Source organism: Microcaecilia unicolor, chromosome 8 (genome assembly GCF_901765095.1).
Source record: "Microcaecilia unicolor chromosome 8, aMicUni1.1, whole genome shotgun sequence".
NCBI classification, from domain to species: Eukaryota; Metazoa; Chordata; class Amphibia; order Gymnophiona; family Siphonopidae; genus Microcaecilia; species Microcaecilia unicolor.
The window spans coordinates 48820971-49109328 of record NC_044038.1 but is presented as its reverse complement, the minus strand read 5'-3'; the positions used below and the strand labels follow the sequence as shown (position 1 = coordinate 49109328).

General features: G+C 44.4%; 5 protein-coding genes across 6 annotated transcripts; 2 read left to right on the top strand and 3 right to left on the bottom strand.

The window, feature by feature from the left end:
* The first annotated feature begins 114692 nt into the window (after positions 1–114692).
* On the top strand, positions 114693–197616 carry SEC14L5 (SEC14 like lipid binding 5). 2 transcript variants are annotated; one of them, XM_030212652.1, is made up of 15 exons: positions 114693–114847; positions 144215–144364; positions 148511–148642; positions 153865–153993; positions 156900–157134; positions 159672–159784; positions 165209–165398; positions 166470–166558; positions 173244–173314; positions 174633–174804; positions 179390–179524; positions 181973–182107; positions 187014–187262; positions 190040–190218; positions 196345–197616. In XM_030212652.1, the coding sequence occupies exons 1-15, from the start codon at positions 114740–114742 to the stop codon at positions 196439–196441; spliced, it is 2184 nt and encodes a 727-aa protein (XP_030068512.1). In that variant the 5' UTR covers positions 114693–114739; the 3' UTR covers positions 196442–197616. The 2 variants fall into 2 exon arrangements, with proteins under 2 accessions (XP_030068512.1, XP_030068513.1); XM_030212653.1 differs by lacking the exon at positions 153865–153993.
* Positions 197617–206780: 9164 nt separating this feature from the next.
* LOC115476394 (hemoglobin subunit beta-2-like) lies at positions 206781–208180 on the bottom strand. The gene is made up of 3 exons (XM_030212758.1): positions 208016–208180; positions 207454–207676; positions 206781–207090 (listed from the first exon to the last, which is right to left on the bottom strand). The coding sequence occupies exons 1-3, from the start codon at positions 208105–208107 to the stop codon at positions 206962–206964; spliced, it is 444 nt and encodes a 147-aa protein (XP_030068618.1). The 5' UTR covers positions 208108–208180; the 3' UTR covers positions 206781–206961.
* Positions 208181–241488: 33308 nt separating this feature from the next.
* Positions 241489–242844, bottom strand: LOC115476505 (hemoglobin subunit alpha-like). The gene is given in 4 exon segments (XM_030212907.1): positions 241489–241682; positions 241685–241727; positions 242174–242378; positions 242702–242844. Coding segments are annotated over 4 exon segments (426 nt in total). The 5' UTR covers positions 242797–242844; the 3' UTR covers positions 241489–241599.
* A 9655-nt stretch (positions 242845–252499) lies between these two features.
* On the top strand, positions 252500–267614 carry LOC115476204 (hemoglobin subunit pi-like). Its single transcript, XM_030212447.1, has 3 exons — positions 252500–252601; positions 263603–263807; positions 267343–267614. The coding sequence occupies exons 1-3, from the start codon at positions 252507–252509 to the stop codon at positions 267469–267471; spliced, it is 429 nt and encodes a 142-aa protein (XP_030068307.1). The 5' UTR covers positions 252500–252506; the 3' UTR covers positions 267472–267614.
* Positions 267615–273616: 6002 nt separating this feature from the next.
* HBZ (hemoglobin subunit zeta) lies at positions 273617–286542 on the bottom strand. The gene is made up of 4 exons (XM_030212297.1): positions 286471–286542; positions 280858–281022; positions 276318–276522; positions 273617–273751 (listed from the first exon to the last, which is right to left on the bottom strand). The coding sequence occupies exons 2-4, from the start codon at positions 280950–280952 to the stop codon at positions 273623–273625; spliced, it is 429 nt and encodes a 142-aa protein (XP_030068157.1). The 5' UTR covers positions 280953–281022; positions 286471–286542; the 3' UTR covers positions 273617–273622.
* Between the last annotated feature and the right edge of the window lie 1816 nt (positions 286543–288358).

Below are 288358 nucleotides of genomic sequence, written 5' to 3'. Positions count from 1 at the left end.
GGATCGCCGATGCCCCCCCCCGGGTGCAGCGTGACACCCCCCACCCCCGGCGAATGGACACCCCCCTGGGTGCATTTTTACCTGCTGAGGGGGGGGGGTGCTGCGCGCCTGTCAGTTTCGCTCGTTCCATGCTCCCTGTGCCCCGGAACAGGAAGTAATCTGTTCTGGGGCAGAGGGAGCATGGAACGAGCGGAGCTGACAGGCGCGCTGCACCCCCCCAGCGGTGTGGACCCGGGACAGACTACCCCCACCGCCCCCCCCCCCCCTTGGTATGCCACTGGCTCCCGCGGTAATTTAAAAAATGGCAATGCTCTAATGACAACATTAGTGCATGGCCATTAATGGAAAAAAGCAGAAAATCAAGGTTTTTACAGCCATGGTAAAAATGGCCTTAGTACACAGGAAAGACCTGTATATGAGCATGCTAAGGCCAATTTCTACTGCAGCTTAGCAAAAGGACCTGTAAATGTTTTGCTTGCCTAAGTCTTTATGAGGAGGATTTTAGGATCATAGCAACACTAAAAGCCTTCTTTGATGGTGGTGATTTGGAAGAATTAAAGCACATCATTACAAGTCTAGAAGATGTAATAGAACAAATTGACAAACTCAAGAGTAACAGATTACCAAGACTGGACAGCATTCACTCCAGATTCTTGAAAGAGCTCAAACACAAAATTGCTAACCTGTTACTAGCAATCTGTAATTTATCATTCCAAATGGCCATGATGTCTGAAGACTGGAGGGTGGCCAACATACTGCTAATTTTTACAAAGGGCTCCCATGTTGATCCAGGAAACTATAAACCTGTGAGCTTCACCTCAGCACTGGGTAAAATGGTTGAAGCTACGCTAACCCCCCCCCCCCAAAAAAAAAAAAATAACAGATCATATACTGGCCCAGAGTACTTGAAGAACAGGATCTCCCTCTACACACCTCCAGGATCACGAAGGTTCTCCCAAGGAGTATCCCTGGCCACACCGTCTCCAAAGGATATCACATGCCAGCAAGCCTTTTCCGGAGTAGCCCCCACACTCTGGAATGCATTCCCTGAAAGGCTTTGCTTAACACAATATTATCTCTACAGCTGACAGCTTGGTTCTTCACCAAGGCCTTTAATAGCAGAAGTAACTAACCTGCTAGTCACACACACAAGGAGTGACCCCGGCTGCGCGTACAGTATAGTTACTTACCTGTAGTGTAAGTTCTCTATGGACAGCAGGTAAGTCAGCCAAATATATGTGATGTCATCCAACAGCTTCCATTGGCCTCTATGGCTCCTGGCCCCCTTCATTCAAAGCGGTAGTTGCAGATCGCGTCTCTTCTGGCCTTCCCTCCCTGTGTCCTGCCCTCGTCTGATGTAACTTCCGGTTTCCGCGAGGGCGGGACACAGGGAGGGAAGGCCAGAAGAGAGGCGATCTGTGACTGCTGCTTTGAATGCAGGGGGCCCGGAGCGAAGGAGGCAGGCAGGTGAGACTGGGGACTGCAGTGCCGGCGGCCTGACCCTGGGGCCGGGACCCCCTTGGAGGCCCAGGCCCTGGGAATTTTGCCCCCTGCCCCCCCCTCTCGGCAGCCCTGGTTAGGGGTGTGCATGGAAAACATTTTAAGATCAGTTTTGGATTTTTTTTTTGTATTTTTGAACTATTTTGGAAATTAATGAATGTAAACATATTCTAACAAGCATAAATCAACTTTATGCATATTAATTCAATTTCAGAGGTTTTATACATGCAAAGTTGATTTAGAGAGCATTCCGTAAGCAGATAAGATTTTCAGAACCCAAACTGTAAATTGGTTAGGTCAGGAATTTAGTAACAGAGATTTATGTAATGTCAGTAGCCTCTCAAGGGTTGGATACTGCCTAGGTGTAATAGTTCACTGCTCAGTGCTCTTGAGTGCCCTACCATTTATAGATTAAATTAGAACATAATTATGGACTTCAGTTACACAAAACCAACGAAATCCCCTATTCTACAAAATCTCCTCAAACCTTCATCTCATCTCCCGCCTCAGACACTCTTTTTGCAGACCGACGTGTTTGCTTTTGTATTGCACAGAAGTTGCAACTTCTCCTCATTGGTAAGACCTTGTCTACCCTGCTGCAGCACTGAAAAGCTTCCTACAAAGGGCACTGGTGAAGTTTAGCAAAACTCATAACTCTCAAACGATATTTAACTAAACCAACAACGAAAGAAAAAAAAATACGTCGAATCTAAGAACTCACCGAATACTCTGCTCTTCAAAAGAGTAGCCCAGGCAGCATACCCTTAAATTTTTTCTGCTGTTTATATGTTTGCTCCTGTGTCATTTATCTGCTCCTCATTTTCACCTTATCTCACCCCTTTGCCTCTGCTCTGGAGGGAGTGAAGGGTGGGGGGGGGGGGGGGTTCCTGTGCAGTACTGCAGTCTCCCAGCTCTGTATCTGTCCTAAGCATGCTCGAATTCTGACACAGTGCTGGTTTCCACCACCTCATACAAGCGAGCAGCAGGTGATATTTTACTAAACCAACCTAATATGCTTGGGATCAGCTTTTGGGAGTTTAATGATACAGAGAGTCTAGCTCTGAAAGGCTAGTCTCAAGTATATTAACTGAAATTGCCAGAGGTATTGCAACAGCGCCCAGTTTATTTGGATAAATAAAACTCTGTGGAAAGTCTATGGCACATCTGTATACATTTGAATTGTTTTGCATATTACATAATGTAAATTTATTTTGCATAATAAAAATACTTTTTCAACCTCATTTTGTTTCGGTATAATTTGAGGACTTTTATTGCAAGGGGAGGGGGAGAAGATATGGAACCTTCAGGCAGTTGACAGCAGCAATCAAGCTTCCAGAGGCAAAGAGGGAGGGAGGATTCAGCAGAGGTGCTGCTGTGTCTCTCCTCAGCTGCCCGCCCCCCCCCCCCCCCCCCCCCCCCCCCCCGTGGAGACTCTGCAGGTATCGGTCAGTTCTGCCGTCCTTCCAGAGGCTGCAGAATTGTGGCGTGGACACCGGGGAACTTATTTCTATGCATCTAAGGGAGAAAGCTTGTTGACCTAATTTCAGACCTATGATATAATGTGTATGGAACAGTGTGTTTATCTTTGATAACACCGGCAGTTTCTTAATTATTTCATATGGTACACTGAGATAAGATTTTATAGCCTTATTGACTATAATCCCTAGATTCTGTATATGGTGCTTAAAACTGGCCGCACAAATTTGGGCACATGCACGATTTCATTGAGTAATGAGCCAATTAGTGGTAATAATTGGGCGCTAATGGCAACAATTTGGATTTACGCTAAGTGCTGTTGTATAAAGATGTGCATGTAAATCTTTTGATGTGCAACTGAATAAGGGACATGGTCATGGGAGAAGCAATAGGTGGGTTTGGTTGTTTACTAAAGACGTGTACTATTATAGAATTCGGGGGTGGAGGTGGTCTGTGCCTAATTTACCTGTGAGGATTTATACCAGATTTTAGTTGGTGGTGTAAATCGTCACACCCAAAGTTGGACACAGATCCCAGTGCTATGTGCTATTCTATAAACAGCGTCCAACTCGGAGTGCCATTTATAAAATAGTATTCAGCGTTGCGCCGTATACAGTGGTGGAAATAAGTATTTGATCCCTTGCTGATTTTGTAAGTTTGCCCACTGACAAAGACATGAGCAGCCCATAATTGAAGGGTAGGTTATTGGTAACAGTGAGAGATAGCACATCACAAATTAAATCCGGAAAATCACATTGTGGAAAGTATATGAATTTATTTGCATTCTGCAGAGGGAAATAAGTATTTAATCCCTCTGGCAAACAAGACCTAATACTTGGTGGCAAAACCCTTGTTGGCAAGCACAGCGGTCAGACGTCTTCTGTAGTTGATGATGAGGTTTGCACACATGTCAGGAGGAATTTTGGTCCACTCCTCTTTGCAGATCATCTCTAAATCATTAAGAGTTCTGGGCTGTCGCTTGGCAACTCGCAGCTTCAGCTCCCTCCATAAGTTTTCAATGGGATTAAGGTCTGGTGACTGGCTAGGCCACTCCATGACCCTAATGTGCTTCTTCCTGAGCCACTCCTTTGTTGCCTTGGCTGTATGTTTTGGGTCATTGTCGTGCTGGAAGACCCAGCCACGACCCATTTTTAAGGCCCTGGCGGAGGGAAGGAGGTTGTCACTCAGAATTGTACGGTACATGGCCCCATCCATTCTCCCATTGATGCGGTGAAGTAGTCCTGTGCCCTTAGCAGAGAAACACCCCCAAAACATAACATTTCCACCTCCATGCTTGACAGTGGGGACGGTGTTCTTTGGGTCATAGGCAGCATTTCTCTTCCTCCAAACACGGCGAGTTGAGTTCATGCCAAAGAGCTCAATTTTTGTCTCATCTGACCACAGCACCTTCTCCCAATCACTCTCGGCATCATCCAGGTGTTCACTGGCAAACTTCAGACGGGCCGTCACATGTGCCTTCCGGAGCAGGGGGACCTTGCGGGCACTGCAGGATTGCAATCCGTTATGTCGTAATGTGTTACCAATGGTTTTCGTGGTGACAGTGGTCCCAGCTGCCTTGAGATCATTGACAAGTTCCCCCCTTGTAGTTGTAGGCTGATTTCTAACCTTCCTCATGATCAAGGATACCCCACGAGGTGAGATTTTGCGTGGAGCCCCAGATATTTGTCGATTGACAGTCATTTTGTACTTCTTCCATTTTCTTACTATGGCACCAACAGTTGTCTCCTTCTCGCCTAGCGTCTTACTGATGGTTTTGTAGCCCATTCCAGCCTTGTGCAGGTGTATGATCTTGTCCCTGACATCCTTAGACAGCTCCTTGCTCTTGGCCATTTTGTAGAGGTTAGAGTCTGACTGATTCACTGAGTCTGTGGACAGGTGTCTTTCATACAGGTGACCATTGCCGACAGCTGTCTGTCATGCAGGTAACGAGTTGATTTGGAGCATCTACCTGGTCTGTAGGGGCCAGATCTCTTACTGGTTGGTGGGGGATCAAATACTTATTTCCCTCTGCAGAATGCAAATAAATTCATATACTTTCCACAATGTGATTTTCCGGATTTAATTTGTGATGTGCTATCTCTCACTGTTACCAATAACCTACCCTTCAATTATGGGCTGCTCATGTCTTTGTCAGTGGGCAAACTTACAAAATCAACAAGGGATCAAATACTTATTTCCACCACTGTACAGAATATGGGTCCATAAGGGCTAAGCAAGTGGAGGAGTACATAAGTATTGCCATACTGGAACAGATCGAAGGTCCATCAAACTCAGCATCCTGTTTCCAACAGTGGCCAATCTAGGTTACGAGTACCTGGCAAGATCCCAAAACAATACATTTTCTGCTGCTTATCCTAGAAATATGGCTATAAAGGCTGTAGAGGTAATCTCATATCATTGCAGATCTTTGCATGCCAACCTATAAAATGGCTCCTAGGTCAATGCACATTTGTAATCATCGAACACCTCCAGCCAACCGGTAGTGTCTTGTATTGTTAATATATTTCTATTTCTCAGCTACGTATAGCTTTAAGCATCCTACCGTTCAAAAAATCAACATTATTGCAAAGTGTAAGCAAATAATGCACAAAAAATATAACTTAGCTTAAAAGCTCCAGAATTGATGTATTATCTTCCATAGCTGGAGCTCATCTGGTTTCAACAAAACTATAGTGAAACCTCACTGGCAACTCCGGTACTGTGATTAGCCCGACAGGACCCTGTTTCGCGGTCTCATGCTTTGTCAAGGGCATCAATCTCTGTAAAACGGAGAATACAAAATTTAAAAACATATTAAATGGCTTGCTTACTATATAATGAGTAATTCTGGCGACTGGACTTACAGCAACAGTACTTCATCTGTATAAATCGCCAGTTTAAAATGGCGACGGCGTCTAAGTTATAACGATTATAAGCTCCTCCCATTATATCGACGTCATGAACAGCTGATTCATTCAAATGGATTGAATTAGAAAAAACAGTTCCAATGGAGGTTTTTTCTAATTCAATCCATTTGAATGAATCAGCTGTTCATGACGTCGATATAATGGGAGGAGCTTATAATCGTTATAACTTAGACGCCGTCGCCATTTTAAACTGGCGATTTATACAGATGAAGTACTGTTGCTGTAAGTCCAGTCGCCAGAATTACTCATTATATAGTAAGCAAGCCATTTAATATGTTTTTAAATTTTGTATTCTCCGTTTTACAGAGATTGATGCCCTTGACAAAGCATGAGACCGCGAAACAGGGTCCTGTCGGGCTAATCACAGTACCGGAGTTGCCAGTGAGGTTTCACTATAGTTTTGTTGAAACCAGATGAGCTCCAGCTATGGAAGATAATACATCAATTCTGGAGCTTTTAAGCTAAGTTATATTTTTTGTGCATTATTTGCTTACACTTTGCAATAATGTTGATTTTTTGAACGGTAGGATGCTTAAAGCTATACGTAGCTGAGAAATAGAGATATATTAACAATACAAGACACTACCGGTTGGCTGGAGGTGTTCGATGATTACAAATGTGCATTGACCTAGGAGCCATTTTATAGGTTGGCATGCAAAGATCTGCAATGATATGAGATTACCTCTACAGCCTTTATAGCCATATTACAATACTGCAATATTACAGTTTTGTCCAGCTATTGTTGTGTATGTTTACAAAGTGTTAGGACAAAACTGAGCCATTAATTTAACATTTGTATATCCTAGAAATAAGCAGTGGATTTTCCTCAAGTCCATTTTAATAATGGCTTATGGACTTTTCTTTTAGGAAGCTATCCAACCCTTTTTTAAACCCTGCACAGCTAACTGCTTTTACCACATTATCTGATAAAGAGTACCCTAATGGTTAAAGCAGCAGACTGGGAACCAGAAAGCTCAGGTTCATATCCCACAGCATCTCCTTGTAGCTTTTGGTAGGTCACTTAATTCTCCAATGGCTTGGGACTGATGCTGGGCATATTTGGCAGTAATGCCAGTTTGGGTCATGCCCCTTATGTTGGACAGCAGCAACATAGTGTACTGCACAGGAGAAGACGATGGCATCTCATTACTGTATCATGCAAAAAAAAAAAAAAACCCCACACACACACAAGTGGGAAGGGGTCCCTCATTGTGCCAGGAGTTGGTTTAGACTCAAGGGCACACCTGGATTTGGAAGGTATAAGCAGCCCAAAATAAATTAAAGGGAAACAGAACATTATCTTCTTTTTTCAAAAAGATGTCTTTAGAAATTTGACCTTGATTAAACCAACAATGAATTAGGGGGTCCTTTTACAAAGGCATACTGAAAAATGGGCTGTGGTAGTGTAGGTGCATGTTACGGACGAGCGCAGCTCCATTTTTCAGTGCGCCTGTAAAAAAGACCTCTTTTATTTTTGCCGAAAATGGACGTGTGGCATAATAAATATTGACGCGCGTGCATTTTGGGTCTGTGACCTTACCGCCAGCCATTGACTTAGTGGTAAGGTCTCTCGTGTTAACCATGCAGTAATTGCTTGATTTTAGCTGTGCATCAGAAAATAAAACATTTTCTGGTGTGCGTAGTGGACACACATAAAAAACGAAACCAGACGGTAACTCCGAATTTTTAAAAAGGGCTTTTTTACAGGCATGCTGAAAAATGGATCGGCGCGCACCCAAAGCCTGCGCCTACACTACTGCAAGCTATTTTTCAGTGCACCTTAGTAAAAGGACCCCTTTGCGTGTACATTCTAATTTTCTCCAATTAGTGCTCATTATTGCTTGTTATCAATGCTAAGTAGCTTGTTAAGCCATTTAAGTTACGCATATTGTTATAGAATCTGCCTGAATTTCAGTGCTGATCTCTAGGCTCACCTTATAGAATCTGGGGGTATAGGTCTAATTTAGAAAAAAATCAGACCCTTTGTAAAATACCCTACGTCTCTCATCTGATCAGGATTTCCAGTGAAATAGCTGACTTCAAGCACCTTGCAGATAATTTCAATAGTCAGCACTTCTCAGCAAAATGAGAACTGAAGATACCATTATGGGGTTTCTGTATGCCCAAAAGATGAAATATATATATTTTTTCTGTTGTAAGCAAAATCATTAAATAAAAAAGAATCAACTGATAACGCCTAAAAATGCCAAAACAGTAATGGGGAAAACACCTTTCACCTGGAAACCAATGAAAAGAACAATTATTTATTGGAAAGGCAGGTGAGAGGAACAGATCAGTGGTGAGAATATAAAGTATGGACCACTAGAAGTGACCAAGTTAATGTGCATGAACCAAGCTGCTGGAATCAGCTTTGTAGAAAGCACAGACAATAATATCCATAGTGATGAAAAGGAAAAACAAGATGAAACAGGTCCAGCGAAGCTCAGAACAAAATGGGCCATTGTTTCCAGTTTACAAAGCAAATCTTTTCTGCTAGCAGCCTTTCCCATAGAATGAAAAAAAAAAAAATGGTGCATTGGTAGCTAAGACCTCAAGGCCTTCTGGAACACCAAAATCATGCAAGACAATATGATGTATGAGCTAGAAACCAGTTTTTCCAAAAATATGCAAATTCCCATTTTAAAAAACTCAGCTGGTCCAATGACGAGAGGCTATTCAAAATATTCACTGGAAAGGTGGAAGCTCTCTGGCTTCTATTTTCCTTCTCCCAGTAAATTTGGGTGCAATGTGAGTAGGAGACCATCTTATTCAAGGTGACCATGGTTTTTGTTTACTAGAATGCAGTGAATTTTTGGAGTTACCACCTAGTAATTGCAAAGCCTCTGCGTTAACTGTGGGAATATTCCCAGCATCTGTCCATGCAGTTAACACAGAGAAAAGATCTTAGGGAGAGTTAACTGCACTGCAGATTACACAGATGCACTTATGTTCCTTATTGAGGTGGTGTTAACTGCTTTGTATTATCGGCTGCCATAACGGTTAATAAGTGTAAGGTGCTGTTCCAACCCAGTTCCCACCCAATCTCCACTGCATTCTATATTATGCAGTTGACACAAAAATGAACACATGTTAAGTGCTGTGCTAATTGTTAATCTGGCCGTGCAATAACAATATGTGCTAATTCCCATGCTAACTGATAATATGGTTCAGTAAAAGGCCTCCTATATATACATAATGAGGCAAAAATAAAAAGTAACCCCTAGGTTTTTGCTGTTTTCTCTGCAAATGGAATTTCAATGTGAACTTTTATAGCTTTATTTGTTGTTACTATCTACATTTATGTGCTGAGTGGAATGACAAAGTTAGAAAACTTTTAGTGTGACCACCCTGAGCTTTTTGCATATTCAAAAATGTTTGCACTATAAAACGTCCGTGATCCGTCGGCGTACTGAACGGAATAGAGCGACCAACTGAACGCATTAGAGTGACCAGTGGTTCTGATGCAGCAGTGGTGAAACGGAGGCCACCGTTGACCACGGTCGAGACACGGAGGAACATTGAAGGAAGACCTGTTTCTTAAGCTAAGTACTAAGAACAGAGATACTGTGTTTGCAGTGAATGTTCCCCGGCTTTATTTGTTACAATTAAGAGACTAGCAACTTATAGCAGGAGTTTTTTTGCCAATGATGAAGCAGTCCCAGCCCTTTGTCAGCCTAAATAGTGGAAAAGGCGCTTCTTGAGGCTTTTTCCTCCCAGAAAAGTTTCTCCCTGACTACCGGGCTTACACGTAACTAGTCTCATATATTTATACTAAGAGAGATCATCAGGATTTGAGACTTGTTCCCTTATATTTTATTATTGTGTATTGCACTATAAAACTACCATTATTTGAAAGAAAAAAACCCCCAGGGTATCAGCTTACTTTTAATGTTATTACAGTGACGTAGACTTTGTAAACAATTATTTCAATTTGTATAATTTGAATTTGATAATATGATTATAGATATTTCTTTTAAAAGCATTTTGGATCGTAAGTTCCAATTCGGAACGGCAATCATGGGCAAGATGTCGGTGGCGGACAAAATGAGAATCCAGACACTGCGTGAACAAGGTTTCGGAGCAAAGGTGATAGCGTCTGCAAATCATCTCACGAACTGGAAGCTCAACACCATGAAGAAAATTTGTCAGCGTGACTGCAAAATTCTGACACATTGTTAATTGTATTGTTTGAATGACGCTATTTTACTGTGTTTTAGCTCAAAACATTTTTAACGTGCAAAAATCGCTATGTAGTAACACTAAAATGTCAGTAACATCAACATAGCTTCAGATAAATAAATGTTATTCAATAGTAATACGTAAGTATGATGACTAAATAAGTATGTAACATTTGTCATTGAAATTCAAAGCAGTTGCTGAGAAAACTGCAAAAAACTGTAGGGGGTTACTTTTTATTCAGATCAATATTCAAGTAGACAGTATGGGCTGTTAATTCTACTTCCGTAATCTAATACAACATAAGCTGAAAAAAACAGCCAATCCAACTCCCAAAGGGTTGTATAAGGTAATCATACAACAACTAATAAAAATCGTGGGATTTACCCTCAGAAACCTAGGCTTCCACCAAGGTCTGACCTATGGTTCACTATAAAATTTTTGTGTCCATGGTCTAGTCTCTTTCATAGGGTAAAAAAAATTCCCACTTGCTTTCTGCTGAAACTGTTCTTAATTCAACATAAGTTTCAAAATATTACTGAGTAAACTCATATTCACAAGCTACAGCATAGCATAGAGAAACTTAGCTTTCATTTGGCTGGCTTGATAACCCCACATTTCAACTGCTGATTTTCATTCAACGGGGCCCAAATCGTTTCACCCACTTCTGGGCTTCATCAGGAACCACCCAGTTTAAACATAATTACAGGGGTATTGATTTTGCTGACTAGACTTCTCTAGGAACTTGCAGCTGTTTAAAATGACTAAGCAGTAAGCACAGAACACGCACCCTTTATAGACTAGCGTGTAGCACTGATTTGTTGGCCTAACTTTAGGCGTCAAGCCTGTTGAAACCTGGTGTAAATGCTGGTGCCCAAGTTAGGTGTGCTGAGGCGGCAGTGGAGTAGGAAGGGCGGGGCGGTGGGGGCGGTCCACCCTGGGTGCGCGCTGCTGGAGGGTGCAGAGAGCAGCCGAGCGCCTGTCGGCTCCGCTGGTTCCCTGCTCCCTCTGCCCCGGAACAGGTTACTTCCTGTTCCGGGGCAGAGGGAGCAGGGAGCCAGTGGAGCCGACAGGCACGCGGCTGCTCTCTGCACCCTCCAGCAGCCAAGAGTGCACCCCGAGGGGGGGGGGCTTGATGCGCTGGGGAGGGGGGTGTCATTGCACCAGGGGGGGATGTCATGCTGCACCCTGGGGGACGGACGCTGCTGCACCCGGGGGGGGGGGGGGGGGGTTGCGCAGCGGCGATCTGCCCCGGGTGGCAGCCGACCTAGGATCACCACTGTGAGGCGGTATTCTATAGCTATGTGCACAACTTTTTGGAATGCCCTGTCATGCCCATGGCAATGTCCCCTTTTGAGTTACACACCATGCTTTATAGAATACCATCAGCCAAATGTGCATGCAAATTTTAATTATTGAAGGTTAAGAGCTCACTAACTAATTAATTTGCACATATATCTCAGCAGCAAAATTTGAGTATGCAGAATTAGGTGCCATATATAGAATTCAGGAATTAGTGTATATCTTAATCCATTAACTCCTAAATAGGGATTTTGTAAAAGGAGATTTTCAGCAGGATGGATAATATACATTGTATAATAGGTGTGGAGCTTTGTATTGGACTATGTTGCTGTGAATGTAATGCTCAGGGGAGGGTGGGTCGGCCAGATACTCCCTGTCTGCCCACAGCTGCTGTGCTACTAGATAAAATCAAACTGTTAAAATACTGTTATTATTATTTCAACCCAATGGAAAGCATTATGTATAATAGGTCAAGACTGTGAAAAGATTAATTCAATAAATAATTTACTCTCCTGGATATCTGTCTCTCTGTCCAACTGTCTGACTGTCTGGGGGCAAAATGACTCCAAATGAACAGAATGGGATGAAATTTGGCATGAGAGAAGAACCAGTAAAAAAAACGCAATCAGACTGGGGGTTCCAAAGACATAAGCCCCCTTCAAAAATGGCCCAGTGCATTTTATGGGAGGAGTTCCAGCTTTTGTAGCATAGACACTTTGGGGCCCTTTTACTAAGTTGAAGTAAGCACTAACGCATGCATACTGCAGGTTAAATATCACTACCATGGGGCACGCTCAGGTGTCCTGTTTTGGCATTTGCACGTGCTTCCCAGGTGCTAAAAAAAAATTTTAAGATGGAATTCCCTGCTCTTTCAAACCCCCCAAATTCCCCACCAGGGCCACCGAGAGACTAGGCCGGGCCCATGGCAAGGCCGCCCAGCCTCCCCCCCCCCCCGCCGCTACTGCCCCTCGTCGCTCCCCCTACCGCTGCCACCCTCTGTCACTCCCCCCACCTCTGCTGCCCCCCATCGCTCCCCCCAACGCTGCAGTCCCTGGTCTCACCTGCCTGCCCACGGCTCCAGGCCCCCTGCATTCAAAGCAGCAGTCACAGATCGCCTCTCTTCTGGCCTTCCCTCCCGGTGTCCCGCCCTCGTCTGATGTAACTTCCGGTTTCCGCGAGAGCAGGACACAGGGAGGGAAGGCCCGAAGGGAGACGATTTGTGGCTGCCGCTTCTAAAGCAGGGGACCCGGAGCCGAAGAGGCAGGCAGGTGAGACCAGGGACTGCAGCGTCGGTGGCCTGACCCGGGCCCGGGGAATTTTGCCCCCCCTCTCGGCGGCCCTGTTCCCCACTCCCTAAAAAGGGAATGCTAAGGCCCTTTCTACCGTAGCTTAGTAAAAGGACCTCTAAATCACAAAATTATAATAACAAAGCTGGCACATATTAGCTCTTAGGCAACCTGATTAAAGTTTTGATATCAATAGATACCTGTGTCAAGGGTAAACACTGAACTGTGTGCTTTCTGTTATTTATAGAAAATTTGCATGAACAAATGCCACAAAATCTCATCTGCTAATGTTGTCTAAACCAGTATGGACGCATAGAGGGGCATAATCGAACGCAAACGCCTATCTCCATGGGCGTTTATCTCCGAGAACGGGTCCGTGAAAGGGTGGGCCGAACCATATTTTTGAAAAAATGGACGTTTTTGAGCTGGGCGTTTGTTTGTTTTTTTAGCGATAATGGAAACTAAAAATACCCAGCTCAAAAACATCCTAATCCGAGCCATTTGGTCGTGGGAGGGGCCAGGATTGATAGTACACTGGCCCCCCTGATATGCCAGGACACCAACTGGGCACTCTAGGTCAGTGTGGTGGACTTCAGAAAAAGCTCCCACATGTATAGATAGCTCCCTTACCACGGGTGCTGAGCTCCCAACCCCCTTCCCCCAAAACCCACTACCCACAAATGTACAACACTACCATAGCTCTTAGGGGTGAAGGGGGCACCTACATGTGGGTACAGTGGGTTTTGAAGGCCTCCCAATTACCAGCACAAGTGTTACAGGTGTGGGGGGGGGGATGGACCTGGGGCCACCTGGCTGAAGTGCACTGCGGTACCCACTAAAAGTGCTCCAGGGACCTGCATACACGCAGGCCTCTAGGACTTGTTGCTGCTGTATAACATTGGCACACCAGTTGACACCTGAAAACTAATCTCTCCGAAAACGTCCTTTATTGGAATAACCGTGTTTACTCACAGTTAACTGCAGATCAGAGGTTGTGCCCCACTGGCAACGAGTCTCCCTGGTACTGAGATTAGCAGTAGGTCAGAGCTGGCAGAATGCTGTACAATGCCCTCTTTCAGCCACATTCAAGGTAAGAACTAAGTTCTCTAACGTGGCTAACACAGGAAAGGGAACTAAAACTGGCTTACAAAAATGGCCACTACCGCATGGACTAAAACAGGAAACACAACAGGGCACACTCTGACCCAGTAGGCAGGGGAAAAGCACCATGGGAGAAGAGCCTACCAACTACCAACATTGTGAGACTGTAACACAAGCTAATGAAATCAAGGAGCCCAATACCCTACACCCACCACAATGCTGATGTGACCCTGTACTGCACCTGAGAGCCACATCTGACCCAGGGAAAGGCTGTGACAGGATCAAACACATTCTGCTGTCATGGAGGTGGGTACGGCATTTGAGGCTGGCATACAGGCTGGAAAAAAAGTTTTTAAAGTGGGTTTTTTTTTTGTGGGAGGGGGTTAGTAACCACCGGGGGAGTCCAGGGAGGTCATCCCCGATTCCCTCCAGTGGTCATCTGGGCAGTTGGGGCACTTTTTTGGGACTTGTTCGTGAGAAAAAAGGGTCCAAAAAAAGTGACCCAAAATCGCGGTCAAAACGCCTTTTTTTTTCGATTATCAGCTAAAGACGCCCATCTCTCCTCGGCCGATAACCACGCCCCAGTTCTGCCTCCACCACGCCTCCGACACGCCCCATCAACTTTATTTGTTTCCGCGACGGAGTGCAGTTGGAAACGCCCAAAATCAGCTTTCGATTATACCGATTTGGGCGCCTTTGCGAGAAAAACGCCCATCTCCCGATTTGGGTCGAAATATAGGTGCTTTTCTTTTTCGATTATAAGCAGGTTAGGGTTTTTTCTCTCGCCAGCTTCGCTTCTTCGCGTTATATAGCCGCCTGCATTTTCTGGCTCCTACCTTTGTGCTCTCTGTGTGCTTGACGCGATGGCATCAACAGCAAATAGAAATGGCGGTTTGCACCCTCTCTACCCTGCCTCCAAGCGGAACAAGTCCAATGTCCTACTTCTGAAAAGACCCTCCAGGCGCCGTTGCCTCCCGATAAAACGGACTCCCTTGTGGACGATATTTGGGCATTACATGCCCTGTTGCAGCAAAATCTCTCTGCTACTTCCGAGATTAAATCTGAATTGGCTGCAATTTCAACTCAGCTTGTTCAATTTAACGCCCGAATTGAATTGAGGATCGCATGTTGGCTCATGACGCATTTCATCTGGAGACGAACCGGAAGCTGAACAAAATTGATCTTTTGCAGCGGGAGGTTGAGGATCTCTCTAACTGCTTAAGAAGAAATAACATTTGTATACTTGGGCTTCCTGAGCAGTCTGAGGTTAAAGATATGATTCAATTTTTAAAAGTGCTCTTTATAAAAGCCGCAACGCTCCCAACTGACTCCATCATTGATATAGAACGTGCTCACCGCATTGCGATGCGGCCTGTTCCTGGGAAAAACTACCCGTGCCCTGTTGTCAAATTACTGCGGCACGACCAGATGATGTCAATTTTAAAGGCTGCCCGATTAAAATCTCCTGTGGTCTATGGTGAGCAAGCCTTCTGATGGTTCCTGACTTCTCCAAAGCTACTGCTAAAAAGTGAAAGCTGTTCTTCTCAATGCGCCCTAAGTTGAAGGCTATGGGAGCTCAGTATGGTCTGCTGTATCCTGCGACTATGCGGGTATCTTTTCAGAATACTACTAAGTACTACAGTGACCTTGCTGATTTACAGAAACTCCTTGAAAGCGGTTCTCATGCTGCAAATTGATGTTTTCTCTCTTTCACGTTTTCCCTTTTTAAGGAGATATGTTTTCATGGCTGCTATATGTCTTCTTTTTGTGATATTTTAATATTATATACTGGCCTAAGCTTCTCCTGGTGTCTAAACTGGGCTCATGTGCCCCGTTCTGGGTTATCTCACTTTTGCGGAGCATGTTTTCTTCCCCTGAGCGTTTTTGCTTATTTATTTCTCGTATTTCATCACATTTACCTTTTTTTTCCCCTTTTTTGGAGGATTCTAATCTTACTCATTATTTTTTTACCTTCACCTCATGCATATGCTCTTTGAGTTGGCACGACAGGACTAGTTTCGTATTTTGTATATTTTTGTGATGAATCTGCGATTGCTTTCCCTTAATATAAAAGGAATCTCTAATCCTATCAAAAGGAAGAAGCTTATAATATATCTGAGGAGGAAAAATGCGGATATCTGCTTTCTGCAAGAAACTCATCTGGATGCACAAGAACGCTCTAAACTTTTGGGTAAATGGTTTGATCAGTGCTTTGTTAGTCCCGCAAAAGGTCGGAAAAATGGTGTCATTACTCTTCTTAAGAAATCTGCCTTTCCAGCTAGTCTCCCATGTCACTGACAATGAAGGAAGATGGTCTCGGTTAGAAGGAATCCTAGATGATAATCCAATAATACTAATCAATGTTTATGCTCTGAACACTGATGATCCCAGCTTCTTTCACAAAGTCAACATGTCTGGCCTTACTGCCCTCATTAGTTATACCATAATTGGAGGCGATTTCAATTTCCCAATAGATCCTATTTACATAGATCCTCAAATTGTAGACCTGCTAAGCTTAAAGTTAGAAGCACACTAACTAATCTTATCCACTCTAACAGTTGGTCTGATTTTTGGAGACTGCTCTACCCGACATCTAGAGATTATTCTTTTTTCTCAGCCCCTCATCATACATATTCCAGAATAGACTATCTGTTGGGCACTAAGGATCTGATTCCTATGTTGCTGGCTGCAAAGATTCATGAAATATCGATCTCTGACCATGCAGCAGTATTGTGTGATTTTAATTGGTCTCCCAATAAAAACAAATTTTCTTCATGGAGGCTTAATACCAATTTACTGACAGATACTGTATTTCTCCAGCACATATCTCAAAAGGCTACTAAATTTTTTGACAACAACAACAAAGATTCTGTATCTTCTTTTATTACAGTTTGGGAAACATTTAAGTCTTGGCTCTAAAATGCAATATAATTCTCTATTGTCAAATATCTGCAATGTCACTTCTTTTAAGCAAAGTGCTGTATACTATTCAGAACCTAACAAAGCTGGTAAACTGGTTGCTTTTTATCTTAAAGGCAAGAAAGTTAGGCAGCGAATATCTGCTGTTCAGTTGTCTACAGGAGCCTCCCTGATTTCCTCTCCTTCAATCCTTGAAGCTTTTGAATCTTTTTATACATCACTTTATTCCTCAGAGGCTACAGCTCAAGATCATAAAATCTCCAAATTTCTTTCATCATTGCATTTACCTTGTCTCTCGGAGCATCATATTAACCAACTTAATCAACCTATTTCACATGAGGAGATTGTCTCTGCAATCAAAAAGCTGCCTACAGCCAAAGCACCGGGACCAGATGGTTTGCCAGCGGAGGTCTACAAGTCCTTTTCATCTTCCCTATCAGTTCATCTAAGGACTTATTTCCAAGCTTTGCTTGAGTCATCCTTCTCAGGTCACTTCTTGGACGCTAACATTGTAATGTTGCCGAAACCTAATAGAGATTGCACTCTTGTACAAAATTACAGGCCAATCTCACTTTTAAACACAGATTATAAAATTTATGCAAAACATTTGTGCTGTAGAATTGAGAATGTTGTTCATTCACTTATACTTAGAGACCAGGCTGGCTTCATTAAGTACAGATATGGTGCTGATAATACTAGGTTGCTATGTCGTGTCATCCACCTCACTCAATCAAAGGCCTACCCTATATTATCTGTTTCTCTGGATACTGAAAAAGCCTTTGACCGGGTTGAGTGGAAATACTTGTTTAGTGTACTTGGGCAATTTGGTTTTCCTAAATTCTTCATCCACATGATACAGCTATTGTACTCATCTCCTTCTGCATGAATTGTGGCTAACGGAAATTTTTCAAACTCATTCGTTTTACACAGAGGCACCAGGCAAGGTTGTCCCATCTCACCATTGTTATTCAACCTGGCCCTTGAGCCCCTTTTAGTGGCCATCTGTAAATCTAAAGATATAGCTGGTGTCTCTTTGGGTAAAGAGGAGTTCAAACTTCCAGCGTATGCAGACGACATCTTATTATACCTCACTAGACCTCAATCATCTATGACAGCCCTCATTTGCCTAATCTCCCAGTTTTAAAAAAATTCAGGTTATAAAGTTAACTGGGACAAAATGGAGTTGAGGCCTTTGAATGATGCTTGTGTTCCTTTTACCATTCAAGGCTTCCCTCTTAGGTGGGTAGTTTCTTCTATCAAGTACCTTGGTGTCTTCTTTGATAAAGATCTTATAACCACTGTCAAAATTAACTCTGACAAAATATTTGCAAAAATTGAGGCTTCTTTATCAGTGTGGTCCCCACTAAATCTTACTTGGTGGGGTAGACTGGATACTATCAAAATGATGATTGTGCCTAAGGTCACATATGTTCTATATATGATTCCACTTATTTTTCCCTGTTTGTTTTATAGGCGTCTGGAAACGCTGCTCTCTAATTTCCTATGGAACCTCAAGGTACCTAGAATCTCCTTATGTAAATTAAAGCAGCCCATACTGCAGGGTGGGGTCAGATTCCCTGATCTCCTATTTTATCATAAGGCCTTCATTATACGTCAGGGCATGGAATGGATTGCTCCTTTGAGTACTGTTTCTCTACATAGATGGCTAATATTTGAACAATCCATTATTGACCCTTTATTGCATCCTTATCTAGTTGGCATGCGTCTCCCTAAAAACATTGTCTCCAATCCGATCATCAATATCACTCATAAATTATTGTCCTCTTTCGATAAATCTCTGGACACTCCTTGGTCTGCCACGACATTGGTGCCTATATGGAACAACATCAAACTTAGAATTGATAAAAAGCAGGCTCTTGGTCTCATTGGCAGCGTATAGGAATATGGGCCCTTAAAGACTTTATTGATCAGAAAAACCAAGCCTGGAAATCTTTTATCTGACTCTCAATTCTATCAATGGCTGCAGGTTAGTTCTATGTTGAAAAAAAGTAACTTACAAATTCAGCATAGGCCTCAAACCCCAGAGCTTGTTGATATAAATTTGCGGCTTCAGCACACAGGCCATGCTGCCTCCCATATATATAAAGCAATGCTAAGTAAATTTCCTCTCAAATGTACAGGTCTGCGTAAATGCTGGGAGGAAGATATCCAGCAACCTATCTCAGATAAGTCATGGAAACAGATGTGGGGTTCCCTATTTAACTGTTCCAGATCTTCAACAATGTTGCAATCTTTGTACTTCTTTATGCATAGATCTTTGTGGACGCCTCTTAAATTGCATGTAATAGATTCTTCTAATTCCAACTTGTGTTGGTCTTGTCTTTCTCAACAAGGCAATCTTAAACATCTTATATTTGATTATATATGTATCCAAAATATTGGAAAGATATGGTCATTAATAGTGGATATTTTTCATCTTCCTAGTTCAATAACTTACAAATATGTGATACTTAAAGGCCATTGCTTTAAAAATATATTAACATCTAATGAATGCAACATTCAGGGCCGTGCCAACACAGTAAGCTCGGTAAGCACCGCAGGGTGGCGCCTGCCATCAAGGGCGCCGCGCCATCAAGTTGTATTTTTAAAAAAACCTTACTCCTCTGCTCCATCCCTGATTCCCCGGCGCTTAAATTTACCTCGCTCCGCCTCCGATGTCTGCACAGCGTCAAGTGAAATCGCTGCCTGTCTGACATCTCTCCACCAGCCCTTCCCTTCGCCGTTCGTTCCCTCTGTGTCCTGCCCTCAAGGAAATGATGTCAGAAGAAGGCGGGACACAGAGGGAACGAATGAGCGAAGGGAAGGCTGGTGGAGAGATGTCAGTCAGGCAGTGCTTTCACTGATGCTGTGCAGACGTCGGAGCCAGAGGCAGAGAGAGGTAAATTTAACTGATGGTCCTGCAGGGGGGCGCCAACTGATGGTCTGCAGGGGGAGCGCCAGGACCCTAGGCACAGCCCTGGCAACATTATTAATACTATGATTCCTTAGCTTTGAAAGTAATTTTTTCGCATTGGAACACCTTATATCAGGTCACCTACCATGAATGGTGGAGCTTACTGCTTCAAACGTACAAGTATGAAACATATCTTGCTAAAAAATCATTTTCTTTTGCCTTGCATGAGAAAAAGTGGCTTCCACTTCAATCATATTTTAACAATGTTTAGTGTAAAATGTTGAGTATATTCAGCTGATGCATCTCGTGTAACCTTTGGCTTATGCATGCAATGTATTCTGTTGTATATCCTCCTTTTTTATCTTTTTTTCTCACTTCCCTTAATCTACTTTGTACAGTGTTTCTTGTTATATGGCTGATAATTTGGCCATATAATTGTTATATGGCTGTCCTATCTTTGTATTGAAAATCAATAAAAAGATTAAAACTAAACAAATATTTGTTTTGATCAATTTTTAATCTTTATTGTTGAAAAAATAAACCAGAAAAATCTCAAAGAAGTCAGCAAACACACCACACAGTTTGAATTAGCACATGTTTGAAACTTGTGAGCAGTATCGCCAATTGTCAAAGCTTCAGTTCTGGCTACTGTCCATTTCTCTTTCAAAGAAGTCAGTGTGTAAATTTCAGATATCCTATAAATATAATATAACATTTTAAACATATGTTATCTTATATCATTACTAGTGGTGGTCACAGATGTGTTACCTGAAAAATAACCATTTTTTCCATACATTTTTGACTGGATTCAGTAAATGGCGCCCTTATTTGGACGCCGGAAAAAATTGGGGCCCAGCACTATTCTATAAAGAGTGTTCCAGACTGAGTGCCCTTTATAGAAAAACACGTAGCCCTGATTCCCACTCACTGTTTCCTCTAAGCTGAGTGGGATTGGTGCTTCAATATTGTATTTTCAATTGCTATGGTCAGGCAGGTTCCCTGGGGTATTGCAGAGCTAGCCTGTCCCTCACTATTGAAAATGTGATAGTGAAACAGCACCCCCCTACTAGCAGGACCATAGGTGGATGTGATATCGTGAGCAAGGCTTGAGGGTGAGCCTGCACAAAACAAAGCTGGATAAAGATGTAAAACTGAAAATAAGTGCTTTACTAACGGAAAACCTGAGGCCTGTTATGTCATAGGGCCAGGAACACAAGGTGAAAAGTCTGTTTGGTGCAACGAATACAGTCTTAACCAGGGCCTGTGGCTGACAGGGACCAAACACAGTCTGGGGCTATTGGTTGCCACGCCCCAAACACAGCCTAGGATATTGGTTGCCAGGCTCCAAACACAGCCTTTATGCTCTTCTCTTTCTCTCTCTGAGTTCCAGGTCTGGCTGTAGTCAGACCTCAGGGCAAGACTTACAAGTCTCAAATCAAAAGCGGCTTACCTCAGCCAAGTCACGGTCGCTAGACATGTTGTTTAGGCATATGGTGGGGCTTCGACTCTTCCTTCCCTGGGCCTCCTTAACACCAGTCTGGCTCTACCTTTTATATTTACTCTTTCCTGTACCTTTGGCTCCACCTCTTCCGTATCACTTCCTCCCTGGGCGGGACTAATGGGTTTAAGGAGGCTCAGGCTATCAGAGGGACTATCCTTAAGGGTGAGAGGCAGTATTCTGTATATGCCCTCAAAGAGGACTCCCACTCAGGGGAAACAGTGTTCCTATGCCAAAATTTGGGCACCAGGACATGTGTAATTCCTGGTGCACAGTTTTGACGCACATTCTATAACACTGCGCACAAATTTTTGGAATGTCCCTGACTCAACCAAGCTCCTCCAATGGCCAAACCCCTTTTGGGTTGCCTGCTATGGGATTTGGGCACACAGTGTTATAGAATAGCACATAGCAAGGTGTCAATTAACATCAATAATTGATTGTTAGCGCCTAATTATTACCATTTATTGGCTTGTTGCCCACTTATGCTGTGCATGCATCTCAGGATTGTGCCTAAATTTGCATGCCCAACTTTGGGCACCTTATATAGAATCTGGGAGTTTGAAATTTGTCAAAACAAACTCTGCTGTAATAAAAAGACATTTCCATAGATATCAGAATCTCAAAAAATCAGCTATTAAAAATATTTAATCTGTGATGGCAATGGGTTCTTCAATTTTAATGTTCATTTTAAGGTTAATTTTCTAGCAAAGGTAAGGAAGTAATATCTTCTTATCATATGATTGTCAAAAGATTTTAATAAATGTAGTATTGTGAATTATTTATGTCTTCCTAGAATTTCATTTTCACACAGGGCCAAATCATGGTGACAGTTTTCAGGCAAGAAAGTGGCCTAATGGTTACAGCAGTGGCCTAAGAGCCAAATCTTGCTCCAGCCACTGATACTCCTTGGGCAAATCATTTTACTACTACTTATAATTTCTATAGCGCTACTAGACGTACGCAGCGCTGTACACTTGAACATGAACAGTCACTGCTTGACAGAGCTTACAATCTAATTAAAACAGATTAAAAAGAACACAGAAATTGGAATAGGTAGGATCTACTGATGTACAGCCTTTTCTAAATGAATGAGAAATGGGTGTTTATGAGCTGGTTACACGTGGTGGCAGCACCCATTTTGTAATTGCCAATGTCTACAATATCAATGGAGGCAACTTGGCAACATACATTATCTAAGTATCAGCACATGCATGTGTATGTTGTATGTCAGAATATGCATGTGTAAGTACTGATAGCTAGAAGTTTTTGCCTGCCATTTTAGAAACCTACATATCTATGTTTTCCCAATTAGTAATGGAGCCTGTAATGGAGCGCTTTTTTAGTGTGATGCATGGGCGTAGCCACGGGTGGGCCTGGACGGGCCCAGGCCCACCCATTTTCCCTCCAGGCCCGCCCATCCAGAACCTTCGCGTGCTGTCGCTGCCCTTTTGTCCCGTGGAGGCAGCGTTTCCTTCCTGCCCTGTCTTCTCCCCAGGCTCCAGTGTCTCTCTATCTCTCTACCCTTTTCTGTTCAGTCTCCCCTCTCTCTCCACATCCTTCCAGTCTCTCCCCTTTCTCTCTGCATCCTTTCATCCATCTCCCCTCTTTCTCTCCCTATCCTCCCATGTCCAGCAGCTCTCTCCCCTCCAGTCCCTTCTTCCTCTCCCTCCCATGTCCCAGCAGCTCTCTCCCTTCCCTCCAGTCCCTTCATCCTCTCCCTCCCATGTCCCAGTAGCTCTCTCCCTTCCTCCTCTCCCTCCCATGTCCCAGCAGCTCTCTCCCTTCCCGCCAGTCCCTTCTTCCTCTCCCTCCCATGTCCCAGCAGCTCTCTCCCTTCCCTCCAGTCCCTTCTTCCTCTCCCTCCCATGTCCCAGCAGCTCTCTTCCTTCCCTTCAGTCCCTTCTTCCTCTCCCTCCCATGTCCCAGCAGCTCTCTCCCTTCCCTCCAGTCCCTTCTTCCTCTCCCTCCCATGTCCCAGCAGCTCTCTTCCTTCCCTCCAGTCCCTTTTTCCTCTCCCTCCCATGTCCCAGTAGCTCTCTCCCTAACCTCCAGTCCCTTCTTCCTCTCCCTCCCATGTCCCAGCAGCTCTCTTCCTTCCCTCCAGTCCCTTCTTCCTCTCCCTCCCATGTCCCAGTAGCTCTCTCCCTTCCCTCCAGTCCCTTCTTCCTCTCCCTCCCATGTCCCAGTAGCTCTCTCCCTTCCCTCCAGTCCAGGGCCGTGCCTAGGGTCTCTGGCGCCCCCCTGCAGCCTATCAGTTGGCGCCCCCCCCTGCAGACTATCAGTTGGCGGCGGCGGCGGCGCCCCCCCCCCTCCCCGTGAAAATGATCGCTCACCACTTGCCACACTGACAGGAATTGTCAGCAATATTCTTAGAAACAAATTGCTATACATTGCAAAATAAGATAGCGGATGTAAATTCTCAAAGTGGACATATTCCAAACACTAAAATGAAAATAAAATGATTTTTTTTCTACCTTTGTTGTCTGGTGACTTTCTTTTTCTGATCATGCTGGCCCAGTATCTGATTCTGCTGCTATCTGTCCTCTTAACTCCGTTTCCAGGGCTTCCTTTCCATTTATTTCTTTCCTTTCCTCCTTTCTTCTTCATTTCTGGTCCTCAGCTTCTGCCTATTTTCTTCATCCATGTGCAGTTTTTCTCCTCTCTTCCTTTTCCCTCATTTCATCTCCTTCATCTCTCTTCCCTCCCCTCTATGTCCAGCAATTTCTCCTCTCTCCCTGAGCCCTGCCCTCCCAATCCATGCCCATCCATGCTCCTCTGTCCCCTGCCCCCTCCATTCATCCTTTTCCAGCAATTCCCCTCTCTCCCTGAGCCCTGCCCTCCCAATCCATGCCCATCCATGCTCCTCTGTCCCCTGCCCCCTCCATTCATCCCTTTCCAGCAATTCCCCTCTCTCCCTGAGCCCTGCCCTCCCAATCCATGCCCATCCATGCTCCTCTGTCACCTGCCCCCTCCATTCATCCCTATCCAGCAATATCCTCTCTCCCTGAGCCCTGCCCTGTAATCCATATCCATCCATGCCCATCTGTCCCCTCCATTCATCCCTATCCAGCAATTCCCCTCTCCCTGCCCTCCCAATCCATGCTCATCCATGCTCCTCTGTCCTCTGCCCCCTCCATTCATCCCTTTCCAGCAATTCCCCTCTCTCCCTGAGCCCTGCCCTCCCAATCCATGCCCATCCATGCTCCTGTCACCTGCCCCCTCCATTCATCCCTATCCAGCAATTCCCCTCTCTCCCTGAGCCCTGCCCTCCCAATCCATGCCCATCCATGCTCCTCTGTCCCCTGCCCCCTCCATTCATCCCTTTCCAGCAATTCCCCTCTCTCCCTGAGCCCTGCCCTCCCAATCCATGCCCATCCATGTTCCTCTGTCCCATGCCCCCTCCATTCATCCTTTTCCAGCAATTCCCCTCTCTCCCTTCCATGACCCCCCCTCGCATCCATGCTCCTCTCTCTTCCATGTCCCAGCCTGGCCCACCCTTTTCTCCCCCCCCTTCGCATCCATGCCCCCCCTTCGCATCCTTGCTGTCGTTTCTCCCCTGCCCTCCCGCTCCCATTGTTCAACTGCCCACCCTCTTCTCTTTCCCCAACATCCCTTTTCTTTTTTCTTTTTAAATTTACCTCCGTGGCGGCGATTCCGGCAGCGCAGCGTCAGGGAAAGAGGCGGCGCTCCCGACGTCTCTAGCCTTCCCTTCGCTGTGTTCCGCTTTCTTCTGATGTCATCCTTGATGTCAGAAGAAGGCGGAACACAGCGAAGGGAAGGCTAGAGACGTCGGGAGCGCCGCCTCCTTCCCTGACGCTGCGCTGCCAGAACCGCCACCACGGAGGTAAATTTAAAAAGAAAAAAAAAAGAAAAGGGATGTTGGGGGAGGGTGAGCGAGGTGAGCATGGTGCGGCAGCGCCCCCCAGAGGGAAGTGCCCCCCTGCCATGCTTACCTCGCTTACCGGGTTAGCACGGCCCTGCTCCAGTCCCTTCTTCCCCTCCCTCCCATGTCCCAGTAGCTCTCTCCCTTCCCTCAAGTCCCTTCCTCCTCTCTCCCTCCCATGTCCCAGCAGCTCAGCCATTTTCCCTCCAGGCCCGCCCATCCACAACCTTCGCATGCTGTCGCTGCCCTTTTGTCCCGCGGAGGCAGCGTTCAGCGTTTCCTTCCTGCCCTGTCTTCTCCCCAGGCTCCGCTGCATCGTCCCTACAAGTGGAATCCTTTTCAGCCGTCGCGCTGCGCTGCCATACACACAGGCAGCTTCGCTCTCCCCCACCGTGTACATCTGGCCCTAAACAGGAAGTGCATCATAGAGGGCCAGAATGGATGTGGCAGGGAGGAGCGAAGCTGCCTGTGTGTATGGCAGCGCAGCGCGACGGTCGAAAAGGATTCCACTTGCAGGGACGATGCAGCGGAGCCTGGGGAGAAGACAGGGCAGGAAGGAAACGCTGAACGCTGCCTCCACGGGACAAAAGGGCAGCGACAGCGTGCGAAGGTTGTGGATGGGCGGGCCTGGAGGGAAAATGGCTGAGCTGCTGGGACATGGGAGGGAGAGAGGAGGAAGGGACTTGAGAGAAGGGAGAGAGCTACTGGGACATGGGAGGGAGAGGAAGAAGGGACTGGAGGGAAGGGAGAGAGCTACTGGGACATGGGAGGGAGAGGAAGAAGGGACTGAAGGGAAGGAAGAGAGCTGCTGGGACATGGGAGGGAGAGGAAGAAGGGACTGGAGGGAAGGGAGAGAGCTGCTGGGACATGGGAGGGAGAGGAAGAAGGGACTGGCGGGGAGAGAGCTGCTGGGACATGGGAGGGAGAGGAGGAAGGGAGAGAGCTACTGGGACATGGGAGGGAGAGGAAGAAGGGACTGGAGGGAAGGGAGAGAGCTGCTGGGACATGGGAGGGAGAGGAAGAAGGGACTGGAGGGGAGAGAGCTGCTGGACATGGGAGGATAGGGAGAGAAAGAGGGGAGATGGATGAAAGGATGCAGAGAGAAAGGGGAGAGACTGGAAGGATGTGGAGAGAGAGGGGAGACTGAACAGAAAAGGGTAGAGAGATAGAGAGACACTGGATATAAGGAGAGGGGAGATAGAGACACTAGATGGAAGGATCAGGAGAGTGGGTAGATGGGTGGAAGGATGAGGAGAGAAAGAGGGAAGACACTGGATGGAAGGGTAGGGAGAAAAAGGAGACGCTGGATGCAAAAGAAAGAGGGGGAGACACTGGAAGGATGGGGATAGAAAGAGGGGAGCTGCTGGATGGAAAAAGGGAGAGGACAGAGTAGGGAAAGACTGGAGAATAAGAGGAAGGGGCATGTGGAGAACAAGGGTGAGGAAAAGATGAAAAGCCATAGGTGATGAATGGACAGGAAACTCTGGCAAGAGAAAGACGAAGGAAAGCAGAATCTAGAGACTGGGAGCAACACAATGAGAAAAAGTAAATGGCCATACAACAAAGGTAAAGAAAATAATTTTATTTTTAATTTAGGATAAAGTAATATGGTACCTGTGTTAATAAAGTTTCAGAGACCAATACTTCCTTCCTTAGGTCAGGAGAGGATACCATAACAGCATTATACTGACCTGAGGCAGGAGGTTTTGGCCTCTGAAAGCTCATTGAAAAGGGTGTTAGGCTATTAAATTATTTTCTGAAACCTGATGCACTGAAAAGCAGCACTTTACCCCTGTGTAACAAATGCATCTGATTAGTGTGACTAAATTTTGCTAGGGAAGGGAGGTAGAGAGAAAATTTTGTGCCCACCCACTTTAGGTTCAGGCCCATCCAAAATTGGCAGTCTGGCTATGCCACGGGTGAGGGGGTTTATAGAACACTGTCCCTCACCCTTAAGAATAGTCCCTCAGATAGCCTGAGCCACCTTAAGATCACTGATCCCACCCTGGGAGGAAGTGAGCTGGAAGGGGTGGAGTCAGAACCAGGAAGTATAAAAGACAGGGCCAGACTGAGGTTAGAGAGGCCCAGGGAAGGAAGAATGGAAGCCCAGCATATGCCACTACAGCTTATGTCTAATGATCATGACCTGGCTGAGGTAAGCCACTTTTGTTTCCTGATTTGAGATTAGCAAACCTTGCTCTAGGGTCTGCTTGGAGCCAGACCTGGAACTCAGAGAAGAACTGAGAAAAACTTACAGGCTGTGTTTGGAGCGTGCCAGCCCCATCAGCCACAGACTGTGTTTTACTACTACTACTACTTAGCATTTGTAGAGCGCTACTAGGGTTATGCAGCACTGTACAGTTTAACAAAGAAGGACAGTCCCTGCTCGAAGGAGCTTACAATCTAAAGGATGAAATGTCAAGTTGGGGCAGTCAAGATTTCCTGAATAGAGGTGTAATGGTTAGGTGCCGAAGGCGACATTGAAGAGGTGGGCTTTGAGCAAGGATTTGAAGATGGGCAGGGAGGGGGCCTGGCGTATGGGCTCAGAGAGTTTATTCCAAGCATGGGGTGAAGTGAGGCAGAAAGGGCGGAGCCTGGAGTTGGCGGTGGTGGAGAAGGGTACTGAGAGGAGGGATTTGTCTTGAGAGTGGAGGTTACGGGTAGGAATGTAAGGGGAGATGAGGGTAGAGAGGTAAGGAGGGGCTGCAGATCGAGTGCATTTGTAGGTTAGTAGGAGAAGCTTGAACTGTATGCGGTACCTGATCGGAAGCCAGTGAAGTGACTTGAGGAGAGGGGTGATATGAGTATATCGGTCCAGGCGGAAGATAAGACGTGCAGCCGAGTTCTGAACGGACTGAAGGGGGGATAGATGGCTAAGTGGGAGGCCAGTGAGGAGTAGGTTGCAGTAGTCAAGGCGAGAGGTAATGAGAGAGTGGATGAGAGTTCGGGTGGTGTGCTCAGAGAGGAAAGGGCGAATTTTGCTAATGTTATAGAGGAAGAAGCGACAGGTCTTGGCTATCTGCTGGATATGCGCAGAGAAGGAGAGGGAGGAGTCGAAGATGACTCCGAGGTTGCGGGCAGATGAGACGGGGACAATGAGGGTGTTATCAACTGAGATAGAGAATGGAGGGAGAGGGGAAGTGGGTTTGGGTGGGAAGACAATAAGCTCGGTCTTAGCCATGTTCAGTTTCAGGTGGCGGTTGGACATCCAGGCAGCAATGCCACCTTCATGCCACCTTCTGCCTTGCTGCATCTAAAAAAAATATTTGGTAGGGGTGGGCAGCCCAAAATTATTTTCATGTCATTTCCTATATCATGCAATGACATACTGTATCCCTGGAATTAGAAAAAGTACAGAGAAGGGGAACCGAAACGATTGGGAGAGAAGAACTCTCGTAAGAGGAAAGGCTCAAGAGGTTTGGGCTCGTCAGCCTGTAGAAGAGATGGCTGGTTCCGTCGCTGTCTTTTCTGAGATTATGGTAATCTAACATGAAATTATTTTCTTTTACAGCAGTCTTATCTTGGAATGCGTTGCCTACTGAACTGAGGTCAGAGTAAGCCTTCTTGAAATTTCAAAGACAACTGAAATTTTGGCTCCTTCAAAAATACATAGATTTTAATTTGTTTAGGTAGTTTATATTTTAATTGCACTGAGTTTTTATATTACTGCTATTTTGTTACTTTGTAAACCATTCAGAGCCATCGGTAGAGACAGTTGTGTTATGTAATGTTATGATATGATTGATGTCTATAAAATCCTAAGTGGAGCAGAATAAGTAAAAGTGAATCAATTGTTTAGTCTTCAAAAGTAAAAAGACTAGGGGACAATTCATGGGGTGTTGGTGTCAAAGGATATGAAGGTGAAGAAACAATGCGACAAGGTAACAGCCATGGCCAGAAGGATGACAGGCTGCATAAAGAGGGGCATAACCAGCAGAAGAAAGGAGGTGTTGATGCCCCTCTACAAGTCATTGGTGAGGCCCCACTTGGAGTATTGTGTTCAGTTTTGGAGGCCGTATCTTGCTAAAGATGTAAAAAGACTGGAAGCGGTGCAAAGAAAAGCTACGAAAATGGTATGGGATTTGCGTTGCAAACCGTACGAGGAGAGACTTGCTGACCTGAACATGGAGGAAAGGAGAAACAGGGGTGACAGACGTTCAAATATTTGAAAGGTATTAATTAATTTATTTATTTGTTACATTTGGGCCTGTCAGTCAGAGGCCTGCTTAAGACTGTATTTACTGAACTATAGAGGCGTTTCAACTTGTGTTCCTACTACTACTACTATTTAACATTTCTAGAGCGCTACAAAGTGTACGCAGCGCTGTACAAACACAGAAGAAAGACAGTCCCTGCTCAAAGAGCTTACAATCTAATAGACAAAAAGTAAAGCATTTAAATTTAAAATATTTAAGCAGTCAAGCACAAGAGAACAGTCACAGAAGGACAGAAGATGTTGAAGGGTGGTCAGTGTGATTAGGTGTAACTCTGGTTGGAGTAGTGGGAGAAGGTGATAGGAGGTGTCCCTGTGACACAACAGGCCTCAGGATTCAGTTAATAAAACACTTGTTTTTTGTTTATATACCTTTGTCTGACTGTGTTATTTCACAGGCCCATCCTCAACCTTTGCTTGGGGTATCACATGTGGCTAAGACCATATTCTCAGTTATTGGTGGGTCTCTTTGGAATTCATTTCCTTCTTGTCTAAGAATAGAACAAAGCTATTTGTAAATTTGGCAAAAAGTTTAAAACCTATCTTTTGAATAGATTATAATTATATTGATTTTACATTGTATGTATTTTAATATGTATTTTGATGAATGTTTTTGAATTTTGATGTAGTTTGTATTGTACATTGCATATCGCATCCTATATTTTTGTTCTTATTTGTACACTGCATTGAGTCCTTATCGGGGAAATAGTGGTCAATAAGAACTATATTGACCTTGACATCATTTGGCACTATCTTCAATATACTTTTTATTGAGCCAAGAAAAGACATTGCAACCAAATGTCATCTATAGATAAATTTCAGGAGTGGGGGGAATACTGAGGGATTAAGGAGGTGATCTCCCCAATTCCACCCTGTACAGCACTGCCCAAAATGAGGACCTTTATACAACCTAGACATCCCTAGGAGCTGGTGTAAATCCCAACATTGATCTCGGAGGTCCCAGCTGTATTTTTTGCCCTGCCTTAGACCATACTCCCAAATATGCAAATATTTGCAATTTGGACATGTAAATTCAAGCTTTCTAAAATTGGGTTTTCTACACTTATTTGGTATGCACATGTAAATGCAGGTATTTATACATGCAAATCATGAATAGAGCTTCTATCATAAATGCCTTAACATTAACAATCATATCCGCTTCCGTGCTTAATCACCAATAAAGAGGAAAAACAGACAAATTCTTTGTGAAGTGGAACAAAATTTTGTCCGCAGCTTTATTAAACCCTGATACATTAGTAAAACATTACATATGCAACTAAAATATTAAATGACCTTCAATTCATTTAACAACATTTTTGGTGCTAGTTGGTAGCGAACTAGCCATCCAATTTCCAACTCAAAATATTGATATTTCTTTCAAGTATTCCAGTGAGACCTGCAGTGTCATCAAGGCCTCAAGTCAGCTGAAGGCGGTCCCGCATACCAGCTACCTTTTGAAGGCTGCTCCCATTCACTTTATTGAATGTCTAAGCTCACACATTTCTTTTATGGTATCACATGGATTATTCTCCACCGAGAAAGGTAATGTTAGAAAATTCTTTTTCACGGAGAGGGTTGATACCTGGAATGCCATCCCGAGGGAGGTGGTGGAAAAAAAAACCTGTGGTGGAATTCAAAAAGGCATGGGATGAACTCAGAGGATCTCTAATTAGAAAATGAATGATAGAAAAAAAACAAAACTTAAAGGGTTGCATATGTGTTTGCATGTCTAGTGGTGCTTAAATGGCACCTCTGACTGCATCAACTAATGCCAGTGCTGGGCTGGCTTGTACGGTCTGAGTCCCGCGTACAGCAATCTGGTTTAGTTGGAGAGAGCTTCAACAGAAACTCCAGTAATTTGGAACGTGAGGACAATGCCAGGCAGACTTTGATGGTCTTTGTCCCGCAAAGGACAAGACGGATTTGGATAGATTGGAGTGGGCTTTGACGGCAACTCCAGTAGTTGAAACATAAGGACAGAGCCGGGCAGACTTCTACAGTCTATGTCTCGGAAACACCAAAGAAAGACCTTGATCAAGTATATAGTATCACGTTCATTGTTGATTTAATCTTGAATTGATAATGAATGTGACTGTTGGGCAGACTCGATGGACCATTCAGGTCTTTATCTGCCGTCACTTACTCTGTAACTATATTACTATGTACTGTAACTCCTATCCCCAGGGGTGTGCTGGTAAATTTTTAACAACAGGCTCTTTCTCCGTACGTAGCCAGCTCTGCAGTTGGAAGGGCCAGGGGTGGCCGGAGGGGGAGCAACACTTGCCTCTCCTCCCTCCCTTCGTGTGGGCACACTAGGCATACCTTTGCTGGCAGCCAATAAATGGACTGCCACCACTCCCAACATCTTGCTCTGAGCAGCATGCTGGAACTTCTCTCACATGCTCGAGAAGTCCCAGCCTGCTGCCCAGAGATGGAAACAAGGAGCGGGGAGCAGCAGTAGTCTATTTACTTGGCTGGCAGGGCTCAGCATCCCCACCAGCAAAGTAAAAGAGAATTCAGCAGGGGGCCCAAGCCCACATTTTGGAAGCCAGTTGTTAAAGTAGCCATGGAGGGCCCTACTTTAACAACCGGCTCCCAAAATTCTTAAAAACTTAACAACCGGCTCTTGCGAGCCTGTGAGAGCCTGCTCCAGCACACCACTGCCTATCCCCCCCAAATCCTCAGATTAGCAGTAGTGGAGTCTCCAATTACAGACTGGTTGCTTCAGTATCCCTACTCGTCAAAGTGATGGAAGGAATAATAGCACAACAACTTATAGAATGCCTTCTCCATTTTACATAGTTCTCAGTCTGAATTCAGACCATCTTATAGCTCAGAAATTCTGGAATTCATTGCCAGAGAATGTGGTAAAAGCAGTTAGCTTAGTGGGGTTTAATAGAGGTTTGGATAACTTCCTAAAAGAAAAGTCCATAAGCCATTATTAAAATGGACTTGGGGAAAATCCACCGCTTATTTCTAGGATAAGCAGCATAAATGTATTGTACGGTTTTGGAATCTTACCAGGTACTTGTAACCTGGATTGGTCACTGTTGGAAACAGGATGCTAGGCTTGATGGACCTTCAGTCTGTTCAGTATGGCAATGCTTATGTTCTTATGTTCTTAACTCTATTGACCACCCTCCTAGCTCACTTCAGGAAAGAATTGAGCATAATCAAGGAAATAATTATTCTTCAATTTGATATGTCGAGCGCATTTGACGTGGTTGACCATATTTATTTATTAAACCTGCTAGACCAGTTCGGGATTTGTGGCAATGTATTAAAATGGTTTAATGGTTTCTTAAAATCTAGGCACTACCAAATGAAACAATCAGGACACATCTCCCCACTGTGCTTGCCCAGCTGTGGAGTACCCCAGGGCTCCCCTCTTTCTCCAATTTTGTTCAATGTGATGATTCTTCTGGGTAGAACACTGGAAGCTAAGGGACTTAACACCTTCATGTATGCTGATGATGTAAGTATATACATTCCTTTTTCAAACAATATGTAAGAGATCGTACCCACAATTAAATCTGCTTTCGACCTGAAGGAAACATGGGCCGCTGGCTTTAAATTGAAACTTAATAAAGATAAAACCAAATTCCTCATTCTAACCAATCACTTCACCCCTCGCCTTATAACAATTTCACCATTAATAGCACAACATACCCCTTGGCATACACATTGATCAACACTTGACTTTTGATCTGGGCGTACACATTGATGAACACTTTTGATATACAAATCTCCAAAGTAGTTCCTTCAATCTTTAATTCATTATGGAAGCTAAAAGTGGACTAACACGGCTACCACACTCCTCTACTGGAAGCTAAAAAGAATTAGGCCATATTTGCCCAGCTCAATTTTATGCACTTTAAGCCGATCATTAATACTAAAGCTTGACTACTGCAATGCCATCTATGCCAGCTACAACAACAGACAAATCAGAAAACTTCAAACAGCAGAAAACGCCACTGCTCGACTTGTCTGCAGAACTCCAAAATATTTGAAGGCCTCTCTGTTACTTCTAAAACTGCACTGGTTACCAATGAAAGACAGAGTTGCATTTAAAATACGTGTATTTGTATTCCAAATACTATACGACATGTCCCCTTCTTACATGCAAAATCTTATCGAATTGCCTAAAAGAAATACTTCCATCAGTTCTAGAGACTACCTTCCTCTTCACTTTCCTCGGTGTAAAAGTTATCTACAAGATGATTCACAATGTGAGTTTTTCATACCAACGTATAAGAGATGGAGCGCACTGTCAAAATATCTCAAATTTATTGTAGATTACATGTCATTTCATAAAATGTTGAAAAGATTTCTAATGAATGACGCTTTTAATAATAAGACTTCATGATGTATCTGCCTATTTAAGGTTTACCTAGCATTCCGTAGAATTTTACTATCTAACTCTTTTGAGACTGTTCGCGTCCATGTTTCACTGTTCATGCAATTCTGTTTTGGCTCACTTGTCACTACTCTACAGTTTGTAAGCCACATTGAACCTGAACCCGTTTGGGATAATGTGGGGTATAAATGTCATAATAAATAAATATATGTGGGTACAGTAAGTTTTTTGGTGGGTTTTGGACAGCTCACACTTTTGGACGGCTCACACTTTCCACCACAAGTGTAACAGTTAGAATGGGATATGGTCCTGGGTCCCCTTCTCTACAATACACTGCATCAATCATTCGGCTGCTCCTGGGACCAGCTTGCTGTTCTAATAGGATTGGCCATAAAATCTGAAGCTGTCATAGAGACTGACATGTCCTGATTCTTTCACATCTTTGGGGGTGGGGGGGGTGGGAGGGAGTCAGTAACCACTGGGGGAGTAAGGGGAGGTCATGTCTTAATCCCATCAGTGATTATTTGGGACACCTTTTAAAGCAGGTCTAGCCAAAAACATCTTAGTTTTAAGCCCTGGACATTTTTGATTTGTTCCATTATGGCATAAAAATGTCATTAGGAACACCCAAATCCCACCTCCAACATGCCCTAACATGCCTCCCTTGTTATTTGGACACACTTCAGATGTATAGAAAAAGTCTTAAAATTGGTTTTGAAAATAGAGATGTACACGCTTTGGGAAATAAAAGTCCAAATGCCACTTTTTAGACATTTTTCTGTTTCGAAAATGATCCCCATAGTAACCTATGGAACTTTCAGGTGAATTTTCGAAAGGGAAGGGCGCCCATCTTCCGTCACAAATCGGGAGATGGGCGTCCTTCTCGCAAGGTCGCCCAAATCGGCATAATCGAAAGCCGATTTTGAGCGCCCTCAACTGCTTTCCATTGTGGGGACGACCAAAGTTCACGGGGGCATGTCGGCGGTGAAGTGAAGGCGGGACTGGGGCGTCCTCAGCTGATAATGGAAAAAAGAAGGGTGTCCATGACAAACACTTGGGCAACTTTACTTGGTCCATTTTTTTTCACGACCAAGCATCAAAAAGGTGCCCGAACTCACCAGATGACCACCAGAGGGAATCGGGGATAACTTCCCCTTACTCCCCCAGTGGTCACTAACCCCCTCCCACCCTCAAAAAAATCTTTAAAATACTTTTTTGCCAGCCTCTATGCCAGCCTCAAATGCCATACTCAGGTCCATCGCAGCAGTATGCAGGTACCTGAAGCAGTTGTAGTGGGTGCAGTGTACTTCAGGCAGGCGGACCCAGGCCCATCCCCCCCACCTGTTACACTTGTGGTGGTAAATGTGCACTCACATGTAGGTGCCCCCCTTCATCCCTAAGGGCTATGGTAGTGGTGTACAGTTGTGGGGAGTGGGTTTTGGCACCCAAGGTTAAGAGAGCTGTGCACCAGTGGGACCTTTTTCTAAAAGGGTGCCCGGTTGGTGTCCTGGCATGTGAGGGGGACCAGTGCACTACGAATGCTGGCTCCTCCCATGACCAAATGGCTTGGATTTGCTCGTTTTTGAGATGGGTGTCCTCGGTTTCCATTATGGCCGAAAATTGGGATGACCATCTCAAAAACGACCTAAGGACGACCATCTCTAAGGTCGACCTAAATTTCATGATTTGGGCATCCCTGACTGTATTATCGAAACGAAAGATGGACGCCCATCTTGTTTCGATAATACGGGTTGCCCCGCCTCATGAAAACTTGGGCGCCCTGTTCGATTATGCCCCTCTTTGTAACTCTAAGTGCTTTGAAAATGAGCCCCTACTTAATGACTGACTGAGTAAGGCAATATGTAGCTATTTATATGCCTCACCACGAGCATCAGTCAGGTCAATGTCATACTGAAATCTCAGTTCACTGTATGAGTAAAATCACTAAGGTGACCAGGATAAATAAATACTGTAAAACATCCCTCCTTCCCCACTCGCCTCCTCTTCAATGATAAATTTTCATGTCAGCTACAGTGTGTAAAGTTGGAGTATGTGGCATGGGAAGGGAATGGTGACACGATGAATGTGATTCGGTACAGGAGTGTAAGTATCATTTATTTATTTATGACATTTATATCCCATATTATCCCAAAAGTCTTGCACTCAATGTGGCTTACAATATAGATTGAATGATTATAGAGAATAAAAAATTACATCGGTCATAATATGTTGGATTGAGTAACAACGAATAACAGATTAATAGAAGAGTTATAACAATGTATAATTTGATAAAGACATACTGGGTCTGACCCTGTGCGTCACAGATCCTTAAGCACAAGTTCAAATACCTAACTTGTTGATAATCAGAGTGTTTGCTTCCCATTTTGTTTCTGCTGATAAATATTGAATGAAACTCCTGCACCGAACCAGTTTGAGACCAGAAGCCCTGCATTCCTCAGAGGTTGGAAGATTGTGTAAAAGGAGGAAGGAGCAAAGTTGAAAGATTTCATTCTTGTGCAGAGGCAGCTGAGAACTGGGGCTTCCAGCTGGAGAGTAACCCTGTATTAGGAAATAACATTTTAGAAATAACAGGCAGTCATGAATAAAGAATATTTTTAGCTCACATGGCAAATGAGTCAAGAATAGCATTAACTTTGCACCTCTGAGAACTGAACTTTAGAGGAATGTGGTTAAGTTTTGTGAGAAAGTATATGAGGTGCAGAATTTATGCTTGTTGTAATATTAATTATCTGTGTACGATTACCATGATGTATGGGATGAAGCCAATGCTGAGCCAAAGAAATAAATTTTGTAAAATTGCTTGACGTATTTACCAATGTATGAAAAGAGTCCTGTTTTAGATGACCAGATGCAGAGTGATTTGTGAAAGTGATAGTGTTAAAATGATATGCTTTAACAATGAAATTATGTTTGTGATAGTAGCCTTGAGACAAACTGTAGAAGCCAAGTTAATTGTAAATAAGATGGGTCTGTAGCAAGTTCAGCAGAACAAGAAGTTCTCCAAAAAATAACTGAAGGACTCCCACCTGTTGTGATAAATTGTGATAAATTATGGTAATGCCTGAGTTAAAATGATGCGATAAACGTATAGTTTTATTTAGATGGAATATGTTATTAGTACTATAGTTGTATTAATTAGTAATGATCTATAGTTGTATTAATAAGTAATGGGCAGACTTCTATGGTCTGTGCCCTGAGAAACTCAGGTATACATATAAAGTATCACATACCATATAAAATTAGTTTATCTTGTTGGGCAGATTGGATGGACCGTACAGGTATTTATCTGCCGTCATTTACTATGTTACCACATGTTACTATGTCGGAATAGTTGGGTTCCTTGACCTCCGAAACCAAGGGTTGAACTGCTTGCCAAATATGGAGGAACAGTACAGGTGTTTGTGTATTTTTGTGCCTTGTAATACTGATTACGTATTCATGAGTTTTGGAACCATTCCCCATTTTAAGATATATAAGGAAGCTCCCAGCCCTTGTTTGGGGCTGTTTGTTTTTTCCTTCTACATGAGCAGACAGATTTTGGTCAAATAAATGTTTTCAATGCTTACACTTTTGTTTGGTCTCTGAATATGCCGCAGTTGGGAAATCCTCTGCTCTGGTATTAGGGTTTTACTCAGCTTAAGAACTGTGGAAATCCTTCTTTCCTGTTTGAAGGGTTCTCAGGTTCTTTCTAATCTCACTGTTTACTAAGCTGCGCTAGCGCCAAATGGGCTGTGTCGGCATTTCCATTTGGCAGCTGCTAGCGCAGCTTAGTAAATAGATGGGGTAAGTTTTTGACATTGAATAATATCTCTCTTTCCTGTTTGAGAGATCCCTTTTTCAGTAATTGTCCTGTGAGTTTCAAGGGCCCAGTTTAGAATTTAAAAAGGCTCAAATAAGAACTTAAACAGACTTTAATAGAGCAGGCCCCATCAGTTGGCACAGAGGTGCATTAGATGGACAAACCTCAACATTGGTGACATTAGTATTATGTTAATGGAATGGGTATATTGTAGCTGCAATGACTAAATAGATGTCTCATCTTTTACATTATTAGAGCAGAACTGATTGGCTAGATGTCCAATCACTGGGGAGGTTAGAGCTAAATGGATTGGCTGGATAGCTTTTTTCTTTTTTCTGGGGTGGAGGTGAGGGTGGTTAATAGAGCTTCACAGGTTGGTTGGTTGGTTGGATGGATGTTCCATCTGTGAGGCTACTTCTTTGCACTGATTGGATACACTGGAATCCCTTATTTTTGCAGCCCTAACACAGTAACACCGTAAATGAAGGAAGAGAAAGACCACCTAGACTCTGATCTGTCCAGATTAAGAATATTCCTGACTCTACCCCCTTGGACAGACGAGCATTCAAATTCCTACTGCTCATACTCACCTCCTGCCATGCTTCCTCCTATTTATTTATTTATTTCATTTGTATCCCACATTTTCCCACTCTTTTCAGCTGTGCTTTCCACTATCTTCCACTGTCCCCACTCCCCAGTATGCCCTTTTCTGTTAATTCTTCTATTACCCCTCATCAGCCTGGGCAGGTATTAATTAATGTACGTCCCAGATTTTCAAGGGTGTAAGGATAGTGTTCATGTCTGCTGCTGGGAGCCATGTGGCTGATAAATGACATGATGTACATGGGGACTAACAAGCAGGAATTAGACCTGTGTTTAAATTTGTGGTAAATACACGCCTTGATACAGCGATCGTTTGCGAAACTGAGGCCTGAGTCGGTGTGTTTGGAACCCATGACACTTCTTTATCCATACCTGCATGTGAAAAAGTTAAGTTCAACTTGTTTATATTAATTTTTCCGTTATGGATCCTTCCCCGTTTTTTTGATTCTGTGGATTCTTTTAGTATCCCTTACCTTTTGAAACATAAGGGTTTTTCTGTCTGTGATGACAACCCCCTCCGACATTAGAAGAGCATTACGGCTCTCAAAGTGAAGCCTTGTATTATTATTATTATTATTATTAGCATTTGTATAGCGCTACCAGACGCACGCAGCGCAAGTGAAAAGGCTGGAGGTTGGGGAATTCTGAGGCTTTTCCCTTGTTGTACTTTCAAAATTAGAACAGATACATTCCACAGAATCTTTATTGGGTCAGATTTAAGTACTTTTTTCTGTGTCACAGCTAATGTGAGAGCTTTTTTCTTTTTTTTGATTATATGATGTACTATTAAAACATTGCACAAAACACCAAAGAATGTGAGGCATGGGTGTAGTTTGGGGGGGGGGGGGTAAGGGGGGCAAATGCTGCTGGACTAAGTGCTTCTCTCTACCTCCCCACTGTTACCTAGGATCAGGCTCTTAATTCAGGGTATATGTGCCTCTCAGGTGTGGCCTGTGCAGAACCTATACACGGGTGGAACCCATGAGGATGGAATTTGCAGACAATGGGGATGATGAGAGTGTTGGACTCAGGGTGGAACAGTGTGCAGGGTGTGGAGTAAAATAAAGAAATAAATGGAAATCAGAACTCAGTATAAAATCCTTTCACCTTCTGCTCCGAGAACTGCATTGTCAACGAGTTAGTCAGAGGGTTAATGCTGGTAGCTGTTTACTTCTATCGATTATGTATTTCCTGCTAACAAGTATTAATTAACACAGGACTTATTCCAATATCATAACATTTGTTTTCTTTTAATGAAGGTGACAGTATTAATATATTACACTTGTTTAATGCCGTTCAATGAAAGATGTTATATGTTTCAAGCATGCATGCATGAAGTCCAACGCCCAACCAGGTCAACAACTTCTATTATAGAAATATCATAGTAGTATAATACAATGTGTAACACAGGTGTCAATGTCATACTGGGGCTATAGCAGACCAGGCTGAAGGCTACCTGTGCACTGATCTCCCTATGCTTCAAGTGCAGTGGTTTTGCAGTGACAACATATTAACTGTCAAATGATCATGCAGTAACTGCAGATAATGCGATGTAGTTCATTCCACCTACTGAGGTGGCATTAACTGCTCTCTGTGTTATATGCCACATTAACCATTAGCACATGGTAAATTGCCCTGTGTTAACTATAAGGCACAGTCTGCCAATTATCCACCCATTCTATATTAAGCAGTTAACGTGAAAACTAGTGCAGGCTAGCTAAGAATTGATTCACCGACATACCCAGTTAAATATGCTAATTCTGAAGACCTGTTTCTTTATCCTATATAATAATTCTCACCTCCAACGTTCTGAGGCTGCCTGGAACCGTGGATCTCTCGAAGGTGGTCTGGTAGATGGAGTAGATCATCCCACTGATTGGCTGCGTCTCGGATGATGTCACCAGCCCACAGCAACAAACCAAAACCCAGGTAGGGGGAGGAGTAGGGAAACACGCAGAGCGTGTTTCCCTACTCCTCCCCCTGCCAACCGCCCTCAAAAAGCGCCGGCGACATCCCTCTCCTCTCCCGAACCGCTGCTGCCCAGCTGACGAAAAAACCGCCGCCCCTTGTAGCCTGAGTTGTTTTGTTGCACAGTGGGGAAAGTGAAACAAATGCGCTACAGCGATGTGGGTAAGCAAAACCGTGACCCAGGCCTTCCCCTGCCAACCGCCCTAAAAAAACCGCCGCCTCCCTACCTTTCCTCTCCTCTCCTGAAATGCTGCCGCTCTCCCAAAACTCACCCCAGCTGACGAAAAAACTGCTGCCCCTAGGAGCCTCAGTTGTGCCTGCCTGCCTCCCGTTTCATTTCCATCAGAAACAGGTGCGCTACAGCGATGTGGGTAAGCAAAAGTGAAAGATGATGCATGTCACTGTACAGCTATGCAACCATGCTTGGAAGGAATGGAACTGGGAGGGAGGGGGGATGAGGACCCTGGGAGGGAGCGGGGGTGAGGACCCTGGGAGGGAGGGAGGGGGGTGAGGACCCAAGGAGGGAGGGAGGATGAGGACCCAGGGAGGGAGGGAGGATGAGGACCCTGGAACTGGAAGGGAGGGAGGGGAGGGGGAGGCCCTGGCACACACTCTCATTCTCACACACACACTCTCGCACCCAGTCTCAATCTCTCTGTCACACACACTCACACATTCACTCTCTCTCTATCACACACTCACTCTCACACACACTCTGTAAAACACACACACTCCGAGGACAACCTTGCTAGCGCCCGTTTCCTTTCAAACAGAAACGGGCCTTTTTTACTAGTAATATATATTTTTTTAATTTATCAAAATTTACAATTCTATATCTCCATTCAATAACAAGAAATAAATAAATAATTTACAATGCATTAACAATAAACAAAGGAAAAACTAACAATTACAATCTTCGTCCCCAACAATAAAGAAAATAGATCAAGATGGAAGGAGAAAAAGAGAAAAAGAAAAGAAAACAATCCGAGATAATCTCCCCTAACCTGCCAGTATTCATACAGGTCACCTGCTTCCTGAAGTAGAGGTAGTCTTGAGTTAGATGTAGTTCCTCTACAAGTAAGTTCCAGAGTGTGGGGGCTACTCCTGAGAAGGCTCGCTGGCAGATATCACATTGTTCAACTTCTTTTGATGAAGGTACAGATAGTGATGCTCCTACACATCTAACTACCAACAGGTGCAAGCATTTACACCAGCGATTAAACTGGCATAAGTGCTTGTGCCCACAGTTAGAAATGTAAATGCGGACTTACACTAGTAATATACTAGTATTCTATTACAGCAATTATATGTGTAATTTCCGATATAGAATTTGCACTTAGCATGGATCATCCCAGCCCCTAACTTTCAGTGACTTTTTGAGAATTACCCCCTTAGTGCCCATCAAATCAATTTGATGCAGATTAACCTAAGAATTAACGTGTTGTGCATCTCCTTCATCAAGCTTATTGTACTTAAACACGGTAATCTCTTTATTGTTTTGCTGGTTGAATAATCAGCAGACTCGATGTATTGTGTGTTTTTTGCTGATTTTGTTAGAAGTTTGGTGCACTTGTCACAGAATACACTTAGCGAGTTGCACCCTCCAGCAGCCAAGAATGCACCCAGGGGGGGAGGGCTTGATGCGCCGGGGGTGTGTGTGTGTGTCGTGCTGCACCCTGGGGGGACGGATGCCGCTGTACCCGGGGGGGGGGGGGGGGGTGCGCAGCAGCGATCCACCCCGGTTAGCACATATGAGTTTATCTTGTTGGGCAGACTGGATGGACCATGCAGGTCTTTTTCTGCCGTCATCTACTATGTTACTATGTTAAGTGCTGTTATCAGCATTCATTAGCTTGTTAAGCTTGTTAAGTTATGCACATTGTTACAGAATTTGTTTGGATTATGGCGCAGATCTTTAGGCATGCTAGATAGAATCCCCAAGTTACTCCCCTTCTAAAATGGATTCTAAACGTCTGTGAGCTTGCCATGTCCTTGTCCTGCCCAAAACACGCCCAGGCCACACTCCTTTGCCATTTGCACATACTTGGGTCTAATACGTGCATATTCCAGCTTTATAAAATGGGGACAGATATTTATGCAAGATAAAAGTTTAAGTGCCAGTTTATGCACATATTAAACCCAAATAGGGCTTATAAAGTGAGGGCCGTATTATCCAGTAGGCATAGTTTGGGTAGAGCAGGAGTGGAGTAGGAATGTACATGATTTGTTTCTAAAATATGTGTCTGTGTGCATAGGGTACATGCAAACATTTACATCTCAGAGCAGGAGTAAATTTGGTGCTCATTTTACAGGGCCTTTATAGAATAAGGGGAAAGAGAATGGGGCTTGATATACTGCCTTCCTGTGCATAGGCGGTCAGTGGCCCAACTGTTTGGGGAGGCTAAAGGGGGCGGGGTTAGGGGTGGGGCCAGGGGCGGGGCTTACATCCATAATTGTCTGACAACACAGAAAAAAAATAAGTAAAAATAAGTCACAATTAATACCTTTTATTAAATTTAGATATTAAATATGTATCATATGTCAAAGAATAAAGTGGTTGCTCAAAGCATATACTAACCACAATTGCTCAACTGCAAAACACTATGCACAAATTTGTGCAAAAACACACTCAGAACCTTACTGTACCATAAATATTACACTGGGCAGACCTAATACACCAATATACCACCCATATGGAAAATGCAGACCGTCAACAATATGAAACAAGGGATCATAATATCACAATTCTCATGTAGAGCCACAAAACACCCTTTTAGGGTGGAAAGTGTTCACAATGAGCTCCTTTTATGAATGGCTATATGTAGATCCTTCAAGAGGTAGTGTTTCATGATTTAGGCTCTAAAACCCTTTCTGATGATTTGGTGCCACCTCAGTAAGTCCAATACACAATCTCTCCACTGCAAAACACTATACACAAACTTGTGCAAAAACACACTCAAAACCTTACTAAACCATAACAGCACTAATTCCAAGGACAGGACGAGCACAACCTTATGCGTGGAAAGGCAGAACTGTAATTATACCAGGCTCTAAAACACCAATACACTACCTCGTAAAAAAAAAAAAAGACAAAAAGGGCTGCAAATGCTACATGCTAGCAGGATACTGCACCTTGATCACACATGAAAAACACATGACACAACAGATATGAAGGCAAAATACTGAACTGGAAAGTTACCTCAAGAAGTCAGACTCAGCATGCAGCAATACTAGAAAAATTGAAACTTACATGCAAAATATCACAGATGCACATTTCCAAAAGCTGACATATTCCAATTAATAAATTCTGAATAAAATACTTTTTTCTACCTTTGTTGTCTGATCATTTGGTTTTTCTATTCGCTTTGGTCCCAGTGTCTTCTGTTTTATGCAGTGTCTTCTTTCCATTTGATATTTTTTCTCTCACCATGTCCACCATCCTCCTATGTCCTTATGCATCCTGTCCAGTACCTTCCCTCTTTCTCTCCTACCATTCCATCCAGTGTCATCCCTCTTTCTCTCTCCATCCTTCCACCCATTATCCTCTCCCAATCCTTCTGTCCATTGTCTTCCTCTATCTCCCCTTCCTTCTAGACAGTTCTCTCTCTTGACCCTTTTCCATTCAGCATGTCCTCTCTCACCCCATCCTTCCAGTGTCTTTCCTCTTTCCCTCCCTACCAGCGTCTTCCCTCATTCTGCCCCCTTCTTCCAGCATTTTTCCTCTTTCTCCCTCCTTTCATCCAGCCAGCATTTCTCAGTCTGACAGCTAGGGTCTCCCCCAGTTTCTCCCCAGCAGCTTCTCTCTCTCTCTTCTGCCCATGTCCCCCCTTTCTCTCCCCATCTCTCTCTGGCTCTCCCCTGCTCTTTTCCATGTCCCTGGCTCTCCCCTGTTCTTTTCCATGGCCCCTCTTTCTCTCCCCATCTCTTTCTGGCTCTCCCCTGCCTTTTTCCATGTCCCTGGCTCTCCCCTGCTCTTTTCCATGGCCCCTCTTTCTCTCCCCATCTCTTTCTGGCTCTTCCCTGCTTTTTTCCATGTCCCTGGCTCTCCCCTGCTCTTTTCCATGGCCCCTCTTTCTCTCCCCACCTCTCTCTGGCTCTCCCCTGCTTTTTTCCATGTCCCCTCTTTCTTTCCCTATCGCTCTCTGGCTCTCCCCTGCTCTCCTTCTCTCTCCTCCTACCGTTTCCACACGTTCTCTTCTCTCCCTCCGGCCCGGGCTTCTTTACAGCAGCGCTGACAGAAGAAGAAAAAGAAGCGCGGGGCCGCAGCAGTGTTCAGACATGCGCTGTCGGCTCTGCCGGTCCTCTGTCCCCGGAACGGGAAATTGACGTCACGGGGCAGAGACCGGCAGAGCCGACAGCGCATGTCTGAATGCTGCTGCGGCCCCGCACTTCTTTTTCTTCTTATGTTATGCTGGCTCCGGCAGCAAATGAGCATAGGTGTTGTTCCTGGCTGCTGCTGCACTGCTCAATAGAAGCGGCAGCAGCAGAAGATTTCGTCGTCGGGAGTCTCGGGGTACGTTTGGAGAGGGAGGCAGGCAGTGCCGCCGTGAAGGTCACAGCTGGGCTGGGGAGGCTTAGCCTCCCCAAGCCTCTTATACGGGGCGCCTATGTTCCTGTGGTTTTTGTAACTACATTCAAAGCGGTTTACATAGTATATACAGGTACTTATTTGTACTTGGGGCAATGAGGGGTTAAGTGACTTGCCCAGAGTCACAAGGAGCTGCAGCAGGAATTGAACCCAGTCCCCCAGGATCAAAGTCCACTGCACTAACCACTAGGCTACTCCTCCACTAGCAACATTCCATGTAGAATCTAAAATAATAGCAACAGAATCTCTATAGTAGCAACATTCCAGCTAGAATCTCCAATAGTAGCAACATTCCATCTACTACTACTACTACTACTACTACTATTTAGCATTTCTATAGCGCTACAAGACATACGCAGCGCTGCACAAACATAGAAGAAAGACAGTCCCTGCTCAAAGAGCTTACAATCTAATAGACAAAAAATAAAGTAAGCAAATCAAATCAATTATTGTGTACAGGAAGGAGGAGGGTAGGTGGAGGCAGGTGGTTACAAGTGGTTACGAGTCAAAAGCAATGTTAAAGAGGTGGGCTTTCAGTCTAGATTTAAAGGTGGCCAAGGAAGGGGCAAGACGTAGGGGCTCAGGAAGTTTATTCCAGGCGTAGGGTGCAGCGAGACAGAAGGCGCAAAGTCTGGAGTTGGCAGTAGTGGAGAAGGGAACAGATAAGAAGGATTTATCCATGGAGCGGAGTGCACGGGAAGGGGTGTAGGGAAGGACGAGTGTGGAGAGATATTGGGGAGCAGCAGAGTGAGTACATTTATAGGTTAGTAGAATCTCAAATAGTAGCAACATTCCATGTAGAGTCTCCAATATTAGCAACAGAATCTCAATAGTAGCAACATTCCATGTAGAATCTCCAATAGTAGCAACAGAATCGCAACATTCCATTTAGAATCTCAAATAGGGAAAGGGAAATGGGACTTGATATACCGCCTTTCTGAGGTTTTTGTAACTACATTCAAAGTGGTTTACATAGATTCAGGTACTTATTTTGTACCAGGAGCAATGGAGGGTTAAGTGACTTGCCCAGAGTCACAAGGAGCTGCAATGGAAATTGAACCCAGTACCCCAGGATCAGAGTCCGCTGCACTAACCACTAGGCTACTCCTCCACACAAAAGAGGCACCTTGTTCACATTTTTATGGTGTTCTGTTCTAACATTACCATCCAAATCCAGACAAATGGGGGGATTATGACCCTTCACTGGCTCCCTATCCGTTTTCGCATCCTGTTCAAACTTCTTCTACTAACCTATAAATGTATTCACTCTGCTGCTCCCCAGTATCTCTCCACACTTGTCCTTCCCTACACCCCTTCCCGTGCACTCCGCTCCATGGATAAATCCTTCTTATCTGTTCCCTTCTCCACTACTGCCAACTCCAGACTTCGCGCCTTCTGTCTCGCTGCACCCTACGCCTGGAATAAACTTCCTGAGCCCCTATGTCTTGCCCCATCCTTGGCCACCTTTAAATCTAGACTGAAAGCCCACCTCTTTAACATTGCTTTTGACTCGTAACCACTTGTAACCACTCGCCTCCACCTACCCTCCTCTCTTCCTTCCCGTTCACATTAATTGATTTGATTTGCTTACTTTATTTATTTTTTGTCTATTAGATTGTAAGCTCTTTGAGCAGGGACTGTCTTTCTTCTATGTTTGTGCAGCGCTGCGTATGCCTTGTAGCGCTATAAAAATGCTAAATAGTAGTAGTAGTAGTAGTAGTTTGGGGGTACTTCTTTATAGCACTGGCCCAGAACATTAAAGATGGTGTGTCTAATTTGGAGTCTATTATCTTAGCATTGCTGTGACTAGGAATGTGCAATATTTCTGGCTGTAGCAATGCAAATGTAAATTTACTGCAGGATTCAGTACCGAGGATACATAAATTCAACACCCGTTAATAAGATATACTGACCACCCTAATGATAGAGAAATTATACCAACTATAAACGCTACCAGAACCAGACAAAACCGAACTCTCTATACCTGACTGTCTCAGTCATTCTGTCACTAATGAACGTTAATGCACTATCATCTTATTTCTCTTGCCAGAAATGAAATGACTATCTAACTTACTCTATAATTTACTCTATCATTTATGAACTTTATTGCAATACCGGAAATGGCGATCGCCACTGCGGCATAATGTAGGCCACACTGAGCCTGCAAAAAAATGGGAAAATGTGGGATACAAATGCAACAAATAATAAAACCAATATTCCATGTCAGTCTGCTTACTGATATGCCATAACTCCTATAGGTAAAAGAATTAGGTTCTAGCAAAGCATTCCATCCAGAGTACTGGCACAAAGAACCTAAAAGTCTTTCACCTGGTACCCACTGTATTATGTGACAGGATTTCCCTCTCTTCGATTAATAGATGCCTCTGACCCCTGAGCTCCATCATGTGACAGGATTCCTCTCTCCTGGATTAATGAATGTCTCTAATCTCTGAGTTACATTATATGACGATTCCCTTTTTGTACATATTAACAGTTGCTTGACCTTTGTGGCACTAATGTTTTGTGCTTTTTAATAGCTGAAAGGAGCCGTCCTGGCCTTGTAAGCCAAGGCCAGTGAGTCACCCTTGTTTAATTCTCACCAGGACTGGATTCAAGAGGAATGTGCATATTTCTATACAAACATGCACACAAAGAAAACACCCTCAATTGCCTTGTAATGACTACATACCCAGATTTTTGGGCACCAAGTTTACATCATGTGCTCTACACTATCAAACAGTGCATAGCTGGCATACCTATAAAACTGCTGAAACATTTCACCATGGAGAGATGGTATCAGAGATTTTCAGAAACCAGACACACCTCCCTGCTCCTTCCCCATGAACCGATATTTCATCTTTCTCTAATGGATTCTGCAGGCCGTGCCCTGCACAGCTAATAACTGAAAGCATCTACCCCCTCAGGGTGATCCCATGTGTACATATCTGGTATGAGTTTAAACATATTTGAGTTGCTTTGGCAGCTAATGTGTTCTCAAATAGACTTTCTTTCACAACCCAGCAGGTACAGCCCAGACAGTGCTCCATGGTGGCAGCTCACTTCAAGATTGCAAAGTGATTCACTTACTGGAAGGGCAAGAATGCCTTACAGCGTACCCCAGCGGCTGGAGGGCAAACTGCATGCTGCTGGAAGCTGAGCTAGTGAAAAAGGAAGCCTGCCAGGTGTGCAAGGAGACACACCTGGTAGGCTTGAACTCTACTGGCATGGATGGGCATGGATGAGGACTTGGAAGAAAGCAAAAAAGCACTTAAAGGAGGAATCCAGGAAAATCATCTTCCAGTTCAAAGTGTAGAGTGAGACGTGAAACTTCTTCAAGAAGCTTTATGCATAGCCCCAGCAGTAGTGCATGACATGAATGGAACCCTCAGGGATGAAAAAGATGATATGATGATGATTGGTGCTGTCTTCCAAAATAACCTGCACCCGCCAAAGTAATCTGAGTAAATCCAGGCTGATAACTTCCTGAGGGAATCACCAGTACCTTACACTCTGTTGTAAAGCTGGATTTATGTGAATTGTGATCCCTAAGCTGTACCATTTAAGAGGCCCTCCTCAATTAAGTAGGAAGTATATTTCAGGTTTAATACTTTTCCATGCTACATTAGCATCAACACACCTAAACTAAACTTGCCAATTTCTGAAAATTTAAAAATCCTTGGAGTCACAATCGACCGCAACCTTACACTTGAGACTCACGCGAACAACACAACAAAAAAGATGTTCTTCTGCATGTGGAAGCTGAAAAGAATAAAACCATTCTTTCCAAGATCTGTCTTCCGCAACCTGGTACAATCACTCGTACTAAGCCATCTGGATTACTGCAACTCATTATACGCAGGCTGCAAAGAACAAATAAAGAGAAAACTTCAGACAGCCCAGAATACAGCAGCCAGACTCATCTTCGGAAAACCAAAATACGAAAGCGCAGCACCATTACGTGAGAAACTACACTGGCTCCCACTCAGGGAACGTGTCACCTTTAAAGTATGCACGTTAGTGCACAAAATCATTCACGGTGAAGCCCCTGCATATATGTCTGACTTGGTAGACTTGCCACCCAGAAATGCCAAAAAATCATCCAGAACCTTCCTCAACCTCCACTTCCCAAAATGCAAAGGCATAAAGTATAAAGCACTACATGCATCAACCTTCACCTACAAGAGCACGCAACTTTGGAACGTACTGCAACGCGGCCTGAGAGCGGTCTATGAGTTGACAGACTTCTGCAAACGATTAAAGACCTACAGTATCTCTTTGAAAAAACATACCGCAAGGATTAAAACATATAAATCCCATATACATCATAATAATGCCTCAAGACATTACCTCACGTACTCCACTTCCCCGTACTCTCTCCCACTCAACAATCTACCCACAGATAAAAACTCTCTACCATCACTCTCTTGCTACTATTCGACCACCGTAGTAATTCCCCAATGACATATCCTATAGTTTCTACGCCCCAAAAGTGACCGATATAACTCTGTCTTCCTTAACTATTCACAATGTAACCATAATCGTAATGTAACAAACTGTATTTCCATTATTTACAATGTATTGTAAGCCACACTGAGCCCGCAAATAGGTGGGAAAATGTGGGATACAAATGCAACTAAATAAATTAAAAAAATAAAATAAAAATAAAATACTGAAGTGTGAGCTTTACAGAGAAAATGAACGGCTGCATACTGTAATGGCTGTAGTCAGCGAAGTTGGAAATGTGAAAGTCCAGCATAAACCACATTAGCATAATCCAAGAGGGAAATCACAAACACATGTATCAGAGTATGTAGATCAGAGAGCTCAAGAAATTTAGAAATAGAGCGAAGACGTCTAAGAGAAAAGAAACCACGCTGGAGGACCGAAGAAACACGGGAAGAAAAAAGTAAGACCCAAATGAAACACAACACAGAAAAAGGATCTGAGATCCAACAAGCAACAGTCTTTGAGCTATTCCGATTGGAACCAAATGGTGATCAGAGAGCCAGCCAGAAAGTGTTAAGACAGCACTGTAAATGACTAAGATCTGGATGTGAAGAGGAAGTTGGGGAAAGCGAGAGAATATCATCTGCGTAAATGAAAAACTTTATATTAAAACTCTGAATCAGAGTAGCAAGAGGACTGAGAAAAATATTGAAAGTATAGATCCCTGGGGAACCCTACATGACAAAGGAAAATCAATGACTCAGAAGAGGCTGTGATTACAGAGAAGGAGAGGGAAGAAAGAAATGAGATGAACCATGAAAGAACCGTGCCTGAGAGACCTAAAGAAGAAAAATGAGATAAGAGTAGAGTATGGTCAACAAGATCAAAGGCTGATGATAGATCAAGTGAAACCAGAAGTATTCAGATTATTTTAAAACACAAGGAAATCCTGGCCTTGTAGCACTAGGATAAGACTACAGTTGCAGTTTCAGGCCACAAATAACCAAAAACAAAAGAACTGGCAGCCAAAACAGGCTGAAATGTGGAAAAACAGAAACTCCCCTCCCCCCCAATATTCTGCAGGATGTGTGCACAGTCCGGTTGACGGGCACTGTGAAATTTTGGGATTTTAGTTCTTCGTTATTCAGTTCCTTGAGCAGATAAAGCTTTAACTTGGGGTGAACCCAAACATATTAAAAAAGGAGGTTGAAAACAGAGTCACTGTAAAGTTTCTGTCCAGCAACCGCGTCAATTAGGAGTTCTATTGCACAATTTTGTTAGCCCTTCTCTGGAATGCTGTTCTAGTCCAGCTTTTTGGAGAAGTGGCCTGCAAAATTGGACTCAATATGTCAAATCAGTTCTGACTAATAGTTTATAGAGATGGTATTACTTCTGTTACTATCTGTGCTCACACGCAAAGACTGCCTCCCATCAGCAAATGACAGCTCAGATACACTCTTCCGGTCTCTGACAGCCTGAAAATTTTGGGAGTTACCATTGACCGCAATCTCACACTAGAAGACCATGCAAAAAATACAGCAAAGAAAATGTTCTACACAATGTGGAAACTTAAAAGGATCAAACCTTACTTCCCAAGGGAAATATTCCATAGCCTGGTGCAATCAATGGTGCTAAATCACCTAGATTAGATTACTGTAATGCCATTTATGCCAGTTGCAAAGAACAAATTATTAAAAAGCTTCAAACAGCTCAAAACACAGCAGCCAGACTCATATTTGGGAAAGCAAAATACGAAAGCGCAAAACCACTAAGAGAAAAATTACATTGGCTTTCACTAAAAGAGTGAATAGCGTTCAAAGTCTGCACCCTGGTCCACAAAATTATAGACGGAGAAGCCCCGGTATATATGACAGACCTTATACACCTACCTACTATGAACACAAAAAGGTCAGCACGTACATTCCTCAACCTCCACTACCCCAACTGCAAAGGACTAAAATATAAGTCCACATACGCAACCAGCTTCTCCTACATCTGTACGCAACTATGGAACGCACTTCTGAAGGCCATAAAAACAACACAAGATCTAACCATCTTCCAAAGGCTACTGAAAACTGATTTATTCAAGAAAGCATACCATAAACAACCATCCTAATTATTAAACAATAGACTGAACATGAACAAGACAGAACCGATCTCTCATTACACGACTGACTAACCCACGGCTTTTCATGAACAAACACAATCACGTCTACCCTAATGTCAATACCTATGCAATAACATAATGTTGATGTATTCTTCTACCATGTATGTCGATGTATTCTTCCACCATGTATGTACGCACCTGATGTCAACATCATTTGCAATTCAATGGACCAGAATGGCAATCGCCACTACGGCAAATGTAAGCCACATTGAGCCTGCAAATTGGTGGGAAAATGTGGGATACAAATGCTACAAATAAATAAATAAATAGCTAGCTAGCTAGCTGAGAACACAGGGTATACAGCAGCTTTCTGTATTCAATGTGATCAGGGCTGGCATTAAACATATTGGGGCCAAGGGCAGAAATTTTGGTGGAGGGCTGGGGGCCCACCAACAGGCTGTATCTGCTTTAACTTTAGGCAGGCTTGGTATACTATGGCATGGTATCCTACGGCAATTGCCCTGTTTGCATCCCCCCTCCACCAGTGGATTCTGGTCATATGTACACCTTTCAGGTCCTGATTAAACCTGCATTATGTATATCTTCTGAGCAGTGGCGTAGCCAAGGGTGAGCCCGGGTGGGCCCAGGCCCATCCACTTTGGGTTCAGGCCCACCCAATAGCAGCACATCTCTAATGTGGCTGGCAGGGATTCCCAAGCCCCACCAGCCGAAAACTCCCAACTGTCCCTCCTGCATACCTTTTAAATAGCAGATCTTTGCCTGCTACAAGCAGCGACTGATACATACTGTTCGCACCGGCCCTGCAGCCTTCCCTCTGATGTATTCCTGCTTATGCAGAAACAGGAAACTGCATCAGAGGGAAGGCTGTGGGGCCAACATGAGCACTGTGTATTAGTTGCTGCTCGTTGCCAATGAAAATCTGCTACTTAAAAGGTATTCTGGGGAGGGGGATGTTTGATAGATCATATGGCATGCAGGCAAGAGAGAGAGAGACCAAATTACTTGTGGGACAAGGCGGAGTTCTTCTGCCCACCCATCTTGGGCCCAGGCCCACCCAAAATTGGGTGTCTGGCTACGCCCCTGCTTCTGAGTCTTCTCACTTTGAACGAAGACACTACCATCTCTTTTTCTCTGCTTGTGTTACCTCTCCCATACACTCAGAAATCCTTTGGATTTCACCACTGCCTTCTTACACTATTTGGCAGTAGTTCCCATGGTGTCAACATCAGGAACAGAGGTAGAGAACTGCAAAAACACGCTGAACTATGGAGAACCACTGCCAATGGCAACCTGCTCCACAAAATGGGTCAGATACAAGGTCTGTGCAGGGAAGCGTGTGCTCTCACAGCTTGTGCAGCGATCAATTTATGGGATAAAATGAGAAGACTTCAGTATCCAGCTTGAGGAATGGAGGAGTAGCCTAATAGTTAGAGCAGAAACCTGAAAACCAGGTTTGATTCCCACTGCAGCTCCTTGTGCTCCTGGGCAAGTCACTTAAACTTCCATTGTCCCAGGTACAAAACTTAGACCATGAGCCTACTAGGGACAGAGAAAGTACCTGCATATTGGACCAGATTCTATATATGGCACTGTAAAAATCAGCACTGAAAAGAAATACACCTAGGTGTTTTCTGTAAACTACTCCTAAAGTTAGGCGTGGTTTATAGAATAAGCCTAGTGCTCATCCATGTGGCTAAATTTAGTCACAGGTATTTACACCAAGTAAACCTTGGTGTAAATGCCGGCAACTAGGTTAGGCGTGGAGCAGGTGTATTCTGTATCAGTGCGCATAGATTTTAGAAACACCCACGACCCGTCCGTTACACGCCCATGGCTACGGCCCCTTTATGGTTCTGCATATTAGAATTTACGTGCAGAACTTCACAGAATACGATTATCAAGTTCTGTGCGTAAATTCTAATTAATGCCAATTAATGTCAATAATTGCCTGTGAAGTGGCAATTATTGGCACTGATTGGCTTGTTAAGATAATTAAGTTGCGTGCGCAAATCAGAATATAACCTGATTTGTAAGCGCAACTCCAGTCGCACTATGCAGAATTCGGGGATAATGTGTAAACTACTTTGGATGTACCACAGAAAGGTTTTGTTTGTTTGTTACATTTGTACCCCACATTTTCCCACCTAGTTGCAGGCTCAATGTGGCTTACATAGTACCGTAATGGCGTTCGCCAAATCGGTTGATAACAAATACAAGGTTATATTGTGCTCTGATGAGGTAGGTGTGTGTCAGGCACCATGAGGTTTCGAAGGGAATGTAAAATTGTTTAATGTCGGTATATGAAATCCATGACCCTCTTTTCATGGGCATTAAATTCATTTCAAAAATGAAAAATAAACAAAACTGATCCCTCCTCTTTTCATATAAAGCTGTGTTTCTGGCATTGTTGCACCTGCTTCTGGCCATGCAAGGGATGAGTCACAGGTTACACAGCCCAGTCCCTGCCTGGAGAGCCCAAGCCTTTCATTCCTGGCTGTGTTTGTGGCAACCACACCCTCCTTGACAATGCAGTGGGCTTCGGGAACCTGTTCCACAAGCTGTCTGCTGTCAGACCAGCTCCATTTTATCTTTGCAAAAAGTGCATCAAAAGCTCCACCCAGGTACCTGCTGGATACCAGCCTCTGCGTGGGCACTCACATGGCAGAGAATGGCAGGGCCCTGAGGAGTGACAAAGCCTGGCACAGCTCTGTGGCAGTTTTAGGGGGCACAGGCCTTTATATTTCATGAACGTGGACACATTTGGAGATCTTTCCGTTTCTAGCACATTGTTCCAAAACCTTTCAACACCTTTTCAGAAAAGTCACGTTTTTCCAGGTCTGGCAAAATAAGCAAGGTTGACCTCTGGTGCTGTGCTCCGCCCTCATTTCTTATGTCTCTGCTCTTCTCATACTGCACTCCCTGTAATTTCCCTGTTCTTCTTTCACTCTTGTACTCTGTGTGTCTCTTCATCCTCTCCTTTCTGTGAGGTCTTATGGTGCCAAATGTGTATAGATAAGGTTACCATGCTGCCATTTGGCTTGCAACGGGCTCTCTGTTTCCCTGTATCCCTCTGTTGCCTGTGTACAGGAACAAAGCAGCTTGCAGGCAACTTTTTGAAAAGGAGCACTTATCCCTCTAAGCTGAGCGGGCGTCCTCCAACTGCATTTTTGTCAGTAGGGGTTGGTGCTTCAATATTGTGCTTTCAGGGGCCGTTTTACTAAGGTGCGCCGAAAAATGGGCTGCGCTAGTGTAGGCGCATATTTTGGGTACAACGCAGATCCATTTTTCAGTGTGCCTGTAAAAAAGGCCTTTTAAAATTTTTTGTCAAAAATGGACGTGCGGCAAAATAAAAATTGGCGCGAGCCCATTTTGGGTCCGAGGGTCAGGGAGCCTTTTTTGAAGCCTTGCGGAGAGAACTAACACAATTTGCGGCTGGGCAGATAATAATGGGGGGAGATTTCAATCTAACGACGACAGATTTAGATCATTCCAAAGGGAGGGTAGGAGGAGGACAGGTGGGTAAGGTGAAACTCTTGCGTCTGGTTAAAGAATTGGAGGATGCAGCATCCGGGGCAAAGGTCATATTCCTTTTACTCACACGCACAACAGACTTACACGAGGCTGGATGTAGTCTGGTTCTCTCGTAATTTGTGGGGGGAGGTACGAGACTCAGATATAGGGAATATACATGCATCTGACCATGCCCCAGTATGGATTATTTTGAAGGGCTTGGAGAGGGGAAGGAATAGTACATTTTGGAGATTGAATGAATCACTACTTGATGAGGTCCCTTCCTGTGAAGAATTTAGGAGTGTAATACATGAGTACTTATTTCATAATGATAAAGGGGATGTCTCTGATAGAGTGTTTTGGGATGCATTAAAGGTGCTGGTACGAGGCCATTTGATAAAGAAGGGAGGGCAACGAAAAAGGGAGAAACAGGAGCAAGAATTGAGGGTGAGACAGAGGTTAGCAATGTTAGAGGCCCAGCATCAGAGCAGCATGAGATCTAGGGTACTCCAGGAACTTAAGGAATGTAGAACTGAGCTGCAGCAATTACAACTTAGGCAGATGGAATTTCATAGGAAATTAATTAAACAAAAGTTCTTTGAATTTAGTAATAAAGCCAGCAGAATGCTGGCAAGTAGTTTACGCCAGCGCATAGTGGGTAACACCATTACAAAGTTAAAGGGAGCAGGGGACAAACTGATCCATCATGATGTGGAGATAACAGACCGTTTTGCCCAGTTCTACTCAGACCGTATAGGTCTTTATCTGCCATCATCTACTATGTTACTATGTTACTCGGCCCTATATTCGAAAGAAATAACTGTGCCTAAAACAGATATACTGAATTATTTATCGGGATTACATCTTCAAAAATTGACGGAAGTCCAAAGAGACAGGTTAGATAGGCCCATTAGAATAGATGAAGTAGAAGGGATAATAAAGGGTTTGAAGGGGGGCAAAGCACCGGGATTAGATGGGTACACGGCAAAATTTTATAAGTTATTTGGATCATTGTTGGGCCCCCTACTAGTGAGAGTAGGCAATGAATGTTTTACATTAGGGAGGTTACCAGTAAGTATGCATATGGCAGGGATATCGGTCATTCCTAAACCGGGCCGAGATCCAACAGTTTGTGGGTCATATAGACCGATATCCTTGATAAATGTGGATATTAAGATACTGGCTAAGGTGATGGTGGAGTGGATAAATAAGTTCTTACCGCAGATAATCCACGTAGATCAATCGGGCTTCATCCCCCAAAGACAGGTGGCCGATAATATTAGGCGTTCATTGAGTATTCTTTGGGAGGCCCAGAGGCAGGGAGAGGCTTTCGCATTACTTACAACAGATGCGGAGAAAGCTTTTGATAGAGTAGAGTGGAACTATCTATGGGCAGTCCTAGAGACAATGGGGTTTGGTCCTGGTATATGCTGCACCGGTGGCCAGGATAAAAGTAAATGGGGGGTATTCGGAACAAATCCGAGTGCAGAGGGGTACTCGACAGGGCTGTCCCTTTTCACCTTTGCTCTTTGCCATAGCAATAGAACCACTAGCACAAAAATTAGAGAAACAACTCAAATCCAGGGCTTGAGAATAGGAGATAGAGAACACAAGATAGCACTGTTTGCAGATGACATCCTGTTTTATGTGAAGAATCCAAAGGAAACTCTACCGTACATTTGTAGAGAGCTTAAAGCATTTGGGGAGTTGTCCGGTTTCAAAGTTAATTATGACAAGTCGGAAATATTGGGGATATTGGGACCGGGTTCAGAATTGGAGGACCTATATAGAGGTTTTTCATTTAAAAAGGCAAAGGATAGGTTCAGGTACTTGGGCATACAGCTTCCCCGGGATTTGGCACAACTGTATGGGTTCAATTATGATCCACTGTTCAGAGAATTACGGAAAGACATGGGTAGGTGGAAAAACGGACTGCTTTCCTGGTGGGGCAGAATAGCGGTGGTCAAGATGAACTTGGTTCCCCAGATGCTGTTTCTATTCCAAACCCTGCCGGTGGGCATTCCGGCTTTCGAATTGAATAGGATACAAGCAGATATATCCAAATTTATTTGGGGGGGGGGGGGGGAGGAAGCAGACCAGGCTATCAAAGAAGATAATGTGGGGAGGAGAGGAACAAGGAGAGTGAGGGCTGCCGAACATAACCTGGTATTTCCAAGCAGCGCAGTTAAAGCAGGTTGCTGAATGGAGTAAAGGGCGGAACTCACATGTGATGTTTTTAGAACAGAATTTTGAAACACATTGTAACTTGGAGGGGGGTCTGTCTGGGTCTAGATCTATGCATACTCCTAGGCATATGAATCAGAACCCATTCATAGCTCATTTGGAAAGAACGTGGGACAAATGAAGTGCAAATTGAGGAGAAGGGGGGGGGGGGGGGCATCCACTATGGCATTTATTACACAAGAAGCTGAGTTCCCAATGGGACAAGAGGGGGGAGTATTCAATGAGTGGAATAGAAAGGGCCTGCGGAAATTTCGGGATCTTATATCCGATGGGAAAATGAAAGACTATGGGAAGTTACAAAGGAAATATGAACTCCTGGAGAAGGATTATTATGCATATCTACAGGTCAGACATTATATTAGTAGTCAGGGTTGGCTTAAGTCTGATCCGCAAGATAGAGAGAAATTGGAAAATGTGTGGGAGACCCTGGAAATGGGGGGAAGGGGTATTTCTAAACTTTATTGATTTATTAGAGGAGGAACTTTAATTAAGTTACCATATATGAGAGCTTGGGAACATGACTTGAATAGTGAAATGAGTGTGAATGATTGGGAACGGATATGCCTGGAAGTGAAAAAAGCCTCAGTGTGTGTTTTAATAAAAGAAAATGCATACAAGGTATTAAGTAGATGGTACTTTACGCCAGATAGAGTGAAATGCATGTACCCTAGTGCTTCTGACCAATGCTGGAGATGTGGAGTAGAGTTGGGAAATTTTCTTCATATTTGGTGGACTTGCTCGAGTTTGCAGACTTTCTGGGAGGGCATAACCGCATATTTGACATTGATTCTGGACACTCAGTTTCCTAAAGAGCCGAAATGGTGTCTGCTGGGGTGGGGAAATAAAAGAGGCCAGAAATGGCAAAGGCGGCTCAAAAGGCTATGCCTAGCAGCAGCTAAGTTGGAGATCGTGGCCCATTAGAAACAACATGTGGGGCCCACAATCCCGGAATGGAAGTTGAGACTTCAGTTATTAGTGCAGATGGAAAAGTTGAAGGATCGGAGGAGTGGGAGATATAAGCCAGATGCCACGGAGTGGACACACTTGGAGCGTGTGTGGATTACTGCTACTGATATACAGGGGGGGCAGCCTTGTAAGGGATAAAGGGGAGAGGGGGTGGGGGGACAGGGGTGGGAGGGGGGGGAGAAAATACTTATAAGTGTAAGAATGTTGATGAAGATTATATTGTTTGTTTATGCAATGTTAAATAAAACATTTTCAAATTAAAAAAAAAAATTACCACAAGGGCCACGTGGCAGCCGGTGGTAACTCAAAATTGACGCGTGTTGGGCGCACGTAGGTACCTACGCAGCTTAGTAAAAGGACCCCTCAATCACTAGGAACAGGCAGGGGCCTGGAGTCCTGCAGAACTTGCCAGTCCCTTACTATTGGAAATGTGGTAGTAAAACAGCACCCCCTATTGGTAGGACAGTAGGTGGAGGATTCCTGCTTAGCTTAGAGGGAGCAGTGGCACTAAGCCAAGCCGACTGGCTTCTGGGTCTGGAAATGCAGGGATCCAAAGCAGAAGGATAAAGAGGGGAGGTACATTGGCCCTGCTCCCCCGTTCCTGATAAGCAAACCTTTCTTCAGTGTGGCTTCTTCTATAGTTCAAACAGCAGAGCCCATCTTAATAGCTATCGCAGGAGTAGAGGCTCCCTCCTTCACAAATGGAACTATTTTTTTTTAATTTCTGCTAACAAAAGGGATTGTGCTTTCCCCTGCTGCCCTCAGTTTGAACACTATTACAAATCTAGTGCTTTTCAGAATATTCAGTGGGAGAGTAGAGTTTGACAGGTCTTCAATGGTGGCATATAAAATCAGTTTCCACAGGCTCACATTTAATCCCGATGTACGTTTCTGTTTAAAAGTAGTCCAAAGTTTTCCTGCAGCAGCCTATCCAGCAAACTTACAGTCAGAAATTGTGTGAAGTCTGATGATTGGTGAAGTTGGACAAATGTTGTCTTTTCAAATATCTTGAGGCACTTAACTCCTGAAGGACACTCCTTATTAACAGAAACATGCATTGGGTTGAAGTGCTTGCTAGTATTTAAAAAAAATGTACGCGTTTGGTTTTTGAAATCTGTACTTTGAGGGTACAGTACTGACTGAGACTGAGCTGAAGTACTGTGCTATGCTGAGCACATGACAACTAAACGTGTATCACATTCTGATTTCCGCTGTATTGCCTTCTTGATTGTCTTTTAACATTAAAGCCAGAGTACAGTAACATTAAAGAGCGTATTCCATGTGTGTTACTAATGAATAAATATAGTGGACTCGCTTGGCTGGCAAAATACAAATCCAAGCAAAGGAGTGAGAGAATCATTCACCTTGAACACCGCCCACATGTCAGTGAGGTCGGAATCCTTTTGAGTCTACCGAGCCCTGCTTCTGAATGACAGAGCCAGCTGCAGCTACTGCAGTAGTTTCGGCAAACCCTGCTCAGCCCAACCCTCCCTGAGATGTGGCAAGTAGAACTCATCCCACCCTGTCACCACACCTCTTCACCTTTTCCAAAACAAAACGGGTGACAGTGAAGTAGCAGCTAGAGCTCAGACATCTTAATACAATCTCCAATCCGTGAATGCAAGAGTGGGTGAATGTGGTTACAGCACAAAGCTCCTGGGACGCTGGAAGGCCGGTCTTAGCAATTGCGGGGCCCTGTGTAGACCAGTTCAGTGGTACCATAAGCCATTAATTTATCAGAGTGTAAAAGGAGGTTTAGGGACCTGGAAACCCCTTCACCCCATACCCAGGGCTGCCAAGGGGGGGGGGGGGGGAAGGGAGGACAAAATTCCCCGGGCCTCCAAGGGGGGCCCGGCGCCGGGGTCAGGCCACCGGCGCTGCAGTTCCCGGTATCACCTGCCTGCCTCCTCGGCTCCGGGCCCCCTGCATTCGAAGCGGCAGTTGCAGATCGCCTCTCTTCTGGCCTTCCCTCCCTGTGTCCCACCCTCGCGGAAACCGGAAGTTACATCAGACAAGGGCGGGACACAGGGAGGGAAGGCCAGAAGAGAGGCGATCTGCGACTACCGCCTTGAATGCAGGGGGCCTGGAGCCGTGGAGGCAGGCAGATGAGACCGCAGACTGCAGCGGCAGGGGGAGCGAAGGGGGTGATGGGGGGGGGCGGAGGTGGGGCGGCCTTGCCCCGGACCCGGCCTAGTCTCTCGGCAGCCCTGCCCATACCTTGATATGCATCCACTACGTTTCAGTTGAGAGCGGCAGACAGTGGCAGCAATTTGCACATTACGTCAGCTACTGAACCCAGAGCCTCCTTGCTGCTGCGTCCCGCCCTTGCAGAAGCAGAAAGTGACATCAAAAGGGAGCTGGACACAGCAGCGAGGAGGCTCTGAGCTCGGCAGCTGACGGGATATGAAAATCGCTGCCGCTGTCTGATACTCTCTGCTGAAATGTGGATGCACATTAAGGTACGGAGCAGGGATGTGTTCCAAGGCAGGAGGACAGATGTGCCAGAGATGCGGGGCCCCTAGGAGCATGGGGCCCTGTGCGACTGCCCCTGCCTAAGACCGGTCCTGGGCATGGGGCATCCAGATTTGAACCCAACCTTCAGCTTTCACAGAGGAGAGTGACATAATTGCTCTGTGCTCACACTTAGACTGTTAAGTATTCAGCTTAATTGTAGGGACCACACAGCAAAAGGTTCCAAGCAGGGATTTAAGAATATATTTTATTGTCACTACAAAAGACAAAATGCAGAACAATATCAGACAACTGAATAAGTGTGAACTGCACATAGGTTATAAAAGATCCGTGACAACCATTTTACAAAGAGAACCCCCTCCCCCTTACAGGACCCAGAATGAATCCCCCACCCTTATCCAAAAGAACCCCCCCCCCCCCCACACGTTCCCCCTCCTTCCCAGAACTAACTTGTCCCACAAGAAATCTATCTATATATTCAGAAAAGCTGATCGGACCCTGGGGGGGGTAGAGTATGTAAGTATGGCGTCCAAAGCTTAACAAAACGCTTTTTTGACCTAGGGCCATGGATCTCCACAGAAAGGCATTCCATAGTGTGAACATAGTAACATAGTAGATGACGGCAGAAAAAGACCTGCATGGTCCATCCAGTCTGCCCAACAAGATAAACTCATATGTGCTAGTTTTTGTGTATACCTTACCTTGATTTGTACCTGTCTTTTTCAGGGCACAGACCATATAAGTCCGCCCAGTACTATCCCTGCCTCCCAACCACCAGCCCTGCCTCCCACCACCGGCTCTGGCACAGACCGTATAAGTCTGCCCAGCACTAGCCCCGCCTCCCAACCACCGGCTCTGCCACCCATTCTAGGCTAAGCTCCTGAGGATCCCTTCCTTCTGAACAGGATTCCTTTATGTTTATCCCACGCATGTTTGAATTCCGTTACCGTTTTCATCTCCACCACCTCCCGCAGGAGGGCATTCCAAGCATCCACCACCCTCTCTGTGAAAAAATACTTCCTGACATTTTTCTTGAGTCGGCCCCCCTTCAATCTCATTTCATGCCCTCTCGTTCTACCGCCTTCCCATGAAGCTCATGCAATTGTTTTTTCCACTGCATCAAAGTGGGTAGTGAATATTTTATCCACTGAAGTAAAATATAGCGTTTTGCTACAAGAGCTGCCTTGCCTATAAAAAAAACCAATCTGTTCCACACCACCCTCAAATGCCAGTAATATCATCCAAAAGACACAACTGAGGAGTAGCCAACCAGGTTTGAAGATACATTGCCCCCAGGTAGGACCAAACAGCAGGGCCGCCAAGAGATATAGCCAGGCCTGGCGCAGACCCGCCCCCCCAACCTGGGCCACCACCAAGCCATGCCCCCCCACACTCGGGCCACCCCCCGCACTTAGGCTGCTCCCACCTCCTTACCTTCCTGTGTCTGCTCCTCTCTCAGTCTGTTGTCTCCTAATCCTGTGTGCCGGGACCCGGGTTACTGCATTAACGCAATTATCCGGGTCCCGGCACACAGGAGCAGGAGAGAGACAGACCAGGAAGCAGGCAGGCAGGAAGAAGCTTCTGCTTCCTTGAAACCTTGCCAGCGCTGGGACCCCCCTTTGGAGGCCGGGCTGGGCTTGGGGAATTTTGCTCCCTCCTCTCGGCGGCCCTGCCAAACTGTATTCCAAAAGGCACTAATTCCAAGCACGGATTTAAATGGTTTGAAAACTGACTGACTGCTAGGCTGGAAGGGCAATTCTAGAGCAGGGCACTTACAGTTGCGCACCAGGGCTGGATTAAATCCAATTGATGCCCTAAGCACAGGCCAACAGTGGTGCCCCTCAGCCCTTCCATTCCCAACTGAAAAGACGATAAGACTCAATAAGTGCTGAGAAACATCATTATTGCATGAAACAAAACATCAAACATATAAATGGCGAGTGACCGTACTCACTCGCAAATGCGCAGTAGAGACTTCCCTCTCTGTCCCGCCCCCGCGTCAATACGTGATGACGGGGGCAGGACAGAGAGGGAAACTGCACGAAGCCGCCGACGTCACTACTGCTCCCCCCCGAGGTCGCCGCTACCGCTCCCCCCCCGAGGTCACTGCCACCCCCCTCCACCCGGCCCGAGCACTCTCTTCGGTATTGAACTTACATCGGCGAAACGCAGCACGCAGAACAGCTGAGCTCCCATCGCCCTTTCTTCCCTGCCTGTGTCCCGCCCTCGCCGACGTTACGTCACACGAGGGCGGGACACAGGCAGAGAAGGGAGCTCAGATGATCTGCGTGCTGCCTGCGTTTCGCCGATGTAAGTTCAATACCGAAGAGAGGGCCCGGGCCAGGTGCAGGGGTAGCGGCGACCTCAGGGGGGGGAGGGGCAGCGGCGAGGGGAGGGGGCCTTGCCCAAACCCCATACTAACCTGTTTTAACGGGCTCAACGGCTAGTCATATATATTTACAATGATTAGAAAAACACTGAAATTCATGTTGGATAATGGGTGTGGCAGATGGCAGTGAATGAGTTAAAGGCATGATTGGAGGAAAAACCGTGGCGCCTCCTGCCCTGGTGCCCTAAACACATGCTTTTTTTTTTTCTTAATCAGGTTAATCCAGGGCTGTTTCACACCACCTGTATGTGTAAATATATAGAAGAATGGCACTTAGTGGCAGCAAAGCAACTGTGAGTTATTGTACTGTATTAATGAATTTCTATTCTGCTTTTAACCAAAAGGCTACAAGGTAGATTAACTTTATATTTATTCCACACTTGATATACGGCCTTTCTGTAGATACAGTCAAAGCGGTTTACATATACTATTTTTTGCAGGTACTTTTCTGTCCCTAAGGGACTCACAACCTAAGGTTATTTGTACCTGGGGCAATGGAAGGCTAAAGTGACTTGCTCAGAGTCACAAGGAGCTGCAGTGGGAATTGAACCCAGTTCCCCGGGTTCTCAACCCACTACACTAACCATTAGGCTACAGTAAAAACCAAAATAATAAATTAGCTGCCTAAACAATGAAGTACTATTTTGTAAGAGCAGGTGAAAGTGGCCTAGCATGTAAATACCGGGGGAGGGGGGGTTCACATGGGCAGAGCATAGGAGGGGCATGGGTGGGACTCCCACTTACACATGCAATTTACAGAATACAGTAAGTTTTATTCATTTATTGGGATTTATTAACCACCTTTGTGAAGAGATTCACCCAAGGCGATATACAGCAGGTACAGTTTAACATAAAAGTTACAATTTTGTTAACAGCATAACAATAGTAAAATGACCAAGAATAAACACAAATACAATAAATGAGGTTAACTTGAAAACAATAAATTGAAACATAAGAATAGAATTACCGTGAAACAGTATTAAAAATATACACATTTAACAGCACTGGAAGACTTCCGGTGGAGCCAGGCGGCAAAATGGCAGCGTTGCCGTGAGCTCCGTCGCGCCACAAATGAAGCCCCGAATTCGACGGACCAGATCCGCCCCAGCGACCCACCACATGCTGGCAGAAGACTAGGGCATCAGTAACGCATGAGGGGCAGAGCCCGGAGATCGAAAGCGGCAGCGAGAAACTTGGAAAACACAAAAGAACGGCGCGCCCCACAGCGCAAAATGGCGGACTAAGGCGGGAATCTGAAGCGGCGGCGGCAGCGGCAACGGGCAGTCCGGAGATCCGCTTAACAGATCCAGGAGAGGTGAAGTAGAGCGAGGAGGAATCGAACTCGGGGGTGCACGATAAGGGAGAAGAAGAACAAATTAAAAGATCGCCACAAATCACTCAGAGCTGGAAGGAGGAGACTCCAGGAGTAGCAACAAACAGCTACCATGCAGTTACTGCAATAAGACACAGTAAGGCCGCGATTTCCTGAGCTAAAAGGCTGTTAAAGTGAAAGGCACCTCAAAGAGAGCGGGATTTTCAGAGTGTCAGCACAGTGGAGAGTGGCGCAGGTAACAAACGCCCAGAGAGCAGTGGAAGACCCCTTCTGGTATTTAGGGTCTGCTGAAGCTTTGGCCTCCCAGGACAAGAACTGATTTCAGAGAAGCCATACATATAATACGAACTGCACCAAGAATTTATGTGGGCTGAGGCTTTCTAGATATATTGATTAGTATTTACAAGTGCACCCGCAGCCCGGGCGAGAGGTGGGGGAGGACGTCTCCAGTTTTTGCATGGAGCAATATCTGAAGCCTGTGCCCTCTGGAACCACGCGCAGGGGAACGAAGTTTGATAAGGAAAAAACATCTCCACCTAAATCCAGTCACAAAATGGCGGATCAGAAACAAACAGGTGCAGGAGAATTCACAGAGAAGCAACTCGCCCAGATTACTGCGGCGGTGAGCGCGGCCCTCAACCCAAGATTTGATCTACTGGCAGGGCAGATGAAAAACATGGAGTCTTCAATGGCAGACACAGAGAAGAGAGTGGATGAGGCTGAAAACCGGATCTCGGCAGTAGAGGACTCAGGATCACAGCGTTTACAGGAAATAACGCGTTTGCAGGAGCAGCTTAAGTTGCATCAGGACAAATTAGAAGATATGGAAAACCGGGCACGCAGGTGCAACCTGAAACTTGTTGGACTGCCAGAGAAAATTCCAGAGAAGTCACTGGGGCCTCTGCTAGAAAAGTGGCTGAAAAAAGAACTGGCTTTATCTGATAGTTACGGAGAACTGTGTATAGAGAGAGCACACAGGCTTGGACGCTGGCAGCAGGGCATGCAGCGCCCCAGAGTTGTCATCATTAAAGTGCATAATTATTTGCACAAAGAAGAGATCATCCGAGGCTTCAGAATAAAGCGAGATTCCCTTACATATGAGGGGTCCTCGATAAAAATTTTTCAAGACTACTCGGCAGGAGTTCAAGAACAGAGGAGGCGATTTCACCCAATATGTGCAGCGTTAGCCAATAAAAATAAGAGATTTATGTTAATATATCCAGCCACTTTGAAGATACAGCATGGGAACCAGTGGCATTCCTTTCAGAAGGTCCAGGATGCGCAGCAGTTTGTGGATGCGGAATTGAAAGAACCAGATCCCTGAGAATAATTGTGGTCCAGAGGAACAAGTGCCATAGCAGTGAACCTCCTTGAGAGGAGGTTTAAGGACTGGTAAATGCAAATGTTGTAGCAATGTCTAAGATTTAATGTTACTGTTCAGGTTAAAAGTTGCACTGTTTGAGACATTTTGGGTTAAAATGTTAGAATGATTCAATGCCGCATAAGATGTAAGTGCGATCCAGAGGTCAGAATCTACCGTGCTTAATTCACCTTTAGCGAAGGTCGATGCTAGAGAGGAAGTGATAATATACTTACTGTGGCGGCTGGGAAAGGGCGTTCCAGCAGGTTCAAGACGCGCAGCAGTTTGTAGATGTTGAATTTAAATGAACCAGAACCTTGAAAGTAAAGGTGGACATGAGGGACAAGAGCCATAGCAGTGAACCCCTGCGTTCGGGGTCCCAGGACTGGTAATATATAAATGTAAATGTAATGGTAATGGTTGAGATCTGCAGGCTCGTGTTTGAAGCACTTGGTATCCTATAGTTTGGTGGAATCCAATGGGGCCGGGATTATCGGAGCGACTTGGGGATGCACCTTTTAATGTTGCTATTATGGTTAAAGTTGCATTGTTGAAAACATTGTGGGTTAAAATGTTAAATTGATTCATTGTCACATATGATTTAAGTGTGATCCTGGCACCAAACTCTAGTGCACACAATAGAATAAATGCAAGAAAAGAGGAGAACTGGAATAAAACACGGGGGGGTATGGTCACGTCAGGGGCTTCATGATGGCAATAGAAGTCAATAAGGGTTAATACATGGCAGGAGGGATAGGGGGAGGGAGGGGGAATAAGGGGAGACAACAAATGGGATGCAGCACACAGAGACACCATAGAGAGCAAATGGAGGAGGAACGAAACTGTTTATTAGTAAGGAAAGCACTAGGTGACAAAGACACAAAAAGGAATCCATTTACTTTATATTTAATGAAGGCTGACGCAGAAGGGGAAATGATAATTTATTTAATGAGGCGGCTGGGGAAGGGCTGGGACCCAGTAGCCGAAAGATATAAAACGAAAAAGAGAAGATGCTATATTGTTATCTATTCCACACTGTAAGTTAATATCATGGAATGTAGGGGGCATCACATCCCCATGTAAGAGGAAAAAGATTTTAAAACACTTAAAACATTTAAATGCTGATGTTGTATGTATGCAGGAAACTAGGCTGTCCGATTTGGAACATGACAAACTTCAACAAAGCTGGGTTGGGCAGGTGCTCTATGCCTCAGGGGAAGGGAGAAAAGGTGGGGTAGCGATATGTTTCCATAAACGTTTAGCCTATTCAGTTAAAAAAGAATTACAGGATTCTGCAGGACGATATCTCTTGGTCAAATTATGGTTACAGGGGAGAGAATTATATATACTAAATGTATATGCTCCTACACCACCGGAGAAATCATTCTTCCCTAACTTGTTGAAGCAAATGACACCATATCAGGGTAAAGATTTGATTGTAATGGGAGATATGAATTGCCTGATGGACCCTAAGTTAGATTGTACAGGGGTAAGAGGACATACACAAGCAGGTCACAAAGAAGGGAAAATATTGAAGGAATTTGGGTACTCTCTCTCTGTGATAGACGCCTGGAGGAACTTACACCCAGAAACCAAAGAGTACTCGCATAGATCGAGAGCTCACGGTACGTGGGGAAGGATAGACTATATATTCATGTCCGAATCACTGTTTTCTCAGGTCATCAATTCCAAAATGGAAGAGATATTAATTTCTGACCATAGTCCCGTATGGGTTGAATTAAATGACCCCAGTAGATCGGTGGCAGCTAAACGTTGGAGATTCCCGAGTTATTTAGCCAATGACAAATCATTTCAAAAATTTTTAAAGGCCCGATGGGAGGAGTTTGCTCATTTCAATAAAGCACACCAATCCAATCCACAACTGTTTTGGTGCACAGGAAAGGCGGTTTTGCGAGGAGATCTGATCGCATATGTTGCGGCTAGAAGGAAGAGGTCTGCGCGTAGTTTAATTAGTTTAAACAAACAGCTGGTGAGGGCAAGATGCCGATATTTGGCACAATCAACAGAAGTTAATAAAGATAGATACTTAGCAATACAAGCTTCCATCAACTCATTATTACATGAGAATTTACTTAGAAATCAGACCTTTCAGAAATATAAGTTCAACAGATTTGGCAATAGGGCAGGGGGACTCTTAGCAAGGATGGTTAGGGGGAGGGGCGGTAATCGGACGATCCCAGTAATTCGGGATAATAAGGGACGTATCACTAACAAATTAGCAGATATTCAGAAAACCTTGCAAGAACACTTTATGCACTTATATAAGAGAGAGCAATTGGGGGGGAGGGGTGCCATAGGGGAATTTTTGCAGAGGTCCGGAATGCCACAACTTGAAGAAGAAGAGATAGCTATGCTAGATTCCCCGATACAGCTGAAGGAGCTGCAAACCGCGATTAAGGGCTTAAAGTCCTATTCGGCACCTGGGGTAGATGGATACTCGGGAGAGTTCTATAAAATTCTGCAACTCTCCTTGTTGGGGCCTCTATATGCATACCACCAGGCGGTTGTCTCAGATGGGAAGTTCCCATTGCATGAGAATACCGCGAGTATATCTTTACTATTAAAGCCTGGGAAAGCAGCAGAGGAACCGGAGTCATACAGACCTATCTCATTAATTAATGTAGACATCAAATTGCTGGCAAAGATTCTGGCTGAACGTCTTAAAATGTACCTTCCCAGGATCATTGGGCCAGCGCAGGTAGGGTTCATACCAGGGAGACAGTCAGTATTGCATGTGAGGAAAGCATTATTGTCCATGGCCCAATGCAGACATCAGAAAATCCCTGGGTTAATGGTCAGCTTAGATGCCGCTAAGGCATTTGATAGGGTTAGTTGGGACTTTCTGTTTGAATTACTAGAATGGATGAAATTGCCTAATGGGATGCTGCGAGCAATACAGGCCCTTTACAACGATATGAATGCACAGGTTGTGGTCAATGGTGGGTCAACGGCAAGGTTTTCTGTAGAAAGAGGAACACGTCAGGGTTGTCCCCTCTCCCCATTGCTATTTGATTTGACTCTGGAACCCCTGATTAGGATGTTAAATTCGGATATTGGGATAGGTGGAGTACACTTGGGAGAGCATGAGGTGAAGGTCCTAGCTTATGCGGATGATATCCTTATGTTGCTTACTGATCCCCAGCGCTCATTACAAACTGCACTGGAGGTGATTCAGGAATATGGCAATCTATCAGGATTCTCCCTGAATTATGATAAATCGGGAGCAATGGCCCTTGATGCAACGGTTAAAGTAAAATGGCAGGGAGAGTTCCCTATCACATGGGTAGGCCCTAAATTAAAGTATCTGGGGGTGATGATTTCTAATAACTATACCTCGTTATATAAGGATAATGTAAACCCCCTCATGGAAATGACTAAAAGCAAATTGACCATGTGGCAGGAATTACCACTAACAATTTGGGGAAGGGTTGCGCTTTTTAATATGATGGTAGCTCCCAGATGGCTCTATGTATTCCAACAACTGCCCCTCTTCCTAAAATCTAGGGACGACAAATTACTCATTAAAATAATACAGGGGTACTTGTGGCAAGGGAAAAAACCAAGATTAACATATGAGCAACTTACAACACCAAGGGACGCGGGAGGTATGGGCCTTTTGAATATTAAGTTCCTGACGGTTGCCTGTTCGATGAGACATATAAACGACTGGTACCGAGGGACTTCGGATTTCTCAGTAACACCTGTGGAGACCACCAGGATCCCAGGGATGCATTTTAGTACATTACTGCATACCGGGATTGCTTTGCCTCTGGACGCTTTTAAAATACATCCGTTGCTACGAGCGCTCAGGGAGACCTGGAGATGGACATGTAGAAGGCGCCACTTCTCGGCCCGAGTATCACCTTGGTTGTCGATCCGTAACAACCCGGCCTTTTTACCTGGGCAGGGAGGTGGAATATTTTACAAATGGGGAAAACAGGGAATGGTGTACTTAGCGCATATTGTGACAGAAGAAGGGAAAATATATTCCTATCCTGAGCTCCAACAAAAGTATAAGATCTCGGGGAATAACCACTTTGCATATTATCAATTAAGACATTACTGGGCCTCTCTAGATTGGAAAGATTTAACGGAGGATGTGGTGGAAGTCTTAGCGGAAGATTTCACCCTTAGAGCTCAGCTTGCTGTCCCTTTGAAGTTCCATCATCAGCAGCTCAAAGATTCAACGGCCGAGCTAGATTACAAGAGGTTGGCGCGAGGGTGGTCACAGGATTTAGACTGTACAATTTCCCCTGAGACCTGTAAAACGTACCTAAACTCCTCATACAGACAAAGGCTGTCAATTCCGCAGAGAGAGAGGTTATACAAGTGGCTCCTTAGAACTCATATATCTCCGAGTAGAGCATTTAAAGCTGGATTTGCAGAAAATGGGAACTGTCCGAAATGTAATTCTGAAATGGCTACATTAGGACATATGTTTTGGGGTTGTAAGTATGTACAAAAATTTTGGCAACGGGTAGGGCAAGAGATAGATCGGATTTGGAGTTGCACATTCATTCAAGATCCACAAATATTATTCAACAACTTTAGGTACACAACAATACCTCCGGAGGGGCTCAAGGCGTTCTTATGCATTGGAATGTACTATTGCATTAACACAATTTTGCAATTTTGGAGGGGGATGGAGGAGCCTCCCCTGCAAGTGTGGCGGGGTCAAATGCTTAAACAAATGCGAGTTGACCGATGCGGAATACGAGAGATAGATAGTCTACCGGGCCAGAGGTTCAGGGCGCAGTGGGAACCATTGTGGGAGACCCTAACACCCCGAGGGAGAAGTTATTTATTAAACTTCTGAAATCGCTAGTATCTTAGGCTATACACATGATCTTGGGGAAGAGTGGTTTGACTAAGGGATTAATATGACACCCTACTCAATGAGGCTGAAGATAAATATTCCACCTTTTAAACAAGTCACCAGATTGATAATGAGGGATTTCGATAGACACGTATGACTGAGAAACCATCACATTCTTGAAGTGATAAGGGGACATAATTGGATGCACACACATTAGCTTGAGAGAGATAACGGCCTAGGTGGTGTCGCTTAAACTTGCTCCTTTTTGATATAAGTTAGATGAATAAGAAAGGTGTCAGACTCTGTGTAAAGTAAGGGAAGGGAAAGGGTGGGATGGGTGAAGAAGTAGGGATGGGGGGACTCTACAACACTAGCTTTACCTGTGGAAAAAACAGGAAAGATTCCAACGAATCTATAAGAACACAAGATTCGGTTGGGAGATATAAGGGAAGGCGGGGAGGGGACAAGGGAGGAAATGTTAAACAAAAAGTTGATGATGAATGCTGTTATGTTATTATGCGAATGGAAGTCTTGGGGTGACACTGTGTGTATCCTGGGCTATTGTTGTGACAATATATGTTTATCATCAATAAAAAATGTTTTCCCTAACAGCACTGGAATTCAAATATCAGAGATATAATACAATGGTAGCATAATACTAATAAGCATGCATTAGAACAGTCAACCAACATAGATATGATGCTAAAGAATTTCCACAATATGGTCCACCATATAGCTGAGGGACCAAGAGCAGATATATGATGGGAACAAGATGCGGTGGTACAGAGTCAGTTGGGATAATTTGATGGTTAGCTAAATCAAGGCAGGTTCTTTGTATAGTGAAGCAAGAGATAAGGAACTGATCTAAGTTTCAGAGTTATGATGTTATCAATAGAAATCTGAAAGATAACTTTAAAACCATACAAGAACGTAAGACCTTTGAAGTCAGAATGATTGAATATTTTAACACCCAACAGAAAGGACTTAACAAGGATCTGGGGTTCCTAGCCCATTATGTTTTAATTCGTTTTTATTAACAGATTCAGTAAATATTGTACATGTTCCAGTTTCTCAACTCAGACATTTCCGCCTCCGTCACTTACATGTACATCAAATATATCAACCTGATTACAACTTTTATTTGTGAACATCCTACTCTATCTCCCCATTCCCCCCCCCCCCTTCTTCCGCCCTCCCCCCTTATCCCATCCCTACCAGGGTCGCTCTCACTCCAAATTTCTTTCCAATGTCCTATATTTACATGTTTAACAAATAACTCCTTGCTGCTGGCGTTAATGTATTCCACAGCGGGCTCCAGCGCTGTGTGAATGCTTTTTTGTACCCCTGTGGTTGCTTGTTCATTTCCAATCTTTCAAATCGCATGAGCTCTATCATACCTCCCCGCCAGTGCTGTACTGAGGGCCTCTTCGGAACTAACCAATGCTGTAGAATAGCTTTTTTCCCAAAAATTATAGTTCGTAAAGCAAATTGCTGCATTCCTCTTGGAGTAGGCCGTGGTAGCCTCAGGTCGCCAAACAATATTCCAGGTTGTGGTCTCCACGTCACATTCCAAATTTTTGAAATCTCTTGCAGTAATAATCTCCAAAAGTTCCGGATGTGGGGGCATGTCCAAAACATGTGTCCCAGCTCTGCGCCCTCCAACCCACACTTGGGGCAAGCACCATCTGGGGAGAGACCCATGTGGAAAGCACGCCGTGGTGGAACATGCGCTCTCAGCACTACTTTATACTGCAGCTCCCAATGTCCCACAATTGTCGTGTAGTGTCTCATCCCCAAGACATGTTCCTTAATCGTTTCCTGCTTTATTATGACTCCCAAGTCCTCACTCCAGGTTACTGCCAATTGTACATAATCCAACTCTGAGAAATTGTCCTTAATGTATCGATGATGATATGATAGTGGAACTTTCTGTTGTGCCCGGAAAGAGTAAGCCTCTGCTAGCTCCTCCTGTACGTCTTCTGTCAGGGACTCCCACGGCAGACTTTTAATATAATGATGTAATTGAGCATAGTAAAACTGGTCTGCTTGTTTCAGATTATATGTGCGCTTCAGCTCCTCAAATGCTTTTATGCGACCTTCCTCTGTAATCACATGTAATAAATATGTAATGCCTTTTGTCTTCCAATCTTGGAAAGTCTTATGCAACATTCCTGGAGCGAATTCTGGGTTACCCTGTACTGGTAAGTATGGTGTTACTGTAGGCTTGAAATGATAGATACGACAAATCCACTTCCATACCGCTTGGGCTGAGCTATAGATTCCAATATCTCTCAGTTCCCGTGCCATTTTTGCCCTCGGTGTTTGCACCACATAACCCAGATGTAAACCCTGCGCCATATGGCTCTCTATTGCTGTGGCTGAAAAATCTGATGTCCCTCTGTACCAATCGTTAATGTGGCGCATGCCACTGGCCACTGTTAGATGTCGAATGTTAAGGAGGCCCATGCCTCCGTATTCTTTCGGTGTCTGTAGTACTGCCAGTGGTATCCTGGCCCGCCTTCCATTCCACAGGAATCTTTGCAGAGCTTTATTTAACTTTTTTTCATCCTTGCGAGTCAAATACAGTGGTAGCACCTGAAACAAATATACCCATTTTGGCACAATCTTCATGTTGATCACAGCTATTCTACCTAGGAGTGAGAGCGGGTACCCCTGCCACATCTGCAGCTTCGTCTGTGTAACCCCCAATAAGGTGGCTACATTCCTCGTGTATATTTTTGTAAGATCATTTGTGATCAGTACCCCCAAATATTTAAATTCTTCCTTTTCCCAACTGATGTTTAGGCTACCTTCCCATCTTCCCTATCTTCCTGTAGCACTGACAATCCTGTGGACTTGTGTAAGTTTAGAGTAAATCCCGAGTGGTCCCCATACCGTGTAATAGTTCTCAACAGCACTGGGACTGATTGACCCGGGTCCCGAAGTATCACCAGGAGGTCATCGGCAAAAGCCAGTGCCTTTACCGCATAATCTCCCATATTCACTCCCCTTATCTGATCTTCGCACTTCAACTCCCTGAGTAGCGGCTCCAGGGTCAGAATGAACAGCAAGGGGGAGAGAGGGCAGCCCTGCCGTGTGCCTCTGTGGATTCTGAATTCTGTGCTGCGGGTCCCATTAATAATCACGGATGCTCCTACCCCTTTGTATAAAGCCCTGATGGCTTCCTGAAACCAACCAGAAATCCCCATGTGATCCAACACCCCAAACATGAAGTCCCAATCAACTTTATCAAAAGCCTTTTCGGCATCAAGACTTAAAATCAGTGCAGGGGTGTTGGCCATAGTGCATTGCGCCATTGCCAGTAATAGCCTTCTAGTGTTTACCCCTGCTTGTCTCTGACGGACAAAGCCTACCTGCTCCTCGCCTATGATTCTGGGCAGTACCGGGGCCAACCGATTCGCTAATACTTTAGCAAGGATTTTTTGATCCACATTTATTAGAGATATGGGCCTATAAGAGTCTGCACGGTCACCTGGCTTCCCGGGCTTTTGGATCAAGGAGATCAAAGCCAAATTTTCTCCCTGCGGCAATGCACCCTGGCTGACAGTCTGATTATAATATTCCTGCAGTGCCCCAACCACCGGTTCCGGGAGGAGCCTATAGAATTCCCCTGAGAATCCATCCGGACCCGGGGCCGAATGCAGTGGGAGACCCCTAATTACCTCTTGAATTTCTCTCCCTTGGATAGGTCTATTTAATAATTCTAGCTCATCAGGAAGCAGCTTAGGTAACTGCAGGGTGTTCAAATATTCCTTAAGCTCTTTAGTAGTTGGGGTTGCATGCTTTCTATACAGGGTAGAAAAGTGTTGTACTATGATTTTTTCAATTCCCTCACAACTGGTTTCTATCTTCCCTTGAGCTCCCTGCATAGTTGTTATGACTCGATTAGATTCCCATGTGCGCATTAATCTGCCCAGCATGGGGCCTGTTCTATTCCCATATTTTTGCAGTCTGTACTTCTGGTATAGTCTAGACCTAGTTGTTTTCTCATGTATGTGGGAGTTAACTGCTATCTGAATGGACCTCAAATGTTCCCTGGTGCCTGCCGTTTGCATACGGAGATGAGCTCTTTTAGCCCTTGCAAGTTGTGATTCTAAATTCAATAGCGCTCTAGCATTTTTCTTATTCTGTTTCTGAACAAAGGCTATGACTTCACCCCTCAGCACTGCCTTGGCAGCCATCCAGAACAACTTCGGGTTCTCTTTGTGTTCCACATTGAAGCTGGCGTATTCTTCCCATTTCTGAACTAGATATTCCCTGAACTCTCTGTCTGTGAACATGTACCCCAGGAAACGCCATCCCGTTCCTTTTTGGAAATGCGACGGCGCCTCTACTTCTACCCATACCATTGAATGGTCAGAAATCTCTTCAGGACCAATCTCTGATTGTGTGACCCCTGGGAATAGGTTTACCGCCATTAATATGTAATCAATTCTCGAATGTGTGCCATGGGCTCTAGACTGATGTGTAAAGTCTTTCTCATTTGGGTGCATTGCTCGCCAAACATCCACTACTCCCAGGGTCCGCATGAATATACTTAGCGCCCTTGCCCGTGGCCCCCCTTGCTTTGCTTCTTTTGGGTGAGTGCAATCTCTCTCTGGCTCTGCTACTAAATTGAAATCTCCTAGAAGTATAAGATTTTTATTGGGTACCCCCGAGCAGAGGTTTATTATCTTCTGGTAAAATTTTGGTTCATATACATTTGGCCCATACAATCCCAGTATCATGTATTGTTGACCGTATAGCCATAGGCGAATGCCTATATATCGGCCCTGTGGATCCTTGGCTACAACTTCTGCTTTGGCTGCCAAACCTTTCCTTATTAGCAATGCAACTCCCCTCTTTCTACCCTCTGCAGAAGCGGAGTAAACCTCGCCCACCCACGCTCGCTTTAGCTTTGCATGTTCTTGCTCAGTTAATCGAGTTTCCTGTAAACATGCAACGTCCGCCTCATGGCGTTTTAGAGCTGCAAGGATTTTGGCCCTTTTTACTGGTGAAGTGATCCCACCTACGTTCCATGTAATGAATCTTGCCTTTTTACCCGGCATCCTTGTATATTAATTTGTACAGCTTCAGATATCTTTTTTTTTTCTCCTGGCCTCGGAAGCCCAGCCTCCCTCCAAGGCCTTTCCAATGTGGTGACCCTATATCAACTAGCCAGCTTGTCCTACCCTTCAGCCTTAGTTCCTGAAGTGTTGTGACCCCGGTCCCCCCCCCTCCCGCCCACCCCTCCATAGGCCCTCCCATGTGTGACCCCCCTCCTCCTGATCCCCATTCTCTCCCAAGAACTCCTCACCCGTGAGGAGCCCCGCCTGGATCTCGTTGTGCTGTTCCCAGCCCTCCCCCCAAAACAGCCCCCATGTCAATCTACATTCCTCATTATCTTGGCTGAACCATAAACGCAATAGTGTGATCAAAATTACAAAACTTTTGTAACAACAATATCAATTGGTATACACATTTCTAGGCAATTATTCTCCCTCCCATGGGTCCTTTTAATACGTCACCATATGTTAAATCTTTCTCTGCCTTGCTTTGACTCAGGTTTAGTCTTCTCAGTCTTTAGTGTCCGTTCTAAGTTGTTCTTCCAAAAATTTTGACGCCGCTACCGGGGTAGCCATTGTAATCCACGCTCCGTTGTGGTGTATTTTAAGCAATGCAGGGTACACTAGCATAAAACGAGTCCCAGTTTCTGATAGGTGCTTGCATGCGGGCCCAAAAGCTTTCCGTCTCGCCTGCAGAGATGCTGAATAGTCTTGGAATATTTTAACTGGTGTCTCATCATATTTTAGGGATTGCCATTTCCGTCTCGCTCTGTTTAGGATCTCCATCTTGTGTATATAGTTATGTACTTTAATTATCACTACTCTGGGCCTTTCACCTGCGCGCACCCGTCTGCCTATTCGATGCGCTCTCTCCAGGCATAGCTTCCCTGAGCTATCTGTCAGTGCGAACTCAGATTGAAGCCATTTCTCCAGCAGCGAGCCCAACAAAGAGTCCGGTACTGTTTCTGGTATGCCCACTATTCTCAAATTAGAGCGTCTTGATCTATTTTCAAGATCGTCGATCTGTTGGGCCTGATCTGCCACTGTTTTTTTTAGCTGCGCCATGATCTCCATGTGGCCTCTTTCGCCATCTTCTATTGTGGACATCCGTTTCTCAAGCTCCTCCGTCTTATGATTCGTTTCCGCCAGGCCTTGTTCGAATGCAGCAAATTGTCCAGTTAGCAGCGCAAATTGTGGGGCCAGTGCTGTTTTTACCGCCTCCATAAGCTGCTGTATCTGGGCCTCCGTAAGGAGTTTTGTTGTAGGTTCCGGGCTCGCCGCCATTTTGTTCTCCTGTCCGCTTCGTTGTTTTTCAGGTTCTTTCTTTGAAGCTTTTCCGGGCATAGCCTCCGCACTTCTTGTCATATATTTATCCATATACTGGTGCCTGGTGTCTGTGTATCTTTTTTCTCTGGTCAGCCAGCGTTTTGGTGTTAAAATTCGGGCCGTTTCGGGGAGAAGGCAGGGAGAGCAGCGGATCTGCGACCGCTTGCTTCAGCACATCTCGCGAGAGTCTTCCTAGCCCATTATAAACCATAAAGCTGTATGTCTCTGTTGATCACCCTCCCCTCACCTATCCACACCCACCCTGTTAGAATATCAATGATATGCTTTGATGTCCCCATACATACTTCCTACCCACCCCCCTCCTCCCACCCTGTCAGACTGTCATAGTAATGCTTGAATGTTTTCACTTATATACACTGTCAGCTAGCACATTTGCTTATTTCCGATCTGAGGAAGAAGGGCAACCTTCAAAAGCTAATCAAGAAATGTATTAAGTTATGTCCAATAAAAAAGGTATCATCTTATTTTCTTTTCCATGTTTTATTTTGTTTGATTTCTATTGATAACCTTAAGAGTGGACTAACACGGCTACCACACTCCTCTACTTAAGAGTTATGATGCTAATGATTTTCTACAATACAGCTTACCAAATAGCTCTTGTTGAAGTTACAGGCTCGCAGTCGTGCCAACACTATGGTGGTAGGTGTAACTGCATATATGTAAATGTTGGGAGCACTGATACTGGATTATGCTGGTATTTGACAACCAAACCTGGGTGCCAGCTTCTATTATAGAAATCTGGTTATGCCTGCTATGAATCAATTTCATCTGGATATTACTAGAAGATGAACTTTCTCTGTTGCTGGGCCTTATAAATGGAACCAGCTGCCAGCTGGATTGAAACACGAGATCTGTTTGGTTGCCTTTAAGCATCATTGGAAGGCACATTTGATGAGTCTGGCTTTTTATGCTACTGTTGGTCAAGTATAAGGCTGTGCTTTGGATTTTCTGGTTGCCTGTTCTGAACTATGGTGTGGGCTAGTATTTTGAATTTTTTTGTAATGCTATTGTTTTGTATGTTTCTATATTTTATGTGTGTATATTGTACCTCACCCTGGATAAGGGCGGGTTATAAATAATAAATCTAAATCTAAATATGCTCTCACCTTGCGGCACTCGGGTGCCTCCTTATAGAATTACTCCCTTAAAGGAGGCACCCCAGCCAGTCAGGTTTTCACGATACCCACAATGAATATTCATGAGAGAGATTTGCATACACTGCCTCCATTGCATGCAAATCTCTCTCATGAATATTCATTGTGGATATTCTGAAAGCCTGACATGCTGGGGTGCCTCCAGGACCAGGTTCGGGAACCAGGGCTTTGGTATAAAGAAATTGGGGCCGATATTGAGACCACGGGAGGCAGCCCGGCTAACTCCCGTGGTTGGCGATGAACCCGGAAATTCAATGCAGGGCCATATCTGATGACCTGCATTGAATGTCCAGGTTTTTTTTTGCCTGCTATGAACATAGCCGGTTAAGTCGATATTCATCGGCTGATCAGCGAAGTTATAGCAGCCAAAGATAGACCTGCTAGTTATGCAGGTCTATCTGGCCACTAAACTTAGCTGGTCAGCTGATGAATATTGGCGCTAACCAGCTATGTCGCACAACATAGCCAGTGACCGGGCTAGCCGCTAAGTGCTAATATTCATCCGAGATAGCCGGCTATTTTGCATTGAGTAGCCAGCTTTAGGCTATTTAACTGGCCAGGAGCTGTACTCTGCCAAATAAATAGCACCGAATATCAGGCAGTTTGAGCTTTTTGCATTGGTTTTGGTAAGGATCTTCGCGTATAACTACTCCATCCCACAGGAAATATGTGCGTGGAGGAGTAGCCTAGTGGTTAGTGCAGTGGACTTTGATCCTGGGGAACTGAGTTCGATTCCCACCGCAGCTCCTTGTGACTCTGGGCAAGTCACTTAACCCTCCATTGCCCCTGGTACAAAATAAGTACCTGAATATATGTAAACCGCTTTGAATGTACTACTACTACTACTACTTAACATTTCTAAAGCGCTACTAGGGTTACGCAGCGCTGTACAGTTTAACAAACAAGGACAGTCCCTGCTCAAAGGAGCTTACAATCTAAAGGACGAAATGTCAAGTTGGGCAGTCTAGATTTCCTGAATAGAGGTATAATGGTTAGGTGCCGAAGGCGACATTGAAGAGGTGGGCTTTGAGCAAGGATTTGAAGATGGGCACGGAGGGGGCTTGGCGTATGGGCTCAGGGAGTTTATTCCAAGCATAGGCTGAGGCGAGGCAGAAAGGGTGGAGCCTGGAGTTGGCGGTGGTGGAGAAGGGTGCTGAGAGGAGGGATTTGTCCTGTGAGCTGAGGTTTCGGGTAGGAACATAAGGGGAGATGAGGGTAGAGAGGTAATGAGGGGCTGCAGATCGAGTGCATTTGTAGGTTAGTAGGAGAAGCTTGAACTGTATGTGGTACCTAATCGGAAACCAATGAAGTGACTTGAGGAGAGGGGTGACGTGTGACTTGAGTTCTGTTATAAAGTTGCAAAAACCTCAGAAAGGTGGTATATCATTTCCCTTTCCCTATTTGAGATTCTAAATGGAATGTTGAGGTTCTTACTATTGGAGATTCTACATGGAATGTTGCTACTATTGAGATTCTGTTGCTACTATTTGAGATTCTACATGGAATGTTGCTATTCCACTAGCAACATTCCATGTAGAAGCCTGCCCTCGCAGATCAGCAACGCGGCCGCGCAGGCTTCTGTTTCTGTGCAGGACGTCAGACTCACAGAAACAGAAGCCTGCGCGGCCGCATTGCTGATCTGCAAGGCTCGGCTTCTACATGGAATGTTGCTAGTGGAGGAGTAGCCTAGTGGTTAATGCAGTGGACTTTGATCCTGGGGAACCGAGTTCGATTCCTACTGCAGCTCCTTGTGGCTCTGGGCAAGTCACTTAACCCTCCATTACCCCTGGTACAAAATAAGTACCTGAATATATGTAAACCGCTTTGAATGTAGTTGCAAAAACCTCAGAAAGGCGGTATATCAAGTCCCATTTCCCTTTCCCTTTCCAATCTGCCAAATGAATTCGTCATATGTAATGTACTCTACACTGATCTGACTACAAAGGGCCTGCACCAGCTCCAGCTCCAATTGATTCAGAATGTTGCAGCAAGTCTAATAGAAGGTTACAAATGACGTGACCACATCATACCAATTTTGCAAAAACTTCACTGGCTACCTGTACAATACAGGGCCAAATTTAAAAATCTATGTTTGACCTTCAAGGCCCTTAAAGGAAATGGCCCAGAGTATCTGAAGAACAGGATCTCCCTCTACACACCTCCAAGCAGTGCCGGCACAAGGCAAACTGCTGCCTGAGGCGGAGTTAAGATGCTGGCCCCCCCCAGGCCGAGATGCCGATGCCGCCCCCCCCAGACCAAGATGCTGCCCCCCCTTCCTACCTCAAGTCCAGTGAGATTCCACTTGGAGTACTGTGTTCAGTTTTGGAGGCAGTATCTTGCTAAAGATTTAAAAAGACTGGAAGCGGTGCAAAGAAAAGCTACAAAACTGGTATGGGATTTGCGCTGCAAACCGTACGAGGACAGACTTGCCGACCTGAACATGTATACCTTGGAGGAAAGGAGAAAAGGAGAAATAGGGGTGACATGATACAGACGTTCAAATATTTGAAAAGTATTAATCCACAAGCAAACCTTTTCCAGAGATGGGAAAGCGGTAGATCTAGAGGACATGAATTGAGATTGAAGGGGGGCAGACTCAGGACTAATGTCAGGAAGTATTTTTTTTTATGGAAAGGGTGGTGGATACATGGATTGCCCTCCCGTGGGAGGTGGTGGAGATGAAAACTGTAATGGAATTCAAACATGCGTGGGATAAACACAAAGGAATCCTGTTTAGAAGGAATGGATCTACGGAATCTTAGCGGAGCTTGGGTGGCAACGCCAGTGACTGGGAAGCAAAACCAGTGCTGGGCAGACTTCTACGGTCTACGCCCTGATTGTAGCTGAATAGATATGGATGGGCTGGAGTATAAATTTAAGGGGCTTCGACGTTAGCTTCAAAACTTTTAGTACAAGAACAGCGCTGGGCAGACTTCCATGGTCTGTGCCCAGAGAATGACAAGAACAAATCAAACTTGGGAATACATATAATGTATCACATACCATGTAAAATGAGTTTATCTTCTTGGGCAGACTGGATGGACCGTTCAGGTTTTTATCTGCCGTCATTTCCTATGTTACTGTGTTCATGGCGTTTACCTGTTTCATCACGTTCCAAACCCAGCAGTGGCAGTGATTCCCATACATTTACCTGTTTCATCACAACACGGCAATGGCAGCGATTCCCATACACTGCCCTGCCTCCTGTACCCGCCTCTTCCCTTTACTGCGGCTGCCTAAGACTCTGATAAAACAGGAAGTTACATCAGAGAGGCAGCCGCAGTAAAGGGAAGAGGCGGATGCCAGAGGCAGGGCAGTGTATGTGAATTGCTGCCACTGCCATGTTGTGACGAAACAGGTAAACGCCGTGAACGGGGTGGAGGAAGGAAGGGGGAGGTGCCGCCTCTGAAGAGTGCTGCCCAATCTGTTCTTCAGGAAGCAGGTGAAGTCTTGGCTGTTCAACCTGGCCTTTAATGGGAGAAGTAAAGGACATGTTTGTCCACTCCTACCCTAGCTAAGATAGGTGGAGGAGTGGCCTAGTGGTTAGAGTGGTGGACTTTGGTCCTGGGGAACTGAGTTCAATTCCTACTTCAGGCACAGGCAGCTCCTTGTGACTCTGGGCAAGTCACTTAACCCTCCATTGCCCCAGGTACAAATAAGTACCTAAGCCGCATTGAGCCTGCCATGAGTGGGAAAGCAAAGCCTACCATGAGTGGGAAAGCTTGGGGTACAAATGTAACAAAATAAATATTCAAACACCTTTCTGAGCTCATTTGCAACTTCCTTTAATTTGGCCCCTTACTGTCTTAGTCCTGTTACTCTATCTTATCTATCTATCTATATGTTCCATCTTTTTGCTTACACCCTACACTGTCTATTAAAATGTTTTGTTGTGTATTGTGTTGACATTGTAAGTAGTATACTATATGCCATGCTTGTACTGTTATTTGAATATTTTTACTGCTGTAATTGTTTCTTGCTTATGTTTGACTTATTCTTGCTGTACACTGCCTTGAGTGAATTCTTTCAAAAAGGCGGTAAATAAATCCTAAAAAATAAATGCATAAAATAAATATGTCCTCACTAGCGCTTTACACTCTTCTTGGGTTCACCTCTTTGTAATTCCTTCTGTATCTCAAATTTGCAATCCACATGTCATACAGGATTTGCATTCCTTTCTCCTGCACTTTGGAAAGATAATGCCACTTGAACTTAAATCTGAAACAGGCTTTGCTAAATTTAAAACCAGACTGAAGAGAGCTTATGATCTGAGCGCATGATGGGAAGTCAGAACAGGCTGCTTCTTTTCTCTCTTTCCTTCTCTCTTTAAATTTTTTTTTTTAATATAAATTCAGAACTTTTAAATCATTGCTGAAGCATAACATTTTGGAAAATCGCAATGATCTCAAAGATCATTTTAACAAGGAAACACAAATCTGTAAAAGGAAAAAAGAATAGAAAAAGGGATCACTGCTAAATTAACCTCCCCCTCCCCTTATCTTCTTATTTTAAAATCATTTTTATGTAAATCTCTTTGACCTGGAAAGGTGCTTTAAGCAAGCACATGAAACAGAAGAGAATTCCATCCGAGCTCATCTTAAATGCTGGGCCAGCCAAGTAGCTTAGAGCAGTAGTTCCCAAACCTGATCCTGGAGGCACCCCAGACAGTCAGGTTTTTGGGATATCCACAATGAATATTCACGAGAGAGATTTGCATGCAGTGGATTTGGGAAAAACTGGCTTAGAGGCTGTTTTGTGCTTTGTCCTGTGGAGTGACCTGGGTTTGTTCTCAGGTCAGCTAGGACTGAAGAAGCAGCAGCAGCGGTGGTAGCATTCAGAGCCCCCAGAAGTTAGATACCAGAATTTCGGTACCCACTTTACCCACTTCGACTCCTCTCTCTCCTTCTCTGCACATATTCAGCAGACTGCTAAAACCTGTCGTTTTCTTTCTCTATAATATCACCAAAATTTGCCCTTTCCTTTCTGAGCACACTACCAGAACCCTTATCCACACTCTTATCACCTCTCGCTTAGACTATTGCAACTTGCTTCTCACAGGTCTCCCACTTAGCCATCTCTCTCCTCTTTAATCTGTTCAAAATTCTGCTGCACGATTAATATTCCGCCAGTGTTGCTATGTTCATATTAGCCCTCTCCTCAAGTCACTTCACTGGCTCCCTATCTGTTTCCGCATACAGTTCAAACTCCTCTTATTGACTTACAAGTGCATTCACTCTGCAGCTCCTCAGTACCTCTCCACTCTCATCTCTCCCTACACTCCTCCCTGGGAACTCTGTTCACCGAGTAAATCTCTCTTATCTGCACCCTTCTCCTCCACCGCTAACTCCAGACTCCGTTCCTTTTATCTTGCTGCACCATATGCCTGGAATAGACATCCTGAGCCGGTATGTCAAGCTCCATCTCTAGACGTCTTCAAATCTAAGCTAAAAGCCCACCTTTTTGATGCTGTTTTTAACTCCAAACCCTTACTCACTTGTTCAGTACCCTTATTTTACTATCCCCACCTTAGTAATTCCCTTATCTCTTATTTGTCCCATTTGTCTGTCCTAATTAGATTGTAAGCTCTGTCAAGCAGGGACTGTCTCTTCATGTTCAAGTGTACAGCGCTGCGTATGTCTAGTAGCTCTATAGAAACGATAAGTAGTAGTAGTAGTAGTATAAGCCTATGGCAATTATGTGCATAATTTCTGTTAAAGAATTCTAGCATAAATCAGCAGTTATGCACCTATATTTAGACGTGCCCACTTGCACCACGTCAACATCAGGCGTGAATGCGCATGCCTAAATAGGGCATTCATATGCATTCTGTAAGTTATGTACACAAGTAGGAGACACGCTAATGGCCCGTCCGTGCTCCTCCCTCTGTGAATGCCCCTTTACATTTATGCACTAAGGTAGTAATTCTATAAATTGATGCCAAGAGCTAGGTGCCCAAAAGCCACGTGCTTAGTAGAATGGAGGAGTAGCCTAGTGGTTAGTGCAGTGGACTTTGATCCTGGGGAACTGAGTTCGATTCCCACTGCAGCTCCTTGTGACTCTGAATATATGTAAACTGCTTTGAATGTAGTTGCAAAAACCTCAGAAAGGCGGTATATCAAGTCCCATTTCCCTTTCCCTTAGTGCCAATTCTACACTGGCAACTTGGTTTCAAGATTCTGTTGTAGAATACTAGCATAAGTTGGCATTGATGCACCTGTAGGCACCAAGAGCCATTGACTTGGCATAACTGTGCCCTGAAATGCACACAACCGTATAGTATTCTATGTTACACACTGCTCTTAGAGACACACCCATGACCTGTCCACTCTCTGAACATGTTTACACCCCCTCACATTTCCACACCAAGCGATGCTGCCACTTATGCACAGAATTGCCAATTTTTGGCACCAATCGCATAAAAGCAGGCAAAAGCTTGTCTCTTCAACCAAGCCTTTAATGGGAGAAGTAACTAACCCGTTAGTCTCACATACAAACAGTGCAACAGGACATGTTTATCCACTCCTACCCTAGCTGAGATAATATTTAATCACCTCTCTGACCTCATGTGCAACTTTCTTTAAATTAGTCCTTTATTTTCTAATTCCTCTTACTCTCTTATCTATCTATATGTTCCATCTTTGCTTATAGCTTATGCTGTCTATTAAAATGTTCTATTACATATTGTGTTGACATTGTAAGTAGTATACTATGCCATACTTTGTATTGTTATCTGAATATATTTACTGCTGTAATTGTCTATTGCTTATGTTTGATTTATTCTTACTGTACACCGCCTTGAGTGAATTCCTTCAAAAAGATGGTAAATAAAACCTAATAAATAAATAAAATAAAAGTGTACCTGTTAGAATTCTAGAACTGCACATTCTGCTGGATTCTATATAATATGCCTAGAGATCCGCACCAAAATCCAGGCGTATTCTATAACAACGCGCATAACTTAACAAGCTAATCATCATCAATAACAACACAACAAGCAATAATGAGCACTAATTGGCAATAATTAGAATTTATATGCACAACTCAATGAGCATATTCTGTAATGAACTGCGCCTGAATTTTAAGATGCGCAGTTCAAAAGGGGCATGGCTATGGACGGGGAAATTGGCGTTCCGTGGTCATTCAGAAATTTACATGCAGTTATAGAATATGGCCCAGTGCGCATAAATTTATGCACAGGGATTTACGCCACATTTTCATCGGTCTAAATGGCGGTGCATAGTTTTAGGCACTGGGAAATCAACTAAGTGTATTCTATACACTACACCTAAATCTACTCACCGCTTATAGAATACACTTAGGCAGAAATGTTTACCGTGTGGATTTTTAGGCGTCTTTTATAATCTGGCCCATTGTGTGTAACTCTAGGCAGGGGCATAGCCAGACAACAGATTTTGGGTGGGCCTAGGCAAGAATTTGGTGGGCACCAAGTGTTCTCCCCCCCCCCAAAAAAAAATTATCTCAGCTGGTGGGAAAATGCTTCTTTCAACCTTGGCAGCAGGCATGCACTGAAAACTGAGCATGCACAGGTGCCAGTGTCGTTTAGAGTAGCGTTTTCATTTCCATCAGGGGAAAATCTTCAGCTGGCAGAGCTTGGGATTCCCACCAGTTACCACTAAACGTGTGCTACAGTTGGGTGGGCCTGAGCCATAAATGGGTGGGCCAAGCCCACCTGTGGCTACGCCACTGACTCTAGGCACTCTCTTATAGAATGAGGGGGATAGCGGTCAGCTGTAGGATCCCTGATTGTGGAGATATGAAAGGATTCCTGGTGACTGATACCAGCTAAGCTCTCTTGCTAGGGTCGGATTTACGCATATTGGACTAGATTCAGTACATCGCGTCCAATATTCCACAAATGACGCTCTGAGTTGGGTGCCATTTATAGAATAGCACTTAGTACTGGGATCCGCACCCAATGTGGGTACGAGCATTTACAGCAACTGAGATCAGTTGAAAATCCTTGCGTCTAAATTAGGCACGGTTGTCCCGTATTCTATCATATTGCGCACATCTTTAGTGAACGCCCATGACCTACTCATGCCCCTTCCATAGCCACGCCCTCTTTTCAGTTGTGCACTAAAAAATGTACGCAGGCATCTTTCTAGAATAGCGCCTAGCAAGATGCACGTGTAAAATGGAAATGTTGCCAATTAGGACCAATAATTGATTTTTAGTGCCCAACTATTGGCAGTAATTGGCTCGTTACTCAATTAAATTACGTGCATAAATTGGGCATGCACCCAAATTTGCATGTGTAATTTTGAGCGCCATTTATAGAAGGGATTGTGTTCCATAAGCTGTAACATGTAACTAGCCCCTCCCCCTTGATTAAGTAGGAAATAAGTTTTAGGTTTTTAATATTTTCCATGCTTGTGAAAGAGTATATATAAAATGCTTCATTACATACAAACATTTGTATTAATTATTAATGATCATGAAGCCCCTTGTAATGTTAGGCCCTAATCAGGGCCACCGAGAGACACAGCCGGACCCGGGACAGGAGCGCTCCTCCACACTTGGGCCCCACCCTCTTACCTCCCTGTGTCTGCTCCTCCCTCGGTCTGTCGTCTCCTGTTCCAGTGTGCCGCAATCATCTGGTTCCTGGCACTCAGGAACAGGAGAGAGACAGACCCGGAAGCATGCAGGCAGGAAGAAGCTTCTGCTCCCACAAAACCTTGCCAGCGCCGGACCCACCCCCTTGGAGGCTGGGCCTTGGGAATCTTGCCCCCCCCCCCCCCCCTCCCCAGCAGCCCTAGCTCTAAGCTGTAGCTTGACTAGTTTATACATAGAACTGGCCCTTACTGTGGCTGCAATGACTGAGCTAAAGCAAATAGAAGGGAACATTCCACAGATTGCTGCAAAAGAAGGCTCAGCGTGCCAGAATCCAGCCCTGGTTCCAATTGGGCAAGAAGCCCAGAGGAGCAGGAGAAAACTGCCAGGTCAAGAGCAAAACATACCAAAGAGATGCTGATATTCAGAACAATTATGTGCTGAGCCTCCTCCCTCCACTCATTCTATCATAACACTTCAGGTAGCAGAGCTCCTGTTTCCAGGTCCAGCGGGCAGTACAAAGCACTCTTGCATTTAGCCTTTTATTCAATTATTAAGGGCCCCTTTTACCAAGCTGTGGGAAAAGGGGGCCGGCATTGGCGCGTGTTTTACATGTGCGTCGAGGCCCCCTTTTACCACAGCTGGTAAAAGGGAAGTCTTGTCTTCCTACAGGGAATGGCCGGGTGGGAAGTAAAGCACTTGCCATGCAGCCATTTTGGGGGAAGCCCTTACCGTCACCCATTGAGGTGGCGGTAAGGGCTCCCATGTTAGACCAGCAGTAATCGGGCAGAGTGCTGCACTGCCCAATCACCGCTAGGTACACTCCGGCACTAGAAAAATAAATTAATTTTTGTAGCGCCGGAAATGATGGCGCGCTAAGGGTGGGAAGTACCGCCGGGCTGCTGTAGTAGCCTGGTGGTACTTCCTGTACAGCGAGTGGTAAGCTCGCGTTGGGCTTACCACCGCTTAGTAAAAGGGGCCCTATATTCTCAAATATCATAACAAAGGCGCCCTGCAGTAGTTCTGCCTTTGCCATGTGCTGTTTCCCATGGTACAAAATAATATTCTATTTTCTACCATGGGGGACCTGCCTGGCGCTAATTGGCAGTGTGGTCACATTGCCGCGCGCTGCCCGATTACCACCAGGTTAGCACATGAGACCTTATTGCCTATTAAATAGGTGATGGGAAGGGCTCAGGCAGTAGATAGCCAAACGCTAATTAATATTAGCACACAGCCATTTAATGCCTCATTGAAAAAAACGCCTTTCCCCTCTGCTGTAAAAAGTGGCATAGCACACGGCACTTTCACACATCAAAACTAGCGCAGGCCACTTTTTACTGTGGCTTAGTAAAAGGACCCCCTAATTCTCTATAAGGTAAGAAATTAGATTGTAAACCCTCTTGGGACAGGGACTTACCTATTGTTTCTGAATGTAACTCATCTTGAGTTACTATTGGAAAAGGTGTGAGCTAAATCCAAAACAAATAAAAATAAAAACATAGCTTACTACAACTTCTACCTAAAACTAATACCCATGTCCTCCCCCCAACTGACACTTACTCAAATAGCAGGAAGAACATTTGTTCAAATAATTATAGGATGACATTAAAAAAAACCCCCAGAGATACAAAACATACAAAAATACTGTCAGATTGTATTAAGATAACTCTGATTTATAGTATCCTATACCAGCTCTGCTGAAAGCAATTGAGAGAAGTAGGTACATATATTCAGTGGAGATTGGGGGGGGGGGGGGGGGGAGAAAAGGAGCCTCAGGTCTAGGTGATACTGCTGTACCAATGGCTCATGTGGAAGACCTTGGCCTGGCTGGGGATATCATAACTATGGCACATTGGGGACACCTAGTGGCCAGATACAAAGGTGCACATATACCAGTTTTAAAGGAGCTCCTGGCCAGATTGTCACTGTCTAGGTAGGGCTAGATGGGATTCATGGGAAGATGTTACAAAACAGGGGTAACTCCCATATAGTTATGAATAAAGGCTTATGGCACCATCACCCCAGTAGAGGAGAGTGTTCCAATTGAGAGCTGAAAGGTAGGAGGAAATCGCAGAGTTAAAGACAAGAACAAAAAAAAAGGGGGGGGGGATGTCCAGTATTACTCTTTGAGCCCCATGGACAATAGGCCTTTTAGCATAGTACCACAGTAAGCGACAGCAGATAAAGACCTGTATGGTCCATCTCTTCCCTTCTATCCAGTATCTCTGTTTCGGGTTTCTGCACCCCAAGTGTGCATCACTCTACACTTCTTGGCATTAAATTTTAACTGTGACGGTCCAGGGGTGTATGCTATCGTCCGGTTTTTCTTATATTTGTTAATTATAACACATGAAAACCACAAACACTCATTAGTTAACCTACAATATTCAAGTGGTGTGACTTTTTGTTGTTTTTTAAAATATGCAATAGTCCTCAGTGAAAGGGGCTGTCCTGCAGGACTATTTCACAGTATAGACTGTGTTAAATTACCCAATATAACATCACAGCACTCCAACCTCCCTCTCTATACCATTATTTAAGCTTGCTAATTATGATCTCCTGTTTCATTAGCATCTGTTTTAGAGATAAAAGGGCAAAAGGGCACACTACTTATCTTCTGGTGTGGTGATTGCATTCATGAGTGCAAATACGTCCTACAGGAGTCCACCGTTTCAAAATGTGTCCATCCTTTAAATGGATGCGAGCCGCAAGCTCGTCTTTGTTAGAAATTCATTGTCAGCAGTCCAAAATGCTTTTCAATTTTCCTGATAACATTTAGCTCACTGTTATGCGGCAACTTCATATCTGCACAAGAGAAAGGCAGGTGAGAGCTAATCAATCAGGTCCTAGACTTGTGACCAATTCACAGGAAACACAGAAATATAGGTATAGTGAAATATAAGAAGGTTAAGTGTTGGACAGACAAAAGTGAAAAGACCCTAATGCAGAACTCTAGGAAGCAGGGAGGCCAGAGATCTGAATCCTCATCTTGGTAATCAGTGCAGATTGAGGCATAGGCAAACCAGGCATCTGCCTAGGGTCAAACATTTAGGGGGCCCTGTCAGATGTGCTGAGGACTCAGCAATCTAGGATTGGCAATCCTTTCGATTTTTCAGGCTTCTACAGATTTGTAAATTAATTGCGTCAATACCAGAAGGCTGGCAAAAGTGTCTGAATACTTTTACGTTTAGCCTCTGTAGCTCCAATCAATGCTCCTCAACCCCTCCTTCCAGTGCAGAGACTGTGGTACAATCCAGCGAATAGGAAGGCTGCTGTAGTCACAGGAAGGAGGGGCTGAGTTGCAGGTAAGGAGGTTAGATTGAGAATAGGAGATGAGGAGGCTATCTAGCCCATTATATGGGTTGAAGCCAGTAGGCAGATCTTGCTGGCAGTAGGTGGAGATTGCGGTCACACTGGTTCACCCAAAACAATAGCAAAAGATTATTAGAAATAATGGACTGCCTACTATGGGTGGTCCATCTGTAAAAAGTCTAAAGCTGTTCCAGTTGGATAAATCCAATTAAAAAGACCTTAATTTTATCGATGTGGGGATCATCACATGTGTATCACAGTTATTTCCCAAACATCCACTCTTTTCTATTATATGCATATATCAACTTTACTTTCAAATGTATGTAGAAGAACAATTCTTTATGGGGATCGTCAGAATCTTCAACAGCAATCCCTTACGGGCACAGCGTCCCTCATTTTTAGGGCGCCGTATAACTCCTCATAGATCAACCCAATAGTATATATTTTTTCTTTTTTAATTTTATTTTTCTTTAAATCTCCATGGTTCATTTAGCGATTTAAATAAGCATTAAACTCTTCAATTTGAAGTAACAGAGTACTTAGCTTTTTCGCAGCAATTTTTGTAAAAGCCAAACCTCCGCTAGTTCCAGTTGGATAGGCAGTGCCTTAAAAGGTGGGCAAAAGCTTTTTTTTATTTTTTTTTTTACTTATTTGACAGCTTTTTAATTTATTTGAAAGCTTCCCATATGTAGCTATAGATATCATGAAATAAAAACTGAATATCACTAAAACAGCTTCAAAAATTATTGTAGCTGGGAGAAACAGCACTAATAAAGGCTGTATTTTATGCTCATTTTACTACATTGTTCTATAAATACAGTAATATATGGCCAAATTTCGGTGAGGATATCCTGTTTACTGATGGGTTCATCTTAAATTGCTTTAATCTGCCTTGGGAAGTCTGTTATAAAGATTGGATGTAAAATTAAGCTCTCCTTTCATAGGGGCACATGGAATCACATCTTCACGTCATCTCTTTTGTACAAATGGATTATTGTGTTTTGAGCATGTTTCAGGGACAAGTGGTTTTCATAAGTCAAAATAATAAATTTTTTCATGCAGATCTCTCATTTATTTAAATATAACTAAATGAGCTATAAGCCCCTAATGCAGTCCATTGGTTTTCTTACATTTTGTCCTTGTGATGACTTATATTGTGCCAAAACTTGAAATATAGTGAGACAGAATAATAGAATTCAGTAACATCCAAAACGTATTTTTTATATATGTTGGTTGATAAACTTCATACAGAACAAGAAAAAACAGTGAACTGTCCAACATGGCACAATAAAAACTTTTACAGAGAATATACCCCCAAGAACCATTCCCCTCTCGTACTCCCTTCCCTCCCTATAAGCCCACCTGACTGTTTCCACTCGCCAAAATAACACAATAGATGTACAGATCAGTAGGACCCAAAGAAGTACAAAACAAGTAAAGTCATAAACAACACAGTTTATACCAAATTGTTCATCCACTCTTAGGCTTTGCCTTTGGATTTAACAAGCAATACCATGAGCATGTAAGGTCCAGATAAATGAAATTAAACAGTCTATGCCTCAACAAATAACGAAGTCTTCAGAAATTGTTTAAACTGTGACGCCTCTGCCCACAAATAACTGCCCCTTTAAAGAATTCCATAAGGAAATCCCAGCTATAGAAAAAGCTGAAGACCTGGTATTATGGTATCTCACAGCAACAGATGGATCAAGTGAGAGCCGCACTGGCTGCTGTCTTGGATCTCAAATTCCTACACGGACGATATACACAAAAACAATCCTTCGAGTATTGTGGAGCTGACAGATAAATTACTTGATGAACAAAACAGAGAACTTGAAACTATATCCAAAAATAAACTGATAACCAATGCAACTGTTTCAGAATAGGAGTGATATGTGTCATCCTAGACACTCCAGTAACCAACCTTGCAGCTGCATTTTGTACCAGCTGCAATGCTCTGATCCTGGACTTACACATTCCAAGATAAAGAGTGTTGCAGTAATCCAACCGAGACAAAACCATACTCCATGTAACACCACAAAAATCTGCTTCAAAAATGAACTCCACACTGTATTCCATAGAAGCTTTCTAATCATTTTTAATCCTTTATTTTTTTTCCAGATCAAGGTCTGTTTTGTTCATTTACCTACATTGATTAGATCAGTGTAAAGTGGGTATATATATCTTACACAGTATTTTTTAAAGTGTGGTTTAGTGCCTCCAGATAAATGTATGCCATACCTATTAAACAACACTAGTCTGACATCTAGTGGTTATATAGATATAACACAGAAAGGGGCATAATCAAGCTTTTATGAGTGCGCCCTCGTAGGACGTCCCCGCGAAGGGGCGGGGAAACCCGTATTATCAAAACAAGATGGGCGTCCATTTTTCGTTTTGATAATACGGTCGGGGACGCCCAAATCTCAACATTTAGGTCGACCTTAGAGATGGTCGACCTAAATGTTGAGGTGGTCGACCTTAGAGATGGTCGTCCCCGGTTTTCAGCCATAATGGAAACCGGGGACGCCCATCTCAAAAACGACCAAATCCAAGCCCTTTGGTCATGGGAGGAACCAGAATTCGTAGTGCACTGGTCCCCCTCACATGCCAGGACACCAACCGGGCACCCTAGGGGGCACTGCAGTGGACTTCACAAATTGCTCCCAGGTGCATAGCTCCCTTACCACCATACTACCCTTACTACCATAGCCCTAAGGGGTGAAGGGGGGCACCTACATGTGGGTACAGTGGGTTTCAGGTGGGTTTTGAAGGGCTCACATTTACCACCACAAGTGTAACAGGTGTGGGGGGGGGGGGGGATGGGCCTGGGTCTGCCTGCCTAAAGTGCACTGCATTACCCACTAAAACTGCTCCAGGGACCTGTATACTGCTGTCATGGAGCTGGGTATGACATCTGAGGCTGGGATAGAGGCTGGCAAAAATTTTTTTGACGTTTTTTTTAGGGTGGGAGGGGGTTGATGACCACTGGGGGAGTAAGGGAAGGTCATACCCGATACCCTCCAGTGGTCACCTGGTCATTTTGGGCACCTTTTCACGGCTTGGTCGCAAGAAAAAATGGACCAAGTAAAGTTGGCCAAGTGCTCATCAGGGATGCCCTTCTTTTTTCCATTATCGGCCGAGGACGCCCATCTCTTAATCACGCCCTAGTCCCGCCTTCGCTACGGTGCTGACACGCCCCCGTGAACTTTGGTTGTCCCCGCGACGGGAAGCAGTTGAGGACGCCCAAAATCGGCTTTCGATTATGCCGATTTGGGGGACCCTGAGAGAAGGACGCCCATCTCCCGATTTGTGTCGGAAGATGGGCGCCCTTCTCTTTCGAAAATAAGCCTGAAAGTATCTCTAGTTGTCTCAAATGACATTAAGGTTTCTAATGTAGTTTCACCACTATTTTGATTTGATATGTAAAAGAACATTTTAAAATGTTTTTTTTAAATATATCTCAGTTACTAACATTATGCCAAAGAAAGTTGAAGCTTAGTGTGCTCTAGAACTTCTACATACTATGGGCTAGATTCTATGGTCACTGTTTACTAAGGTGCGCTAGTGTTTTCAGCATGTGCTAACGCTAGAGACACCCATGTCACGCGGCTTAGTAAACAGGGCCCTATAGATCAAGCTTAAAAAATCGGTGCTGAAAAAAATATACCTAGGCATATTCTATAAACTATGCCTAAAGTTAGGTGCAGTTTATAGAACATGCCTAAATCTAGGCGTAGTTAATAGAATATGGCCAGCATCCATTTTTTTGTGACTACATTTATTTGCAGCCATATATGCCAATGAAAACCTGGTTTAAATACAGATGCCTAAATTACTTGTGGAAAAGGTATACTTTATAACACTGCGCGTAAATTCAAGGAACGCCCATGCCCATCCCATGGCTTCACCCCCTTTTCAGATTTGTGTCTCAGAATTTATGCATGGAGGGGCATAATCGAACGGGATGCCCAAGTTTTCCTGAGGACGTCCTCGCAGGATGTCCCGGCGAAGGGACGGGGAAACCCATATTATCGAAGCAAGATGGGCGTCCATCTTTCGTTTCGATAATACGGTTGGGGACGTCCAAATCTCAACATTTAAGTCGACCTTAGAGATGGTCATCCCTGGTTTTCGGCGATAAGGAAACCGAGGACGCCCATCTCAGAAAAAACCAAATCCAAGCCCTTTGGTCGTGGGAGAAGCCAGCATTCGTAATGCACTGGTCCCCCTGACATTGTAGGACACCAACTGGGCATCCTAGGGGGCACTGCAGTGGACTTCAGAAATTGCTCCCAGGTTCATAGCTCCCTTACCTTGGTTGCTGAGCCCCCCAAAACCCACTCCCCACAACTGTACACCACTACCATGCACTAAGGGGTGAAGGGGGGCACCTACATGTGGGTACAGTGGGTTTCTGGTGGGTTTTGAAGGGCTCACATTTACCACCACAAGGGTAACAGGTAGGGGGTGGGCGGGCCTGGGTCCGCCTGCCTGAAGTGTACTGCAGTACCCACTAAAACTGCTCCAGGGATCTGCATACTGCTGTGATGGAGCTGGGTATGACATTTGAGGCTGGCCTGGCATAGAGGCTGGCAAAAAATATTTTTAAAGTTTTTTTTTAGGGTGGGAAGGGAGTTAGTGACCACTAGGGGAGTAAGGGGAGGTCATCCCTGATTCCCTCCGGTGGTCATCTGGTTAGTTCGGGCACCCTTCTGAGGCTTGGCCGCAAGAAAAAATGGACCAAGTAAAGTTGTCGTCAGGGACACCCTTCTTTTTTCCATTATCGGCTGAGGACATCCATGTGTTAAGCATGCCCCAGTCCCGCCTTCGCTATGCTTCCGACACGCCCCCGGGAACTTTGGTCATCCCCGCGATGGAAAGCAGTTGAGGATGCCCAAAATCGGCTTTCGATTATGCCAATTTGGGCGACCCTAGGAGAAGGACGCCCATCTCCCAATTTGTGTCGAAAGATAGGCGCCCTTCTCTTTCGAAAATAAGCCTGTTAGTCAGTTGTGTGTGTAAATTCTAATTAATGCCAATTAGTGTCAATAATTGCTTGTTAAATGCAGAATTGTTCTCCTGAGGCACCAACATTTGGAAATGGGCTGAGAAAATGAAAAGAGCAGACTGTAAGGACAGGAAACTCTGAGAGCCCTAAATAAGAACAGAACAGCCAATTGTTTTCTCAAACTTCAGTTGCCTTGCCAAAATTAAATATGGCCTACACTGCTCTGTGGCTCTGCCCCATTGGGCTCAGTTGGTAATGCATAGTATTTTCAAACTATTACTGTGTTAAAAAAAACAAAAACTAAACTAAAAATACCGACCAGAACCACAATCAAATCTGTTATATCTACAAATTTGAAGAAAAAAAAATCTAAAGCTAATTAAAGAAAAACCAATGCATCTGGGAAAGGAACACTTTGGTTTGGTAACTGTGGCCAGGGCCGTGGAGCCTCTTCATGCTCATGAACACAGCCATGGCATTCCCAGCAAGTTCCCTTCGCCTTGAACACCAACTCCTATATTCTTTAAAAGTCACCCAAATTTGGGCACAATTCTGAGATGTGTGTGCAATTTAATTAGTTAATACTAACAATTATTGATGTTAATTGGCACTAATTTCACGGAGAGGGTGGTGGACGCTTGGAATGCCCTCCCGCGGGAGGTGGTGGAGATGAAAACGGTAACGGAGTTCAAACATGCGTGGGATATGCATAGAGGAATCCTGTGCAGAAGGAATGGATCCTCAGAAGCTTAGCTGAAATTGGGTGGCGGAGCAGTTGGGGGGAAGAGGGGGTGGTGGTTGGGAGGCGAGGATAGGGGAGGGCAGACTTATACGGTCTGTACCAGAGCCGGTGATGGGAGGCGGGACTGGTGGTTGGGAGGCGGGAAATACTGCTGGGCAGACTTATATGGTCTGTGCCCTGAAAAGGACAGGTACAAATTCAAGGTAAGGTATACACATATGAGTTTGACTTGGGCAGACTGGATGGACCATGCAGGTCTTTTTCTGCCGTCATCTACTATGTTACTATGTTACTATGTAATTGCATTTTGGGAGTGTATCTGCCTATGCACTATTTTATAACATTGGGCGCCTATATCCCATAGTGTGCAACCCAAAAAGGGGCAAGGTTGTGTGCCCAATTTGGACACCACAATTTATATTAGGTTTTAATTTGCATAAGTATTTGTATAAAGTGGGATACAGAAAGTGGTAGTAAGAACAATTTTATAAAGAATATTCTGTCAACAGTATTCTTTATAGACTAGTATTATAATATCACCACCTAAATGAAAATACAGGCCAAGTCACTCATCTAATTACTGGATCAAATCAATCAAAGCTCAAATCAGGTAAAGCAAATCATAGAAATCCTTACTGATAAAATAGATCCCCACTCCAAAAACCTCTTTTCTTTTTTTTTTTTTTAACACTCAAAATAAAAAAACTTCATTTCTGGCTATTTATGTACCTCTGCTGCAAAGTCCTTTTTGTGGACCCCTCTATACTCAAGGTGAGATGTCCCTAACATTTGGGCCACCCTCCCCCAAGGAAGTCCAAGGGGTTCCAACCCTCCTTTCATGTCCTGAGGTCCAGTTTCTTGTCCCATAAAATCATCCAAACTCCTAGATATCCATCTTATGCAGATTAATATGCTGATTAGCCTTCAATTCTGTTTCCCTGGTTTCTTCAGTCTTCCTGAGAATATCAAAGTGACCTCCTCTCCCTCTCAGGAAGGTAAAACTATGTATCATACCTGATAATTTTCTTTCCATTAATCATAGCCGATCAATCCATAGACTGGTGGGTTGTGTCCATCTACCAGCAGGTGGAGATAGAGAGCAATCCTTTTGCCTCCCTATATGTGGTCATGTGCTGCCAGAAACTCCTCAGTATGTCGATATCAAAGCTCCTGAACAGGAACTGAAGACTAAACTTGAACCTGAAATGCAACCAGAATATAAACAGTACAGATATCTGGGAGGGGCTATGGATTGATCGGCTATGATTAATGGAAAGAAAATTATCAGGTATGATACATAATTTTACCTTCCATATCATCATGCCGATCAATCCATAGACTGGTGGGATGTACTGAAGCAGTACTCACCCAGGGCGGGACATAGAAATCCCTGACCGCAACACTGAAGCTCCAAACTGGGCCTCCACCCCAGCAGCCACAGTCAAGCGGTAATGTCTGGAGAAGGTATGAGCCGATGCCCAAGTTGCCGCCCTACAAATCTCTTCCAAGGAGACGGACCCGGCCTCTGCCATCGAGGCCGCCTGTGCTCTAGTGGAGTGAGCCTTCAGCTGGATAGGCGGCACCTTCCCCGTGGCCACATAAGCCGCTGCAATGGTTTCCTTGACCCATCGTGCCACTGTAGGCTTGGCAGCCTGCAGACCCTTACGAGGACCTGCGAACAGCACAAACAGATGATCCGACTTCCGGAATCATTGGTCACTTCCAAGTATCTGATGATGACTCGTCTCACATCTAGATATTTGAGAGCAGAGTACTCCTCTGGGTAGTCCTCCCTACGAAAGGAGGTAGATAGAGCTGCTGATTCACATGGAAGCGAGAAACAATCTTGGGCAGGAAGGAAGGCACTGTGCGAATAGACACTCCTGCCTCAGTGAACTGCAGAAAGGGCTCCCGACATGATAGCGCCTGGAGCTCGGAAACTCTTCTGGCTGAAGTGATAGCCACCAAAAAGACTGCTTTCAACGTCAGGAATTTCAGAGATGCCCTCGACAAGGGTTCACAAGGCGGCTTCTGCAAGGCTCTTAGCACCAGATTGAGATTCCACGCAGGCACCACTGAGTGCAGAGGAGGGCGCAGGTGATTAACTCCCTTGAGAAAGCGTACCACATCTGGCTGCGAGGCCAGGGAAGCACCCTTCAGGTGACCCCTGAAGCAAGCAAGAGTCGCTACCTGGACCTTAAGGGAACTGAGCGACAGGCCTTTTTCCAGACCTTCTTGCAGGAACGCCAATACTGAAGAAATTGGAGCAGTGAAGGGAGAAAGGGAGCCTGCCTCACACCACGATGCAAAGGTACGCCAAACCCTGGCGTAAGCAGTAGAAGTAGAGCGCTTCCTCGCTCTCAGCATAGTGGCGATGACCTTGTCTGAGAAGCCTTCTTCCTCAGACGCTGCCGCTCAATAGCCAGGCCGAAAGACCAAAGGGGAAGGGATCCTCCATTACCATGGGACCCTGATGCAACAGGCCCCGCTCCGCTGGCAGCTGCAGAGGGCCGTCCACTGAGAGCCTGATCAAGTCCGCATACCAGGGATGTCTGGGCCAATCCGGACTCACCAGGATTATCTGGCCCAGATGCTTTGCCACCCAGCCTAGCACCCTGCCCAACATGGGCCAAGGCGGGAACACACACAGAAGCTCCTGTGTCGGCCACTGTTGGAGAAGAGCATCTACTCCCAGAGATCGAGGGTCCTGTCCTCTGCTGAAAAAGCGCGGCACTTGGCAATTGGCTGATGATGCCATCAGATCTAGGCTTGGCTGGCCCCAGCGCTTCGTGATGTCCAAGAAGGCCTGAGCAGTATTCATGACTCCCGCAATGTGGGCCGCCGACAGCTGTTCCAGGTTTGCTTCCGCCCACAGGCATAGCTTCATGGCCTCCTTGGCTAGAGGGGCGCTCATGGTACCTCCCTGGCGATTGACATAGGCCACAGCCGTGGCATCGTCCGACCGGACCCGTACTGGCTTCAGCGCCAGGACCGGGAGAAACTCCAAAGACGCCAACCGAATGGCTCTGAGTTCCAGGAGGTTGATAGACCACTTTGCCTCTGCAGGGGACCAGAGCCCCTGCGCTGTCCTTCCCAAGTAGTGGGCTCCCCAGCCCATCAAAGAGGCATCCGCTGTGACGACAACCCACTCCGGGGTCATAAGAGGCATTCCTGCGGACAGCTTGTCTGGCCTCAGCCACCAGCTCAGCGCCTTGCGCACCGCCGGATCCAAGGGAAGGCGCACAGCGTAATCCTCCGAAGCTGGAGTCCATCGCTGCAGCAGAGAGAGCTGTATAGGTCTCATATGGGCCCTGGCCCAGGGCACTACTTCCATCGTGGCCGTCATAGAGCCCAACAGCTGCACATAGTCCCAAGCCCGAAGAGGAGAGGCTGCTAGGAACTTGTCCACCTGAGCCTGAAGCTTGACAATCCAATTGTCTGGCAGGAACACTCTTCCCACTTGGGAGTCGAATCGAACTCCCAGATACTCCAGGGACTGAGTCGGGCGCAGCTGGCTTTTCTCCCAGTTGATGATCCACCCCAGGGAGCTCAAAAGAGCAATCACCCGGTCTGAAGCTCTGTCGCATTCTGCATAAGAGGGGGCTCGGATCAACCAGTCGTCCAGATAAGGATGGACTTGTACTCCTTTCTTGCGAAGGAAGGCTGCGATGACCACCATTACTTTGGAGAAGGTCCGCGGAGCAGTAGCCAACCCGAACGGGAGGGCTCTGAACTGGAAGTGTCAGCTCAGAACTGCAAAACGCAGAAAGCGTTGATGAGGAGGCCAGATGGGAATATGCAAGTAAACTTCCTTGATGTCCAAGGATGCCAGGAACTCCCCTGCCTGCACTGCCGCTATAACAGAGCGGAGAGTCTCCATCCAGAAGTGCCGAACTTACAAGGCCCGATTGACCCCTTTGAGGTTGAGGATAGGCCGGACAGAACCTCCTTTCTTTGGTACCTCAAAGTAAATGGAGTAACGTCCCTTGCCAAGCTGATCTTCTGGCACCGGAACGACCGCACCCAGGTGGATCAGATTGTCCAAAGTCTGCTGCACTGCCACAGCTTTGACCGGAGACTTGCAGGGAGAGTGCACAAACTCGTCTCTGAAGGGTCGGCAGAACTCTAGCTTGTAGCCATCTCTGATGACTTCCAGCACCCAAGCGACTGAAGTTACCCTGGTCCACTCACCCAGAAACGAGGATAGGCGTCCTCCAATCTGCTCTGGGCCATGGACCTGCGCCCCGTCATTGGGTACGAGACCCTGGGGGAGTTCCGGAGGAGGCACCTCCGGGATGGCGGTCTCTGCGAAAGGAATGCTGCTTGGGGGAGAAGTTCCTTATGAAGGAAAAGGGGGCAGAGGAGCCCGACTTGCCCGGGCGATACCAACGGGCTTCCTGAAACCGTCCTTTGGAGGAACCGGGGCGGGCACCCCTGGCCCGAGCCCTGACCTCCGGTAACCTCTTGCCCTTAGACATGCCGAGATCGGTCACAATCTTGTCCAGCTCGACCCCAAAGACAGCTTGCCTTTAAAAGGCAACTTAGCCAGGCGAGACTTAGAGGTGTGGTCAACAGACCAATGCTTTAGCCAAAGCCACCGCCGTGCAGAGACTGTCTGAGCCATACCTTTAGCCGAGGCTCTCAAGACATCATACAGCAAGTCTGCCAAGTAGGCCAAGCCCGATTCCAGGGCTGGCCAATCAGCCCTCAAGGAAGGATCCGAGGGGGAAGCCTGCTGCACCAGCGTCAGGCACGCCCTGGCCACATAGGAGCCGCAAATTGAGGCCTGCAAACTTAAAGCAGCCGCCTCGAAGGACGACTTTAAAGTCGCCTCCAATCTCCTGTCTTGGGCGTCCTTTAGGGCCGTGCCACCTTACACCGGCAATGCCGTTTTCTTAGTCACCGCAGTGATTAAAGAATCCACGGTAGGCCCAAGAAAGGCCTCCCGTTCACCTTCAGGCAGAGGATAGAGGCGGGACAAAGCCCTAGCCACTTTAAGGCTCGCTTCTGGGAAATCCCAATGAGCCGAAATCAAGGTGTGCATGGCTTCATGCACGTGGAAGGTTCTAGGCGGGCGCTTCGTCCCCAGCATAATGGCAGAGCCAACAGAGGCTGAGGGAGAGACGTCCTCCGGAGAGGAAATCTTCAAAATGCTCATGGCCTGCACTAACAGGTTGGGCAAATCCTCTGAGCGAAAGATCCGTGCTGCAGAGGGGTCATCCGCTCTATCCGAGCGGGAATCAGTCTCCTCCAAGGAATCCCCAAAGGACCGTTGGGAGAACTCAGATACGCTGCCCTCATCTACATCAGAGGAGACAGAGTCCTCTAGGGCCTGGAAATCCACCCGAGGGCGTTTGCTTCCGGAGGCCTCAACCCCTTGATCAGAGGGAGGAGCCGGGGAAGCGTTTAGCATAAGAAAAGCAAAAGCAGCAAAATGAACTCAGGGGAGAACCCCCTAGACTGTGCACTTCTGCCGCCTGGGCCACGGCCCTAGACGCACCCTCAACCGGTGCTCGCAAGGGCGGGGGGGAAACATGCTGCGCATCCAAAATGGTGTCCGGCGCGAAACTCCAAGAAGGAGCCGCGCGGAAAGAACGGCGCTTAACTTTCGCCGCTTTCTTGCCGTCGCCCAAATCAAGGGCGACCATAGCATTAACGTCTCCCACCTCGAGGGCAGCCCAAGAAGAAGCCGTCCGAGCAGAGTGGCCGGCCAAAATGGGGGGGGGGGGGAGCCGTGGGGGATGGGCGCTTATGGCGGGAAAAACCGCCGCACCGGAGGAAGAACCGGGACACTGACCGGACTCCAAACTGACGCCCAAACAAAGGCGAGTCAGGCTTTGAAACCCCCGCATCCCCACTAGACGCACACACACGGTCCGGGGAGCGAATCTTCGCGCCCTCGCCCTCCGACACCATAAGTCACATGGAGACCGAACGGGGAACCCCCTGCCCGCTATAAAAGGTAAAATTACCTGCTTCTCGCTCCGAGCTGTAACGAACTGGTGTCCCAGTGAGCAGCTGCAATAAACGCTGATATAAACGTTGAAATAAATGCCCTTAAAGGACGTTCAAATTTTTTTTTTTTTTTAACGGAGCCAGCGGGAGGGGGGAGAAAAGGAGGGACCTGGCACCACCAGGTTTGCACTTGCTCAAGAAGAGCCCTCAACCCCAGGTACTCAACAAAACCTAAAAATTAGGCTTGGAGACCTAGCCAGAGCTGCTGCTGTGTGTGACCACCACCTGCTGAGATAGAGAACATACTGGGGAATTTCCGGCAGCACATGACCACATATAGGGAGGCAAAAGGATTGCTCTCTATCTCCACCTGCTGGTAGATGGATACAACCCACCAGTCTATGGATTGATCGGCATGATGATATGGAATGGGTTAGTTCCCCCCTGTCATCTCCCACGTGTTAGTCTTCTCTATTGGACTACTACTACCCCATACAGGGTACTAGGTCTTCACCCTAACTAAGATAGAATGGGCTATACCCAAATGGTCTTCTTGTAGGCAATAGGAGACACCATGTATTTTCCATCTCTACAATTTTGGTAGAAAATGAATGCAAAATATATAGGCAGTACCTTACCCTGCTTAGGAGCCACAAAATTTATCTGGCAGCTGAGGTCAACTGTAACTACTTTTGAACCTTTATACTAATAGGTATAAAGGTTAATTTCTTTATATGTGATTAGAATACCCAGGAAATTAAGTTTACCAGAAGTAGGCTTCAATAAGTTATTGTTAAGATACCCAAAGATTTTTCTCTTACTTCATTGTATACTTGAAATAGGTTCTAACCTAAGCAAATGAATCACTTATTGTACAAGAGCTGCCTTTATTAAAATTGCATTTGCTTGGAGGAGAGATTCCCTCCCACCTATTGATTACTTGTGTCAGTGCTTGTGTAGTTTGCATTTCCTTACTGAGCTGACAGCTTTGCAACATGATAAGCTTAACAGACATGGTTAAGTTGTTTGGAAGCCATATATTGAATAGACTAATACGCATTAATATTGGAGTGACTTCCTTGCTTTATCCAATACACTTGCTGTATTACCACACCATTAGCCTCACCTTTGTCTCAAGTTTTCGCTTTAGTCCACACCATGGGGACAATTCTCTAAAGTGTGAGGGGCCAGCATTTTAAGCAGACTGAACCCCCAGACATCGACCTCTAATGCTACTTATTGATTGTTACCACCAATTTAGTCAATTACTTTCCACTTGCATCCACTTGCAAAACTGAGCACCCAACTTTGGGCAACCTATGAAGAATTCCCCTACTAGTGTGCATAGTGGTATATCAAGGCACTGCATATAAATAAACTAATAATTACATTTAGAATGTGCTAAATCAATACTACACTTTACTCTACAGTTTAGCGCATGTTATGTTGATTAGGTGCACGTTAGAAAAATTTTAAAGCACTTTAAAGAATTTTAATAAAGCAAATGTTTGAAACTTACCCAAATGCCACGTCCTAACTCTACGAATCCATCTATTCATTACCTGATCCTGCAACAACGGCAATGACTCAGACCATGTCTCCTCCAATTTTCACTATGCTTACCCTGACCCTATCCCCTTATTAACTCTATCTAACCTCAAACTAGCACCTCCTCCTACCACCTTACCCCTTCTCCTCATATTATTACCTATCTACACATCTCCATTACTCTGCATCTCCTTTACTCTCTACACTTTACTTTGTAATCCTACTACTATGTAAGCCACATTGAACCTGCTATGAGTGCGGGGTACCAATGTAACAAATAAATAAATAAACAAGTTGAAAACCAACCAAAAATTGGGGATATAAAGCAACATGTGTCAAAATTGGTTGCCCTGTGAACATCCCTGTTATTTTGCTTTTCGCTGGAAAGCTGGACTAACAGGATGCCCACATTTCTCTGCCACTTAAGTGCGTAAATGTACAGAAGACTGTCACACACGAGTGTACAGTACACCGGTGGTTCCCAAACCTGATCCTGGAGGCACTCCAGCCAGTCAGGTTTTCAGGATATCTGCAATGAATATTCATGATATTTGCATGCACTGCTTCCACTGCATGCAAATCTCATGAATATTCATTGTGGATATCCTGAAAACCTGACTGGCTGTGGTGCCTTCAGGACCAGGTTTGGGAACTACTGGTATACACTTTATCTGTGAAAGAGACAGCAGGGCAACTAAGTGCAATGCTTTAACAGTGCACATAAGTGGCCTAGCGTGTAAATACAAGGGGGCTTATGTATGGGTAGGACATGGGTGGGCTCCCACTTACAGAATACTACTGCATTAACGTTACCACGGTTATGCCAAGTCTATGGCTAGTCTAACTGCAGATGTATAAATGGGTTACACACACACTAATATTCTACAGAATGGCTCTCACCATGTGGCAAGTCAAACACAGCGAGGGCGACAAATGATTGAACAGCAGACGATGTCCTATATATATAGCTTTATTACAATAATCTGAGACTCAACACGAGTCGTGTTTTGGCGAAAAAAGACCTTCCTCAGGAGTCTTCGGTTTAGTTTGTAGAGAGTTCTAGTGGCCACGATCTTTGCATGAGGTCCAAGCAGCAAGGTATTAGACATTGGTATAATCTGTAGAGATTCTCCAAGAATTTCATACATCCAATAGAAGACTCCTGAGGAAGGCCTTTTTTTAGCCAAAACACGACTCATGTCAAGTCTCAGATGATTGTAATAAAGCTACAATATATTGAACATCGTCTGCTGTTCAATCATTTGTCACCCTCGCTGTGTTTGACTTGTTTGTGTGACTGCAAGGGTTGCTGTTCTTCTGTTGCTGTTTTTTCGCGGCGACTCACCATGTGGCATCAGGATGCCTAAAAGGAGGTGCCCACAACTTCCCTCTTGTGTGCCACTCTCCTGTTTGTTACCAGTGCTATTGCATTCCCCTGGGCTCTTGTTCCCATATGTCTAAAACGTGTTCCTGTGTTATATAGACTGTGTGTAAGCTCAGAGCTCAGATCTGCTTTCCTCTCCCCCCCCCCCCACCCCCACAGGTATAACTGTTACAGACAGTGTCCCATTACGCTTCCTGTTTCATTAGTTTGTCTCCCTAGAGAGTTCATCTCTCTGAGTGTTTACACGACATGGATGGCTCTCTCTCAGCATTTTTCACTTTAGCTGCTGCTTTGAGATCTAGGATCTCCAAGGTGTCTGCCATCTCACTAAACTCAGTAATCAGTATTTTGCTAAAAACAAATGATTGTTTAAAAAAATTAAAATCCCTTCCGGATCTTAACTGATACAACAGCTTTCTGCATTCTCTCTTTCGGAAAAGCCGGCAGTTGCGCGAGACCTTGGAGCTTCATTCAGGTAGGTCCACTTTATTCACTTGTTGAACGCTCATTGGTTGTGTTCTTCTGGCCTCGTCTCTCGTCCCCGCCCTTCTCCGGGCTCGCTGTATCTTAGACCATTGGCTTTATGTTACATAACAATTCTGTGTCCTGTCGTTGTGGGTTGAGATAAAGGGAGGTCTGACAGAGGCTGGCTGTGTTGCTTTAACTCTTTGGTGAGCTTCAGCACGGCTGCTGCTTTGCTCACTAGCCCTCTGGTTGTGCACTGCTTGGTGGAATTTGAGTGGGATAAGTGTCCGAGGCACTTCTGGTATTTGCAGAGGTTTGATGGAAAATTCGGGGGACGCTACATCAAACAGCACTTAAAACATGCAAGTTCACCGTTTTCTTTTCATTTCAATTTTTGCAAAAAAAAAAAAAAAAAATCTGTGGTACTAGGGTAGAGGTGCTATGAGACAGCTTGTCAGTAAACTTCAAATTAATGACAGATTTACTACGAGCAGTGATTTTACTCGGTCCACATGGAAATTTTATAGTGTAGAAAATGTGTTGAACAATACGCAGAATTTAAATTGGAAGACAGCAAGCAGACAAGCTGAGTTCGGATTGTGGGGTAATAAATGTTGGAAGCTAGGAAAAGCTTGGATTCTGGGGATATAGACTAGACTTATTGGAAGTAAGACGAGGATAGTATGAAAGGTTGGAACTTTGAGGTAATGACAAGACCCAAGAAAGCTTTGACAGGAGAGATAAGACAGACAGGAGCATTTGAAAGTAATGACAGGATGACATGAAGGGTGTGGCTTGTTGGCTAATGACAGGAGCACAAGGAAGAATTGAAATATAAGTGGAAATGTCAGGATTTTAGGGATAGTCGGCAAGGTGGGGTTAGTGACTGAATCCAGAGACGATCTGGATTAACCAGAGTATTGCTAGCTCTTGCAAATAGTGTTTGGAGTGTGAAAAAATGATATGTGAGAACGGATTACATTGTAAATAGTATACTATGCCATACTTTGTATTGTTATTGGAATATTTTTACTGCTGTAATTGGCTATTGCTCATGTTTGATTTATTCTTACTGTACACTACCTTGAGTGAATTCCTTCAAAAAGCAGTAAATAAATCCTAATAAATAAATTATAGAAGGAATGAGAGAAATGCTGCATTTTGTGGGAGAAGGGAATGCTTGTGTAAAGCACATTCATGCTTAATTTAGTTCATATTTTAAAGTTTGGTTTGTCATTTGGATTTAGAGGTTAGGCTCAGAATGATATATTTTGGGCTGAAAATGAATAAGGAAGGAGAATCTGGGAGAATTGAATCTTAGGAAATTGCTGTCTTTCTGCTTCATCTTTCTGATGCTGTATATGTAACATGCTATTTTTGCATGCTGTCTTTGGTATTTATTTCCTGATTTTGAGATTTGTGATAAGACTGAAAATATTGTTTGACAGCATTTACAATGTAGGGGCTCCTGAGAGGTTTCAATCCGGTGTGGTTTCAAACCTCTCGGGAACCCCTACATTATAAGTGCTTGACTTCAGCATGAAGTCAAACATCCTTATTTGGCTTCCTGACCCCCTTGGGGTAATACCATAAAATTATCACTAGGGGTCTCGCTGGCCATTCTTAAACCAGCACCTGGCTGCCCCCACTAGACACCAGGGATTCTGGTAATGCTGGGGATATGGATGGGGATCGGGGTGGGTGGGGGTCTGCTGGGGAAAGGCCTGGGAGGGGGCATTATTGTTGCTAGGAGGAGTCAGGTGGGTGCATCAGTTGCTTTGGGAGGTGTGGTGAGATCGGATCTCATGGGGGATACTCTGCTGAGGAGGTTTTGGAAGGGATCAGATGCTTTGTGTGTTTTTTGGGGGGGATAGAAGTTGGGAGATGATTGATGGGACACTTGAGTGATCAGAAGGTGGCAAAGTAGTAAACTTTATAATGTGATAGGAAACCCGGATCTTTCTTAAGTCTTTTCTTAGTGGTGTCAAAGTATTTTGTCATTTTAACTCCAAAGGTATATTCCTGGATTATTTTTAACAGGTTTGGGCTTTTCAGCTTGGAGAAAAGATGACTGGGAGGTGGGTGTGATAGAAGTTTATAAAGTCATGAGTGGGATGGAAAAGTTAAGTAGGAAATGGTTGTTTAACCTTTCGAACAACACCAAAGCAAGGACACTTCATGAAACTAACAACCAGCGGAGTGAAAACAATTTGTAGAAAGTATTTTTCCATAATTAAGCTGTGGAATCTGTTGCCAGAGGACATGGTCTAAGTGGTTAACATAGCCAGGCTCAAAAGAGGTTTAGAAAAGTTTCTGGGTGGGGGGGAGTTGATAGAAAATGATTAGCCAAGTAGACGTGGAAGAGCCATTGCTTATCCCTGGAATGAGCTATGAGAAATACATTTTGGGATCTATCAGATATTTGTGATATGGACTGGTCATTGTGGGCTTGATGGACCTTGGTCTTTCTTTTTTAACTTTATTGCTTTTAAAATATTATAAGCACATATTGCATAATATATAGAACTGATCTGCAAGGCTTTGTTCATTGTACATGCAGGATGTCAGACTCACAGAAACAGACGAAGCCTTGCAGATCAGCAACGTGGCCGCGCCGGAGAAGAGGACCTCGGCTGGGGGGGGTTTGGGGTTGACCTGATGGCGACGGCGGTGGGAGGGGGGTCAAGAGGGTCGTCAGCAGGGGGGGCAGGGCCAAATCTATAGGGGCCCATTCCCCCGTGGCCCCACATAGCTACGCCCCTGAAGTGGTGGCACTTTCATGAGTTAAAGGGCGTTTTGAAATTATGTTTGTTTATTCCAAACTATGATATACCACCATTACTTAAAAAAGGTCAAAGCAGTTTACATTAAATGAGTATAAAATTGGCATGTATGTCTGCCAGTTTGGAAGTCTACACTTCTGTATGTCCCTACTAAGTACAGGGGCTGCAATCTTCAGTACTATCAGACCCCTGCCCTATCTTAATCCCTTCTGTAAAATGCTGCCCAAAACAAGCACTTAAAAAAAACAAGCTATGGGCCCCTTTTACTAAGCCGCGTAGATGCCTACATGCGCCCAATTCGCGCCAAATTGGAGTTCCTCCCGGTTACCATGGGGCCCTTGCAGCAATTTCAATTTTGGTGTGCGTCTGCTATGCGTATCCGAAAAATATTTTTTATTTTCTGGCACACGTAACAGACGCACGCCAAGTGGCATCTGACATGCATAGGTCATTACCGCCCAACTTCTTTACCACTAGGTCTATGGTTGGCAGTAAGATCTCAGACCCAAAATGGATGCATGGCAAGTTTGGTTTTGCCTCTATGGCTGGCGGTAAGGTCTCAGACCAGTGACGATCCTAGGTCGGCTGCCACCCGGGGCGGATCGCAGATGCGCACCCCCCCCAGGTGCAGCACGACCCCCCCCCCTGCGCATCAACCCCTCCCCCCCGGTGCATTCTTAGCTGCTAAGAGCAGCTGCGCAGCTCTCGGCTCCGCTGGCTCCCTGCTCCCTCTGCCCCGGAACAGGAAGTAACAGGTGCGCGGCTGCTCTCTGCACCCCTCCAGCAGTGTGCACCCGGGGTGGACTGCCCCCACCGCCCCTCCCTTAGTACGCTGCTGTCTCAGACCCAAAATGGACGTGCGGCAATTTTGATTTTGCCGCACGTCCATTTTCGAGAAAAAAAGAAAAGAGGCCTTTTTTTACAGTTGCACTGAAAAATGAGTCTGCACGTGCCCAAAATCCGCACCTACACTACCGTACTATTATGTACGTCCTATATAAAGCAAGTCACCCATATCAATCTCTCTCTTGTTCTTTTTGTTTGAGGAAAAAAACGAAAAACCAACACAACCCCCCACTTTCCCCAGAGGCTAAATTACATCTTATGTTGTTGCATCTGTGTGCCACAAATTTGACAACTACAACAAGCACTCCTGGCACCTCTGCCACAGACTACTACATGGGTGGGTGGGCCCATGCACACAAACAGATGCCCCTCCCCTTCCCCATTCTGCCATCTGTGTCATTCTAGCATACCATTAGAAAAGGGGGGAGGGATCTTGTCCACCCAGTGCTGTAGGATGACTTTTTTGGCCAGTACTAAAGCCAGAAGAACGAATCTACATTGATATACAGACAGCCCCTGGTCCACTGAATCCGAGTCCGAACCCATGAGTAAGACCCCTTAAGACCACTCTGGAGGGGTGCCCAGAACCTCCTCTAAAAGGGCAAGGACTCCCCTCCAGAAGCCCTGCACTGTAGGACACTCTAGAAAGTGGTGTACTATGGTTCCCTTGCCTCTCCAACACTTAACACACTTCTCAAAGGCCCATTGCTTTGCCCTTGCATCTAGTGAGATACACATTGTGTAGTATTTTAAATTGAAGTTCATGAAATCCTACATTAGGAGTTATCTTAAATGCGAGCAGGAAGCAACGAGACAGCTTCTACTCTGTTACCTCCACCCCCAACATCGTGCTCCACTGACCCGCCAGCCGAGCAAAAAAAGGAGAGGGTCTCCATGCCTTACCCACTTGGTACCACTTAGAGAGTTTATTATGTTAAGCGGGCATCTGCATAAAGACTGCGTCTAATGGGGTGAAGGAAGGGAACCTCTTGTCAGTGCTTCTTAAAGTATAAAGATAGTGTCTGAGTTGTATGTAAGAAAAGAAAATGTTCTGTGGAGATGCGAAGTGTCCTGACATGTAGAGAAGGAGGGGCACCGGCCCCCGCACGCAGCTACTATCTGATCCAAGTAGTGGCAGCCCTTTTGTGTCCACTCCATAAAGGAGGATTTACCCTGTCCTGCAGGAAATCCTGGGTTCTGGATTTCCAGGAATGGCGATGGACTGGACGCACCCCCCATTCGACCATGCCTCCACTCCCATGCCCCAGTTTGAATGGTCTTAGGAGAGGTGACAGTCTAGCCGAGACCCCCTTGCGTGTAGTGCATTAAAGACGGAGGAGGGGGAAGCAGCAGTCTCCCAAACACAGGGAGGGGCAAATACAAAGTCCCTTGTATTCAGCTCGTGGAACCAGCGGAGAAGCGCTGCAACATTATAGAGTCTAAGATCTGGCAATTTAACTCCCCCCTCGCTTCTGTCTCAGATGAGTTTGTTATACCCAATTTGTGCTCGATGGACTCCCCAGATAAATGAAGAAATTACCCCCTATACATTTTATCATCTCTGCTAGCAACCCAGAGTGGCATCATTTGCAGGGGTATAAATAAATTTCTTGCTTACATTTTTCTTGTACATAAAGCTGTTTTAATATTAACATAGTAACATAGCAACTGATGGCAGATAAAGACCAGCATGACCCATTAGTCTGCTTAAGTAAGGTGGCAAGGTTACCTCTGTGACTCTTTTGGAGTGTAAAAGTCATTTAAGTTTTGCTTTTATTATAGTTAAGTCCTCAGGTATTTGTGAATTGTAAATGTGGGTGTTTACTTTCCACTTAATTAAGGGTTCTTTGAGGTAAAAAAAAAAAAAGTCTGTGTGTTTCAGTGTTTTCTTGCCACAGGTACTATTGCTTGTTATCTTTCCTGGTGGGTGCTTGACTGGGCACCGCCATTTGGGCACCTAGATTTTGGGGCACTGAAATGATGGTGTCTAGGGTCAATTCAATAAAGGATGCTCAAACTTAGGCACCTAAAGTTAGGGCACTCAGCTAAACTGTTATAGAATACAAGTGTGTTGACGTGTGTGCCCCATTTATGCCATGTCTATGGCTGGTATAATTGGGCACGTCTAAATGCTGCAGTTGTGTGTGCAAATGAAAGTATTCTCTAAAGCATGTGCTAAAACAATGGAAACACCCATGTCCCTCCCCCCATGTCCCTCCCATAGGAATATAGGCACTGAGTTACACAATAGCGCTTAAGTGCACTTACGTTCATACCTGCCGTTTTACCCCCATTTTGACACTCAAGTACTGTTATATCCCATTTGTACATCTTCGTGCGCCTACTTGACGCCTATCTTAGGGCACCCTTTATAGAATCAACCCCATAAAACTCCGGCTCAGTTCACTCACCATCTGCAGCACTGGAGTTTGTGGTGGAAATCATCATGTTAATTATATTGGTAGACATAACTTGGGGTTCTGTAGTACTTTTCTGTAGCAGGTGCATCTAAGATCAGGGTTTTGGTGCCCAAAAGTCATGAGTTTCACTACTGCAGAAAGGGAGTGAATAGAGCACTTTTCAGAGCACTATGGAGTTTGGCTATTGTTGTGATTAATTAGCTGACTATACTGCTCTGGAAAATGTTCTACTTGATGGGGTTTGTTCCAGATTTGAATCTGTTTCTTCATTAACCTTGAGTCCTTTGGCAAATAGATTATCTTGATCTGGATGTCCATTGGATCGTGTGCCTTCTTATTTGTTAAAACATCCCTCTTCGGATTTGTTAAATTGGTTTGCTTTGTTTGTTAATACTACCTTAAGTTTTGTCTGGTTTTCTGAAGAAATGGGAAGTAATTGTTTTAACTCCAATCCCCAAACAGCCTAATGATGACCTGTCTCAAACATCAAATTTCAGGCCAATCTCTAATATTCCTTTCCTTACCAAATTGGTTGAATTTGTGGTTGGACAACTTTCGAGTTATTTGGACAAATGCACATTGCTGCTTAGTTCTCAGCATGGATTTTGTTCCTTTTCATAGTACTGAAATTGTGTTGCCACCACTGAGGTAAAGCAAATGTTATGTAGAGGTAGTGAGGCAATTTTGTTGCAGTTTGATTATAAAATTTTGTTAAGTTTACTTTCTGGAGTAGGCCCAGTGTGTAGTTGGTTTGCATCTTCCTTGAAAAATAGACAGTATTTGGTGTTGAAAGACGACATTTATTCATCATCATGGAAGTCCCATGTGGGGTACTGCAGGGTTCTCCTATTTCTCCTCTTTTAGACAATTTATACATGAGCTCACTTGGACAAATTTCTTGGAATCCAGGCGAGCGCTTATGCTATCGTATGCTGATGATATTTTTGTTTTGATTCCGATTAATCATGATATGGGTTCAGTTTCTTTTGTTATCAATGATTGTATCAGGAGGATTAGAGACTGTCTACATCTGTACATCTTAAACTACACGCTGATAAACCAGAATTTTATGGTTCACTCTCAATTTGTCAAATATCCCCCAGTCTATCCAAATTAGTGATGGTATTCAGTTAAATATTGAAAGGATATCAAAGGCTTTGGGGGTATTATTAGATTCTTCGTTAACTATGGAACTCCTGATTAATAGTCTCGTTAGGAAAGCCTATTTTAAGATGAAGCAGCTTCACCTAATGCATTCTTATTTTTTGAGGGATCATTTTAGAATTATAGTTCAACTTTCGATTTTAGCTTTACTTGATTATCTGCCATGCTGACTCATAAAATCCAATTGATCCAAAATTCAACAACTAGACTTATTTTATTTTTTTTAAGTCTTGTAGCAACCATGTGACTCCTCTTTTGGGGGAGTTGCATTGGTTGCTTGTACAGACTAGGATCCATTTCAAAAATTTTGGAAGGTAACTGCCCTGAGGATTTGTCCCAATTATTGTTAAGCTTATAGGCGTTGTAATCAACTGCTTTTTACTTTATTAGGTCTGTTCGATTCAAGGTTTCATTTTCTCATTCTTTTTTTGTTTTTGGCAGTCCGCTTATGGAATAATCTTCCTTTGGAATCACATCTGATGAAATGTTTCATAAAGCTTTGAAAACTTATATGTTTTGAGTAACTTTAGTTTATAAGGGATATAATTTTTTTTTGTTTTTTAATTGTTATTTTATTGGATCTTTTTGTAATTTCTTGATGTTTTGTAATCGGTCGGTTTCTTTATTTTATCTCGCCGTGAATCTCAATTTGAGGGAGCTGGTGAGTGATACATCTGATATAACATAACATATCATAATATTACATAACATAGCTGGACACCAACATTTGGGCACCCAAAAATATAAGTGCCCAAAAGTCCTGTTTCACTTTCTGGTAAAATCAAATATGCACATTTGTGTCACTTAGGAGTCCTCAAAAAACATAGAAACTGAGTATAAGATACAAGAAAATCCACAGGTGAAGAGGTGGGACGAGAGCACTGGGGACATGATATTTTTCTGGTCTTGGCCCAATAAACGCTTGTTCTAATTGTTTTGCATTGGTGGTGTTTATTGATTAAAACCTAAAATCAGAAGCCCTCATTATATGGAATGAAGTGCCTACAAATTAAGGGGCCCATTTTCCAAAGTGCATTAATAGTTAGCTACCCCTAACAGGCTACCGCAAAACACGTTAATTATTTTATGGCATTTTGCCTGTGCACAGTGGCCCATGTGTTAATTATTTTAAAAAAATTTTTTTGGGAAGGGGTGTGTCAGGGGTGGGAAATGGGTATTCCTGCATCATTTATATACTTATTGCGATTTATTTACTTCCTTTTTGAAGGAATTCACTTAAGGCAGTGTATGGCAAAGAATAAGTCAAACATAAGCCAGTGGCGTTCCTAGGGGGGCTGACACCCGGGGCGGATCGCCGATGTGCCCTGCCCCCCGGGTGCAGCACCCTCCCCGTAACAGCGCCACGCCCCCCCGGCGAAAGAACCCCCGCTCCCCCGGTGAAAGAACCCCCCCCCCGGGTGCACGCTGTTGGGGGGGGGGGTGCTGCGCGCCTGCCGGCTCTTCGTTTTCATGCTCCCTCTGCCCCAGAACAGGAAGTAACCTGTTCCGGGGCAAAGGGAGCATGAAAACGAAGAGCCGACAGGCGCGCGGCACCCCCCCCAGCGGCGTGCAACCGGGGCGGACTGCCCCCCGCCCCCCCCTTGGTAAGCCACTGACATAAGCAACAGACAATTACAGCAATAAAAATATTCAAATAACAATACAAAGTATGGCATAGTATATTACTTACAATGGCAACACAATACATAATAAAACATTTTAATAGACAGTGTAGGGTAAAAACAAACATGGGACATATAGATAGGTAAGAGAGTAAGAAGAGTTAGACAATAAGAGGACTAATTTAAAGAGAGTTGCACAGGTCAGAGAGGTGATTAAGTATTATCTCAGCTAAAGTAGGGGTAGATAAACATGCCCTGTTACAGTATGTGCAACCAGTGTCATTCCTTGTGTGTTTGAGACTAGCAAGTTAGTTACTTCTTCCATTAAGTGCCTAGTTGAAGAGTCAAGCATTCACATGCTTCCTGAAGTAGAGATACTCTTGTATTATCTGACATTCCAGAGTGTGGGGGCTATTCCGGAGAAGGGTCGCTTGCTGATATCACATCGTGTGATGTCCTTTGGAGAGGGTGTGGTTAGCTTTTCTCCTTGGGAGGACCGTAGTGTCCTTGGAGGTGTATAGAGGGTGATCCTGTTATTTAAGTACTCTGAGCCATTTCCTTTAAGAGCCTTGAAGATCAGACAGAGAGTTTTAAATTTAGCCCTATATTATACTGGTAGCCAGTGAAGTTTTTGCAGAATTGGTGTGATGTGGTCATGTTGCTTGCAACCTTCTATTAGAGTTGCCTTCTCAATACGGCTAGTGTGTTCTGATTAGCACATGCTAACTACATAACACAGACTTAGTGTGGTAGCACTTAGTGCCTCTGAAATGGGAGGTGGTAAGTGCTCCCATGTTAATTTCTTTTTGCAGGTTCTACACACTAATGGAAACATTAGTGCACAACCTGCAAGAACAAAAATATGAACAGGCCTTTCAAAGTGGCACGGCACACATTAGAAAAAGGGTCCCTAAGTGTGTATAAATGCAAAGCAGAAGCAAAGTTAAAGTCTGATCTGTGGGGACCTTAGGTTTGATCACTGTCGTTCTGTGGCTCTGTTTCCTTTTACACTCTGACTACTGAATTCTTTCTATGCATGTCTATGCTGTTTTACAGGAAGGGCTGTCCACGCCCCTTAAGTGTGACTGACACTCTGACTGATTCATGACCTGGTGAGATGATAACGAATGAAATTCAGTTTTGAACGCTCTGATCATAGATGGGAAGAGGCAATGGTGCAGAAGTACCAGTCGCCGGTGCGTGTGTACAAGTCTCCCTTCGAGCTGGTCATGGCGGTAAGTGAAGTTGAGACACGGCTAGGGTCCACTGATCTGAGCTTCTTGTGGTCAGCAGAAGAATAGGCAAATTTAGGTGTATTCTGGCACAGTAGATAGGTGAATATTTTCTCTCTTTATTTTATTTCATTATTAAGCCCATCCTTCTGAAGCAATTCACATAAAAACATTCATGAAATGCATAAAATAACATCACAAACAAAAAGCAATTATGCATCAGCAACAGTGGCGGCCCTACCATTAGGCCAACTGTGGCAGGGGCCTCAGGCAGCATTTTTTATGGAGTAGTATCGCTCCTTTCCACCCTCCTACACCAGCCATGATCTGGCTTCTACTCCCTTCCTTCCTCAACCCCCTTCCCCGGGTTTACCTTTTTTCAGTGGCGTTCCTAGGGTGGCTGACACCCGGGGCGGATCGTCGATGCGCCCCCCCCCCCCGGGTGCTGTGCGATCCCCCCCACCCCTGGCAAAAGGACACCTCCCCCCAGCGAAAGGACACCCCCCCCAGGTGCATTTTTACCTGCTGGGGGGGTGCCGCGCGCCTGTTGGCTTCGCTCGTTCCCTGCTCCCTCTGCCCCGGAACAGGAAGTAACCTGTTCCGGGGCAGAGGGAGCAGGGAACCAGCATTGCCGACAGACACGCGGCACCCCCCCCCCCCCAGTGGCGTGCACCCAGGGCGGACCGCCCCCACGCCCCCCCCCCTTGGTACACTACTGCCTTTTTTTTTCTTTTCGATTTCCAAAAATCGGCAGTGGCAGCAATTCCCATATGCTGCCCTGCCGCCAGCACCGGCTTCTTCACTGTACTGCGGCTGCCTCTCTGACTTTCCTCAGGGGCAGGCCGCAGTACAGAGAAGAAGCTGGTGCTGGCGGCAGGGCAGAGAAGCAAATGGGAATCGCAACCACTGCTGACTTTCGGAAATCAAACAAAAAGGTAAACTTGGGGAAAGGGGTTGAGGAAGGAAGGGGGGGGGAAGGGAGGGATTTGATAAAGAATAAGTGAGTGTGAAGGGAGGGATGTTGGGGGGGGGGGGGTAAAATCCATAGGAACAACCTTGTGCAAAAACAGGGGTCAAATTAGTACTCTCAGCAAATGCAAAAATAAAATCCCAAAAAAGGTTCATTCAGACCTCCTTGCGTAAAAGTAGACAGCAACATCATAAAGCAACAAACTGCCAGGAAGCCGCCCATATGTATGGACATGCTTTATGTATGTTGCCGCCTACTTTTGCACAATGAGGTTTGAATGAATGAGAAAAACCAAGGAGTAGGGTAGATCGGCTGTTCCAAAAAACCAAGGGAGACGATAGTTCAAAGAGGTGATCTTTATTGGAACAGTTCAAAAGACTCGAGCTGCTGTGTTTCGGCATCTAAAACGCCTGCTTCAGGAGGAGTCTCGTGATGTTCGTAGTTCAGATATGAGCAAACGTTTCTGGGATCACACACAAACTTTAAATGAATGATGTGGATCCAAAGTCCATAGGAGTGCATAAAAATTTCCATCAGCTAAACGCTAAGAGAGGAATAAATGAGGCAGGTGCAGTTATACTTTTTTGGGGGTTTTTTTCTGTGTAGTTTTACAAAATACTGTACTAGGAGTAAACTGGCAGATGACAGGATAGATTGAAGCTGTGGATATCTACACCAGCTTGGGACTAGGCGTAAATGTTTGCAGAGAAAGTATACAGGGATATGTGTATTTTATAAAGAATATGTGTAAATTGTAACTTTGCCTGTGCTCTGCCCAAACTTTGTCTCAGAACATACCTACCTGCAGGCTATGTAAAAGAATATCCTGCTTATAATCGAATGAGAAAAACGCCCAAGTTCCGACCTAAATCGGGAGATGGACGTTTATCTCACAAAAACGAATAACGCGGTATAATCGAAAGCCGAACTTGGACGTTTTCAACTGCACTCCATCGCGGAAGCGTACAAAGTTGACGGGGGCATGTTGGAGGCGTGGTGAAGGCGGGACTGGGGCATGGTTATCACCCGAACAGAGATGGGCGCCTTTCGCTGATAATGGAAAAAAAGTATGCGTTTGTAGCTAGAATTTAGGGCACTTTTCCTGGACCCTATTTTTTCATGAATAAGGCCCCCAAAAGTGCCCTAAATGACCAGATTACCCCCAGAGGGAATCGGGGATGACCTCCCCTGACTCCCCCAGTGGTCACTAACCCCCTCCCACCACAAAAAATGATGTTTCACAACTTTTTATTTTCACCCTCAAATGTCATACCCAACTCCCTGGCAGCAGTATGCAGGTCCCTGGAGCAGTTGTTAGGGGGTGCAGTGGACTTCAGGCAGGTGGACCCAGGCCCCTCCCCCCCACCTGTTACAATTGTGCTGCTTAATGCTTAGTCATCCAACCCCCCCAAACCCACTGAACCCACATGTAGGTGCCCCCCTTCACCCGTTAGGGCTATAGTAATGGTGTAGACTTGTGGGCAGTGGGATTTGAGGGGGATTTGGGGGGCTCAACACACAAGGGAAGGGTGCTATGCACCTGGGAGCTCTTTAACTTTTTTTTTTGTTTTTGTAAAAGTGCCCCTAGGGTGCCCGGTTGGTTTCCTGGCATGTGAGGGGGACCAGTGCACTACGAATCCTGGCCCCCTCCCACGAACAAATGCCTTGGATTTATTCGTTTTTGAGCTGGGCGCTTTCATTTTCCATTATCGCTGAAAAACAAAAACGCCCAGCTCACAAATTGTCGAATAAAACATGGACGTCTATTTTTTTCGAAAATACGGTTCTGTCCGCCCCTTCACGGACCCGTTCTCGGAGATAAACGCCCATGGAGATAGATGTTTTCATTCGATTATGCCCCTCTATATCATCTTAGCACTGCGTAACATGCATGACAACTCCTGTGTAATATCACCCACTTGAGATCTTACAAAAATCACTATGGAATCCTTTTTACAAAGGCACGCTGAAAAATGGCTTGTGGCAATGTAGGCATGGGTTTTGGACGCACACCGATCCATTTTTTAGTGTGCCTGTAAAAAAAGCCTCCTTTTTTTTGCCAAAATGGACATGCGGCAAAATCAAAATTGCCACGCGTCCATTTTGTGTCTGAGACCTTACCGCCAGCCATTGACGTAGCGGTAAAGAATCTGGGCGGTAATGACCTACGCCCTACGCACGCCAGAAAATAAAAAATATTTTTCAGACACACATAGCAGACAAGCGCCAAAATTGAAAGTACCGCAAGGGCCACGCGGTAACTCTAATTTGGCGTGCGTTCGGTAATCATAGGCGCCTATGCGGCTTAATAAAAGGGCCCCTAGGTAGTATCGCTAAAATGTCCATAACGTAGACATAGCTTAAGATAATTAAATGTTGTTTAACAGTTGTATGAAATTATGATGACTAAATAAGTACGTAAAATTTCTCACTGAATTTCAAAGTGGTTGCAGACAAAACTGCAATAAAAAATCTAGGGGTTTACTTTTTTTATTTTTATTTTTTTTGCCTCACCCAGAAGATATTCAGTGCTAGCCACTATCTGGTACTAAAATGCCATGGTCAAGGCTAAAAAGAGACGACAAATGCAGCAGCTCAGTATCAGGCCAAATATGTCTATTATTGATTATTATGCAGAAAATAGCAAAACGAAACTGTTTTAAATGAAAGCACTTTTTTTTATTCTAGCAATGAAGTATCCAGTGAGGAATAATTTCTCCCAGAGCAGCACATTGTCTATTGGTTCAGTTGGGGGCTTGATTTCTTAGCAGGGTCCATGGCTAGGTTTGGACCTTATTCATCTGACTCTTTTTCACCAGCAGTTTCTGAATGTAATAAGGGGACTCTCCTAACTTTATCTAATTAACAATCTGAATATGATCGCTAAAAGGATAGCACCCCTGGTCAGCGCTGAAACTGGTGATTCAGCCCCGGCCTGTATCCAGACACCGCACTAATATCTGGTGTTATTTTAACTGTAGTGGTGCCAACCAGTACAGGCCGAATATTGGTCCCTATATGTTCAATCAACTTAAAATGAATTTTGTGTTGACTCCATCATAACATGTAAACCATGAGCTAGTATTTATTAATTTGCATAACATACAAACCGTCTCTCTTAGGCCAAAACAGCACCCATTGAAAGTGATGTTCACTATGAAGGGATATGAGAGAAAGCTGGTTATATCTCTCCACACCAGACATCACCGCGGAGACCCAGGCCAAGGTATCGGCCTGCTTATCTGACATTGCTGCCTGGATGTCCAACCGCCACCTGAAGCTGAACATGTCCAAAACCGAGCTCCTCGTCTTTCCACCTAAACCCACCTCTCCTCTTCCTCCACTCTCTATCTCAGTTGATAACACCCTCATCCACCCCGTCCCATCTGCCCGCAACCTCGGAGTCATCTTCGATTCCTCCCTCTCCTTCTCTGCGCATATCCAACAGACTGCCAAGACCTGTCGCTTCTTCCTCTTCAACATCAGCAAAATTCGCCCTTTCCTGTCTGAGCACACCACACGGACTCTCGTCCACGCTCTCATTACCTATCGCCTTGACTACTGCAACTTACTCCTCACCGGCCTCCCACATAGCCATCTATCCCCCCTTCAATCCGTTCAGAACGCTGCCGCACGTCTTATATTCCGCCAGAAATGATATACTCATATCACCCCTCTCCTCAAGTCACTTCACTGGCTTCCGATCAGATACCGCATACAATTCAAGATTCTCCTCCTTACCTACAAATGCACCCGGTCTGCGGCTCCTCACTACCTCTCTACCCTCATCTCCCCCTATGTTCCCCGCCCGTAACCTCCGCTCACAGGACAAATCCCTCCTTTCAGTTCCCTTCTCCACCACTGCCAACTCCAGGCTCCGCTCATTCTGCCTTGCCTCACCCTATGCTTGCAACAATCTTCCTCAACCCCAACGCCAAGCCCCCTCCCTACCCATCTTCAAATCTCTGCTTAAAACTCACCTCTTCAATGCTGCTTTCGGCACCTAACCTTTCGTGAAATATAGTATGCCCTATCAGACGGACTCTACACTTGTCTTTAGATTGTTTAGATTGTCTTTAGATTGTACACCTGTCTCTTAGATTGTAAGCTTTAGATTGTACACCTGTCTTTTAGATTGTAAGCTCCTTGAGCAGGTACTGTCCTTCCATGTTAAATTGTACAGCGCTGCGTAACCCTAGTAGCGCTTTAGAAATGTTAAGTAGTAGTAGTAGTAGTTATATATCTGAATACTGAGTTATAGAAGAGGAGGAAGTACAGAAACGAATTAACCATTTCATACACTTGACTTCTCCAAACACATCCATAAGGAAGAACAGTAGCACCTCCTGTCTTGTCCCTGTCATCCTTTTCTTACTTTGGTCTTCCTTATGGTTTCCAAGATGTCTGTTATGGCCCCCAGAGGTCAGATGTCAGCTCTGGCTTTTGTCTGGTTCTGGGTTCCTTTCTCTGGTCCTGGGTCCACTTCTCAGGGACAGTGGGTTTTGTAGCACAATAATACAACACACAGGTGTGGCTTGGAAAAAGATATTTTATAAGAAATAGGCTTACAGCAGGGACAGAAGATATTACAGCACTCATTCTGTGTGTCTCAGGGTCTGTGTATGTCTGTCCGTGAATGAGTGTCTGTCTCTGTCGGAGATGAGGAGGGGAATGCGTGTGAAATGGCTTTCTGAGAAAGAAGGTCTGCAGGTATGATGAGGTGTGTGGGGGGTGTGGGTCTGAATGTATGCTTGTGTGTTTGTCTCGCTGTTTGTCCCTCTCTAGGTTTAAATATCTGAATTCTTTTTCTCAGCACCGGCCTGTGATACAATTGGTTTGTTTGATCCTAGGTCTCCTGATTACCCAATGTACCTGAATGACTATAACTCACCTTGAGCTACTACTGAAAAGGTGTGAGCAAAATCAAAATAAATAAATGTATGTATTCTCTGAAGCTGCCTGTATGTAAGTTTTGAATCTTCAGTGAGCTGCATTCATGCTGTTCCTGGAAAGGAATTGTTTATACATTGTTTTCTCCCAACCAGGGGCTGAGTTGCAGTGTCAGCTGCAGAGCCGCCTGGTCCCAGCTGCATGGTTCAGGCTATTTCTGGAATGTTTGTCATATCCATTTGGTGTGGACCTTGCTTGTCTTGTATGCCAGCTGCCACCTTCTGAATGGCCTCTTTCTGTGAGCCTGGGTGAGTGAGAGAGATCACTGGATCCTATCCAGGTTATGAGGACACTGGAGCAGTAGGTGCTGGGGACCAGGTCACCTGATCTCCATCTAATAATCAAATACCAGGAGATCCTACAGAAAGGGAAAAGAAATCCTTTATTTAATTGACTTTTCAAACATAGCAGTAAGAACAATAATAACAATGATTAAGTTTCAAAAAATGTAAGGAACCAAAAGAAGTGCTTGATCAGCAAGGAGAAATAAACAATAGAATATAACGTTTCACGTAGGCATATATTTTCCAACAATATTCCTATCAAATTGCTCCCAGACCTTTCGAAAAAGTACCTAGAAACTATTCCCTCTGAACAATTCTAGCTCCTAGAGTCTCTCTCTCAAAATAACTAACCCGTTCCATAAGATTCCTCTGAGCGATGGATGCTTGGAATGCTCTCCCACGGGAGGTGGTGGAGAGGAAAGCGGTAACGGAATTCAAACATGCATGGGATAAACATAAAGGAATCCTGTTCCGAGGGAATGGATCCTCAGAAGCTTAGCCGAGATTGGGTGCCAGAGCCGGTGGTGGGAGGCGGGGCTAGTGGTTGGGAGGCAGGGATAGTGCTGGGCAGACCTATACGGTCTGAGCCCTGATACAAATCAAGGTAAGGATACACAAAAAGTAGCACATATGAGTTTATCTTGTTGGGCAGACTGGATGGACCGTGCAGGTCTTCTTCTGCCGTCATCTACTATGTTACTATGTTTTTCAGGATTCTTCCAGTTGCCCAGGTCTTGCTGCATCCAAGGAAGTGGAACCTACTTACTTGGATGCGGCAAGACCCAGACAACCTCAGCAATCATGACACCAACCATGGAAACCTTAGTTGTATCCCCCCTCTCCTTGTTGTGGCTGCCAGATGTATACATGTGACCGCTTTGGAAAGGGTAGGTGTCCCAGCACTTAAAGCAGATGCCAGGGGGAGAATGATATGGTTATTGAAGAAGTTAACTGTAATGGGTGGAACAAATGCTTGTTTATTTTGGATTTAATATTCTGCTTTTCTTATGCTTTGATGTCCCCATGCATACCTCCGACCCACCCCCATCCTCCCACCCTGTCAGACTGTCATAGTAATGCTTGAATGTTTTCACTTATATACACTGTCAGCTAGCACATTTGCTTATTTCCGATCTGACGAAGAAGGGCAACCTTCGAAAGCTAATCAAGAAATGTATTAAGTTATGTCCAATAAAAAAGGTATCATCTTATTTTCTTTTCCATGTTTTATTTTGTTTTATTTCTATTGATAACCTGCTTTTCTTACAAACCAAGGTAGTATATGAAGTTAAATAGAGAAAACAAGTGGAAAGGAACTCCATAACCAATAGCAAAGAGAAAAGAAAGTAGAGAAGACAGGAGAGATATAGTAGCAGGCCAGTAAGTTCCTTAACACCCCCACCAGAGGATGCCCTCACATGCTAGAGTAAAGGCCTTAAACATAGGATATGATGACTCAAGCTGCAATGGTGCAGGAAGGGAGTTCCATCCAGAAAGAAGAGCCTAGAGAAAAAGAAAGCACTGTTCCTGGTTAACATAGTAGATGATGGCAGAAAAAGACCTGCACGGTCCATCCAGTCTGCCCAACAAGATAAACTCATATGTGCTACTTTTTGTGTATACCTTACCTTGATTTGTACCTGTCCTTTTCAGGGCACAGACCGTGTAAGTCTGCCCAGCACAATCCCCGCCTCCCAACCACCAGCCCCTCCTCCCACCACCGGCTCTGGCACAGACCGTATAAGTCTGCCCAGCACTATCCCTGCCTCCCGCCACCGACTCTGCCACCCACTATCCCTGCCTCCCGCCACCGACTCTGCCACCCAATCTCGGCTAAGCTCCTTAAGATCCATTCCTTCTGAATAGGATTCCTTTATGATTGTCCCACGCGTGTCTGAATTCCGTTACCGTTTTCATTTCCACCACCTCCCGCGGGAGGGCATTCCAAGCATCCACTACGCTCTCCGTGAAAAAATACTTCCTGACATTTTTGAGTCCAGGCGTGCAGTAGAGACTGATGGAATAGCTACATGGAAGCGCCATTTGTAGAATATTTAGAAGCCAGAGATGGAGAGGGTATGGAGATAGTTGGGCAGGGGGTTGGGCTAACAGGCTAAGCAGATGCCTCTAAAACCATACTTGATGGAGTGAGAGATGGGGGGGGGGGCAGTGGATAATTTTTTTATGTATGTGGATTTGTAACCAGGTTTGAGTTGATTGGGCTGGTAATGTGTGTACATGTGATTTTCTTTGCCTTCTTCAGAATCTGATGATAGAACAAATGACAAGAGACAAGAGTTTTGTCAGGTAAATGTAATGTAAAAATGTTGTGTATACACAAAGCAAATGTTGATTTATTACATAATAAAAACTTTAATGAACAGTTAAGCTTTTTTAAAAAAGTCTTGATTGTTTTAAGTCTAAATGTCCTTTGTCGTAGCAAATCTAAATTAGCTTTGTTGCCAAAAACTTCCTTCAAAACCCATAATAAGTTAAATAGCTGATCTGAATTGATCTGAATATTCCGGGATGAACAGTCAAGATGTTGTGTAAAGTGACTTTGAAGCAAAAGTCTAAACATGCCAAACACAAAGCTGCCAACTTGGACTCCAGGATAAAATTATTCAAAGGTTTGAATATTCTTTGGGGTACTGTCAAGTCCATCACTGTAAAGTGGAAATAGTTTGTCACCATCAAGATGCTGCCTTGATCAGATCAAATCATGAGCCATGGGCTAAGGACACTCCTGATGAAGGTCACTGTAAAGCTAATTTATAAAGGCATTTTCACACATATATGACAGTATACATGTAAAATGCTGATAATAAAAGTTCATATGATGCCCACAACACACAGCCCCTAATTCTATGAATGTGCACACACAATTTGATGCTTAGAATGTTATAGTCTAATGCCAGTTTTTTTTTTGTTACATTTGTACCCTGTGCTTTCCCACTCATGGCAGGCTCAATATGGCTTATATGGGGCAATGGAGGGTTAAGTGACTTGCCCAGAGTCACAAGGAGCTGCCTGTGCCTGAAGTGGGACTTGAACTCAGTTCCTCAGGACCAAAGTCCACCTCCCTAACCACTAGGCCACTCCTCCAGTTATGCATATAAGAACATAAGGATAGCCATACTGGGTCAGACCAATGGTTCATCTAGCCCAGTATCCTGCTTCCAACAGTGGTCAATCCAGGTCACAAGTACCTAGCAGAAACCCAATTAGTAGCAACAATCCATGCTTCCAATACGGGGGGTGGGGGGCAAGCAGTGGCTTCCCCTGTCTGTCTCAATAGCAGACTATAGACTTGTCCAGACCTTTTTAAAACCCAGATATGCTAACTGCTATTACTACATCCTCCAGCAACGAGTTCCAGAGCTTAACTACTCTTTGAGTGAAAAAATATTTCCTCCTATTTGTTTTAAGTGTTTCCATGTAACTTAATTGAGTGTCTCATAGTCTTTGTACTTTTTGAAAGAGCGAAAAACCGATTTACTTCTACTCATTCTATACCACTCAGTATTTTGAAGACCTCAATCATATCTCCCCTCAGCTGTCTCTCTTCCAAGCAGAAGAGCCCTAACCTCTTTAGCCTTTCCTCATATGGGAGGAGTTCTGTCCCCTTTATCATTTTGGTCGCTCTTCTGTGAACCTTTTCTAATTCCGCTATATCTTTTTTGAGATATGGTGACCAGAATTGAACGAAATATTCAAGATGAGCTCACACCATGGAGCGATACAGAGGCATTACAGTATTCTTGGTCTTATTTACCATCACTTTCCTAATAATTCCTAGCATCCTATTTGTTGTTTTGGCCACCGCTGCACACTGGGCAGAAGATTTCATCATATCATCTACAATGACACCTAGATCTTTTTCTTGGGTGCTAACCCCCAAGGTGGACCCTAGCATCAGGTGTAACGTACTACACCAAAATTGTAATGCCCACAGGCAAAAGGGGTGTGTTATAGGTGCGGAAATGGGGGTTTCGTAGGCGTTCCAAAAATTTTGTGTAGTTATAGAATATGGCCCATTGCACCTAAATCTAAGTGCTGGGATTTATGCTACATTTTCACTGGTGTAAATGGAGGCATGTAGTTTTAGGACACTAGGATATCAAGCGTATTCTATATGTTGCGCCTAAATATAGGTGCCCCTTATAGAATACGCTTCAGCAGAAATGTTTTCCATGCAGATTTTCTAGGTGCCATATATAGAGTCTGTCCCTACATGTGTAACTACAACTTTGTATGTTCATGCTTAGCGTGTACCATCCCAGTGCCTAACTTTAGGCAACCTGTAGAAAATTCCCATGGAGTGGAGGAGTAGCCTAGTAGTTAGTGCAGCACCCTAAGAACAAGGGCAACTGGGGCTCAATTCCCACTGCTGCTCCTTGTGACTCTGGGCAAGTCACTTAACCCTCCAATGTCCCAGGTACAAAATAAGAACATTTAAATCATATGAAAACCATTCTGATTGTCTTCACAGAAAGGCAGTATATCAAATCCCATCTTCTTTCCCTTTCACAGTACATGCAACCCAGGTGTAGGCATGTTCAAGGATAGTTTTTGGGTGGAGTCATGATTTTTGCATGTACTTTACATATAAACACAGCCACTCCTGAGCAGGAGCAAATGTCTGCATCTTTGCTTTAGCTGCAATTTATGTAAGGTTTGTGCTTGTACTTTATTGGCACATGAGCCTTTAGCCCCCTAATTGTGTAAAAGTCACCAGAAGATTGTGCAAGCAAGTTTAGGCATGTTTCCAATATTGTGTGTAGTTTAATTTTTTGTTTATTTCTTTATTTATTAGGATTTATTTACTGCCTTTTTGAAGGAATTCACTCGAGGCGGTGTACAGCTAGAATAAGTCAAACATAAGCAATAGGCTATTACAGCAGTAAAAATATTCCAATAACAGTACAAAATATGGCATAATATACTATTTACAATGTCAACACAATACATAATAAAACATTTTAATAGACAGCATAGGGTTTAAGCAAAGATAGAACATATTTTTTATTTATTTTTGTTACATTTGTACCCCGCGCTTTCCCACTTATGGCAGGCTCAATGTGGCTTACATGGGGCAATGGAGGGTTAAGTGACTTGCCCAGAGTCACAAGGAGCTGCCTGTGCCTGAAGTGGGAATCGAACTCAGTTCCTCAGTTCCCCAGGACCAAAGTCCACCACCCTAACCGATATAGATAGGTAAGAGAGTAAGAGCAGTTAGAAAATAAGGGGACTAATTTAAAGAGAGACAGAGAGATGCTTAAATATTATCTCAGCTAGGGTAGGAGTGGATAAACCTATCCTGCTAGAGTATATGCAGCAGGTGCCATTCCTTGTGTGTGTGTTTGAGACTAGCAAGTTAGTTACTTCTTCCATTAAATGCCTGGTTGAAGAACCAAGCATTCACCTGTTTCCTGAAATAAAGATAGTCTCGTATTATGCGGAGCCTTTCAGGGAGTGCATTCCAGAGTGTGGGGGCTACTCCAGAGAAGGCTTGCTTGCAGGTATCACATCAGGTAATGTCCTTTGGAGAGGGTGTGGTTAGGGATACTCCTTGTGAGGATCTTGGTGTCTTTGGATTAGGGTTACCATATGGCTGCAGACAAAAAACAGGGCAGGTTGAACCAGTCCAGATTTTACTTCCATTGAAAGCAATGGAACTATGTGTGTAGAGGGTGATCCGGCTCTTCATAAAAATCAAAACATATGAAAACAAACAACTTTCATCATAAATTTATTTAAAATAACTAAGATTAAAAACAGGAAAACTTCAATTCAATGCAAACACTTGATGGAATAAATGCGCTTTCAAGTGCTTTATAATTAAAACGGTCTCCAATACAAAACATATGAGCACAATCTTCATCTGAATGGACATGGTGAAAATAGGGAATGTCTAATAGACATTTCTCTTGAGAGTGTAATACTCTTGGTTGGTCAATACATTTTCAGACATGATGCAATACTTAAAAGTGCATCATTATTAACCAATTAGTGCCCAATGTTCCCATATTTGTTCCCACATATGGGAACATTGGGCACTAATGGGTTAAGGGCCTTAAAGGGTAAAGCCAACACCTTAAACCTGATGCACCAAATAATCAGTGACCAATCAGGCCCTGTAATAAAGGAGTGAAATGAGCAAAACGAGAGACCCCCTCGAATTATCCTGGAGATGTGAAATATTTTATTAAAAATGCAGCCCGTGCTTCATACAGGAACCTAGATATTTCAAATGTTTGCTAAAGAAGTGTAGCGGAACCCAGGAGTCTATTCAGAGAGATTGGAGTGTGTAATCCTGTCCCTTGCCCCTGGTAAGGGGAAAATACTTCAGCCCTAGAGGCTGAAATAAGAGAGACAATCAGACTTAGATATAGGCGCAACCAGTAAAAATCTTTATTGGTATCTCACTAAGCCAATGCAAAATAATTGTTCTCTCTGGAGCAGTTTGTCACCCAGTAGCCAGACGCACAGACTGAATAACAAAACTGCTCAGCAAAAACTTTTTTATACACATATATACTGTTGTAATTTTCATTTCTCCTAAATCATGTGATTTCTCCTAAAGTAACTTATGGTCATATATGGATTTTCCTGATACCTTCCATCACACAATATAGTAATATACAAAAATGGCAATTTCCTGTATTCTACCATCCTCTCCTACTTGTGTTCACACGCACACTTTGTGGCAATTGGCTAATTCCTTATCAGCAACGCGTGCTCCCAGCGTGCAAAAAACCATGTAGCAAGCAAGTAGATATTATAAAACACAAGGAGGGGCATAATCGAACAGAGTGCCCAGGTTTTCCTGAGGACGTCCTCGCATGATGTCCCGGCAAAGGGGCGGGGAGCCCGTATTATCGAAACAAGATGGGCGTCTATCTTTCGTTTCGATAATACAGTCGGGGATGCCCAAATCTCAACATTTAGTTCGACCTTAGAGATGGTCGTCCCCGGTTTTCAGCGATAATGGAAAACGAGGACACCCATCTCAGAAATGACCAAATCCAAGGCATTTGGTCATGGGAGGAGCCAGCATTCGTAGTTCACTGGTCCCCCTCACATGCCAGGACACCAACGGGGCACCCTTGGGGGCACTGCAGCGGACTTCATAAATTGCTCCCTGGTGCATAGCTCCCTTACCTTGGGTGCTGAGCCCCCAACCCCCCCCCCAAAAAAAACCCACTCCCCACAACTGTACAACACTACCATAGCCCTAAGGGGTGAAGGGGGGCACCTACATGTGGGTTTGTGGTGGGTTTGTGGTGGGTTTTGAAGGGCTCACATTTACCAGCACAAGTGTAACAGGTGGGGGTGGGGATGGGGATGGGCCTGGGTCCGCCTGCCTGAAGTGCACTGCACAGTGGCATAGCTAGGTGGGGCGCAGGGGGAGCGGTCGCTCCCCCAAATGGATTTTTCAAAATAAACGGCACCTATGCGCTGCTGTCTTCCCGCACGGACCGCGGTGCCATAACAAATAGGAAGTGCGGGATCATTGTTTGTCTTGTCCTCACCTGACAGACAGCTCCTAGAGTGCTTGCTTCTGCTCTAACATACAGCACCAGGAAGGGAACAGACTGCTGCACTGCTAAGCCATGTGGACAAGCTGCTCTTGACGACGTTCCTCTTTCTCATCTGTTTTCTCCGACTCCAAGCAGCACTGTGGGGCAGAGCCAGGCCCAGGGGTCCTCCTCAGGCACTGCCGCGGTCAGCGCAGTGTTAGGCACCGCAGTACAGTCCAGCTGTTCGGCGCTCGGAGGCGGAGCCTCTCAGCCTCGGCGTCAGCTATGTGAGCCGAGCACCTCTCTGACGCTGTGTGGGGTAAAGGACCGTGCATGGACGCCAACACTTGAAAGCTCATCAGAGAGAGGTAACAAACTTATCCTATGGTTGAAAAATACTGGAGTTCTTTAACTTCTTGGATGAGACAAAGTGTGAAAATGTGCAATAAGGGGGAGTTTCCCTTTTAGGCAGTGAGAATTGGCAGCTCTTCTAGAAGAGGAGTCAGAAATAATACATATATTATTCTACCTGTGGATCCCAAGGTTTCTGCTTTCCTCCTGGTTTTTTTGGCCCAAGAAGGCAGTTCTGTAATTTTTCTTCTCTTATCTGCCTGAAAATTGGATATTTATCATGATTAAATGTCAAATGACTGATAAGTCAGAAATATGGAAGCAGCCAATTTTGGTTAATACTAGACCAGAATATATTAATATTTTGCTCAGAGACTAAGCATCTATCTAACTCCGTTCTGGAAAACTTGTTTCCTCAGAGTCTGTACAAGATTATATATTAAACATGTGCTGAGTGCTAGTCCTAATTAAATATGTAATACGCCATGATATGGGTATTACTAAAAGGGCACTCAATTTATTTATCAGTCGCCTGTGCGACTAAGATGAAGGATTGTGCTAGCATGTCTGTGTAGGAATCTGTAACGGTACAGCTTGTTCTAGTTTCCCAGTAGTAGGTATATTGGTGAATATTTTTTCTATGGTGAGTTGCAAGTGGGGTACACAGAACTGGAGGTGCAAGGTTTATATTGAGTTACTATCCCAGGGTGGGCAACCTGTGATCTGCCATTGAATTTTGTGCAGTGTGTGAGACTATGGGAAGTATATACAGAAAAGGGCCCACACAAAAGTCATTAACCAGAGTTTTGGTGATTTTAGCCACTCGAGAAGTTTGTTTTCATCATTTTGTGTGTGTGTGTGTTTCTGCATGTGCCTAGACCAATGGTTCTTAACCAAGGAACTTTGTTTATTGAACTTTGGTTTTTCTCTCTGTTTTAAGAGGCATAATACAAGTACTTGTAAGTTGATTAAAGTGTCTAAAGTTTCAGTAAAAAGATATCAGCGTATACATTTGCTTTATATTTATTAGCCTGTATTTCTGTAAATTCAGATTCAGTACTGTACCAGCACTGTCACTAAATCCACCTCAGCATTTTTCTAACTGCAGCCTATTGTATGAAATTCCACTTTACAGCACACAAATGCCAATGTCTTGCCATGCTAATATAGGCTGCAAGTGTAAACAATATTTGTTCGGTCTATGTTTGTATTTGTGTTTGCACTTGGCTGCCACTTGGCAGTACATTGTAAAAGGTCAGAGAAGTTCCTATTTGGTTGTTACCTTTATAAGAGAGTCAGAGCCTAGGTACATTCCCTTTGGAAAATGTGCTAATCCCAATGAGACTCTAAAGCAGCCACCAGTGTCCCCTAAGCTTGGGGCGCATTAGCAGTGCCTTGACTTTTCTATGAATGTCTAGTTGTGAAACAGGTGGGAAATCAGAAGACGAAAGGCAAATATTTGGTTCCAAACAAGGCAACTTTATTGCTAGCAAGTGAACAGCACTGAGTCGTCTCGGGACACTGTGTGTCATAAACCATCTGACACTTACATTTATACTTCCCTACTGGGCCTGCGCATTTGGCCCCTTACACGTCACAACCGACATGCGCAGTAAACATTTGTAGTTCTTACAGTACAAAATTGTAGTCTCAGTACGTACACACGTCATAACACTGAAATGATACTGGCAAGAAAAACGAAACTTAGCAGCTTATTCTTTACACACACAATGCTCCTTTCTAGCACATGAGATAAGGTTCGGCTCAGGAATGCAGGGGGGTGTCAGCACCCACCAAGGTCGTCTATTCAGATGGCGTTGCTACATGCAAGCTGGTCTTGTATAAGCCTTGCTAACTATTGTTACAAGCTATATGTCTAATAGCCCTGCATTCTGTCTGTACATTAGTAAACAGCAAAGTTCTTTTGTTAGTAACCAGTAGAACTGGATAAGGCACAAATGTCCAGTGCAGTAATGGGGTGTGGCTAAACAGCCAAAAGCAGAGGTAGAGTGCATAAGTATAAGTTCATCAGTAGGCACAAAACATGAGGTTGTCCTGTTGCTCAGTAGTATTCATAGTATTTGAACAGTATCCGGCGTTCCACTCCTTCATTCCCCCCTTTTGATACTTGAACATCCATTTTGGTGGAGAGTATCACCTCCATGAGCCCTGAAAAGGAAAGAAAGGACAAGGGTAGTCAGCGAGAGAGGCAACAAGCGAGCCCTAAGCCCTTGCGCAGCCGTTGGTTGCTTCGCCGGGGTTGAGACGGAGGGCCCCTAGTGGAATCCCCCCCCTTTGTATCCGGTCTTGTGCTGACACAAGGGTAATGGCCCCTTAAGTGACTCAGGGGGTTCAAAGTGCACATCAGCCACAAGGTGCTTCGTCGTAAGCTTCATCAGACTGGGGAATGGGGGAGTACATCTGGAGAGCCATGAGCTGGGCAGCAGCCCGGCGGTCAGCGATGCTCTCCATGGTGGAGCGGAAACATCTGAAAACAAAGGGAAGAGATAAAGGAATTAGTAAGCAGGACAACAAAAACAGGCCACCCATGACAAGGAGGCCTTGCAGGCTCCCGGAGGTTGGCAACCAGCTGGTGAGGGAGGAAGTCCAATCCCACGCACTGTTCCAGGTCTGGACGGGGACGTGGGCGAGTTTCACCATCCGGTCAGTTATTTCTCTGATGACATGGCTCTGGTCATCAATTTGTAAGCAGCAATTACTGAGGTTAAACTTGCCACACACCCCCCCCTCCTGGGCTAAGAGGTAGTCGAGAGCCAAGCGATTTTGGTAAACGGCGGTAATGAGCTTAGTGTTCTGTCGAGCTAGGATATTGAGGGCAAGGGCCGAATCGTTAGTGAGGATTTCGAGTACGGCCTGTAGGCGAATAATACGATTCAGCATATAGATAGGGGTACGGTACCCGTATGTACCATCTTCAGCCCATGTGGCCGGTCCATAGTAATGAATGATGCGTTCAGGCGGCCACTCGTTGTCTTTCCAGTCTCCAATTTGGACTTTGGGCTTGGTATCTAGGAAGGACCGTTTACGTCTGGCCGGGTTATCTGGCCCCTTTTCCACGTATAGGGGGATACCCAAAGTTTCGCCAACTCGCAGGGGCAAAAGGAAAAAGCTAGGTCGAACAGTGCCCAAGAGACAGGTACCGTACCAGCGGGCCGGGAGCTGTTCGTAGGCCCTGCGCCCGCAGATATAGTAGTAGCCCGCTGGGGCTACCCACTTGAGGGAAGCGTTGCCTCCGTATGTCCATGTCGTGTTCAAGGTGGGTTCTGTCCAGATAGGCTCCGGGGCGGGCAGGTTATCCGTTTGCCACCAGGTCGTCCGGCTTCCATTATACTGAAGGACCCCCGTGTTTGTAGTATCTTGGTTTGGTAGGGCTGTGGCAGATAGTGAGATTTCCTTGGAGGCATCTGTGGAACTGTTGGAGGCCATTCGGAGTGATGAGGGCACAAGTCGGGAGAAGCTGGCAATCGCCTTCCGGGGGCTGCGTCTGGTGAATGAGGGTAGTGACTAGGTGATATCCTCCCTCTATACGGTGGCGCACGAGGCGCAAACATTCAGTGCAATTCAGGCTCAAAGTGGCAGGATAGCTCGGGACTGCACACAGGAGAAGGAAGATGGTCAGCATCATATATATGGTGGGAGGTATCCAAGCTTTTGCAGCAAGAAGATAATGAGGCCCACGATGAAGGCAGCAATAAACAGAGAGCCGAAAACGCAGTGGGTCCAGAAGCTAAGTTCCTGTTGCTGGGCAGGCATGAATCTGGTGGTTTACGTCTTCCTTAGAGTCAGCCGTAATGGAGCGTCAGGATGTTGGTGCGCAGTCCAACGCTTCAGGGTGCTGCTAGTGGGAGCAGCAGGTTTCAGTCGGGTCCAATGTATCCACACTGGGCTTCCTGCAATTTTAACAGCGGTTGAAGTCGTTAGGAGAACAAGGGAGGGCCCCTTCCATTTGGGCTTTAGGCAGTCAGATTCATCCCACTCTTTTACCCAGACCTCATCTCCTACCCTGAACCGATGTGTGGGATTGGAGAGAACCAAGGGAGCTACTCTTTCAGTGTATTGCTGGATGTCTTGCACTACCTGGTGTAAAGCTCTCATCTGTTTCACTAAGGAACTCTCACCCTGTATCTGCAAGGAGTCGGGAAAGGAGGGTAGTGGTGGTGGCCTAGCATACATCATCTCGTAAGGAGTAAGGCCGGTAGCCTTGGGGGTACACCTAAGATGCAGCAAGGCCAGTGGAAGCAGGTCGGGCCATTTGGCTTTTGCTTCTTGGCATAGCTTGGCTAGCTGGTTCTTCAGGGATCGGTTAGCCCTCTCCACTACTCCACTGCTTTGGGGTCTCCAGGCACAATGCAACTTCCAATCGAGGCCCAGTCTGGTACTGAGCTGTTGTGTTACTTCGCTAGCGAAGGCGGGACCATTGTCAGAGTTGATTTGCTTGGGGAGACCATATCTGGGTAGGATTTGATGAAGTAGTAGGGAGGTAACTTCTTTAGCCATTTCCGTTCTAGTGGGCTGGGCTTCAATCCATCCGGTGTAGGTACACACGGCGACGAGGATAGCTTTGTAGCCGCGCGCCGGGGGCATGTGTGTGAAGTCAATCTGGCACACGTGGAAAGGGCTGGTGCCTCGGAGAACATGTCCTGGCATAGGGCCGGGCCCCGTTCGAGGGTTGTTCCGGGCACAAGTCGCGCATCGGCTGGAAGCGTTTTTTGTCCACAGGGATAGTTTGTTGATGTAGTAGGTCTTTTCAAGTAAGCGCCCCAGGGCGTCCCTTCCCAGGTGGGTACGGTCGTGAGCCTCCTTGGCCACCGTCCAGGCCAAGGCTTCGGGTATCCATATGCGCCCATCCTGCAGTATCCACCAGCCATTGCGTGACTGTAGACCCTCTTGTTGGGCCCATTCCGTTTCTTGGGGGGTGTAGATAGGGGTCTCCGTAGGGAGCTGGACGACGAGTACGGGGTCAGAAGGGTGAGAGGAGTGGGGGAGCTGACTTGCCCTTTTTGCAGCGTCGTCTGCCCGCTGATTTCCCCGGGCAATAGGGTCCGTTCTCCCGGTGTGGGCCCTACAGTGCATCACAGCCACCTTCTTCGGTTTCCATACTGACTCAAGTAACTGGCAGATCTCAGCGGCATTTGCAAGTCCTTTCCCCTCAGCTGTCAAAAATCCCCTCTCCTTGTACAAGGCTCCGTGCACCTGGAGGGTGAGGAAAGCGTATTTGGAGTCTGTGTAGATGTTAACAACCTTTCCTTCAGCCCACTGGAGGGCTCTGGTGAGGGCAATCAGTTCCGCCTTCTGGGCTGACGTTCCGGGCGGCAGAGCCATAGCCTCGATCACGTGGTCCTCAGACACAACAGCATAGCCAGCTCTTCGAATTCCCTCTATCACCTGGCTGCTTCCATCGGTAAAAAGGGTAATCCCCCCTTGCCAGGGTTGGTCCTTCAGGTCAGGTCTGCTCGAGTGCACAGTGGCCATTACCTCCTCACAGTCGTGGAGTGGTGATTCAGGGGCCGGAAGGAGGGTGGCAGGATTAAGGTTGGTTGTGTCCAGGATCCGCACCTCCGGATTTTCGCACAGGAGGGCTTGGTATTTAACCAATCGGGAGTTGGTCATCCATCTAGGTCCGTGGCTCTCGAGTAGGCCGCGGATGGCGTGGGGTGTGGTCACAAAAAGTGTTTGGCCAAACGTGAGTTTATTGGCCTCGTGTATCAGCAGACAGGCCGCCGCAATGCTTCGGAGGCAGCCCGGCCATCCTCGTGCCACGTTGTCCATGCTCTTGGAGAGGTATGCTACAGGGCGTTGCCAGGTGCCGACCAGTTGGGTGAGGACTCCAAGTGCCAATCCCTTCTTTTCGTCGATGAACAAGTGGAACGGCTTAGTCACATCTGGCAGTCCGAGCGCTGGTGGGGCCGCAAGGGCATCCTTAAGGTCCTGAAGGGCTTTCAGTTCGCTTTTCTCCCACCGGAGATCTTGGCCCTCGAGTTCAGGCCCCTTAAGTTTGGCATACAAACTGTGGGTCAGGATAGCAAAATTGATGATCCAAATGCGGCAATATCCAGCGGCTCCGAGGAGTGCCCGTAGTTCCTTCTTATTTGCAGGAGTGGGTTGGTTGCGGATGGCTTGGGTTCGGGGGGTACCGAGCCTTCGGGTTCCTTCTCGGAGGCGGAAACCCAGGTATTCGACTTCGATCTCGCATATCTGGGCCTTCTTGCGACTGGCCCGGTACCCCTGGGCTTCCAGGGTTTTCAAGAGGTAAAGGGTAGCCTCTGCACAGTCCGTGTATGTTTCACGGGCCACCAACAGGTCATCCACGTATTGGACGACAGGCCCATACTCGTCCTGATACGTCTTCAGGTCCTGGGCGAGTTGGTCGCCGAAGAGGGTAGGCGAGTTCTTGAACCCCTGGGGAAGACGGGTCCATGTATATTGCTGCTTGGTTCCCGTCTGCAAGTCTTTCCATGTGAAGGCAAACAACTTTTGGCTGTCAACAGCAAGAGGGATGGAAAAGAAGGCGTCCTTCAAATCAATGACACTGTACCACTTAGTCTGGGATGGCACTTGGGCTAGGATGGAGTAGGGGTTTGGTACGAGGGCAACTATGTCGGCTACCTGGTTGTTGACTTTTCTCAGGTCCTGGACGGGTCTGTATTCTGATGTTCCTGGCTTCTTGACGGGCAACAATGGAGTATTCCACGCGGATCTAGTCGGTTTAAGGACCCCTTGTTGGAGGAGTTTCTGTAGGTGAATTTGCATACTATGCCGGGCCGCATAGGGGATATGGTATTGTCCTTGGGTGACAACTTGAGCGTTCGGTTTGAGCTCAATCCAGATAGGGATAGCGTTAACGGCCAGTCCTCCGGGGTTCACTTCTGCCCATACATCAGGCACTTCATCCATTATGGCTCGTCTCTGCTGGGCAAAAGAGGTATTCTGGTCGTAACGGCAGCTGCCAGGCCCTACAGTTGGGGGAGCGTGTAGTCTCCATTCTTCTCTTACTGGGCAGATGAGTGTCACTGGCCGATCTTCAAAGCGAGCTTCTACCTCACCCGTGGTCTTGAACTTCAAGGTGGCCTGGAGCTTACAGAGTAGGTCTCGACCAATTAAGGGGACTGGGCATCCAGGGATGTGTATGAACTGATGGGACACCATCGTCCCTCCGATCTGGACTTGGCGCTCTTTGAGGAGGGGGGCCGCAAGGGATTTCCCGGAGGCTCCCACAATTGGTATAGTTTCTTTCGTGGCTGGGGCTATGGCGGTGGTGATAACAGATCGCTGGGCCCCCGTGTCTAGTAAGGCCTTCATAGATTCTGTCCCCACCCGAATTTCCACCAGAGGGTCAGTGGGGACTCTGCCCTCCCGGTTTCTTCATGCTGTGCTGTCTCGGGTGGCGTCCACAGCCATCTGCCATTCCCTCCGGTCATCCCGTCCTCTCTCTCTTCGGCCCCTTCCCCGGCCTCGCCTGGGGGCCCCCGCATGGTCGCCTGTCTCCTCCTCTCTCTGCCGGTCCCATGATTCCTCTTCTCTCGGGCTGTCCCGTATCTCCTCTGGACAATCAGCCCACCAGTGTCCTTCTTGTCGGCAATTTGCACACTGGTTACGCCCTATGGGGGACCGCGTTCCTCTTGTTCTCCTGCCCCTTCCTCTTGGTCTAGACCTCATTCGTTCTTCCAGCACCGTGGCCAACACATCTGCCTTCTCCCGCATCCGCCTGGTCGATTCCTTCCGGGCCTCCACCTTCTCCTCCTGGTCGCGATATCCGAATACGCGATCAGCTATAGCTTTCAGTTGGCTGAGGCTCATCCCTTCGAACCCCTCCGTTCTCTGTAGCTTTCTTCGTATATCCGGTGCTGACTGGCTAACAAAACTCATAACCACGGTTGGGAGGTTCTTAGGGTCTTCGGGATTTATCGGGCTGTGCCTCCTGAATGCGTCCATAAGTCGTTCAAGGAAGTCCCCTGGACTCTCGTCCTTCTGTTGGACCACACTGTGGATTTTCCCCATGTTGGTAACCTTCTGCTTCCCCTTCTTTAAGGCGGCCAGGTACGCCTGCTGGTATCGGCGGATAAAGGTTTGGCCTTCAGCGGTTCGGTAGTCCCACGTAGGGGCAGCGATGGGCGCCTCCGTTTCTATTAGGTTCTGTAAGTTGGCATGGGCTGGATTAGCATCCCGGATGGCTTGCTCCATATTTTGTTGTAAAAGGCGGCGTTCTTCAGTGGTCAGGATGTGGGCGCTCAACTGCCTAAGGTCTGCCCAAGTCGGATTATAACTGTATATAATGCCTTCCACCAGCTCTACCAACTGCTCGGGTTTCTGGTCGTAGGACGGCCCATGGAATTTCCAGTTATACAAATCGGCACTTGAGAAGGGAACGTGGCTATAAACTGTTGATTCAATGGGCTGGCCCCCCCCTTCCGCCGGGTTAGGGGTATAGGTGGTAGACTGTCGAACTGGGAATAAATGGGAGGTTCCCCCTTTTCGGCCGGACGGGAAGGCCTGATGCGGACTCGATTGGGGGAACCGAGTAATGTTCTTCACAACCCGTTTACTTTTCCGTGTGGTTGCGGGGCCAGGTGACTCAGGTGAGGCTGGTTGGGACGTCTCCCCAGCATCTGACTCTGACCCGGAAGTCTCGGCGTCAGCGGGGCCTTCTGCTAGGCCCGTAAGGTCAGGGTATATAGGGGCATATGGCGGCGGCGCAATGTCGTCTTCGTATGCGTCCGCCGTAGCAAGTATCGGGGCTTTTGGAGGCTTCTTCTCGGGCGAACCCTGAACTTTCCCTGCGGTTTTCTTTGGGGGTTTCTTTCTAGAAAGTGTGTTGGTAGTACTGGGCGTGGTTCCTGCCTTGGCTATGGTAGCAGGGGGCGTGGTCTCAGTGGCTTCAGTGCTAGGGGCGGTAGGCCGTATGGGGGCGGTCCCTGCGGCCTTCGGGACGGCAACGGTTGCCGAGCTTTGGAGAGCGAAGGCATGGGTCGGCAGGGTTCTAAGTTTAGTTTTCCGGCCTTTTCTCTGCTTTACCAACATGAGGGCGGCCTTTTCTACCTTCCGTTGGGCCCAAGCCGGCGGATCCCGGACTACATCCAACCACGCTTCTATGTATGGAATGTCCTCGGGACAGCCTGGGTTTCCCTCAATTATAACAATATTCATGACCGCCGCCACTTTTGCATACTCGAATGACCCTTCCGGGGGCCATCCAGCAATTCCTAGCCCCGGCCACATAAATTGACATCTCTGTATCATCCCGGCCCTGCTACATTTATCTAGGTCGAACACTTCGCTAAAGTGTTCCGTCATTAAATCTAACGGTGAAGACCCACCCCCGCCCATCCTAACCTGAGTGCCAAAGGACAGGTGACGGACAAAGGGGGAAAGGGGCGGTGGAGGAGTAAGGGGTCTCGTTCCACCAGACACAGAAGGGTCAACACTCGGCCTGACCAGGACGCGGTCGCCCGGCCTGGAACTGCAAGCCCATTCACACACTTTCATACGCCACAAGAAACCCTCCCGTTCGCCGCTCGGTTTCGTCGTCGGAGCCTAGTGAGTTTCGGGACCTAGTCGGATACCAATAGTCCGTATTAGTCACTGGCTAAAAGAGGGTGATCACGCCTCTTCTTCGGTCCTTACTGGGCCGGTCACTACGTAGAGTATACTCGCCTGTCCGCCGGGGTCGCAGGCCGCGCCGTCGTACGCTTCTCTCTGAAATAGAAAAAGGTGCCTTGTCGGAACCACACAGCCCCCTCCACAGTCAGGCGGAGTTGATCGGCCCTCCTCCGGGAGATGGACGCTGAAATCAGCGGTGGCCACTCACCACCTTCGCGGGTGGGGGTCGATGACCCGGTCCGACCGCAGTGGGGGAGGGGAAGAATATAATCCGATTCCCCTTTCTACTTCCGTCCCATCTGGGTCGCCAATGAAACAGGTGGGAAATCAGAAGACGAAAGGCAAATATTTGGTTCCAAACAAGGCAACTTTATTGCTAGCAAGTGAACAGCACCGAGTCGTCTCGGGACACTGTGTGTCATAAACCATCTGACACTTACATTTATACTTCCCTACTGGGCCTGCGCATTTGGCCCCTTACACGTCACAACCGACATGCGCAGTAAACATTTGTAGTTCTTACAGTACAAAATTGTAGTCTCAGTACGTACACACGTCATAACACTGAAATGATACTGGCAAGAAAAACGAAACTTAGCAGCTTATTCTTTACACACACAATGCTCCTTTCTAGCACATGAGATAAGGTTCGGCTCAGGAATGCAGGGGGGTGTCAGCACCCACCAAGGTCGTCTATTCAGATGGCGTTGCTACATGCAAGCTGGTCTTGTATAAGCCTTGCTAACTATTGTTACAAGCTATATGTCTAATAGCCCTGCATTCTGTCTGTACATTAGTAAACAGCAAAGTTCTTTTGTTAGTAACCAGTAGAACTGGATAAGGCACAAATGTCCAGTGCAGTAATGGGGTGTGGCTAAACAGCCAAAAGCAGAGGTAGAGTGCATAAGTATAAGTTCATCAGTAGGCACAAAACATGAGGTTGTCCTGTTGCTCAGTAGTATTCATAGTATTTGAACAGTATCCGGCGTTCCACTCCTTCAGTTGCACCTTCTCTGCTGTGGGATGCTATGGCCAGCCTACCCTTCTGGCGCCTATTTTACAAAAGTCTGCTCCCCCAGACGTCAAAACCTAGCTACGCCTCTGGCACTGCACTCATTAAAACTGCTCCAGGGACCTGCATACTGCTGTCAGGGAGCTGGGTATGACATTTGAGGCTGGCATAGAGGCTGGCAAAAAATATTAAAAAAAAATTTTTTTGGAGGGTGGGAGGGGGTTAGTGGGGAAGTAAGGGGAGGTGATCCCCGATGCCCTCCGGTGGTCATCTGGTCAGTTCGGGCACTTTGATCGCAAGAAAAGATGGACCAAGTAAAGTGATCGTTAAGGACGCCCTTCTTTTTTCCATTATCAGCCGAGGATTCCCATGTGTTAAGCACGCCCCAGTCCCGCCTTTGCTATGCTTCTGACACACCCCCGGGAACTTTGGTGGTCCCGGCGAAAGAAAGCAGTTGAGGACGCCCAAAATCGGCTTTCGATTATGCCGATTTGGGTGACCCTGGGAGAAGGACGCCCATCTCCCGATTTGTGTCGAAAGATGGGCGCCCTTCTCTTTCGAAAATAAGCCTGTTGGTATCCTTCCTCTCTGAACACATATTTCTGTTGGAACATCTTGGAGTTGTAGGGTCCTCAGTCTCTCATCACCACCAAGGTTATATCCAATTGTATCTGGCATGTATGGACCGCATAGCTTCAGTTCCTCCTGTCACCTCGACATGTAACATGTACTTTCCATTTACTGACAAAGCACTGTAACTTGCATGCAGCTGCAGGAATAAACTAAAAATATGCTGAAGACAGCAAGGCTAGGAAAGCTGAGGGCTAGCAGGGCCATCTTACAGGCCTAGTACCATATAACAGGTCTTGTATAGGAAGGAATATTCAGGAGCTAAGTCTTTAGAAAACAGTTGCCTGTTAGCACGTGAAGTACTGAAGGAGTGATGCCAGCCTGCAGTGGTGTGGAATGACTGACCCTTTCGGATGCCTAGTACTTGCAATAGCTAGGAATGCAGCAGTTCAGGAAAGGGGTGCATTGCAGGGTGAATTACTAGAGTTATGTGTTTGGTCATGGGACTCAAACAGCTGAGGTTGGTAAAGATTAGGAATGAGGTGTACTGGCAGTGTGTGTGAGTAGTGAGAGAAGCCCAATAATGGAATAGCAAGAGGTGCTGCAGGGCAGGACTGAGGTACTTTGCAGAGTTATGTGTAATTTAATGCTCCTGATGAGCACTGAAGGGCAGAGTCAGATCAGTAACTTGAACAGCATCTGTCTTCAGGATACCCAAGGGTAGCTAGTTAAAAACTGAACCAAATATTAAGTGAGGTAAATGTATAGAAATGTCTTTGGTATCTGAGTTTCTTCACATGCTCACATGCTGTCACTTAGGAAGTTTTACAGATGGCAGCACTGGCTGGATAGTATACTTTTTTTTTTCTTCATGACAAACAGCATTAAACTATATGTCAGGGACTCTTAACCCTGCCCTGGAGTCACAGGTGACTGGTCAGGTTTTCAGGATATTTGTAATGAATATGCATGAGAGAAAGTTGCATACAGTATATGCAAATGTATCTTATGCACACTCATTGTGACTATCCTGAAAGCCAGACTGACTAGCAGGACCAGCCCAAGGGTATTGGATGCCCCAGATGAACCTTCAGCCATGTGCCACCTCTCTCCCCACTCCCTCCTTCCAGGAGTGGTTCAAGGCCCTAATCCTGTTTATAATCTAGCATTTCCCCTCCCCCTACAGCCACAACTTCCTCCTGTGTCTGCCACCGCCTTCCTGCCTCCTTCCGGCCTGAAACTTTAATGGCACTCAGCGTGGTGGTGGGCCTTTCAGTACAGGCCACACTCGAGAGTTGCCAGTTCTGCACCTTCCAATGCAGACTTTCTGTTAGAGGGACTGGGACAGGGCATTGCTTGAACAGGGATCTGTACTGAAAGAACCCCCCTGCCATTACCGCCCCCTAAATTTTGCCACCCTGGGCAGATACCTGCAGAACAGGATTCAGAACTACTGCCATAAGACACATTTCGTTTTGTGGCCTGTTTATCACCACAACCATTCCCATATCCTACAGTAGTTCATCCAGTTACATTTGGATATCTTCTGGGCACCTTCCAATATGCTTGGCACTTTGATGACTGGACATTGGGGTCTGTGCTGACAGGACTGCTATAAACTGGGAATGATCCCACTGTGAAGGCCAATTGAAATTTCATCTTCCATACCAGCTGAGCTAGCAGCTTCGCCACTGATAGCTCAGTCACCTCACCTACCCAGCTCCAGAGTTCCCTTCCACTGTCATTAGCTGCTGTATTTTTAGAATTGTCAGTGGTATGGAAGAGATGAGAACAAGGCTCAGCAGTGACTTAGAGCAGCAATTCTTCCCTGCTCTTTGTATCTCCTGCCATGGGCAAACCTCATCAGACTCCCTCTCCTTCACATGCTCTCTGGCTCAATCTCCCTGTCAATTCAACCTCATTATAGACTGCAAGTTATAGGGTTTTCTGATATAAGACAGACATCCTTCAGCTCATGATTCTGTTGCTGTTATGGTAATTTGATTTGTTTCAACAGCACTTTAGACAGACTCTCTCCCCCCCCCCCCCCCCCACGCACACACACATTGAAGAATAATGCATCATCCCCTTCTGAAGTTCTGTGGGTGTAGAGGGATATTCATGTCCAGGCAAGCTCCCAGTTTCAGCTCACATGTCATCATGGGTAATATTTGAAATATACATTACATTACATGTTATTTATTTATTAAAAAATATTTATACTGCACAATCCAAATGTTCTCCGCAGTTTACGAGATATACTAACATAAAATCGAAATACAATTCTTCACACCAACAATAACATTACTGAACTAACTAAAAAAAAAACAACAAAAAAAAACAATCAACATAAAAGTCTTTTAAAACTTCAGTCTCATCATGTATTTCTTGATTTTCCTGCATTTGCTAATTGTAAATGTATATTTGAAACTTATAAATAAAGCATTAAAAAAAACTTCAGTCTCATCAATCTGATTTCTTCCACCTTCTCAAATCAGATCATCTTCAGTCCCATACTTGTATAAAAAAAAGTAGGTCTTCAATTCTCTTTTGAACTGTTTGATCTCTTGTATTTTCTTTAAGTCTCAATGGTAAACAAAGTAGGACCTGCTACATAAAAAACAGCTGCTCTATATTCATCTAAATGCAATTGTTGTGCAGATCTCAGAGTCCTGGAAGTCTGATACACGTGTAATTTTGCTGCTAATATTTCTGAAACCTTCCTTCATGCATCTTTCCTGTCATCGTTCTCAAGCTCCTAAAGCCTTGTTTCTCTTTTCCTTTTGTGGCCCTCTCTTTTTTTTTAATGTGGGAGGGATCTGACTGAGACACATACCACTGTATCCCAAGTGTCATGGCAAAGCAAACATCTATGGAATGGCTGCAATGTGCCCTTCAAGTCTCTGGGCAGTGTCAGGACTGCTCCAGTGCTATATGTGTATAGTCACTGGTATGAATGGCCGTCATTGGTCTGATTTTCAGGTCCCAGACACTGTTTTAGTAATGGGGTAATAATTGAATTAGACATATGGGAGACAATTCTATATAGAGTGTCATAAGTTAGGAGCCTACTAGACACCCAATTGTAGGCGTGGAAACGGATGCTAATGGTGGATGAGCGCCAAAACGGGGATAAAATGGCAGGCATGTGCATAAAAGCACTTAGCTGCTATTCTGTAACTGGGTGTCTAAGTGTTGTGGGGCGTAACTGCAAAGAGGTCATTCCCATGGAAAGGGCATGAGTGGGTCATGGGCGTAATGATTATTTCTTTGCACACTTCATCGAACAGTTGCGTTTATGTGCCCAGCTGCTGATTTTTAGGTGCCAACATTTACATCAACCAAATGCATGGCGTAAGTGGTTGTCTGACTCGAGCACATCTGGATCTGCAGTAGTTCTCTGAAGTTTGCTTGGCATAGTAAGCAGTCCAAGCTATATTATTAAGGAAGAGACCGATGAAGCTTGAGTGCACCTAACAGCAGATTTAAATCAGTATGCATGGTTTTCCTGGGATAATCTGGTAAAATATGCATGTACTTTTCACTAATGTGACCAGTTACACAGTAAAACCCCTGAAAGACCCTAAAATAATGACTCTCAAAGGCAATGCCCTTATGTCTTTTTTTTGTTGTTGTTGATTTATTTATTTAAAAATTTTAAATTATCAAAATACAATTCAAGCGGCTGACCAGAGAAATGTCTGCTCTCACACAGCTCTCCCTCCAAGATCTTCAAGGTGTGTCTCACTTGCACTACGACCTTGCTGGGAAGATAAAGATTGCTGAAATGCCCCTTGGTGGGGACAGGCACTGGTGTGGTGATGGGGACGGGATGGGACAGGCACTGCTCTGGTGATGGGGATTGGGTGGGGCAGGCACTGTTCTGGTGATGGGACATTGATGGAGATTAGATGGGAGTAGATATTGTTCTGGTGGAGAGTTGTTCTCAGGATTGGAAGAAGCAGACATTGCTGAGATTGGTTGATGCAGATACTGCTCTACTAACCAGGCACTGCTAAGAGCTGATGTTTGGAGTTTTGTGATAGGTTCCTAATATTGTGGTTGATTTCTTTTTCCTCTATTACATTTCAGGCCTATGAGAAACGCTTCCCTACCTGCCCTCTGATTCCCGTTTTCCTGGGCAGCATTATTCTGTCTGAGTATAAGAGCAAAGACGGAGCATTGCATATAGTGGAACGGAGCTGCAAGCTTAGTGTGGACGCACCACGCTTACTGAAGAAGGTGAGTAGGAATGCTGCCCTTTTCCGGTCCTTGTTTCCACACCTATGGCAATGCTTTCTCAGTAATGCCTAAATAGGGACCACTGGTGAAATATTCTAATTCTAATGTTGTATTACCACGTGGTATTCAAAATGCTTTCTCAGTGCCATACTCATAGTGCATATGGAGGTGATCACGAGAATAGGTTTTCAGCCAGGAAGTGAAACTGTTTATTGTTCTTGTGACAATCAATCAGAAACATGCTCATCATTAAATCCAGCAGAAAGCATACTGCATTTTTGAGTGACCCAAGCGGAGGGTAGTTTTAGAAGGAGGTTGCCAACATTTGGCACCAAGAATGTAAATGAGCAGAATCCTTGTGCATAGTGTGCACAGATGTGTGTAACAGGGGCGTAGCCAGACTTCGGCGGGAGGGGGGGGGTCCACAGCCCAAGGTGAGGGGACACATTTTAGCCCCCCCCCCCACGGCGCTGCCAACCCCACCCCAGGCATTGCCGAATTTGCCCTCTCCCCCCCCCCCCCACCACCAACCCGCTGTCACCTGCCTTTGCTGGCGGGGTACCCCAACCCTGGCCAGCCAAGGTCCTTTTCTTCTTGCAAAAGGCTTCCTTCTGTTTTTGACGTCCTGTTGGCTTAACACAAAATAAACCATTACCTTAACACAGTTCTTGGGACACACCCAGCCAGTCTGGTTTACAGGATATCCATAATGAATATGCATGAGTGATTTGCATATATTTGAGGCAGTACATGCAAATTGATCTCATGCATATTCTTTGTGGATGTCCTGAAAATTTGGTTGACTGGATGTGTTAAAAGGATTAGATCATTATTAAATTGGACGGGAAAAATCCACTATTTCTGGGATAAGCAGTATAAAATGTTTTGTACTTTTTTGGGATCTTGCCAGGTATTTATGACCTGGACTGGCCACTGTTGGAAACAAGATGCTGGGCTTCATGGACCTTTAGTCTGTCCCAGTACGGCAATACTTCTGTATTTTTATGTTGAGAACCACTACCCCAGCACCCTCTGGTAAGGCCAGACACGTTCAAGTCAGTGAAAGAATTCATGTAGAATTCTAGAACTGATTTGGAGTAAGCTCAGGCAAGAGCCGCAGGATGCTGAGAGTTGGGTTGAAGCTTTAATTTCCAGTTTAAATACTTTGAGGCTGCCCTCCATGACAGAAAGAAAGAGAGATCCTTGATTACACCTTCATACAATTCTGACATTTATCCAGCTTATTTTTGAAAGAGAAAGACGCCCATATTTCGACCCAAATCGGGAGATGGGCGTCTGTCTCCCGTGGGCGCCCAAATCGGTATAATCGAAACCCGATTTTTGGCGTCCTCAACTGCAGTCCGTCACAGAGACAAACAAAGATCACGGGGGCGTGTCAGAGGCATGGTGAAGGCGGGACTGGGGTGTGGTTATCGGCCGAGGAGAGATGGGCGTCTTTAGCTGATGATCGAAACAAGAAGGGCGTTTTTGACGAGAATTTGGTCCGCTTTATTTGGACCCTTTTTTTTTCAGGTCCAAGTCCCAGAAAAGTGCCCCAACTGACCAGATGACCACCGGAGGGAATCGGGGATCACCTCCCCTGACTCCCCCAGTGGTCACTAACCCCCTCCCACCAAAAAAAAAACAATTTACAAACTTTTTTTCCCAGCCTGTATGCCAGCCTCAAATGCCTTACCCACTTCCATGACAACAGAATGTGTTCTATCCTCTGACAGCCTTTCCCTGGTTCTGATGTGGGTCTCGGGTGAGTGTGACACCTTTTCTGTTAAGGGCACTGCAGAGTCACATCAGCAATACACTGTGGTGGGTGTAGGGTAGTGGGCTCCGTGATTCCACTAGCTTGTGTTAAATGCTCACGATGTTGGTAGTTGGTAGGCTCTACTCCCATGGTGCTTTTCCCTCTGCTTACTGGGTCAGAGTGTGCCCTGTTTTGTTTCCGGTAGTCCATGAGGTAGTGGCCATTTGTGCAAGACACTTTTAGATCTCTTTCATGTGTTAGCCACGTTTCAGCACTTAGTTCTTACCCTGAATGTTGCTGAAATCGGGCATTGTACACCATTCTGCCAGCTCGGACCTACTGCTAATCTCAGTACCAGCGAGACTCGTTGCCAGTGGGGCACAACCTCTGATCTGCAGTTAACTGTGAGTAAAAGTGCTTATTCAAATAAAGGACGTTTTCAGCGAGATTAGCCTTCCGGTGTGAACTGCTGTGCCAAGGTTATACACCAGCAACAAGTCCTGTCCCTGGAGCACTTTTAGTGGGTACTGCAGTGCACTTCAGGCAGGCAGACCCAGGCCCATCCCCCCCCCACCCGTAACACGTGTGGTGGTAAATGGAAGGCCTCTAAAACCCACTGTACCCACATGTAGTTGCCCCCTTCACCCCTAAGAGCTATGGTAGTGTTGTACATTTGTCCCTCCACAACCAAATAGCTTGGATTGGGACGTTTCTGGGGTGAGCATTTTTAGTTTCCATTATCGCTAAAAAAAACCCCGCCCATCTCAGAAGGGACCAAATCCATATCATTTGGTCCGTCCAAACCGTATTTTCGAAACGAAAGATGGACGCCCATCTTTTTCGATAATACGGTCTGTCCCACCTCTTCACATACCCGTTTTCGGACATAGACGCCCATGGAGATGGACGTTCGCATTCGATTATGCCCCTCCACGTCTCCCAACTGCATTGGAACAGTGAGTAGAAGTCACAGGGAAATAGGCATTTCTGAAGCTCCTTTAATTGTGCTGCTTTGAGAGGAAAGTGCTAGACACAGAGCTCAAGAGTATGGGTATGGCAGCCATTCATTGTGAACCATACAAACTGGAGGAACACTCAGTCCCTACATATACCAACAAGAGAAAGTTCAAGGAGTAGGGTAGATAGGCTCTTCCAAAAAAACAAGGGAGATGTCAACTCAACTAGGGGATCTTTATTGAAACAACTTAAAAGACTTTTGAGTTGTTTCAATAAAGATCCCCTATTTGACTTGACGTCTCCCTTGGTTTTTTGGAAGAGCCTATCTACCCTACTCTGTGAGCCATTCATTGTAATACAGTTAATAGCCCCAGGGTCCAGCACTGAAGATCTTTAAGGGAGAGAAAGGAATTGTAGAGCTTAGTAATTGCTTTGGATGGTAGACTGAATAGGCTGTATGATTTTTATTTGCCATCATGTTTTGAGTTTCTGTGGTGCCCATGCAGTGTAACATGGGTTATCTTTACTGTGTGGGTAGGAAACAGGTTTCAGGAGCACTACTGAGGACTGACTAAGATTATAAGTAAATCTATACAAGAAGTCATCCCACTGACAGCTTTGAAAGGGGAAGGGGATTAGATGTGGATAAATTGGGAGATTATTTATTTTTATTACATTTGTATCCCACACTTTCCCACTCATGGCAGGCTCTATGCAGCAGGCAACGGAGGGTTAAGTGACTTGCCCAGAGTCACAAGGAGCTGCCTGTGCCAGGAATCGAACTCAGTTCCCCAGGACCAAAGTCCACCACCCTAACCACTAGGCCACTCCTCCACTTAGCCTTGCTAAGATTAGTTGCATTTCCTCAACTGATCTCCAGATGCGTAACGAACAAACTCTTATTCAAAAATATTCATGGATAATAATAACTGGTAAAAGTCCTTGACTTATAATCAGTTATTATAAAAACTGGTATAATATTATGAGCTCTACTCATATGTATGGTTCTATTGTCATTGGATAAAAGGTACATGTTACCTCAACACTCCTATATTTAATTGCCACACTAAGCTGAGCTCTGTAAAGTACTGGTCTTTCATTTTTTAAGAAAATATACCATGTTTGTCACATGATCCAGTTTTGTTTTTCTCCTCATACTCTCTATTTTCTCTTTGATTCACTCTATCAGTGTCTGTCTCACTGGTTCCTAATTCTTTTCTGTTTGGAGGATAGTAAGGCGTCTCTCTGCTTTCTCTCATTATTAGTGGAACAGCACCACAGATATTGTCAAAATGTTTTCCCAGTCATAGCCGAAATGTAACTATGCACTGACTATATTTTTCTCACAGACTCAAAATGGGAGTAATTGTCTGTTTCACAGAATTTGGTGGGTGGTAAGGTAAGATGTCTCTGCTTTCTTCTCTTTGCAGATTGCTGGTGTTGAGTTTGTTGTCTTCGTGCAGAAGAACACGCTGAACTGGAAGGACCGCATGTTGTTGATCGAGGCACACAACGAGACCTTCAACAATCGAGTCCTTGTTCATGAAGCCTGCAGTTACTCTGTAAGTGGCTTTGGCGAATCTCATTGTTACTCTGCTCACCAGATATCGGTATGTAGTACAGTCCAGGTATTAGCATCTCTGTGTTGACATCAGCAATCGTCTGTTGTTACATACAGTATCTGATCACTATTAAAAATAGCTATTCTATTCCTAAATGTCATTGAATCTACACCATCCCCATTAATCCTCAGGAACCAGACACAAAAGCTGGGGTCTGGTTACCTGTGCTGAAAGCACCTGTACGCTGAAAATGGAGACGTCCAGGGCAGAATCTTTACAAGGAACAGGAAGCTCATTGACCATTGAAGTTGCTGCTTCTCCACATGGCTTGGCAGCTTTTGTGCTTGTGATTCTTCCGTTGCTGGAACTGTGACGCATTTCTTTGTTAATTAGTGCTCTGCGTGTTTGTGAGATTGTGCTCAGGGATTCAGCACTGACGCATTCTGAATTCTTCTCGTACCAATTTCAGTCTCTAGATCCCGTCTCACTGGAGTTCTCTTCTCTCTATCTCTCTGGATTCTTTTGCCTTTCCTAGGGCGCTCATTTGGCCTGAATTGTAGTTACTGTTTCCTGTGACTGCTGCACCTCTCTCCCTGCTCTCTAGGGTCTTGTTTACCCTCTCTCTTGTTTCAGGTAGAGCTTCCTTTCTTCTAACTCTTCTCTCCTGTCTGTAGCTGTACCCCACGGAGACTTGTTTGCAGCATGTGCTGCTTGCTCTTGGATATATTTTCAGTAGTCTCTCTCGCTCTCGCTCTCTCTCTCTCTCTCTGGCATCTTCAGTTGAGAGAGAGAGAGAGCTGAGGCTCTTTCTGCTGTCTTGGATTAGGACATGGGTGGGAATCTTGTCTTATTCGTTCTTAGGGAATTTATTGTCAGTTGTCATGGATCTGATGAATTCTGTTTTTATATTTAATGAACATATCTGTTTGCAAACATTGGTTTTGTAGCCTTGCCCATGCTCAACCCTAACTGCTCCCCTGAACATGTCTACTGTAAAAGTATGCACCAGCATAAACCCATGTGCACTTTTAGACATGGTTGAATTTTATAAGAGCCTACTTAAATCCCTAAAACATATTTTAGGCAGGAAAGTGGTTTTATAAATTCACCCTCGGTATGAAAGCCTCCATTTAGGCACCCCGAAAATGCACAGGAACACCTATTCTGTAATGAGATCTCAGCACCAAGATTCTATTATAGAAACAGAGAAAAATGTAGGCAGATAAAGACCATATGGCCTATCCAGTCTGCCCATACATGTCATCTATTCTCCCTATCGCTCTCTTAGAGATCCTATGTGCTTGTCCCAAGCGCTCTTGAATTTAATTACTATTTTTGCCTCCACCACTTCCACTGGGAGGCTGTTCCATGAATTCACTTCCCTTTCCTTGAAGAAGTATTTCCTCGGTTACTTCTGAGTCTATCTCCTTTCACCTTCATCCTAACCCTCCTCGTTCCAGAGCTTCGTTTCAATTGTGTTACTCCTGTGCATTCCGCCAAGGTATTTAAATGTCTCTAACATATCTCCCCTCTCCTGCCTTTCCTCCAAAGTATACATATTGAGATCTAAAAGTCTGTCCCCATCCACTTTATGACGAAGACCACCCTGACCATTTCAGTAGCCACTATTTGGACCGACTCCATCTTGTTTATATCTTTTTGACTGTGCGGTGCAGTCTCCAGAACTGTATTCAGTATTCTAAATGAGGTCTCACCAAAATCTTATACAGGGGCATCATCACCTCCTTTTTCCTACTGGCCACAGAATATGAGTGTAAACCTGCATCATCAGCCTAAATTTAGACACAATTGTTTATGCAAAGTGTAAATAGTGCACCTAAGTGCACCACACTATGTGCATAACTCTTGAAGTTTTTGTTACATTTGTACCCTGCGCTTTCCCACTCATGGTAGGCTCAATGCAGCTTACATATACAGGTACTTATTTGTACCTGGGGCAGTGGAGGGTTAAGTGACTTGCCCAGAGTCACAAGGAGCTGCCTGTGCCTGAAGTGGGAATTGAACTCAGCTCCTCAGGACCAAAGTCCGCCACCCTAACCACTAGGCCACTCCTCCACTACACTTGTAAGTTGGAGACATGGCTATGCCCTTCCCATGCGTCATCCATCAACATGCCGAGTCACAGCTACACCTTCTAGCACTTACACAGTACCCTATAGAATAGTGCATTGTGATGTTCTTCTTTTCTGTGCACTTAAACACGCTCTTCACATGTCCATGGATGTGATCTCTGAAGATCACCAGTTCACCATCATCACACAAGTGACTTGCATGAACGGACAGAATCTTCCAAAATGGAATAGGCAGTGACTGGGCAGAATCTTCCAGAAATCTCTGTAAAGGCCTTTCGCTGCTCGTGGGAAGTGGTTTTCCTGATACTTCAGCCCTATGCATCTCTCCAGTTCCTTTATGTCCATCCAAATTATGAGACATTTCCTGTGTTGCAGTTGTGAAAATCTCCTGGTGAAAAACAAGGCTCTTTCTCCTCTTCTTTTTTGAAATCCTACAGTTTTAGTATCTATACTGAATAACAGGGCTGGGGAGGGTCATGTGCGCATGAGCAGAGAAAGATTCTGTCTGTTCAGCACCAAGTGCAGTCATCTAACCCCCTTGTGTGTTTGGTGAACTGCAGGTTTCCCAAACTGTGGGTCACGATCCTGAATGGTGTCATGCATGCCACGCTTGGGGTCATAACCCTCCCTGGAAGTATATAGGCATGTTGTAATGACATGCCTCAGCGGGTTGCACAGCATGCTGTGCCATGGAGTTACAGCCAAAAAATGATCGGTAAGCACTACATTAGACTTTGCTTGTTGCATGTAAACAGCTTTGCTGTGTTACTGCGCAGTTGAAATTCCATTGATGACGAGCCTGCTTGTGAATCTCTTCACTGTGATTAATGTTATATTCACTGCTGATGATCACCTGCTATTTCACTGACACAAATGCAAGAACTGATTGTGACATTTTTCCCTTTGTGAGCCTATAGGAATATTCCTTAGGGAATAAAACCTAAAGGGGTTAATTTGATATTCCACCCTTAGAACACTGTTCATATATAGTCTTTCCAAATCCAAAACTGAGGATCAATAGATATTCCCTGCCCCAGAGGGGCCTTCCGGCAGCACTTAATGTTCTGGTACGCTCCTTGGTCATTTCACAGTTAGATTACTGCAACTCTCTATATAAAGGTCTTCAAGTTAAGGATATGTGCCATCTACAGACTATTCAAAATACTGCTATCTGTTTAATCACTAATTCTCACAAGTTTGGCTATATCACCCCCCCACCCCAATCTTAGAGACACACATTGCCTTCCTATCACTCATCGCATTACCTTTAAAATCGCACTGCTTGTATTTAAGATCTTATCCTTTAGGCAACCTCTTTATATCTCCCATTATCTCATTCCTTATAGCCCTGCTCGTACACGCCAGTCTGCTCAACACAACCAGCTCATAGTTCCTAGTCACCAAGAAATAATGCACGGGCACACCTGGCAGGCCATTTTCTGTGTCCAGGGTCCCAGCTCTGGAATTCCCTCCCCGTATCCCTCCGCCTGCAGAGATCTCTTAATAAATAAGACAGATCTCAAAACTCACCTCTTCAGAGATGCACATCATTAGTACCCTTTAGCATATTCTTCCAATGAGCTTTCAGGAGGAGCCGTAGAAATATTTGTAGCACTTCTTTTGTTCTCTCCCCCCTATCCTAATATTGTAGTTCTACCCCTTTACCCTTTATGCATTATGTTTCTTCTCCTCGACTTGAAATTCTGTCTTTTCTCCTATTTTTACATTGTTAGCCACCCTGAAAGCATTCAATAGCGCAGGATTGTTAGACTTTAATAAACTTGGGGGGGGGGGGGTCTTTTACTAAGCCACGGTATTAGCGTCTCAGCGTTTACCGCCAGCTGATTTCTACAACAAGCTAAAAATACTACTGCGGCTTAGTAACAGGATGCCTTGGAAACTCGGATTTGCCCAATATCAAAAGGAGATGTGGGATTTGAACTCTGAGCTTCTTTGGTTTTCATCCTGCAGCTTGAACCTCTAGGCTGTTCCTCCATACAAAATAGCCTTTTTCTTCAGGGTTTGTGCTTTTGCTTATATTATTTGCCTTTCACTGCTAGGCACCATTTCACCTCCATTCTTATGGGAGTCAGCTTGGATTACCAGTTTATTTATTTATTTTTAAAACTTATAGTCGACTTCATTCATATATAGCCAAGTACTGCAAGAAACGTTTATGCTTTATAGAACAAGAGATGTCTTCAAAGCTTCTTCTAGTACTCTTTGTTGAGCATCTGGCATAATCTTATGAAGGGTTCTGTTTCTTTCTCTTTGGATGCACAGTGTCGGGGCCACTGAGAGGTAGAGCAGGAGGGGCATAATTCCCCAGGCCTGCCTTCCAAAGGGGGGCCCGGCACAGGCAAGGTTTTGAGGGAGCACTAGCAGGGCTTCCAAGAGACTGGGCTGGGCCCAGGGCAAGGCCGCCCCCGCCACTCCCCCCTGCACCCCCCCCCCCCGAGGTCGCCGCTCCCCCCTTCCACCCGCCCCCCTCTGTCCACTACCGGGCCCCCCTGCATTGAAATCAAAGCGTCTCTCACCTCCGTGTGAAAGCGCTGCAGGCAGCAGGGCAGCAGATCGTCTCCCTTCGGCCCTCCTTCCCTCCTTGTGTCCCGCCCTCACGGAAGTTACGTCAGATGAGGGCGGGGCACAGGGAGGGAAGGAGGCCCGAAGGGAGGCGATCTGCTGCCCTGCTGCCTGCAGCGCTTTCACACGGAGGTGAGAGGCGCTGTGATTTCAATGCAGGGGGCCTGGCCCGGTGGCAGATGGTCGATGAAGGAGGGCGGGTGGGACTGCAGCGCCGGGCCCCACTTGGCCCGGGGAATTTTGTCCCCCCTGCCCCCCCTCTCGGCAGCTATGAGCACTAGAAGCTTCTTCCTGCCTGCCTGCTGTGAGATCATTTAAGTTTTGATTTAATTGGATTCCATCCTTTTTCTGTATAGTGTTCCTTTATGTTTATCCCATGCATTCTTGAATTCTGTCACCCTTTTTGTCTCACAACCTCCCATGGGAGGGCATTTCAGGCATCCACCACTCTTTTTTTTAATGAAAAAGTACTTCCTTTCATTGCTCCTGAGTCTCCCACTCCTCTCATAACCTTAGACCTCTTGCATTTTTTTTTCTGGGTTCCAGGTTCACCCTGAGAATGAGGACTGGACCTGCTTCGAGCAATCTGCATCACTTGACATCAGGTCATTTTTTGGGTTTGAAAGCACAGTGGAAAAAATAGCAATGAGACAGTACACAGCAAACATTAAGAAGGTAGGTGAATGAGGCAGCCAGACAGAAAGGACAGCTACCAGTTCCTTTAAGAATCTGACTGTCCATGTGCACTGGTACTGCTTACCACAGGGGGAAAATCCAGTCTCCTTGGTTATATTTTTAGTGTTGTACTGTGATAGTGAGAATTTGACTTACAGTGCTGCTGCAGGTGTGATATTTGGCAAGATTTCCAAACAGAAATAGCCACATCCTATATTTAAAAAGTGTTGGCAGGAGTGAGATTCCCTGGAGATTAGGGATCTCGGACTTGTTTGATGAGATGTTCGTGTCTTTTTGGTGCTACAGGAAAACTTTGGATAAGAATTATGCTTGAAGCAGTGGCGTACCAAGGGGGCGGGGGGCGGTGGGGGCGGTCCGCCCTGGGTGCACGCCGCTGGGGGGGTGCCGCGCACCGGTCAGCTTCGTTCGTTTCCATGCTCCCTCTGCCCTGGAACAGGAACCTGTTCCGGGGCAGAGGGAGCATGGAAACGAACGAAGCTGACCGGTGCGCGGCACCCCCCCAGCATCGTGCACCTGGGGGGGGGTTCTTTCACCGGGGTGGGGGGGTCGCGCTGCACCCGGAGGGCGGGGCACATCGGTGGTCCGCCCCGGGTGTCAGCCCCCCTAGGAACGCCACTGGCTTGAAGACATTTTCAAATGTCAGAGCTTGGCAAAGAAGGGAAAATGAGTGTTGGATTAATTGGGAGGCATTAGGAGATTCTGACATAAAGATGTCCGTGGGGTATACAGTGTCTTACATGACAATTTTAGGAGGTGGAAAGCAGCACACAGCCTGGAGGAGGGACTTGGGGAAGACTTTTAATGAAAAACTGGCCGGCTGGATTGTTTGAGGATTTCAGATACAAGAATTACTTATAAGCCTTTTCTTTTTCTGTTCTGGTGCCCTAAACTAAGTTGGATATATTAGATACTCTCTCCCTTGAGTGCTAGAGGGGTTCAGGAAAGAGAGTTCATTTAATGCAGGGATCAAGGACTTAGGTTACAAATGTGTGGGTTTATTAAATGAGTACTCACTATGAAGATTCTTATGGGTGCTGGTTCTGGTTCATATGAGGGACCTATAGAAATTAATAAGCGGCGTTTCAATAGGGCTGTAATGTGATTGACATGGACAACAGTTCTCAGAAAGTGGAAACCGTCGAGCTGAAATGTGTTTATAGAGTGGTGAGAATTAAATCTATCCTAGCTTCCTTGAAGATTTGATATGATATATGAACGATACATATTTGCCTTTCTGCAGAGAGACTGAAAGCAGCACTAATTAGTATTTTGTCAACCTGGTGTAGAAGTTCTGACCATGGGAGATATGGAAAGGAAGGTGTAGGATGGGGCGGTGGGGGATGGAGATGAGTTGGAAGAGGTATTACATTTCAGAGGAGTGTTAGACATTGATTCCCCGTTATTGAGCCTGTGGTGGTCAGCAGTTTATAAAAATCTCAGCCACTGAAGTTTAAAAAAAATCTGTATATTCTGTGGCAGTACCCAGATAGGGACTGCCATTGAATATCCGGATACCATGGTGAGTATCCGGCACTAGCTGAACAATGGTGATACTCAGCTGCTATCTGGATAGCTTATCCAGATACAAGTAGGAGAGCTTTTTTGCTTTGTTATATGCCCCCAGATGACCCTGGCACTATCCAGGTAGTGCTGTGGCAGTCTGTAAATATATTCAGTGGCATTATCCAATAGTGCTGTTGTCACTTATAAAGATACTCAGTGGTGCTATAGTTGCCAATGCGTATCTTTCTCAGCAGCATTTTTTTAGGTAGCAGGTGCTGCTTTACAAGTAAATGCTTTTGAATATCAACTAGTGGCGTAGCTACATGGGGCCACGGGGGCCTGGGCCCCCGTAGATTTGGCCCTGGACCCCCTGCCGACGACCCTCTCGACCCCCCTTCCCGCCGCCAACCCTCCCCCGCTGCCACTGCCACCATCGGCTACCTTTGCTGGCGGGGGACCCCAACCCCCGCCAGCCGAGGTCCTCTTCTTCCAGCGCAAGGCTTCGTTCTGTTTCTGTGAGTGACATCCTGCATCCGACTCACAGAAACAGAACGAAGCCTTGCGCCAGAAGAAGAGGACCTTGGCTGGCGGGGGCTGGGGTCCCCTGCCAGCAAAGGTAGGTGGCGAAGGGGGAGGGTTGGCGATGGGAAGGGGGGTCGAGAGGGTCGGCGGCGGGGGGGTCAGAGTTGGTGGTGGTGGTGGCGGTGGCAGGAGGGGCTAAAATGTGCCCCCTGACCTCGGGCTCTGGACCCCCCTCCCACCAAAGTCTGGCTACGCCCCTGATATCAACCCTTCTGTTGTTTTCTGCATCGTTTACATTTTTGTAATATTTAGAGATATGTGAAAATGGATTTGTGAGGAATAATAGTGTTGTTGATTTTATTAGCAAATGGTATTTACATTTGTATTTTTCTCAGTGAAAAAGATTTTGCTTAGAAAAATGTAAAGGATTCAAAGGACTTTTACATCTTGGAAAATATTTTCTATATAACCAACAGCACAAGAAGGTAAGAAGTAGAAGGGGAGCTACTGTAATTTCTTGATTATTAATGATGACAAGAGTCCAGCAGGACAGGTTTTTACATGTGAACTAGACAAGCTACAGCACAGGGCCTCACATTACAAGGGGCCTTGTGTTTCACTAACAAGGAAAGTTATTAAACCTAAAATTTACTTCCTGCTTAATTGAGAGGGGCCACAGTACACATGAATCCAGCCTTGGATTCCATCAAGAACTGGCCTACTCCTCTGTGAATTGATGAGAGGTTAAGAGCAAAGAAATGAATTTATTTCCTTCTGTGCTTTTCCAGCATCTTAGACTCTGTCTTCCCTTCTCTTACGCTATAGTGTTACTAATAATCCAGCAATTTAATTTATTTCAGGGCAAAGAAGTGATTGACTATTACCTCAATGAACTAATCTCTCAGGGCATCACACACATTCCTCGATGGAAGCCACCAGCATTTGGAAGTGAGAAGCACAGCCCGCAGACTGCGGGATTTAACTGGGACAGTGCGCCTGATTGTTGGAGAGAGCCAGCAGCGTGCTCCGGCCATAGTGCTAACAGAGAGCAACTTGGTATATCCACCCCTGTTGCAGAGGCAGGCACCCCTGATGGTAAGTAGCCCTCGATCTAGATTACAACTGCAGAGTGGAGGAGTAGCCTCATGGTTAGTGCAATGGGCTGAGAACCTGGAGAACTGGGTTTGAGACCCAGCGCAGCTCTTTGTAGCTGCAGGCAAGTCACCTAACCCTACTTTGCCCCAAGTACAAAAATTGTGGGCTCACTAGGGGCAGAAAAAGTACCTGAATATAATTTGTAAATCACTTTGATTGTACCACAGAAAAGAAGTATATCAAATGCATGACCTTTGTAAGTTACCCCTTACAACTGAATTCTTAATAGTGTGCCAAGGGAGCACCTTGTTGAGCCCCACATCTAAGGGGCAGATACTTGGCCAGTCATCGTTCATACGATTGTTTTTTGGATAGGTGCGCAAATCTGCAGTTTGACTTACTAGAACTTAAACTGGAGAAGGTCTTGCAGGAGTAGAAGTACAGACTAACATTCAGGTTAATTTTCAGTGAAACATCTTTGGAATATTTGGAAATGTCTAATCTATACATACAGGTAGTGCTGTTGAATATGCAAGTAATAGTAGTAGCAGTAGCCTGGTGGTCAGAGCAGTGGGCTGAGGAACAGGGAAGCCCAGTTCAAATTCCACTGCAGTTCCTTGTGATCTTAGGTAAGTCATTTAATGCTCCATTGCCTGAGGTACAAAGTTAAGGGTCTGTAAACATAAGTACATAAGCATTGCCATACTGGGACAGACTGAAGCCCAGTATCCTGTTTCCAACAGTGGCCAATCCACGTCACAAGTACCTGGCAAGATCCCAAAACAGTACAATATGTTTTGTACTGCTTATCCTAGACATAAGCAGTGGATTTTTCCAAGTCCATTTTAATAATGGCTTATGGGCTTTTCTTTTAGGAAGCTATCCAAACCTGGATGTTGTGCAGGGCACCAGCAATATTCAGTGTCCTCATAGGTAACTGGGCAAGCAGGATCACTTAAACAGCATCCTAAAATTGCCCGGTTATCTATGTGGGGGTATGGGACGGAAATACCGGTCACTTGCGACACTATATAACCAAAGACCGTAACGGACATTACCTGACTCTTATTCCCCCTTCCCTCTCTAAGTTCTTCCCAACTGTTTCCTACCATACATATACCTCATTATGCCATAATATCACTTTGTATTCATTCATACTATGTATTTGTTCAAACCGTAACCAGCTAACGCCATTAAAGGTTACATGTAAGCCACATTGAGCCTGTAAAAGGTGGGAAAATGTGGGATACAAATGTAACAAATAATAATAAGAATAAATAATATCAGCCATACCCTCAATTTCCAGGTATCATCACCGACCTGGATATTCAGTCTCAGTGCCTAGCTGAAAATATTTAATTCCTTATATTCTGATATTTTGTGGCCTTTTGATTTAAGAAATACTACAAGTTGTGAATTATGCTTGTGGGTAACATGATAATGATATGCCAGCCGATATTCAAAATCAACCGGCCAGGAACGGCACCCGGCTGGTTAAATGGTACATAACCAGCTATCCGCAGATATTCCGTAGGAGATAGCCGACTATCTCCCACTGAATATTCCCCGGTTAGCGCTTAGTGGATAGCCGATTATATTGTGTGATATAATCAGCTATCTAATGCAGGGGAGAACCTCTACATCAAGAAGTTCAAGCAAGTAGGAGTAGAGGCTGACCAAAAGATGAGTCCAACGCTGATACAAAGGGACCCGAGCAGACCACACCGGGGAAAGCAGAGTGTGTTTCTTTTTCAAACACATGCCTTTTGGCGGTTTTCACTGCACTACAGTCCCTTGAGCTGAAACCTTTGACCGGTTTTAGTACACTGCACAATCCGAGGAATACTAATAAGACCCCTGACTTAGGCGTTTTGTAATGCCGAAACATAGACCTTGTCGGGTCCCTTTGTATCAGCAGCAATAAAGAGTTTTCTCACACTTTCTCCAGCGTTGGACTCATCTTTTGGTCATCCTCTACTCCTACTTGCTTGAATAACCACCTATCTGACAATTTTCAGCAGAGTTGGCAGCCAAATATGGCCACCGAAATATCAGGTCTATCTTTTGCCACTATGAACTTAACCAGCCAGCACTGAATATCAATATGGCCGGCTATGTTCTTAGCGGCCAAAAATAAACCGGATATTCAATGCTGGTCACTGGAAACAACCCGGCATTGAAAATCTGGGCTCAGTGCTTTCCACAGGAGGCATTTCAGCTACTTCCTGTGGTCTGAATATCGGGCCCATGGTGTTCATTCAAGGTACAGACGTGACTGTCTCTGGGAATACATGACTAAAGCTGTGGATCCATAATACTGAGAATGGCCACTTGTCATATCATGGGTCCCAAAGCAGTCACATGTTTCAACTTTTGTAACTTTTTAATGTTTTTTCGCATAAAAGGATGGGGTTTGGATTATTGTATTGCAAATTGTTTACTGTGCTAGAATTCATTAAAACCTAATTAGTATGTTTCTGGTGACTTTAGTCATGTTTTCCCAGAGAAGATAACAAATTTCCCCCTCTCTTTTCTAGCTGATAAATTGCACGCTGATTACATCGAACGCTACTTAGGAAATCTTACCCCTCTGCAAGAGAGCTGCCTCATCCAGCTTCGCCAGTGGCTACAAGAAACACACAAAGGCAAGGTAAAAAAAAAAATGAAGACCCTACTAGTACCAAAGGGCTAATGTAATAAAGTACAGGAGGTTTTGTGCAATTTGTGAGCAACTGCCCAATGCTAAAATAAATTCTCTGAGGACAAACAGGCCAAATGTATTCTTACATGTGGGTGATGTCATCCAATGGAGCCCACTACATACACTGCCTAGTGCGTGTAGATTAAGAAAGTTTTGGCAGCGCCCTAGTGCGCATGCTTGGGTGCCTTCCAGTCCGACATGCGAGCATGTGCACTTCAGTCTCTTCTTTTTTTCTGCAGAGCTGGGAGGACACATCTGTGCATTCTCTCAGTGCGCTTTTTAGTCAAATTTATTTTTAAGTGCCTTCCCTTGCAGTTCCCTCATGTTTCTCTTTTTTTCCCTCTGAGTGTCTTTTCAGCGCATCATACAACCTTGTAAATGTAATTGAATCAATGTGATCTCTAACAACTATTAAATGTAAGCCACATTGAACCGAAACTCGTTTTTGGACAATTGTGGGATACAAGTATGACTAAATAAATAAAATAAAAATAAACTCTGTAAGGGTTCTACTCAGTGCATTCAGTGCTTACCACCTCCGTGTAAGAGGTAAACCCATCTCTGTACAGCCTCTAGTTGTTCAATTCATGCAAGGTTTGCTTTTGACAAAGTCCCCCCATCAGACCTCCTACTGTGTCATGGGATCTCAACGTCATCTTCCTTTACTTGATTCCTTTCATCTGACCTGGAAAGTTGTGTTTTTGGTCAGCCCACAGAGTCAGCGAGCTTCAGGCCCTAATGGCTAATCTGCCATATATGAAGTTTCTTCACAACAGAGTAGTTCTTCGCACTCATACTAAGTTCCTTCCTAAGGGGGTTTCAGATTTCCATCTTAACCAGTAAACTGTCCTGCTGACATTTTTACCAAGGCCTCGGTGCCCATCCTGGTGAAAGTGAATTGCATACCTTAGACTGCAGGAGGGCCATGGCCTTCTATCTGGAGCAGACTAAGACTGCCCAGCCTTTTGTCTCTTTTGATCCGAATAGGATGGGGGTAGCCATTGGGAAATGCACAATATCCAGTTGGCTAGAAAGTTGCGTCTCCTTCACTTATGCTCAGGCTGGTCTGACTCTTTGGGGTCATGTCATGGCTCATAATATCAGAACCTTGGCTACGTCGGTAGCCCACTTGAGATCAACCTCCATCGAGATTTGCAAAGCTGCAACGCAATCTTCAGTCCACAGATTCACATCTCACTACTGACATGACAGCCAGTTCAGTCTGACAGTTCTACAGAATTTGTCTAAAATCCTGCTCCACCTTCCTAGGCCCAATTTTTGTCTGTCCCAGGCTATACCTTCACTACCAATTTGCATATAGTTCAGGTTAATTGACTTCCAGGTCTCTGTGTTTTGAGTCCCTATTGTCCTGGCCTTGTTATTTTCTGTGAGCCTGGTAGCTAGGAATCCCATAAGTGAAAATATATTATATGCTTGTCCTTGGAGGAAGTGAAATTACTTACCTGTAGCAGGTATTCTCCGAGGACAGCAGGTCAAGTATTCTCAAACACCCTTCCACCTCCCCAAGGAGTTGTATTCCTTCAGTTATGTCATTTTCTGAGGTCGGGTGGGAAGGCACCCATGGATGAGCAGTGGGGTGCTGCCAGAACTTTCCTAAACTATATGTGCTAGGCAACATCCGCACCAAACTCCATTGTATGATGTCACCCACATGTGAGAATACTTGGCCTGCTATCCTCAGAGAACACCTGCTATAGGTAAGTAACTTCACTTTTTATGCACTAGCAAACTTGTGCCCAAGTCTTCACTTTTGACATCAGTGCACAGCTTATATAACTCCCAGGATAACAAAGGTAATAGCATTAAACCCAGATGCAAAGAAGTGTGCAAGGTTTTCTAATGCCAGGGCTTTAACTTATTCTTCTATGACTGGCATTAAAGGGTGTTTCGTATCCGTTTCTTCTTCTGTCTGCAAGCAAGAAATAGCCCATAATATACATTTTTTTTGGGGGGGGGGGGAATTGTTATAGTACATGGATGAGAAAAAAAAAAACTATTTTAGGGGATTAAGAGCTGACGGGGAGGTACTGCAGCTATGAATGTTAAAGCCCGGGACTGCACGTATATGCAAAGTATAGCATTCCAGCACATTTGCATACAAGTCAACTGCTGATGCAGTGTTTTCAAATACATTAATATTTCGATAATATTTACACACAATCAAAAATGACCCCAAACTTAGGATAAAGTCCAGTGATAACCAAAGAAAAAATTCTGAAATCACTGTAGCCAACAAACAGATGTACAAATATGTAACAATATATAGTGAATAGAGGAACCCTCATACAACATTTGAACCATCAATGCAACTTCACACTACATTTTGATAAGCTTCTGCTTACACCTCTTTCTTTCTCATTTCAGTCAGTCCCTCAGAGCCCAACTCACCAAGTTTTGTGTGATACTACATCAGGGGTTGGAGAGAATCTAAATTATATTTCTCAGAGACAAGTTATGTGGAAAGGGAATATGACTTGATATGCTGCCTTTCTGTGTTGTTTTTGCAACTACATTCAAAGTGGTTTGCATAGTATATACAGGCACTTATTTATACCTGGTGCACTGGAGGGTTAAGTGACTTACCCAGAGTCCCAAGGGAGGTGCAGTAGAACCCAGTTCCCCAGGATTAATGTGTACTGCACTAACCACTAGGCTACTCCTAGAGATGGGTACATTTATATACTTACCTATAGCAGGTGTTCTCTGAGGACAGCAGGCCAAGTATTCTCACATTTGTATACAGTATTTGTTTGTTGACTATAGCAAGCTCAAGATTTTTTCTTTGGTTATCATTAGAATAATATTCCAGCACACGTGCATATGCCGATAGCTTTTGTGTGTGTGTGTGTTCGTGTGTGCATGTGCAAAAAATATAGCTCCTACTAGCGCAGACCCATATGCACCTGTTTTCAGCATGCTTTCCCACGTTTGCACGCATTTTTCATATACAGCTTATTTACATACTATTTGGTTACTGCATTCCATGCAAAGCAGTTTCTTTATGCAAGCTCCTAGCTCTACTGTAAGGTTTACTGCATTAACCCCCAAGTGTGAAGCAGAGGATCATGGTGGGTGGCTTACTAAAATAAGCTCTAAATCATATCTTGTTGATATTATGCTTTATGCTTTGGTTTTATTGGGGCAATTTTCAAAAACTGTGCAGGTAGGTGCAAAGTCCATGGGAGCTTTGCATTAGATCTCAAATTGAAAGGGCATGTGTACTTTCACTGTCGATAACAGCATAGTGAAAAAGTAAGCAGAGAGGGGAACCTGCCTTTTATTGCTGATGCATGTCATTATGAAAATGCAAAACACAAGTCCCCCCCCCCCCCCCTCAATGTTCAGCGTTGTTTAACCAGGCAGGAACGACTCCTGGCCAGTTAAATAGCTTTAAGCCGGCTAAGCGCTAATATTCAGTATGAGATAGCTGACTACCTCGGCTGAATATTAGCGCTTAGTGGCTAGCCTGGTCGCCAGCTATATCGCACGACAAAGCCAGTTGGTGCCAATATTCATCAGCTGACCAGGTAGGTTTAGCAGCCAGATAAACCCACATAAATAGCAGTTCTATCTTTGGCTGCTATAACTTAGCTGGTGAGCTGATAAATTTCGGCTTAACCGGCTGTGATCATAGCGACCAAAAACACCCCAGAAATTTAATGCCAGTCACCAGATAAGGACGTCAGAAACAGAAGGAAGCCTTGAGCGGGAAGAACAGGACCTCGGCTGGTGGGGGTTGGGGTCCCCGCCAGCAAAGGTAGGCGACAGCAGGAGGGGGGGGGTCGAGAGGGTTGTCGGCGGGGGGGGGGGGGCAAAGTTGGTGGTGGCGGCGGGGTTGGCAATGGCGGGGGGGGGGGGCTAAAATGTGCCCCCTCACCTCTGGCTCTGGACCCCCCTCCCGCCGAAGTCTGGCTACGCCCCTGTTGTGGAATACACCCAATCTGCGCCTAAGTTATGTTCAGGTATTTAGGCCTGGTTTTAGGTGGCCTAAACAGGTGTGCCTACATTTTAGATGCAAGAATTGCGTGTGTGCTTAACTTTAGGCGTAGTTTATAGAATCACGCTAAGCACATGGTTTTTCTTGGAATTTACCCGATAGGGTGTACTGTGATATTCACACACATACAGTTTTATAAATGTCTACTTCTGCAGCTAGAACACTGTTTTAGCCTCATGAGTGGCTTATAATCTTAACCCCAGTGTGGGCAATAAATCCTCCAGAGTCCTGCTTCTGTGTGAGCTCGTAGGATTGGAGAAATATTTTATTGTCACTTCGGTTCCATCTCAGAACTCACCAGAAAAACACTCTCTTTTGTTCTGTAGTCAGAAAGCGGTGAATGGAAAGCAGAAAAGGTAACTTCAGTTCATGCTGGTGTGAAGTTTGTGAATGAATTATTGTGCAGTGTCTCTCAAAGCTCTTCTTTTAAAATCTGGTGATTCTCTCTAAGTTGAATTTAATTTGCTTTAAAAGTACTGTAATACCAAAGCCATTAGCCAGACTTTCTCGTATGTAACTCCTTCATTGGAAATGTGTGTACTTGGTACCGAATGAACCAGGGTTGTTCTGAAGGCTGTGTGAGAGGTGTGGCTGCACAGGGCACAAAGGAGGTGACACAAAAATTGCTCCCTGTCTATTGTCTCCCCTGTGATGTTCATGACCCAGTGAGTGGGGCAGGGGTACTTTTTTTTTTTTTTTTTGGGGGGGGGGGGGGGCAGTGTCTCAAAGGCATGATTCTGGCTTGGTAAGCTCCTGGAATGAACCAAAGGTTTGAGCCAGTCTGTGTTGGAGAAAACCCCTTAGTACATTTAGTCCCGGGTGTTTCCCGTGGCTCTTCTCATCTGATTTGAACTGCAGTGTTATGACGGGCAATGTTCTGCTATCCCTAGGACAAGTTGCTATCTCCAGGGGTGGAATACCAGTTGTCTGTGGAGCAGCTGTCATTACCAGATGAGACTAGTTAATTATGGGATAGCTGCCATTCTCAGTGTGTACACATAATGATGAGGCTTGTGTTGATGGTCAATGAGTCGCTTTCTTCTAAGAGGAGTTTCACTGACCGTGGGCACAGCTGCTCTTCCTAGAATAGAAGCCAGCTCTGTGGGTGATTGAGGACCCTCAATATTGAGCAAATTCCTTGACTGTGACCAGGAAGGGGTAATTTCCATTGGGTTTAGCACCTCAAATCATTTTGGAAAGTTGGCTCCTATGTTTCCTAGTACATCTTGACTGAAGGGTTGGGGGCAGGGGGAAGGGAACCTACTTTGGCTAGAAAGATGCTGGTGCACTATATTTATCTTTTAAATGAATACTTTTCCTGCAGAATGTCTGTGAGTGTGTTTTCTCTTCAATAGATCCCCAAGGATGAGCATATTCTCCGGTTTCTGAGAGCTCGGGACTTCAATATTGAGAGGGCACGGGAGATGCTCTGCCAATCATTGAGCTGGCGTAAGCAGTACCAAGTGGACTATATCTTAGAGACCTGGCGAGCCCCATCCCTCCTGGAGGAATACTATGCAGGGGGCTGGCACTACCATGACAAAGGTTAGCCATTGTCCCCATTTATGTAATTGATTTTTTCAGCTAGTAAAGAACTGGTCTGAATTGTTCTTTGGGACTGTAGAAATTTCCCACCTAGTTGAGAAATACATCTTTAAAAAAACCTTCCAACACGTCCCCTAATTCTATAAAATTGTGACTTCATTCCCTCCCCTCCCCCATTACATTGTTACCATTGCTGGTAGGGATGCCCAATCCCTGCAATCCAAATACCGTAGATCCACAGCCCAAACCTCCCCTGATGTCAGGAAATCGGCAGCATGCTTTCTAACCACCAATGCTGACACTCCTCAAACATACTCAGTTCATGCTCGTAAACTGAGCATGCACAGAGTGCTAGCGTCGGCTGCTAGAAAACATGTTACTGACTTTCTCACACCGGGGGAGGTTCAGGCTTCAGAACTATTTGGCTGGTGGGGCTTGGGTAACCTCACCAGCCATTCAAGGTACTGAAATTTGGCAGGCCTGAGCCTGAAGTGGAGGGGCCCAGGCCCCCATGCCACTGGGTCAGCCTTGCTTCCTTTTGAGGCCTGGCCTGGAGAATGTTGCCCCCCCCCCCCCTCACTTGGTGGGCCTGGCCCAGGCTCAAAAGAGAAGTTGGCTGACAGAGCTGTGTGAGTCAAAGCAGATATAAATCTCCTTGGGAAAATGCTCCTGGATAAATGTTTGTTGTCTTTCTAAAATACAAAATACATGTATACTTTCAAGGAGTGCCCTGAACAAGGCTCCTTAAAATCTCAGCATCTCACTATTTTTGCATTTAAGTAGCACTTCTTGTACTGCAAAACCCTGAGCAGTAATGCTCTTTAATTGAATGTTTTCTTTAATAAAATGGCATAATCAAATACATATACTTCCTTGGTGAGGCTATATGTATTTTAGAAAAGGTTGAGTGTTCACCTAGTCTTTTCTAAAATGGGGGGGGGGGGGGGGGGGGTAGATGTCCCATACAATACTATCCTCTCTATGTCTGAAGTCATGTTACGCAGTGACCCATTTCTGCAGCTATCTGGACATTTTCTCCTCTGACTTCTCCTTGCTTTTCATTGCTTTAAGATGGCCGCCCATTATACATCCTTCGTCTGGGCCAGATGGACACCAAAGGTTTAGTGAAGGCTCTGGGAGAAGAAGCTCTGCTGCGTCATGTGAGTACCATGATCTGAAGGTTCCCTTTCTACTAATATCCTGTTCTTATATCTAGGAGAGAGAAAGTCCTATTTTACATAAAAGGTGGAGGCTAAAACTGAGATGTCTTGGTTGGGTTGTTTTCAGCTCTTAGAAAAGGATCTGCCAACATAGAACTTTTTCTAAAATACACACAAGTGTGCACATGTATTTGCTGACATGTGAAGTGGGAGCAGCCATTTTACAAATATACACATTGAATAAATGAATTCCACAGACCCAGCAGTTTCCATATGGAGGTGTCAACACTTAAATGTAGAAGTGGCAATTTTGCAGCTTCCATGTGTAGTTGGTCATAACCTGTTTAGCCACTCATCATAAGGGAGGCATTCCATCCCCTTTATCATTTATGTCACCCTACTCAGAACCTTTCCTAGTTGCACTTTAGATGGTTTGGCCAGAGTTCCACAGACCTAAACAATGATTTCTCAGATTTGCTCTTCATCCCTTTTCAGGTAATTCCTTTCAGGGATGGACTGGCCATATGGGCAATCGAACAGTGCCTTTGGGCACAGAGGCTCTAGGGGGGGCCCAGTGCCTCTCTTCCCCCCTCCCCCTGCACACTACAGCCTCTTAAGCCTCAGTGAGCCCTCCCCTGGACTACTTTGAAGGGCCCTGGTGGTCTAATGGCCTCTTCGGGGGCAGGAAAGAACCCCACTCTTTCCTGCATGCTGCTCTGTCTGGCACCATCGTTTCTTCAAAATGGCTGCCGAGACTTACTGTGGCAGGCTCGTGAGACTGCCAAGAACCGTGAGACTGCCGCAGGAAGTCTCAGCAGCCATTAAGAAGAAGCAGCAGCAGCTCTGAGTAGAGCATCAGCGGTGGGCAGGAAAGAGTGGGGTTCTTTCCTGCCCCCAAAGAGGCCAGTAGACCGCCAGGGCTCTTCAAGGTAGGCCCAGGTGACTGTAGTATGTGTGAGGGGGGGCCAATGACCCTTTCTGCCCAGGGGCCAAGATCACTGTCAGTCTGCTCCTGCTAACTTTGGTTTTGTTTTGTTTTATGGGTTTTTTTTTTTTTTTTTAGCAGCCACAACACACTGGGCTGAAAATTTCAACATCTTGTCCACAGTGACTTAAGGATCTTTTTCTTGGGTGGTGACTGCTAACTTAGAGTCCTGCATTTTGTATCTGTGGTTGGGATTATTTTTCCCTAGGTGATTCAATTTGTCCATATTAAATGTTTCTCATTTAGATACTCAGACAGTCTTACAAGATCCTTCTGCAAATTTGGGTGACCCTGAGAGAAGAACGCCCATCTCCCGATTTGTGTCGAAAGATGGGTGCCCTTCTCTTTCGAAAATTCCCCTGATAGGCACCTAACTGACAATGAATAGAATTGCACCCTTACTCCCTAATTCTATAAAAATTGCCAAAAATTGCACACGCAATTAATAAAGGACTAATTAACACCAATAATTGGTTTTTTAACAAGCAATTATTGGCACTAATTTGATTTAATTGGAGTTTGCGTGCATAAATTTTAGGTGCAAGTAATAAAAGGGGGCGCAGAAATGGGAGGGTCTTGAGCAGAACAGGGGCATTCCTAGCATTTATGTGCTTTGTTGTACAATGGGGGGTGGGGCGGGAGTACGCGCCTAATATAGGTACATACATTGGCACCATATTTCAGTTGGTTCAAATGGCCGTGCCTAAAGTTAGGCGCAATTCTATTAACCGCGCCTAACTTTAAACATGGCTTATAGAATAGCGTTTTTTTGGCATCATTTTTTTCAGCACCATATATAGAAATCACCTTAGTGGGTAATTTTATATAGATTTGTGTCTTTGTAAAATAGACTCAAAATAGCCTCCTACTTGCTTTCCTAATCTAGGAGACCTTGTGGAGAATCATCTTATATCAAGGTGCCTACTAAAAGCACTATTTTAGAGAGCTGCACGAGAACGAGGTTTGTGGGAGCCCTGCTGCTACCACGGGAATCCCATAAGGATCTCACAGGGATAGACACAGGTCCTTCGGGGTTCCCGCAGTAGTGTACCGTCACGCCAGCCTTGGTGCTGCTTCAAACTCCTCCTCTTCCCATACATGGCAATTGGGCTCTGCCGCTCTGCAGAGACTTAAGCCATGCAGTGCAAGAAGTTGCTAAAGTCTCATGGGACATCAAACCGCAAAACTACTCCAACTTCATGCCATGCTCGGCTCAGATCTCTGCAGAGCCTTATCGCGTGCTGGGGAAGAGGAGGTGTTTGAACGGAAGCAGTGCTGTGAGTAATGGCTGGAGGGGGGCCATGAGAGATTGCGGGAAGGATGGAGGGGGGCCATAGAGAGACTGGGGGAAGGCTGGGGAGGGGCATGAGAGAAACTGGGTAAAAGCTGGCAAGGACAGTATGAAAAAAATGGGTGAAAGCTGGGGAGGGGGCATGAAAGAAACTGAGTGAAAGCTGGGAAGGGGGCATGAGAGAGGCTTGATGAAAGCTGAAGGGGGGGCATGAGAGAGGCTGGGGAGGGGACATGAGAGAGACTGGGTGAAAGCTGAGGAGGGGGGCATGAGGGGCTGGAGGGAGATGGCCTGGACCCAGGAGAGGGGAAAGAGGGCTGGACCCTGGGGATTAGGCATCAGAGAGGCTGGGTGAAAGCTGAGGAAGGGGGCTAGAGGGAGATGGGCTGGACCCTAGGGAGTAGACAACAGGGACACGGAAAAGAAGTGCTGGACAGGACAGATAGGGACACAGAGAAGACAGATAACAGACATGGAGAAAGAAGAAATGCAAAGACCTTGGAAAGGCAGGGAAAAAACTGAGAAAATCAGAAGACACAGACAAAATCGAATGGAAAAATAAAATGCTCAAACTACAAAGGTATAAAAAATATTTTATTCTATTTATCGACTGGACCATGTCAGGTATGGGAAATGTGCATCTCTGATATCTTTCATTTTTAGAACGATGGCATAGGTTGGGTTATTTTAGTTCAGGGGACAGGTTAGATTACTTGTGGGGATGGCTGAGATTTCTATTCCCATGCAACTCTTTACACTGTTTAAGGTGCCTATTTTTATAATGAAAAGCAGACGCTTACTTTTCTTTATAAAATTCTAGCATAAGTGGCAGACGCCCATCATCAAAATACACACCATGCAAACAGCATGTGTACTTTTACACTGGGCGGCCATTTACATAGGCTAGTGCATAGGCGCCCCGTATAAGAGGCTTGGGGAGGCTAAGCCTCCCCAGCCCAACTGTGACCTACTTTGCCTGCTGCCCCCACCCCGCGACGAGCTGCAGGCTTCCCCGCTCCCCAGGTCGTCCTTCCCTCGCATGGCTCCACCGCGCAAACAGGAAATACGTCAGAAGAGGGCGGAGCCATGTGAGGGAAGGCTGGAGCCGAGCCTGCTTCTGCTTTTAATAATGGTGCCGCGACTGGAAGAAAAATGCAATATTTAAAGGTAGGGCAGCGGCAGGAAGCAAACGAGGGCTAGGGGGGAGCTGAGGGCATACGGGATGGACGAGCGGGGGATCGGGAATTGGGGGGGGCTGGAAGTTAACATTGCTGGATGGAGGGAAGGGCAGGGGGAGAGGAGGGTTGCTGGACATGGGAGGATGGAGGGGAGGGCAGGGGAGAGAAGAGTTATTGGCTCGACATGGGTGGATGGAGGGAAGGGCAGGGGAGAGGAGAGTTGCTGGCTGGACAAGGATGGATGGAGGGGAGGGGAGAGGAGGGTTGCTGGACATGGGTGGATGGAGGGGAAGGGAGAGGAAGGTTGCTGGACATAGGTGGATGGAGGGGAGGGCAGGGGGGAGAGGAGGGTTGCTGGACACGGGTGGATGGAGGGGAGGGCAGTGTTTGGAATATGTCCACTTTGAGAATTAGGTGCTCAACATTAAAAGTTTAAATTTATTTACTTATTTATGGCATTTTATCCCACATTAAACATGAATTAGGGTGTTTTGTGGCTCTTCATGAGAATTGTGATGATATGATCCCTTGTTTCATATTGTTGACGGTCTGCATTTTCCGTATGGGTGGTATATTGGTGTATTCGGTTCTGCCCAGTGTAATATTTATGGTACAGTAAGGTTCTGAGTGTGTTTTTGCACAAAGTTGTGCATAGTGTTTTGCAGTTGAGCGATTGTGGTTAGTATATGCTTTGAGCAACCACTTTATTCTTTGACATATGATACATATCTAATATCTAAATTTAATAAAAGGTATTGTGACTTTTATTTTTTTTTTCTGTGTTATCAGACAATTATGGATTTAAGCCCCACCCCTAACCCCGCCCCCTTTAGCCTCCCCAAACAGTTGGGCCACCGACCGCCTATGGGCTACTGGGTACTTTCACAAATAAATAACTAAACTACTCACATGTTCACACATTGTTAGCACCTAAAACTAGTCGCTACCTTATACAGTAACCCCCCCCCCCCAAAAAAAAAGAAAAAAAGCATGCACACAATCAAAATGACGTAAATAGGGAAAATGAATCCAAACTGAGGGCAACTTTCAAAAGCCATTTTTCTAGGAAAATGGCTGTTTACCCACATAAATTGACTCTCCGAAAACTGCCCATCCGTTTCCTGGGGTAAGTATACATGCAGGGATCAACAGCACATGCATAGTGCCTCTGGAAAAAGTTGGTATGCTCAGTGCAATAAGATGCATTTTGTAGAAAAGAAGTAATCTCCAAAAAAGCATGTGCAAATCTCAGTGGGTACTTTATCCCAGCGTAATATTCAAAAGGGAGTATTCTTGTATCTTTCCTTTGATAACTGGTGCAAAATCCATGAGCAATAGAACCTGCACACTTTACAACTACTCACATGGGGTGGTCAGTTGTGAGTGAGAACTTTTAATGGTTTGTGGGATTTTTTGAGCCAACTGCTTTGTACTTCCTGCTTGATTAGACCTAGGGCTGGGATGGATTTTATATCCCTCAGGGCTAGGTTTACCAAAGTGCTCTAACATAGTAACATAGTCAGTGATGTCAGAAAAAAGACCTGTACGGTCCATCCAGTCTGCCCAACAAGATAAACTCATATGTGCTGATGCATTTCAACAAATATTATATGCAGTGGAACTTCGTTTCTAATAATGTGCATTAATCACTTCAGTTACTCTTGCTCATAGTCAAACCATTGCAGTGATGGTACTGGCTGGCATAATCTGAATCTGACCACTAGATGTCACCCTTAAGCAAAGATTCTACCTACCTTCCCTCCTCTCAAGGGCTGTGACATTATTTCTGCTACATCCCAGAACTGGGTGCTCTGCTGAAAATTCTTGCACTGTACCTGGCAGGTGGTAGAAGTTATTTGCTTTATGTATGACTGGTAGCGCTATAGAAATGATTTGTAGTAGTAATGCCTGATTCCCCTCCTTTTTCCTCTTGAGTTGGCTTTCAGTAATACTCATGAAATTATCTGTAATAGGGAAAGAGAATGGGATCTGATATATACTGCCTTTCTGTGGTTACAATCAAGGGGTTTACAGATTTATATACAGATATTTATTTTGTATCTGGGGCAATGGAGGGTTAAGTGACTTGCCCAGAGTCGCAAGGAACTGCAGTGGGAATTGAACCCTATACCCTTGGTTCGCTGGCTACTCCTCCATCATTAACTTTCTGAACACACTACTGAAAGCCTTATTCACCCTCTAATCACCTCCCACTTAGATTATTATAACTTACACCTCACAAATCTCCCACTAAACCAACTCTCTCTCCTTTAATCTGTTCAAAATTCTGCTGTGCATCTTATCTTCTGCCACATTGTCCTCTTATAACCCCTCTTCTCTAGTCACTTCAATGGCTCTCTATCCATTTCTTCATACAGTTCAAATTTCTGTTAGTGACATACAAAATGCATTCAATATACAGCTCCTCAACAGCTCTCTACTATTATCTCTCCCTACACCCCTCCCCAGGAATTCCATTCATGGGGTAAGTCTCTCTTATCTGTACCCTTCTCCTCCATCGCCAATTCCAGACTCTGTTCCTTCCATCTTGCTGAACTGTACACTTGGTGCGACATGCTCTGTCACTGGCCCTATTCAAATTTAGGCTAAAAACCCGCCTTTTTTGAGGCTGCTTTTAACCCCTTATTCATCTGTTCAATGCCTGTGTTGTTTTAATCATTCCCATAATAAATGAAACTCCTTAATCCATTCTTTGTCCTGTTTGTCTGTCTTGAATAGATTGTAAGTTTTGTCGAGTTAGCACGTGAGCCGTTACTGCCACCTCAATGGGTGGCGGTAAGTGTGCCCCCCCCCCCCCCCCCCCCGCATGGCTACACCAGAGTTCAGTTTACACCTGGCATCTCACTGGTAAAGTTAGTCACGGATCCCAGTTCCTAAGCACTGTTCTATAAACAGCGCTTAACTTAGATCACTGTTTATACAATAGCGTTTAGCGCTAAATTTTTCAGCGCCATTTGTAGAATTTGGTCTACAGAGGTACCTATGTTCCTCCCTAAAAGTGGGCATTTTCTTGCCCTCTCCTCAATCTTGTTGTTCTAAAATTACCCCCACATGTCCATGGAAGCAGGGATTTGCCATCGCTGGATTGTCTTGCCTTAGGTGTGCACAGATAAGTGGTAACTTGTGATTATGAGGTGGCCAAGTAGCACCGTGGTGTTACCTTTCCCTTTCCGTGAGTATGAGATTAATGTGCCGCTGTTTTCTCTGTAGGTTTTGTCAATTAATGAGGAAGGGCAGAAAAGGTGTGAGAAAAACACGCAGGAGTTCGGCCGTCCTATCAGGTGAGTGTATTCTGAGAAATGTTTGTTTATTTGTGTGTTTCTTGGAGTACAGTAATCAAAACATAAAGTGCAATTTTCAGACTCAACAATAGGGAGGGAAATTTTCAAAAGCCAGTTACTTGGCTAAATAGGGGGTCCTTTTACCAAGCTGCGATAAAAAGGGCCTTTCACTAGGGCGAGGGCCATTTTTGCTGCTCGCTGCAGCCTTTTTTACCACCTGGCCATGCGGTAAGAATGCTCTCTAATATTTTCTCCAATTTGTTTTAAATTTACTACTTTGTAGCTTCATCGCATGCCCCCTAGTCCTAGTATTTTTGGAAAGACTAAAAAAGCAATTTACATCTACTCATTCCATTCCATTCATTATTTTATAGACCTCTATCATATCTCCCCTCAGCCGCTTTAGCCTTTCCTCATAGGGAAGTCGTCCTATCCCCTTTATCATTTTCGTCGCCCTTCTCTGCACCTTTTCTAATTCCACTATATCTTTTTTGTGATACAAAGGCATTATAACATCCTCATTTTTGTTTTCCATTCGTTTTCTAATAATACCTAACATTCTTTTTGCTTTCTTCGCCGCTGCTGCACCCCGAGCAGAGGGTTTCAACGTATCATCAACAATGATGCCTAGATCCCTTTTCTGGTCGGTGACTCCTAATGTGGAACCTTGCATTACGTAGCTATAGTTCAGGTTCCTCTTTCCCTCATGCATCACTTTGCACTTGCTAACATTAAACATCATCTACTGTTTGGATGCCCAGTCTCCCAGTTTCGTAAGGTTTTCTTATAATTTTTCACAATCCTCTTGCAATTTAACAACTTTGAATAATTTGTGTCATCAGCAAATTTGATTACCTCACTAGTTATTCCCATCTCTAGATCATTTATAAATAGGTTATAAATAAAAATTAGATATGTTGGGCAGACTGGGTGGACTATACAGGTCTTTATCTACTACTACTACTTATCACTGCTATAGCGCTACAAGGTATACGCAGCGCTGTACACCATACATGAAAAAGACAGTCCCTGCTCAAAGAGCTCACAATCTAAATAGGACAGGCAAAAAGACAGAACAATTAAGAGGTAAGGGAATTAAAGAGGTGGGGATAAAAGGAGGTGTCGTCATTTACTATGTTATGTATAAAAGTAGCAAAATAATAAAAAATAAGAACATCATTAAATAAAGTTAAAAAGAAATTGATCGAATTTCACTCACAAATATCAGGCCAGGATAGCAATAGTGTAGGAAAACACCAGTCACATTTTTATCAGAAAATTAAGGTGAGAGTATTAGCACTTTGCATCTCTGTTCAAGGACCTGGACCTGTCTTGTGGACCTGGAGGGGTTGAACATGCGGCACCTTTGGCGACCTGGAGTCAAAGCTCTTCTTAGGATTATTGAAGTGGTGGAGGCCAATTATCCAGAGACACTGGGGCGGCTGCTTATCATCCGAGCCCCCAGAGTCTTTCCTGTGCTGTGGACACTGGTGAGTCTCTGTGGCAGGGGACTAACATGCATTAGGTTAATGTCACAAGTAGTGGCATCTGTGTGATTACCAGCTCTACTACACAAGAGAAGACTGGCCCCTGGAATTGTAACAGCACTATTACAAATACTTAAGACACCAGATTACGAGCACTGAGAGACACAGGGCAATTCTATTAACTAGGTGCTGTGATCTGTATCCAAAACTGAGTGCCTCTTCTTGGGCGACCTATGCAGAAACTGTGCCCCAATGTATAGGATACCAGCTAAATACTGGTCTGTAAATATGCACTTATCTTGCACAGTATATATTTGTGAGGGGAGAAAGGCGTACACATAGGCAGAGCATAAGTGAGGCTCCAACTTACGCACGTAACTGACAGAATAGTGTACGTTGCACGTGTCACTGCCACATTTGGGCATTCACACTTGCACCCACTCTATGGCTGTTGTAATTGAACTCTTCTAAATGGTAGTAGGACTGATAGCAGGTTACACTAGTGTTAGGAAACAGAAGTTAGGCGTCTAGGTTCTGTTACAGAACAGGCTCTTACCATGTGCCCTCGGGGCCCCTAAATGGAGGTGGCCAGTTACAGAATTGCCCCCATGTTATGAAGATTCAGAGACATGAGGGCTATGGCAGCTCTGTTACAGGGATTGAGAGATACTTTGGAAGTATAAGGGGGGAAAAATCAGCACCAAAAGAAGCGCTATTCTATAAGCCGTACTTAAAGTTAGGCGCAGTTTATAGAATAGCGCTTACACCTGGGAATCACGCCTAAGTTTAGGTGTGGCCGTTTGCACCAACTGAAATGTGGTGGCAAATGTACATGCCTAAATTAGATGCGTATCCCTAATATTCTATAACATGCGTAAATGCTAGGAACATCCCTGTTCTGCCCATGACCTTCCCATTTCCACACCCGCTTTTTTTTACTTGTGCATTAATTCCAATTAAATCTAATTAGTGCCAATAATTGCTTGTTAAAATTTGAATTAAATTATGCATGCTTAGTTTTTGGCAACTTTTATAGCATTTAGGAAGTATAAATGCAATGTATTGTGAGTACTGAAAAATATTCACAGCTTTCATTCTTCGGAGGGTAATTTTTCAAAAGCATCTGTGTATAAAGCCTTACTAGTCTTTTCTAAATGTAACTTTAGCTAAACTGAGTGAAGCATTTCTGGGGTGAGCATTTTGCTCACATCTTTTTCAGTAGTAGCTCAAGGTGAGTTACATTCAAGTACACTGGATATGTCTCTGTCCCAGGAGGGCTCACAATCTAAGTTTGAACCTGAGGCAATGGAGGGTTAAGTGACTTGCCCAAGATCACAAAGAGCAACAGTGGGATTTGAACCAGCCACCTCTGGATTGCAAGACCGGTGCTCTAGCCACTAGGCCACTCCTCCTTTACATGCAGACTTCTGAATATATGCACATAAATAAGCACAGAAAATTTTTACATGCAAAAGAATGTGTAAATGCAAAATACATACATTTTCTGTGGTAATTTTTAGGGCTGCAAGTTAATCACGGTTAACTCTGCGATGAATGCATTTACTAATAATTGGAATTTAAAACATTCATCTCCTGTCTCCTCCAAACCTCTCTTCTGCTCTCTTCCTGTCATGGACACACAATGGTGAGCCCTTGGGCCGCTGCTGGATTCCAGCTAGCAGCAGCGAGCCACCCAGGCTAGGTCTGGTACTTTGGCAATGCAGAACTGAGGCTGGAAACAGGTAGGACTGGAGCTGGAGACAACTTGGGCTGGAACTGGAAGACAGGACTGGAGCTTCAAGGCAGAGCTGGAACTTGAAATCAGGCTGAAACTGGATGGTGCTTGAAGGCAGGGTTGGAGCTGTATGGCAGGTCCCCTCTTGGCAGCCCTGAGGCAGGATTTCAGGATACCCACAATGAATATGCAGCCCAAAAGCAAGCAAAACATTTGTTTACCTGAAACATAATGCACAGAATAACCCAATGAAACAAAACCCATGGAACACATTAACCAACTCACAAATGTCAAAAATATCAGATTAACTCTAGTTATAAATTTTGAGAAAATGGTTCTGCTGTATATGAAATTCCAAAGGCAAAGAATTCCAGGCCATCAAAGTAAAATAGATAAATGTCCTATTTCTAGTTGTGAATTGCAACAAAACTGTTGTGGCACTTTCTCAGTGTGTCCCTCAACCAGCCTCGTGCCAGTTTGATTTTCAAGATAACAACAACAACAACAACAAAAAGGATCTGCTACACCAATAACAAATAGAGAATAACTCAAATATATACACTGGTATATTGAAGGAAAATAAAGGAATGCACCAAATGCTATCAAAATGGTTTTTCAAATATTAGGAAGGAAAAAACCTCATAAAGACCATTGTCAACGATATGTAGGCTCAAGATTAAATGAAGCCGCTAAGCATTGACTCAGTCGATACATAATCATAGGTCAAAAACCTCCCAGGTCCCTCAGCCAATTTGCTGATGATTAAGAAGTATTACATAATGGAAGCATAATGTGCACAATCATTTGAAGATTGGATGGTGTCACATATTTCACTTATAGGGAAATCAGCGTCCAAAGTTAAGTGCTCTCTTTTTTTTTATTTTTGACATTTGATGTTTGGTAGTCTCTATAGATGAATATTATTTTCTTTTTGTTGGGAGCTATCAAACGATTCTGGGAGGTTTTAGACCTATGATTATGTATCGACCGAGTACAATGCTTAGCGGCTTCATTTAATCTTGAGCCGCTGCCTATATATCGTTGACAGCGATCTTTAAGAGGTCTTTTCCTCTCTAATTTTTGAAAACCTTTTTGGTAGCATTTTGTTCATTCCTGTATTTTCCTTCAATACACCAGTGTATATATATATTTGGTTTTCAAGGTAGCCACAATGACTATCCAGCTTATTTTCGAAAGAGATCACCGGCCATCTTCTGACACAAATCGGGACATGGCCGGCAATCTCCTGACCCCGGCCAAATCGGTATAATTGAAAGCTGATTTTGGCTGGCTTCAACTGTGTTCCGTCGTGGGGCCGGCGAAAGTTCAAGGGGGCATGTCGGCACGGTAGCGAAGGCAGGACAGGGGCATGCGTTGAGATGGCCGGCTTCGCCCGATAATGGAAAAAAGAAAGCCGGCCCTGGCGAGAACTTGGTCCACTTTATTTGGTCCCTTTTTATTCAGGTCCACAAAAAGTGTCCAAACTGACCAGATGACCACCGGAGGGAATCGGGGATCACCTCCCCTGACTCCCCCAGTGGTCAATAACCCCCTCCCACCCTCAAAAAAACAACTTTAAAAACTTTTTTTGCCAGCCTCTATGCCAGCCTCAAATGTCATACTCGGGTCCAGTGCAGCAGTATACAGGTCCCTGGAGCAGTTTCAGTGGGTGCAGTGGACTTCAGGCAGGTGGGCCCAGGCCCATCCCCCCTACCTGTTACACTTGTGGTGGAAAATGGGAGCCCTTCAAAACCCACCCGAAACGCACTGTACCCACATGTAGGTGCCCCCCTTCACCCCTTAGGGCTATTGTAGTGGTGTATAGTTGTGGGGAGTGGGTTTTGTGGGGGGGTTGGGGGGCTCAGCACCCAAGGTAAGGGAGCTATGCACCTGGGAGCTATTTTAATTTTTTTTTAAACCTTTTTAGAAGTGCCCCCTAGGGTGCCCGGTTGGTGTCCTGGCATGTGAGGGGGACCAGTACACTACGAATCCTGGCCCATCCCACGACCAAATGCCTTGGATTTGGACGGGTTTGAGATCGCCAGCTTCGGTTTCCATTATGGGCAAAAACCGATGCCAGCCATCTCAAACCCGGCCATCTCTGACATTTGGGCGGCCCCAACCATATTATCGTAAAAAAGATGGCCGGCCATCTTTTTCGAAAATACGGTTGGCTCCACCCACTTGCTTAGCCGGCCCCAGAGATGGCCGGCGCCATTCGATTATGCCCCTCCATGTATGCACTGCCTCCATTTTATGCAAATCTATCTGATGCCTATTCATTGTGGGTATCCTGTGGTGCTTGAGGATCAGATTGTGAAGTGATATAGTGAGGGATCTTTAGCAGGCAGCCATTCTGGCAAAATGTTTTTTTTTGCAATGATTGTAGATCTTATTATAAACTCCCTGTACCCTTTAGGCACTGGAGTACCCAAACTGGGATGTCCGAATAACAGTCTGGGGTCATAGTGCCAACCCACTTTCCACATAGTAGACACCTGTCAAAACAGCTGTTTCCAAAAAATTTCTGATTCTGGAGCAAGACCAAAACATATGCCCCTTTTTCACCACATTTTGGACACTCACCAGCTGGCAAAAGCCCCATATGAAAGGCTTGTCGAGGAGGAATATAAAGTCTTAAGGCAAATTTATATTGCACCTCCCAATGGAAGGAAATCCAAGATGATCCCCTCAATGCAATGACATGTGCCTTATACATTCCAGTAGGTATGTTTATTCCCAATTCCAGTTTTTTTTCCTTTTCTTCTGCAGTGCCCATAAGCCCTGCCTACAAGGAGATGTTCCCTGAAGATGGAGTCCAGGCCGCCACTAACCCTCTCACTCTTGCTGCAGGTCAGCCCCTTCATCAATGAGAATACAAGACAGAAGTTCTTGATCTACAGTGGCAATAACTACCAGGGAGCGGGCGGACTCATCGATTACCTAGACAAGGAAGTGATTCCTGACTTTCTCGGAGGGGAGTGCGTGGTAAGACTACGTTGTGCTTCCATTTGCATCTTGTTTGTAATACAGCAGGGTCAGATGCGGCAAGTTCCTCTATATAGTTGTAATTGATGTATTTTAAAATAATTCAGCATCTTGTGCATGTCCCTGTGGAGATGCCAGGTGTGAACTCTTTTCCACTGAGTCGGCATGTACCTAGATATGTATTCTTTTTTTTATTATTTTTTTTAAGACTAACAATGACGATTGTTCAAGAAATTGGGCATGAGAACATGCTTTTACAATCTGCGTATGTTGTTGAAAATGAGACCGATGCCGGAGGGGTATGATTTCAGGGTTGTAGTACAATCATTAGTTTTGTCTAGATTGGATTTTTATAATGCACTATATCTGGGGTTAGCATGGACATGATGTAAGACATTACAGATGATACAGAATTCTGCAGTTAGACTGATTTTTGGAAATAGGAAATACGATCATGTGTCGCCATTGCTGCAGAAATTGCATTGGCTGCCTGTGAAACACCAGATTAAACATAACCCCCCCCCCCCTCCCCCGATATTCAGCCAGCGGTGGTCAGTGTTTTTTTTAATGCAGATCATTGCCAGCTTAAATTATCCCTGATATTCAGTGTCAGGCCATGTCCAGGTATTGGCACTGAATATCGTTGGATAATTTTGGGAGGGCTGAGCGCTGGAACTTATGTGGGCCCGACTGATATTCAGCCAGAGCCTGCATAACTTCTTTTGTTTAAAAAAAAAGCCCCCTCCCGCCCCCATACAATGCCCCTCTTTCCCTCCCCTCCCCCAGCCCATGGTAAGACACCCCCCCAAGAAGAACCCCTCACCCTCTCCCAGTCATTTAGGTAGGCCCTCCCCCTGGGATAATCCCTGGTGGTCCAGTGGGATCACTGGGGACAGGAGTGCAGCCCCCTCACTTTTGCCCCTTGCTGCACCTGTCCAAAATGGCTGCCGTGACCTCTCACAGCAGCTCATGGCACCATGAGCAGAGGCACTACAAGAGGCAGGAGGGAGGGGGCTGTGCTCCTGCTCCCAAAGACCTTGCTGGACCATCAAGGGATACAGGTAGGCTTGGGGCCTAACTGGACAGCTGGGAGGCAGGGGGGTATTCTAGGTGTGTTCTTGCTGCAGGCTGGGGGAGAGGGGAGGGAAAGGGGGCATTGTTGGGAGGGAGCAGAAGGGGACTTGGGAGTTCTTTAAAATAAAAAAAAACAAAACGTTATGTGGCTGCCAGCACCTGCATAGCTAATTGGCCTTATTTAGGACACAAAAGAGATGTGCCTAAAATAACTTTGAGAAGAAACCTATTTCCCTGATGCAACTGGACTAGCGAAACGTGGTGCTATGTCGGACTGGGTTCTGTTCTTGTGTAGTCTGCATGCCTCAAAATAGAGAAGCTACATGTTTTGAGATGTTTGTTTACATGAAATTCATGAACTATGCCAGGACGAGTTTTATATTGATTGGAACAGTTTGAAGTGAAAAGATATATGCTGTATTGGATTCTACAAAAAATAATTTTTGAAAAATGGACCGATGAGGACAATTGGTGATGGTATAAGAGTGTTCTTTGTGAAACACGATTTGGATTTGCCCACCTTCTGATGGTCCAAAAATGTAAAACATTTTCTACAGTAACTGTTGGGAAACTCTTATATACTTGTGATAATATAATTAAAGCATGAGACAAGTTAAATGTTTTCTGAGATAATTCTCCATTAGACTTATGAGGAGGTGGGTGCATAGGTCTTGCTGACTGTGAGTTTACTTTTCAGTGAGGGGCACCGCTGAGATCTGTGGTAACAAGATGGTGAAAATCATATAAAAGAGTCTAAGGCATTTGGTTGGATTTCCCAAGAGATATTGCCTATAAGTTCTGATAGATTAAAATATGCATCTATGCGCATACTTCAGCTTCCAAACTGGTGTTAATGTACACAGCTGCATTTTAGCCACAATTTCAGTAGGGATTTTGAAGCCATTTTATAAAAACATATCAATAAAATATATAAAATAGCCTCAAAACAGGCACCTACTTGCATGCTCATTTTCGAAAGAGAAGGACACCCATCTTTCGACACAAATCGGAATGCCCCCCTGACATCAACTTCCTGTTCCAGGGCAGGGGACCGGCAAAGTTGACAGCCACATAACTGTTCAGCACACCCCCTTGCTCGGAGGAGGGGGGGGGGGAACGCACCTGGAGGAGGAGGGCTTCGACTCGGGGGGGGGGGGGGAACGTGCCTGAAGGAGGGAGTGCTGTACCCCAGGTGCCAACCAAGCTATGTACATCACTGCACGCACATGCACACATTTGTTTTTTTTATGAAGGTTGGTGTAGAATGTATAATAAACAGAGGGAGGCAGTGCAGATCACAGCTTTCTGCCCTAGATCTGGCTGGCTCCTCAGAGGAACATTCACTTTGTAATATTATTGCCAATTTTCTTTCAGTGCAGTGTCCCAGAAGGCGGCCTTGTTCCCAAATCTCTTTATCAGACAGAAGAAGCAGAGATATCTGACCACATCCGGCTCTGGACAGAAACCATCTACCACTCTGCCTGTGTTTTAAAGGGAGCCCCACATGAGGTATGGTGTGGCATGAAACACGCCTCTTTTATAAGAGAAACTTTCTTGTGATCTGCCCAAAAGCATTTGCAGATTGTCTTTACATACCCCAGAAAACATGTTCTTACTCTGGTGTCCTGCTCTGGCCTGGCTCTACCAGACTTGTGACCTCTCTTGATCTCAGCTAGATCCCAGCACACCTTGCTCCTTGCTGACAGGGCATGAAGTCAAATCATTCAGTCACACAGGAAGAGAGACATGCTGCAAATGTGGGACATTTGAGAGCTGTCCAAACACACAGAAAAATGGATCATTATGTTGCAATTTAACATATATTTCACAGCTTATTTTAACACACAGGAGGGAAAGAATGGATTGCTTTACTGAGCCGGGGGGGGGGGGGGGGGGGGAATAACGCTGAATTATGTATGGTGCGGGACGTCGGACTCGCAGGCGGTGGGAGCCTGTGCGGCCGCGTTGCTGGCCTGCAGGGGCAGGCTTCTACATGGAATGTTGCTGGTGGAGGAGTGGCCTGGTGATCAGTGCAGCGGAACATGGAACGTTGCTATTACTTGAGATTCTACATGGAATGTTGCTATTCCACTAGCAACATTCCATATTTAGATTGTGAGCTCTTTGAGCAGGGACTGTCTTTTTGTGTATGGTGTACAGCGCTGCGTATGCCTTGTAGCGCTATAGAAATGATAAAGAGTAGTAGTAGTAGAATTAGCAGCGCTGCTGTTGTAACATTAGCAAACTTTTGTAACATTTCAGTATTCGTAAATGCACAGCTTATGGAATGGGCCCTGAGACTACTGGAGTTCTGGGGCTTGTTCTGAAATGTTCGTATTGGGTATGTTTTATAACTAAGATAACTCTGGGGTAAACAAAACGTTCTGGTTTCAGAATTATGCTTCCATATACACCCAGGAGAAACCATTGTACACTACTTGAGTTACTTATTTTTTTATTTAGTTTTTATAATTGCTGTGAATAACACATCAAAAAAGTGATAGCATAAAACTAATGTTGTTAAAAGTGCTCAGTAAAAACATGCTGCTACGGCTGGGCTGCTAAAAAGCAACATGAAGTAGTCAAACATCATTGCACCCCTGCCCTACCTACCGCCACAAACACATGTCATTAAGATCTCTGTGATGTGTAAAAAATGTTTTACTTAGCTTAGGGCTAGAGTGAATAGAGAGTAGGTGTTGTGCTCTTCAGCAGTACTACAGCTTTCACTGATGTAATCCGTGCTCGTGTTCGTGTCTCTTTTATAAAAATCTTTCCGTCTTTAATCAGATATCAGTCAGTTCACTTCCTAGATCCATATTCGTTCCCAACACGTGTGTTTCGCTCTTAAAGCGTCCTCAGGAGAACTCATAAGATGATCCGGTGCTCAATCACATCGAACTGAGAGGTACGCCGCCTCGCTCTCCCGCGGCCACGGAATATGTTTTATAACTGCCTGAATTGATGAAAAGTGCATAGATATTTCCACTTTGAAAAGTGTCCCAGGACCAGTACCTGAATACACACCTGCTGATGTGTGTAGATGATTTTTGTGGCATTCAGAAGTATATATGTTGGTGACGTAGCTACAGGGGGTTTTGGGGGCCTGGGCCCCCCCAAAATTGGATCCAGGTCCCCTGGTTTGGCTGGCCCGCCCTGCTTCCTCTCATGTCACGTGCATTCTCAGTTTTACTAAAACCGAGCATGCACACAATGTGAGGGGAATCAGAGCAGGCAATGCGCAGAGAACATTGCTGGAGAAAGGCTTCATCTGGTGGGGCTAACCAAGGTATGTGGGGTTGCGGTGGGGTGGGGGTTGCAGCAGGGAGGTGGGCCAAGCTGTGCCCCCCTCCCCCCACACACTTTGGGCTCCGGACCCCCCAAACAAAAAGATGGGCTTTTAGCATAGATTTGAAGACGGCCAGAGATGGAGCTTGACGTACTGGCTCACGAAGTCTATTCCACCATATGCCTGGAATAGACTTCCTGAGCCGGTACGTCAAGCTCCATCTCTGGCCGTCTTCAAATCTATGCTAAAAGCCCACCTTTTTGATGCAGCTTTTAACTCTTAACCCTTATTCACTTGTTCAGAACCCTTATTTTATCATCTTCACTTTAATATTCCCTTATCTCTTGTTTGTCCTGTTTGTCTGTCCTAATTAGATTGTAAGCTCTGTCGAGCAGGGACTGTCTCTTCATGTTCAAGTGTACAGTGCTGCGTACATCTAGTAGCGCTTTAGAAATGATAAGTAGTAATAGGTCTGGCTATGCCCCTGATATATGTAGTTTCAAACTCTGCATCCAGGAATGTCTCTCCACGCAAAAGGTAAAAGTATATGCAGAACAGCACTTAGGCCCAGATGCATAAAGGTCCCTGTAAAAAATTGCTCTGTATTTCCACCTCAGTAAAAATTACCAATTTGGAAATATAAAGCGATTCCCAAAGCGAATTGCTTTTGCAAACAGCTCATTTGCATGCAATAGGGGGGAAGATAGTCGATCAACTGAGCATGCACAGAACAGCCTCTCACTAAGCTGCGTGTATGAAAGCTGGTGCACGGATTCTCACACATGGATCCATTTGGAGAGAGCCCCTGAAAGCTCAAGTGAGAGGCACTGATCCTTGCTGCTGGCTCTTTCGCACTCTCTGCCCTCATGATTTTGTTGTGTGAAGCGCACTCAACTTTGGGGAGGTTTCATTTTTTTTTAATGCTTTCCTGTGGTACTCACATCTTCCCTGTCCCCCGCCACAGTCAGCGATCTTCCTGCTCCAGGGTGTGGGTCCTTCTCCTCCTGCAGGAGTGGCAGAGGACACTTGCAACCATGAAGAACTGTCAGGATCGACAGCTCCATAAGTACATAAGTATTGCCATACAGGGACAGACCGAAGGTCCATCAAGCCCAGCATCCTGTTTCCAACAGTGGCCAATCCAGGTCACAAGTACCTGGCAAGATCCCAGAGCAGTACAGTGTAAAAGCCATGTTGCTGGCTCGTTAGGTTTTGTTCATCTGGGTCTAAGCATGCACTACATATATCAGCTGGGCACTTCGATAAAAAGCCATTTCTGCAGATAAAGTACTGATATTGCTATGGAAGTGGGTATTCTCCTGGAAAAAAATTTAGGGGCCCTTTAGCATTAAGCAGCTAATATGGGGTTTACCATGCGCTACACAGTAGTCCAAAGCCTTGCTACTTTCTCTTGTATTAAAAAGGCAGCTGCTGTTAACTTCTCAACATGGGAGAGGGCAAGATCTGGGCTGGGAGGAGTGGCTGGCTGCGATGGACTGTGTGCTGGCTGTCAGGAATTCTGATAGCACAGCCTAACTTACCGCCAACTCAAGAGGAGGTATTAAATGCAGCTTCATTACATGCAGCCTCAGTAGCGCAGTACGCTGTCAGTGGTGGTATAGCAGCGCATCCCCTGACCCCTCTGATCAGTCACCTGCACGCCTACCCAACACACTCCCAACCTGCTCCCAATGTGTCACCCAGACCCGACACGCTCTCATCCCCGTTGTGGCACCTGGACGCCTCCTCATTTTAACAGACAGCATAGGGTGTAAGCAAAGATGGAACATATAGATAGATAAGATAGAGTAACTGGTAATTATAAAGCCTAATATCAGTAGGAGTCGTCGTTGAACAGTAGAATAATAAAGGAGTCGGAGTCAAAGGTTTGGTGTACCAATGCCACAGCCCTAGTCCTATCTGTACCCAGCTGGCTTATCAGCTAGTGGCTGAATATCAGCCAATACCCAGGTAAGTACCAGCGGCCAATACCTGCCCAGATATTCAGTGCCGGTGTCCAGATATGGCTTGGCATTGAATATCCAGGTTTAATTTCAGTGGTGACGGTCAGTGTTTAAAAAAAAATGCTGGTCACCACCATCTGAATATTGACTCACCAGATTCTACAAAAATTTAAGGGGCCCTTTTACTAAGCCGCATAAGCGTCTACACGCACCTAACTCATGCCAAAATGGAGTTACTGCCCGACTTCATTTTTGGCGCTCGACCGATACGTGCGTCTGAAAAATATTTTTTATTTCAGGCGCGCGTATCGGATGCGCGCCAAGTGGCATTTGACACGTGTAGGTCATTACCGCCTGGATTCTTTACCGTTAGGTACAAAACTATAAATATAACGAAGACGTAATCTCCCTAATCAATTGATTATTTATCTAGAAGGTAAGGAGATATCGCAAAAACAAGCATCAAAATATCTGACTGAGAAAACAATCGCTGAAATAGTCTGGGTGTTTTACAGAGGAAAGGCCTTGAGAAGCCCCCAGCGTAACTAAAAGCTTCGGGGGCTGGTCTTCTTCATCATCGGCCAAAAAACCTCTGTGAATATGTCTTTTTTTGTCAATTTACTTTACTGATTCACTTAATGCATTCAATTTTTACTAAATCGCTTAGTGCTTTTGAGTCCACACCAGATATTACTTAGCTTCATCAGGCGTTCAAACGTGCGGGTCCTTCTTACACTTCGACCACGACCAACGATGGACGATGTTTCGAAGACCTGCCTCAGGGTTCAGTGGTCCGTGTATAATCTCCGCACTAAATGGTTGTTCGAAGGTAAAGATTGCTCTTTACCAGACCCAAAATGGACACATGGCCATTTTGATTTTGCCGCACGTCCATTTTCAGCCAAAAAAAAAAAGCGCCTTTTTTACAGGTGCGCTCAAAAATGGATGGGTGCACGCCCCAAACCCATGCTTACACTACCGCAAGCCATTTTTCAGTGCGCCTTTGTAAAAGAAACCCTAAATCTTTAAGAAAAGAAGTCCTGTTTTTAAACTTGTGCCAGCAAAGGAATGTATGGGCTTTTTTTGTACTTTGCTTTTGCCTTAACGTTGACAAAACTTAAATCTGACCCTTAACCCCATTCATTGGTTTCTTCTTGAGCAGATTGGTGTTGAAATCCTGGAAGGTGAATCTGTGATCACTTGGGACTTCGATATTCTCCGGGGCGATGTTCTTTTCAGCCTCTTTCATTCCAAGCGTGTGCCTGCGTCTCTACACAGGGAGATGGCGCCAATGCCTGCCTCAACCGTGGCTGGGAGTAACGCGCAGCTGATAGACAAAGGCTGGGTCTTGGGGTCGGACTACAGTCAAGTGGAGACTTCCCTGGTCTGCAGAGAAGGAGAGAGCGTCCAGGTTAGAAAATTCATGGGGTGTCAGCAGGGAGGATGATGGGGGAATTTCAGGAGGGAATGCATGACTCTGGCACAAAATAAGTCTTAATTAAATTAAAGTGAAAACTTGGCTGTTTGATCAACTGTTGAATAGATTGTACGAGAGGAAGGGGGTTAATATTAATTGATAATTTGTAATTGGGTAAGAATAGTTACATGGAGATACTGAGAGCAATTCTATAAGGGGCCCTTTTACAAAGCGGTGGTAAGCCCAACGCGGGCTTACTGCACGCTAAATTGGAACACTAAGCGGTAGTTCCGGCTGCAGCACGCATCTGTAAATTTTTTTTTCTAGTGCAGCACTAACATGGCAGTATTCGGGCATCGCTGCGCACTTCCCAGTTACCGCTGGGTTACCATTGGCGCCCTTACTGCCACCTCAGTGGGTGGCGGTAAGTGCTCCCTGCCGCATGGCCACATGCATGGCCCGCTGCAGTAAAAAGAGCCCTGGCACGCAGGAATCCAGCCCCTGCCGTTAACGGCAGGGCCCTTTTCCCGCAGCTTAGTGAAAGGACCCCTAAAAGAGGCACTTATTTTTAAGCACCAAGAGTGAAGCCTCTTCTATGAAGAGAAGCAGCCGCTTATTTTTCTTTGTAGAATACTAGTCTAACAGGCCAAAAATGCTCTTATTTTTTAGGCGAGATCACTTATACTAGCCCACAGTGACAGTGTAAGTACTTGCACCTAGATTATTAGGGAATGTGGGTAGATTATACTATTTTATCATCTACAAATGTAAAATATGTGTGCCACCTAAACTCCATCCGTTTGAACATCCACCTGCAAAGTACACGCGATTGAATGCTGGCACGCACTTATAGAATATCATGTAGCTGAAAAATAGTCATTCACATGTCTGTGTCCATATATACGAGTAAATAACTAGAATATCAGTATTTACTCTGCAAAACCTAATCATTAGAAATAATTGCATTTTCAGACATTAGGAGCCATACACATATAAAACAATAACATCATGTGTGTAAAAACATGTAAAATGATCATAACTGTAAAAATCTCTGTAGAAAATACAATAAAAAGAGAACAAGCATAAAACAAATCCATAAATGAATAACAAATAATAAATTCGTAAAGGTACACTGACAGGTCCGTGTCCAGACTCTGAGTCCATGTGGCGTTAGGGTCTTAAACTTGAAGATGAACCAGAGGTGTAGCTAGATGGCCAATTTTGGGTGGGCCAGAGCCCAAGGTGGGTGGGCATGGAATTCACCCCCGGTCCCCCTCCGGTTTGCTCCTCTCTCCACCCCTCCCTGCCCAAAACCCCCAAATATTAAATACTTGAGCTGGCGGGAATCCCTAAACCCTGCCAGCTGAAGATTTCCTCCTCCTCCTCAAGCAGCCAGCATTCTTCCAAACGGCAGCCGGCAGCACTAGCCTCACATTGATGCTACTGCTGGCGGACCATGCATGCTCAGTGTTTTTGCATGTGCGAAAACTGAGCATGTGCAGAAGGGCCAGTCTGTGTCAGCTCAAGGCAAGTGCTGCTGGCTGACATTTGGAAGAGCGCTGGCTGCCTAAAGAGAGAAAATTTTCAGCATGGCAAGGTTTGGGGATCCTCACCAGCCACAGCAAGTGTCACAATTTTGGGTGGGCCTGAGTCCAAATTGGGTGGGCCCTGGCCCACCCAGGCCTACCTGTAGCTACGCCACAGAGATAAACCTTTATAGAATATTGTGTGGCTGGAAAATGGTTATATACACATCGGTGTCCATAGACACATGTAAATGACTAGAAAACTGGCATTTACATGATGTCTAAATCCAGGTGGCTCCTTATAGAATGTAACTATGCAAAATTTATTTTTGGTGACTTTGTTTTTATATTGTTCATAATTTCTGTAATACCGCATAGCTCCCTCTGGTGTTCTTTTATGAAGCTGCGGCAAAAGGGGGCCTGCACCCTGGCATTGATGCGTGTTTTATATTCAACAATTTTTATTGAGAATGAAATTACAAAAGAATAATATTGCAGAGATACATTCAACATTGATAACTTGATGCGTGTTTTTGATGCGCACTGAGGTCCCCTTTTACTGCAATGGGTAAAAGGCAGGTTTCCCTTTTCTTAAAGAAATGGCCTTGTGGCCATTTTGAGGGCAGAGCACTTACTGCCATCCATTGAGATGGCGGTAAGGGTTCCCGCACTAACCCGGCAGTAACCAAGCAGCACGCGGTACTGCCCGGTTACCACCAGGTACACACTGGCGCTACAAAAACTGAAATATTTTGGCAGTGCCGGAAATGGTGCACTCTGGGGGAGGGAACTACCACCAGCGGTACTTCCCTTTTAGCGAGCGGTAAGCCCAGGAGAATGCCACTGTTCCACCAGCACAAAAGTTGAAAGTTTGAAAGTTGTTGCGCTGATGGAACAGTGGCATTCTCCTGATGCAGCCTATTGGCGAAACAGGGCACCCTGTCAAGAAAATTAAGTGAGTGTTGCTAAGAAGATTGTGGATATTGTTACAGTGAATCTTGGAATGGCCATGTGATGATTCAGCTAAGTGCATCACAGTATAATCATTTTTAGCTATACGTTGAACTGTGGAACTGCCCTGTTTTTCATAAGTTTTGTTCTATGCCAGTGGAAGACTTGCTATATGTTAAATATTTTTTGTGAACAAAAAAACTTTTGACACCCATGATCATTAGCGGTCAACCTTGTTGAAAGAGACTGGTGTTCTTGGAGTATGTGGTGATGTGTTGTGACTTTCCCTTTCAGGGCTCTCATGTGACCCGCTGGCCTGGATTCTACATTCTGCAGTGGAAGGTTCACAGCCCCTCATCCTGCTCCGGCAGCAGCCTTGCTCGAGTTGATGATGTCCTGGCCTCTTTACAGGGATCCACTCACAAGTGCAGGCTGATGTACTACTTTGAGGTGCTGGCATCAGAGGACTTCAGGTGAGAATCACACCAATTTACCACCCTTGCCTCAAAGAATGAAACAACCCAGGAGTAGATGGGTCACAGCAAGCTCAGGCAGATTAAGACATGTGACACAGAAGCATCCGCCCTCACAACTGCTGCCCCTAGACAATTTTTTTACTGCACTAGAGCATCATGAGGCACAAGAAAATAGAAGTGAGTTGGAATCAGAGCCAATGAAGGTAGCTCAAGAGAAAAGACACTCTTAGAGCACAAATAAAACTCAAACCAGAAAATCATTACTGTTAGGGGATTCCATTCTCACAGGCATTAACTTTGGAACACAGTTCAAGGAGCCCAGCAAAGTGAAATGCCTTCCAGGATCCTCAGCTAGCAGGAGTACCAGGCAAATACTGACTATGTTGTTATCTACCTGGGCACAAATGATCTGCTTGTAGCCCAGAGAGCTTTTCAGGGATTGGGGGAGGGGTTAAAACCTTTGTTACAGACTGTAGCTTTTTCTGAAGTTCTACCTACTTATGGAGAGGGGAGGAACGACTACAAAATACTGAGAACTTCAGTAAGTGGCTTAAAGCCTGGTGTTACCAAGAAGGTTTTAAGTACGTTGGAGAATGTGGCAATATATGGAAAAACAAAAGACTATGTTGTAACGATGACCGCATCTCACTGTGGTAGGAAAAAGAATCCTTGGTGAGAGATTCAGACAATATGTGTCTAGACATTTAAACTAGAAGCTACAGCAAAAGACAAGCTACAATAGTAGTAAAGAAAGCAATGAAAACAACAAATAACCAACAAAATCAACGATAGTCTGAACATCATGGATTCTTGGGCAAACTCATTCCAACTGAAACTGAACACCGAAAAAACACATTGCCTCATCCTCTCCTCTCTGTATAACAAATGCAAACCCACAACCATAAATACTCCAGGACGTACCCTCCCTACCTCGGACAGTTTGAAAATACTCGGTGTCACGCTCGATCGCAACCTTACCCTCGAGAGCCAAGTAAACTCTGTAACAAAGAAAATGTTCTATTCAATGTGGAAGCTCAAACGATTAAAACCTTTCTTCCCAAGAGCAACTTTTCGATACCTAATACAGTCAATGGTCCTAAGCCATGCAGATTATTGCAACGGAATCTACGCGGGCTGCAAAGAACAACTCATTAAAAAACTCCAGACCGCCCAAAATACAGCAGCCAGGCTGATATTCAGCAAAACACGCTTCGAAAGTGCCAAACCCCTCGGAGAAAAGTTGCATTGGCTCCCAATCAAAGAACGGTTCATCTTCAAAATCTGCACCTTAGTCCACAAAATCATGTACGGCGTAGTCCCAGGATACATGACAGATCTTATAGACTTACCAATATGAAACAAAGGCAGATCGTCAAGATCCTACCTAAACCTACACTACCCAAATTGCAAAGGACTGAAATACAAAACAACTTACGCAGCCGGCTTCTCCTACATAAGCGCACAACTATGGAATGGGCTCCCAAAAGCTGTGAAAACAATCCACGACCACTTGAACTTCAGGAAATGACTAAAAACCTACCTCTTCAAAAAAGCCTACCCCAATGACCCCACGTAACCCTCTTCACCTACCAACACATCAAGACTATGATCAAACAGGACATCACGCAATCTTCATCCATTCCGACCCTCCACTTAAACTTCATACGATCACTGTACAACTTTGTATTTGTTATCCACCAACTGGGCAAACGCCTTTGACGGTACTATGTAAGCCACATTGAGCCTGCAAATAGGTGGGAAAATGTGGGGTACAAATGCAACAAATAATAAATAATAATAATAAACAATCTTAGCAATTCACTTCTTAGCAATACCACGGTAGGTGAGTAAGCAAAAAGCTACACATTAGATGAGACTGCCACTGAAATGTAGCTGGAAAGCGATGACCACAAATACTCGCAGTCTAAGCAACAAAGTTCATGATCTTCAAGCCCTGATGGTAGAAGCAGATTTAGATGTTGTCGCTATGACGGACAATGACTCCCATGAATGGGACACAAACATACTGAGCCATAATCTATTTAGGAAGGATAGAGATGGTCGAAAAAGTGGAGGAGTAGCTCTGTATGTCAGAAACAATATTAAAGTGACTGAAATGCAGGGGGTCTGGAGAAAGGAAGAAGCAATATGGATTGCCTTGAAAAGAGAAGATGAAACCACTGTCCACATGGGTGTTATCTACAGACCTCCGACACAATCAGAGCAGCTTGATAAAGATCTGGTTGCAGATGTCCAAAAGATGGGAAAGAAAGGGGAAGTACTGTTACTGGGTGATTTCAACTTGCCGGATGTGGACTAGAAAGTTCTATCTGTGGAACTGGAAAGAAGTAAGGAGATAGTGGATGCCTTTCAAAGTGCTCTGCTCAGACAAATGGTGATGGATCCCACGAGGGAAAGAGCAGTGCTGGATCTGGTGCTCACAAATGGGGAAAATGTTTCTAATGTCAGAGTTAGTGCCCACCTGGGCAGTAGTGATCATCAAAGAGTTTGTTTTGATATAACAGCTAGAGCGGAGGGCAGCCACTCAAAACTCAGTCCTGAATTTCAAACATACTGACTTTAACAAAATGGGGGTGTACCTGAAGAAAGAGCTGATGGGATGGGAAGACATACGAGAAGTGGAAAGACAGTGGTCCAGGCTGAAAGGAACTATTAAAATGGCTACTGACCTTTACGTAAGGAAAGTAAATAAAAGCAAGAAGAAAAAGAAACCGATATGGTTCTCCAAACAAGAGGCTGAGAAAATAAAGGCAAAAGAGGTAGTGTTCATGAAATACAGGAAAACTCAAGGAGGGGAACACAGAAAAGTATACATTGAGAAACTGAAAGAAGTCAAGAGGGAGATACATCTAGCGAAAGCAGAAGTGGTTGAACAAATGGCTAGAAATGCAAGGAAGGGAGACAAAAATTTTTTCAGGTATATTAGTTAAAGAAGGAAGGCTAGAAATGGAATTGTGAGACTGAAAGATGCTGTGGATGGCTATGTGGAGAGCAATGAAGAAAAAGTGAACATGCTAAACAAATACTTCTGTGTTCACAGAGGAAAATCCTGGAGAAGGTCCACGATCAGCTGGTATAGGTACATATAAGAATGGAGTGCATATCACACTGTTCACAGAAGAATGTGTTTATGAACAACTTGAAGAACTGAAGGTGGACAAAGCCATGGGACCGCATGAGATCCATCCCAACATATTGAGGGAGAGATTCTGGAAGGTCCTCTTAAAGATTTGTGTAATAAATCCGTGGAGACAGGAGATGTTCCATGGGATTGGAGAACAGATGTGGTCCCTCTTCATAAAAGTGGCTACAGAGATGAAGTGGGAAACTACAGGCTGGTAAACCTCACTTTGGTTATTGGAAAAGTAATGGAAGTGTTGCTGAAGGAAAGGATTGTGAATCTCCTAGAATTCAATGAGTTACAAGATCCAAGGCAATATGGTTTTACCAAAGGTAAATCATGCCAAACAAATTTGATTGAATTTTTTGACTGGGCGACTAGATAATTGGATCAAGGACGTGTTCCAGATGTGTTCTGCTTGGATTTCAGCAAAGCCTTTGACATGTTCCCTCATAGAAGGCTCTTAAATGAAAGGTTGGAGTTAGAACCCAAAGTGGCGAATTGGATTAGAAATTGGTTGATGGAAAGACGCTAGAGGGTGGTGATCAATGGAATTCACTCGGAGGAAGGAAAGGTGAGTAGCGAAGTGCCTCAGGAATCAATGCTGGGGCCAATTTTGTTCAATATTATTTGTGAGTGACATTACTGAAGGATTAAAATGTAAGGTTTGCCTTTTTGCAGACGATACCAAGATTTTTTTTATTATGTGTAATCTTTGACGGGAACGGCTATGCATGAATGAAAGGGAATGCAAATGAGCTGCTTGTTGCAGCTCACTTGCATTCTCTAATCCTTCGTAAAACCGTCGGATAATCAGCTAGTAGAGCATGCGCAGAGCAGCCAAGCGTTATGCTGGCTGCTCTGCGCATGCCAAGGACATAAAAAAAACCACATCCTTTATGGACGGCCTTGCCCCCCCCCACCCCCCGCCACCCGAGGTCACCACCGCTCCCCGCTCCCCTCTCCCTTCTCCATTGGAATCAGAACTTTACGCAGCCCCGGCCCCCCTCCCTTCCTTCCTTGAAATGACAGCTTCCCCGCCATCCTCTGCCCCTCCCGTGGCCCCGCCCCCACCCCCCCTGAGGTCGTCACAACCGCTGCTCCCCCCTCTACCCGCCCCTCCTTCTGCCACCGGGCCCTCACAGCGCCTCTCGTACGCAGCGCTGTACACTTGAACATGAAGAGATAGTCCCTGCTCGACAGAGCTTACAATCTAATTAGGACAGACAAACAGGACAAACAAGAGATAAAGGAATATTAAAGTGAGGATGATAAAATAAAGGTTCTGAACAAGTGAACAAGGGTTAGGAGTTAAAAGCAGAAACAAAAAGGTGGGCTTTTAGCTTAGATTTGAAGACGCCCAGAGATGGAGCTTGATGTACCAGTTCAGGAAGTCTATTCCAGGCATAAGGTGCAGCAAGATAAAAGGAACGGAGTCTGGAGTTAGCAGTGGAGGAGAAGGGTGCAGATAAGAGAGATTTACCCAGTGAATGGAGTTCCCGGGGAGGAATATAGGGAGAGATGAGAGTGGAGAGGTACTGAGGAGCTGCAGAGTGGATGCACTTATAGGTCAATAAGAGCAGTTTGAACTGTATGCGGAAACGGATAGGAAGCCAGTGAAGTGACTTGAGGAGAGGGCTAATATGAGCATAATGACACTGGCGGAATATAGTCGTGCAGCAGAATTTTAAACAGATTGAAGAGGCGAGAGATGGCTAAGTGGGAGACCTGTGAGAAGCAAGTTGCAATAGTCTAAGCGAGAGGTGATAAGAGTGTGGATGAGGGTTCTGGTAGTGTGCTCAGAAAGGAAAGTGTGAATTTTGGTGATATTATAGAGAAAGAAATGACAGGTTTTAGCAGTCTGTTGAATATGTGCAGAGAAAGCGAGGGAGGAGTCGAAGATGACCCCAAGGTTGCAAGCTGATGAGACAGGAAGGATGAGAGTGTTATCCACAGAAATAGAGAATGGGGGAGGAGGAGAGGTTGGTTTAGGGGGAAAGATAAGAAGCTCAGTCTTGGTCATGTTTAGTTTCAGATTGCGCTGAGACATCCAGGCAGCAATGTCAGACAGGCAGGCTGATACTTTGGCTTGGATTCCTGCTGAGATTTCTGGTGTGGAGAAGTAGATCTGGGCAGGGCCGCCTAGAGCCGGAGCCGGGCCCGGGACAAGGCCGCCCCCGGGCCCCCCCCCCCCCCACCCGAGATCGCCGGACCCCGCCCACCTGAGATCGCCAGACCCCCCCCCCCCCCCCGCCGCCCACCCACCCGAGGTCGCCGGGCCCTCGGAACTAACCTGCTAAGCCTCCTTTCACTTTGCAGCAAGCAGTGGCAGGGCAGACCTCTCCTCCTTCCTTCTGTGCCCCGCCCTCATGGACGTTACGTCAGGTGAGGGCGGGACATGGAAGGAAGGCGTGGCCTGACCTGCTGCTGCTTGCAGCGAAGTGAAAGGAGGCTTAGCAGGTTAGGAGACGGGAGTAACGGAGGGCAGGCCAGGCGGCGCCAGAGGGCGGGCCAGGCGGCGGCGGCGCCGGGCCCCCCTGGAGGCCCGGGCCCCGGGACATTTGTCCCCCCTGTCCCCCCCTCTCGGCGGCCCTGGATCTGGGAGTCATCAGCGTAAAGATGATACTGAAAACCATGGGATGAGATCAGAGTACCAAGGGAAGAAGTATAGATGGAAAAAAGAAGAGGTCACAGGACAGATCCCTGAGGTACACCAACTGACAGTGGGATAGAAGTAGAAGAGGATCCACTAGAGTATACACTAAAGGTACGCTGGGAGAGATAAGAAGAAAACCAGGAAAGAACAGAGCCCTGAATTCCAAGTGAGGACAGTGTATCAAGGAGTAGGCTGTGATCAACAGTGTCAAAAGCAGCAGATAGATCGAGAAGGATGAGGATAGAATAGAGACCTTTGGATCTGGCCAAAGGTCTGCTGCTACTGATACTGAATGTAATAAGTGTGTTTTTCTGTTTCTTGGCAGGGGTTCCATGTCAAGTCTTGAATCATGCAACAGTGGTTTTTCACAGCTCAGTGGTGTTACCACGTCCTCCCAGAGCAGCTCTCTGGTCTCCAGATAACTTTGCATGAACATCTGGTGACACTGAAAATGAGCTAGGCTGCCTTCAGGACCTCCTCGGCATGAGATGAAGGAAGGTGACGACAACCAAAACCGTAGAGAGTTGAGTTTAAAGCTCACCAAACCCCCCAGCAATTCTTTACCTCACCTAACAGCAGGCACCGGGAGGAAACATCGTCAGTAGGACAGTGTCAGACTAATTTGAAGTCTGCATGTGATACCATGTAATAAACCCAGATTTTGTTTTTGCACTTTACATCAGAAATATTTTAGAATACAGTCATTTGTTTGGACTTGAACCTAATAAGACTATCTAAGGATTCTTCAGAAACTACCACTGGCAGATGACTGGCAAGGCATTTTACTCTGTGAGTTTCCAGCTCAGAAATCTGTTCTTCAGGGTGCACATTGCTAACATGTCACAGGGCCTGGTTATGTGAGTGGCGAGCTCTGCATCCCTTGGATGGCATTCAGCCGAAGATCGGGCCTTGTCAGGCAGTATTTGATGCTCCCTTGAAGCCCAATGTTGCTATGCCCAGACATTTCAGATGCAGCATGAGCTTTGCAGAGATTTTGAGCTGCTGTCTTCCTCAGGTTTCTAGCAATAAATGTGCAGACACTGCATCACTTTCAGGGAACCTTGTTACTATGGAAAGGGCTTCTGGAAATAAGCAATAAGGATGCTATTAACACTCCGATTAATAGCATAAAATAGCATTAAGGCAATAATGACAGCTCTGTATAGAACACCTCCGTGGCAGTGCAGCTCTAGGTGTGATAACAGTGTATTAAAGTGACGTGGGCTCTGTACAGCCACCGCCACAGCAGCACAACTCCAATGTGATAACAGCATTGTTCAGTGACTACCGTGGCCAGGGAGGGAGAGGGACATTTTCCCCCGGATTCTATATATATAGGGCCCAGAATCGCGCGTTCAAATTTGTGCATGTGCCGAAGATGCGTGTGCAAATTAATTGAGTAATGAGCCAATTAACATGGATGCTAACAATGAATTATTGATGTTAATTGGCATTCCTTAACATTTGCACACACATCTGGCTGCGAGCTCTTCCTTAAGGCTTGGCACCTAATTCTACCAGTGCGTAACTCAAAAGGGGGCTTGGCCAGGGGCATGTCAGGGACGTTCCAAATATTTGCACATGGAATTATAGAATATGGCCTCAGCTCGCCTTACTTGGGTGCCAGCATTTACATCAGGTTTCAGCAGGAGTAAGTCTGGCACCTAAAGTTAGGTGCAGGAATGGGTGTTACATGTAATTCTATAAAGGGCGAACGCCTTTTATAGAATTATGCTTAGCACTGGTTATTTTCTGCGACAAATTTTGAGCACCATTTACTGAATCCTGCCTCTAAGAATGTATTTGAATACATTTTGACAAGCATTTACTAATTAGCATTTATTCTTAATTTATTTAAAATGCATTTTATAGAAATATTTATTATGTTAATTGTTAAATGTGAAATCTGAAGTTTTCAGCTGCTTTGAAATCTGTGAGTCACACTTCGATTCTACCAGGGTTTGCATAGTGATGTTTGACCTACTTTCTGTCTGATCCAAGGAAGGAAAAACCTTCTCAGTGGTTATTGGATACTAAACTCCTTTTAGCGTTCTCCAGGTGGTAAAAGCACACTTTCTTCAGCCACAGAGTTTTTGACTTTCATGGATAGACTTGGATTTTATTATAAAGCTTGACTGTGGAATTTTTAAATGTTTTTTACCTGGCTATCGTGATGTATGAGACACCTTCCTGGTCTCCCTATTGTCTTTTCATATCTTATTGCTCCTGAAAATACTAACATAAAAGGAGAAGATTTTATCTGGATAGCTTGGTGTGCATCCCTGGAAGGGTTGCAGCAGGAGAGAGGCAAGCAGAATTACCAAGAGGGCAGATTCCTGAGGTTCTAAACCTTTCCCTTCCCAGTAGTGCTTAGTGATGTCTTTCTCAGGACAGACACAGAACCCCTGGAAGGGAGAAAAGCTCTGGCATGGCCTCAGGAAGGGAGGTGCTCCACACCTGTAGGGAAAGGAGTCAGTCCTTAGAGACATGCCAGGACTTAGATCCAGCCTTTGCTCCTGTCCTGACTAAGGGCCAGATGCACTAAACCTTAAGGACCCTCTAACAACCCTTTAACAGGAAATTCCTAACAGTTGCATGCATTAAAGGCCTTTTTCCCAGGAAGCAAGCAGCTAACGAAAACAGAATACAAAAGAGTAACTACCATTGTAATGTGGGCGATTCGGGATGCACTAACAATACCGACAATCACACCGAATCATTTACCGCGACATATTAAACATATGGTCAGAGCAGTCGTAAAGGCCTGAGCTGTCATCTCCCCACTTCCCCCTGCACCTTAAAATTCCAAGCTGGCATGTTGAAAACAAAATAAACAACGCAAACATGTGGCTCCCCACTTCCCTCTGCATACAATACAAATGAAATGAAAACAAAATCAAAAAAGGACTGGGAGGGGGCAAGGGCGCTCGTCAGGAGTGTCCTGTATGGATGGCCTTGCCCCCGCCCCCCCCCCCCCCACCCAGGTTGCCGCTGCTCCCCGCTTCCGCTCGTATAAAATAAAAAATTAAAACAAAACTAAAAAGTTTAGCAGCCCCGGTCCCCCTCCCTTCCTGTCTCTCCCTGTACTCCTTCTCCCATAGCTCCACCTCCCGGCATCCTCCGCCCCCGTGCCCCGCCCCCCTGGGCGGCCCAGGAAGAACAGAGAGATGTCGGAGGAGGCAGCAGTGATCGCCGATCAGCTGTTCCATCCCGTGCAGCGCCTTCACACAGAGGTGAGAGGCGCTGTGCGGGCCGGTAAAGCGGAGGGGGGGTCCAGTAGAGGGTGGGAGCGGTGGCAACGAGCTCAGGGGGGCGGGGCACGGGGGCGGAGGATGCCTGGAGGCGGAGCTATGGGAGAAGGAGTACAGAGAGAGACAGGAAGGGAGGGGGACCGGGGCTGCTAAACTTTTTAGTTTTGTTTTAATTTTTTTATTTTATACGAGCGGAAGCGGGGAGCAGCAGCGACCTCGGCGGGGGGGGGGGGGGGGGGCAAGGCCGTCCATACTGGATGCTTCTGACAAGCGCCTTTGCCCCCTCCAGATCCTTTTTTGATGTATGTTTATTTTTGTATTGATGCAGGGGGAAGCAGGGAGCCACGTGTTTGTGTTTTTTTCTTGTTGCTGTTTTGGATGTTTGTGGCATGCGCAGAGCAGCCAGCATAACGCTTGGCTGCTCTGCGCATGCTTTAGGGGCCGATTACCGACGGGGATTACGAATCTTTGATGCATTGGAGTTTTCAATACCGCACCGAACATGTGCGACTTATTTTTTTGGTGCATGCTTCGTTTTTTCAAATTCGTTAAGGACTTTAACGTTTTAGATTTTTTGACTTATGGTTGATGCATCTGGGCCTAAGTAAGCAGTATGCCCTGGGTGCCAGAGTAAGGCTTGTAAAGGGGTGGGGTCATTTCTCTTGGGGAACACCCCAGGTAAAAAAGCCTGCTGGGGGGTGGGGAACAGAGTTGAGAGGAGGAGAAGGAGAGACTTTCCTCACAGAGAACCTGCTGCAAGGAGTAAACAGGATACCCAGTGCTTTTTTTGAGGGGGTACTTGAGGGTACTGAGTACCGACACCTTTTCCATTGTCTGCTAAAATTGACCCATGGTCCCCAAGTTTTAATGAAAGAGCTCAGGCACTACACACCAATTCTGCCTTATCATAGTTTCTGTGACTGGTTGCAGGGGGCCTGGCTATTGTGGGATGGGTCCTTCAGTGATCACTCCACCCCTGAAGGGTGGTCTGGCATTTGAGTACTGGCACATTTTTCACTAGAAAAAACACACTGGGGAGGATACCTAACCCAGGGCAAGAGGACCTTAAAGTTAGTGCAGTGCCTGGTTAGTGAGAGAAGGGGAAAGAACTGGTATCTGGTCCTCACCAGAGAAATGCTGTTGAGAGAGAGGGGGGTCAGGGCCAGCCAAGGAAGGGTGCAGAGACTGAGGGGCAGTCCTAGCCTGTGGCTGTGAAGGGTGCAAAGACTATTCCTGAGCAGTCCTAGCCTGTGGCTGGGGGAAAGAACTGGTGCCTGGTCCTCACTGGGGAAATGCTGCCCTGAGACAGGGACTGATCAGCCTGAAGAGAAAGGGGGGTGTGGGGGTCAGGGTCAGCCATGTGAAGAGTGTTACTGAGCAGTACTAGCCTACTGCTGGGATCATGTTGGGGAATTCACCTGCTCAGAAAAAGGTTCATTAAGGACATAGTTTTAGGCTGTGTTCTGGAAATGCTGGTGCAAACTTATGAGAAGCTTATGAACTACTATGGACTTAAAATGCCAGCTGGGTTAGGGAAGAAAAGAGAAACCTTTCCTGTGCTGTTTTTGCATTCTTTTGAGTTTATTTTTTCCTTTGAATCCTGAAGCACATATGGGGGGGGGGGGGGGGGGGGGGGGGGACTTGTGCTGTGTTTTGGAGACTGAACTTTGGGTATGGAATCTAATTCTTTGTGCTGAATAAAAGCTCTTTATGTTTTGGAACTTGGTTGCTCTGTGAGTGTCTGAGCTGGCGAGTTGGAAATCCTGGATCGGCGTGGGATCTGGATCAGGGGAAATTTTCCTGACCTCTTCCAGGGAAAGTGTAAGAGGGAGCAGACCTGGTGATACAGACTGTACCACGCCCTGGTGTGACATTACACAATACACAAGTTTGCACACACAAAAACTCCTTTTGCTAAATGTGTGTTGGGGGGAGGGGCAGGGTCAGCATTAGGGGGAGGCAAACTGCCCCACAGTCTAGGCATCACTTCCCCTTTTCCTCACCACAGTCCATATCCTCCTCCCTTCCCAATGTTCTTTAAAAATGTGTTCCCCTTCTCAGAAGGGCCCCCGCATGGCAGCCATTCTCACAAGCTGCTTGCGGCTGCCCCAACCTTTCCCTGTCTGCCGCGATCCCCCCCCCACCCCCACCCCGGATGCAATTTCCTGTTTCTACCTGGGTGGATCGCGGCACAGAGGGAAAGCTTCGGGACAGCTGGAGGCAGTTTGTGAGGATGGCTGCCACGCCGGGGCCCTCTGAGAAGGGAAATAAAAATTTTAAGACCGCAAGGTGAAGGGAAGGGAGAGAAATAGACTGTGGTGGGGGAAGGGGAGGAGATGCTTGGACCACATAATAGCAATGCAGGTGGGGAGATTGGGAGGAGGGGGGGATCAGGGGCCACCTCCTTAATTTCTGCCCTGTTACTCACCATGTCTAAAACAGGCCCTGGAGGGGAGATGTGTGTTTTGGGGGTATAAGAGTGTATTGAGAGGATGGGTATATTGGGCTGCAAGTGTGTATTGGGGAGATGTGTGTATGCTGGGGGAGATCTAGGCTTCTTTGCTCTATCCTTGTGCATTCACTTTGTCCTCTGCCACCCTCCTACCCTGTGTTACCTTTCCTCTCACAGTTTCCACCCTTCTCTGCCACCTGTTTTTTGCATGATCCACACCTGCGCTATTCCCTTCCCTGACACCCTCTTTTACTCCCTCTTTCTCCCTTCTTGCACTTTTCTATCATGGGTATGTGTGTCATCGAGGGTGGACATGGGTGTGCATGAGGGGACTGTGTGTTGGAGGAAAAGGAGGTTGGGTGTGTAGGGGGATGTGGGTTGGGGTGAAGGTGGGTGTATTCATAGGGGACTGTGTGTGTGAGTGTTATGGGAGTGGAGGGGGTGTGTGTGTGCATGCATAGAGGAATGTGTAGAGTATGTGTGTTTGTCATGGGGGTGGAGGTGGGGTGTGTGTGTTATAGGGGTATGTGTGTATTGGGGGTAGAGGTAGGTGTGCATTTAGGGGATTATGTGTAGGGGGTGTGTGTGTTGGGGGTAAGAGTGGGTGTGTATGTAGGGGAAATGTCATGGGGTGGAGGTGGATGCATGTGAAGGGCTGTGTGGGTTGGAAATGAAGGTGGGTATGCAGTGGCGTACCTAGGGTAGTTGACACCCGGGGCCGGTCATTTTTTAACCCCCCCCCCCCCAAATCCAGTACTAGGCATGCCGAGAATACAAAACACTCAGGACCTATAGAGCAATTCTACCATACCATAAGCAGTCATTTCTACGAGTCACACAAGGAAAAGGAAAGCATCTTAAACACTACAGTGAGCACTAGAACATCAATTCACCTATTGTAAAACGAAACCAGACAGAATAGTACAGATCGTAGATCCTGCACAGTCAATGCCAACTGAAAGCCATGTCTTTTTCACAAACACAGATACACCCTAATCCACTATAGAATAAGTAATCATAAACTTTCTATTTAGACAAAAATTAAACTGAACCCCCAATGCCAGACTCTGCATACAATGCAACACCACAGAAACAGAAAATGTCCCCTAGTACTGTGCAAAATATAAAGACTGCAGATGTAAATTTGAAAAAAAACCTAACAAGTACCAATCACCACTTTACAAATTAACAAATAGAAATAAAACAAATATAGAAAGTAAAATAATACCATTTTATTGGACTAATACATTTAGCTTTCAGAGGCCAAAACCTCCGTCCTCGGGTCAGTACAGTATAGTGCTGTTACAGTATCCTATCCTGACCTGAGGAAGGGGGTTTTGTTCTCCGAAAGTTAGTCAAAATGTATTAAAATTAGTCCAATAAAAAGATTACCTTATTTACATGTTCTATTATAAACATTTAACACATCTACAATACTTTATCCTAAAGCAAAAAAAATAAAAAAATATATTTTATTTACAGTTTGTTGTCTCTGGTTTCTGCTTTCCTCATCTTCTTTTCATCGTCTTCCTTCCATCCAGCATCTGTCTTCACTCTCTCTCTCTCTCTCTGCCATCCAGTGTCTGCCCTCTCTGCCGTCCCTTCCATCCACTGCCTGCCCTTTCTCTCTGCCCCTTCAATCCACCATTTGCCCTCCCTCTCCCATCCATCCAGGGTCTGCCCTCCCTCTCGCTCCCCCTTCCATCTAGGATCTGTCCCCTCTCTCTCTCTGTCCCTTTTTTCAGCCCCCAGTTCCAGCCCCCTTCTCCCCTCTGAACACCCCCACTCCAGTCCCCTTCTCCCCTACCCTTCTCCTGTCTGAGACCCCCACCACAGTCCCCTTCTCCCCTCCCCTGTCTGAAACCCCCACCCCAGTCCCCTTCTCTCCTCTGAACACCCCCATCCCAGTCCCCTTCTCCCCTCCCCTGTCTGAGACCCCCACCCCAGTCCCCTTCTCTCCTCTGAACACCCCCACCCCAGTCCCCTTCTCCCCTCTGAGATCCTCACCCCAGTCCCCTTCTCCCCTCCCCCTCCCCTGTCTGAGATCCCCACCCCAGTCCCCTTCTCCCCTCCCCTTTTCCCCTCTGAGACCCGCACCCCAGTCCCCTTCTCCCCTCTGAACACCCCCACCCCAGTCCCTTTCACCCCTCTCCTTCCCCACCTCAGTCCCGTTTAAAACCGGCGAAGCAGCGTCGCAGGCAGCGCCTCGTGCCCTGCTTGTAAAAAAAAAATCAAATCTCCTTCCTTCTCCTCCTCGTCTTGACGTCGACTCGGGCCTTCCAATCAAATTGATTGGAAGGCCCGAGTCGACGTCAAGACGAGGAGGAGAAGGAAGGAGATTTGATTTTTTTTTTTTTACAAGCAGGGCACGAGGCGCTGCCTGCGACGCTGCTTCGCCAGTTTTTTAAATGTGCAGCGCCGCGGGAACAGCCATGGGAGGCGGCGGGAGCGGAGCACCCCCCACCCACTGGCACCCGGGGCGGACCGCCCCCACCGCCCCCCCCCTTGGTACGCCACTGTGGGTATGTGCATAGGGAGGGTGAATGCATGTTTAGGGAGGTGTGTTATGGGGGCAGAGGTAGGTATACGTTTATGGGATTATGTATGTAGAGATATGCGTGTGTGTGTGTAGGAGACTCTGTGTATAGGGGTGTGTGTTATGGGGGTCAAGGTAGAGGTAGGTGTACGTTTATGAGACTGTGTGTATAGAGGTGTGTGTGTGTATGTATAGGGGACTGTGTGTATTGGAGAACAGTGTATGTGGCTATGGGCATGTAGGCTATTTTTTCCCTTGCATTCTCCCATGCACTTACTCCTGGCCTCCTCACCTTCTTGCCCTATTCCCTCTTCTTTGCCAGCTCTCCCACCTTCTCTGCCACCTTTTTCACTCCCCTCTCCCACCGTCCCTTCTTGTGCTCTCCTAATTCCCACCTTCCCCTCCACTCCTCTCTCTCTCTTTCTCTCTGCAAGTCCCCCCTTTCCTCCCCCTTCACCCCACCAGTCTTCACCAGGAGGACCACAACCTTATTCCAGTTGTACAGTACGTCAGGAGTAGTTCCTGTATTGTGCCACCAGCTCTTTCCTCCTCCCTGGGACAGCATTGATTTACCTCCCTGCACCTGTGGCTCTTTCCTCCTTTCTGGATTGGTAGACCCTGACCTCCCTGTCTCCTGAAGCTTTGTCCTTCCTCCACCACAAGCTCTTTCCTCCTTGCCTCTGCAGTCTGTCTTCATTTCCTTATGGCTCGTCACACATCTGTTTGTGTGTGTCTGTGTTCAAATAAGATACAATAGACAAAGAGACAGAAAGAGAAGAATGGACCCTCCCAGCAGGCCTTGTCACTTAAGTGAAATGTGCATAAAAAGGATTTTCCCCAACAAAAATGCTGGTGGTTCTTGTTCCTTCCCATCAAATCATCTTTCCAAATGTCCCATTTTTGTTGTTGATAGACATGGGGGAAGCCACTGCTTGCCTGAGATTGGTAGCATGGAATGGTGCTACTAATTGGGTTTCTGCCAGGTACTTGTAGAAGGGGAAAAGAGAGTAATTTGGGTACGGAGACAGAGAAAAGAGAACAAGACTGCTGAACTGAAAGAGAGGAAGGAAGGGAGGAAGACTGCTAGACTAAGGCGGATGTGAGCGAAAAAGAGAGGGGGGGGGGGGAGACTGAAAGGCAGAGGGTGAGTGAGAGAGAGAAGGAAGGAGCCTGCTGGGCTGAAGGGAACCAGATGCAGGGAGTAGCTGTTAGGAATGGGGATAAACAGAATGAATGATCAAAGAGGGGGAATTGAGGGAGAGGGTAAGTGAAAATTCTGAGACAGTGGAGTTGAGGGGAAGAGGGGTGATTAGGAGTGAGAAAGAGACTACATACTGGAGAGAAATGAGATACTGTAGATGACAGCCAGCTGGTATGACTGACAGAGGCAGAGTCTCAGGGTTCATTGGGTGGGTGGGTGGGGATGGAGGAGATGGGAGGACTGAGAAGGGGAGCTGACTTGTGGTACCAACAGGAATTGTCCCCACATGGGACTAATATTTGGCAAATTTACTAAATCCCCTACTGTTTCTGCCACCACACACTACTGGAGATCAGCTAAAGGGACTGATGGCAATGGGCTGGAAGGAAGAGATATTTATAGGGACTAGTGAGTGGAGTGGAGAGGAGAGAAGGAGACTAACAGGGACTGCCTAGGGAAGAGTGAGAGGGGGATTTGTTTTTAGCTCACACCTTTTCAGTAGTAGTTCAATGTGTTACCTTCTGGTGTAGTAGGTATTTCCTTGTCCCTGGAGGGCTTAAAATCTGTTTGTACCTGAGGCAATTGAGGGTTAAGGGAATTGCCCAAGATCACAAGGATCAGCAGTAGATTTAAACCCTGATTTCCTCCAGGGACAGAAAAATACTGTACCTGAATGTAACTCGCCTAAGGCAGAAGGCCTGAGTGAAATCCAAGAACCTTCATATACAAATACCAGTTGTTCCCCTGCTTCCAGCTTACTTTAACCCGGTCAGTGGCACTGCCAGTGATCATGCAGGAAGGCTTCTTTAAGAATCTTATAATCATGGCTCCAAGATCTGGCCATTAGGTGTCACCATTGCGCAAAGACTGTAACTCCCCCTCCCTGACCAGGGATAAAGAAGACTTAAGCTGGAGAATGACCCCAGGGCCACTGGGCCACCCAGTTACAGACAACTGCCTTTTCCCATGGTAGCCATGTTTTAAGTGGACTGATAGGTAACTGAAATGCCAAACAGTAAGTGACCCTTTTGAACAGATTGTGATATAGAAAAGGTTTATTTCTACAATATTTTATCATCAAATGTTTTAAAGGTATGTTGCCTATTAAAAGTCACCCTTATTTTTTTTTTCTTATATGAAAGGTTTATGGATATTTTTTTCCAGATTTGTGGAAACTCATCCTAACTAGTTTCTGAATAATACATCCACAGATTGAAAAAGCGTATTCATTAAACCTCTAAATAGTTAGGTTTTTTTTTTTTTACATTGTTTGGACCAAGTACTGTTAAAAAGCCTGAAGAATGAAAGAAAGACAAGGCAGTTGGACTGCAAGTGCTACTTTTATTTGGAGCTCACTTCGTTGGTACAGCCTGTTAAGCACATTCCAGAGTCTGTGCTGATGACAGGAAGAAATACAGACAGAGAGAGAGCGAGAAAGAGAGAAAGATATGGCTGTTTCTGTAGTTGGTGACTCGCTGTCAGACAATTAGTCTTCAGGTAATTTAGTGGTATTGTTTGCCCAGGGCATCAGCGCACACCCGCAAATATTTATTACAGGCATGCTGGACATCTGCATCAAATAACTTGGGGCAGTGACGAGCCAAGGTGCACAGCAGGATTCTTGCAAAGAGCTGAAAAGAAAGAAGCAAAAATAAGGGTTGGAGGATGCATTCCATATCTGCTGTCATTTTAAAACAGCGTTATAAATTCCCCCAACATGAGTGTAATTTGCTTTTTTTTTGGGGGGGGGGGGAGAGGAGGAGGTTAATGACATCATATTGACAGTAGGGATCAATTAAGCTAGTATCCACATTTAGAGGTACTGCCCCCCCCCCCCCACAACCCATGCAAACCCCAAACTAATCTTCCTTTCTAAGTGCTGTGCATCTCCATAAGCTTTGCCCTGTACAGCAAGCAAATCTTTTGCACCGAAGAGACCTGTGCTGCTTGCCTCAATGCCATAGGGTTAACTGTGAATGAAGATAGGTCCCTACCATGAAGTTGGCAGGGTCCACATGCAGTTTCTCAGAGTGGTGTTTGCTGAGCTTGGTGTAGAATCCCTTGATGTCACTCAGGTGGTTGGCGGCCTCAGCGATGGAGGACAGCACTTTTAGACCATGAGCCTTCACCTGGGCGTTGTGACAGATGCTGTCCTCACTTCCCAAGTTGCCAAAAGAAGTGAAGTATCTCTGACACCAGGGGTACACGACGAGGAGCCTGAGAACACAACAAAACATCTTACAGTGTGTTCCTTCCACTCATACATTCATTGCTTTGTTTAATATCTACTAATACATTAACGCAACTTTATCATCAAATCGTAGTACAGTTAACAAAAAGAGTTAGGTGCCCTAGCAAGTGAACGATTAGCCCATACTAGAGGATCTTGCGAATTAAATAGCTAGAAGTCGGATTTCTTGCGAAACTACAGCTATATCAATCAAGGAACATACAATTAATTGTTTACCCTAGAAAGAAATAATATAAAACAATACAAAGGTGCCCTTTCTTCTACTTTGATCGCAGTTCATAGCGAAGTGTGCTTGCATTGCATACCTGGCCAGAGCATCACCTCCTACTTCGGTGAGAGTGATTTTGGAGAAAATATCATGGACGTGCTTCACCTCATCATCTGTCCAGTGCACCATTGTTGCTGCTGATGTAAGGTCGTCCCACCAGTAAGCTTCTGCGAGAGAGAGAACCTGTGCCGTCAATACTGCACTCCCTCTCATTATATAGTGGTTAGGGGCCCGCCCATTGTGGACTCTCACACCCATTGGATGGAAGCCCTTAGGATGTGGGCGTGGCTATAGCCACAGAGCCTGGAGAAGGCGAACACTGTAGTCAGATGCCCGGGCCAGAGTTAGGGGCGCACGAAAGTGCCTTACAAAGTTTGCCGAGGAGGATCACTCCCTTTCTTTTCCTAATGAGTAAATATGCTGCCACGTCAGGGTATCAGTAGAAAAGTACTTTCCATCACCTTTAGGCCACTCTTACACAGTTCTATACTTTTTCTTTTCCGTGGTAGGCTGTTTTCCTCTGAGCTGATGCTGTCCGACATACAAATCCCTAGAATTAAATCACTAATGCTGAAAACTGTATTAGGTATTTTTAATGTGCCAACCACTACAAGGGAGATTTCTTCGTGTGACAAACTGCAAATAGCTGACTGTGCATTAATTTGAGCAGAGCCCGAATCTCTTAAAATGTACTAACGAAATCGTTTCAGGAAATTCTGTCATTCTCTAGTATCCGCAAAACGCTACAAAGAGAATTTTACTGTATGGGGCAAACACCAGTGAAGCAATCAGGTGCATACGCAAAGTGCAAAGAGCCATTTTATTTTTATTTTTTACTGTTTTCACCTACACCGCGACTTTTCTTTATCCTTTTGAAACTGGATTAATCACGAAAAATTCACTTTGAACTAATTCTGGTTTCATAGTGCTTATCGAAATGTATTGAGTGTATTTTAAAAATTAATCAGCATATTTAAAACAAAATAAATACATTTTAAAAATCCCTTTTTCAGAAAGGAAACAATTTATCCACTCTGTTCATATAACTCATTACACGTATGAAATGTATGCGGGGGAAAAAAAAGAACCAATTATTAAATCTTTGATAAGATTGTGCCTGTGCAATTGTGACTTGTGACAACTAAATTAAGATGGGCATTATTGTAAACGTGATAACAGTTCATTAAAAAGCCAAACTGGAAATACCTAGTGTACCTAAATCATTTACTTTGGTACATATCCTACACCTTCTAATATCAGATCTCTAAATATAAATTTCTTACTGTAACACTGCAGCCCACAGTGTTCAAAGCACACATAGAACCCTGTTTGTCTCTACAGAAGCAAGTAAAAACGTATTTCAACTCACTTTTCAGTAAGTGCTATGAAACTAGAACGAGTTCAAAATGAATTTTGCATGATTTAATCCTATTTCAAATAAAATTAACTGATGGAGAAAACGTCACAGGGTAGGTTTTTAGATTCTTATACAATAGAGTGAATAGGCTGAAGATTAAAATGACTATTTGCAGTTTGCATAGGTGTATACATTAAGAAGAAACTGGTTGAAGAATAAAGCTGCTATTTGCATTTTGTATATTATAGTATAGCTTTGAAAAATTTGGTTTAATAAAATTTAATGGGAGGGTGGCACTATACTTATAGTTAGAGCAGCAAGCTAACCCCTGAAAAAGTCAGGGTTCAAATTCCACTGTGACCGTACCAATTTTTTTAATTGGAAGACTATTGCTGTGCTACTTTGTCCCATTCCTTTTGTGTCTGTTATGTCTAGTCTTATTTGTATTTTCCTATTTATTTAGTATGTACCATGTTACAATTCTGTTTGCACACCATTTTGATATCAATAAAGTCACAACCCTCCATTGTCTCAGCTACTAATGGACTGTAAGACCTCAGGGGACAGAGAAATACCTATTGTACCTGAACATAACTCACCTTGGGTTAGAACTGAAAGGTATGAGCCAAATTCAAATGAATAAATAATTGTTCTATCTATCTATCTATCTCATAATTTCTGCATTTGTGTGTTCATTCATGCATCACTGCCCCGTGTGAAGGTGTAGATGGACTGAAATGTTGTGCACATGGGTCATCCAGTCAAAGCATAAAGTGACCTGGCTGAAGAGAGCTGCCCAGTTTCACCTGAGCACATATTTATGCTAAGCTATACTGTGAAAAAATAATCAGGCCATGCAGCTGTCAGGGAAGGCCAGGCCCTTGTCAATGGAAGAGACAATGAACCAGAGCAACTCAAAGGTTTTCAAAGGATACTAACAAAACAGGGAAGTTAGAGCATCCTGATAGAGAAGTTGCATTAAAGACAAAAATAGCCTAAGTATGTTTACATACAGAAAAGACAGAGTTGAAAGATTCCAAATTATTCCTTTCAACTGCTAAGCAGGTTGTAAGTACAAACAAAAAACATACTTTTGAATATCTGTATGCAAAATGCTAGAAGTGTAAAAATATGATGGGAAAGTTAGAAAGTATAGCACTGTAGACATAATAAGCATCTCAGAAACCTGGTGGAAGGAGAATAACCAATGGGACACTGGGATACCAGGATACAAATTATGTGGCAATGATGGGGTGAATCAAATTGGTGTTAAAGAATGCAATGAGGCAAGCAAGCTAAAGCTTCTACAGGAAACACAACACACTGTGGGATTTTTATGGATAGAATTCCACATGAGAAGAGGAGGAAAAAAAGCAGTGAGACTACACTACAGTCCATCTGGCCACAATGAAAAGACAGATGATGGGAAGCTAACAAATCTGGCAATTCTTGCCTGGTTCAGATCCTATCTATCAGATAGGCAGCAAACCATAATGTTTGGCAGCAACTCATCACCACCATGGACTCTGACCTGCGGGTTACCACAAGGATTGATACTGTCACCTATAATGTTCAATATCTACCTCAAGCCACTAGCTGAGCTGATTTGGTCAATGGACACTCAGTTCTACATCTATGTGGATGATGTGCAGCTACTCATACCCATTGAACCTGACTTACCTATAGCCTTAAATAAACTGATTACCTGTCTAGAATCAATTCAAGAATGGGCTATATTTTTTACTGCTGTAATTGCCTATTGCTCATGTTTGACCTATTCTTACTGTGCACCACCTTCAAAAAGGCGGTAAATAAATCCTAATAAATAAATAAAATAAATAAACTGTGTAATAATGGATGATTTCAATTATCCCAGTGTTGACTGGGTAAATGTCATATCAGGATATGTTATAGAGGTAAAGTTTCTAGATGAAATAATTGACTGCTTCAAGATGCAGCTATTTCAGGACCTGACAAGAGAGGGAGCTATTTTAGATCTAGTCCTTAGTGCAGTGGAGGCACCCCAGGCAGTCAGGTTTTCAGGATATCCACAATGGAGACAGTGCAAGCAAATCTCTTTCATGAATATTCATTATGGATATCCTGAAAACCTGACTGGTAGGGGTGCCTACAAGGACCAGATTTGGGAGCCACTGCCTTAGTAGCATGCAGAACTTGGTGTGAAAGGTAACATTGTTGGGGCTGCTTGGCAAGGCAAAAGTAGTCTATAAAGAAGGTTGCCAATGATAGAGTGCTCAAATGTAGGCATGCTCCCAATTTGTCTGCACAATTAAATAGAATAATGAGCCAATTAGTGCCAATAATTGGCTTTTTAACAAGGAATTCTTGGCACTAGTTACACGCATAAAGTTAGGTGTAGGATCTGCACCTAAAATTTATACATGGCCCAAAAAAGGGGCACAGAAATGGGAGGGGTCAGGGCATTTTGGGGTGGATCAGGGGTGTGGTTTTGAGTTACACATGTAATTGTAGGATACTGGCGCTCCATGTGTTAATTTAGACATTGGCATTTGCACCACACTCTAGTCTAACTTTACTTGTGACCTCTCCGCTTAAGCATTAATTCTATATACTGAACCGGACTTTAGGTGTGGCTTATAGAATACCGCCTACGTTTTTTTTTTCAGCGCTGATTTTGTTAGGCACCAAACAGAATCTAGCCCAATGTGATTACATTTGACTTAATAACTGGAGGAAGGATACTAAAAAAAATCTACACTGGCACTTAACTTTGAAAAGGGAGGACTACCATAAAAAGAGGGAAATGTTTAAGGAAGAAGGGAGAAGAGCAGCTGCAAAGGACAAGAGTTTACACGCTGTGGATATTGTTTAAAAACTCCATCTAGAAAGCTTAGACCAGATGTATTTCTCCCATGAAAAAAATGTGGAAGTCAGATAAAGCAACTGCCAGCATGTTTAAAAGTAAGATGGAAAAGGCTATTATAGACAAAAAAAAAAAAAATCTGCCAAAAATAGAAAGTAGGGAAGAACATAAGCACTGGCAAGCTAGCCACAAAGCATTGAGAAGTCAAGCGATAAAAGAATTTCAAACTAAGTTTGCTGTAGAGGCAAAAATTCATCATAACATTTTTTTCAGGTACATTTGAAGCAAGAAGCCTGTGATTGGACCATAAAATGATTACAAAGTATAGGAAGAACAAGGGAAAGGGAATGGGATTTAATATACTATCTTTCTGTGGTTTTTGCAACTACATTCAAGGTGGTTTACATAGTATATACAGGTACTTATTTGTACTTGGGGCAATGGAGAGTTAAGTGACTTGGCCAGAGTCACAAGGAACTGCAGCAGGAATTGAACCCAGTCCCCCAAGATCAAAGTCCACTGCACTAACCACTAGGCTACTCCTCCACTAGCAACATGCCATATAGAAGCCTGCCCTTGCAGATCAGCAATGCAGCCGTGCAGGCTTCTGTTTCTGTGAGTCTGACGTCCTGCACATATGTGCAGGACGTCAGACTCACAGAAACAGAAGCCTGCGCAGCTGCGTTGCTGATCTGCAAGGGCAGGCTTCTACATGGAATGTTGGAATAGCAACATTCCATGTAGAATCTCAAATAGTAGCAACAGAATCTCAATAGTAGCAACATTCCATCTAGAATCTCAAATAGTAGCAACATTCCATGTAGAATCTCCAAGAGTAGCAACAGAATCTCAACATTCCATTTAGAATCTCAAATAGGGAAAGGGAAATGGGACTTGATATAACACCTTTCTGAGGTTTTGTAACTACATTCAAAGTGGTTTACATAGTATATACAGGTACTTATTTGTACCTGGGGTAACGGAGGGTTAAGTGACTTGCCCAGAGCCACAAGGAGCTGTAGCGGGCATCAAACCCAGTTCTCCAGGATCAAAATCTGCTACACTGACCACTAGGCTACTCCTCCAGTCCAGAAGCCAGAGTGGAGAGACTCACATGAACTTTTGGTCTTTACTGAGGAAGAAACAAGGGAGGTAACCATACTAGAAAACTGTATTTTATTGTGACAATGCAAAGGATCTGAAACAAATCTCAGTGAATCTGAAAGATGTAATAGGGCAAGTGGTAAAAGCAGTTAATGTAGCTGGGTTTTAAAAAAGTTTGGACAAATTCCTGGAGGTAAAGCCCATAAACCATTATTAAGGTAAACCTGGGGAAAGTTGCTGGTTATCCCTGAGGTTGAGTACCCTGGAATCTTGCTACTTTTGGGGACTCTGCCAGGTACTTGTAACCTGGACAGGTGACTGTAGGAAACAGGATACTGGGCTATGGATCCTTGATCTGACCCTTTATGGCTACTCTTATGTTCCAAAGCAGAGGTTTTCAACCCAGTCCTCAGGGCACACCTTGCTAGTCAGAATTTTCAGACTGGCTCAGTGTGCCCTGAGGACTGGGTTGAAAACCTCTGTTAAAGCGTAGCAAATTACCTAGATCTGAACCAGATGGTACACACCAAAGAGTATTGAAATAACTAAAAAAAATGAAATTGCAGTATTAGTAATTGTAACCCATCATTGAAATCAACTATGGTACCTGAATATTCAATTCAATTCAGATCTTATATACTGCTAATATCTCCTTTTTAGGGTTCAATGCGGTTTACATCATCAGTGGGCAGAGGTTGGTACAATATTATAGGAAGGATGTTGGGTGAAAATGATCTTGGTTAGATACAATTGGTACAATAATTTAAGTAGGACATTGGGTGAATACAATCTTGTTGGTTAGATACAATGCTATCTGTCCATCATTGTAACACTATTGGAGGTGAGGGTGGTAGGTGTTTCATTTAGTAGTTCAATAGCCTATCAAGGGTAAGAGGAGTAGAGATTGTTAAGTAACAGGGTTTAGGAAAAGGAAGGTGTTTAGTCTCTTCCAGAAGCTGAGGTAGTTAATATCTGATCACAAAGCCAGGGTGAGTGAGTTCCATAAAGAGATTCCTGATACTGGGAAGAGAGAGTTAAAGATCTTCTGAAATTGGATTCCCTTGTAGAAAGGTGGGGCTATGATCAATTGTTTTTTTCAGTCTGAGTGAAGGATGCCTACAGATGAGATGTTGATCAATAGCTCAGAGGTTGTGTCAAGCAAGGGTGGCCAACAAAATGCTAAATTTTAAAAAAGGTTCCAGGGGTGATATGGGAAACTACAGACCAATGAGACTAATGTCAATGCCAAGCAAAATGATAGAAACTATTATAACGAACAAAATTGTTGAACATATAGATGGCCATGGTTTACTGGGACAAAGCCAACGTGGATTTAACCTTACTAATCTGATACATCTTTCAAAGACCTGAAAAAACATGTGGATAATGGTGAACCAATTAATATGGTATATCTGGATTTTTAGAAAGTGTTTGACAAAGTCCCTTGTGAGTGATTCATAAGGAAATTATAAAATCATGAGTTAGGAGGCAATATCCTACTGTGGAATGGGAACTGGTTAATAGAAAACTAAAAGAAGGATTAAATGCTATTTTCATATTCAATGGAGGTGAATAGTGGGGTACCCCAGAGATCTGTCCCGGGACTGGTGTTCAACATATTTATAAATGATTTGGAAATGTGAATGAGAGAAGTGATCAAATTTGCAGATGAGACAAAATTATTCAAAGTTGCTAAATCACAAGTGGATTGTAAGAGTTTGCAGAAGGACCTTGCAAGACTGGGAGATTCGGCATCCGGATGGCAGAGGAAATTTAATGTGATGTACACAGGGAAGAATAACCTAAATTATAGCTACACAACGCAACTCATTATCTATTATTTATTTAGTTATTTATTCACCCAAGGTGGTGTACAGTATGTACAGTGTAATATAAAAATTATAATTTTGTTAACAACATAACAATAGTAAAAAAACCAATCATAAACATAAATACAATACATGAGGTAAACTTGAAAACAGTAAATTGAAACCTAATAATAGGCCTACCGTGAAACAGTATCAAAAATATATACATTTAACAGCACTGGAATTCAAGCACCAGAGATATACATTAGGAGTCACCACCTAGGAAAAGGATCTAGGTGTCATTGTGGATAACATGAAATTCTCTATTCAATGTATGGAGGCTGATATTTTATATTTTGTGACACCAATAGGATGCAAGTCAAAAGGAATGTGGGATTAGGTGGGGGGGGGGGTGGGAGGGGAGAGAATCAGTTGTGGGAAAATAGTTTAGGATGTTGCTGTATCTATGTTTTCAACTTGAGTTTAAAAAATTCAAACAGATTATTAGGAATTATTAGGAAAACAAAATGTGTCACCATGGTGCAACCACCCTTTGAGTATAATGAGCAGTTCTGATCTCTACATCTCAAATGATAAAGGGGATGGAATGACTGTCCTATGAGGAAATGCTAAAGAGGTTAAGGCTGGTCAGGCTGAGGGGAAATATGAGAGAGGAGTAGAACAGGTAAATATGAACTGGTTGTTTACTTTTCAAAACATACAAAAATTAAGGGGCACATAATGAAGTTATTAAGTAGTACATTTAAAATAAATAGAAGAAAATATTTTTTTCTTTCAGTGCATAATTAAAATCTGGAATTCATTGTCTGAATATAGTAAAAGCAATTAGTGTAGCTGGGTTTTAAAAAGGTTTAGATATGCTCCTGGAGAAAAAAAGTCGATAAGCTCTTTTTTGTTGTTGTTGTCGTATCATCTTTATTAAGCTCAACCACTTCAAAAGCATAGTACAAAAAACAAACTGTGGTATCACTTAAGGTGTCATGTGATCTTATCCGTGCTAATAAAACAATCAACTGAACATTACAAGATAGAATTTCACCATCACAACATAACACAAATTTGTCAGAAAGAGAACTGCTAGAATACACTAATGAGCAAAACCCTATGAGATAGGTTGGCATTTATTATTATGGTATCACAGACCCCTTGAATCCCTCAGACTAACGCCCCCTCCACCTATCCCTGTCCCAAACCCATACGCAAGCAGCAATCAATATGGTCAGAATGTTATCACTACAGATGCTGTAGAAAGTGCCACTAGTGGTTAGTGTATAGAAATACAAATAATCACGTTAGCTATTGAGGAAGAGAATCCCAATATGTTTCCTACAGAGTTTAAAAAGGGGTTAGACAGTTTCCTAAAGGACAAGTCCATAAACCACTACTAAATGGACGGGGAAAATCCACAATTCCAGGAATAACATGTATAGAATGTTTGTATGTTTGGGAAGCTCGCTAGGTGCCCTTGGCCTGGATTGGCCGCTGTCGTGGACAGGATGCTGGGCTCGATGGACCCTTGGTCTTTTCCCAGTGTGGCATTACTTATGTACTTATGTACATGGATTAAAAGACCTTCCACCGCTGATTAACTCCCAATCCCGTCTCTCTGTGCTCCATCAGCAAGAGGTCAAAAAGAAGCTTATGCCATTGAGTGAAATTTGACACTAATTGCAGTCACCAGTTTAATAATATCATTTTCTTTGCCAATAAGGAATCTTTCTGAAAGAATAACACTTTTCCCTCAGATACCACTCCAGGCAACTCTCTCCCTTGAAAATTATGGTGTTGTAGGCCCTATGAACAACCAAGTAATTTTCGCATGAAACATTAAAACTGTTGCAAAAAAGTTTGAACAAAGGAGCAATGCCAAAACAATGGAGCCAAAGTAGCGGTATTGGGATTGCCTTTTGGACATGCTCCATCTGTAATCAAGTGGGCTTTAAACACACTCTAGAGGGCAATGTGCACTCTCAACAGGAATTTGTACTCCAACTTCCTTAAAGTTGAACAAATACCAGAATTTTTGCCAGGATTTTTAAATCAACATTTATTTGAGAGATAAGCCTATAGGACTCAGGAAATAGGGGATCCTTCCCAGGATTAGGGAGGACTGTGATCAACACCTGATTTTTGGTGGGAGTTATATAGCAATGCTGAACAACCTGTGATTAATACACCTTCAGAAGATCCACCAGCAGGGAAGATAGGAGCCTGAAAAACTTCCTGCTATACCCATCTGGGCCAGGTGATTTGTGCAATGACAAAACCTTTGGATCTCCATCCCCATGATAAGAGCATTCAACTGTGCGTGCTCTACCTCTGATAGTGCAGGTAGTGGTAAAGACATTATCACACACAAATTCGATCCCGACTCAAACCTAATACTAACAGATACAAAATGGACACCCACACCGTGGTCAGACCATTATAAAGCATACATCTCCCTCCAATGGCAAACGAAAGACACAATCAACAAACAAGAACGAAAAATCTACACCACAAGAGGAAAAATAGACCCGGTAATATTCTGGCAACAGATCTACCACAACGGATGGTCAGTGAAGGCAGATATAAACCAATTCCTCCTAGAATGGGACGAAAGATGCAGATAAATATTAGACAATATAGCCCCAACTCAAACTAGAACCTCACACAGAAAGAACTCAATACCAAGGTTCAATGAAGAACTGAAAAAAAATTAAAACACAAGTTAGAAGGTTAGAACGTGCGTGGAAAAAAAAGAAAGACGACCCCACACTCAACGCCTGGAAACAACTTCAAGAAAATAAATATACCATAAGACAAACTAAAAGACAATACTACAAAACTGAAATTGGACCAAACTACAAGGACACACATAAACTCTTTCAGCTCGTGAATAAACTACTAGATATCACACCAATCACAACCAACAGCAAAGACACACCAGGATCAGACAATCTTGCGAGATACTTCCATGAGAAAATCGTACAACTACGACTCAAAATACCTGTCAGTACCATCGATTATGCCATACTCCTTGATTGTCTAGACCCAGACCCTGGTGTATACCCAGCAGACAGAACCTGGACCAACTTTGAGATACTATCGGAGGATCTCATCTCCCAAATGCTTAAAAGATTCGCCAAATCCCATTGCAAACTAGATATATGCCCAAACAACCTTATGACATTTGCCCCTCAACAATTTATAACAGACCTAATGAACCACGTAAACTACAGTATATGTTACAAAATGGACTTTTCCAGGAGGAGAAAGGGAACATCCTACTCACCCCATACCCAAAGACGCAAAGAAAAATGCTAGCGAACTAACCAACTATAGGCCAGTAGCATCCATTCCCTTAATAACCAAACTAACGGAAGGGGTGATGACCAAACAATTCACAAACTACTTAAACAAATTCTCAATACTGCACGACTCCCAGTCAGGATTTCGGTCTAACCATAGTACCGAAACAGTACTAGTTACTCTCATGAATAAGTTCAAACAAATGATTGCAACTGGCAAGAACATACTACTTCTACAATTTGACATGTCTAGCGCCTTCGACATGGTTGATCATGGAATATTAATACATATCCTTGAGTACTTCGGAATTGGAGGCAACGTTCTCAATTGGTTCAAGGGGTTCCTAACCACACGATCATACCAAGTGACATCTAATTCGACTACATCAGCCACATGGATACCTGATTGCGGAGTTCCACAGGGATCCCCCCTCTCACTGACCTTATTCAGCCTAATGATAATACCCTTGGCCAAACTACTATCAAACCAAAACCTCAACCCATACATATACGCAGATGATGTAACGATCTACATCCCATTTAAACAAGATTTAAAGGAAATTTCCAATGACATCAACCAAAGCCTACATATCATGCACTCATGGGCAAATGCATTTCAACTGAAACTCAATGCAGAGAAAACCCAATGCCTAATCCTCACCTCTCAACATAACACGAACATATTCACCACCATTAACACACCAAAACTGAACCTTCCAATTTCGGATACCCTAAAAATTCTTGGAGTTACCATTGATCGACACCTAACTCTTGAGAGTCACGCGAAAAACACAATCAAGAAGATGTTCCACTCAATGTGGAAACTAAACAGAGTAAGACCTTTCTTCCCAAGGACCGTCTTCTGCAATCTGGTACAATCAATGGTACTCAGCCATCTAGACTACTGCAACGCACTCTACGCTGGCTGCAAAGAGCAAATAATCAAGAAACTTCAGACAGCTCAGAACACAGCAGCTAGACTCATATTCGGTAAAACAAAATATGAAAGTGCGAAACCCCTACGAGAAAAACTACACTGGCTCCCACTTAAAGAACGCATTACGTTCAAAATATGTACCCTAGTTCACAAAATCACTCATGGAGATGCCCCAGCCTACATGTCAGACCTGATAGACTTACCATCCAGGAATGCTAAAAAATCATCCCGCACATTCCTCAATCTTCACTTCTCCAACTGTAAAGGGATAAAATACAAACTAAACATGTGCCAACCTTTTCCTACTTGAGCACACAATTCTGGAATGCGCTGCCGCTCAGCATGAAAACGATCTATGAATTAACTAACTTCCGTAAACTACTGAAAACCCATCTCTTTAACAAGGCATACCACAAAGATCAACAAATGTGAACTCCTACAAATATACCCAGAACTGTATTATAATATTTGTTTGTCACACTACTATCATGTTTCATCATTATCATGTTAACCAAGATCCTATGTAATACTAAATGTATATTCTCTTATATACTCCCATCATTCATGATGTATGGTAAGCCACATTGACCCTGCAAAGAGGTGGGAAAATGTGGGATACAAATGCAATAAATAAATAAATAAAAGAGGAAAATTGTTCCGGGATACACCAGGTCTCTGAAAAGTAAAGCTTCCTGTAAAAGTCAGAGAAAACATTTCTGAGCTTTTCAGGATGAGAAACCACCTGCCCAGCTAAGGTTTAAGAATTGAGATAAAGGCAGGACCAGACCATGATTTTGTAAGATTCACCAGCAATTTCCCAGGCTTGCCTCCAAATCAAAAAAGTCTATGGTAAAAATTGGAGCTTTTTGGGTTTTTGTGTATTAAATTGTTAAGAGTCATCTGGGTTCTGAATAAATAATATTTTTGCGAGAGATGGAACCTGCTGAAAGCACATCTTCCCCACCCATAGCTTAGATTCCAGGGCCAAAAGTTGGTTATCTGCTTGGTTTTTTCTCCTACTAGCATAGGCAATAAAGTCCTCTCTCAACACTACTTTTCCAGTTTCTCAAATAAAAGAGCATCTGATGTGTGCTCATCTTTATGGTAGCAATACTGAGCAGCCTAGTGGTTAGGGTGGTGGACTTTGGTCCTGAGGAACTGAGTTCAATTCCCACTTCAAGCACAGGCAGCTCCTTGTGACTCTGGGCAAGTCACTTAATCATCCATTGCCCCATGTAAGCCGCATTGAGCCTGCCATGAGTGGGAAAGTGCAGGGTACAAATGTAACCAAAAAAATATGATTGAAAATCTGGGTCCTTATACTACTGTACTGGGAATTTTCAATGAGCCTTTTGCTTCTCAATCTTTCCCAAGCCCTCCCCCACATACCACCCATATAGTGTATATGGTCAGAGATCTCTAGGGGTCCAATCACAGACTCATTCACCCTGGAGAACAAGGAATTAGTAACAAAAATATAATCAATCTGAGACATTGTGTTATGAACTCTAGAGACATGCATATAGTCTTGCCTTGCCATACATCTTTGAGGCACTCTTGAAGAAGACCCTGAGGCTGTGGTCAGATCGTAAATGTAGTCTGGATTGACCAGCTGAGGCGTCAAGTATAGGATCCAGCACCAAGTTGAAGTTCCCAGCTAATATCATATCTGATCTCCCAAAGGGAGCCAATTGTGATAAGGGACCTGAAAAAAAGATTTAGGAGCGCTGTTCAGAGCATAAATAGAGGCAGCCATAAGTTCTTTTTGACCTAAGTGCCCATAAATAATTATATACCTCCCTTCATGGTCCTGGACAACTTTTTTTTTTAAATTTGTACCCCGCACTTTCCCACTCATGGCAGGCTCAATGCGGCTTAGGTACTTATTTGTACCTGGGGCAATGGAGGGTTAGTGACTTGCCCGAGTCACAAGGAGCTGCCTGTGCCTGCAGTGGGAATCGAACCCAGTTCCCCAGGACCAAAGTCCACCACTGAATACCCAAAGATGGGAGTGCTTGCTGACAAGTATAGCCACCCTGGGTTTTTTTTAGAGCCAGAGGAGGCATGGAAACACGTTCTAACCCAGGGGCCTAGATAGACGACATTTTGTGTGTGTGTGGTGTGTGTGGGGGTGCAAAGTTAACAGGGGGAGCAATTGGCATATAGGTGTGAATACTGTTTGGTATACTCCTAAATAATGGCTTAGCATGAACTTTATGACGGATTTCTAAGTAAACAGTCTGTTTTGTATCAACACAAACCACATTCACGCTTATGGAAACTTTGGATGTACTATGTAAAAGTTGCTGTTTACTTCTGCAATGTGTGTATGGATGCCTGTTCTGGTGTGTGCCTGTGATAGGGTTGAATAATTGTCTCTCTCTATATATACAGTGGGGGAAATAAGTATTTGATCCCTTGCTGATTTTTGTAAGTTTGCCCACTGACAAAAGACATGAGCAGCCCATAATTGAAGGGTAGGTTATTGGTAACCAGTGAGAGATAGCACATCACAAATTAAATCCGGAAAATCACATTGTGGAAAGTATATGAATTTATTTGCATTCTGCAGAGGAAATAAGTATTGATCCCTCTGGCAAACCAGACCTAATACTTGGTGGCAAAACCCTTGTTGGCAAGCACAGCGGTCAGGACGTCTTCTGTAGTTGATGATGAGGTTTGCACACATGTCAGGAGGAATTTTGGTCCACTCCTCTTTGCAGATCATCTCTAAATCATTAAGAGTTCTGGGCTGTCGCTTTGGCAACTCGCAGCTTCAGCTCCCTCCATAAGTTTTCAATGGGATTAAGGTCTGGTGACTGGCTAGGCCACTCCATGACCCTAATGTGCTTCTTCCTGAGCCACTCCTTTGTTGCCTTGGCTGTATGTTTTGGGTCATTGTCGTGCTGGAAGACCCAGCCACGACCCATTTTTAAGGCCCTGGCGGAGGGAAGGAGGTTGTCACTCAGAATTGTACGGTACATGGCCCCATCCATTCTCCCATTGAGCGGTGAAGTAGTCCTGTGCCCTTAGCAGAGAAACACCCCCAAAACATAACATTTCCACCTCCATGCTTGACAGTGGGGACGTGTTCTTTGGGTCATAGGCAGCATTTCTCTTCCTCCAAACACGGCGAGTTGAGGTCATGCCAAAGAGCTCAATTTTTGTCTCATCTGACCACAGCACCTTCTCCCAATCACTCTCGGCATCATCCAGGTGTTCACTGGCAAACTTCAGACGGGCCGTCACATGTGCCTTCCGGAGCAGGGGGACCTTGCGGGCACTGCAGGATTGCAAGCCGTTATGTCGTAATGTGTTACCAATGGTTTTCGTGGTGACAGTGGTCCCAGCTGCCTTGAGATCATTGACAAGTTCCCCCCTTGTAGTTGTAGGCTGATTTCTAACCTTCCTCATGATCAAGGATACCCCACGAGGTGAGATTTTGCGTGGAGCCCCAGATCTTTGGTCGATTGACAGTCATTTTGTACTTCTTCCATTTTCTTACTATGGCACCAACAGTTGTCTCCTTCTCGCCCAGCGTCTTACTGATGGTTTTGTAGCCCATTCCAGCCTTGTGCAGGTGTATGATCTTGTCCCTGACATCCTTAGACAGCTCCTTGCTCTTGGCCATTTTGTAGAGGTTAGAGTCTGACTGATTCACTGAGTCTGTGGACAGGTGTCTTTCATACAGGTGACCATTGCCGACAGCTGTCTGTCATGCAGGTAACGAGTTGATTTGGAGCATCTACCTGGTCTGTAGGGGCCAGATCTCTTACTGGTTGGTGGGGGATCAAATACTTATTTCCCTCTGCAGAATGCAAATAAATTCATATACTTTCCACAATGTGATTTTCCGGATTTAATTTGTGATGTGCTATCTCTCACTGTTACCAATAACCTACCCTTCAATTATGGGCTGCTCATGTCTTTGTCAGTGGGCAAACTTACAAAATCAGCAAGGGATCAAATACTTATTTCCCCCACTGTATGGCTATGATTTCTGAACATGCAGCATCATTAAAGGGCAGACTTTTAAATGCTCAGTTAGGTATATATGCTAATCTCAACTTTGTTAATTGTTTCAGAGACATATCCATCTATTTGCTCCCATGATTATAACTGAATTCTATTATTCTGTCTCACTATATTTTCAAATGTAAGCACATTGAATCCAAGTCTACTTGAGATAATGTGGGATATACATGAAAAAAATCCTTTATCCTCCACCTTTTAAGGCACTGCCTATCCAGCTGGATGATGATGGCACAAGGGAAAAACAAGTTTGGTCCCAATGAAGACTAACTAAAATAACCTATTCCTTAGCTGGGATCTAGTATTACCATATTGAAAATGTGACCATACCATGCCTTGTGGTTATGTTCACTAATAAGTTAAACAATTAACTGACTTTCTTGAAAGGATTATCCTGCTTATAATCGAAAGAGAAAATGCCTATATTGCGACCCAAATCGGGAGATGGGTGTCTTTCTCCCGTGGGCACCCAAATCGGTATAATCGAAAGCCAATTTTGGGCGTTTCCAACTGCAATCTGTCGCGAAAATGGGTAAAGTTGGTGGAGGCATGGCGGAGGCGTGGTGAAGGCGGAACTGGGGCGTGGTTATCGGCCGAGGAGAGATGTGCGTCTTTAGCTGATAATCGAAAAAAAGGCGTTTTTACCGCGATTTGGGTCACTTTTTGTGGACCCTTTTTTTCACGCACAAGTCCCATAAAAGTGCCCCAACTGACCAGATGACCACTGGAGGGAATCGGGGATGACCTCCCCGGACTCCCCCAGTGGTCACTAACCCCCTCCCACCAAAAAAAACCCCACTTTAAAAACTTTTTTTCCAGGCTCTATGCCAGCCTCAAATGCCGTACCCACCTCCATGACAGTAGAATGTGTTCTATCCTCTGACAGCCTTTCCCAGGTTCTGATGTGGCTCTCGGGTGAGTGTGACCTTTTCTGTTATGCGCACTGCAGAGTCACATCAGCAATGCATTGTGGTGGGTGTAGGGTATTGGGCTCCGTGATTCCACTAGCTTGTGGGCAAATGCTCACAATGTTGGTAGTTGGTAGGCTCTACTCCCATGGTGCTTTTCCCTGCTTACTGGGTCAGAGTGTGCCCTGTTTTGTTTCCGGTAGTCCATGAGGTAGTGGCATTTTTGTAAGCCAGTTTTAGATCCCTTTCACGTGTTAGCCATGTTACAGAACTTAGTTCTTACCTTGAATGTGGCTGAAAGAGGGCATTGTACTCTATTCTGCTAGCTCTGACCTATTGCTAATCTCAGTACCAGGGAGACTCGTTGCCAGTGGGGCACAACCTCTGATCTGCAGTTAACTGTGAGTAAGCGTGGCTTATTCCAATAAGGACCCATCAAAAACCATCTGTCTTGTATACAATAATTTTTAAGCTGTTGATATTCAATTTTTATTTAATGATACTTATATCTACATATGAAAAGCTTTCAAATAAATTAAAAAGCTGTCAAATACATTAAAAAAAATCTTTTGTCCTCCACCTTTTAAGGCACTGCCCATCCCAACTGGAACAGCTTTAGACTTTTTTACAGATGGACCACGCATAGGCAGTCCATTATTTCTATTGTTTTCAGGTGGCTTCAGCCCATATAATGGGCTAGATAGGCTTATACGCTCTCCTGTTCTCAATCTACCTCCTTGAGGTCCACTACACTTCTCTCCCTCTCTTTGAAAAAGGAGATAGAGCAGCTTTCAAACTAGAATGTGGGGGAAAGCCGACAGTCACACCCAGGAGCGCATGGTTCAGTGTGGAGTATCCTGGAACAGGACGCTTAAGGAATCCTAGTAGAGAGGTTTCAACAATGCTGAAAGTAAGCCAGGTGTGCTTAATGGAGAGAGCAGGATAAAGGATGCACATTATCCCCTTGAACATTCTAAGCAGTTTGTAAATCAAAGGGAAAAACACAATTTCAAGTGCCCATATACAAATGCTAGAAGCCTAAAAAATAAGATGGGAGAGTTAGAATATATAGCACTAAATGATGAGGTAGATATAGAGACTTGGTGGAAAGAGGATAATCAATGGGACACTGTGTTAACAGGGTACAAATTGTATCACAATGGTACAGAGGATCAGATTGGAGGGGGTTGTGCTATATGTTAAAGAGGGAATTAAGTCAAATAAAATAAACATTCTACATGACACAGATAGCAGCGTGGAATCATTATGGATAGAAATTCCATTTGTGAAGGGAAGGAGTATTCTTGTAGGGCTGTACTACCATCCACTGGGACAGAGCGAACAGAAGGTGAAGAAATGTTTACAGAGATTAGGAAAGCTGGCAAATTGGGCAATGCTATAATGGGTGATTTCAATTACCCGATATTGACTGGATAAATGTTACATCAGGGAGTGCCAGGGAGATAACATTTCTAAATGTAATAAATGACAGCTTCTTGGAGCAGCTGGTTCAGGAACTGACAAGAGGAGGAGCCATTTTGGATCTGGTCCTTGGTGGTGTGCAGGGCATAGTGAGAGAGGTGGCGGTGTTGGGTCCCCTGGAAAACAGCGATCATAACAAGTTTGAGCTACTATCTTGGATGAGCCCCAAAGTAAAATCTACTGCAGCTGCATTTAATTTTTGAAAGGGCGACTATAATAAAATGAGGAAAATGGTTAAAAGAAACTAAAAGGATTGGCTGCAAAGATAGGACACTAAATCAGGTGGATGTTATTCAAAAATACTATCTTGGAAGCCCAGCCCAGATGCATTCTATGTATTTGCAAAGGTGGAAAGAACAGAAAATGTCAGCCAGCATGATTAAAAGGTGAAGTAAAAGAGGAAAGGGAAATGGGACTTGATATACTGCCTTTCTGTGTTTTTTGCAACTACATTCAAAGTGGTTTACATAGTATATTCAGGTACTTATTTGTACCAGGGGCAATGGAGGGTTAAGTGACTTGCCCAGAGTCACAGGGAGCTGCAGTGGGAATTGAACTCAGCTCCCCAGGATCAAAGTCCACTGCACTAACCACTAGGCCACTCCATTACAGCCAAAAGATTGTCCTTCAAAGAATGGAAAAAGGACCAAATGAAGAAAATAAGAAGCAACATAAGCCTAAGAAGGCTAAAGAGGATATGAAGAGAAACTTGCCGCAGAGGCTAAAACTCACAGTAACAACTTTTTCAGGTACATCAGAAGGAGAAAGACTGTGAGAGAATTAATGGGACCGTTAGATCACGAAGGAGCAAAAGGTGCGCTCAGGGAGGACAAGGCCATAGTGGAGAAACTGAATTAATTCTTAGCTTCTATCTTTATGGAAGAAGATGTAAGAGATCTGCCTGTACTGGAAATGGTTTCATGGGTGATGATGTGGAGGAACTGAAAGAAATCTCAATGAACCTGGAAGATATACTGAGCCAAATTGACATAATAAAGAGTAGTAAATCACCTGGACCGGGTGGCATACATCCAAGGGTACTCAAAGAACTCAAGTATGAAATTTCTGATCTACTGTTAGTAATATGTAACCTGTCATTAAAATCGTCCATAGTACCTGACGATTGGAGGGTGACCAATGTGACGCCAATTTTTTAAAAGGGTTCTAGGGGTGATCTAGGAAATTATAGACTGGTAAGCCTGCTGTCGGTGCTGGGCAAAATAGTGGAAACTATAAAAAGAATAAAATTACAGAACACGTAGACAAACATGGTCTAATGGGACAGAGTCAGCATGGGTTCAGCAGAGCGAAGTCTTGCCTCAACAATTTGCTTCATTTCTTTGAAGGCATGAAAAACATGTGGATAGAGGTGAGTCAGTGTATCTAGATTTTCAGAAAGCTTTTGATAAAGTTCCTCATGAGAGACTCCTGAGAAAATTAAAGAGTCATGAGATAGGAGGCAAGGTTTTGGTGTGGATTAGGAATTGGTTATTGGACAGAAACAGAGTATAGGGTTAAATGGTCATTTCGCTCAGTGGAGGAGGGTGGAGTGCCACAGGGATCTGTACTGGGACCAGTACTATTTAACATATTTATAAATGAAATGGAAATCAGAACAATGAGTGAGGGGATCAAATTTCCAGATGATACAAAACTATTCAAGGTTGTTAAAACACGTGCGGACTGTGAAATATTGCAGGAAAACCTTAGGAAATTGGAAGACTAGGCATCCAAATGGCAGATCAAATTTAATGTGGACAAATGCAAGGTGATGCACATTTGAAAGAATAATCCAAATCATAGTTACCTGATGCTAAGGTGCACGTTGGGGGTAAGCGCTCAAGAAAAAGATCTGGGTGTTGTTGTAGATAATACGCTGAAATCTTCTGCTCAGTGTGTGGCAGCTGCCAAAAAAGCAAACAGGATGCTAGGAATTATTAGGAAAGGGATGGTGAATAAAACTGAAAATACTATAATACCTTTGTATCGCTCCATGGTGCATCCGAACCTTGAGTATTGTGTTTAGTTCTGGTCACCATATCTCAAAAAAGATATAGCAGAATTAGAAAAAGTTCAAAGAAGAGCGACCAAAATGATAAAGGGATGGAGCTCCTATCGTAGGAGGAAAGCTAAAGAGGTTAGGGGTCTTCAGCTTGAAAAAGGGATGAGGGGAGATATGATTGAGGGCTACAAGTGGTGTAGAACGAGTAGAAGTGAATCGATTTTAAACTCGGTCCAAAAGTACAAAGACTAGGGGACACTCGAAGAAGTTACATGGAAATACTTTTAAAATAAATAGAACAAATATTTTTTCACTCACGTTAAGCTCTGGAACTCTTTGCTGGAGGATGTGGTAACAGCAGTTAGCGTATCTGGGTTTAAAAAAGGTTTGGACAAATTCCTGGAAGAAATGTCCATATTCTGCTATTGAGATAGACATGGGAATCAACTGCTTGCTCTGGGATTTGTAGTATGGAGTGTTGCCACAATTGGGTTTCTGCCAAGGACTTGTGAACTGACTTGGCCACTGTTTGAAAACAGGATACTGGGGCTAGGTGGACCATTGGTCTGACCCAGTATGGCTACTCTTATGTTCTCATGTTATGTTCTTATGTTCCCTTCCACCTCCCCAGCCCAACCCAGCAGAGTAACACTTCTCTCATTTACTGGATCCAGCACCCTTTTCTCTCTCCCTCCCCGCAGTCTTTCTACTTGCCTCCGTAGCAGTACCACAGTGATTGAAGCAGGGCTGTCTTGGAGCCTCAACTTTCCTTAGAACACAGCCCCATTTTCCTCTGATGTAACGTCCTGTTTCTATGAGGGTGGATGGAAGCAAAGTTACATCAGAAGAGGGTGGGGTATGCTCCAGGGAAGGCCGAGGCTCTGAGAAAGCCCTGCCCTGCTTTAATCATGTGATACCACTATAGAGGCGAGGTGGAAGGACCTTGGGGAGGGAAAGGGGAGACGCCTGCATCAAGAGCATCTGTAACAGTCGGGGCAGGGGTTCATGGACATGCAGGCACCTCTGGCCACCATTGTTGGGGGTGCCTGAGACAGGAATGGGGGGGCCTGAGCCCCCAAGGCCCTCTGTAGCTACGCCACTCCAACCCAGAACTGTTGCAGTTTTTGATGCTCCATGCATATAGCTTTGTTTTCTGTATGCAGGCTATATCCGCCTAATGCCTTCTTAATGCCTGCAAACTCTTTGTCCTCTTTATGGGGGAATTAATTTCCAAAACATTCCAAGACATAGTCATCATCTATACAGTATATGTGGACTATAGATACAGAAACCTATAAGCAGTGACCTCCAGGGAGCCCAGCCCCTAGCCCGGGAAATGGTATCACTTCAAACCACCATCCATCAATAAAAAAATCCCAATTACTACAAATCTTCTCCCTTATAACCCCCCAACCCCACTTCTCTCCCCCCCAATCCATCCCTCCCTCCTTCCTCTCCCTCCAAATCTCTTCCTCTACTCATGCCATAATCACAGCCATCCGTTGTCACGTGCACTCAGTCAAAACCCCTGCAACCACCCCCATTCACTCACAGCATTCATACCCCCCAAAAACATACAGTGTCAATAGGCCATTAAAAGGTTTCATGGAAGACTCAATAGTCCATATAGGCATTAGACTCACAGTAGGTCATTTGTTTCACATGCACAGACAAGGAGCATAGATCCTCCAGGACCAACACCACTAGATCCCCCAGCATAGCAGCGGGGCAGGTTATCCCATGCTGCCGACCCCCCTTGGTCCCTCAGGGTCAAATGGCATCCTCTCCAGGACTTTCTTTTAAGGAAGAGGTAGTGAAGCTATCTTATGGGTCAGCTGTCGCCTCTGGAAACGAAGCTCCTACTTGCTTCTGGGCAACAGGTGCACTTTACTGTGCATGAAAAATCCACAGGGGTGCTGGATATTGAGGTATAAATGGCCCCACTCGGCAAAAAACTGGAACAAATGGATTTCAACCCATTCATATATGCAGACGATGTCATCATCTACATACTTTTTAACAACAATATCACGAAATACTAGACAAGGTCAAAAAAGACTTGGACCTTATGGCAAATTGGGCCACAGCCTTCAAACTCAAACTAAACAGAGACAAAACTAAATTCCTGGTTTTATCCAGTCCAGACAACCTCACATTATACCAAAGATTTACAATCAACAACCAAACCTACCAAATCAAAACACAACTAAAAATACTGGGAATCATTCTCGATAAACATCTAACTATGGACAGTTAGGTATTAGCAGTTACATCAAATTGCTTCAAAACACTATGGAAACTGAGAAGTATCAGAGACTATTTTCCAAGACAATCATTCTGGCTAATAGTACAAAAGATATTATCAAAACTAGACTATTGTAATGCAGCGTATGCAGGATGCAAAGAAAGTACACTAAAATCACTGCAAACCATCCAAAACTGCTGCAAAGCTGATATTTAAAAAATCGAAATACGAGAGAACAACCCCACTTCTTGAAATATTACACTGACTACCTATCAAGGCAAGACTAGTTTTCAAAATAAGTACCCTCATCTACAAAATATTATTTGGAATGTCCCCAGAATATATGTTAGACCTGATTGAATTATCCCCAAGAAATGCAAGCCCAGAAACCAGAGGATACCTGCTTATCCACCTACCAAATTGCAGAAACACAATCTACAAAACAATCTACATGGCCGAATTAGCTACCTACACTCCAAATAGTGGACCTCAATACCCAAGGCCATAAGAAGCATCATCAATTATCTACAGTTCAGAAAAGAACTGAAAACACACCTTTTCAAAAAATACAACATAGACTGCAAATGATCTAAAAAACCTCTAACTGTAACATCACTTAACTGTAAAACTGTAACTGTAAAACTGCAAGCCACTTTGAACCAAAATTTGCTTTTGGAAAATAGTGGGATACAAGAATGTATAAATAAATCTCACATTGTGAGCCGCAAGAGTCTTGCAGATGCCATTGAACCCTCAACGAAGCATGGAAGCTTTCAGTCTAATTTGTACCTGCATCAATTGAGGCAAAGTGACCTGTCCAAAATCGCAAGGAGCATTAATGCGGGAAGTGGGATTTTAACCTTGTTATCCCAGCCTTCCGCTAACCACTAGGCTACTCTTCAGACATTTGTTTATCTTTGTATAACAGAAACAGAGTTGTCAACTACCCATAAGAAGCCTAAAAAAATGTATCTGTCCAAAAGGTCCATAATTTAGGTTAGGCTACCCATAAATTAGTCTTCTGGCTGCTCCCCCTCCTGTCCTGCACCAAAAAGTGTGAGCTGCCACTCAACCATCCATCTCTTCCAGTTTCCTCCAATATCATCAGGAGCTGGAAATGATGCACAGATCTGTGCTCTTCAACTTGAAAAGGTAGCGAAGAAAGCGGAAAGGGTCCCAGAAGAGGAGAAAATTTATGTTTGGAACACTCCTCCCCCCACAGCAGGCCCTACATCTGCACGGTATCTGATGGTCAATCTACTAGACAGAGTAGGCAGTCCCTAAAAAATATTTTTCCTACCAGCGCTGGTAGTCAATTAAAAAGTAAGGCTCTCAGTAAAAATTTATGTTAGAAACATTTTTTTTAAGAGTTGACAATCCTGAAGAGGAGCAATTGATAATCTCTGCTACCACTTTATACTATAATCTTCCTAACTAGGAATTCTCTTACTAAGCTGCAGTAAACAGTGGCTTTAGTGCACCCTTGCGTGGGTTTTTGCCACGTGCTGAGGCCAGTTTCCTGCAGCTGTAAAATGGCCAATTTTCTATTTTTGTTCTATCTTCTGTTCAGAAGAAAGGATCCTCAGGAGCTTAGCCGAGATTGGATAACAGAGCCGGTAGTGGGAGGCGGGGCTGGTGGTTGGGAGGTGGGGATAGTGCTGGGCAGACTTGTACGGTCTGTGCCCTGAAAAAGACAGGTACAAATCTGTGAAACTGGGATTACTTTAATCAGCGGGAATTGGATTGGAGATTCAAGGATTGTGTATTGTTAAACAATTTCTGGTTTTAAAAGGGAAAAAAAATGAAATCAGGTGTATTACTTTCACTAATATTGGAATAAGTATGTTTCCAATGAAATTGATGGACTATGCACCGTTATGGTCTTGAAGAAACCAACCAGATGATCAATGTGGAATAATGATTTAGATAAATAATAACTGGGGATAATCGGGTTAATACCACGTTTTCTTTGTTTGCTGTTGCTTAAATTGATCTCCTTGTCTTGTTTCACTCTCCCTATTTATTTTGTGGTCTAAGAAAGAGAAAGATTGTATAAAATCCATTTATCTTGTTGAGATTGTTTTCTTCTAATATTGTTTTAATGTACAATCATCTCTGTTTTACTGTTTGCAAGTGATCTTTTGCATAGTCCTTGTAAATGAAAAAATTATAAATAAATGATTAAAAAAAAAAAAGACAGGTACAAATCAAGGTAAGGTATACACAAAAAAGTGACACTTTTCTTGGGCAGACTGGATGGACCGTGCAGGTCTTTTTCTGCCGTCATCTACTATGTTACTATGATCACATACTAATATGTTGACACAAAACAGTGGAGAAACAAAAGCCAATGATGCACTAAAATCCTTTAATACATATCTGAAAGAGAACACATCGACTCGACGCAGGCTGTGTTTCAGCTCTAAAGGCCTTCCTCAGGACCCTTCAGAAGTAAAATCTAGTTTTTTTTTGCTGGAAGTCTTGGCTCACCCCCATAATTAATGCAGGACATAGGCGCCAACATCCCAAATGACACAGAGTCCTATTAATACTTTTTACATCTTTTAATTTGGTTGTCCATCATATAATTTGCCAAAGAAAATTATTTTTGAAAAGCCACACTGAAAATTTGAAAGCCTTGTTGCTACTGCTTTCACGTTGTCTTATGACCCTTAGCTTCCCCACCATAAATTTGTGAAGCAGTCAACAGGGCTGCCGAGAGGGGGCAGGAGGGGCAAAATTCCCTGGGCCGGGCCTCCAATGGGGGCTCGGCGCCCAGGGTCTCTTTCTCCTGCTCCTGACGGGACCCGAGTGATCACGTCCCGGCAGAAGCAGGAGAGAGAAAACTCTTGGAGGCTGGGGAGGACCCAGAGGAGCACCTCCAGCGCTGCTCTTCTGTCCAGCTGAGCGGCTGCTTTTCCTCTCGGCGTGCGCGCATGCTCGGTTTTGAAACCGAGCATGCCCTGAGAGAAAAAAGCAGCCGCAGGGCAGGCAATCGGCAGAAGAGCAGAGCAGGAGGAAGATTCTTGCTGGCGGGGTCTCGGGATCCCCACCAGCCAACAAAGTATTTCAATTGCAGCAGCGATCTGGGGGGGGGGGGGGCAGCAGCAATGATTGTGGCAGGGTGGCCGTGATCCTGGGGGGCGGTGGTCCTGCCCCAGGCCCAGTGGTGGTGGCCCTGTCCCGGGCCCAGCGGCAGCAGTCGTGCCCCGGGCCCAATTCAGTTCTTGGTGGCCCTGGCAGTCAAATTATAGTAGATGTTTAGGAAAATCCAGTATTCACCAAGTACAGGTCCAACTTTTCCATGAGGTGAATCTGCTCCTGTGTTGATTATTATTGTCCTCTGGAGTTTCAAATGTTTTGCACCTTTTTCCTAGTATTATTGTATTAACTTTTAAAATTTTGAATGCCTGTTTATAGACTTAGAAACACTTCATCCCCCCACCCCCCTCCCTCCAGATCCTTTTAAAATCCTTTATATAGTAAAGGTTTTTTCTCACTTGCATCTCTGGAAAATTGCATAATACATAGGCTCTAAGTCACCAGGATCATCATCCATTTTATTTATTACAACATTGAAATGTGGTCAAAACACTTTTTTTTTTTTGAAGATAGCTGAAGAAGCTGTGTGCTGAGTGAATACGCCCTGCAAGTAAGGGCTGTTTGAGATATTTTCTGGCTAGTTTCCCCAGAACTGTAGATAATGCACATGAAGCCTTCATGGTACGCCCAAAGACCTGAAAATGGGCAGATAAGAAACACCCTGAGTGGAAACTTTGATAAAATTACTCTGCTAAGAGCAAATGCTTTTTATTTTTTCAACACACACCCCCCCCCCCCCCCCCCCCCCCCCCCCCCGACTGACTGCAGGCATGGAGGCTCTTTTACTAAGCTGTGCTAAAAGGTAGCCTGTGTAATGACTAGTGCGTGGGTTTCCCCATGCACTGAGGCCACTTTTGGCGCAGCTGTAAAACCATGACCAATTTTTCATTTCCTCAAATTAATGGCCACACGCTAATTTTCCAATTAGCATGTGGCCATTAGTGCGTGAGCCCTTACCAATACTATTTAATAGGTGGAAAGGTCTCATGTGCTAACCATGTGCTAATCAGTAGGTGCGCAGCAATATAACTGCACTAACAATTAACACTGGCAGCTTACTCTCCACCCCCCAAACATGATATGATAAGGTCTCATAAAATAATGAGTGGAGTGGAATGGGTAGATGTGAATTGCTTGTTACTCTTTCCAAAAATACTAGGACTAGGGGCCGCATGCGATGAAGCTACAAAGTAGTAAATTTAAAATGAATCAGAGACTATTTTTCTTCACTCAATGTGTAATAAACTCTGGAATTTGTTGCAGAGAATGTAGTAAAAGCAGTTAGCTTATCGGGGTTTAAAAAAGGTTTGGATGGCTTCCTAAAGGAAAAGTCCATAAGCCATTTATTAAAATGGACTTGGAGAGAATCCACTGCTTATTTCTAGGATAAGCAGCATAAACTGTATTGTACTTTTTTGGGATCTTGCCAGGTACTTGTGACCTGGATTGACAACTATTAGAAACAGGATGCTGAGCTTGATGGAACTTCGGTGTGTCCAGTATGACAATACTTATGTACTTATGTAACATGCCCCCAGTGCTAAAAATGAAAGATATTTTTTTAGCATGTGGAAAGCATACACAGATGCCAACCCTACCATGGCACACTTGTATATACCCCTCAGTAGTGCATTTTCCTGCACGGTAAGCAAGCATTAGTGCTTACCGGCCACTTAGTAAAAGGACCCCATTGTCAAAGGCTACCTTTCTTCACCCTCCTTTTTAATATGAAACACTGAAAAAAACATGGTGGACTGTGAGAAGACACATTTTCTATTTTAGAATTTGTCCTGTATCCAAAGGAGTCTCATTTAGACCAAGACAACATTTAGTGGGTTTAGAGGAAAATTAGATATAGATAATGTATACCTATAATGCTGGCAGCATAAACATCAGAACCAGTGATCTCAAGTAAGAAAGGACTTTATGTCATCTCTGGATATGGTGTTATCTTATCCATACAAAGTTAGAAATCAGATATTGCTGATTACTGGAAAATGCCCATTATGATATAGCTTGTGCTACATAGAGCCCTGTGTACTAAGCAGCGTTTGTAGGCATGTTAACGTTTTTAATGCACATTAACCATGTACACGCGTTAATCATGTACGTACCTACAATATTTATTTATTATTGTTTACATTTGTATCCCACATTTTCCCACCTATTTGCAGGCTCAATGTGGCTTACATAGTATCATAAAGGCATTTGCTAGGTCCGGTAGAGAAACAATACAAGGTGATGTTGTGGTTGAATAAGGTTCATGTGTTTCAGGCATATTGGGGAATCACAGAGAGGAAAGGTATGTAGTATCCTTTACGAGCTTTGGTTTTGCTGTGTTGCAGAATATAGGCATTATGTTGGGTCGGTAGGGTATGCCCTTTTGAACAGGTTGGTTTTTAGTGATTTCCTGAAGTTTAGATGGTCATAGATTGTTTTCATAGCTTTTGGCAGTGCGTCCATAGTTGTGTGCTTATGAAGGAGAAGCTGGATGCATAGGTTGATTTATACTTGAGTCCTTTGCAATATGGGTAGTGGAGGTTTAGATATGTTTGTGATGATCCCAATTGTGTTTCTAGCTGGTAGGTCTATGAGGTCTGTCATGTATCCTGGGACTTTGCCGTAGATAATTTTGTGGACCAGAGTGCAATATCCCTATAGGTGCCTACATGGTTAGCGCGTGCGCTAAGTATAGGCGCGCTAAAACCACTAACGCACCTTAGTAAACAGGGCCCTTAGGAAGAGTGTAAACCATGGCTGTGCTGCTGCTTTACAAGTTTTGGGGTGTAGTTAAGACATACAATTTGCTACTAACTTGTGCTATTTTAGCACAGAGTCTCATTGTATGCAACGAGACCTAGATACTAATAACTGAAGTTAACAATAAAATAGCACATCTTGTTGGCAAGATTTCTCCCTTTTAAGCTGTCTGAGGACAGGGAAAATACCTAGTATATCCTAATGTGTGTCTGGGGGGGGGGGGGGGGGGGAAGAGTACAATTTCTGAGTGTATTATCATTGTATAATGGTCCTTATTTGATTTTTACAGATTTGTTATTGTGTGTTGCTTTCACAAGGGGTTCTTTTACCTTTTTTATGTTCGAGTTTCAGTAACTTCATGTAGAAACCCATAAGCATAAGCGAAAATGCATCCAACACAAAGAAAGAAAAGAGACCTTATGACAAAGAAAAATTAACCACAAGCACTACAGTATAGTAGCAGCCATATGTCCTAGAGTCCACCATATGGAGAGAAGTTGAGCTCATACAATTATACCGCAGAGAAAAATTTAGAGGAGAGGTTCATTACAAGTTCAGACTGTTGTGACTGAGTATGATGGGAGTTTTAGTAAATTACCATTTTGATGGTGGGGTTTTTTTTGAGATATTGTTTTTTCTGTATTTAATAGTAGATTAGGTTGAGGTGTCTTAATTGAATTGTTCGCTTTATTATTTTTCTGTATAATACATGCTCCTTTTCCTATACCACCTTGAGCTCTTTAGAAGATGGAGCAACTAATAAATGGATTAAAAATAATTAAAGGACATTACAGCTTGTCTACATATATGTCATTATTATTATTATTTTTAATTTCAGTTGTTTAATACCTGTGGTAAGGGTTCCCAGTTTTCTGGGCTCACCTATGCAAAGGCCTCTCCTCCTGTTGCCACTTGGCTTGGTGGGATATAACCCGATCCTCTCTGTAATCTAGCTGCTGTTGTTGTAATGGAATCCCATTACTGTTGTGTTACGAAAAATGTCTGGTTAATAAGAGGAATAGTGATCCACATCCCTTTCAATTAAAAAAGAAAATCACAATTCAAAATGATAAATTTAACTAGCAGAACTGCAAATGTATTGCTTGGCTGTTTTGTTTCATGATTCTGTAAGTGCATTTTCCAGTGTGGATTATGCTGCTATGAAGTTCTCTCCCCCTCCTCTATACATTGTTGCTTTTAAGTTTTACTTCCATTATACTCCTGTGGTAAAATGTTTTGAATCAACTACACACTATAATGAAGATGAGAACTATTAGCTAAGACCTACGAACATACAAAAATCTTGTTCTCCAAAAACAGTAGAAGTCACCAGGGCGTAGCCAAACCTCGGATGGGAGCCCAAGGTGGGGGGCGCACATTTTGGCCCATCTGCCTGCTGCCGCCGCCACCTCTGCCCCCCGCCGCTTCTGCATCCCAGCTGCCACAACTTCTGCCTCCCTGCCGCTGATGCTGCTCCCCCCGCCGCTGCTGGAAGGTACTGCCTCCCAATCCCCGCCACTGCCGCTCCCCCCCCCCCCCCGCTACCACTGCTGCCATTGGAAGGTACCTTGGCTGGCGGGGGTCCCCAACCCTTGCCAGCGAAAGCATTTGTCCCATGCTGGTCTTACATTGCTGGTGCCCTGTATTGCTTTCAGTGCCGTGCACGCTCGTTTTAATAAAACGGATATGCTCAGTTTCATTAAAACGAGCGTGCACAGCGCTGAAAACAGGACAGGGTGCCAGCAATGTAAGACCAGCGCGGGGCAGACGCCTTAGCTGGCAAGGGTTGGGGGCCCCAACAGCCAAACCGGGGGCCCCAGAGCCAGTTTGAGGGGGCCCAGGCCCCCATGGCCCCCTGTAGCTATGCTACTGGAAGTCACACAAAAACAGTACGTTATACAAATGAGCAGGGAAGGAAAAAGTCTCAAAAAGCTTCTGGAGACTGTCTCCCTTTTGAAGCTTAAAACACCATATACCCCTGGATTCTATATAGCACGCTGAAATTGGTGCGGACTCTATAACAATGCACACAACTCAATTGGCTAAATAAGCAATGAGCTCTGATAACAGCACTTAACAAGCAATAATGAGCACTAATTGGCACTGAGTAGAATTTAGGCGCACAACTCACTAAGCGTATTCTGTAACGATGTGTGACAAATTTCTAATGCATGCAGGCAAAAAGGGGCATGATTATGGGCAGGGAAATGAGCGTTTTGTGGGCACTCTGAAATTTACGCACCTACTTATAGAATATGGCCCAGTGCACCTAAATCTATGCGCCAGGATTTATGCCACATTTTTGTTGGTGTAAATGGAATCATGTAGATTAGGAGCTGAAATATCAACTAAGTGTATTCTATAATCGGCGCCTAAATCTATGTTTCAGCGTGGATTTTTTAGGCACCATATATAGGGGTCTTTTTTACTAAGGTGCACTGAATAATGGCCCGTGGTAGTGTAAACGTGTGTTTTGGGTGCGCACAGAGTTATCTTTCAGTGCACCTACAAAAAATGCCTTTTTTCATTTTTTTTTTTTTTGCCGAATATGGATGCGCGGCAAAATGAAAATTGCCGTGCATCCCATTTTTGGGTCTGAGACCTTACCGTAAGCCATTGACCTAGCGGTAAGGTCTCACGCAGGAACCCAGGCGGTAATGGTCTACACACGTCAAATGCTGCTTGACGCATGTAGCTGCCGTACTCCAGAAAATAAAAATATTTTTCGGACATGCATAGCGGACGTTTGTCAAAATTGAAATTACCACAAGGGCCACGCAGTAACCAGGCGGTAACTCCAATTTGACACCCGTTGGGTGCACGTGGGCACCTACATGGCTTAGTAAAAGGGCCCCATAGAATCTCCCCATAGTGGCTTAAACCATTCATCACTGGCATTGAAAAAAATTCTTTCACTGCCAGCTATTTTAATCAAATGCAAAGTTTCTTTAAATGCAAATAGCAGTCATATGCATAAAATTCTTTTTACTTAGCTTTAAACTGCTTTATTGCTACTTGATTGAAGTGTAAAGTCACTGAGCCATCTTCCAGCGCCATAAACCCATGCTGGCCACTGTTTCATCCAACGCATCAGGGTTAATGGCTTACTACCTCCCCTCTCTCATCTCTCCTCTCTCATCTCTCCCTACATTCCTCCCCGTGAACTCCGCTCTCTGAACAAATCTCTCATCGTCCTCCTTCTCCTCCACCGCTAACTCCAGACTTCATTCCTTTTGTCTTGCGGTACCTTATGCCTGGAACCGTCTTCCCGAACCCATACGTCTAGCTCCATCTCTACCTGTTTTTAATCTATGCTGAAAGGTCACCTTTTTCACTACTGCCTTTGGCTCCTAACCGCTACTCATTTGCCATGTAATTCCCTTGCCCGTAATGTCTTGTCTGTCTGTTTTACCTAGATTTGTAAGCTCTTTGAGCAGGGACTGTCTCTCTATGTCAAGTGTTCAGCGCTGCATGCAGCTAGTAGTGCTATATAAATGCTATTAGTAGTAGTAGTAGTAATTTTCGTATTCTGGACATGAGGCTTTTCTTTGCATAAGACCTTATGCAAGACCTTGGTTTGTCTGTCCTAATTAGATTGTAAGCTCTGTCAAGCAGGGACTGTCTCTTCATGTTCAAGCGTACAGCGCTGCCTACGTCTAGTAGCGCTATAGAAATGATAAGTAGTAGTAGTAGTAATAATTAAATGCTTGTCTAGTCCATTCTATCCTGAGTGGGCAGGTGTCCTGTTTCCTATGCTGCTCTGCTGTACCAAAGCTGATTCAGCTGCTGTATTCATGGATTACTATCACCAAGAACTTTCATTGTGTTTTTAAATTTTATTTTCCTGGGAATTTATCAGTGTTGTTAAAGGAACAAAAATCTGAGATGGGATAGTGGAAGCGGAAAAGGGGGAACGAAGAGGGGAGATGCTGGGGAGAGAGGGAAAGGAGAGACGGGAGATAGTGAGGAAAGAGATCACTAACATTTTCATCTGCTCTTTATATAAAGAGCTAAATAACCTTCAAAATCTTCCCTCAACGTCTTCTATCTCTCCTTTCCATTTCTCCCCAGCACCTCCCCTCTTCCTTCCTTCCTTCCTTCCCCAGGATCTTCTCTTTTTCTTTCCTCATTCTCTTAGCATCTCCTCTCCCTCATTCCCTCTCTCCCAAATGCTTCTCCTTTTCTTTCTCCTCTTCCTCTTCCCACTTTCCCATTTCCCCTTGTCCTTCTAGCTATCTTTTATCTCCACTCTACCATAAGGTGTTTGGAAAAAGTTAGTGCAATAGTCAAAGCAATGGTAATGCTAGACTTATCTATGTATTAAATTTGGGCATCTACATTTTGTTGATAGTGGTCTTTACTGGAGTTGACTTACATTCTTCTAAAAATGGGAGGAAACGGGGCCCTATGTCATGCTATTTGATCCAATGGAGTAATAGAACTGGGGTACAGAAATTAAGGGATTATGGAAGGGTACTAGGATTTGTGGAGCTTTTAACATTTCTGTAGGGAGGCACACCAAACCAGTTTGGTTTTCAGGATAACCACAATGAATACTCCTTTGCAAATAGTGAGTTTCCAATACATTCATTGTGGCTACACTAAAAATCAAACTCTGGGATACAGCTGAGAACCACTTCCCTAGAGAAGGTGGTATTTTAACAAGGTTTGTGTATTTCAAATTGGATTAGACACATTCTTTAAGGAAAGAATATGTGCAGAACAGATTATGTGTTTTATGAGAGTCTCCTGTAGCTAAATGTTAGCATGCCTGGCACAAATTTCAAAAGTGCCAATACAATGTTTTAATGCATATCCTCTAGAGGTAATTTTCACACTGGGCTTGACACATGTAAAGGGAGTGAGGAGACTAGACAGCAGGTGAAAGTTTGATCCTGTACAGCTCAGGTTACACATACAATTACAGGGAATGGACAGTGTCTAATCCCTGGTCAGTTACTTCCTGATTTAAATAAACTGACATTTTTAATTGGGTGTGCACATAAATTTGTTTTAAACTTTTATTAGCACTTTGTGTTAACTGTTGCTACCCCTCCCAAGGAAACTATTTTATGGGTTCATTGAAACACATCATGTGAGAATATAATTTCAATTTTCAAAGAATTTTTGTTTTGGTTTGTTACATGAAATGTTTTCCATCCTTTGTAAGTTCTGTACCATACTGTTTAATTTTATTTTCACTTTTAACACTGTGTGTTTTTTTTCTCATTTGTTTGTGTCAGTGTAAGATGAAGATGTGAGTGGCACATTTAGAAAAACTGCCTTTACTATTTCCAAAATTGTAATACCCAGGAATTAATTATGGGGGAGGGGAATGGCCTACAGACTCCGGAGGAACAGGGCTGCCCTGCTCCAACCCCTCTCTTCCAAGTAGCCTGCAAAAAGTGGAGGGGAGGGATGAGCCTGCAGCGGCTCACACAACTGTCATTCTGCTCCCTAATCCAGTCCCTCTCCTTTTGCTTCTCTCCCTGGCCCACCTGCCCATGTCTACTTGCTTTTGGACTACAAATTAAGCCCTGGTTATACCTATACTGACTGCAGGGCACCTGCAAGTGGAGCTGGTAGCATGCAGAGATCAGAACAACAAGAGACATTGTAGGTTACAACTGAATGATGGTTTTATTTCAGAACATCTCTGTTTTGTGACAACATGCAAGTTTGGTATGGATAGTTCACTTTTCAGATGACGAGGACAAGAAGGCTCCCTTTAACGGTACTTGCTGGTCAGTACTGAAGCCACGCTGCACAAGAACTTGTCCACGGAGGCATGCACGCCAACTGTGAATTCATTGGAAATTTGACGGCGAACACAACTAAGATGCTTTCTGACAGCAGCTGAAATGGGACAGAAAAAAACAACAACCCAAGATTAGCATGGATCACCATAGAAAAATAAAAGATAGTGCATGATAATAAACGATCTGGGATGAAGGTTACTGAAATAACACCAACAGGGCAGTTTCAAAGCTAATATTCACTGTTTCCCCATTAACCCATCAATTATGGCATGTGAAGAAACATTCCAAAAATTCAAACTGCAACAGCAAATATAAAAATAGAAACTCAAATATGTCACTGTGTCCCTGAAACCCAAAGAATTCGATAGAAGTTATAGTATGTCCCGTATTAATCATATTTTCTGTTTATTCTCTCTGATTAGGTTAAGGAAGAATGCCTTACTTGTGAGTCCAAAAGTCAACCAGAAAAAAAATTTATTTGCCCTCCCCACTATCACAGCAGTTTACCGAGACGTTTTAGAAGTTTCAAAGCTTGACACTTACAGGAAAGTTGGCCGGATCCACCCTCAGTTCAAAAGCATGTCGGTTGCTCAACTTGTCAAGAGTGCCTTGGATGTCATCAAGGTGGTTGGCAGCGTCATTCAGGGCTTCAAACACCCTCTTTCCATGGACGCGAAGGTCCGAAGAACCCTTGGAGGGGTTGTAGCCGGTGAAGTAAATTTTGGTCTGAGGATGGGAGACGAACATCCTGCATAGAGCAAGAAAAAGAAAACCAAAGGGTGGTAAGTACTTAGCAGGTAAAGAGCAGAGCACAAAGCGCTAAAGCATCTGTAGCTTAACTATAAGCTAAAACTGCAGACGGTTTCAATGTCAGGCCCCTTTCCGCTCAGTATTCTGCACCCATCTAAGCCAACGGGTGCTTTTGCAGCCAATGAATAAAGCGGAAATGAAGACCCCCCTCCCCCAAAGTTATCTTATAATATCAAAGTGCACTCTTTTTTTCTTCTTCTATTGCCCCCTGCATATCCCTTCCACAATACACTTTAATTAATTGCAGACAGCTCTACTAACCTGTGTAAAGCGTCTGCCCCGAACTCCTCCGCATGACCGGCAACCTTGGGCCAAAAGCCCCTCACGTTCTTCTTGTCTGTATCACTCAGAATCATTTTTGCAGCTGGTCTGGGTTTCAGCACCTGACGATGTCTTGGAGTCTGCTGCTGCCCGCATTATATAGGGTACCGGACAGGAACGCACCCTGCCCATCTTGGTCCTGATTGGCTGGAAGGGCGCTACCCGGGGGCGTTCCTGCCCTGGTCTTGCCAATGCTGAGCTTCAGTTTGGCCCAGCCCTGGAATAGCGCCAGAGAGTTTAGGAGCTGTAGAAACATTTTGCTGGAATGTGAAAAGCATTTCTTGGTCATTGTGAAGTTTTAGCTTGCTGTTGGCTTCTATTTCTTGAAAATACACTCAACATATACCTTGAATTTTTTCAAATTGCATAAATTTCCCCGTACCCTTACCATGCAACCTGCTGGCTTAGGAAACGTCTTTGTTAACACTGCGGGACTGAGAGTGAGGGTTGTCTGTTTATTCTCTAACACCCAAAAAAATTAAGCCCCAAAGTCATTTTATAATAACCAAACTGCCATAACTTCCAGTCTGAAAGCTGCCTGCCCTTGCGAAGGCTCTTGAAGAACAGTTGTTTGAAATCCCTGTATATCAAAAACACATTCCACTTGAAAGTCGAATTGCTTGAAACAGGTATTAAAACGCGCACTGTAATTTTCTTTGATTCTCTCCTGAGCACAACTTCCGAGACTCGATTACAGGAAGATCTGCAAAAAGCTCCAATTAAAAAAAAAAATATATATATATATATATATATATTTTTTTTTTGTATGTTTGCCATATATGAGACTTTCTTCGCTTATTCAGAGTGGAATTTTTTTTAATGACTCCAACGGGAGAGAGAGACAGACAGAGAGAATCTCATTTGCCCACAGATGAACTATTTACTCAGCAAATACTAGATATGGATTCATGAAAAAAAAGAAAATTCGCCATTGCATATTTTATTTTCTGGGTGCCTTCTGTCTGCCAACCAGAGAGTTTTTCCTTCCTTGAAGTTCTGAAGATACAATACATGCTGGTGAAATTCTTTCAATCATCCATATTTACTGTATGGAATTACAATCGGTCTGTAAACAGTGTGGACAGATTTTTTTTTTTTTTTTGTAGCAAAATGTCTCATTTTTAGCCTCCATTGACCCCCCCCCCCCCCCCCTAGTTCTTAGAAACAACCAAACCGGAGTACAATACATTTTTAAGCCAAATTGCGATGAAATACAGATACATTATAAATAGAACAAATCATACTAAGTACAAATGATAAAACACACCCAATCGTTATTTGTCTAAGCTGTAAATTAGTTCAACGGGTCACTGGCTTCCTGTCTTTCTATAGACAGCCTGGCTTTTAAGTGCTTGTTGTGTACCGTGTTCAGGTTCCAGACATAGTAACGATACAAGTTTTATACTATTTTCTTTCTAAGCTCTCTTGAATCAGGGCATTGTTCAAACTTTAAAACGGGAAAGGGCAGGTGTAGATGTAAACTCTAAAAATAAAAAAAATAGCAGGGTTACCATGTAATACAGAAAAAGAAGGTGAATGCTTCAGTTAACACCCCCACATTGCTGGTTACAGAATGAATAATACAGGTTCACTTTAGAGATGTGCTTGAAAAAAATTGTCCTTTGACTTTTCATTTTATTTTTTGTACATTTTGTGTTAGTAGGGGGGGAGGGGGTTAGTTCCATCTCAAGTGTTCGTTTGTCCATCTACAAAATCACTTTGGTGCAATGTTCAATTCTTCCAACTTGTACCAAAAGGCTTCAGAATACACTAAAACAATTTTGAGTGCCCTAAATGGAAAACATGCAAATTGAATTAAATGTTGTAGCTTTTAGTGCCATATTGGATTGGAAATGACAGAAACAAACTAACTAACAGATTGTTGTTTCCATGTCATTTTAAAAGGATGAACCACAAAAAAAGAAGAACCAGGGGCCTTCACAAGCAGGACAAAAACTTTTTAATAATCTGTTATATATCCTGCGTATAAAACTTGCACTATTGTCACAACACAGGCCATGCTTTTCAGCGTCAAAACGCCTGCCTCAGGGGTCATCCAATTAGAAACGTCAAAAATAGGCTTTCTAATTAAACTTGAAGAGCATGGGACGCCAAGATCCTGTGCAGATTGTACATGCTGTTTGGAATTTATTTGTCAGCCAGATTTTAAATTTAGCCATCAGCGTGAAAGCCTATTTAAGACGTTTCTAAGTGGATGACCCCTGAGGCAGGCATTTTGACGCCGAAACACAGCCTGTGTCGTGTCAATGGTGCAAGTGGAGGAGTAGCCTAATAGAGCAGCAGCCTGGGAAATGGAAGGCCCAGGTTCAAATCCCACCACAGCTCCTTGTGGCCTTGGGCAAGTCACTTAACCCTTCATTGCCTTGGCTCTAATGCTGGGTAAGTTCTGGCAGCAATGTCAGTGCAGGCCTTGTCCCCCTATGTTGGGCATCAGCAACATAGTGACACCTCATTCATTATGTGATTGACTCAAGGGCCTACCTGGATCAAGGAAGGCAAAAGTAGAGACTAATAGACGATTCACCACTGGAGACGTGAGTCCAACAGTCTTTATTATATCAAAGATAACGCCCCGACACAGGCCGTGTTTCGACGCTAAAAAAGCGTCTGCATCAGGGGTCAATAAATACACCAAGTAGTGAATGCAAAACGAGGAGTCCTACTTGTATGTGTGTTGTCAACTCACTAAACAGAAAATGCTGGCCACAAACTATCAGAGCAAAAGTCATAAGACTGATAGTTTGTGTCCAGCATTTTCTGTTTAGTGCTATGTGTTTAGTGAGTTGACAACACACATACAAGTAGGACTCCTTGTTTTGCATTCACTACTTGGTGTATTTATTGACCCCTGATGCAGACGCTTTTTTAGCGTCGAAACACGGCCTGTGTCGGGTCGTTATCTTTGATATAATAAAGACTGTTGGACTCACGTCTCCAGTGGTGAATCGTCTATTAGTCTCTACTTTTGCCTTCTGTGATTCGTCATCGTAGAGAACTTTTCCTGTTCTATATTTTGGATACCTGGATCAAGATCATCTTTATAAGGCTACTTTGTAGAGCTATTTGCTGGGGCCTCATTATAATTCCATGCTATATAAATGTGAGATGTGATTAAGATTATTTTAAAAGCTCTAGCTCCCAAATATTGTACCAATTTGTCAGAATATACTGTAACCTCAATTTCAAAACAAGCCGTTTTATAACTCCTTTCTATGCCCCATTTGACCTTCTGTATGCCATGTGTTCACTTCAATTCTCTTCTTCTTCCTCCTTCCTACATTCCCTGTTAATCCACCCCCCACCCATCCATGTGCTCTCTCTATGTCCCACTATGACTCTGTTTGCCTATTTCTAGTCCATCCCTAATTTGTTTTTTAAGCCTTCTCTGTTCTTTTTCCTTCCCTTGAGACCCTCTCTGTCTCTCCATTTCATTGTGATTCCCTCTTCCAGCTAAATCATCCCTCTTCTCTTATCCCTTCTTGTACACCATTTTGTTTTACCCGCTCCTCATGAGCTCTTACTGTCTCCTATCTATAAAGAAAGAAGAAGGGCATTTTCACAAAACGTCTTTAGCAAGTAAAAAGCATATACTCTAGGGCTGGCCCATTCAGAGTGAGCAACTGAGAACTAAAGACCCATGTTAGATGATCCTTAGTCAGAAAGGAGTTGCCTAGTGGTTAGGGTGGTGGACTTTGGTCCTGAAGAACTAAGTTCAATTCCCACTTCAGGCACAGGCAGCTCCTTGTGACTCTGGGCAAGTCACTTACTCCTCTATTACCCCAGGTACAAACAAGTAACTGTATACAATATGTATGCTGCATTGAGCCTGCCATGAGTGGGAAAGTGCATTGAGCCTGCCATGAGTGGGAAAGTGCAGCGTACAAATGTAACAAAAATAAAATACAAACTAGACTTCTATAAGCAAAAGTTGGATTTTAAATATTATTCCTTACCTTTCCAAGCCCAGTCTCTTCCTTTATAATCCATGAGCTACATTTAGGGTTATGTTTACTAAGCGTTAGCATTTTTAACATGTGTAAATGATGTACATGCGTTAAACGCTGACGCACCCATAGAAATGTATAGATGCATTAGCGTTTAATGCACCTTAAAATTATAGGCGTGTTAAAACGCTAATTAACATTAGTAAACATACCCTTAGTAAACAGTACTAATACATATTATTTACTACATAGGACTTTGGGGTTTTTTTGAGGGGGGGGGGTTGGATTTTTTTTTATTTTTACTAAGAACTTGCATTAATGGGGAGGGGTAGTTGACTTGATTCTGTTGATGAGGGTTGGCTAGAGTTGGGGGGGGAGGGAGATAGTAGTCAGGATGCTTAGTCTGTGGCGGGTGGGAGTGTGAAGCATGCTGAAGTGGGGCTAAGAACCCAAGTCCATGTCATTTCAATAAGGAAGCAAATTTGTATCTAGAGTCAGGACGAGGGATGGTGAGGATATAGGAGATATATGTAAAAGTGCTTTTCAAAGCTAACATTAGTTTATTATGTGGTTGCTTGGCTAACTCTGATGTTTATTTGCTCCTTTTGATCAATAAAGAAATTTGAACTACTAAGAACATGCATTAATGGATGCAAGCACATTAGTGCAGGTTAATAAATTGAACCCTAAATTTGTACCTCAGGCAATAGAGGGTTAAGTGACTTGCCCAAGGTTACAAAGATACTCTACAGGAAGGGTGTGCATTGCCATGCTGTGCTTATCTTATGCTGCTGTCACATTGCCTATGTGCTTATGAAATGCCTCCACTAGAATCCTCATACTGTAGTTGTCAAATCTACTGTACCTCATACATATGATGCAGGCAACATATTTATTGGGATTTATTAACTACCTTTATGAAGAGATTCACCTAAGGCAGTGTACAGCAAGCACAGTTTAACATAAAACCTACAATTTTGTTAACAGCATAACTAAGCATAAACATAAATACAATAAATGACATAAACTTGAAAACAGTAAATTGAAACCTAACGATAGAACTACAATGAAACAATATCAAAAATATACACATTTAACAGCACTGGAATTCAAATACCAGACATATAATACAATGTTAGCATAATACTAATGATACACCTAATAAGCATTCATTAAAGCATTCAACTAACATAGATTTGATGCTAAATAGTTTCCACAGTACGGCTTACCATATAGCTGAGGGGCCAAGTGCAGATATATGATGAGAACAAGGTGTGTGGTACAGAGTCAGTTGGGATAATTAGATGGTTAGCTAAATTCAAGGCAAGTTCTTTGTGTAGTTAAGTAAAAGGTAAGGAACTGATCTAAGTTACAGTGTGTGTGGCAAACTAGTCCAGTTGCAGAATGAGTGTATAGTCAGTCACTCTATGTATTAAAAGGCTTGGGAGAAGAGCCAGGCTTTCACCTGCTTAGTTAGTCTCAAGTTATACATAGCACCTCTGGGAGTAAATTCCAGAACACGGAGGCTACACCTTAGAAGGCTCGCTGGTGAGTATCACATTGTACAATTTCTTTTGATGAGGGTACAGAGAGTGAGGATCCTTGAGAGGACCTTAAAGGTCTGAAAGGTGTGTAAAGGTCCTTTTTGTCTGAGGACCTTCAAAATCAAACACGGAGCAGGGCCAGTCAAACCCGGTAAGCGGGGTAAGCGCCGCAGGGGGGCGCCTGCCTTCAAGGGCGCCACTGCGGCGCTGCACCACCATACTGTGCCGCCCTTGGTGCTTTAAATCTTTAATTTACCTGAGTTCCAGCAGCCACGTCATTTGAAAGCCCTGCCCCGTCTCTTGCCTTCCCTCTCTTTGTGAGTTCGTTCCGCAGTCACGCCTTCTGATGTCTTTTCCTCGAGGGCGGGACTGCGGAACGAACTCATGAAGGGAGGGAAGGCTAGAGATGGAGCAGGGCTTTCAAATGACGTGGCTGCTGGAACTCAGGTAAATTAAAAATTTAAAGCACCAAGGGTGGCGCGGTATGGCGGGGGATGGGGTGAAGGAGAATCGCTGGACAGGGGCAGGGTGGGAGAAGAGAGAAAGGAGATGCTGGGAGGGGGACGCATGGGCACCAACTCATAGTCTGCAGGGGGGCGCCAAAGACCCTAGGACCGGCCCTGACACGGAGTATTAAATTTAGCCTTGTAAGATACTGGTAGCCAGTGTAGTTTTTGCAGGAAGGGTGTGATGTGGTCATGCTGCTTGTAGCCTTCTATCAGTTGTGCAGCATTCTGAATTAGTTTGAGTTGATATAAACTCTTTTTGGTTTGGCCAGTGTACAGGGCATTACAGTAGCCTAGTTGTGATGTTATCATGGTATGATAACTGTGGTCAGACTTGTCTTTTCAATATATGGAGGGAGATTTTGTAGCTGCCATGGGTGATAGAGACAGTTTTTGAAGATTGAATTTGCGGGATCAGAGTGAATGATGAGTCTAGCAGTATCCCAGGATTCCTGATCTGTGATTTTAGGAGGAGTTCATATTTCCCAAAAGTTATTTTGAAGTTGGGTATTTGTCCACTTGTGTTTGGTACCCAAAGAATCTCTGTTTTATTGGGTTCAGGCAGAGTTTGCTGTTGTTTGACCATTCCTGAGTTGCGGTTAGGCAGTCAGTCAGTTAACCCAGAGCTGTGGGTAGATATGAGTAGTTGCACATCATCAGCATAGATGTATAATTTTGTGCCCATTGACCGAAGCAGCTCAGCCAGAGGCTTGAGGTAGATATTAAATAAAATGGGAGACAATATGGATCCCGGTGGCACCCCACAGTTCAGTGTCCAAGCTAATGATGTGCTGTTGCTGAACAGAACTGATTGTTGTCTGACAAATAAGATTTGAACCAAGTAAATTCTGTGCCACTGATACCTGTTTCTGCCAGACTTGTTAGCATGATATTATGATCCACAATAGCGAAGGCTGCTGAGAAACTGCTGCTTGATTATGAGACTTTGCCCATAATCCCCAACATTAGATTCTCCCATAGTACTCTACTTTTCTTTGTGTATTCTAGATATAAGCAGTGGATTTTCCCCAAGTCCGTTTTAATAATGGTTTATGGACTTTTCTTTTAGGAAGCCATCCAAACCTTTTTTAAACCCCACTAAGCTAACTGCTTTTACTACATTCTGTGGCAATGAATTCCAGAGTTTAATTACATGTTGAGTTGAGAAATATTTTCTCCAATTCGTTTTAATTTTACTATTTCTAGCTTCATTGCGTGCCCCCTAGTCCTAGTATTTTTGGAAAAAGTAAACAAGTGATTCACGTCTACCCGTTCCAATCAACTCATTATTTTATAGACCTCTATCACCTCTCCCCTCAGCCATCTTTTCTCTAAGCTGAAGAGCCCTAGCCAGCCTTTCCTTATAGGGAAGTTGTCCCATCCCCTTAATCATTTTCGTCGCCCTTCTCTGTACCTTTTCTAATTCCACTATATCTTTTTTGAGATGCGGTGACCAGAATTGAACACAATATTCGAGGTGCAGTCGCACCATGGAGCGATGTAAAGGCATTATAATGTCCTCATTTTTGTTTTCCATTCCTGGGAAAAGCCATTTCTTATCTCTGGAGTTAAGAACATGGGATTTTGCTATTTTTTAGGACTCTGCCAAATGTTTGTGACCTGGGCTGTCCACTGTTCGAAACAGGATACTGGGCTAGATGGTCCCTTGGTCTGACCTACTACAGCAACTGTTACATTCTTATGAGGGTGGCAGAGAAAGAGCAGAAGTGAGGGCAAAATTAATAATTGCTTTGGGCTTGATATGCAGCATGGTTTTAACCAGGCAGGGAGAGGTTCTTGCCTGGTTAAATCATGCTGACCAGGATATTCAGTGGCACTTAACTGGATAGTGCTACAAAATATCTGCTCAGACTACTGCGGCACTCACCAGTTAGTGCCACGGTGGTCCAGGGGCGGAGTCTGAGCCTAGCAGACAGTTATCTAGGCACCACCAAAATGTAGCAGTGGTATCTGGATAGCTACCCAGTTAACGTAGTAATGTTTTTTGCTAGAGTAGATATTCATATACCACCCCTAAATATCAGTGGTACCTGGCTGTCTCCCAGCTTTCTCCAAGAGCCAGGTATTTGGTACCAGTAGCAGGATAAAGGCCAGCTCTGAAAATCCAGGTCTAATTTACCTGGTTGAGAAGGAAATAAGTGCTGCATGAATACTCTATAACCATTTTTTAGAATTGCTCACTCTCTTATATGCTTTTAAGTTATTTTACATGCTCTGTTTTCATTACACCTGTTTTTGAGTTGTCTGCTTAATGACTATGGGGCCCTTTTACCAAATGGGGTAAAAGGGGCCCATTTTTACTGCTGCTGGTAAAAGGCTTTAAAAAAAGAAAAGGAAATGGCCGTGTGGTAAGTTAAACACTTAGGAATCCTGATCAGAAGGAATGGATCCTCAGAAGCTTAGTAGAAATTGGGTAGCAGCACTGGTGGTTGGGAGGCGGGGCTAGCGGTTGGGAGGCAGGGCTAGTGCTGGGCAGACTTCTATGGTCTGTGCCCTGAAAATGGCAGGGACAAATCAAGGTCAGGTATACATATAAAGTAGCACATATGAGTTTATCTTGTTGGGCAGACTGGATGGACCGTAGAGGTCTTCTCTGCCATCATCTACTATGTTACTATGTTTTTACTATGCTTTCCTGAGGGAGCCCTTACTGCCTCCCATTTAGAAGCTGGTAGGGGCTCTGGTGGTAGCCCAGCGATGATTAGCCCCAAGCATGGCCCCTATGCTAGAAAATACAAAAGTATTTTCTAGAACCCTAATCGCCGCAAGCCGAAAGCAGGAACTACCGCCGGCCACCTAGCCACTGGACAACACACGCTAGAGCAGTACATGACAAAAGTCACCATACTACAACCCTGCCCCATTCTGCCTGAATAGACCAAACATCCATTCCGAGAGGAGGCCCCTCCCCCCAAAACCATCCAATCCTATCTGTGTCTCTGTTCCTGTAAAGCCAGGTTTCTGTAGCTGGCATAAGCTCTATGGCAGTAAAGGCACCCTTATTCAGCATGCAGTTCTCTGAGCATAGGAGAAGAACAGGATATTACCTCATCAGCATCCTTTTGAATACATTGGTATGCTTATTGTGTGGTTCTTCGGTGAGCTCATTAGTTCCTACGCTCTGAGCCTCTGAATGTTCTGTGCTAGTAAATGCTAAAGGCCTCTAGCACCCGCGTTTACCTGTGCTCAATTTCCAGAGACCCAACGCATCGGAACAAATAAGCGTGCTGCTGATCAATGCAAGTAGCATGCTAACAACATGCATAAAATTTGCATATCATTAGCTCCAAGCATTTTGACAGTATCACAGTGGTATTTTCCGGTGCTGATTTCTACTGGAGTTTTCAGAATCTGCACCTGAGTGATTTAACCATATCAGCCTGCATTCTTCAATCCCTCACATCTTGTGAACTTTCCAATTTCTTGACCAGTCTACACTAGTGAGACATGCAGATAACACCTCCATACACTACAGAGTCCCCTTCCCCTGAAGTCTTTGTTCCTAGGGAGATAAGATAATCAAACCTTGTTGGGTGGGACCCAAAAATGAGGGACTTATCTCATGTTCTACTGCTGTGAGTGCCTCTTCCCCTTCCCATCCCCCCCCAAACTCCTTTAAAACTTAGGGCCCAAAACTGGCAAACATTAGGGATTTTTCCTGTTTTCTTACAAAACACAACCCAAGCCTAACACCAGCAGGACTGGCAGAATGAGTCTGACGGAAGATGACAAAGCTGCTGTGCTCAGCCTTTGGGGAAAGATTTCTAACAACCCTGAGGCCATTGGTGCTGAAGTTTTGCACAGGTAATTATTTGGGCTGGTGCATACAGCTGTGCAACTGATTAGCCATGGGCCTCTCTGTACATTTCTACAACATCAGGCCAATGCTCAGAGCCAAATGCTAGAGGCAATTAGTGCCGAACTAGCGCCTGAATTAGTATGCGCAGAATGCTCAGATGCTGTAGTGTGGAAGATAATGAGTGTGCCAAAGTTTAGTGCAAATAGCATGTTAATGCAGTCAAACGCAGGGCCGCCGAGGGGGTGGGCAGGGGGGGCACAATTCCCCAGGCCTGGGCCTCCAAGGGGTGCCCGGCGTCAGGGTCTCTCTCTCTCTCTCATGCTCCTGACGGGACCCGAGTGATCACGTCCCAACAGGAGCAGGAGAGAGAGAGAGACCCCGGCGCCACGGCCGGGCCCCCATTGGAGGCTGGGGAGGACCTGGAGGAGCACCTCCAGCGCCGCTCTTCTGTCCAGCTGAGCTACTGCTTTTCCTCTCAAACGCGCATGCTCGATTTTGAAACCGAGCATGCCGTGAGAGAAAAAGCAGCCACAGGGGCAGGCAATTGGCAGAAGAGCAGCACTGGAGGAAAACGTCTTCTGCTGGCGGGGCCTCGGAATCCCCGCCAGCCAACAAGGTATTTCAATTGCGGCAGCGATCTGGGGAGGGGGGAGCAGCGATGATTGTGTGGGGGCAGCCATGATCCGAGGGATGGTGGCTACAATCTGGGGGGGGGGGGCAGCGGTCCTGCCCAGGGCCCGGTTCAGTCTTTGGCGGCCCTGTTCAAATGGATGGTAATGATGAGGTCATTTCCTATTCCCTCCCAATGCCCAGAGAACAGCACACAAAACAAAGCCGCCTTACCACTGAAAAAATAAAGCTAGCTCGGAGCATTAGGGTGTTTGAAGAGAGGATTTCTCATCATTCTTTCTTGAAAATCTGCTGGGTTTTACACAATTTAGATGCAGAAAGAAGGCTGTGCAAACCTCTAAGCACTGGTAGTGAGAAACGTGTGTAAGCCAGGGCAACCCCGAAAGTGAAAGCACACATTGGCAGCTGTTCCCTGCGTCTAAATATAAGCGTTTCAAGTTTTAAAAAACTGAAAAATGCTTATATTTAAAGGCGCAGAAAGCAGATGCTGATGTGTGCTTCACGTTCTGGTTTCTCAGGCACATGCGCACAGGAGCGCCAAGCGCTTTCACCCTTACTTTTGCTTTTACAGTGTGCATATAATTTGATTATCATTTCCTTTGAGCATTGATGAGCTATGTTTCTGCGCTGTTCCAGCGGTATGCTTTCTGCACTATTAGCTTACCGCAGCAGTTCTGAGCATCGGCCTGTGAGAGAATCATTTTCAAAGGCATTGCCTCAGGTATGGCAGTGCTTTATGCACAGAAACGGCCTGTCATTAAATGGCCCACTTGATATGTCTATAACCTTACACACATGCAATGTGTAGGGTATAAATTTACCCACAGAAGAGGTATTTTTGAAGTGGAGTTGAGGTAGAGAGTGCATTTACACACATACGTTTTAAGCATTTTACCATCTGTGCATAACTTTACCGGAAAAAAAGCGGATGCATACTTTCCCTTTAACAAGTTGGCAAAGCTCACACGGAGAAAAGTATCCATACCAGCAGAGCTGGTGGTTGGGAGGCGGGGCTAGTGTGGGCAAACATATAAGGTCTGTGCTAGGGCTGGTGGTTGGGAGGCGGGACTAGTGCTGGGCAGACTTATACGGTCTGTGCCAGAGCCGGTGGTGGGTGGCAGGGATAATGCTGGGCAGACTTATACGGTCTGTGCCAGAGCTGGTGGTTGGGAGGCGGGGTTGGTGGTTGGGAGGCAGGGATAGGGCTGGCCAGACTTATACGGTCTGTGCACTGAAGAGGACAGTACAAATAAAAAAAGTAGCACATATGAATTTATCTTCTTGGGCAGACTGGATGGACCGTGCAGGTCTTTTTCTGCCGTCATCTACTATGTTACTATGTTATAAAATAACCCCCATAATGGGCATCCAACACAAAATGTGTGAGATACTGAGAAATTAAAATGGGCAAATGGTAAAGTCTGGCAAAATCATAAGCTCTTTTATTAAATGAACTAAGCAGTTGACATGCAAATTAGTATGTGTTAACCATTTTCACACAAGTGCTCCAGATGTTATCACAGTGGCATGTTGCTTTGCATGGGTTAATTTGTACATTAACCCCCAGAGTCTATAAACAGTGACTAAAGTTGCATGCGCAAATCTTCACACATAGCAGATTTGTGCACATAAATTAATTGTTTAACCTAATCAGCTCCAATAATTGGACAATAACAAGCAAATATCAGCATGTAGTAACTGTGCAGGTGCCCACAATATTCCTATGGGCGCCTATACAGTTAACGCATGCTAATTTTTAGCACGCACTAATGAATGCTAGTGTGGCTTGTAAACAAGGCCCTAAGTGTATTTGTAAACTAAATTCTAATGCGTGCATCACAGAAGGGGGCGTGGCCATGAGAGGGGCATGGGTGTGTCAAGGACGTTCCTGAAAATTAGGCGCATTGTTACAGAATACACCCAAACTGTGCCTAAGTAAGTCACAGGCACTTACACCAGATTCTTTTGGCATAAATAGCTGGCGGCCGCTTTATGTATTCTATAAACCACGTTTAACTTTAGGCAAAGTTTATTTCAGCACTAATGTTTGGGCACCATATATAGAATCTGGCCCTAACTGGCACATTGGGTTAGGCAACGGGAACTAGGTGGGTCGTGGGTGGAGAATGGGTACAGATTGCATATTCGACACTACTTGAAGAATAGTAATGAGTCTAAATCACTTTTATCAAACTATTGACCAGTTCACAACTCATCTTTTGTGGCTAAAATTCTTTATCAATTAGAAGATTTGTAGAAAAGGCTGATATTTCACATCCCACCCAGACAGGATTTAGAAAGAACCATAGTATTGACATTACTCCCATTGGACTGACAACGTTAATGTACACATGCTTAGATCAGGATAATAAGGTTCTCTTAATATCGGTAGATTTGTCCGCTTCATTTAACCATATCAATCATGACTTATTAAAAAAGCCAGCAGAGATTGGCATTTTGGGTGCCTTATTGTCCTGGTTTCAGTCTTATTTGTATACTTTTGATATTGTTTTACGGTAGTTCTATTATTAGGTTTCAGTCTACTTTTTTCAAGTTTACCTCATTTATTGTATTTATATATATCCTTGGTTATTTTACTATTGTTATGCTGTTAACAAAATTGTAAGTTTTATGTTAAACTGTACCGGCTGTACACCGCCTTGGATGAATCTCTTCGTAAAGGCAGTTAATAAATCCCAATAAAAAATACTACAGTTAGCATGTTGCACTTACCTTGCACTGTCACTTTTGCAGTTAGTGCAAGTTCACTAGTCCTCCTCACTAGGAGGCGCTAAGTGCATCCATGCTAACTACAACCAGGTTTACATGCAGTTTTGAATACAAGAATTGCAGAGGTAATGCTGGACACACTCCCAACAGTTACCGCACGGCCTTTGCATGTAGCGCATTTAAAATTTTGCTGTTAAGGTGCGCTAAGTGCAAAAATGTAGCACACTTAGGGGCTCTTTTACTAAATGGTTGTCGTGCGGCAACTCGGAACTACTGCTGGCCCAATGCGGCCTCCAGCGGTAGTTCCACCTCAAGCATGCGCTATTTCTGGTGCAATGAAAAATATTTTTGTAATTTTTACCATGGCGCTAACCCAGTGGTAATCAGCACTAGCCGGTTACTGCCGGGATACTGTGGGGTTAGTGCTCTCCGCTGTATGGCCACGCAGTAAGAGTAATCTTACTGCATGGCCATTTTTAGGGGCTTTTTCGTTGCTGCAGTAAAAGGGGACCTGACACACAGGAAAAACAGCCCCTGCCGCTACCTCAGGGCTCTTTTACCGCAGCTTAGTAAAGGGACCCCTAGATTCATAATTTGCTTTAGCTAAAAGTGGGTCAATAATCAGCTGGCGCAGTGAACAATTTTTTAAAATGCCAGCTGCAATGTTTAAAAAACCTAGCGGCACTTACCTTGTAGGAATGGCTTCTACCTAGGTAAGTGCCGCTCACCATGCATACCCAGATTTTCAGTGGCTTTATTTGGATAACATTGCTGAAAATCTTATCTGATCTCCCCTGCACTATCTGGCTACTGCGCGGATGGTCTGTTGACAGAGCTGGGTTATCTGGGTCACACCAGTACCAGGATACCTAGCTGGGCAAGTTAGAACAGTACAATAGCTGGTACTCGGACAACTCCCAGTGATCAGCCCATAACTGAATATCCAGTATTGTCCAGCACTCAATATTCAGGTATAGATTTAAACACTGCAGCCAACATTTCAATCCAATGATGACCGCAGTATTTTAATATTCAGTGCTGCTATACAAACACCCCCTCATTCTATAAACTTGTGCACACAATTTTGCGACTAGCATGCAAAATTTATTTATTTATTTGTAGCATTTGTATCCCACATTTTTCCACCTATTTGCAGGCTCAATGTGGCTTACAATTGTTCCATAATGGTGATCACCAATTCTGGAAAAGAGAAATGCATAGTTAAGGTGAAGGAGACAGAGTGGGTTAGGTATTCAAGTAAGGAAGTTCATTTTCATAATAAGAAATAAAAGGTAATGGGTAAAACTTCAGGCCTGGTAAATGGTCATGAACAGTAGGAATATAAACTTCAAATTATGATAAAATTAGTAAGGACAATTAGGAAAATAAAGAGTTATGTTATTGTGTGGATCAAGTATGAATTTGTTTACTGTTAAATTAGGATGGATTAATTGTGGTATGCTTTTTTGAATAGATTGGTTTTCAATAATTTACGGAAATTAATTATGTTAAAAAATTGTGCACACAAGTTATAAACGTTGATCTATCTAAACTGAGTGGGAGTCCTCCAAATGCATTGCCACCAGTGGAGGAGTGGCCTAGTGGTTAGGGTTGTGGACTTTGGTCCTGGGGAACTGAGGATCTGAGTTTGATTCCTGGCACAGGCAGCTCCTTGTGACTCTGGGCAAGTCACTTAACCCTCCATTGCCTGCTGCATTGAGCCTGACATGAGTAGGAAAGTGTGGGGTACAAATGTAACATAAATAAATAAAATATTGCTCTTTCAATCACTATGGACAGGCAGGTTTCCTGGAGTTCTGCAGTGCTTGCCTATCTCTCACTATTGAAAATGTGATAGTGAAACAGCACCTCCCACTGGCAGGACTGTAGGTGGAGGACTCCCGCTCAGCTTAGAGGAAACAGTGGTTATAGAATAGTGCCAATAATGTACCTACCTTAATTGTTAAATTAGGTGCTAATTGGCTTTAAGTATGGTGGAACACCAGAATATATGTTAGGACTGATATGGTTATCTCATCAGAACATTAGGCCTGCAGCTAGATTTTTTTTTTTTTTTTTGCAGTACCCAGACCCAAAACAGGTAGTTTATAAGCAGGTTTTTTCAGGCACATTGGCTTATTTAGCTGCCAGTTATTGATTTGAGAAGGCCGTCAAACTATATGATCATTGGAAGATTGTTGAAAACTTTTTTGTTAAAGACATTTTTTATGTGATTATTTTAATTTTTTATGTTTGCTTGGTTAGTATATGTATTATTCCTGGAGTTGTTTCAGTTTACTCTTTTGTGAGCCACACTGAGTAGTTATGGTAAGTGGGATAGAAACGTCATGTTAGAATAATAATAATTATTATTATTAATAATAAGTACAAATAATGGCCTTTAATTGGTGCTAATTAGCACTGATTTGCAGTTAGGCGCTATTCTAGAAATATACCAGCTGATATTCAAAATGAGTTAACCAGTTGGGAACGGCTGCCAACCAGTTAACTCGTTTTTGGCAGCTAACCAGTCATTTTCAGTGGCACTTAACCGGTTATTGCTGCTGAAAATTAACAGAGGGGCATAATTGAACGGGGACGACCATCTCTAAGGGCATCCATCTCTATCAAAACAAGATGGACGTCCATTTTTCGTTTCGATAATACGGTCATGGACGCCCAAATCTCAACATTTATGGCGTCCTTAGAGATGGTTGTCCCCGGTTTTCAGCCACAATGGAAACCGAGGATGACCATCTCAAAAACGACCAAATCAAAGCCATTTGGTCATGGGAGGAGCCAGCATTCGTAGTGCACTGGTCCTCCTCACATGCCAGGACACCAAGCAGGCATCCTAGGGGGCACTGTAGTGGACTTCATAAATTGCTCCCAGATGCATAGCTCCCTTACCTTGGGTGCTGAGCCCCCTAAACACCCCCTAAAATCCACTACCCACAACTGTACACCACTACCATAGCCCTTAGGGATGAAGGGGGGCACCTACATGTGGGTACAGTGGGTTTTGGGTGGGGTTTGGAGGGCTCACATTTACCACCACAAGTGTAAGAGGTGGGGGGGGGGGGGGATTGGCCTGGGTCTGCCTGCCTGAAGTGCACTGCACCCACTAAAAACTGCTCCACGGACCTGCATACTGCTGTGATGGAGCTGGGTATGACATTTGAGGCTGACATAGAGACTGGAAAAATGTTTTTTAATTTTTTTTTTTTGGGTGGGAGGGGGTTTGTGACCACTGGGGGAGTAAGGGGAGGTCATCCCCGATTCCCTCCGTTGGTCATCTGGTCAGTTCGGTCACCTTTTCAAGGCTTGGTCGTGAAAAAAAGGGACCAAGTAAAGTTGACCAAATGCTCGTGAGGGATGTCCTTCTTTTTTCCATTATCGGCCGAGGATGCCCATACTGACCTCATACTGACCTCCCAATACAACATGAATAAGTTTACTGCCATTAACACACCTAAACTAAATCTGCCAATCTCAGAAACATTAAAAATCCTTGGAGTCACTATTGACCGCCACCTAACACTCGAGACTCATGCGAACAACACAACAAAAAAAATGTTCTACTCCATGTGGAAACTGAAAAGAATTAGACCATTGTTTCCAAGATCTGTCTTCCGCAGTCTAGTGCAATCACTCGTACTCAGTCACTTGGATTATTGCAACTCATTATACGCAGGATGCAAGGAACAAATACTGAGGAAACTTCAAACAGCCCAGAATACAGCAGCCAGACTCATCTTCGGAAAACCAAAATACGAAAGTGCAAAACCCTTACGGGAGAAACTACACTGGCTACCACTCAAGGAACGCATCACTTTCAAAGTATGCACTTTAGTCCATAAAATCATTCACGGGGAAGCCCCTGCATACATGTCTGATTTAATAGACCTACCACCCAGAAACACTAAAAGATCTTCCCGAACCTTCCTCAATCTCCATTTCCCCAAGTGCAAAGGAATAAAATACAAAGCATTGCACGGATCGACCTTCGCATACATGAGCACACAAGTCTGGAATACACTACCACGCAATCTGAAAACGATCTATAAACTGACCGACTTCCACAAACTACTGAAAACCTATCTCTTTGAGAAAATCTACGGCAAGGATCAAAACACATGAAGTCCATACAAACCAATAGATACGCACCAAAACACTCTATCCTGAAGTCTCTTCTCCCGTATCCTCACCACCCTTAAAACCCTACCCACAAATAAGAATGTTAGACCTTTATGTTACCTCAATATTGTTTGTCCCCCTCTCAACTCACCACTGTTATCTTCTGATGTTCTATTCCCAAATGATATCCTGTATTTACTCTGTCTTCTATAACTCATCATAATGTAATCCATAATTGTACTGTAACCAATTGTACTTCCATAATTCTCAAAGTATTGTAAGCCACACTGAGCCTGCAAATAGGTGGGAAAATGTGGGATACAAATGCAAATAAATAAATAAATTAATTAATTAACCACGCCCCTGTCCCGCCTTCGGTACACTGCTGACACGCCCCCGTGAACTTTGTTTGTCCCCACGACAGAAAGCAGTTGAGGACGCAAAAAAAAATCGGCTTTCGATTATGCTGCTTTGGGCGACCTCGGGAGAAGGACGCCCATCTCCCGATTTGTGTCGGAAGATGGGCGTCCTTCCCTTTCGAAAATAAGCTAGTTAGTGCCAGCTACGTCGAGGACATTCCGGGGATGTGACTAGTTAAGTTTTGATATTTAGAACTTAACTGGCTAGGACCTCATGAAAAGCAGTCCTATCTTCATCCACTAACCCATGGCTGGTTCAGTTTGAATATTGACTTAACCGAGCATGACTAGCCAGATTTTGTTTTTAATGTGAATTCAATGCCAAAGTCTGCATAAGACCCATCATTGAATTTCTGGTTTTAGTGCCAGTGGCAGACAAAAAACCCACTGTCCGCTGCTGGCTGAATATCGCCCGGATAGCACCTAAATGCTACAGCACGCAACCACAAAGGGGCATGCATACGGGCGGGTCAGAGGCATGTCTTGCATTTGTGCATGTAAGTTACAAAATACTAAGGGGCCCTTTTGCTAAGGTGCGTAGGTGCCTACACACATTCAACATGTGTCAACATGGAACTACCGCCTGGCTACTGTGTGCCCCAGGCGTCTGATACGCGTCCGATATGCGCAGCAGAAAATATTTTTTATTTTCTACTGTGTGGTGCTAACAGGGTGGTAGTCGGCAATGTACACGCGCTGATGGTTACCACTCGGTTAACGCATGAGACCTTACCGCTAAGTCAACGGGTGGCGGTAAGGTCTCAGGCCCAAAATGGACGGGTGCTGATTTTTATTTTGCCTCACATCCATTTTCGGTTTTGCAAGTGTGCTGAAAACTGGACTTGCACTCATCCAATGCATGCGTCGACACCAGCACAGGCCATTTTTCAGCGCACCTTAGCAAAAAGGATCCCTAAGATACCTGGCGAGGCAGTGATCTGCAGCCAAGTCGATCAACAAGCAGCGACAAGCAGACCAACTTGTAAAGGAAAATCTTTTTATCATACAACTACCCGACGTGGCCACGTTTCACCAAACAACTGCATCAGGGGGTTTATGACACACTAATAAGGGGTTATAAAATACTTTCCCTTAGAATTTGTGCATCTAAGACTTCTACAAACAGCACCTGAATGACAAGCAACAGCGAACTACCTGCTCTAAGGCAGCTCCTCACTTTCTCTCACAGTGAACTGTTTGTAGAAGTCTTGGATGCACAAATTCTAACTAAGGGCAAGTATTTTATAACCCCTTATTAGTGTGTCATAAACCCCTGATGCAACCGTTTGGCAAAACGTGGCCTAGTCAGTTACAAAATACTGTCACTTATATGCACAAATGCCAACACTTAGACATGGTAAAATATTGTATGCCACAGTTCCATTAATTTATTAAATAGTGATATACATTATATTGTTTGACCCACTTCCTATTTAATCCTAAGCATTTGTCCGCCATTCTATATGGGCTGCGCTATGGAGCAGTTAAGCCATTTTAGACAGGTAAAAAATTTGAAGATATTTTGTCTGATTTTTTTTTAAGTTTGGTTTTTGATTTTTTAGAAGACCAACCTCGCCTTGAAGCAGTACAGGAAACACGGCTGTGTCGGCAGCTGGTTCTCCATATAGTGTCAGATAAGCTGGCGAATAATTTTATTGATTTTACTAAATTGAGAATGAGGCAAAATAAAGAATTTAAAAATTCAGCAAAAATATGAAAAATTAGACTGATGAGGAAGCTTATCAGCATTGCAGTCCTGGATTGAGTAGGGACAGAGCAGCTGCTTCTGACGGTTTTAAAAACAATATAAATGTATATCACTATTTAATAAGTTAATGGAACTGTGGCAGAAAATATTTAATCAGCATTAATTGAGAAATATAATTGTGTCGGGCTTTTTGTGATATTGTGTATCCCCTCTACAAAGAAAATTCAGCGACCTATAAGACAGTGCTTGGAACAGTTAGGCATGAGAACCAGGGGCGTAGCCAGACTTCGGTGGGAGGGGGGTCCAGAGCCTAAGGTGAGGGGGCACATTTTAGTCCCCCGGCATCGCTGACCCCCCCACGCTATTGCCGACTCCCCATTGCTGACCCACCGCCACTTTTCACGACCTCCCGCCCTCTCAACCCCCCCGTTGTACGTGCAGGATGTCAGAATGCAACAGAACGAAGACTTTTTTGACTGCAGGACGACGAGGACGTCGGCTGGCGGGGATTGGGGTCCCCCGCTAGCAAAAGCGAAGGTAGGCGGCGGCAGGGCAGGGTTCGCGAAGGGGGGTCGAGAGGGTCGTCGGGAGGGGGGGTCCAGGATGAAATCTACAGGGGCCCAGGCCCCCTCAGGCCCCACATAGCTACGCCACTGATGAGAACAATAGCACCCATTTTCAAAGCATATGGACATCGCAAATGGCCAAAATGGACATCCATGTGCTTGAAATGTCCAAATCCCAACTTTGCAAAGGCAGATAAAGGATGTCCAACACTGCAAGACATCCAAATAGCAAGGGGGCATGTTCTGGGCATGTGTTAGATGGGACTAGGGAAGGCCTGAAATCTGGATATCCAACAACAATTACCAAAGGAGAAAACACGTTCATATCTAAAAAGAAGGATGTCCTTATTTAGACCTGTTTCAGGAATGTCCAGGTTACAGAAAGGTGCTCTGATTGAGCAGCTGTCCACTGGAGGGATTAAGGCACAACACCTCCTTAATCTCCCAGTGGTTACTGTCCCCTTCCCTCTCCCCTGAAAGTATAAGTGACCTATCTGCCAAATAGGAGGCAGGAAGTGCTCCCACATTAACATTTTGTGGGTACCATGTGTTAATGGCAACATTAGTACACAAGCTGCAAAATAAAAAAAAAGAAAATACTTAAAAAAATTCTGTTTAAAATCTAGGCATAGCACACAGAAAAGTCCAAAACCCAGATTTTTTCACACTTAAATAAAAGGGCCCCTAAATTGATGTTGAGAATAAACAGTTCTGTAAATGAATAGAACTGAAAATGACTAGCTGTTCAACATAGCTTTCTGTGCTGAAACTGTTTCAGATTTTTCCATTTTCCTTCCCCCCCCCCCCCCAAACCAGGCTTTTGTCATGTTTCCCCCAGACACGAATCTACTTCAGCCATTTCGATCTGAGCCGTGCCTCTGCTCACATTCGTGCCCATGGAGCCAAGATCATGGGTGTCATTGGAGAAGCCGTACAGCACATGGACAACCTTGATGATACTCTGTCTTGGCTCGGTGATCTTCATGCTTATACCCTCAAAGTGGACCCAGGAAACTTCAGGGTGAGCTAACAGCTAGACAGTAGGATGGTATCAACTAATTACTGATTACCAATCAACATATGATCAATCTGTCCTTGGCATAACCTGCCCTGGGCTTTTGATATGGTTCTACATGGTTGACTGTTTATTTATTTATTTATTTCTGCATTTATATCCCACATTTTCTCACCTCTTTGCAGGCTCAATGTGGCTTACAAATACCGTAGTGGCGATCGCCATTTCCGGAATAAGAAATACAGAGTAATGTTCTAGTTAAAGTATATAGAATACACGGTAAATTTGAAGAAAATCGGTAACCAATACATTTCAGGTGTTGCAATCAAGGGTGGTGAAAAAGCATTCGATAATGACAATGTAATAAAGTAACCAAAATAAGAATAATTCAGTGTTAACTAATTCTGGAACAGTTCTGATGTCGTGTTTTTTAAGAAGAGTCCTTTTGATAAGTCTCTCTGAACAGGTTAGTCTTTAATAGTCTGTTCTGCTTTACATGAGACAATCCTATTTTTTATGTATTGTTGCATATCCTGTCCTCGCTCACTGGGTTTGTCAACTCATCATTGCCAGATTTTCACTGCAGTCATTCTTAGTATTCCTTACAGTTCAATCTTTTTGTACCAGAGATTTTTGCTAAACAATTTTCATGTTTGGAGCTTGATTGCACACTAAAAGTAGAACTTGTCTATTAGATTGTAAGCTCTTTGAGCAGGGACTGTCTCTCTTTGTTAAATTGTACAGCGCTGCGTAACCCTAGTAGCGCTCTAGAAATGTTAAGTAGTAGTACTAGAACTCATATGTACCCATCTGTGACATCACTGGACATAAATAATACTTTTTAATTGTGATATATGGGAATTACAGTATTTCTGAAGGTGGGTAGAATTTTAGTCTATGGAGTTGAGTAACATGGAAAGCAAGTAACCAGGGCAGCTCAGTTGCAGTGCTGGACACTGCTACATGGCACATTTGGGTTCAGCTCCCAAGCCTGGACTCTCCTGCAGGATGAGATGGCTGGAATCAATTACATTACAGTAATTTATTTGCTATACTTCTTTCCACTGAAAACAACACTGTGGTTTACACGTAAAATATATCTAATATAATAAAACGCACCCTCAACGTTCTGAGGACAACGTTCTGTGAAGCCATGAAGCCATCTGACGTCACTCCCAGGCTGAAGGGTTCGTGGATTCGTGGTGTGAAGCCTTCAAGCCAGCCAGCCAGCCGTCTCTGCCCCGCCCTAGCGTCAAACGTCATGACGTCGAGGGCGGAAAAAAAAAAATCCGGAAGCGAAGCGTCAGGGAAGGAGGCGGCGCTCCCGACATCTAGCCTTCCCTTCGCTGTGTTCCGCCTTCTTCTGACGTCAAGGATGACGTCAAAAGAAGGCGGAACACAGCGAAGGGAAAGCTAGACGTCAGGAGCGCCGCCTCCTTCCCTGACGCTTCGCTGCCGGAACCGCCACGGAGGTAAATTTAAAAAGAAGAAAAAAAACAAAAAGGGATGCATGGATGCGAAGGGGGGGGAGAAGAGGGCGGGCCAGGCTGGGACATGGGAGAGAGAGGAGCATGGATGCGAGGGGGGGTCATGGAAGGGAGAGAGGGGACTTGCTGGAAAAGGTTGAATGGAGGCGGCAGGGGACAGAGGAGCATGGATGGGCATGGATTGGGAGGGCAGGGCTCAGGGAGAGAGGGGAATTGCTGGAAAGGGATGAATGGAGGGGGCAGGGGACAGAGGAGCATGGATGGGCATGGATTGGGAGGGCAGGACTCAGGGAGAGAGGGAAATTGCTGAATAGGGATGAATAGAGGGGACAGATGGGCATGGATGGATATGGATTGCAGGGCAGGCCTCAGGGAGAGAGGGGAATTGCTGGATAGGGATGAATGGAGGGGCCAGGTGACAGAGGAGCATGGATGGGCATGGATTGGAAGGGCAGGACTCAGGGAGAGGGGAATTGCTGGATAGGGATGAATGGAGGGGACAGATGGGCATGGATGGTTATGGATTGCAGGGCAGGCCTCAGGGAGAGAGGGGAATTGCTGGATAGAGATGAATGGAGGGGCCAGGTGACAGCGGAGCATGGATGGGCATGGATTGGAAGGGCAGGACTCAGGGAGAGGGGAATTGCTGGATAGGGATGAATGGAGGGGACAGATGGGCATGGATGGATATGGAATGCAGGGCAAGCCTCAGGCAGAGAGGGGAAATGCTGGATAGGGATGAATGGAGGGGGCAGGTGACAGAGTAACATGGATGGCCATGGATTGGGAGGGCAGGGCTCAGGGAGAGAGGGGAATTGCTGGAAAGGGATGAATGGAGGGGGCAGGGGACAGAGGAGCATGGATGGGCACACACACATACTCTCTATCACACTGTGTCTCACATACACACTTGCACACACTCTCATTCTCACACACACACTCTCTCACAAACACACTCACACCCAGACTCACTCTCTCTCTCACACACTCACACTTTCACTCTGACTCTCCAACAGTCACTCTCACATACACTCTCCCAAACATACACACTCCGAGGAAAACCTTGCTAGCGCCCGTTTCATTTGTGTCAGAAACGGGCCTTTTTTACTAGTATCTATATAAAATTACATAAACATAAAAATATGAACATGGATTACCAGCATACAACATAAAATTAAAACCACTATAAATTCCACAAACAAAAACAGAAAACAAAACCAGCAAGAGCATCATTCATATGAGAAACCAAAGCTAGACTTCCCCCATCAACCTTCAAAGGCCTGGTCAAAAAAGCCCTTCTTCAATTTGATGCAAGAAGACTCCAGGCACAGTTCTAAAAGTAAGGCGATCCAGAGCACTGGAGTCCCTCATGTGAATGCTGACTGTCAGGTGCCCCCTAAACAGACGTAAACCCGGTGAGGCACGCAGTGAACATCTTGGAAAATAGGAAAGGAGACAGTTGGGTAAATATAAAGGAAGACTGGAATAATAGGCTTGAAGGTACATTTTCAATATGACATCTAAATCTGATTGTGGATGTTTTGCTGAAAACATCCAAAAATCAACTGGCAAACATAGCAGAGGAGGCCGTAAGGCATTCTGAGAAGGCCTCTCCTAAACATTTGGACCTTGGCATGTGCCTAGCTTAATTATGGTATAATCCTGCTCTGGCTGTGGATGGACAATCAGGGTGCTGTAAATCCAGAAGAAATCAGTTGCAGTTTTTTTTTTGTTACATTTGTACCCTGTGCTTTCCCACTCATGGCAGGCTCAATGTGGCTTACATGGGGCAATGGAAGGTTAAGTGACTTGCCCAGAGTCACAAGGAGCTGCCTGTGCCTGAAGTGGGAGTTGAACTCAGTTCCTCAGTTCCCCAGGACCAAAGTCCACCACCCTAACCACTAGGCCACTCCTCCAGTTGAGCCCAAAGGAGCAAAACTATTGGAGCAAATAATTTAAAACAAATGTGTACCCACTAAACCAGCTGAAGACCTTGTTGTCCCCTTGATGCTTAATTCTAGAATGGTTATTCTGTGGTTTTTGTTTCTGTGCAGCTCTTTACCCTCTGTATCCTGTGTGTGCTGGCAGCTCATTTCCAAGCCGACTTCACCCCTGAAGTCCACGCAGCCTGGGAAAAGTTTCTTACTTCAATTGCTGCTGTCCTGATTTCCAAGTACAGATAGGCCTGATTCCAGGCTGCTAAGGGACGTGGATACCGAAATGAGACTAACACTTCTAATGACATTAATACCTTTTGAGTGAAAAATGTATCATGCCCACATTCTGCAATACTTCGAGCTAATTTAGCCATCTGATCCAATCTTTGCAGAAGCCTAATAAATGTCTATAACTTCTTTACTGTTCTTTTTGTATTTATGATTTAGATAATTTATATTCCACGCTATCTAACGTTCTAGGCACATTATAATATATATATATATATACAACATATTGAATAACATAAAACACCAATACAATAAAACAAATCCTTAACATAAAATCAGACAACAAAACTTTTATCAACCAGTTGCCAGGTAAGTCTATTAATCTCACACATCAGATCCAAAGAGTCATAAAAAGGTACAATTTAAACTAAATATCGGTAAATGCTTTCTTAAACAAGTGTGTTTTAAATTGCTTTCAAAAAGATAAAATATGATGCAATTTATGCATTTCATGGAAGTACATTCCATAATTGAGGTTCTATGATCTGGAATGTGCTGATTTGTAGTTGAAGTAGCCTCACCGTGTGAAAGGATGGTATGTCTAATAAATTCCTTTCCACTTAATGCAAAGTTCTTGAAGAATGGCATATCTTCAGGGAAGAAGCTACAATCAACTGGACTTCATTGTTCAAGGCTTTTTACACTAACAATAGAACGTTATATAGATAGATAGATAGATAGATAGATAGATATTGATGTTTGCATGGCAGTTCTTATGAGCTTCCAACTCAAGCAGATCCAGCCTCTATTGGCCTACAGCATGGTCAGTCTTCATTTATTACTGCCTGGAGATTTCCCTAATTTTACGAACCCCTTCTTCAGCCCATCCATTCCAGTGATGGCCCTAGTCCTCAAGAACCTGGTATATATGAACCCTGAATCCAGTCAGTAGGTGTCACTATTGAGCAATAGCCAAGACTGCCTCACTCTAGGGGCTGTGAGATCTACATCTGCAGTATCTCCAGCCTCAGCTTGATCTTGGAACCGAAGATATGACTGAGAATCAGACCCAGGTTGACTGTAGAGCACACTGAATCCTACCACTGAAGAACATAAGAACATAAGTGTTGTCATACTGGGACAGACCGAAGGTCCACCAAACCCAACATCCTGTTTCCAACAGTGGCCAATCCAGGTTACAAGTACCTGGCAAGATCCCAAAACAGTACAATACATTTTATGCTGCTTATCCTAGAAATAAGCAGTGGATTTTCCCCAAGTCCATCTTAATAATGGCTTATGGACTTTTCTTTTAGGAAGTTATCCAAACCTTTTTTAAACCCTGCTAAGCTAACTGCTTTTACTACATTCTCTAGCAAAGAATTCCAGAGTTTAATTACTTCTTTTCTTTTACAGAGCTGATATGTGTGCAGGGTGTAATGATTTATTCTAGCATTTATACAGTGCTGTATGCCAAAACACTTGACAGTCTAAGTTGACATTTGAAGCAACAGAAGATAAATTGACTTGCCCAAGGTTACAGGAAGCAGGAGATATAGGATTTAGCCTACAGTCTCTTGGCTCCTATTCTTTTACTATAATAATTGGAAGGCAATAACAATAGAACTGGGCCATAAAGCAAAAGTGATTCCATACCGTCTCATATTGTATATCAGACTTTAATAGGTAACAGGCAAGAAGAAAGCTTTTTTGTGTTGTGACAATGGCATTCATTATGGCCAAGATTCTCAACTAGGTCCCTAGGACATCCTTAGCCAGTTGGGGTTTCAGGATATTCACAATAAATATGCATGAGATACATTTGCATACAATGGAAGCAGCACATGCAAATCTATCCCATACATATTATTTAAGGATATCCTGAAATCCTGACTGGGTTGGGAATCATTTATTTATTTAATACATTTATACCTCACATTTTCCCACTAGTTGTAGGCTCAATGTAGAGTGGAGGAGTGGCCTAGTGGTTAGGGTGGTGGACTTTGGTCGTGGGGAACTGAGGAACTGAGTTCAATTCCCACTTCAGGCACAGGCAGCTCCTTGTGACTCTGGGCAAGTCACTTAACCCTCCATTGCCCCATGTAAGCTGCATTGAGCCTGCCAGGAGTGGGAAAAACATGGGGTACAAATGTAACAACCAAAAAAAAATGTGGCTTACAGAAAACTGTAGAAGGGCTAAAGTACAATTATATAATATAACAGAGTGAATTATAGACAAATTGGTATCAGTTTAAACACAAGACAGTAAAGAAAATGTAAGGTATTAGTGTCCATAAATTATACGAAACCATGTAAATCTAAATTATGTTGAGCCTGGAGAATAAGCCTTTTTGAACAGGGTGGTCTTCAATCACTTTCTGAAATTTAAATAGTTCTGCGTTGGTTTTACTAATTTGGGTAAAGCATTCCACAGTTGAGTGCCTATGAAGGAAAAGTTGGAAGCATATATAGCGCTGGTGTCAGCCGGTGCACCTATGTGTACCTTGTAATGTGTGCATCTGATTTATATTCTATAGTTCTGTGTAGTGCTAGGTGGACTGCCCACAATATGCCCATGCTCTGCTCAGGGGTACGGCCTATTTGTGATTATGCACAAAGGGCCAGATTCCATATATAACGTCAGAAAAATCAGCATGGAATCTAGGTGTATTCTATAAACTCTACCTAGATTTAGGCACAGTATACAGGGAAAGGGAAATGGGACTTGATATACCGCCTTTCTGAGGTTTTTGCAACTACATTTTGTTCATTTGAACAAAAGTGAACAGTCATCTTTACTTTCTGAACAGCCGCATGCAACTACATTCAAAGCAGCTTTACATATCTTCAGGTACTTATTTTGTACCCAGGGCAATGGAGGGTTAAGTGACTTGCCCAGAGTCACAAGGAGCTGCAGTGGGAATCAAACTCAGTTCCCCAGGATCAAAGTCCACTGCACTAACCACTAGGCTACTCCTCCACTAGTAAAATGACCCCTTAACCAGCTATGTTTTCGCTGGCTCCAGAAACCTGGCATTTCAATGCCAGTGCCTGGACATGGCCCGGTACAGAATTTCTGGGTTCAACGCCAGTGATGGTCAACAAAATGCTGCTTACTGCCAGCTGAATATCAGGCTCTTGGTGCCAATGTCGCTTACCCCCAGATTCTATATTGCATTCACAAGCTAATCAGCGCTGATAATTGAATGTTAACAAGCAATTATCAGCACTAATCAGCAATAATTAGAATTTCCATGCATATCTCGCTAAGTGCATTCTGTAATGTGGTGTGCGTAAATTCAAATGCATGCAGCCAAAAAGGGGGTGTGGCCATTGGCATGGAATGCAGTTGGGGTAGTGGAGATTGGGGAATGTGCGTGCTGATCTTTTTGCGTTCCTAGTAGGCAGGTCTATAAGGTCTGACATGTAGGTCGGGGCTTCCCCGTGAACGATTTTGTGGACCAGGGTGCAGACTTTGAACGCAATTTGTTCTTTTAGTGGGAGCCAGTGTAATTTTTCTCTTTGGGGTTTGGCGCTTTTCGTATTTTGCTTTCCCAAATATGAGTCTGGCTGCTGTGTTTTGAGCGGTTTGAAGTGGTTTGAAGCTTCTTAATGATTTGTTCTTTGCATCCGGCATAAATAGCATTGCAGTAGTCTAGATGGCTTAGCACCATTGATTGTACTAGGCTGTGGAATACTTCCCTTGGGAAGAAAGGTTTGATCCTTTTAAGTTTCCACATTGAGTAGAACATTTTCTTTGCTGTGTTTTTCGCATGATCTTCGAGTGTGAAATTTCGGTCAATTGTAACTCCCAGAATTTTCAGGCTGTCTGAGACCTGTAGGGTGTAGTCTGGGGTATTTATGGTATTGGGTTTGTTTGTATTGTATTGTGAGGACAGGATGAAACATTGTGTTTTTTCTGCGTTTAGCTTTATTTGGAATGCGTCTGCCCACAAGTTCATTATTTGGAGGCTGCGTGTGATTTCATTTGTGATTTCAGTTATATCTTGTTTGAACGGGATGTATATCGTGACATCGTCTATAATAAGAAACAACTGAGCATTCTCAGGAATTGATACATCAATTAGTTCCGAGACTCCAAAATAAAGTCTTACTTATTGGTTGATACAAATTCATGACATGTTTATCCACGTCCACCCTAGCTGAGATAAGATTTTATCATCTCTCTGACCTCATGTGCAACTTTCTTGAAATTAGTCACCTTATTTTCTAATTCCTCCTACTCTCTTACCTATCTATATGCTCCTTCTTTGCTTATAACCTACACTGTCTATTAAAATGTTCTATTACGTACTGTGTTCACATTGTAAGTAGTGTACTATGCCGTACTTTGTATTGCTATTTGAATATTTTTACTGCTGTAGTTGTCTATTGCTTATGTTTGATTTATTCTTACTGTTCACCGCCTTGAGTGAATTCCTTCAAAAAAGCAGTAAATAAATCCATGACATTAAAAAAAGCGATTTAACCAGCCAGGAGCCATTTCTGGCCTGTGAAATTGCTTTGAATATCGACCCCTAGGATAGTGCCTAGCACTTGTGTACAAAGCTGCCAATTTATGGTGGCAATCATGCATGAAAATGCAGGTTATTCCCCCCCCCCCCAGAAAGAACACATCCCCCTCCTCCAAGCAAGGAGCAGGCATATGCTGTTGGCTCTATCTGTCCCCTGCTCCATCAGATGTCAACTTCCTGTTCCGAGGCAGGGGACCAGCAGAGCCAAGAGCACGCACCTGCTCTGTGCACCCCCTTGCTACCGGTACCCGGGGCAGACCACCTTCCACCGCCCAGCCCTAGATATGCTAGAGCAAATCGGTGCCACAGAGGCATAGCCAGACAGCCAATTTTGGGTGGGCCTGAGTCCAAGGTGGGTGGGCACGGAATTCATGCCCCCCATCCCTAGCCCCCCTCTGCTCTGCTTTGTTCCGCTCTCTGCTCTTTGTCCCTCCCTTCACCTGCAAGCCCAAAATATTAAATACCTGAGCAGGAGAGGGATCTAGAAACCCTGCCAGCTGAAGATTTCCTCCTGCTTAGGCAGTCAGCACTCTTCCAAACAGCAGCCAGCAGCACTTCCCTTGAGCTGATGCCACAGCCAGCAGGCTGTGCATACATGAAAACTAAGCATGTGCAGAGGAGCTGATGTTGGTGTCACCTCATGGCAAGCGCTGCCAGCTGCCATTTGGAAGAGCACCAGCTGCCTGAGGAGGAGGAAATCTTCAGCTGGCGGGGTTTGAGGATCTCTGCCAGCCATAGCAAGAGTGCCACAATTTTGGGTGGGCCTGAGTCCAAATGGGCCCACCCATGGATACACCAATGGTGCCTTACCTTAGCCACATCTGTGGAGGAGTAGCCTAGTGGTTAGTACAGTGGACTTTGATCCTGGGGAACTGGGTTCATTTCCCACTGCAGCTCCTTGTAACTTTGGGCAAGTCACTTAACCCTCCATTACCCCAGGTACAAAATAAGTACCTTTATATAATATGTAAACCACTTTGATTCCAACCATAGAAAGGTGGTATATCAAGTTCCATCCCCTCTCCCTTATACAATTGCCTTTTAACTTTGTACTTGATTGTCAAAGATCACAAGGGGCAGCAGAAGGATTTGAACCAGGCTTCCCAGATTATCAGTCCATTGCTCTAACCACTAGGTTTACTCCTCCACTCATGTACAAGTGGATGAATAGAAAAAAATTTCACTCCTCAAATAATAATTTTAGTCTAGAGATCCTGTGCCCTATTTTCCAAAATGATTGGCCATGATGTGTGAGCCCTATTGAAAGGAGATCCTTTGGAATCTGGCTCATTTCTGTACCGTTTCAGATCAAGTGACACCTTACAGAAAATTAGATTTCACTCCGCAATTCAAGGGAACTTGTATTATCTCAGTAATGGTTTGCACAGACTGTGGATTACATCTGTTTGCTGCCACTTGACAATCACTTACTGCATGCACACACAAAAAAAAAAGAATTTTAGGAGATCATGACGAAAGTTTCAAAGCTTTATTGAGGATTTAGTATAGGAAGACATCAACTGTAAACCTTGATGGCTAACACAACATTTTGTAAGATTTAGACACACTTCATGCTGTTTATCACTCTGCTCTTATCCCTTTTATTCAAATCCCTCTTGGCCATCAACTAGATTTTATCTGTACTTTGAGGTCAGGACTGTAGAAATTGCCACCAGGTACTTGTCCCAGGCAGCTTGAACTTGGGGAGTGAACTCAGCTGGAAAGTGAACAGCCAGGACCACCAGGAAGCAATGAGATAGCAACTGTAACAGAAGAAAACAGCTTGAAATTTGGCTGCAATGTAACAAAGTCTACTTTAACACCACTGTCTCTTGTTACAAGTATAATAAAAATAGTGAACTTTTATTTCATGATAAGGAAACTAAAAATGTGTTACCCTGGTAACATTTTGCAACTGACAGCACTGTGACTGTATCAATACACTACAATTAGAAAATTATAAGTTTTATGTTGAGAAATACCTCCCTTTGAATCTCTTCATAAAAGTGGTTACTTAATCCCAATAAATACATAAAAAAATAGGGATGCATTTTGATTAAAATGTTAATAGCAATTAAAGGTATGTTATTTAGCTTTGTTCCCACTGCAGCTCCTTGTGACTCTGGGCAAGTCATTTAACCCTCCATTGCCTAGAGTCACAAGGAGCTGCAGTGGGAAGCAAAATAAATTAATAACATACTGTTAATTGTGCAATTAATCATGTGATTAATCAAGATTACAAATTTTAATCAAAATACAGCCCTAAAAAATTAAAGAATGGAAAGGAATACTGGACCCTGTTTTCAAAGGCATGCTAGCGCTTTTAGCATGTGCCAAAAATAGCACATGCTAACTGCGTAAACGCTCATAGGAATATTATAGGCATGCATCTACATGGATAGTGAGTGCTAAATACGCTAGCGTGCCTTTGTAAACAGGGCCCACAAAATAGAACTGAAAATTTATAAATTAAAAAAATCTAAAACAGCATGCAGAATAGTTATAAACAGCCTTTCAGTTTTCACAGCATACTGCAGAAATGCAATCCTAATTTTTAAAAATGCTGAATATGTGGGCACCTGTGAGCCATGAGTAATCCAGGCTGCAATACTGATACCCTGTACTAACCTAAAAGTTTTCGCGGTGAAACTGGGCTCTGACAATAGGCATTGTTCCCCAAATTCTACAAGCTTGCACACCAAATTTTACACTTAGTGCACATAGGGCCCCTTTTATTAAGCGGCAGTAAACCCAACATGGGATTACCACTCGCTAAACAGGAAGTACAGCTGAGCTACTGCAGCAGCCCAGCGGTACTTCCCACCCCTAGCATGCCGTCATATCTGGCGCCACAAAAATATATTTATTTTTGCAGCGCTGGAGTGTACCCAGCAGTAATCAGGCACTGCTGTGCTCTGCATGGTTACTGCTGGGTTAAAGCAGAGCCCTTACTGCTACCTCAAAGGGTGGCGGTAAGTGTTTCTCCCCGAAATAGCCATGCGGCAAGGGCTTTACTTGCTGCACGGCCATTTCCTGCAGGAAAGAGAGATTTCTCTTCTTCCCGCTGTGGTAAAAGGGGGCCTCGGCGCGCATGATAAACACACGCTGATGCCAACGCAAGCCCCCTTTTGCCACAGCTTGGTAAAAGGGACCCATAGATGCTTGTGCAAGTTACAGAATAAGGTCAGTTGTGTGGGTAACTTAATACAATAATGAGTTCATAATTGATGTTAACGAACAATAATTGGGAGTAAGTGGTGTTAATTGGCATTAATTGAGACTGACCTTAGCAGGTATTCTAGAACATGTGAGTGCAAAATCCATAGCATGCAACTGCAATGAAGGCATGGACTGGGTAGGGGCATGGGCCAGGACTTGTGCACTCATGTTATGGAACACAATCAGTTATGTGCCCAACTGCTAAAGTTGACCGTGAGCACTTTCACCAGCCTTTGAGTTGGCATAAGTGCCTTGTGCCTAACATCAGATGCAGCAATACAGACTTATGCTAGTATTCTATAATGGTAGAAGCAGGGGGGCCAACTCAGGAGCAATGACAGAAAGTACTTTTTCACCGAAAGGGTGATAGATACCTGGAATGCCCTCCTGCGGGAGGTGCTGGAGATGAAAAAGGTAACAGAATTCAAAAACGTGTGGCATAAACTCAAAGGAATCCTGTTTAGAAGGAATGGATCCTAAGAAGCTTAGCAGAGATTAGGTGACAACAACAGCAATTGGGAAGCAAAGCTAGTGCTGGGCAGACTTCTATGGTCTGTGCCCTGATTGTGGATGGGCTGGAGTGGGGCTTTGATGACAACTTCAGAAGTTTTAGAACAAGGACAGTGTCAAGCAGACTTCTATGGTCTATGCCCTGAAAATGGCAAAGACAAATCAAGATCACATCATACACCTTATGAGTATATCTTGTTGGGCGGACTGGATGACCCTACAGGTCTTTACCTGACATCATCTACTATGTTAGTTCTGCTCTCAAATGTTTGGTGCCTAAGTTTTGGTCAGCTTTCTTGAATTTATCCCTGTGTACTTATCTCACTCCATCTCACTCCATATCGTATCTGATTAGGAAGAAATGCCTCAGCTTGGAGCTAGTTTCATAGCTAGGCTGTTAGGCCTCTGCAGGCCATCTGACTGGATTGAAACTGGAGCCTCTTTTCTAGAGTTTCAGCTCACTGTCTTTGCTAGTGCAGGGAGATTGACCACATTTAATCAGTACTTGGGTGAATCTCTTATTAGAGATGGTTAATAAATCCTAATTAATCAATCAATAATCAATCAGTAACCAGTGGTTTCCTTGTACTATTTGCTCACTTTGAAATTTTCTGGGTCCACCCTGAGGTTGTAGGCGTGCAGGTCGCTGAGCTTAGAGAGGCCTTCACTCAGGTTGTCCAGGTACTTGGTAGCTTCTCCAACAGCACCCAGGACCCGAGCTCCATGAGCACGAACCTGAGCAGAGTTAGGGCTAAGGTCATAATGCTTGAAGTAGGTCTTGGTCTGAGGGAAACCTGTGAAAAGCCTGCAAAAACAAAAAAAAATCAAAAGTCACTTCAGCACTGAAATCTATGCTGAACCATTGGACCACCGCAGGTCTACAGATCTGACATTACTAAGAAACAAAGTTCAACAGAGCCTGCTGCAGAATACACTTTTTTTTTCTGGACTCAATATATGCACAACAGCTTCCTCAGGTCTGTACAAAAATGAAATAAGGATGATATTACTATTCAAAATGATTAATTTAATCTAATTTTGGTTTGGGTCATGCCTTTCTATGGGGAAAGATATATTCAACACATGTTAAATAAAAAGGAAAATAGCAAAATAGTACATCAAGGCAATAAATATGTAATAAAAATACATAGCACTATATAAAAGGTTAGGTAATAGATCATAACAATTTGATACAAATTAAAATATCAAATATCATACTATACTAAAATATAACAAATACATAAATCAATACAGAATATATTATCCTATACTGCCCTACTTTCACAAGGGTAGAAAAGGTGTCAGGCCATCTGATTAACTAATTAATTAAAACTTCAACATGCCCATCCTCATCTGTTGGGTTCTGTGACCTGCAGTAAAGAATTAGCTTTTTGGGATAATTGAAAAGTAAGTAAATAATAACACCATAGCTAAAATCAGATAATGTGATTCATAAATACTGAGAGGTTTAGTATTTGATAGTAAACATGTTAAATGTAGAACTGATGGCTGTCAGGGATTTTAAAAGGCTGATTCTTTACTGCAGGCTTCTCCAAGTACAGTCCTTGAGGGCTGCAAACAGGCCAGGTTTTCAGGATATCCTTAATGAATATGCATGAGAGAAATTTGCATGCCTACTACCTTCATTGTATACAAATTAGGCATGCTTATCCCTCTCATGTATATTGATTAGGGAGATCCTGAAAACCTGACCTTTTTCACCCTTGAAGACTGAACTCTTAAGACTCCACATGGTACAAGTTAAACATTACAACTTTGTGCAAATTTTTATTTATTTGCAATTTTTTTAATTAATAAAAAAGTAAATGTGACATGTATAACAATTTAAATACTCTTCCTATTAATGCACTGCATTTTTTAAAAGTTTTTAATAAGGCCCAAAAAATTGATTGACTTGTTAGGCCTTCAATTAGTCAGGTGAGGACAATTCCATGGATGACCAAATACTCTAACCCTCTCTAACCTTTTAAAATGATTATTGCTCTGTGTACTTTCCACAACCATGAGCAGTTGTTTAAAGTCTTCCAGCTAGCAGTTTCAACTATCAGAAACATTATTAAGAATTGGAAGTTGCATGGAACTGTGGAAGTCAAGGCAAGATCTGAAATACCAAGAAAAATCTGACAGAACCACCTGAAAACTGGTCAGATCTACAGAACTGAACCCACTGATCACTGCAAACAACCTGCTGAAAAGTTTAGCTGACGCTGGAGTAGTTGCTCAAAGGTCCATATTACAGCATTATTTACTCAGCAATCATCTGCAAAGGAAAGTTATCACAAAAGTCAGTCTAAAGCACTGATGGGCAACCATGGTCCTCAAGGACTGCAACCCAGTTCGTTTTTCAGGATTTCCCCAATGAATATGCATATTAAACATATAGTCAGTTATACTTGAAACATTTTATTAGTCACTATTTATATTCAAAAATTACAATCTATTTATTTTACTCTGTAATCTAATTCCCACATACACTCTGGGGTGTGTTGTTCAAGTGGATGTGGATTGAAACAAGTAATGGAGAACTCAAAGATATGAATATGTTACTCGTTTAAATACTCATTGATCTACAAGGAGATTTGGAGTGAGATATCTTCAAACAAGATCACATTGACTATATGATTTGGAAAGGAGTACAGTATACTATCAAGTGATTGTTGACGGAATACCACAGAGTGGAAGTATTTGCCAAGATATAAGCTATGAGTGGTCAACATGGACGGTTAAAATAGTAGTTGATCTGGGTATTTAGCGAGTAGTTAGGATTGAATTGTATTAGTGAGTTTCTATGAAGGGTATGTGTTAGGGTTGGTTGACGGCATGCATGGTGAGAGTGTATGTGGGAATTAGGTTACAGAGTAAAATAAATAGATTGTAATTTTTGAATATAAATAGTGACTAATAAAATGTTTCAAGTATAACTGACTATATGTTTAAAATTTACAATATATAGAGGTGTAGTTATTGTATAATTTGCTTTAGCCCAGCCGCATTGGTTTGTTAGCAATGAATATGCATGAGATCTATTTGCATGCATTACCTCCATTGTATGCAAATAGCTCTCATGCATATTCATTGTTATAAAAACAACTATTGCAAAATATTAATCTTTATTGTATTCAAACATCCCTTTATACAAATATTACATTCTTTTTTAAACACTTTGCTGTTCTAATACGTATAATTCTAACTCACAACAAACACCCTCATTGTCCATCAAATCTATCCTTTATACGTATGAGATCAAAAAATGGAGTACTCCATTTTTGATCCCATAGGTTAGAACAGCAAAGTGTTTAGAATTTTAAGAATTTAATATTTGTATAAAGGGATGTTTGGATACAATAAAGATTAATATTTTGTAATAGTTGTTTTTATAACTGTGATAGTTACAAGCGACACAACTATTATACAATATTTTACCCTATTATTATTAATACATATTCATTGGGGTAATCCAGAAAACCCGATAGACTTGAGGCCCTGGAGGACCGAGGTTGCCCACCCCTAGTCTAAAGTAGTCAAAAGAAAGACATTGATAAGTCTGCAACGTTTTGCATCAAATTGCTTTGATGAAATGAAAACAGAACAGCTCAGCCACAACCATACACATACATTTGGCCAACAGGAGTGAAGTGTTTGAAAAATCAACCACTTTGATAGCTGTTAAGCATGGGAGTTGATCTGTTATGCTTTGGGGTTGTGTGATAGCCAGTGGCCCAGGAAGTATTGGGTTGACTAAATATCAACATATACTAGAGGCTAATGTCCCACAATCACTGAAGCCAAGAAGAGGTTGAATATTGCTGCAAGACAATGACCCAAAACATACCTCAGAATCAACAACTGAATGCTTAGAGAAAAGAAAGATGACGATTTTTGAATGGCTTTCACAGTCCCCAGCCAGCCCTGATTATTGAACATTTGTGGGAAGATTTCAAACATGCAGTGCATTCAAGGAGGAGACCTAACAATAGTTTTGAGCTAGAAGAATTCTGTAAAGAAAGGCAGGGGAAAAAATCAGAAAGCAAGAATAGAAAGACTTTTAGCTGACTTATTTCTTCCAAAAGAGGTGTTACAAAGTACTGAGTGTCCAAACTTGCAAATACTACATTCATTTTTTGTATTAATTTGATTCTGTAAGAAACTGCAAAATAAAACAGTAATTATACATTAAAATTTGAAGAACAATGTTGTGTTTTAACTTTGTTGAATGCAGAGATTGTGTTAGCTTTTGTTTACTTAAGGCAGGGGTGTCAAACTAGAGGCCTAGAAGACTGCAAACCAATCAAGTTTTCAGGTTATTTCTAATGAATAGCTCATGCATATTCATTAAGGATGCCTTGAAAACCAGACTGGTTTGTGGCCTTCCAGAACTGCAGTCTTTAAAGGTACGGTCTGTGAAAAGCCTGACTTTAAGACAGCCTTGAAAACTATTTTACTTCAGAGGGCATTTTCTATTCCCTAAGGGGCCCTTTTACTAAAGGGTTGCCATGTGGCAACCTGGAACTACCATTGGCCCAATGCGGGTGCCGACAGTGGTTCTGCCCCGGGCTGAAATGGCCACGTGGTAAAGGGACCCTGATGTTTGCCAAAAATGGCTGCCGTTACTAGTGCAGGGCCCATTTTACCACAGCTTAGTAAAAGGGCCCCTAAGTTAGAAATTTTGAAGTAGGATTGCTGCTATGATAGATTTTAGATGATTTTGATGTATTTGTTGTATGCTTGTTCTATGTTTATAATTATGATTGTTTTTGTGACCAACTCGGAACTATAGATGATGCAGGCTAAAAATTGTATAAATAAAGAAATAAAATAAATCTCTTGATTTAGGGATTTATTAAAATGTAGAATTTTATCAGGGTTGCTTAATCCTTTGCACACAACTGTAACCTACACCTGTTAAAGAAGGTGACTAAAAAAAAACAGATTAGAAAGACAATTATTATTTCACTAAGTTCTGGAAGAAGAAAAAAAAAAACCAAGTGATTTACCTCAGGTCATACTGAGGGTCAATGGACAACAGAAGTCTCATCCTCCAGTATTCTAACCATTAGGGCTGTTCTTCTTCCATACTGCTTACAACATTTACATAAGAGTAGCAAGCAAAATACGTTACCTCTGTAAAGCTTCATTTCCAATGGCTTCGGTTTGGCCTGAAATTTTGCTCCAAAGGTTTACCACGGCAGCTTTGTCTCCGTCGGTCAGTGCCATCTTGATAGGTTTAGCGCTGGGAAGCTTCAATTCTGTTGGCAAGAGATTGAAGACAAGACCCTGCTGCTGGCTGAGTGGTGTCCCAGTTATAAAGGGGAACAGGGAGAGCAGAATGGGAGAGAGATTCATTACAACTGGTCACTCTTGGGTCCCACCCAAGGAGGAGCAGTTATCTTATCTTCTCAGGAACAAAGCCTTCAGCATGAGATCTCTGGAGCTGGACATACAGAAGTGTTATCTGAATTTCACATTGTCGCAAAACTTAGCAACATTACATTGTAATTAAGCAAAACCAGATTCCACTGCTGCATAGTAAGTGACTCTGACCCCCTCCCCTCAACCCTTGCTGGAGATCTGTTAGTGGTATCCATTTTGCAATAACTAATGCCCTGACTAACAAGTATGGCTAAATGAGTTAATTTCCCATTAAATATTTAAATAACGATAAACCCTAAACGGTTTCACTGTACTTATTGACTGATGTTTGAAATGGGTCATGTGAGTTCAAATCTCATTTTCTCACTAATTCTCCATACGCAAATCTATCTTGGTATCTCACTTTACTCAGCCATTATTGAGAGCTGTTATTATTATTATTTACTCAACTTTAGCACACTATCTTGTATTGTATCTTATATCCTGTAATGAATATGTCACAACAACTCTCTGTAAGCCTGTAATGATTATGTCATGACAAATCTCTGTAAGCCACATTGAGCCTGCAAATAGGTGGGAAAATGTGGGATACAAATGCAATAAATAAATAAATAAATAAATTATTGACAACATTTTTTCTTTCTGCTTCAGAAAATTATAGGAGACACCAAAATTTCTTTTTATTTATTTATTTGAATTCACAATATTACCACAAGTATAAAACTTGAAAATAGAAAATGCATTCCATCAGTAGAAATATATCAATATAAGGGGGAAAAGACATATACAAATGCAATAGTAAAGAAAATGTATATATGGTCAAATGTATTATAAACTAACCCCATTAATTAATTAATAAAAAAAGGGGGGGGGGGGTAGGGCCAGAAAAGGAAACTTGAAAAGTTGAAAGTTGCTATCCAAATAAAATCCAGATAATAAATTCTAAGTAATTTCTTAATAGAGCAGAAAAATTAAAGCTTCTAAAGAGACTTTTCTCTTCAGTTTGAAGAATTTTGTTGAAACCAAGGGGTCCTTTTACTAAGGCACACTAGAAAGTAGTCAGCGCTGTGATTAGCATATAGGATTCTACTGTGGCTGAAAAAATGGCTACGGTTGTTTGGGTTTTTTTAAATATCCACGCACTAATTTCAACCAATGGTTTAGTCGGAGTTGGACTTCCTCATCATCAGCTAAAAAAACTCCTAGGTCAAATTATATATGTTTCAAAATACTGGACTATCAGTGCATTCTAAACGTAACTTTAAAACTTAGCTTAATAGTCCTGATCTCAATGCCTTTCTCCAAACGGTGATCACAGTCATTTTCTGAAGTGCAATTCTACCTCTGACGAAACACAGCCTGTGTCGGGCATTTTTATTTGGAATTTTTTTTACCTTATAATAAAGACTGATCTGTATCACTGACTGATCTGCTTTGGTTGCCTCCACGTTGGATTTTGCGGATAATGTGCCTGCATTATCTGATTAGCACAGGCATTCCTACTCTCTGCCCCAGATACGCCTCCTGCAGCAAAAATTACCGTGGGATTAGCACACGATGCTGACCTCAGGGCATCCCGCTGTACTGCCCTTTATTACACCTTAGTAAAAGGGCCCCCAGGCTTCAACTGGCCTCCACCACCATCTCATATAGTAGATGAGACACCAAAATTTCTACCCCAAATAAGACAATCAGGCTTATTTTCAAAAGAGAAGGACGCCCATCTTTTGACACAAATCGCAACATGGGCGTCCTTCTCACTGGGTCGCCCAAATCGGCATAATCGAAAGCCGATTTTGGGCGTCCCCAACTGCTTTCCGTCACAGGGACGACCAAAACTTGTAGGAAATCAACTAATATAAAGGCCTTATTAGCCCACAGATACTTTGTTTTGCAGAACATTCATTTTTAAACCTTGCTGAGAGCGAGGGAAAAATATGGAGCTCTTATTTTAGAAATCCTGAGATGAAGAGACCTTCATTACTGGGTGCTGTTGCCACTGTTGTGGCTACCCCAGCCTGGCTCACCAGTGGTCCAACTTTTTTTTTTGTGCTCTTCAGTGATGGGGTGATGTTTCTACAGCTGCAGACTGACTCCCTTCTGTTATATGGCCATACTTCAAAGGCTATGAACACAAGAAAGTAAGAATTGCCAAACTGAGGGCCGGATGCTCAAAAGTCGCCTTTAAATACCACTTTCGCAGGGTCGTGCCAACACAGTAAGCGTGGTAAGCGCCGCAGGGGGGCGCCTGCCTTCAAGGGTGCCGCGCCGTCGAGCTGTATTTAAAAAAAAAACGTACTCCTCCGCTCCATCCCCGATTCCCCAGCGCTTTAAATTTACCTCGCTCCGCCTCCGACGTCTACGCAGCATCAGTGAAAGCGCTGCCTGTCTGACGTCTCTCCACCAGCCTTCCCTTCGCTCGTTTGTTCCCTCTGTGTCCCGCCCTCAAGGAAATGACGTCAGAAGAAGGCGGTACACAGAGGGAACGAATGAGCGAAGGGAAGGCTGGTGGAGAGACGTCAGACAGGCAGCGCTTTCACTGACGCTGCGCAGACGTCAGAGCCAGAGGTGGAGAGGGAGCGGAGGAGGCTCAGGCCAAACCCAGCCAATTTCCTCCATCGCACCCCAGACGTGCCTTGGAGCCAGGCAGGTCTGGGGAGGGGGGGCTGCAGGGGGGCGCCAGAGACCATAGGCACGGCCCTGCACGTACGTTTATATCCGCAGGTGAACTCACCAATTTTGAAACAGCAATCAATGATCAAAGGAAATTGCAGGCAAACGAGATGCACAGAAATTCTGCAAGCAGCTCAGTAGGGAAAGCACCTAGCTCTGTCATGGTTGTGGAAAGTGAGCCCTTGGGCTGTGACAATGGTTGTGGAAGGTAAGCCATCATCAACAGCTGCTGACAGGACTGCCTGGCAGAATCGGGAAAGCGGAGAAGGCAGGACCTGACTCAGACTGGCTGGAGCATAGGACTAGGCAGAGCCTAACAGACTGGCTGGAACAAGACTTGAGCAACCTAGAGGATGGCTCTGAAAGACCCCTTGGTGGCTGGCCCGACGAAGTCAAGGCCGGGAGTAGCTGGAACAGCAAGGCTGGAGGGAGGAACAAGCAGGGTGGGAAGCAGGAACAAACAGGACTAGAAGCAGGAAGAAGCCGGACCTGGCCAGGCAGCAAACACTAGAGCAGCACAACTCTGGAAGGGGTGGAGGTAAGGGAAGGGGAGGAAGTGCACTGGCAACGGTTTGACACCAGCAGCGGCCTGGGGGGCAGACCGCTGCCTCCTCAGGGATTAGAAAGTGCCATAAGTGTGGCAGGAGTGGAGGAGTAGCCTAGTGGTTAGTGCAGCAGACTTTGATCCTGGGGAACTGGATTCAATTCCCACTGCAGCCCCTTGTGACTGTGGGCAAGTCACTTAACCCTCCATTGTCCCAGGTACAAAATAAGTACCTGCATATAGGTAAACTGCTTTGAATGTAGTTGCAAAATACCACAGAAAGGTGGTATATCAAGTCACATTTCCCTTTCCCTTTAATGGCTGGCTCTCCACTCATATTAGGAAAACCCTGAGGGGCTCCAGTGTTCACATCTCTCGCCAGTTCCTGGAGCTTGGAAGTCTTATTGGGCGGACGTGGATCGGTGTGGGCCCGTGGCCCTCATTACAATGCTGCAGAGCGGGGGAAGGGTTCATCAGGTTCAAATGCTTCTCCTTCCTCTTTGGACACCCTAATGCCAGCTCTGAGCTGGCGTAAGGTTTCCATTGGTAAGGGCACCCTTCTGAAGAGCGCTGTTCTCTGAGCATCGGAGGGAAATAGGAAATGAGCTAACATATCCTTTTGACTACATTTGTATTTTATTTGCACTGCTTTGAGGGCTTCTGAGCATTGTGCACTGGTAAACATGGATGCTAGTCCGCCACTAATGGCCTCTGGCACCCATGTTTACTTCTGAGCATCTGGGCCTAGGTTCGAGCATTTACACCATGTCAAAGGCTGGTGTAAGTGGTTACAAGTAACTGTTGGCAGTTAAACTTCTTAGTATTCTATAACCTGCGCACCTAACTTCTAGGCATGCACCTGACCCGCCCACATCCCTCCCATGTCCATGCCCCCTAGAAGTTGCACATGATGGAAATTAAGCACACAACTTTTAGAATAGCAACTAAGGGCAGTTGCAATTACCGCTAACTAACACCAATTTAAGTCAATCATTGGCTGTTAAATCCAATTAACAGCCAATTATTAAATTAAGTTGCACACACAACTGCACAAAGTTGTACACACAACTGCGCAAAGTTGAATGCACAATTTATTCTTTAAATTGTGCATGCAACTTTGCAGGCTAAGCATAAAGTTGGGCCCCAAATTCTGTAGAGTTAAGGGGCTAAAGCATAAACACAGTTTCCAGGATTCTATATATGGCGCTCAAATTGCACATGAAACTTGAGTAACGAGCTGTTAACTAGCAGTAATTGGGCACTAACAATCAATTATTGCAGTTAATTGGCTCCAATTAGGATTTGCATCTTGCTAGATGCTATTCTATAAAGATTTGCATGCAAATCAAAAGAGGGTGTACCATGAGAGGACCATGGGTAGGTCAGAGGTGTTCACTAAAGATGTGGATGGTATTACAGAACACCGGGGATCTGTACCTAATTTACTTGCCTGGATTTACACCTAGTTTCAATTGGTGTAAATCCTCGCACCCAAAATTGAGAGCGGATCCAGACAGTACGCGCTATTCTATGAAAGGGCATCCATCCTAGATCGCCTTATACAGATTACTGTTCAGCGCCGATTTTTTTCAGCAATGAATTTTGAGTGCCATTTATTGAATCTAATCCAGTATGAACATCGAAGGAAAGCAGGAATAAATAGTGTATACGACTTCCGGCGGAGCCGTGCGGCAAGATGGCCGCAGTCTAGAGGAGCTCCGCAATACACGCTATCGGGCTCATTGTTCCCCCACTCTTTGGTCTCTCCAAACCGCATCCTGGCGATGTCCGAAACTCCCCAGAACTGGAGGACAACACCGCAGATCTCCCAACGCACTACATAAAGCGAGGGAATCGCCGGAAGCGGGGCACGCGGTCCGAAACAAAATGGCGACCGGAGTACTGATTGAAAGAAAGTTTAGAAACAGCTGCATGGAAGATCAGCGAGCAGTGTAAGAACGAGGAAGCAAGGTATTGGGGAGATTAGGAACATCAGCGAAAAGGAAACGGGAGAACTTGCTACCGCTTTTATCTCCCCTGCCCCCACTCCCCCTCTGGCGAATAGACGCGGAACCGGGCAATTGAAACACCGAGAGACCATACGAGAATAATACAATATAAAAGGACAAGAACATTAATCCTTACTTCAGAGTATGCTTGCAGCAGCGCGGACATTCAATATAAAGTTTGTTCCACAATCCGTGATTGTTAGGAAGTGGCGGCGCTGACCCATAGAGAATCAACATACCGGCACTAAATAACAGCAGAAATTCAACATGACCAAGTGTAACCGGTTTAGGGCAGCCACTAACCAGAGTTGACACAATTATTATACATTAACAAGGAGAACTGAAGATAAATCAAATAACGGACACAACTTGAGCAAATAATTAAAGGAGATATCCAGATGGAGCTGGTTTTGAGGACAGGAGCTACATGAGGAGCTGATTTAACGATCTATTATATCTTAAATGATCATTTCCATAAGAGTATTAAAGCCTGACTGCGCATACAACTATAACACCACTGGATAAAACAGTTAACTCCACGAAATCAAGCAAACAGAGATCAGTGATAGATTAAAGCATATTCTGCATGGAGCAATATCTGAAACCCAAGCCAACAGGAACAACTAGAAGCGGGATTAAATACGATAAAGGGAAAAATTCCCCACCATCCACAGGGGCCAAGATGACTGAAGGAAAACTTGAAAAGTTGGGGGATTTTTCCGAAAAACAACTGGCGCAGATTACTATGGCGGTCAGCGCAGCACTGAATCCAAGGTTTGACTTGTTGGAGCGCCAAATGAGCAGCCTTGAAGCCACCATGGCCGACACGGTGAAGAGAGTGGGAGAGGCGGAAAATAGAATTTCGACGGTGGAAGACATGAGAGTGCAGAATGTTCAAGATATCACACACCTGATGGAACAACTCAAGGCACAACAAGACAAGATTGAGGACATGGAGAACAGAGCAAGGAGGTGCAACCTGCGAATTGTTGGACTGCCTGAAACAATCCCTGAAAAATCACTTGGGCACCTGTTGGAAAACTGGCTTAAAAAAGAGTTAGCCCTGTCAGACAGCTATGGCGAACTATGTATAGAACGGGCCCATAGGCTCGGTCGATGGCAACAAGGGCAACAAAGACCCAGACTGGTGATAATTAAAATTCACAACTATCTACACAAGGAGGAAATCATGAGGGGCTTTAGACTGAAAAGAGAAACTTTGAGATACGAAGACGCCCCGATAAAAATTTTCCAAGACTTTTCTGCTGGGGTACAAGAGCAAAGACGCCGGTTTCACCCGCTCTGCACATCATTGGTCAGCAGAAAAGCAAGATTCATGCTGATCTATCCGGCTGTTTTGAAGATCCAGCATGGAAATCGATGGCGTTCATTTCACTCTGTCACAGAGGCTCAGCAGTTTGTAGATTCCGAACTCTCTGCACCAATTGAAGCACCACCATGATCCAATAATCATAAGAACGTAGAATGGAGCAGAAGACGGTGCTTTGCTTGCAGCTTCCTCATTATGACGAAGATGCAATCATGCAAGATAAGTTATCTTTAACAAAAAAGTTGTAGAACAAGAGTTGTTATGTTAAAAGTTACAATTGTATTGTTGGCTGTTTAGGAGGTTCCGCAGTTGAAACAACAAGATAGATACTACTACATCGTCAAGGGGGGGGGGAATCCTAGCTGAGATGGGAGGGGTAGAAGGGTTGGAGGGGACGAGAGACATAGCGGGTTCACAACGTAGGAAGCAGAGAACTTAAGATAGAGGGAAGGGATTCTCAATATGAGAAGGATAATGGGTGGGGGGAATTGGGATATTAATGGGATACAATACATAGGGAGGGAAGGTTGGGGAATTACAAAGAACAGAACTCTCTCACAGGCCACACAAATGGAAAAAGTACGGGCAAGATGTCTAAGTCAAAATAATGATACAAAAAAGAAGATACAATATATACAGCTACTGGGCAGGGGCTGGGACCCAGGGGCTGAAATTTTCTGGTATGCTGTTGTAG

Coding starts and splice junctions, on each gene's coding strand:
- SEC14L5 (XM_030212652.1), top strand. CDS start 114,740: ATGAAATTCAGTTTTGAACGCTCTGATCATAGATGGGAAGAGGCAATG. Junction 153,994..156,899: donor ACACAGCAAACATTAAGAAG/GTAGGTGAATGA, acceptor AATTTATTTCAG/GGCAAAGAAGTGATTGACTA. Junction 187,263..190,039: donor GAGAAGGAGAGAGCGTCCAG/GTTAGAAAATTC, acceptor TTTCCCTTTCAG/GGCTCTCATGTGACCCGCTG.
- LOC115476394 (XM_030212758.1), bottom strand. CDS start 208,107: ATGGTGCACTGGACAGATGATGAGGTGAAGCACGTCCATGATATTTTC. Junction 207,677..208,015: donor GGAGGTGATGCTCTGGCCAG/GTATGCAATGCA, acceptor TTGTGTTCTCAG/GCTCCTCGTCGTGTACCCCT. Junction 207,091..207,453: donor TGGACCCTGCCAACTTCATG/GTAGGGACCTAT, acceptor CTTTCTTTTCAG/CTCTTTGCAAGAATCCTGCT.
- HBZ (XM_030212297.1), bottom strand. CDS start 280,952: ATGGCACTGACCGACGGAGACAAAGCTGCCGTGGTAAACCTTTGGAGC. Junction 276,523..280,857: donor GGAAATGAAGCTTTACAGAG/GTAACGTATTTT, acceptor TTGTTTTTGCAG/GCTTTTCACAGGTTTCCCTC. Junction 273,752..276,317: donor TGGACCCAGAAAATTTCAAA/GTGAGCAAATAG, acceptor CTTCTGTTACAG/TTGCTATCTCATTGCTTCCT.
- LOC115476204 (XM_030212447.1), top strand. CDS start 252,507: ATGAGTCTGACGGAAGATGACAAAGCTGCTGTGCTCAGCCTTTGGGGA. Junction 252,602..263,602: donor GGTGCTGAAGTTTTGCACAG/GTAATTATTTGG, acceptor CCCCCAAACCAG/GCTTTTGTCATGTTTCCCCC. Junction 263,808..267,342: donor TGGACCCAGGAAACTTCAGG/GTGAGCTAACAG, acceptor GTTTCTGTGCAG/CTCTTTACCCTCTGTATCCT.